This window comes from Dama dama, chromosome 12, assembly GCF_033118175.1.
Source record: "Dama dama isolate Ldn47 chromosome 12, ASM3311817v1, whole genome shotgun sequence".
In the NCBI taxonomy this organism is placed as follows: Eukaryota; Metazoa; Chordata; class Mammalia; order Artiodactyla; family Cervidae; genus Dama; species Dama dama.
The window spans coordinates 20,952,929-21,241,286 of NC_083692.1; the positions used below are offsets into that span (position 1 = coordinate 20,952,929).

General features: G+C 40.1%; 1 protein-coding gene across 6 annotated transcripts; it reads right to left on the bottom strand.

Annotated features, from left to right (window-relative positions):
• Positions 1-52,768: 52,768 nt before the first annotated feature.
• PCNX1 (pecanex 1) lies at positions 52,769-230,657 on the bottom strand. 6 transcript variants are annotated; one of them, XM_061156770.1, is made up of 36 exons: positions 230,461-230,654; positions 201,633-201,841; positions 189,427-189,532; positions 183,013-183,058; positions 182,117-182,206; positions 173,180-174,883; positions 161,722-161,851; positions 155,571-155,755; positions 143,165-143,255; positions 138,505-138,562; positions 136,979-137,196; positions 129,883-130,036; positions 127,296-127,328; positions 125,614-125,785; positions 125,000-125,110; positions 122,107-122,198; positions 113,262-113,371; positions 112,531-112,636; positions 111,089-111,181; positions 108,427-108,577; positions 106,461-106,602; positions 105,310-105,487; positions 102,706-102,814; positions 101,244-101,373; positions 98,017-98,075; positions 95,723-95,938; positions 89,423-89,676; positions 86,976-87,206; positions 70,209-70,309; positions 69,318-69,468; positions 63,944-64,174; positions 62,784-63,058; positions 61,298-61,503; positions 58,576-59,018; positions 58,023-58,163; positions 52,769-57,844 (listed from the first exon to the last, which is right to left on the bottom strand). In XM_061156770.1, the coding sequence occupies exons 1-36, from the start codon at positions 230,611-230,613 to the stop codon at positions 57,704-57,706; spliced, it is 7,020 nt and encodes a 2,339-aa protein (XP_061012753.1). In that variant the 5' UTR covers positions 230,614-230,654; the 3' UTR covers positions 52,769-57,703. The 6 variants fall into 6 exon arrangements, 5 of the variants coding, with proteins under 5 accessions (XP_061012753.1, XP_061012754.1, XP_061012752.1 ...); XM_061156771.1 differs by having other exon boundaries at positions 136,979-137,181; positions 161,722-161,854; XM_061156769.1 differs by having other exon boundaries at positions 161,722-161,854.
• Between the last annotated feature and the right edge of the window lie 57,701 nt (positions 230,658-288,358).

A 288,358-nucleotide genomic window follows, 5' to 3' on the forward strand; every position in this document is an offset into this window, starting at 1 on the left:
CAGTTCACAGGACCAATCAAGAGAAGGGATGTCGGATACCCCTTCATCTTCTCTGAACCTTTCCCTATTAAAAATATTTTATCCTCCCCAAGTTACAGAAGAAAATATCCACTGCGTGGCGGGTGGGTGAGCAGAGACCAGAGGGTGTGTGTGGTAGGGAAAAGACGACCGGCCTCCTCCAGGGGCACCGATGGTAGGAGCTGTCCACCCAGCCACACTGAGTCAATTCTTTGGAATGGAAGAGAATCCTCCCCGAAGGACCCTTAGGAGGTGAAAGGAGAGGGTCTAATTCTTAGTCTTGGAGCTGAAGGGTAGGCTTGGAAAGATGTGAAAGATAGTGTTTCCTCTGATCAAATTTTATAGCCAAGAACCACCAGGAAGGAAGGGCGGGCTTGTCTCCTGGGGAGGCCCCGCTTGTACCAGCTCTACAGGGTCTGATCTCACCGTGGAGGGTATCAGGCCTCCCTCTCTGGACACTGGCATGTCCTTGAGGGGCCAGTCCTACCATTGGCCTCCTCCCTTGGCCCAGCCGGAGGAGCCTGGGCTCTGCGGGTCCAGAGAGGTGGGTCCCACTGGAGTCAGCCCACGGCGGGGACCCCAGCAGAAAGGGCCTGTGTCCTTGCTCAGCGCACTCGGCAGACGCAGCAGCTCTGGACTCCAGGTGCTGGCGGGAGAGGCAAGGCTGCTCTATGACCCCAGAGCCCAGGCTATCAGTGGGTTCTCCCTTGGCTTTTGGAGACTGTCCTCCAAACCTGAACTTGGCCAGGCTTCCGGGAAATGTGCAGAGAAGCCAACATACTTCCAGCCTCATGTGGATTCTTTCTGAAGCCCTTCTACATCCACCGAAAGGTAGCCACTCACATTTCAAAGGGACCTTACAGCCCTGGGGTCAGCCCCCTCATGCAGGACGTCTGTCAGCTGATCCATCTGTCTGGCTTGAGTAGGTCCCACAACAGAAGTTTCTTTGCTCAATTAGGGGGCCTCTAGAGGGGACTTTGGTTAATAGACATTTCTTCCTGATTTTGACCTAAAACCTGCCCCCTTATGACTTCTGCCCAGCTGGTTCTATTCTTTGGTCCTTGGAAGAAAATGTCTGCCCAATTATCTCATTGGTCTCACAGTAGTCAGAGGAGGTGAGGGTGGAATTACTGACTTCTTTTATAGAAAGTGGATAAGCTGGGGAACTTAAGGAGCTTTGAAAAAGCTTCAGGTGGAATCGGAGCTAGAACCCAAGTGTCTTAACTTCCCTGGCCAGTTCTCCTGCCAATCCTCTGCCTTTCTTAATCTTTGCCTGTTATTATCAAGGACCTACTGTGTGCAGCTGGAATACCAGGTGGGGGCTGGAGGCATGGGACGCCTGGACCCTCTTTTCAGAGTCACCAATTCTAGCTCAGGACAGACAGACAGACACACACACACAGATACACAGGATTCGAAACACTTGCTCAGCCAACAGACTGGGTGACCTCACCTTCACCCCCAAAGGTCAGCCTTCTTCCTTCCTTTCGGCTGCTCCCCCAGCACAGGCTGACAGGTAGGAAAGGGAGAATGTAGAAAAGATAATTTTAACCACAGAAGAGCCTGCATTTGAAAGGAAGAAGAAAAAAGGCCTGAAGAGGAGTTTGAAAATGATAGCTGTCAACACTGGGCTTGGAAAGACAGAGAGCTTGTGGGTGTGTGGGTGGGAGGGGTGCTCACCGCTGCCAAAGCTTCGTCGTGTGGCGGCAGGGAAGTAGGGAAGCAAGGCTGGTGCTGCCAGAACTGCAAACCAGAACCACCAAGACCTGATCCTAACAAAGGCAGGCCCCAGCAACTTCCCAGCACCTGGATAATTGGGCCGGGCTCCACCCCCCCAGGATGTGTTTTCATCTTTCTTAAAGGCACAGTGCTCCAATTCAGTGTCTGGTTGAGTATCCAGCCAACAACACTGAAGCTTGGTACTCCAGGCTTCACTTTCTCTCCCTTGGACAGCGACACTTACTCCACTGAATCATTTAGGCGCAGAGAGACCCAGGCTCCACCCTCTGCAGCCTGTGGGTGCAGGAGAGGGAAAATCCAGGGTTTTGACTTTAATTGTGCCCATTGCTCAAGTCACTGAGGACGGGGCAGGGTGGGGGGGCGGGGGGGACAGAGTCATGTCAAAGGACAGCAGCCCCACTCCTTAATTTGACCAAGTGGCGGAAGGAGCCTTCCCCGCTCAAGATGGGCAGAGAAAACAGTCCTTCTCAAACCAATCTTAACAGGCATCTTGCTAAGGTGCAGATTGCTTTCAAAACAACTGTTTCAAAGAGTTCCTGGGGTGGAAGCCGAGTTCCTGTGAGTGAGGGAGGGCAAGCAGATGTCAGAAGGTGTGGGACTCCTGAGCGAGGGACAGCCCACCTCCCATCACCTGCCCACCTCGGGATGACAGAAGATGTGCTTCTCAGAGGCATGCTCTGGATAAAGAAACATCAGCATTCATCCGAGGAGGATGGGAACAGGGGAGCCTGTCCAACCCAGAGGTGCCCGGTCTTGCCTCCGGCTCGTCCCAGCGTCAGCCAGGCTTCACCTCCTGGGTCTCGGGGATTGTGGCCTCTCCCCTCTGCCCCCTGGGCCTTCCTGGCATGTTCGGGGCTCTCCTCACTTTCTTCCCCTCTTTCTTCCAGCCTCATCCTCCCCTGAGCTCAGAAAACACGCTGATGCAACACAGAGGACTAGACAGATGTCAGGTCACGTGTCTCCCTGCTCAAGGCCATCCAGCGATCCTCACGTTACTCATATCCTTATGATATGCCCCCAGCACCTCCCTTGACTCACCACCTGTCTCTCTTAGCCTCATCTCCCTCCATCTCTGCCTCCTCGAGGCCTCCTCACTTTTCCTCAAACACACTGAGCAGGCTCCCGACTTAGGGCCTTTACACAGCTGGGTGTGGTTAATGCCTTCGTCCCTTTCACATCTTTGCTTAAAAAACATGTTCACAAATGTTCACAGAAGCACTGTCCACAACTGCTGAAAAATGGAAGCAACCTGTGTCCACCACCAGGTGAGTGGATAAAAATGTGATGATATCACACAATAGAACATTAGGCTACAGAGGCTACCAACACATGCTACATGTGGATACATCTGGAGAACACGGTTACATGAAAGAAGCCAGTCGCAAAAGGCCACGTACTGCGCCATTTCATTTATATGAAGTGTTAAGAATCGACAGATCTGCAGACAGAAAGAAGACTGGCTGCCTAGGGCAGGAGGGAAGGAGAAATGGGGACCAGCTAGTGGGCACATGAAACGATTTGCATCACTTCATGGCAAATAGATGGGGAAACAATGGAAACAGTGACAGACTTTATTTCTGGGGGCTCCAAAATCACTGCAGATAGTGACTGCAGCCATGAAATTAAAAGACGCTTGCTCCTTGCAAGAAAAGCTATGACCAACCTAGACGGCATATTAAAAAGCAGAGACATTACTTTGCCAACAAAGGTCCATCTAGTCAAGGCTATGGTTTTTCCAGTAGTCATGTATGGATGTGTGAGTTGGACTCTAAACAAAGCTAAGCGCCGAAGAATTGATGCTTTTGAACTGTGGTGTTGGAGAAGACTCTTGAGAGTGCCTTGGACTGCAAGGAGATCAAACCAGTCCATCCTAAAGGAGATCAGTCCTGAATATTCATTGAAAGGACTGATGCTGAAGTTAAAACACCAATACTTTGACCACCTGATGCGAAGAACTGACTGATGCTGGGAAAGATTGAAGGCTGGAGGAGAAGAGGACGAAAGAGGATGAGACGGTTGGATGGCATCACTGACGCGATGGACATGAGTCTGAGTAAACTCCGGGAGTTTGTGATGGACAGGGAGGCCTGGTGTGCTGCAGTCCACGGGGTCACAAAGAATCGGACATAACTGAGCAACTGAACTGAGTGGGTACAGAGTTTCAGTTTGGGTGATAAAAGGTTCCAAAGTTGATTGAGGCAGTGGTTGTGCAAACTATGAATACACTAAAACCCATTTAGTTGTCCATTTTAAGTGGGAGTGTAACAGGGAAGAACTTTTGACATCTATTACAGGTTAATCACTAAAGGGATATTGCGTATAAGCTTAAATTATACATAACGGCCCATCTCTAGAAACTCTGCCTCCCAGGTAATGAGTGTTAAGCTAAAATACTTTTGTTTAGCTCATGGGAAATTTCCTGACCAAGCCCACCTGTGAATGGTTGTATGAAAAACATCTCCTCTGAGTCTGGCCAAAACCAGGACATTATCCCACCCCTTTTTAGTATATAAGAAGCCTGAATTCTAACTTAGGGAAGATGGTTCTTTGGGATGGTAGTTCAGCACCTCTCAGGTTGCTGGCTTTCCAAATAAGTTGCTATTCCTTGCCCCACTAACTCATCTCTCAGTTTATTGGCCTGTCATGTGACTAGTGGTGTGAGCTCAGACTCTGGGTCATTTAGCTCAACAAAAGATGCCTGCAGGGGACTTCCCTGGTAGTCTGGTGGTAAGAATCCATCTTGTGATGCAGGCGATGCAGGTTTGATCCCTGGTCTGAGAACTAAGTACACACATGCTGCGGAGCAACTAAGCCCACACGCCACAATTCTGTGCGCAGCAAACAAAAAGACCTTGCATAACGCAACAAGATTCCATGTGTCACAACGAAGCCCTGACATGGCCCAAAGAGAGAAAAATGCCTGCAAGAGCTCCGTTTCACACACCATAGCATCCGCTGGAGGCTAGCCTGAGGTGACGGTGCTGGTCAGTGTCCCTATCACTGCCCCTTCATCAGAGGATGTGTTTCCACCAATGGCCCCCTGATGGGGGGTGTCAGAGCTGAGTGTCAGAGCTGAGTCCACGCACGCATGAACAGAGGCAAGGGCACCTCCCAGCTGGGTGTGCAGGCCTGAAGAGAGGGCACTCAGGCACTCTGAGACTTGAAGCGGAGAGGGGTTGGGGGGGGGACATGACCCTGTGTCCACCCCCTGCATTCAATGCTCAGTCCTAGTACAGATCACTCTGGGTCTGTCTAAAGCAAAAACATTTTTTTTTTTTTTAATGACAGAATTCTTCTTTATATTTGATGTTGCTTTAACTTTCCAGAACTTTAAACTTAGGTTCGTCTTGTCAAGGAAAGCGCTGCTTGGTGATGAATGAAGGTATGCCTTTCTGTGCAGCAAAATGAGCTCTTTTGGTCATACTTGGGACCAGAGAGTCTGGCGGGCAGGGTGGGCGCCTTCGGTCTAGCGCCGGTCCTCATTATCCCCTCTGCCCCTTGCCCCTACCATTGTTTGCATCCTCCGTTTCTGGCTGGAAGATCACAAGGCATTCCTATCTTTCGGGAAGGCTCTCAGATCCCCCTCTTCATTTTCTTCAGCCAGGTTAAATCCCCCAAACATAGTTCTATTCAGGTTATTTCCCGATTAATGGCCCTCCATGGTTGTCACACAGCATTTCAGACTCGCATCCAGCTCTATGCTGTCTCCTCAGCCCAACAATCAGCTACCACCCTACCTGGGCCTGGGCCGCAGTCAGGCTGCACTTGGGTGCCCACGTTTCCTCTTCTCATGCCAATCCTTCCCACTTAGGGTGGCTTCCTTGTGGCCGCCTCCTCATAGCACCTCCTCCAGGGAGCTCTCCAGGCCCTCTCAGTTGAAGTGAGCTTATAATCCTTTCTGTCCCCTCAGGAATTTATTTTGTCTTCCTCATGGCGCTGTGCACCTCCTGCCTGGCTGGAGTCATTCTTATCTACTGTTTCTCCACAAGGCCGGGTTGGTCCTTGAGGCCAGGACTTTTCTCATTCTTCTTTGGAATTTCAAATACTTGGCACACAGCAAACCCTTAACAAGAGTATTCAAAGTGTTCTGACTCTGATCACCAACTCAATATTCTAGCCACCAATTTTCAACACGTGTGTTGTTGGGGGAGCAGGGCGGAGTCCCACACATCCTAGCAAGTGCCCCACACCAGCTGGGTGTCCTACAGTTGAATTCAATGCTGACATTCAACCCACCGGTGGCATCAGATTACACAGGTTAAGGGCTCAGTCCTACGAGACTGCCCTCCCCATCACATACCCACCCACAAACACATACTTCAGATGCCAATCACAGGTAAAGGACTCAGTTCTACAAGACTGCCCTCCCCATCACTCTCTCTCTCTCTCTCTCACACACACACACACACACACTTCAGATGCCAATCACGAGTCCAGGCTGCCACCTGTGTTCCTGACTGACCAGCTATGGATTGGAGGTTCCAATGACCCTCTCTTTGGGTTCAAATAATTTGCTATAGCAGTTCACAGAACTCAGAGAATATTTCACTCACCGTATCACCTGTTTGTTGTAAAAGGATACAACTCAGCAATAATCAGATGGAAGCAGCGAGTAGGGGAGGGGGTGGGGGAAGGACTTCCATGTCTTCAAAGCTGGATGGTCTCCCTGTATCTCCAGGTGTTCACTAACCCAGGAAGCTCCCCGAACCTCATCCTTTCAGGGTTCTTTGGAGGCTTCATTACATAGGCACGCTGGATGAAATCATTTGCCAAGATTGACTGATTCAGCCTCCAGCCTCTCTCCCCTCCCCCTCGGTCAGGGGGATGGGGCTGAAAGTGATCGGTTCTCCCAGCAACCAGCAGCACCATCCTCAGGTGCAGGTCCAAAAATCACCTCATTAACATAACAAGAGACACCTTTACGTCTCTCTTCACAGAAAATTCCAAGGGTTTTAGGAGCTTTGGGCCAGAAGCGGGGATAAACAGCAAACAATACGTACCTTTCTTATAAATCATGTATCACAGTGTTAAACAGGTGTTAGGTGTGTTGTCTGATCTCTGTTCTGTTCCCATCCTGCCTGGCAGGAAGGGATGCTGAAGCTCTATTTAATTACTTTGCACATAGCTATGACTCACAGCTCAAGCAAGGGTGACTGCTTTGTTAACACCAACCGCGCTGCTGGCCAGCATTAAGGCAGGGGCAGTCTCAGTGCCGCCTGCCCCTCTGGTGGGTACAGTGTGAAAGGGCTCGCCTAGCATCTGTGGAAGCAGCCTTAGGAGCTGCAGCCCTCTGTCTCCATCACCGTAACCCTGCCCTGAACTGCCCCCTTCTGCTCAGCCTGAGAGAACAGTACCCACCCTCCCTCCCTGCTCCCCGGTCTCTGGAGAAGGTCACAGAGACATGCTAGTTCTTCTCTAGATTTTCCGTGGCTTCAGGGAGTCCTTCAGAAATCAGTCTATGACTCCAAGCTGAGGTCAGGGGGCACGAGTCCGTATTTCAACCCCTGCCCAGGAAAGTCTGGCTGTTTCCTCAGGTGTGAGGGTTGCCAGAGGCCCCCACTTCCTCTCCAAACTCCAGAGGTAGGGATCAGGCTTTCCAAGGAGGGGCTGAGATCTGGGGCCACCCCAGCTTTCCTTAAAGCCTTGGGGCTGGGAATGGGCTCTGTATGGCACCTCCTTGTCTCCCCTTCCACTTAGGTCATATAAGCGAGATCAGATAAGTACTCTCTATAATGCATAACAGACAGTAAGTGCTCAGAATATGGTATTTCCTTTTTCTTTTGATTCATTCCCATTTTCTGCTACAATAAAAATTTTGATGGACTGTGTAAATAACTGTATAGTCATAAGGGATTTGATTTAGGTCACACCTGAATGGTCTAGTGGTTTTCCCTACTTTCTTCAATTTAAGTATGAATTTGGCAATAAGGAGTTCATGATCTGAGCCACAGTCAGCTCCCAGTCTTGTTTTTGCTGACTGTATAGAGCTTCTCCATCTTTGGCTGCAAAGAATATAATCAATCTGATTTCGGTGTTGACCATCTGGTGATGTCCATGTGTAGGGTCTTCTCTTGTGTTGTTGGAAGAGGGTGTTTGCTATGACCAGTGCTTTCTCTTGGCAAAACTGTATTAGCCTTTGCCCTGCTTCATTCCATACTCCAAGGCCAAATTTGCCTGTTACTCCAGGTATTTCTTGACTTTCTACTTTTGCATTCCAGTCCCCTATAATGAAAAGGACATCTTTTTTGGGTGTTAGTTCTAAAAGGTCTTGTAGGTCTTCATAGAACCATTCAACTTCAGCTTCTTCAGCATTACTGGTTGGGGCATAGGCTTGGATTACTGTGATACTGAATGGTTTGACTTGGAAACGAACAGAGATCATTCTGTCATTTTTGAAATTGCATCCAAGTATTGCATTTTGGACTCTTTTGTTGACTATGTCGGCTACTCCATTTCTTCTAAGGGATTCCTGCCCACAGTAGTAGATATAATGGTCATCTGAGTTAAATTCACCCATTCCAGTCCATTTTAGTTCGCTGATTCCTAGAATGTTGACATTCACTCTTGCCATCTCCTATTTGACCACTTCCAATTTGCCTTGATTCATGGACCTAACATTCCAGGTTCCTATGCAATATTGCTCTTTACAGCATTGGACCTTGCTTCTGTCACCAGTCCCATCCACAACTGGGTATTGTTTTTGCTTAGCTCCATCCCTTCATTCTTTCTGGAGTTATTTCTCCACTGATCTCCAGTAGCATATTGGGCACCTACCAACCTGGGGAGTTTCTCTTTCAGTATCCTATCATTTTGCCTTTTCATACTGTTCATGGGGTTCTCAAGGCAAGAATACTGAAGTGGTTTCCCATTCCCTTCTCCAGTGGACCACATTCTGTCAGACCTCTCCACCATGACCCGTCCGCCTTGGGTGGCCCCACATGGCATGGCTTAGTTTCATTGAGTTAGACAAGGCTGTGGTCCTGTGATCAGATTGGCTAGTGTTCTGAGATTGTGGTTTTAGTGTGTCTGCCCTCTGATGCCCTTTCGCAACACCTACCATCTTACTTGGGTTTCTCTTACCTTGGACGTGGGGTCTCTCTTCACAGCTGCTCCAGCAAAGTGCAGACGCTGCTCCTTACCTTGGACAGGGGCTATCTCCTCACAGCCGCCCCTCCTGACCTTGAACATGGAGTAGCTCCTCTCAGCCCTCCTGCGCCCGCGCAGCCGCGGCTCCTTGGACGTGGGGTTGGTCCTCTCGGCCCCGCCCCTGACCTCCAGCAGAAGTGCGCCGGCTGCAAAGGACCAATTCAGATTTAAATTGAAGAAAGTAGGGAAAACCACTAGACCATTCAGGTATGACCTAAATCAAATCCCTTATGACTATACAGTGGAAGTGAGAAATAGATTTAAGGGACTAGATCTGATAGACAGAGAGCCTGATGAACTATGGATGGACATTTGTGACATTGTACAGGAGACAGGGATCAAGACCATCCCCATGGAAAAGACATGCAAAAAGGCAAAATGGTTGTCTGAGGAGGCCTTACAAATAGCTGTGAAAAGAAGAGAAGTGAAAAGCAAAGGAGAAAAGGAAAGATATTCCCATTTGAATGCAGAGTTCCAAAGAATAGCAAAGAGATAAGAAAGCCTTCCTCAGCGATCAATGCAAAGAAATAGAGGAAAACAACAGAATGGGAAAGACTAGAGATCTTTTCAAGAAAATTAGAGATTCCAAGGGAACATTTCATGCAAAGGTGGGTTCAATAAAGGACAGAAATGGTATGGACCTAACAGAAGCAGAAGATATTAAGAAGAGGTGGCAAGAATACACAGAAGAACTGTACAAAAATGATCTTCATGACCCAGATCATCACAATGGTGTGATCACTCACCTAGAGCCAGACATCCTGGAATGTGAAGTCAAGTGGGCCTTAGAAAGCATCACTATGAACAAAGCTAGTGGAGGTGATGGATTTCCAGTTGAGCTATTTCAAATCCTGAAAGATGATGCTGTGAAAGTGCTGCACTCAATATGCCAACAAATTTGGAAAACACAGCAGTGGCCACAGGACTGGAAAAGGCCAGTTTTCATTCCAGTCCCAAAGAAAGGCAATCCCAAAGAATGCTCGAAATACCACACAACTGCACTCACCTCACACACTAGTAAAGTAATGCTCAAAATTCTCCAACCCAGGCTTCAGCAATACATGAACTGTGAAATTCCAGATGTTCAAGCTGGTTTTAGGAAAGGCAGAAGAACCAGAGATCAAATTGCCAATATCCGCTGGATCATCACAAGAGCAATAGAGTTCCAGAAAAACATCTATTTCTGCTTTATTGACTATGCCAAAGCCTTTGACTGTGTGGATCACAATAAACTGTGGAAAATTCTGAAGGAGATGGAAATACCAGACCACCTGACCTGCCTCTTGAGAAACCTATATGCAGGTCAGGAAGCAACAGTTAGAACTGGACATGGGACAACAGACTGGTTCCAAATAGGAAAAGGAGTATGTCAAGGCTGTATATTGTCACCCTGCTTATTTAACTTATATGCAGAGTACATCATGAGAAACGCTGGGCTGGAAGAAGCACAAGCTGGAATGAAGATTGCCGGGGGAAATATCAATAACCTCAGATGTGCAGATGACACCACCCTTATGGCAGAAAGTGAAGAGGAACTAAAAAGTCTCTTGATGAAAGTGAAAGAGGAGAGTGAAAAAGTTGGCTTAAAGCTCAACATTCAGAAAACTAAGATCATGGCATCTGGTCCCATCACCTCATGGGAAATAGATGGGGAAACAGTGGAAACAGTGTCAGACTTTATTTCTGGGGGCTCTAAAATCACTGCAGATGGTTACAGCCATGAAATTAAAAGACGCTTACTCCTTGGAAGGAAAGTTATGACCAACCTAGATAGCGTATTAAAAAGCAGAGACATTACTTTGCCAACAAAGGTCTGTCTAGTCAAGGCTATGGTTTTTTCAGTGGTCATGTATGGATGTGAGAGTTGGGCTGTGAAGAAAGCTGAGCACTGAAAAATTGATGCTGTTGAACTGTGGTGTTGGAGAAGACTCTTGAGAGTCCCTTGGACTGCAAGGAGATCCAACCAGTCCATCCTGAAGGAGATCAGTCCTGGGTGTTCATTGGAAGGACTGATGCTGAAGCTGAAACTCCAATACTTTGGCCACCTCATGTGAAGAGTTGACTCACTGGAAAGACCCTGATGCTGGGAGGGATTGGGGGCAGGAGGAGAAGGGGACGATAGAGGATGAGATGGCTGGATGGCATCACCGATTCGATGAACTTGAGTTTGAGTAAACTCTGGGAGTTGGTGATGGACAGGGATGCCTGGCATGCTGCGATTCATGGGGTCGCAGAGAGTTGGACACGACTGAGCGACTGAACTGAACTGAACTGTGTAAATAACAAGATCCAACTAACAGGGCTTAAACAGTATCATTCTCACATAACAAAGAGTGTGGAAGGTCACAGTTCTCAGATTATTTTGGTAACTCACCAATGTAATCAAGATCCCACATTTGTTTGTTTGTTTTGACTCTCAACTAAACATGTCTTTTCATCTTCATGCTGTGACCTAATGGTCACAAGAGGGCTGCCACAGCCCCTACTATCGTGTTTATTTTCAAGCAGAAAGAATGGAACCAGTCTTTTTTTTTTTTTTTTAATCAGAAAAGCAAACGTTTTTGCAGAAACCCCTCAACAGAGTTTCTCTGATGTGTCTGTAGTAGTTTTATAAGACTTCTGTAACAAATTACCCCAAATTTAGTAACTTAAAACAACATATTTACTTTCCAGTCCTAGAGACTAGAAATCTGAAATGCCTTTCACCGGGCTAAAACCAAGGTGTCAGCAGAACTGCATTCCTTCAGCAGGCTCTAGGGCAGGATCCATTTCCTTACCTTTTCTAGCTTTTAGGGGCAACTGTGGCCTGTTTCCATCTCCAAATTCAGCAATGCGTGGCTGAGCCATTCTCCCTCTGCATCACACCGACACTGACTCTTTGGCTTCCTCCTTCCATGTTAAAGGACACTTGTGGTTACACTGGGCCCACTTGGATAATCCAGGATTCTTTCCCGATGTAAAGGTCAGCTGATTAGCAAACTTAACTCTCTCTACAACCTTAAGTCCCCTTTATCAAGTATCATATTCTCAATTTCTAAGGATTAGGATGCAGACATCTTTCTGAGGTTGTTATTTTGCCTACCACAGCCTCCTTGGCCAAGCCAGATCCCAGGGCTACCACCAGTTGGAAGGAGATTGATAAATCAATTAGCCTGTGAAAGAGAGCAGGAGATCATGATTGGTTAAGACTAACCACGTTTGGTTCAAATGGTAAAGAATCTGCCTGCAGTGGGGGGAAGACCTGAGTTCAATTCCCGGCTTGGGAAGATCCCCTGGAGGAGGGCATGGCAACCCACTCCAGTGTTCTTGCCTGGAGAATCCTCATGGACAGAGGCGCCTGGCGGGCTACAGTCCTTGGGTTCACAAAGGGTCGGACACAACCGAGTGACTAAGTACAGCACAATCGCTGAATCTGGTTTTCACCATCTGAGTCTGGTCCCTTGGTTAAATCAAACCAGGGTTGTATTTGCAAGGAAAAGAGGTGAGGGAATAGACATTGGCTTGGCTGCTAATTGCCTGCCACAGCATGGAGCTGCTGACTTTGGGCACATTTCCTTGTTTTGTAATGCAGTGGGACGTGAATGTTCCTGGGCTGTACCCAACCCCCCGAGCATTCCAGTGGATCCGAGTTCTGCCTGTGAGTTTTTACTCCCTCCCCTGCTCCTGCCCCCAGCTCTCCAAAAAATGAACCTGCCCAGACAAAATGATTGTCTTGGGCAAAGAAACCCTTTCTGTATTGGGCAAAGGGGAGCAAATTAGATGGGAGAAGCAAGGAAGACTTTATTGAGAGAATGTGTCAATGTACCTCATAAAAGTCTGAGAGAAGGAAGGGGAAAGAGAACAGAACTAGGAAGGTAGTCAGGAGTTTTCCCAAGGGCTTTGAAGAGAGAGCTGTTGTCCTCGTCATTGGGCTAGAAGAATGTAAGTAAAGATCATGAGGACCTTGGAATAACTTTGCTTGCACAGTTGCAGGACCTAATTCTTATGAACCCTGGAGAGGGCACCCTGAAGAGCTCTGGGGGATGGCTCTGCCCTACACACTTGGCATAGGGGCCTCTGTGCTTGCCACTAACTGCAGCTCATTCAGCCATCGCTCCTGCCTCGGCAGAGGGGGTGGAATGCCTCTACAAGCTCAGACCCCACATTGGCCCCTTACTCCCTGCGTGACATCAGGAGAGTGATCTCACCTCTCTCGGCCTCGTTTTCTGTACAATGGGGATATAAATACAGATCTTTCTATACTTAGAAATAGGGTTATGGTCAGTAAACCCACTGTAAGTTGAAAACATCCTCAAGTTGAAAAAGCATGTAATACCCTTAACCTACTAAACAACATCGCTTAGCTCAGCCTACCTTAAACATACTTCAAACGCATTAGCCTAAATTTGGGGCAAAACCACCTAACATAAAGCCTATTTGACGGGAAAGTGTTGACTACCTCATGTGATTACCGTACTGAAAGTGGAAAGCAGGATGGTTATCTGGGTCCAGAATGGTGGTAGGTTTTGAGTAGTTTACCGTCGTGACCACATGACTGTCTGGGAGATAGACGCAGCTTGCTGCAACCGCCCAGCATCAGGAGAGGGGATCAAACTTCTGGGCTACTCTTTTCAGTAGCCCAGAAAAAGATCAAAACTTAAAATTCAAAGTATGGTTCCTACTGAATGCGTATCACTTTTGCATCACAGTAAAGTCGAAAAATTGTTAAGTCAAACGATCTTAAGTCAGGGCCATCTGTAGTATACATCCCCTGCAGTTGCTGTAAGAATTGAGGAAAATAATATACCTGAAATACATATAAAAAATGTCTGGCAAACAGTAAACAATAAATCACAGCTATTGCATTTATCATTCACTGCAACAGCCTGCTTGTTACGGGAAATAGCTTCCTGACTTCGTTCATGCCTGTAGTCCTGCCTTTGACATTCAGTTTCCCAGTTCCTGCCATCATCTATTCAACCAAGGGTCTCCCTGCTTGTCTTGGTCTGCCCAGCCCCCATCACGGGCACCTACCTGCCTCCCATGAGATTCAGGATGCCCAGCTTCCCCTGGACATGGCCCAGCTCAATTCTGGATAGTGATGTCTTGCTCAGGCTGAGGGCATCTAGTAAATGTTGCCTGGCTGAAATTTGCCCTTAGAAAAACTAGCTCTGGACAAACATGTTGGGGTGACCTTTGAGCACAGGATTCCATCTCAAATGGGGATATGTTTCCAGGACAAATGAGTAAGGGGTCAGTAAAATCAAAAGAGTGAGGCATCTGAGAAAATGTCATTAGGAATAATAAAGCAGAAAGTATATGCTGATTCTAAAAGCTTTCACTAAATGACATTTTGGAAAAAAGAATTTGGGACCCAGCAGACCAACAGTGATCACAAAACAATGATTTACAATGTTGGCAAGCCTGCTATTTTGTTGCGGGTATTCTCTAAATAATGGGCTTCCAAAAGGTGGAAGTAGCAATACTTAGCAAAATGTCCATATCTTTTGAACCAGAAAGACATTTCTAGAAATACAGTCCAATGATAGAGTGAAAATTTATATATAAGAATATTGGTGGCAGCAATATCTACAAAAAGGAAAATTTGGAAATAGCCTAAATAGCCAGCTATGTTAAAATGCTTTTGCAAGAGTGAAAATCCATCATTTATTCAATGAAGTACCATAAAACACATTTGTTCTCTTCTGCTGCCCAGAAAACTCTTGGACCTATAGTCTTCTCTTTTGTCTCATTTCAGGACCCTGGCTGGCCAAGTTCTTGGCACTGCAGAAGCGGCACCATGAGCCTTGAACAAAAGCCCAGTTCCTGCCAACCCTACCGGCAGAATTCCTCTGTGTTGTAACTTGCAGAGCAACGTTCCACCTGGAGAAACCGGGGCTTTTGCAACTCTGCAGTGTTCCCTAATTATTACAAGTTCTCTGGGTGAGATACATGGTTCCTTCTCCATCGTTTAGACTCTAGCAGGAACAGAGAGAAGGGCAGCTGGGCTGACCCACCTCAGGCACGTGGGCAAGCGAGTTTCGATCTGTAGGCAAGGCAGTTTTCTGAGTGGTGAGCCAGGTGAGCAACCACCCCACACTGAGCCAACTCTTTGGTTCCATGGGATCAAACTTCGCCTCCATCAGGTGGCAGTTGAGAGGTTCCAAGGAATACTGGGAGAGGAGAGGACGTTACTTGGCAATGCTACATATTAACTGCACGGGATTTCAAGAGAGACTCTGATCCTTACAATAGCCCCATAAAAAGTAGGATTCTTGACCCATTTCAGAGAGAGGAAAACTGAGACTGGTCCAGGATACTGTGTTACTGTTCCCCCAGGGTCTGAAGGTCCTGGGAGGAGCAGCCAGCTCATATCCTCACCACTCTCTTCCAAGCCACGTCATACAATTAGCAGTGTGACAGGAGAGCTGGCAGGGCAAGTTGGGAAGCCAGGTCCCAGTCCCTGGGCTCCTCATGGACTTCGGTTCCTAAGATTCCAAAGCTCAGAGCATCCAGCAGGGTGGATGACCCCTCCAGCTGAGCTGTCAGGCTAAATCTGGAATGTCAGGCAGCCCTGGAGGCTAGGAGGGGAGTAGATGCATGTGAACTGTTTTATCCTACACCACTATTTTATTCTAATTATTTTTGATTGATTGATTCATTCATTCATTTATTCATTCAATAAAATGTTACTGAATTCTCTCAAGCGCAGATCTAGCTTTTTGCAGATCTAGCTTCTGTAAGAAAAATTACAAATAAAAATCAAGTACAAAATGAATATTTATAATGGGAAATTACAATATATTCTTGGTGTCTTGGACACTGAGCTCCTTTATTCGGAGGCTTCCCTGGGCAATGGCGTGCCATGTTTAAATAGAAATGTTTACCTCCTTGCAGCCTTCTCCACTAGAACGTTCTGTAACTCCCAGCCCTTACGGGGGGACCGTGCAGCAGAGGGTCCTGAAGTGTGACCTTCATTAACTGCTGAGAAATTTCAATTGCTACATGCAGGGATGAACAAACACAGAGATGTCTGCTCTCTTGGCACTTGCCATCAAATAATGACAGTAAACATTTATAATTGAAAATGGATCAGTTCCATGGAGGAGAGGAAGACAGAGTCATCTCTGAAGTTGCATGATGAAAGGAGACAGACCACAGGCTTGAGGACAACTTCTCTGAGAAGGTGACACCTGGGGACTTAACAGGGTAGATAGAAGAGGGTTCTAGACAGGGAAATCTTCTGTCCCCAGATGCTTGTTCATTCTTCAGTGCTGTGTGTTGAATGTGTGAGCTTTCCCTGCCGGGCCCCTATTGCATATGCATGGTTGCCCAGCTCGGACGGGGAGTGCACCTGGCACGTAAGGATGCTATCCTCAGTGTCTAAGAAGACTACTCCCACCCTGACACCTGAGGGACAGACAACACCCCTCCCTCCATCCTAACTCACTCCTCCTCTGGCTTGAATTTTGCCCTGGTCTCCATCCCCAGGACCCCTCCTTACTGTCCCAGCTGCACCCCAGTGGTATGCGGTCCTTGGAAGGTGGCAGCTGGTGCCATACGGCGAGCGAGAGTGGGACTGCCCGGCTCTTTATTCCCAGTCCCATGGATGCTGGCGGCTGGTCACAGCGGACTCTTCTCTGCCCCTGCTTATACCCTGCGATATGAAAAGTCAGTCCCCGGTGTGATGCCATGAGATGAGGGCTGGGGGACAGGGACCACTACAGAAGCCAAAGCTCAAAGATGAGGAAATTCACACCAAGCACTCTTGAGAACCACCTGTTTTAGTGGCAAGTGGCACTCCTACATGAATGAGAAAGGAAGATGCTTTTGCACCTGACTTTGTGCCCGGCACACAGCAGGCTCTTGGCAAATTGTTGGAGAAGGAAGGAATGTGTGGATGAAAGAATACATGTCTCAGAGAAGGAGAGAGAACACAGTGGGTGGGCTGGGCATGTGCCCTGGCCGGGTGCTGGTGCAGTTTCTGCATTCCGATTTCGATCTTGGGCTTGCAGGAGATGCTCCTCAGGCTGCCCTGAGCCAAGGAGGCGGCTCCATTCCCAAAGTGGGAGGGGAGGAGAGCTGAGCCTCCAACCAGAGCCCTGAGCCCTCCCCCATCTCCTCCTGGGACCCCCCCCCCCCCCCTCAGACCCCGCTGAGCCCAGACGATGCTGACTAGGGTCAGGGCCTCTTGCTGGGAGGGGGTGAACTATCCCACACGGCTTTCTGCCCAGAGGCTTCTGCAGCTGCTGCTTCCGCTGGCCTCCAGCTCCCCATCTTCTTGGCAAAACTTGGCTTGAAAATTGGTCTGTCTCCCCCATGCCTGATGAGTCCCTGACTCACTTTCTGTTGGAGTATCCCCTTGGTATGGAGAGAAAGTGAAAGTTGCTTAGTCATGTCTGACTCTTTGCGACCCCATGGACTATACAGTCCCGGGAATTCTCCAGGCCCCAGTACTGTAGTGGGTAGCCTTTCCCTTCTCTAGGGGATCTTCCCAACCCAGGGATCAAACCCAGGTGTCCCACATTGCAGGCCGATTCTTTACCAGCTGAGACACTAGGGAAGGAAGAGAAAGGTGGTCCCGTACTACAGAAGGCTTGCGCAGAGAAAGGACAGCTCTATGGCGCCACCTGCCTAGTACATGCCCGTCCTGCAGGGGTTTGGTCTCCACAGCAGCCAACCCAGAGCTGCTGGCTCCATCGCTGCCCACCCCCAGGCTCTGTACTGTGGTACTCAGTCCTCTGGCCGCCTTCTGGACCGAGGGCACGGCGTGGCTGGGGTGGATGGGGAGAGCTGGTCCGAGTCCGGGGGCCTCTCAAAGACTGCAGGGCTCAGACACGGCCTTTCTTCTATGTACAACAGGAGAAGCCGAGGACAGCCCTGGCTGGAAGGGAGTGACTTACTGATGGAGAGGCCGCCCAGCCCCGAGGGGCCCACGGAGGAGTGATGTGCTCAGGGGCTGCAAGGCTGCACTTCGGGGTGTCCAGGCTGCCTTGAGGAGGCAGCCCGCCCTGGGCGGTGTCAGCGAGCAGCCCTTCCTGTGGGCCCGCAGCTCACCCACTTCCTCTGGCTGGTTAGCTTCTCATTTCTCAAGTCTCCTGTCTTCACTTCATCATGGGGCACAGCCTTCTAGCACTTTCCAGGCATTAGCCCCACCTCCCACCCCAGCAAGGGGTTGCAGCCCAGGTGGAAGAGGAAGGCCAGGTGGCAGGCGGCAGTGCTGACCTTCTGTGACCCCAGGGCTGCTGGCGCCTGCCAGAGACTCTCCGAGCACCTTGGGTCCAGCTGGGGATGAACACGGCGGAGGCTGGAAAAAAATCCTAACAGCCCATGGCATGTGCCTGGGGCTCCGGAGTAGGCACACAGAGACTTTCTTTCGTAAAAGAACAATATGAGGCATTAATAACAGTAACCACACCCCTGTGAGCGCAGCGCTTTATAGTGTACAAGGAGCAGGAACAGCGTGGGTACAACCTCTCTTCTCCTGCAGTCCCACTGGATATACTGTGCTTAGGTTGAGATTAATAATTAGGAAGGGGAGGCAGACAGATGCTTTCCAATGAGCGGTAGGAGTAAAGTAGCCATATGACTTCGAGCTAAATATTTCGCTTCACCAAGCTGCAGTTTCTTTCTCTGTAATGTAGGGATAAACTACCTGACCACACCTGGTTCCTTGATCTTGGTGACTAGAACTAAGCTGATCCCAGGACTGCAGCAGGAAATTTCCAAGATAAGCCTGAAATGCCAGAAAGTAGTGCCACAAAGTGAGGAAGTACTGAAAAAGCAAAATAAAGCAAAAATTACCCAACTCACAATGGTGGAGGTAGGGTGGAGATGGAGGGGTGAGGTCTATAAAAGGGACAGAGTGGGGAACTGAAAGAACTCCCAATGAGCAAAGTTGAGACAACTTGACAGCAAAAAATATAGTGCTAGATTATAACCCAAGGTATGAAATAAATTTCCATGAGTCCATATTGATGTAAAGAAATGATTAGAGGACAGATTTGTGGTTGCCAGGGGAAGGGGTAGTGGAGGGATTAATTGGGAGTTTAGTATTAGCAGATGCAAGCTATTATATAGAGAATGGATAAACAACAAGGTCCACCTCTATAGCACAGGGAACTATATTCAATATCCTGTGATAAAACATAATGCAAAAGAATAAGAAAAGGAATATATATATATATATATATATGTAACTGAATCACTTTGATATATACCAGAAACTAACACAACATTATAAATCAGCTATACTTCAATAAATTCAAAAAACAGACTGCAAAGTAACACCAAAAAAAGTAAAAGAAATGATTAGAAACATAAATAAATAGGTGAGGAGAGACAAACCTTCCATGCAGAAGAATTTCAAAATAATTTATAGGAATACTCTGCCTTCAAGGAGGCATAGACTTGTGCCTGGTAACTTCTTTCCAAGCTGGCTAGGTTAGGGGCACGAGAGAAGGGGGCGGAGTTCAGCAGAAAGACACTGAGTTTGGCTCACACAGTCAGGCTTGAGAAGCAGAATCAGGGCCACTGCATGGATCACCCTTTGGAACTGGGGTTCCAGGATTCAGAGGAGGCATTTTCTGCAGGTTCTCAGATCTGCACCCCTCTGCCCCTATTGCCAGGTGTGTCCTTTCAGGCCTGCTTTGTCCAGGCTCAGACAGCTCCCAGGCCGACCATCACCCACAGCACTGATAGGGAAGACAACACTCACTCCTTTTGCGAAGCTTCAATTAAACAAAACCACAGGGAAGGACTCTGACTGGTCCACCTGACGGCCACGCTCACCTCTGGACAGACAGGCACCAAGGAGGCAGGTGGCAGCAGAGCTGTTTGTTCCCACTCGGACCACAGGTTGAAATCACAACAGCTGCAGTTCCATGAATGGTGAGGAATTTCGAGAAAGAGTTTCTATGTGTCAGTCAGTTCAGTCGCTCAGTCGTGTCCGGCTCTGCAACCCATGGACTGCAGCATGCCAGGCTTTCCTGTCCATCACCAACTTCTGGAGCTTGCTCAAACTCATGTCCATCGCACCGGTGATGCCATCCAACCATCTCATCCTCTGTCGTCCCCTTCTCCTCCCGCCTTCAATCTTTCCCAGCAGCAGGGTCTTTTCAGACAAGTGGGCTCTCCACATAAGGTGGCCAAAGTATTGGAGCTTCAGCTTCAGCATCAGTCCTTCCAATGAATATTCAGGGTTGATTTCCTTTAGGATGGACCAGTTGGATCTCCTTGCTGTCCAAGGGACTCTCAAGAGTCTTGTCCAACACCACAGTTCAAAAGCATCAATTCTTCGGTGCTCAGCTTTCTTTAGAATCCAAGTCTCACAAATTTGTTAACTAAAGACCTGGGAAGATAAAAAGAGAACTCTAATGGGTTGTGGAGTTAGCAACTGCCTGAAATAGCCACCAAACCCTAGGAGTGGGGAAGAAAAGGGGATGTTGGAATTAAGCTTAGAAATTGAAAGAAGAGATCCTGGGCTTTGGGAACCAGACTTCTGAGGAGGGGGCGTCAGCTGGTTGGCATCTCTGTTGTTGGTTAGTCACTCAGTCGTTGGTATCTTTGCGACCCCTACTACTCTTTGTGACCCCACGCACTACAGCACACCAGGCTCCTCTGTCCATGGGATTTCCCAGGCAAGAATACTAGAGTGAGTTGCCATTTCCTTCTCCAGGGGATCTTCCCAACCCAAGGATCGAACTCATGTCTGCTGCACTGCAGGCGAATTCTTTACCACTGAGCCACCTGGGAAGCCCTGGTATCTCTGAGAGGGATACAATATAGCTGGTTCAACTAGGGTTGGAAAAACTGCTAATGGATTCAGCTGCTGCCATAGGGACTGTGTTGGTGCTGACAGATAAACAGACGTGGCATTTCCACCTGGAGTACATACTATTCAACAGTAAAAAAGGAACAAAGTCCTGATGGCTGCTGATACATGAAACAACATCAAAAATATTACATTAAGTGAAAGAAGCCAGACGCACAAGGACACAGATTGTGTGCTTCTATTTTTATGAATGTCCAGAAAAAATAAATCCAGAGACAGAAAGGAGACTGGTGGTTGTCTCGGGTGGGGAGTTTGCTCACTGGCTCTGGTTTCTTTACGGACAGATGGAAATGCGGTTAAGATAAGATTGTGGCATTGTTGCACAATTGTCAATAATACTAGCAATTATTGAAAGGTACACTTTACATTTGTGAATTTTATGGCATGTAAATTATATCTCTATAAAGTTTTAAAAAATAATAAACAAGGATGATACTGGTGCTTGCCAACACTATGGTAGTAATTCTTTTGCAAGATATGAGTGTATTAAATCAACACGTCGTACACATTAAACTTACACGATGTTGACTATCAATTATATCTCAGTAAAGCTGGGGGGAGGGGGAGCAAGGAGACGGAAAGCCCTAGGCAGGTTTTTACCCTTCTCAGAGTGCCTTTAATGCCTCCTCTCTGCGGGAAGGTATGGAGTCCCAAGGCATCATAGGAAAGGGTGAGTTTGAAGCAGAAAGGCAATCACTTAATACATGTCACAGGGAGGTGAGTGCTCCCCAAAGGGAGGAGGAGGTTTCTGACTTCTGAATAAAGGGCTGAAGCAGATACCTGACAATCAGAGCAATAAACGTCCACCGCAGAGGGCCCGGGAGGCTGCAGAAACAGGACAGGAGCTCAGTGGTGGAAACAGGGAAACTGCAGAGCCAGAGAGAGGCTGGTGACAGCAGGAGGCCCAGACAAGGCAGGAGCTCCTGTTCTGACCGGCCCCCCGGCCCCATCACCGCCCTGCTCCAGAGCCAGGGTTTGGGAGCTGGCTGGCCTGTTTCTAGCTCTGAGACTTGCTGACGGGAGGCACCCGGTTCGCGGAGGCTCCATGTTCTGGTGAGCAGCGAGCTCATCAGCTCTACAACGCTGGATGGTGGTTAGTGGAGGCCACCGGGTCTGAAACATCCCCATTCAAGAGCTCATTCCTTTGAGCTCACCGCTCCCCCTTCTCACAAAATACACTTGAAACATTTAATGCACAAAAAAGCGCACAAAAGGCACAGAAATCACTTAAAAGGCAGATATTTTGTTTTCCTTCTAAAATATGTATGACATGTCTACTCCGTGCCAAGAACTTATAAATTATCTTCAAAATCTAAGTTCCAGGCATTTCTAAATCATTCCTTCCCTGATAGGAAAAAGCATCCAGTGCTGAGACCTGTGGGGGGAAATTGGGAAATCTGGGTGAGAAAAGTAACTGAACCCAGACTGTTGTGGACATTTCGGGAAGGAGACGAGAGAGAAGGGGAGAGAGAAAGGAGGTCAGTGGGGCCAGGGGCCAGGGGCGGGAAAGGGGAGTGACCGCAATGGGCACCAGCTTCCGCTCTGGGGTAGTGGGGATGTTCTGACATTAGACTGTGGGACGGTGCACAAGCCTGTAAAGATACTGACAGTCACTGAATTGTACAATTAAAATGGGTGAATTTCATGGCATGTCAATTATACCTCAGTAAAGTAGTTTAGGAAAATTAAAGTATCTCAAAAGAAAGTTTCTATGGACAGTTGGACAAGGACAAGACATCCACTGAGGACTCAGCTCTCTGCCAGCAGGCACCAAGGGACTGCTTGGAGGTGTGGGTGCACTGTTGCTTCTGCCGCGCCCACCCCACCCTGACCCGTGCTCCTAGGGAGGGCTGTGGCTCACCAAATCCAGATCCTCATCAGTTTATTACTGTCCTTGGCATTCAGCTCTGCCCTCAGCTTTGTCTTCCTGTGCATCTTGAGATGGGGACTCAGGAGTGGGATGAGGGATGGTGGCTGTGGGCTCCTACCCAGTTTTCACCCCAGCTCTGCAAAGAGGTTACTGGTTACAGCCCAACTATTAATAAAGTGGGGTATTGATTCCTCTTTCCTGCGTATAAAAAAGAGAACAGCATTTGAGCATTTCCGGTCTCTTGCCATAAAGTAATCAAAATATCCCAGTGTGAGGACCTTAGCCCACTCCCGAATGAATTGTCAGGACCTTCCATGGCAGGTGTTACAAGTTCAGCTCCTGGGCCTGGGCCAGTGCAGCTCATCACTTACTGATGAGCCCGGGGGCTGGCTAGAGCCTGCTTCTCACACTTTCTTGGCCTTTGCACTACTCAGGGATCTCCTCCAATGCAGCTTCTGATTCAGGATGTCAGGATGCCCTAGATTCTGCATCTCTCAGCAGCTCTGGGCTATGCTGATGCTGCCGGTCCATGGACCACACGCTGAGTAACTTGTATCTAGGGCTCCTCTGCCGCAAAGCCCTGCTGCTTCCCCTGGAGAAGCCAGCTGCAGGGGAAGGGCAGGCGGGCCTTTGTTGAGCAGAAGCTCACGGGCGCCAATGTGTTAAGAGGACACCAAGGGACGCTTTCCTCTTCATCAGGTCCAGGGTCCGCGTCCTGTGGCAGCAGCAGGCTGGCCCCACAGCAAAGGCAGCAGCTGCCTTACCCAACCCGCTCCCCCGACCGAGAAAGAGATGAGCTGCTGACTGAGCAGGAAGGGACCTGCTCCAGCTAAGGTCGACCATTGACCACAGGCCCCCCGTGAGTGTGAGAGAGAACAGACGTCAGGTGCCCCCCCGCAGCACCTCCGAGGCCCATCTCCTGCAGGTGATGGATGGACCCTGGAGCACTGCCAACAACAAACCAGGAAGAATTTGCTGCCAAACTCAGGAGCAGCCACCCCTGAACTCACAAAGCTATTCTTTGAGTCCAGGAGCATTCCGCTTAGCATCACTAGTTTTGCAAAGCACTGTGAGGAGCACAGAGGTGATTAAGACCTGGCTCATGTTTCTGGGGGCCCAAGACCCTTGGGCTGGCAGCATGAAGTGTGAATGACCTGTGATACAGTGCAGAAGGAGGGGGAGACCCAGGTACAGAGAAAAATCTGGGAAAGGAAGATGCCTTGTGAGTATGGAGAAGAAACTTCGCTGGAGGATGCAGCATAGGATGGAGTCTCAAAGGCTGGGTGAAGAGCTGCAACAAGGAAGGGCAGTTGAGGAGGGGAGGAAAGGCAGAGAGGGAAGGAAGAACACGTCTGCAGGAGGCACCTGGGGCCTCTGATGATGCACGGAGGTGTGTATTAATCACCCCTGCTAATCATTTGCTACAAGCTGGGCACTTTGTGGATGCTGTAGAGGCCGCAGGAAATAACAAAAAAAGTTGCTGCTGCTGCTAAGTCACTTCAGTCGTGTCCGACTCTGTGCGACCCCTTAGACGGCAGCCCAACAGGCTCCAGTGTCCCACCAGGCTCCGCCATCCCGGGGATTCTCCAGGCAAGAACACAGGAGTGGGTTGCCATTTCCTTCTCCAATGCATGAAAGTGAAAAGTGAAAGTGAAGTCGTGTCCGACTCTTCGCGACCCCATGGACTTCAGCCCACCAGTCTCCTCCGTCCATGGGATTTTCCAGGCAAGAGTACTCGAGTGGGTTGCCATTGCCTTCTCCAAACAAAAAAAGCAAATACTCAAATGATAGCACATTCATGCATCCTAAATATAGAGAAGTCACTGGCAGAAAGGGCCTCGAGGAACATCCAGAGCTATGTAGGGGTTCAGATAAGCGACCCGTTCCTCTGGGCCCTGAGCTGGGAGAACTTTGGGAGCCTGGAGAGCAGACTGGCAGGAGGACTGTCCAATTAAAAGGGAAGGGCCTTGTGGCCGGGGCTTCCCTGGTGGCTCGGTGGTAAAGAATCTGCCTGCAATGCGGGAACTGCAAGGGACGCGGGTTCAGTCCCTGGGTCGGGAAGATACCCTGGAGGAGGAAATGGAAACCCAGTCCAGTATTCTTGCCTGGAGAATCCCATGGACAGAGGAGCCTAGCGGGCGACAGTCCGTAGGGTCCCAAAGAGTCAGACACAGCAGTAGTGACTTAGCACGCATGCACGGCCTTGTGGTCAAAGCACTGGACCTTGTGGACAGAACTGGAAAGTTTGACCCTTCTCCTCTGGTGCCCTACCTCCACTTTTGGCACCTTCTCCAGGGCTTGCCTGACAATGGTGGATGTGTTTAGGCATTGCCCCAGGGCAACGAGGCTGTGCCCTTGACTAGGTACTGTGGCTGTAAGGATACGAAGGCTGATAAGCATTAAGAAAAACTACCCAGAACCTGAAAACAAGGCCAAGGGGTTATCTGTGTGTCCTTTTGATGTCATGCTGAAATACTGTTTAACAGGTTCACCCAAGGATCATTTAACATTCTAGGAGAACATCCTATTTGTTTGACTACTCTATTTTCTATTAATTAAGGGCCCAGAACCTGAAGCTAAAGTTGTCTTGTAGAGTTGAGTAGCAAATGATTCCTGTCTAGAAGAAAAAATAACCTCAAAGGTGAAGACTAATTGCCTGGAGGATGTTAATGAGTTTTGTATCCAACCTATGTAGCCAATATTCCTTCTTTAGTACAATTATGTAAACCCCAGTGACTCCAGAGCTCTGAGAACCAGACTCATAGTTTTGTTTTCCTCCTTAATGAGTGAATTGAATAAAGTTTTGACATGGGTTTTTCCTGTATTTGTAAGAAAGTCATGCTTTTAATTTTTGAACATTATCACTCAGCTAAAAAACTGGGGCTCTAAGTATTATGGGAGACAAAAACATGTGACTTGATAATGCTTCATAGTATTGCACTTCCCTTGATAAGAATCTGCCTGCAATGCAGGAGATCCCGGTTCAATTCCTGGGTCAGGAAGATCCACTGGAGAAGGGATAGGCTACCCACTCCAGTATTCTTGGGCTTCCCTTATGATTCAACTGGTAAAGAATCTGTCTGCAATGCAGGAGACCTGGGTTCGACCCCTTGGTTGGGAAGATTCCCTGGAGAAGGGAAAGGCTACCCACTCCAGAACTGGCCTGGAGAATTCCATGGACTGTATAGTCCATAGGGTCACAAAGAGTCAGACAAGACTGAGCTACTTTCACTTCACTTCACTTCACTATAGTATTAGAACTTTCTAATGGGCTAGGGTGGTCATTACCCAAGTCCCCTGTTGACAAAGGAATCACAGATCCAAGGAGAAGTTCATCAGAGAAAAAGAGCTGATATACACTAATTCAGTATCTTTCTACATGAGGTCTTGAGACCATTTCACTCATGTGTGTCTTGGGCTAGAAAATCCCGCAGACTTGCAAAAGTTGGCATAACACTCATGCTTAAGAAACAACAGCAAAATACATGAGTGTAACATACAAAGGCTGGGACCTTGGGGACCCCCATTTCCAGACCTGGAGTGGCTGGATATCACCCCAGCAGGGCCTGGGACAGGTCACACTGGGCGGTAAGGACCTGCTTGTGTCACGATGACGTCATGGTGCAGTCATAGAAGCAGCACCCACACCCCAGTCTCTGCCTGACATTGGGAAGGAGGCTGGCTCTTTGGACTGAATCTCCTTAAGTCCAAAGGACAATTCGAGGCCTCAAGAAGAAGAAGGTGTTGGGCTTCCAGCAGGTGGGTACCTGCACAACACCCTGGAAATGAAAAAATCTAAGTATTTGTACCTCAACTGGTAAACTACTTTATATACACAAGAAATGGAGGAACATGAAATTTGCCTGACTGCCCTTTTCATTTTGCTCTGAAATATATACTTCCATTAATTGTGAGCACTATATATATTCACATATATATATCTTCACATTTTATTTAATAGTTTTGCAACTCCTTTTTTCAGTTCATATATCTTGGATATCTTTCCTCATTAGTAGATAAATATCTGCTGCTTTCATTTTTTAATTGCCGTATAATATTCCACTGAATAAATGTACCATTCTCTAATCAATCTTGGACTTGTAGATGTTACTTAGATTGTTTCTAGGGTTTTTCCAATTATAAAAAATACTGCAATGAATACTCTTATGCCTACATCTATGCCTATGTATATGAGTGTTGTATTGGAGATTGTTCAGTGGTCCCTGTTAACCAAACTCCTCTGCTTTCTTTAGTCTTATAGCCCCTGTGTAGCACATGGCTGGACAGAATAAAGACTACATTTCCCAACATCCCTGCATTTAAGTATGAACATATGATTAAGTTCTAGCTGGTGGGATATAACAGAAGTGATGAATGGGACTCTAGGGCTGTGGCTTAAAGAGAAGGGGTATGTCCCCCATTCCTTTCCCATGTAGTGGCATGCTGCCTTCTGCCATGCAGTTGAGGGCAGCATTCTAAGATAGTAGAGCAAAAAATACAGAACCTAGACCTCTCAACACCACAGAATCACAACCTCCTGTTCTCCTACACATATCATCCCAGCCTTAGACAAGCTGAGCTGTTATGTTCCAGAAAGAAATATGTCTCTACTGTATTTAAGCCACTGTTATTTTGGGTACTATAACAATCAATCCAGTATCCTAATTAAAATTGATATATTCATAAGCTTAATTCAGAGCAGTGGAATTGCTATATCAAAAAGTATATGCATTAAAAAACTGTTTTTTAATGCCTAGCTGCCTTTTGCAGCTATTGTACTAATTTTACTCCTACCAACACTATATGAAGGTGCCTGCTTGATCACACCCTTGCCAATATTGTCCATTACTAAGCTTAAAATATTTGCTCAAGAGTTTAAAATTTTCATAATTTAAAAATTTGCATTAATGATGATGGAAAGTTAGCCTTTGCCTATGTTGATTATTCTTTTTATACATTATCTTCAATCTTTATCAAAATTCTAGGGATTGGTATCATTGTCTCCATTTAGGTTTCCTCTGAAATGTCAAGCAACTTGTTCAGGATGGCACAGTTGGTAAGTGATGGAGCCAGCCTTGAATTCAGGCTGGACTCACCCTAGACAAGAAACCAGACTCTTTCCTGCCTCACACCTTAGCCCTTAACAGGGCTTCTTCCTCCCAACCCCTCACCACCTGAACAAGTACTTGGGGGCCCAGGCAGGCAAATCGGCCTCCACAGGCAAGTTTGCCTGGGCCCTCTGGAGCACCCCTACCCACCATCTCATGAGCATCTTCAAAAGAAAGTTACTTTCCCTTTGGTTTGGTTTATTTTTATTAAACCCCAGTAGAGAACATTATTGGAGAAGGAAATGGCAACCTGCTCCAGTATTCTTACCTAGAGAATCCTGTGGACAGAGGAGCCTGGTGGGCTGCCGTCTATGGGGTCGCACAGAATTGGACATGACTGAAGTGACTTAGCAGCAGCAGCAGAGAACATTATCTTTCCAAATAAGTTATAGCATCACCATCAATAGCCAACATTCTAGGCAAAGAGAACAACATCCTGACGGAAAGAAAGAGGTATCTTTTGGCTTCAGTTTCCTCATCTTTATATTGAGAATAATTACACTTTCTTTTTTTTTTGACTGCACTGGGTCTTTGTTGTGGCACACAGGCTTTCTCTAGTTGCGGAGAGAACCCTGAACTCCCTCGTTCAGATGCAAGGGCTCCAGGCTCAGCAGTTGTGTACAGGCTTGGTTGCTCCAAGGTGTGCAGGATCCTAGTTCTCTGACCAGGGATCGAACCCATGTCCCCTGCACTGGCAGACAAATTCTTAACCACTTCCCTGGGCCACCCCTTCCCTAATTACTGCTTAGAATCTTTGAGGGGAGTGTGTGTATGAGAGAGAGGGAGAGAAGAGAAATAATAAATGCAAAGTCCTTGGCATATAGGAGAAATTCCATAAATTATACCTATATTTTTATTATTGGGGCTCCACTCCATCCCACACACTCTTGCAGCTCACAGGCCTGGGACGTATACACCTGCATATCGATCTTGTTTTCCAAGCCTCAGTGACTCGTTCATTCAGAAAATCTGCTGCCTGGTGTTGGCCTCTTTGGGCACACCAGGGAATAACATTCAGAGCATCAGGAACGTGTGCATAATGCTGACTCTGGGCAGGCACTGTTCTGCCCTCTCACTTCCTCTCACAACCACAGCCCTAAGCCAGAGACTCCCCACTGTGCAACTGGTTGGGGGGGATCTGAATTCACAGGGGCCAGTAAGCGGCCCCACCCTGAAGGCCGTGAGCAGAGGAGGTGAACCTTGAACCCTGGCAGCTGGGTGAATCCCTAGGCCTCCCCTAGGTACAGCAGGCTTCTCACCACCCTAAGCTGCTGTCCCAGGTGCTTCTCTTCACGGAGAATGCCTCAGTCACCTTCCCTGCCCTTGGCCTCCAGCATCACCTTCTCCTGGTCACCGTCCCTGCGGTCTTCTCAATTCTCAGCTCTATGGCAAGTGTTCCTAAACCCAGACAGGCCCTCCACCAGCCTTGAGAGTTCCTCGAGGGCAGGAACGTGTCTGATTCATCTGTGTATCTGGGCCTGGTCTAGCCTAGATTCTAGATGAGGAGGAACTAAGGATGGGGATGAAAGGGCCCAATGCAGGGGACCAAGGCTAGCTTCATGCTCCCGCAGTGAGCCTGCTGCCGAAGGAAGGTGGGGGAGTCTATGGGGGAAGGTTTGCAGGCCTGAAAGGATGAAATCATTAAAGCTTATTTATCATTAAAGCATCATTTAAGCATGTTTCATTGGAAGGACTGATGCTGAAGCTGAAACTCCGATACTTTGGCCACCTGACGTGAAGAACTGACTCATTAGAAAAGACCCTGATGCTGGGAAGGATTGAAGGCGGCAGGAAAAGGGGACGACAGAGGATGAGATGGTTGGATGGCATCACTGACTTGATGGACATGAGTTTGAGTAAGCTCCGGGAGTTGGTGATGGACAAGGAAGCCTGGCGTGCTGCATGCAGTCCATGGGGTCACAAAGAGTCGGACGCGACTGAGCGACTGAACTGAACTGACTGAAAGCATGTTTGGGAAAGACGTTCCAAGTCTAAAACCTCAGTTTCCCAATCTGTAAAACGGGAGTAAAAATTACAACCATCTTCTGAATTAAATGAAATGCTTCATATAAACGGCTGAGACTAGTTCTAAGCACCAAGCTTTTCTTTTTTCCTAAGTTCTTAACAAGTGTTTCCATTCTCATTACCCTCAGTACAGGTAGCACAAGACACCACTGCAATTGACTTTAATTCCTTCTACTTTCTGTGCTGTGCTCTCTAATTTGGAGAATGGAATTTCCTCGCAATGTTATTCCTGCCTGCTGAGCTCAGGTTTTCTATCTTTGAAAAGGACAGACACCTCTCTTTGAAGGACAGAACCCCAGAAAGGTGAGCGGCTGGTGACCGCTGCCTCTGGAATGTGGTCAGCCCAGAGCAGGCTGGACCGTGAGGGACCAAGCAGGCAGCGAGGCCAGGCTTCAGACCCCTGCCTGGGTGTTCACCTGTGGTGCCTCTGGGCTCCCATGTTACACCACCCCCCCCCACACACACAGGTACACACACCCTGCAAAGGCACCATTCTGGGCAGAGAAAGTGCCCTCACTCAGACCACCAGACTCCTTACTGCAGTTAACTCCAGAGTCACAGAGTGGTTTCTCCTCAGGTTGTCAGTGGCATCTGACCCCAACACAGACCCCCTGTCAGGCCCCTGCAGACCTCAGGATGTGAAGTTGGGGGTCAAGTCATTCAGACAGACGGGAATTCAGGCCTTAATGGAACAAGAAACAGGTCAAAGCCTGACTTACTACCTTTAACGAGCTGAATTTCCATGTTCCGGGGGAAACACACTCAGCAGTGTCACATTTTTAACTGCTGAACACAACCTGGGTTGATCTGGCCAGACTCTCACTTTACAGTTGAGGCCACCTCAGAGGCGAGGTCACCCGGCCCAAAGTCACAGAGAGAGTTAGGAACAGAGCCAGAAACAGACCCTAGGTCTCTCCTTGTGACTTGATGACCCGTTTTTAAGATCCAGCTTCAGCAGGAGGGAAAGGTCACATTTGTTCAGAAAGTCAGAGACTTGTGGGTGGGTTAGCGCTACCAGCACCCCGTGGGCAGAGATCAGGGATGCTGCTAAATATGCTTTGCTAAATACCAGGCAAAGAGCCGTCACGCCTCAAGTGTCAGTGTGGTTGGCTGTCAGTGGGTGCAGGTAACAGTCTAGGCTGATCACCCAGGCCTCCAGGAAACACCCAACTGCGAGAGGGGAAAACAGGAGGTAGCAGAAACAGATTACAGTTTAATGGGAAACAGTGAGATGAAACAGGGTTTTTTTTCCACACCAACAAGCAAACCTCTGGCACCAGCTGGGCGTCCAACAGCTCAGTTTCATTCTGACAGTGACTACCTGGTGGTAGCCCACAGGGGAAGGGCTCAGGCCCACAAGAAGGCTCCCACATCAGATGCCAATCACACATCCCAGCGGCCACTTTGTACTTTCGACCCCCCAGCTCTAAGTTCAGAGGGTCTCACAACTCTCCCCTCAGCTTCGATAATCCACTAGAAAAAGTCACAGAACCCAGGAAAACACTTGAGTTACATTTACCAGTTTCTTATAAAGGATACAACCCAGGAACTGCCAAACGTAATGGAAGAGACATACAGGGCAAGATGGGGGGCTGTGCAGAGCGTCTACACCCGCCCTGGGCACACCCCGGCCCCCAGCCCATTGATGTGCTCACCAACCTGGAATCTCTCCAAACCCCATCATTTAGGGTTTTTAATGAAGGTGGTGTTACACAGGCATGATTGATGAACTCATTGGCCACTGGTAGTTGAACACAATCTCCAGCTCATTTCCTTTCTCTCGGATTGGGAGTGAGGTGTGGGGCTGAAATTTCTAACCCTCTAATCACATGGTTGACTTTTCTGGTGACCAGACCATATCCCGAAGCCATCATCCGCCGCCAGCCGCCCCCTCCACCCTGCCTCCCCACACCATGAATCATCTCATTAGCATATAAGACAGCAAATTCCAAGGGTTTTGAGGATCTGTCAGGCACTGGAGACGAAAACCACATACTTATTCTGTATGTTCCCACAACAGGTTAACGGCAAGCCCTGCATGTCCTGGGCTGAAAGGGAAGATATTTTGAGTCAGGAGACAGGAGCCTGGGAGCACAAGGTGTCCTGTGTGGTTAGGGGGCCCTCATATTTCAGAGGATGTAGGTGGTATGGGGGCCTCCATTAACTCATGATGCTGCAACCAGGCTACCAGATTTTCCAGATGCTGGGCTTTTTGTAAGAGTTGCAGAGATGACACAGCAAACTGCAGTTTTTACTTTCTCACCTTGCAACCAGATGATCTGCAGACAGAAAGAACTGTTTGCTTTCTCTCTGCAAACTGCCATGTAGACAGAGTGGAGGGAGGGAGGGTCGGAGCCTGCCCTCTCTCATCGTGACATTTGCATCTTCCAGGATCCAGCAGAGGAGGCAGGAAGCCAGCCTACCAGGCCAGTCTTCTCAGCCGTGGGCACGAACGAACGGACTGTGGACCCAGCTCACACGTTTCCTGCTTTTGGTGGTGGTGAGATTTCATAGGAGCCTTTTCCTGTCTTCACTCAGAATGAAATGGACGGACACTGAGGGAAGTGGTAAAATCATGAGCTGTTCTATGTTTTAGAAACCTTGTATCTGGAAGCCTGCAGACCTGAAGAAGTCAGGGGCTTCTTATGAAGCTCTGATACCCAGGGGCCATCCAGACAAAGAGCTGACTCATCCAGAAGCGTGGCGGACTTCCACTTAAAGACCCAAACCACAAATGTTTCACTTCTGAATTCTGTAAACTTTGTTAGACAATTTTGTTAAGCACTGAGTGAAACAATGGGATGACTTATTTCTTCCCCCTCCCCACAGTGAACACATGCATCTTTTATAATATGCTCATGCCATGGAATCAACCTGCAAGGAAGAATTTATTAATGAGCCTGTTTAGGGACTTTTTTTTTTTTCAAATGGAAGGCCTTATAGGAATGTAGAGCAGGAGTTTTCTTTGTACCTGGAAGTATATGAGCCCCAGTCCTCATCCCTATCAGGCAACTGAGTGGGAACGGTGTGATTACTGACGGTGGGAGCCTAGAGATGTTGGGAACTTCCCGTATAGGACTCATTACTGAAGAATTCTCTCTACCTCTTGATTTGACCTAAGCTTTACAGGGATAAAGTAAGACTTAAGGTCTGATGCGGAAACCAAAAAAATGATCATTTTCCAACTCTCAACACCCTCCCATCTCTCCAAATTTTCAGCCTGCATCAGTTCCCAGCAAAGAGTGATGGGTCTGAGCTGATTAGATGACAACGGAAGCAGGTGTGTTTCCCGGTGGCTGCCCACACGCATGGAGCCAGGCTCATCGTGGTCAACAGCACCGTCTCTGAAGCTGACAGCCTGGCTGTGGTCCCAGCTCTGCTACTTACCAGCTGTGGAACTTCTGGCAACTTTCTTCACTCCTTCTGCCTCCATTTTTGCTTCTGTCAAAAGGGGGTAATAACAGCAACATTACTCATTATAGCCAAAAGGTGGAAGCAACCCAAGGGTCTGTTGGTGGTTGCATAAACAAAATGTGACATATCCATCCAATGGATATCATTCAGATTTAAAAAGAAAGGAAATTGCAACACATGCTACAGCACGGATGAACCCTGAAGACATCATCCTAAGTGAAAGGACGAATCCTCTATGATTCCACTTACATGAGGTACTTAGAGCAGTCAGATTCATAGAGACAGAAAGCCCAGGGGTGGTGGCCAGGGGCTGGGGGGAGAGAGGATGAGGAGTCCGTGTTCAATGGGTAAAGTCTCAGTTTTGCACGATGGAGGAGGTCTAGAGATGGATGGTGGCGGCTCCTGCATCACAGGGTGAATGTACTTGATGCCACGGAACCGTGCACTGAAAAGTGGCTAAGATGAGAAAGTTTATGTAATGTGTATGCCACCACAATTTTTTTAAAGTAATTTTTTTTCTTAATGAGGAGGGGTAACAGTGCAGGGTGGTGAGGGTGAAATGAGTTAGTATAAATCAATGGTTCTCTACCAGGCTGCTCTCAGCCTTCTTCACAACAATATGTAAGCGCCTGGCACAGAGCAGCTCTTGATAAATAGCAGCTGTGGTTTTTATGTAGTTTATATGGAGAGGATTTATCATGCCCTGAATTCCCGACACCTCGCCAAAGAAGCCGGTTACTGACGCAGAAGCACCCAGACGACCACGCACGCAGCAAAGGGCTTGAGGGTGAGGTCCACGTGTTGTGGGCACATGGCAGTGGACGGTCGTCAGTTGAGCCAGAAGGATCTTCCTCCACAAACCTGCGTTTGTTAACTATTTCATATCACTTTATTTTCCTTCAATCAAACAAATTTGGACCACAAACCCTGATCCCCCAAGGATGAGCAGAGAATCTGGGGTCTTACTTGGGGTCAGACGTCCGAGCAGGCTCCTCTGGCTGCAAACAGTCCACAGTTTCCCTGGGAGAGGCCCCCATCCAGCCTGTGTGAGCCCCGGGAAGCCATCAGATCTTGGCTGTGGGCAGGAGTGCAGGGTTGGGGCTCCAGCCTCCCCACACCTCCATGAAGACACTCTCTTCTCCCACACAGCCCTGCTCACTACTGTGAGGAGTCTGCAGACCTCCACCCACCTCTCCTTGTGGGGGATGCCCCTCTCTCCTGGCATAACGCACCCCGGGCCTACCTTGAGGATTGCAGGCCACAGCTGGTGGCTGGTGGGTCATCTCTGAGCTCCAAACCCCGCTCCCCGCTCCACACATGACCTTTCTCCTCTGTCCTAGGGTCTGACAAGTAGGGCCAGGGGGAGACGGGATGGTAGGAGTTGGGGGAAGGACAGTTCCTGTCTTCGAATTCATTCCTTCGCCAGCTGTTTCTTGGCATCACATGTGTGGTCGTGCCCCGGCAGGGCCACAAAAGCTCCAGGAGGCCAGCCTGAGCTCCAGCCGCTAGGTCTGAGCACCCACTTCTTGCTTGGCTCCCCGCTGGGGTGGGGGCTTCCCCTGACCCCTGGCCCTGTGCCCCGGGCCATGTCCACTCTGTTCCCCTCACTATTGCATCAGTTCCTGACACTGTACTCCATCCAGTCACTGAGCGTGGTTTCCCTCTGGGGTTCTAGATGGTGATGGGGGTGGGGGTGGACCACCAAGGCTCCCCCCTGGCCTAGAGGCTGCTCCTGTGACGTCACCAGGAAACAGCCCAGGACTTTGAGGTGTAGGAAGCACACAGCGCTCAGTAGGCAGCCACCTGAACTTATCACGGTCACCCATTCCTGCCTGTCCAGGTGGAATCAGGGTGAGGCCCCCCTCTGCTCCCTCCTGAGATGAGAGACTGAGGGGCTGAGACACAGAGTGTCCCCGTGGGTCCTGGGAGAAGGTCCAACTTCACAGCCGAAGGGACAGCTCCTGTGAGGTTCAGCAAAGAAGGCAAGACTCAGCAAGACCTGCGATGCTCCAAGGGGCAGTCCTGACATTAAGGTTTGTGACTGCAGGGTCCACACTGAGCCACAGGCAGGGACTCAAGGGGACCGTGCGAAGAGGCACAGACGTCAAGAAGTAAATGTGTGAATCCAGGAGCACGTAGCCAGGGCAACTACCCACACGTCGACCCCCTGGCGTAACAGACTCCAAGAGCGTTCTCATTAGCTGTTCTTTGTTCCTCCCACCTCTTCTGGCATTTGTCTCTGGGACCCCAACACACCCCAGTACTCAACCTCTCCCCAGCCTGGGCTGAGCGCCTGCTGCCCTCTGGTGGCAGTTTACATGGGGACACGTCCTACATTCTGTTTGCAGAGACTAGTGGCTACCTTAGGCTTCCCAGGTGACGCTAGTAGTGAAGAACCCACCTGCCAATGCAGGAGACATTAGAGACACAGGTTCCATCCCTGGGTCTGGAAGATCCCCTGGAGGAGGGCATGGCAACCCACTCCAGTATTCTTGCCTGGAGAATCCCCATGGACAGAGGAGCCTGGCGGGCTACAGTCCATGGGGTCGCAAAGAGTCAGACACGACTGAAGTGACTTAGCACACACCGGGGCTTCCCTGGCGTTTCCTTCATGGACAGAAGATGAGGCCTCTCAGCCCTTCACTGTCACTTGGGAGGGCCTTACCTCTGCCAGGACGTACTGTCCCTGCTGTGCACCGCTGAGATGTCTGGTCCCCACATGCAGTGCAATTCAGGGAGACAGGACATACCGGCAGGGGAGTGGGGACCCTGTGTGTGTGTGACCATTGATGGGTCAGGTGCCAGCGGAGAGGCTCTGTCTTTCCCAGTGCTCCAGGAAATCTGTCTCCGTTTCTGTCGGGATCTGGGCATCTCTAGAGGGAGGAAAAAATACAAGCTCTGAAGCTCATGAGAAAGCTCCAACTACACCGCAGGGTTTCTTTACTGCTTAGCCACATTCCTCCACTCAGACTGCAGACTGAAATCCTGGCACATCCTGACTCCTCCATTGGTGTCTGTTTTCAATCTCAAGGTCGAGGACCTTTCGTGTCCATAATCTGTATCTAGCACGGGCTGAGCACGGAGGCGATGTTGAATGCTTCTTCAATGAAAGCCCTCTGTGCACTAGGGTCAGCGGATCCTGTCAATTCATCTTCCAGGAGCCATTCTCTTGTCTGTAGCTCTTCTCTTTATACTCAAGGTCAGTGGATGCCATGTGCTTGTTACCCCTCGATGGCCCAAACCTAAAGCCCTCCCCAGGAACTGCCCTCCTTCCACAGGACATAACTAACCAAGGTTAAGTCAGCTCCTGGAGGTAACGCACAAGCCCAACGAGTCAGTGCTGGCAGGGGAGGCCCCAGCCTCTGTCCCTCAATTTGAGCTAATTCGGAAGAACCGTCGAAGCCCCAGAGCTTCCCATGGGACGGGGTGAGGCCTTGCTGTGATTGCATCACACTTCCCTCTGCCCAGCACGCACCTTTCACCCCTCCAAGGATGAGGAGTCTCGACAACTGAAGACAGCAAGAGGCTGAGGACAATTACTTGCCTATTTAAGGCAGAGAGACACGTTAGAGGGGCCTCCTTGGTAGCACGTAGAGATTCCATCTCCTTCAGCCAGAGGGCAGAGCAGCTGAGGCCTGGCCCAGGGCAGAAGCGGGCGGGAACAGAACGCCAGAGCAGAGCGAATTCTCAACCAGGCAGGTGTGCAAGCCAAGGACAAGGGCCTGGCCGGGGAACGGGCGAGACTTAGAGAGGGATCGTGACGTGTCTGGAGCTCCCCGTAGGGCTGGATGACGGCCCTGCTGTACTGCACTGCAGTTCAACTTGACGTCCTTGACAACCTTGAAACCCCGCTAGATCCCCAAATACTGGCCTGCGTGTGTGAGTCTGTCCCTGCTGCTTGAAGACAATCTGTTCCCACTCGCCCCCTCCTGGGCCCATAACTGGTCAAGTCACAACCCTCCCCTGCCTGGTCAATAACAGGTCAGGTCACAACATCACCTGGCTAGGGATGTGCTCAGGCTGCTAAGGGAAGAAAGGTCTATGGGATGAAGGAGCTGTGAGCCCCGCCTGTGAACTGACAGAAACTAGGAGAATATGGATGGACTGGGGCTGGGGGCTGCCGAATCAAGAGAAACCGCATGTGAAGTTGGCAGAGAGAGAAGTTATCAACACGAGAACACTCTTCTTGACAGAAGGTTGATACCCTGGCAAAGCCCCTAAAAGATTATTCAAATTATGTGGTTAGGTTGGTTCCCCAAAGCCTGGGAAAAGCAATAATCCATACTAAGTGAAAGAGAAATGCCAGGATTGCCATGGCACGTGGTAGACAGGGGATCCAAGGCCCAGAGAAGTGAGCTGCTAAAATGGGTATATTACAAAGGGTCAGAGAACACACCAACTACATTCCACGGGAAGGAGGGCCGGGAGGACACTTTGTTTAGCAAAATAGTAAGACATGTTAGTGAGAGAGGCCCCAGCAAGACTGAGAAAGTTCAGCGGGGGTGGTTCTCTGCGGCCATGGCTGAGGCTAGGAGACACTGTTATAGAGCAAGATTCCCTGACAGCAGTGGGAGGATAGAGTCTCAGATTAAGAGAGGCCAGAGGGCATAAGGCATCAGAAGCAAGGTGGTTGCGATGATTGTGATAAGGAGAAGAGTCAGCATAATGGCTGGGGAGCCTGACCCAGAGGGAACATGGAAATGGTTAGGAGAACATGGCATTCAGAAGGGCAAGACTCACAGACAGGCAGCCAACAAGGTTATCATTCAATCTATACAATCAAAAGAACTTAAGGAGGCTGAGGGAAGTACCCCAATAAGAACTTAGAATCTGTTGTCCAGTTTCTGGACCTGGGTCAGCAGGAAAAGCCAGACCCTCAGGAGGAAGCGTCCTGCAGTAGCACAACAGCATATTCAGGATGATTCCCTGTCCTTCCCTGAGGGCCAAGGTGAAAAACCAGAGATTCTAAGGACCGGCTGGACAGAGAAACAGAATCTGAGCTGACACTGATATCGGGCACCCAAAGCATCTTTGTGATCCCTGTCAGAACGCAGGTCAGGCCCAGAGTCTGTCACACAGAGTGAAGTAAATCAGAAAAAGAAAGACAAATGTCATGTGTTAACACATATATGTGGAATCTAGGGAGAAAGAAATGGCAACCCGCTCCAATATTCTTGCCTAGAGAATCCTGTGGACAGAGGAGCCTGGTGGGCTGCCATCTATGGGGCCGCACAGAGTTGGGCATGACTGAAACGACTTAGCAGCAGCAGCAGCAGCAGTGGAATCTAGAAAAATGGTACTGATGAACCTATCTTCAGGGCAGGAATAGAGACAAAGAAATAGAGAGTGGACTTGTGGAGACAGCGGGGGAAGGAGAGGGTGGGATGAATTGAGAGCGCAGCACTGACATGTGTACATTACCACATATGTACATTACCGTGGGTAAAATAGCTGGCTAGCAGGAAGCTGCTGTGTGGCCATAGAAAGCTCAGCTAGGTGCTCTGTGATGACCTAGAAGGGTGGAACGGGAAGGGAGGTGGGAGAGAGGTTCAAGAGGGAGGGGATATATGTATACTTATAGCTGATTCCCGTTATTGTATGGCAGAAATCAGCACAACATTGTAAAGCGATTATCCTCCAGTTTAAAATAAAAAATAATTAAAGAATGCAGGTCAGGGAGATAAATGGGGACCATGTAAATAAAATACAAATGAAGTCCTAGTGAAGGTCTGACTTAGAGGAGGCCCACTGGGTCCTCAGACCTGCCCAGCGCTTTGCCCTTGTACCTGAATGTATAATCAGAGTGGACAGAGTTGGCAGTCAGGCAAACAAACTAGTCAACCACACTGGGAGAGGCCAGCTAGAAGCCCATGAAACTCCTCCCAATCCATCCCTCCACCCAAGACACAACTGACCTGTGGGGATGAGAAGAGATATAAAGAGAGGTAGTGGCTCTCATATTCCCAACTGAGTCACTAGTTAAGTCCCTACAAAAAACAGACAAATGCGAATACTTGGTATATGGTCACTCTGGCAAGTGTATTCTTATCCATCGCTATTGCAAGTGAAGGCCAGAAGTAGTATGCATTCATAGGAGGTGGGTAACACTGTACACTTACAGTCTTCTGTCCTCCATCAAAAGATTGTCTGAAGGAAGTGGTCTGTGTAGACATGCTGTAGAAAATCACTTTGGTCCGCATTGATGACAACAGGTCAGTCAGACTGGATGAGCAAGAAGGAACAAGTATGATAGGAGATAAAGCCTATAAAAAGTCAGGAACCTGCTGGAACACCCCCTTTGACATAAAGAACTCGTTTCTCCCATCACTAAACAGGACTCAAAATGCCCATAGATCAATGTGGATTCTAAAGTCCAATTGCGGGAATACAGCTCTGTGAACCAAACTTGGCTTCAAGTCACATGGAAAGCTGCGAGCGGGCCCAAAGCATGACTCCGCAGCCAGGCCAGGATGTGATGCAGGCAATCTTGCCACTTGGTCCACACAACTTGGTAGATCTTATGATATTCAAAGTACCTATGGTGGGACAAGATTCTGTATAGGGTTTATGATAGACCTGATTGGAGAGGCACCATGTAGACCCATAGGGTTCTGGAGTAAGGCCATGGCATTATACCAGCTCCTGGTTTGCTGCTGGCATTGGTAGAGACTGTTTGGCCATGTGACTTGTCAGACCTAAGTCTGAGTAGGCCCAGCAGCAACCCATTTGAAGATGGAAGTGGTACACAGGGCTTTGGACCGGAGCAGGGAGAGAGGGCATAGGTGGGCTACATGAGCAGGGGGTCCAGACTCCCTGCCACATCGTTCACTACTGCTGCATGAGTGCCTTTCCCTCAGTTCATACCTATGGCCAATAGTGTGGGAATGTGTCCCTTTCAACAGACTTACAAAAGGAAAAAAAGCCAAGTTTGGGTCATGGTTGGGTTCATTTGGTAGGTAGATGTAAGCCAAAAGCGGACTGTTGCTGCAACAGAGCCCCATTCAGGTGGCCCTTTAACAGGGATGAAGAAAAATCACTGCCAGGCACCAAGTAGGCTATCCAATTATCTACTTTGTGTGAAAACAGAATAGGTCCAAAGCCAGAAAAAAAAAAAAATCATGAATTGATGGGAGCAGCAAATGGCTTGACTGATGGGTCAGAAATTTAGGAGAAAGATATAAGTGGTTAGGGACAAGCATGAGGGCACGTGGATATCCTATGAGGATGGGCACGGAGCATAAAGATCTTTGAACAGTGTTAACAGCCACCAGAGAGCCTCCACTGTGGATGAGGCAATCAACATACAAGTGGTGCAGATGATCTGGCTAGGTGGTATCTACCATCTTCTTCATTAGTCACTCCTGAGCTGGCAAAGGACTGATGCTGTAGCTGAAGCTCCAATACTTTGGCCACCTGATGTCAAGAACTGACTCATTTGAAAAGATCCTGATGCTGGGAAAGACTGAAGGCAGGAGGAGAAGGGGACAACAGAGGATGAGATGGTTGGATGGCATCACTGACTCAGCGGACATGAGTTTGAGTAAACTCTGGGAGTTGGTGATGGACGGCCTGGTATGCTGCAGTCCATGGGGTCACAAACAGTCGGACACGACTGAGCGACTGAACTGAACTGAACTGAACTGGGCTGAGCTGGCAAAATGTGTGCATGAAAGGAGCAGCCATGGTAGGAGCAATGGCAGCTACACAACAGGATTCTACTCACCAAGGATGATCTAGCTACTGACGTTGCCAAATGTTTAACCTGAGTGCTAATGGAGATCACTGCTGTACATTGTGTATTCATTCAATACCCACCCCTCAAAGAGAACCAGCATCCACCTGATGGCAAGTTGTCTACGTTGGGCCCCTTTACTCTAAATGGGGCAGTTATTACTATTTATCTTGACCGGCACTGACATGTTATGGGCATTGATTTTGCCTCTCCTGCTTGCAGGGCATCAGCAGGATGGTTGTGTGAGTGTTTGCAGAGTGTCAGATTCACATGGCACCGAATAGGACCACAAGACTTTATGGCAAAGAGAGTGAAACAGTGGGCACATCGCCATGGGGTCCACCAGCCCTGTCATGTACTGGGGAAGATGCTGGCCTGATAGATAACTGAGTGACCTTTTAAAGGTGCAGCTGAGGTGCCAGCTTGGAAATGACATCCTGTGAGGATGGGGCACCACCCTTTAGGATGCAGGGTATATCCTAAGTTCATGACCATTCCAGTGACCCCAGTTGGTGGAATACACCAGACTTGGAACCAACAAATAGAAATGGGAATGGCCCCGCTAACCATCTTTACTGATGACCCACCTGGAGAATTTGTGCTTCCTGCTCCCACAGCTTTAGGCTCAGAGGATCTAAAGAACCTGGTTTCCGAAGGCGGAAATCTTCCAAGAGGATTCATCAAGAATCCCATTCAGTTTTAAGCTATGGCTATCACCCAGTCACTCTGGGTCCTTTGTGCTAAAACGTCAATGAGCAAGAAGTCAGCATCATGTTCTTTCCTTGGTGGAAAGGAAATCAGGAGAGGCAGGGCTCCTTCCCCATGCAATGGGAGGTGAAAAGACACACCTGGTACCCAGGTGATGCACTGGAGTCTCTTGGTAATCCCTTACCCAATTTACATGAAAAATAGTTAGTCAAGTACAGCAGTCACTGCTTGAGAAGCATGGTGACCAGAGACTCAGGGCTCTCAAGAATGAGGGAGTTGGGGTTATCCCTAGACTAGACTAGCAGAGGTGCTCACCAGGAGAAATCTCTAGAGTGTGGTAGAGGAGGGAGACACGTGGACAGGAGCAGGACAAGCACTGAGGTGGGTGCTGTGGTGCTCTGCCCGAACTCCACTTCAGGATGGAGATGATGACTCCCTCCACCGTCAGTTTTGCCACCCCAAGACGTATCCTCCTTACATCTCAGAAGGGCCACCCCAGCTCCAGGTCTTCCCATGGATGTTAACAAAAGGCTTGGTTGTAATTAATCAACAGTTCATCAAGCCAGCTTCTGGTTCCCTCACCTGTACTATCCCTGAAGAGCACTCTCAATAAACTCCCTATGCAAAGACATCAGGCTTGGGTCTGCTTCCGCAAAAGCTACTGCCATAGTCAACACTGCCTCAAGGCTGAATCACTGAGGATTTCCTCAGGGCTTCCTTTGCAATTTGAATGTCCTGGACAACTACCCCCACTCCCCAAGAATTTTCCCCAATCTTACCTCCATCATGCCACTTATTACATGTATTATCTCGGGCCAGTTACTGAAAATCAGGTAGAGAAAACATGAGCATCAATGGAAAACTACGCATCATCTACAGCACATTCTCTCTTAGCAGGCTTTGATTCTGCGGGAGTTATAACGTTGTAAAATGTAAGTCTTATTTGATAACAAGATATGTAAATTCTGTCCAGTCTAGTGGAGGTTCAATGAACTCCTTCTCAAAACAACAAAAAAAATGGTCTCTGTTTTACAATTCAACATTCCTTTACTCCACATACACTTGTGCTCTTTTTAAAACATTTTAAATTCAAATGTGTTACAGCATGCAGTTAGTTCTCCAGATTAATGCATCAGATAAAGTCTTGAACATTTTAAGAAATGAGTACATTTTTATATCTGAGGACCATGATTTAATCTTTTCCTGAAAACTATCTTTTAACCCTCCATTTCCACCTTTACAAGATGGTAAAAACACTCGGTGGGTTTCTTGTGAGTTTATCTGGCAGGCAGTGTGGGCTCACATGCTTACTTCAATAATCACTTTTCAAAGAAAGTCATTACAGCTTTTATATAGAGCCTTTTTGCTGAAATTTGCAATGGAAATTTACTTTCCAGAACCTTTAATTTGGCAAGAGGATGCTAATATGCCAGCTCTTTGCCACAGACATTTCAGCATCATTTTAATTTTTCACTATTAGATTGTGTCTAATCAGTTTGTGTCATTATCTTCCACCATTCTTGAGCACTGACTATCCAAGATCAACTTACAGATGTCCCTTTCAAGCTAAACAGAATCGAACTTCAATTTTTTAAAAAATTAGATTGTGCTTTTAATCTCTTAAAACATGTTTGCTCTTAGTCTAAAAGTCATGAGGCAGACATGTTTCCCTTCCCCAAATTAATGGTGTATTTGGAGAAGATAATTAAATTATTCTTAGTTGAAAATGTAATGAAGTAGGAGGTGTAGTACATTTATGTCTTCTGAACTGTAAGGTAAAGGGACCTGCCCACGTTCAAACTAGTAAACTTCACACCAGCGGGTAAGACTAATTCTGCGCAATCAAAGCGGGAAGGGCAAGGTGTTGAGTAATCCACTCAGTGTGAGAAAGCTGGGACCTGGCACAGTTGTGTTAACGCATCTGAAGCAAGAATGTGACAACAGAAGAAATGCAGTCTGGAGCCTAGAAAAAGGAAGCCAAAGACCAAAATTTGACAGTGTTTACTGCAGAGTGAAGACACTAAAACTGATGGACATAAATATTCCATCGTTAGAAAAGTAGAAGTATAAAGTGTGCTATCCCAAGCCAGGAAAAAAAATGATGTCCAGAATTACGCAGGTCCTTGTGCTCTAATTCCATGTCCATAAACTAACTTCTGATGACCAAACCTTCTGATGCAAGGCTGGGAATGCCCCGATCTCTAGAACTGTAAATCAATATATTGTTGATATAAGTCATCAACATATTGGCCTTCTACTACTTTCATTATCATTAGCTGCTTCTGAGGCTAATTCAGGTTCTGAGAAAAAAAATCAAGTTCCTAAAAAACTTAGGTTCTGACAATATCAAGTATTAATTCCTAACAAACTCCAAACCCAAGCATATTTGAATAGGCAATCTGCCTCTCTCCAGAGCCTCTTCTCCACATTAATTCTAGCTCACAAGCCATCTTACACTTTTATTTAAAACATACTCTGTGCAGCTTTACCTATAAACTGATGCTCATGAAAACTTCCATTATGAAAAACATGCACCCTAAATTTGACTTTATTCTTCATGCTCTGCAGAAGCACAAGAGCTTGAAGATGTTCCATTTTTTAGGCCCAATAGCCAGTTCTATTGTGCATGCTGTGTTGGCCACGGGCAGATGAGTTAATGCTTGCCTTGGTGGTGACACCTTGCTACCTAATTCCTGGAGACACCAGAGCTTTCCCTGCTTCAGTACTTACCAGTTTTTTTGGCCCTCTCACCCATGGCCTACATAACCTATAGGTTTTCTTTCTGACCTGCATTCCCAGAGGGTGACCTAATACAGGTTGAGAGAGAGAGAGATGTTAACTAGGACATGTTAGAACTCGTGGCATTGGATACCTTTCTGGTTTCCAGAAAGGGAAATAAATTATCCAAGTGAAGTACTTTCTGCCTCCTGTCCTTTGGTCCCATATTTGCAAGAAAAAAAAAAAAAAAAAGAAAGAAAGAAAAAAGTCATCTAAGGTCTTAGAAAATGAGTCATAAGCCTCTGGACTAGATGGTTCTCAGTTGATAAACCACTTTATTTATCTAAACACTCATCTCACTTAGCTCAGAAGAGAGATTAACCTTTAAGAAATTACCACTTAACACATTTCAGTGAAGCACTGAAACAAAAATATTAACAATTATCTGAAAAGTCTATTCAAATGCTCTTTTCCAGCTACATATATGTAAGAAGTCAGATTTTCTTCATGTATTTCAATCAAAATAATGCAATACAACACACTGTATGTAGAAGCAGATAGTTCACATGTTTTATTGAATTTTTAAAATTTGGAAGCACCATTTAAAATAAAAATGTTGTGTTAACATGTAATGAGTTCATTAATTCATTTAGAAATAATATCCTTAGTATTTGCTGCTTTAAGTTCTAATGCAATAAGTATCAATAAGCATTTTTTACAGAAAAAAAAGTTCTTTGGTGGGGGGCAGGGGAATTCAATTTTTAAAAAATATCATAGTATTCCAAAACCCCCTTCATGGAGCACAGCCTTGTTGTGGTGAAGGGGCTTGGGTAATGAATGAAACTCATTCATTGAATGAGTTTCAATGAAACTCATGAGCCAATGAAACTCAATGAAACTATGAGCCAAGCTGTGCAGGGCCACCCAAGACAGACAGGTCATAGTGGAGAGTTCTGAAAACACGTGATTCACTGGAGGAGGAAACGGCAAACCACCTCAGTATTCCTGCTGCGAAAAACCCATGAACAGTATGAAAAGGCAAAGAGACATGACACTGGAAGATGAGCCCCTCAGGTCAGAAGGTGTCCAGTATGCTACTGGGGAAGAGCGGAGAGGGTCCCTTGGACTGCAAGGAGATCAAACCAGTCAATCCTAAAGGAAATCAGAGGACTGGTGCTGAAGCTCCAATACTTTGGCCACCTGATGCAAAGAGCTGACTTATTGGAACCCTGATGCTGGGAAAGATTGAAAACAGGAGGAGAAGGGGATGACAGAGGACGAGATGGTTGGACGGCATCACCGACTCAATAGACATGAGTTTGAGCAAGCTCTGGGAGATGGTGGAGGACAGGGAAGCCTGGCATGCTGCAGTTCATGGGGTCACCAACAGTCAGACATGACTGAACAACGGAAAAACAATCAGAAAGAATGAAGTGGCTGGGCCAAAGTGGAAATGACACTCAGTTATGGATGTGTCTGATGGTGAAAGTAAAGCCCAATGGAACAATATTGCATAGCAAACTGGTATGTTAGGTCCGTGAATCAAGGTAAATTGCAAGTGGTCAAGCAGGAGATGGCAAGAGTGTACATCAACATCTTAGGAATCAGTGACCTAAAATGGACAGGAATGGGTTCATTTAACTTAGATGACCACTATATCTACTCCTGTGGGCAACAATCCCTTAGATGGACTGGAGTAGCCCTCATAGTCAATGAGAGTCTGAAATGCAGTACTTGGGTGCAATCTCAAAAATGACAAAATGATCTCAGTTTGTTTCCAAGTCAAACCAGTCAATGTCACAGTAATCCAAGTCTATGCTCCAATCACTGATGTCAAAGAAACTGAAGTTGAATGGTTCTATGAAGACCTACAAGGCCTTCTAGAACTAACACCAAAAAAGATGTCTTTTTCAACAAAGGGGGCTGGAATGCAAAAGTAGGAAGTCAAGAGATACCTGGAGTAACAGGAAAGTTAGGGCTTGGAGTACAAAATGAAGCAGGGCAAAATCTAGCAGCATTTTGTCAAGAGAACACACTGGTCATAGCAAACAACCTCTTCCAGCCAACACAAGAGACTACTCTAGACATGGACATCACCAGATGGTCAACACCGAAATCAGGTTGATTCTATTCTTTGTAGCCAAAGATGGAGAAGCTCTATACAGTCAGCAAAAACAAGACCTGGAATTGACTGTGGCTCAGATCATCAGCTCCTTATTGCAAAATTCATGGTTAAATTGAAGAAAGTAGTAAAACCACTAGGCCATTCAAATATAACCTTTATCAAATCTCTTATGATTATACAATGGAGGTGATTAATAGATTCAAGGGATTAGGTCTGATAAACAGAATGCCTGAAGAACTATGGATGGAGGTTTATAACACTGTACAGGTGTCAGTGACCAAAACCATCCCAAAGAAAAAGAAATGCAAAAAAGGCAAAGAGGTTGTCTGAGGACACTTTACACATAATGGAGGAATGACGAGAAACAAAAAGCAAGGAAGAAAGGGAAAGATATACCCAACTGAATGCAGAGTTCCAGAGAATAGCAAGGAGAGACAGAAGTGAAGAAGTGACGTGAAGTGAAGTTGCTCAGTTGTGTCCGACTCTGCGATCCCATAGACTGTAGTCTATCAGGCTCTTCCGTCCACGGGACTTTCCAGGCAAGAGTACTGGAGTGGGCTGCTATTTCCTTCTCCTAAGGAGACACAGAAGGCCTTCTTAAATGAACAATGTAAAGAAGCTGAGGAAACAACAGAATGGGAAAAACTAGAGTTCTCTCCAAGAAGACTGGAGATATCAAGGGAACATTTCAAGCAATAAAGCTAGTGGAAGTGATAGAATTCCAGCAGTGCTATTTAAAATTCTAAGTGAAGTGAAGTCACTCAGTCATGTCCAACTCTTTGCAACCCCACAGACTGTAGCCTATCAGGCTCTTCCGTCCACAGGATTTTCCAGGCAAGAGTACTGGAGTGGGTTGCCATTTCCTTCTCCAGGGGATCTACCCAACCCAGGGATCAAACCCAGGTCTCCCACATTATAGGCAAACGCTCTACTATCTGAGCCACTAGGGAAGTCTTAAAATCCTAAAAAAATGATGTAATTAAAGTGCTGCAATCACTAAACACAGCAGTGGCCACAGGAATGAAAAAGGTCAATCTTCATCCCAACTTCCAAGAAGAGCAGTACTAAAGAATGTTCAAATCACAGGACAACTGCACTCATCTCCTGTGCTAGTAAGGTCATGTTCAAAATTCTCCAAGCTAGGCTTCAGCATTATGTGAACCGGTAACTTCCAGATGTTCAAGCTGGGTTTAGAAAAGGCAGAGGAACCAGAGATCAAATTGCCAACATTCCCTGGATCATAGAAAAAGCAAGTGAATTCCAGAAAAACATCTACCTCTGTTTCATTGACTACGCTAAAGCCTTTGACTGTGCGGATCATAACAAACTGTGGGAAACTTAAAAGAGACAGGAATACCAGACCATCTTACCTGCCTCCTGAGAAACCTGTATGCGGATCAAGAAGCAACAGTTAGAACCCTGTATGGCACAACTGACTGGCTCAGGATTGAGAAGAGAGTACAAGGCTGTTTATTGTCACCATGTTTATTTAACTTATAAGCAGAGTACATCATGTGAAATACCAGGCTGGAATCAAGATGACTGGGAGAAATATCAGCAACCTCAGATATGAAGAGAATACCACTCTTATGGCAGAAAGCAAAGAGGAACTAAAGAGCCTCTTGTTGAGGGTGGAGGAGGAGAATGAAAAAGCTGGCGTAAGTCTCAGATCATGGCATCTGGTCCCACCACTTCATGGTAAAGCGGGAAAGGTGGAAGCAACGACAGATTTCCTCTTCTTGAGATCTAAAGTCTACGGAAGGTTGACTGCAGTCATGAAATTTGAAGATGATTGCTTCTTGGAAGGAAAGCTATGACAAACCTGGTCAGTGTGTTAAAAAGCAAAGACATTACTTTGCCAACGAAGGTCTGTATGTTCAAGGATATGGTCTTTCCAGGAGTCATGTATGAATGTGAGAGCTGGACAATAAAGAAGGCAGAATTTGAAGAATTGATGCTTTCACACTGTGATGCTGGAGGACTCTCAGGAGTCCCTTGGACAGCAAGGAAATCAAACCAGTCAGTCTTAAAGAAAATCAACCCTGAATACTCTTTGAAGGACTGATGCTGAAGATGAAGCTCCAATACTTTGGCCACCTCATGCTAGGAGCTGTGACTCATTGGAAGAAACCCTGATGCTGGAAAAGACTGAAGGCAGAAGAAGAGAGTGATGGAGGTTGAGATGCTTGGATGGCATCACTGATTCAATGGACATGAACTTGGGCAAACTCTGGGAGATGGTGAGGGACAGGGAAGCCTGGCAGGCTGCAGTCCATGGGATCGAGAAGAGTTGGATACAACCTGCATGAACAACAAATGTCATGCAAGGATGGGCAGGATAAATGACAGCAACAGTAAGGATCTAACAGAAGCAGATTAAAAAAGAGGTGGCAAGAATACACAGAATTATACAGAAAAGGTCTTAATGACCCAGATAACCATGATGGTGTGGTCACTCACCTAGAGTCAGACATCCTGAGGGTGAAGTCGAGTGGGCCTTAGGAAGCATTACTACAAACAAGGCTAGTAGAGGTGATGCAATTTCAGCTGAGTTATTTAAAATCCTAAAAGATGGTGCTGTTACAGTGCTGCACTCAATATGTCAGCAAATTTGGGAAGCTCAGCAGTGGCCACAGGACTGGAAAAGGTCAGTTTTCATTCCAACCCCAAAGAAGGGTAGTGCCAAAGAATATACAAACGACCACACAATTGCATTCATTTCACATGCTAGTAAGTTTATGATCAAAATCCTTCAAGCTAGGCTTCAACAATATGTGAACTGAGAACTTCCATATGTACAAGCTGGGTTTAGAAAGGGCAGAGGATCCAGAGATCACACTGCTAACATCCACTGGATCATAGAAAAAGCAAGGGAATTACAAACAAAACATCTATTTCTGCTTCATTAACTATGCTAAAGCCTTTGACTGTGTGGATCACAACAAACTGGAAAATTCTTAACAGAGATGAACACCAGACCACCTTACCTGCCTCCTGAGAAACCTGTATGCAGGTTAAGAAGCAACAGTTAGAATCTTACATGGAGTAAATGACTGGTTCAAAATTGGGAAAGGAGTATGACAAGGCTATATATTGTCATCTTGTTTATTTAACTTACATGCAGAGTATATCATGCAAAATGCTGGGCTAAATGAATCACAAACTGGAATCAAGATTGCCAGGAGAAATATCAACAACCTCAGATACACAGATGATACCACTCTTATGGCAGAAAGTGAAGAGGAACTAAAGAGCCTCTGATGAGGGTTAAAGAGGAGAGTGAAAACTGGCTTAAAACTCAACATTCAAAAAACTGAGATCATCGCATCAAGTCCCAAACAAAAAAAAAAAAAAAAAAAGAAATCTGAATATTCCTCTAGAAACTGAATCCATCATTAAAAGCTTTCTCTAAGGATCATTCTATGCCTAGATGTTTACCATTTTTTCCCCAACAAGGAAGGAAATAATTTACATGGAGAAAAGCAGAAGCATGATGAGATGTAAGGAAATCCCTGAGAAAAAGAGAGCAAACATTTGGACCTAATCCACCTCAGTTCCTGCTGACTTTTTATTCTAGGAAAACAATACCCAAGCTCTGAAAAGCTATGTACAGACCTGCTGCAGACCCTCTGGCCAACGCCTCTGCCCACAGCATAGCACCTATGCTCTTAGTGCAGTACCATCTGGGTTCTGGGCTAAGCTCTGCTTTGTCTGTGCCAGTCATGGTGCCTGTTCTTGTTAGTGGCTGGTTCAGAAAATCAGGACCCAGGGACAGGTTAAGGACCTTGCATAGATCAAATATTACATTCTTACATTAACGAGATGCAAGGAGACACATACTAAGGCTTGAGAGATTTTCCCACTTAAGGGAGGTAACAGGAAGTATTTTTTTCTGAATGATAATGTGTATGGAATGAGGTCCAGAAAGAGACACTTAGTTCTAGTCTGAAAAGAAAGCCAGCATACGTATGAAGGCAGAGTTGAGGAAATTACAGATATACAAAGATGGAATAACATGAATTATTAACCAATCCTAGAAGCCCAGATTACCTTTCATTTTATAGTGAGCCAATTTCCTGTTTTAGGAACTTTGAATTGGGTTGTTTTCTTTCTTGCAACTGTAGGCTTCTTAAGTAAATATTTTAGAACTAGTTTCATAACGTAATTGTACAAAACGAGTCACCCCTACATTTATAACCAAGACCAATCTGCATTATGTCTAAAGAAAGGTGTACCTCACGTTAGCCATTTGTGCTCCACTGTTGAGTTGCCACTAGGACATACCACATTGCTAACTGGTACACAACTGGGAAGTGGTGGGGGATGTGTGACAGCAAACCCATTGACAGTATCAAAAGCACAGAGGCACTGCTTGGTATCTGATTAAATTCTGGGCTGTCCTTGGATGGCGACTATCTGACAAAAACAAGTCAGGATGCTCATGTTTCAGGATGGGACTAACCTGGAGTATCCTTACAGGGGTCCAGTTATTGCGCATTCATACAGTGTCCTTGGTAGCAAAAAGGAACCCTGGGCTAAAAGATGACCTTTCCCTTGCAGCACAGGTTACTGGGCACTGAAACTGAATGGTTTCTTAAATAGGCTTTCAGGCAAGACAGATTCATCTTTCATTCAGTTCAGTCGTGTCCGATTCCTTGTGACACTGTGGACCGCAGCACACCAGGCCTCCGTGTCCATCACCAACTCCTGGAGTTTATTCAGACTCCTGTCCGTTGAGTCGGTGATGCCATCCAACCATCTCATCCTCTGTCATCCCCTTCTCCTCCTGCCATCAATCTTTCCCAGCAACAGGGTCTTTTCAAATGAGTCAGCCCTCCGCATCAGGTGGCCAAAGTACTGGAGTTTCAGCTTCAACATCAGTTCTTCCAATGAACATTCAGGCCTGATCTCCTTTAGGATGGACTGGTTGGATCTCCTTGCAGTCCAAGGGACTCTCAAGAGTCTTCTCTAACACCACAGTTCAAAAGCATCAATTCTTCGGCGCTCAGCTTTCTTTACAGTCTAACTTTCACATCCATTCATGACTACTGGAAAAACCATAGCCTTGACTAGATGGACCTTTGTTGGCAAAGTAATGTCTCTGCTTTTTAATATGCTGTCTAGGTTCATCATAACTTTCCTTCCAAGGAGTAAGCATCTTTTAATTTCATGGCTGCAGTCACCATCTGCAGTGATTTTGGAGCCCCCCAAAATAGTCAGCCACTTGCTATTAGTAGATGTCCTGAGAAAATTACAGAGCAACCTAGGGATTCTCTTGTACAAAATCACATTTTTCTAAGTATGAAGTTCAAGAATATTTAGTTTTAATGAACACCTAAATGGAAGAAGAGGGGAATAAAACAAATGTTTTGCATAGTAAGTGCTGAATGAATACCCTAAAAGCCATCATTTGGTCATGTCCCTACTTCACAAGGCGCTTTTTTCCTTCTCCAGAGGAAAATGTACCTGCATGGTGAGATTCATTGGCTATAGGCTAGCAAAACATATTTGAATTCTTAAGGAGAGGAAAAAAAAAAAAAACACAACAAACCCCTAAGTAAGCTGCACTTTAAGAGGTTAACAACAAAGAGGTTTAGGGGACCCAGATTTCAGGTCGACCCCCCTTTGAAACTCTGGGTCTAAGATTAATGTAGATTACACACACAGAAAACTCCTTTCTTTGAAGATGTGTTTCATTTAACCAGCATGCTTCCTGTCATTAGAAAAAAAATACTGTCCTAAGACTAACTGCCATTACATCTCCAGGTGAGTTACTGTGATCCTGGGCAGAAAGAGAGCAAACTGGGGCTCTGATGCCAATGGACATCACCTGCACCCTGCCAGTTTGGGCTGTTACTTAAAGAGACTCACTAAAGGCTTAATAAAGTGACTCTGTCAAGAGTGTATCTATTCTCATTGAAAGTCAGCTTGCTCTTTCTTTAAGTATTACACATAAAATCAGCAGGTTAGTACACACCCTTATTCAGCATTTGCCTGATTTTGATGATCATAATCTGTATGTTCATTTTCTGTACTGTAATCTAGTTTAACACAGTGAATATTCATACATTTTCATCCCTCATCCTATATGTTCCATCTAATATCATTAACAAGACACATCCAGATAAGTTCATAAGATGGAAACTACAACCTTTCTGCTAAGTGTGAAAAGATATCCTTTTATTATGAAATAGATACATTTCTATTATAGGTTGAATCCCATGTTAGCAAGCCTAAGCATCTGTTTAAAATGATTATCTTCAGAACCAAGTACATGTTTTAAAAATATGTTAGGCAGAGCTTAATATGGTAAACTCTTAATTTTCTTAATTTGACAAAAATGGACAGAAGGCAAAATGAAAAAAAATTTATTTCCTCAGTGTTTTATCCACTGTCAATACTGTATCTTTGATGCAATATATTTGCAAAAAAAAAAAAAACAAACCAATCTCAGCTTTTAGTTTCCATTTTAAACAACTATAGTATTTACAAGCTGTTCAGAATAACAAACACTCAGACATGCGCGCACACACACACTCACGGACATACGGGAGTACATATCTCTGGTTTATACTGAATGCTGGTAGAGGCAATGAATACTTCCAGAGCCCATGATCAGAAAAGGGAAACCCACTCTCCTTCCTCCCACCTACTTTCCTGGAATCATTTTCATATTCTTCCTTCCATTTCCTCATGCAGAGCTCATTGCCAGACTTGTATAATGTTAAGGTAATCATTTTTCACAATTTATTTTTAGTTAAATTATAGTAAGCTTTTTAAAAAAAAAGCATAAGCAGACACAATTTTCCCATTTCTATTATTTTGGTTGTAGAATCAAGCTTCATATATAAAAAATCATGTTATACTACAATTACACTAAACCCAAGAGTCATCTGGAGCAGCCATCTCATTTTTCCACTACTTCTCTGCTTTAAATTTCAAGGTATCGCCCCATTCTGTGCAAATAACCTGCAGGAAATCATCCTTATCACAATCTTAGGTGACCTTTCTTCCTGCTCCACTGAATCATAAATTCTCAGGGACAGAGCTGAGGCACAGGGAAAAAAGGTGTAACCCTATATAATAGGTGTGTCTTAGAACAGAGCGGTCATGTAACCTTGTGAGGACAATCAGCTCTGGTGCCCCAAAGAATGTTACGCTGCTTCCATAAAACAGTACATAAGGAAGTTCAGCTCACAAATAGAACTTATTTTCTCTAATTCAGAAAGAACACGTTGGCTGATAGGCAATAGAGACAAATTCTGATATTATCAGAAGTGATTCTTGACAAGATGACTCGGGTGAGGTGATTCAAAGCAGAAAATACACCTCTGTTTCAAGAAAAATTAATACTTCAACTCACATACCTATCAGATATACTTGTACAATAATTAACTTCTTTCCAGTCATCGTTCTCACCTAAATAAAAGTCCTAGGTATATATCAACCAGATTGTTTTTTTTTTTTTTAAATAAGAGAAGTGAAGAAAAGAGAGGCTAGTTTTTTAATACCTTATTAAAAAAAACTATACATATCAACATAATATTAATGTTTATGCTGCACAAATACATCATTATGTCTAATTTTCCTCTTTTTCCAGATTAATAAAACTCAACTTCCACGTAAGACCAAAACAAAGTTCAAAGTCATGGGTTTCAACTATCATCTTCTTAAACGACACTGTTCTCTTCATGTATTTTGGAATTAAAGGAAAAGCTTCTAGAATAAAAATGGATGTTTTACACCTCATCTGAACAAGGTATGCTAACAAAAGTCAAAACTTGACTGGGTCTGTGTCCAAGCAGAGTAATTTTATGTGATTGTAATATACTACAGAAAAGAACAAGAATGAATATTGAGAAATTTAAAAAAAGGGGGAGGGTGAGGTTTCGTCGATATTCATGAAAAAGTGATGAAAATAAACACAAAAGTAATTCACATTGTGGACAGCAACTTATAATTTTGCAGCTAGTAAACAAATTCAAATAATTCTCATGCAACACTATTGCTATCTTTTTCTCAAGTCACATATTTATGAAGAAAGATTTTTGCGAGTTAACTAAGAGAAAATGATCATTTTAGCCTTGGGGCAAATCATAAGTTTAAAAGGCTCAGCTCTGGATGAACATGACTCAGTGCAGCAATCGACCAAATGAAGAATTCCTAAGCAGGGGCCCAGGGCTGCTGCTCAGAGGCAAAGGGGAATTCATTAAGGCTAAGCTACCCTTGCTTAAATGTGAGGCTGGTTTTTTATATTTTGAGATGAGATGGAAAAGTAAACCAACCCAGGAAGAAAAATACATCTTTTTAATGAGCTGACGTTAAAGCTTATATTTTCACTGCCTGACATTTGGTACACAGAGTAATTTTCCATATTTCGCTCAAGAGAGAAATCTTGTCTGACTAATTCTATTTCAAGGATTAGTAGAAGTATCTCAGATATACTTGAAATATTAAGAAAAATACTTCAAATATAATGGAAGTTAATCTCCCAGTAATGGAAACTCAAAGAAGGCAGAACACTGATGAAGTCTGTTCAATAATTTCCTGAAAGGTAATTAATCTCTACTTATCTTAAAAATAGAGAGCCTCACCACCTACACTCTCAGACCCCTTAAATATCAACATATTAATCTAGACTTCTGGAAAAATTATAGTTCTTTAGAAAAAAGTCAACATATAAAATTTTATCAAGTATTGAAAAATGGTGTAAAAAGAGGGTTTACACCAAGTTATAAACTGGAAGATTAACCAAAAATTTGAGTTATAAAATGATTTTTAACACTAAATAAGAATAACCAAAAAAAAAAAGCTAACCATTGATAACATACTCCAGAACTCTAAATAAAAATCAAACAAGAAAAAATCCCAGAAAACTATCAATAAAACTATTTAAAACAATGAAAAAAGTTAAAAGTGTTTTAATTACATATTTTTACTTTCAAATTAAGGAACTCTCAAAGTTTTGGCAACTGTGAACTAAAGATGCCAATACGTGTATATTGGAGTCTTATATATTGATACTAATGAAAAAGGCTACGCAGGGCTTAATGAATAGCTTACCACCCTCCAAGGGAGTGTGGTGTAGTGGGGGACAGGGTTAAATAAGACATGTATAATCGATTTAATTATGGAAAGTGTGTATATTTCTCTATTGTAGTTCAGGTCAAATTATTCTTAAGACATGAATCCTTCCTTAATTATCAATACTTCCCCAGATGCAATTATTAGAAAAGTATTATGATTTTAAAAAGACTACAAGTTTTAGACTTAAAAAATAAGAACAGGGCTCCTTTTAGGATTCCTAATTAATAAAACTACTAAAAGATAACAAAATTCAATCTGTTTTGAGAAAACAGGGTACCTTTGTATAAAGGTTTAATAAATTAGTTGACCAAAAGTTTCTCAACAATAAGTTTTGCAGTGTGTGAAGTCTGGAAACATCAACACGAGGCACACTGGCTTCTGAATAATCACAAAAATTTAAAATTGGAAAAAGGAAAAGAAAAAGGTTTTGGAGTGAAAATGCAATCAGATGGTATATATTAGCTGTTTACCTCCTTTGTTTTCATTCCTTCTACTGAAGTGTCATGCTATACTGTAAGATCTACATTAGGATGACCAAGAGAAACAGCTTCTCTCTCCTTCTGTCTCAGAAAGATAACTTCAAACCCACACTGCTTGACAGAGTAGCCACTCAGCACATGTGGCCAGCAAGTACCTGAGATACAGCTAGTTCCACACGCTGAAACTGGAATATTCTGGATGTAACAGATTAAATAAACTGTATGACTGAAATTAACATCACCTGCTTCTTTTTACTTTTCATTCATGGGGGCAGGCAGATGGCTGCTCCTAATGCTCACACGTATATCTTCTTTGGAGTGTCACACAAAATGCGAAAAGTTTTCTGAAGGATTTAAAAAGTGCCATATGTTGAAAATGAAATCTAAACTGCAATTCCCACCTAGACCAACTGTAAATTTGAGTTATATATTTCCCTGAATACATACATTAAAAAAAAAAAACAATAAAAGTTATGAGACAACATATGAGTTAAGTCAATTTCATCACAGATATAAATATTCCAAATTACAGTTACACACTATAAATCACAGGAAATAAAATTCAAGTCACAGAACAAGAAGAGAGGAGGGAAAAAAAAGGCAAGGTTATTAAAGTGGGATATAATGATAAGAACGGCACCATTTGGATAATTTTGTTTGAAAAAATTTTACTTGATTAACTGAACTGCATGTGAATGACTTCAAGAGCTAAGAACTCTTAAAACGCAAGCAATCCTTTCTTTAAATTCCTGGATGCTCATCTTCTTCTTTGAAAAGCAAAAGCATTTTCTTCCCAGAACTGACCCCAGCAGAACTTGCCCAGGTGGGAGAAGCAGGGTGGCCGGGGTGCTCCTGGTGCTGGAGCCCATCTGAAGTGTGGACACGGAAGCTGGCAGGAGTGTTCACGGGACCGAGTCACTAACTACTGGCTTTGGGAAACACCAGCAATGAAGCCACGTGTATCTTGAGATGGAGTACTCATTTGAAAGGAAACAGTTGGTGGACTGGCATGAAGTACAGACTAAAGAAGAGTGAGCAGCACTGTTCCTGCTACGTATGTTTATAAGGAAAGGGAAGGGGTTAATCCCAAAGGCAATTTAAATAATGGTATTTTATTTTTATATATAAATAAATGTTCTGAGAAATCTCAGACTTTAGTGCATTGTAAAAAATTAGTGCAGTTTTTTTCATTAAAGTTTTTAGCGCTCAAGGAATAAGATAAATCTATGTCTGTTCATAGTCTCTTTCACTGTACATTAAACTTTTATACTGCTATGTGTCAAACTGAAGGTTTCTACACTTGTTTCTAAAAATCAAGGTAAATGGATTTCATGTTTTATGACAAAACATGGCAATTATTTTTGGCAAAGAAATTAGAAAAATATGAGATTGTAGTTTAGAAATCAAGAATTTGTTGATTTAAAGCATAGACAATGCATAGGAAAAAACTTTTAAGGATGTATTTTAACAGAACTTTATCCTTCATGCAAAATGTTTTCTCAGCAGCTAACTTAAAAAAATATTTCAGCTTTATTTGGGGATGGAGACAGTGATGGGAGTCAGGGTGAAGGAGAGGTGCTTAACCAAGCCCACTCTATGTTCAAGTCTCTCCTACAGGATCAAAGTGATAACTGCAGGCATCTTCTGCTCTCTCCTCTTTTTTTTTTTTCCCAACATCTTGGAATTTTGAGGGAAAAGAAATGAAGTTATAAAACACTGGCTCACACTTCAGCCCCAAGTTCTAGTACCCCAGTTTCAATTACAGTCACATATTTATCTTCAATCTGGACCAGAAGTACTGTCTTGTCGATGTGGGATCTAGTACCTGGATCTCTGCTGCAAGGCACCCATCGGTGAATCACCTGATGATTTAGAACAAAACAAGCAGTTAGTGGCAGAGACCTTGAATACACTCACAGACTCTATCCTTACAATTAGAGGCAGTAATTCAGTTTGATAATTAAGCATAAGTACATAAATCAGCTAAAAACATGCATACAGGCTACAAAAAGTCAGGGCACCAGCTTCAGAAGAACTTACATGGCCTTCCATGCCCTCCTGAGGACTCCAGTCCTTCCAGCTATTCCTCCCAGCTTTTAACCGAATACCCTCATCAGGCCACTGCAGCTCTTTCCTTTTTGACAGGTTGATTCCATCCAGAATTTGACCGGGGTCCACAATCTACATTGTAAATAAATATGAATCATTTCCAATTCATTATTTCCTTGAAGATGAATAATTATATAATTCCAAACAAAATTTCTTTCACAGTACTCTTTGTGTCCACATTCTCCACTGCCTATAATGCAATAAAAAAACAACCTAAACAGCCATGTGAGTTCCTTTTAGCCTCCCAGGAGACCGTACTGCCATGGCCACGTAACCACGGCTGAAGAGGGAACAAATATCACCAGTGAAAAACTGCTTGCTTTCAGTTTTTACATTGGCAGAAACTTTTTTGCAACATTCACAAATGTTCTTCCTTCAGACTAAGTAGTATAAGGTGTGTTTTCACAGGAGTCTTTCACTCAAAACACAAGAAATCAAAACCGGGAAGGAGAAACAGTGGAAGAAGAACGCTGGGCTTACTCACTTGGACTCTGTAAATCACCTCCCCCTTTTTGGCATGGGAGTTATTGGCAGGGCTTGAGGTGCTGCCGGGCTGCACGTCAGCGGCACAGCTCTGGCCGCCGTCTGTCCCGAGAAAGCCCACGAGGGTGTGATGCTTGCAGGCGGGGATGCTTTGGCTGGAGCTGCTGGAGGAAGGCAAGCCGTGCGGCACGCAGGCCGGGCCACTCTGACTGGAGGGCTCCATCTGGTTCACCATAGAGAGGCGGGACTGGATGGACGACGGCAAGTTGCGAAGCGATATCTGGCTGGTGGAGGAGCGCCGACAAGGCACAAACCCCGTGGTGGACATCCGGAGAGACGAGTGTCGGCTGCTGTAGCAGTAAGAGGACTGGCTGGCCACGGAGGCCCGGGCGGGGGACTGCCGGGCCAGGCCGGACTGCACAGAGTGGGAGCTGTGGCTCGTGCCTGGGGAGGGAGAGACAGCAGCAACGCTCATTCTGGGCGGAACGACGCCAGCACCGTCGGCTCTTCTGTAGCTTCTAGGACCGTCTCCCTGAAGCCTCTCACCACAAATTAGCTGGTGAATTTACTGAACTTAACATTTATACCTGAAACTTTTAAAGTTGTTGAAAGGAAATAAATATCTGAGGTCTTTTTTTTCGTGTGGTTCTTATAATTTTCATTTGCTGAAGCTTTTTAAAATCCAAATTCTGGGCCATATGAAAAACACAATTAGGTAATCTATAGGAAATAGCAGGATTTAGGGTTGAGATAAATCCTAAAATTTCTTTCACTCAAATATTTCAGAATAACATGAGTACCTCTTTAATACATCAGAGATGAAATAGTTCATGGAAATGAGACAGAAATATTTATTAAGGATCTACTATGTGGTAAGCCCTGTAACTATTTCTCAAAGTAGAGTATTAATGCCATTTCAATCTACTGCAATGACAAGTTATACTATCTACAGAAGAACAGAGATGCATCACTGCAATATGCATTTGTATTAGGGATCACTACTGAATATGATCAATGATACCGAATAGCAGGTTCTTGTGTGTCCTTTTTTCTAATGGCTTGACAGAATTCTTCAGATTTGTGAAGAGTGATGTGAAGATTATTAGAAAATTATTATTAATTATACTGAAAAATAATTACATGTGCTTTTTATCTGAAAGTTAAAAGGCGCTCATCAGTGTTAAGAGTAGAAGGTACATTTAAAGCAGCACAGTGGCAGTTTTAGGTTTTCACTCGGAAGTTAAAAAAGAACAAACAAAATGTTGATCACACACTTATTTACAGTCTTAACAATTTCAGCACTGTAACCTTTTTTTAAATCGAAGTAAATGGTTTAAAATTTAATCTGATTCATGTTCAACATTGGGGAAAAGGACAATGCTGATCAACCAACCAGCCATCTGGGAATGGATGAAATCTGGCCTGTGAACCTGCGTACCTGTACCTGCATACAGGTAAGATTATGGCTCTTGTGTAAAAGGCAAATTAGTAAAAGAATACCTTCCTTTGGGATAAGGGAAATTTTCTTAAATAGGATACAAAAAATTGTTAATCATAAAGGGAAAGATTAGTAAATTGCTCTACACAAAAATTAAGAACTTCTCATTAAAAAAAGACAAGCCCACTCTTCACAGGAAGAGAACAGAGAGCCAAGATACAGAATGGGAAGAGCTATCTTTGGTACAGAAAACTGACAAAAAGCTCAACCCAGAATATACAAATATAAACAGGAAAAAGATATGGACTTTCCTAGTGGTCCAGGGCTTAAGAATCCTCCTACCAGTGCAGGGGACAAGGGTTTGATCCCTGGTCCAGGAAGATCCCACATACCATGGAACAACTAAGCTCCTGAGTCACAACTATGGAGCCCACACGCCCTAGAGCTCTGCTCTGCAGCAAAAGAAGCCACAGCAATGTGAAGCTGGTGCACTGCAACTGGAGAGTAGCTACCACTTGCCACAACTAGAGAAAGCTCACACGGAGCAACGAAGATCCAGTGCAGACAAAAATAAATTAATTAAAAAAAAAATCTTAAAGATAAATAAGAAAAAGATAACCAAATAGAAAAAAGGGCAAGAGACTTAATATTACTTCAGAAAGAAGAGATGATAAACTCAAAAGTTTCCAACCACAGGTATTACCGCCATGCAAATTAAAACAATGAAGCTAAAGACCACCCCCCTTCTCCTTTCTCTCTGAGAGCAGGGAGCAGAGCTGGGAATGATGATACTCAAAGCTGGCATTCCTATGTACGACTGGTCAGAGTACCAACTGGTTTAAAAAAGAAAGTCTAGAAAGATTTTTGGCATTTATATCATGAGTCTTAAACATCTTCATAAACTTTGATTTGATTTCATTTCTCAAGTTTCCAGCCCAAGGAAAGAATAAGGGATTATAATGTGAAGATTTATATACAAAGTTATAATATGCAGAAGAAACCAAATCATTGTTCAATAGGTGAGAAGTTACATAAATCATATTAGTTACACGTATGATTAGCCTTTAAAAATGGTACTTCCAAAGAAAGGCTATTTTTAAGTATTATATATTTAGATACATAAAATGATTAATATAGACAGGATAACGGCCCACTGGGAATCAAACAAAACATTCTGCTTACATATTTCCAAGTAGGTAATGTGGCATCCTCTTTACACACACATACCACCTGAACCCCACAGCTGAGGGGCTGACGTCCCACACAGAATTTTGGTTCAGATTACCTAGGGTCGGAGGGTAGGATGTGACAGGAGGATGAAGTCCCGCTCCGGGTGCCTGGCCTGGGTTTCCAGCGCTTCCCTGGGAGGCGCTGCTGTGGGGATCGCTGGCAGTTGTCGCACTGTTACTGGTGCTGGAGGGCCCACCTCCGGTATCGGGATCTTCGATGTTGCCACCACTGTTACATCCGGCACCACAGCCTTTCCTTAACCTAGGAACAAACACCGGAGGAGGAGGCACTGTCCCGAGGCCACACCAAGATAGGTATTTTCTCCTTTTTCCAGCTATTCTAAACATTTAACGCTACCAATGTTCACCTTTGAAAGTCTTCATGGGGCAGTCAACATCAGGAAGCAAAAAACTCATGTTTTCATATTGCCCTCTTCAATTCACTGACTCCATTCTTAACTGACTTCACTTTTATACACTCTATCACCTTTCCTACACCATAATGAAGAACTGCACGTAACAACTTGTTCCATTAAGATCTCAGCTGGAAATAGAATTCTTGCCACTGTATACAACCCATGAAAACCTAACTGATTTAAATTCAATGTTGTAGCAAACTGAAGAGAGCTGCTGTAATAATTTTTCTTCTTCTTTTTTAAAGTGTAAAGTTTAAAACTGTCTCAGTTTGGCACTGGAAATCCTGCACCCCAGAAAACCACTCAGTCCTGAGCAAACAAGGCAATTTCAACACAACACCTATTTTTCAAAGAGAAATCTTCTTTGAACACTATCCTGGTTTGTGTCCTTCCTCTTGTTTGAATAGGGGTTTATGTTAAAATGGTGAAATTTTACTTTAATGCTGGAGGAATTTTAAAGCACCTGTTTTAGAGTTCATTGCTCTAATCCTGTTTTTCTTAAGTTCTGATACTTAAAGATCTGAACAACTCTTGATCTGCGATTTTTCTTTACCACCCATCAAACTATGATGTTCCTATACAACACATCATAACTTATTAGACAAAAGGCAGAGGAAAAAAACTCATGTGCATACTTGAGGACATTACAGATTTCAGACTTGAGTGCTACTTGTTCAAATGGCAGCAGGATCTCTGCACTGCACGAGGAGGAGCTTCAACACGGGCAGCGTGCTCCCCCTACTGCCTGAATGGAACACGAAAAGAATGCAATCAACTTGCATGAGTTTCTTTCCTTTTTCTCTAGTTTGCCCTGTTTGCTGACCCACACATTATAATAGTGACAATATGCTGCAATAGAGTTTAAAAAAATTAAAGAGAGGGAATTATTCAAGATTCTATTAAATGCTAGAGCAGTGGTTCCTGACCAGAGTTGTGCATTAGGTTTATCTAATAAGAGTTTAAAGACACACATACTCAGATTCTACTTCCTAAAGCTCAGCTGTAACAAGCTTTTATTGTACCATGCCAGCTTTTTTTTAAAGCGTTCCAGGTAATGCTAATGCACAAGGCATAGGTCAGGCAGGTCAGGACACACCACTGCTGGAAAGGCAGCTCTCTGGCTCACCTGTGCCAAGTAGACACGATGAAGTTTCTGATGTTTCCCAAGCTGATGGGGCCCCCGAGAATTGCTTTAAGCTGTTCATGGCTGTCAGAGTAAGAAGTTGTCAGGGGTGAGACAAAGATCGGGTAGCCAATAGGTTGATCACAGGATGAGTTTATCATGTTTCTCAGGGCTTGCTTGGCATTCTGGATGCTACCTCTCTCCGGGTTACGGTTACGCAGGAAAACAAGCTCCTGCTGCTGCCCTGCCCAAAGGCCTCGGACACACTCCTTATTCACCTGAAAATCAGAACACACAGGAAGTAGGTTAAGGGGCTAAGAATAAAATTTATATAAATAGAAGAGCAGCAATGGGAGGGATATGAAAGACATTACAATAACCAGCTGTGAAAAGCAGGAAACAAATATAAGTAGGTCACATCTGAATGGAAGTTAACCATTTCCCACCATCATTAGGTTGTTAAATAATAAGCACCTACAGAGCTCTTCCCTTTGCTGTCTTGTAAAAATACCGAGTAAAATGTAGTCTATTTAGTTTTCTAAATAGGTGAAGCACTGAATGCTGTAACTGAGATAACAGGTATTTTTGACAGAAATGAGAGGTAACAAGTACTTAGAGTTGAAAGGATATTTGTGATTTCGTGGGGGGGGGGGGTTGTGGTTGATTCAATGAAGAAACAAGTAAACCATTTCAAACTATCAAAACAAAACTTCAGAGATTACGCCTCCTACAGTCTTGAGACGTTTAAAAAAACAACAAAACAAACCAAGCAAAAAACAGGTTAGAGCAAACCATTTACAGTGAGCTACTGATCACTATCAAGTACAAGTTATAGTTTTATTTTGCGAACTAGGAATCATATCATATTAGCAATGCAGGGCTGACATTTTCAGAAGAGATGCTGCCCGAACAGCACATGTAACAGGCAAGAGACTGCCAAAACAGAAATAAGGAAAGGTTTTAAGACACATGAGAAAACTTCAGAAGACAGAGTACATGACTAACACAATAAATTATTAAGTGCTCATAAACAATAAACGTCAATGTAGTGTGGTTGTATGTTTATGTTTTCTGTGAAAGAATTTCATGACTTTTTAAAAGTCTGGATAAGGTTCTCTAAGTTCTACTGTTTTCAGAGGCAGACAAGGGCTTCCAAACCTTACTTTAATGACCCTGAAGCTCAGGTAGCGTCTGTTGAGCATGATGATCTTGTACTCGTTGGTGCCGTCGTCCATGACATGCCGCAGAGCGAGTAAGGAGGGCGAGTTGGCGAGCACTGCACTCCGCCACGCAGGGTCCCCTTCGTGGGCGATGACGAGGTTCTTCTCGTGGGATACAATGGCTTCGTAGAGCACAGTGGGGTCATCATATTCATCCGGAGAAGTGAAATGGTCCTATATACGGAAATAAAGATAGACCTGTATTTCTAGGAAAATTAGAGAATGACTTCCAAGATGATGAAAGCCTCGTAAAACTAAATCAGTTACTAAATTATAAGTCTTAAAAACTGGCTTATGTATTTCATTATCAGCACATGTTAGTATTATCAGAGGTAAATGATTGATTCTCAAATTTATCCAGGTTAGGAATTAGCTCATTACTGCTCTACTACTTCTGCAAATTCCTCAATTCAACCCTACCTGTCCTCTAAGTTTTATTAGCTAAACCATTTTTATTTCCAATTTATATATATTTTGTTTACCTCATTTTTTCCTGTTAAAGGATTATCTCACCGTTCAGTTCAGTTCAGTTCAGTTCAGTCGCTCAGTCGTGTCCGACTCTTTGCGACCCCATGAATCGCAGCACGCCAGGCCTCCCTGTCCATCACAAACTCCCGGAGTTTACTCAAACTCACGTCCATCGAGTCGGTGATGCCGTCCAGCCATCTCATCCTCTGTCGTCCCCTTTTCCTCCTGCCCCCAATCCCTCCAAGCATCTCACCGTTAAAGCTACATAAAAGGTCTCTAAATTATGTTGCTTTTTAACTAGATGCTTTTCACTTAAAGTCTCATCTCTAGGATGCTAACAATATACAATTTCTTATCCTGCGTCTCATCTAGTTAAGACAAGGCTCAAAACTATGAGCTCTGAGGACAAATTAAGGGTCCTAAGTCCTAAAGAAGCTAGATCTTCTTGGTCTTAGCAACTACTCATTTACTTGGTAAGTTGTTATTTAATATTTGTCACATGCGAGACTCTATGGCAGATAGCCTGGATGAAACAATGGAGTATATGAAATGTATTAACACTTCCCATTCAGAAACCCCAAAATTAACAGGGGATACAGGATATAAACCCCAATAATCATAACACAATTTGGAATTTCTGAAGTGGTATGTTATTAAGGAAACACAAATACTATATTGGCTGTCTTCATATTTATAGTTAAGAGGCTGACAAATTTTTACATCCAGGTAAAGTAACTCATTGTGCTCAGGCCAACTGACTGTAGTGTGTGCTATCTGGAGGTGAGACGGTGAGAGCAAGAAGGCGATATCCCCAAGGATGCACCTCCAGGTCTGGAGGGTCACTGACATGAGGATAACGGAAGTCTTCATTGTACATGTGGGTACATAGTGTACAAAGTTCTCCAACACATGATCTCACCTAACTCATACAATCTTGTCAAGTAGGTTGAACAGATAATGCCAGCATTTGACAAATTTGGAAACTGAAGCTCAACAAGGCTTAAGCTGGGAAAGATTGAGGGCAGGAGGAGAAGGGGGCAACGGAGGATGAGATGGTTGGATGACATCACTGATTCAATGGACATAAGTTTGAGCAAACTCTAGGAAATAGTGAAGGACAGAGAAGCCTGCAGTCCACGGGTCACAAAGAGTCTGACATGACTTAGTAGCTGAACAACAAGGTTTAGAAAATTAGTATATGATTGTAGTGCCAGAAGTTGAATACATTTTTTGAGTATTTTTTCATTCTGACATAAGATGCTCTCTTTCAGCAAGATACTCAGTTAGGGAAGAAATGACATCCTTGGATTAGTACTATTTGTACAATTATCTGAATAGAAAATAAAAGTGCAGAGACAAGCAATAAACACATTCTCAGTAAAATGGACACAAAGTCTGAAAACATTAGGCATGCCAAAAGTGGAGATTGTTCATTCCTGTCCAAGTATTTATTTTCATTGTACTTAAAATGGTTGAATGAATATGTAAACTTCTATGGACATCATTCAGCAGTGTTTTAATGAAAGATATTTGAAACAAGCAGAATATCCATGAATAGAGAAAGAGCTGAATAAACAGAGTAAAAATTACACTCTGGAAAACTACAGAGTCGTTAAAAAAAAGTGAAATGCCTGTACAGGTGCTGACTTATTATACTAACTGGGAAAAAAGCTTGCACCCCAGATCAATTTACACAGCACGACTACATTTTTTAAAAAGGAAAATATGTATAAATATAGCTGAAAATGTCTGAATGAACTTGGGGAAAGCAGAGAAGATAGGCATCCAATTATTGGCAGTAACTGCTTCTTGAAGTATTGTATGATGGTATGGGATGACAGAAGATGCTTATTCTTGGGAGATGTTTACTTTCCATTGTTTTCCATTAGTTTTCCAATAAATAAAAAGAGATGATATTTCCAATTCTAGGAAAAGTTTTCAGAAGCATTTTAGAAATACACTTGAGAAGTTATGAGAAGATGCATAGGAAACACTATTTTTTTTAAAATGATGCAACTCATGTAACATTCACTGGCTGCCAAGTACTGTGCTAATAAGCAATGAAGATATAAAGATTATTAAGACACTATCATTGTCCTCAAGGAGATCACAGGTTGTTAAGATTTTCATTATATATCTCTTGTAAACCAAGCTAGACTTTAACTGGTGTATTTTAGCTCTAACAACCATGTAAACTCCCTTAAAGACACTAGTGGGAAAAAAAAAATAAGGAAGTAAGCTGTTTTACAAGATGATTAGAGGACAAGAGAGAACATGTGAAAAGGGAGATCTACTTAATTTCTCTGAGTTTTGGCTAATCTTTAGCTACAAAACTGTGAGTAAAATAAATCTCTGGGCTGTGGGTAATTACATGGATGAGAACACTGATACATTACAGAACACTGTAAAATTAAACATTATACAGATAATAGTTTTAATTTCTAAAGTAAAAACAGAATTAAAAATTTAAAAGCACCCTATCAGAGACTGTATCTGAAACAAAGGTTAACAGAAATTTTATATATTTAGCTCTCTGGAAACAGAATCTTTTTAAAAAACAATCAGTTGAGGTATAATTTACACATAATAAATTGCACCCATTTTAAGAGCTGAGCCAGACGCACTTTGACAAGTGTGTAAACGTGTGTTAACCACTGGTACAATCTACATATAGACTATTTCTGTCATTTCAAGGCTCCTTCCTGGCCTCCGGCATTCAACCTCTACACCCCAAGCAACCACTGATCTGCTTTCTGTCACTACAGATTAGTCTGGCCTGTTTTAAATTTTACCTAAATAAAATAATACAATAGGCATTCTTTTCACACCTGACTTCTCTTACTCTGTATAATATTTGATATTCATTCTTCCTGTGGCATCTAACAGTAGATCATGTATATTTATTGCTAAGTAATATTCTATCTGTTGATGAACACTGGAATTATCTGCAGCTTTGGGCTCTTGGGACTAGAACTGCTATGCACACGCGTGTAAGTCTTTGGGTGGGCATACACTTTCATTTTCTTGGGTAAATATGTGGGAGTGGACTTCTGGGTCACATGCCAAGTAGTATACATGTGTACTAATACTTTAACATAGAAGCCTTTTCTGGATTTTCATGGGTGACAAGTGAACTCTGGAGATGAACAGTATTGATTTACACTATCTTTTCCTGGCCCGAGAGTCTCTCACCAGCAACCCACTGTCAAAGTGATCTTCAGTGAATGGCTGTTGCTTGTTACTTCACAGGTCAATCTCACTCTTCTCCAAGGTGTATGTGATCACAGAACTTCTCCAGGCTGCATCTGTGTTCTCATCTTCTCCCCTCCCTCAGCACTCTATGGCCCTGGGTTCCCAAGTCCACCTCCTTAACCGTTCCCAATCTGTCATTGTTGCTGTCAATCATGCCTAATGATGACAGTGTGTTGTACTCAGCTGTGCTGGGCCTGATTATAAGTTAGAGAACCACTGTCACAGGCTAAAAACACATGTAAGGAAATGGATTGGAAGCACCAGGCAAGAGCACTTATAGGGAGAGACAGGGATCAGAAAATACAGAGAGTCTGTGCCTCAGTTTCCTCTCTGCCAGATGGAGATAAAATACCTGTCATGATGTTTAGAATTAAAGATGTCTGTCAGGAGCTGTTAAAGAATTATGCTACATAAAAGAGCATTTCATACGTACCAGAAACACAACATCTTCTGAGAAATTGTTAAGTTTTAAAAACATTTTAATAAAAATCATTATCTTTTTCCTTAAAATACACTGAATTTTGTCTTGAAACTCTAAAGCCAGTCTGATGATGGACAATTCTGTTGCTGTTGTTCAGCTGCTAAGTAGTATCTGACTCTTTGTGACCCCATGGACACACACCAGGCCCCCCTGTCCCTCACCATCTCCTGGAGTTTGCCCAAGTTCATTGCCATTGAGTAGGTCATGCTATCCAACCATCTCATCCTGTGCTGCCCTCTTCTTGACCCCGAATATTTTTTCCCCCCTCATCCTCAAAACAGTATTCTTTTCACAGAAATTTTCAAATACTATAGTCTATATTAGTAATGCTTCTAAATAATACGGGATGTTAACTTCATCCCATTAGGTCATGGTAAAATCCTCTGAAGAGTAATCCACCTTTTATTTGGCAGTAAGGGACATCCACATTCAAGCACAGCAGTGCATTTAATGAATACTGTCCTGTGCTCTCTATCTTCAGATCTCATCACAGCCGTCATGTGGAATGATAAGGGCAGCAAGTGCCAGTACCTAATTTCAAAATATATTCTTAAAGGGACCCACGGCTTTAGATTTGTATTCGGGGGGGGGGGGGGGGGTGTCTCATTTTCATTTTATTACCTTACTAGGATTATTTAATTAAGGCTGATTCTTTCCTAACCATCACTTATTCTATAAAACATGGTAAATGAAGCTCATAGTTAAGTAATACCAACACTTGTAAGACTCCCGAGATGCTGTTATATTGCACTGGGACTCAACCAACATTTTACCCACAGAACAGGCGTGAATTACAGTCACCTGAGAACAGGCAAGAATTACAATCACCTGAAGTCAAAGCAACCATTACAGGGGCCCAAGGCTTTTATTTTCAGTTTGTCACTGCTTGTATTTTTCTTCAAGTTCATGCCCAGGTCACTCTCTACCATTACTATTCAAATTCACTGTTACACACACAGTTTCAGGCTTCTAAGATTTAATATCATGTCATGAATCATGTTTTTCTTTGTCTCAAATCATTATTTTTCAAAAGGATATCCTAAGGAACACAATTTGGGAGTCAAGTGAAGAAGTACCATTAAAACCAGCAATGTATTAGAAATTCCCTCCTCTTACCTGATGAAGTTTAATGGACATACGAATTCCAGGGACTACTACTTTCCTCAGCAATTCCATGTCAGCAAAGATCCATTCGTCCCGAATTGAAGAAATACGGAAATCTCCCTTAAATAGGGCATGCAATCCATAGAGGAATGACTCTAAATTACTGTTAAGATTGGAGATAAAAGTTTACATATTTTGACAAAGGTCTTCCATTACACTGATTCTAACATCTGGTTATGCATCAGAATCATCTGGGAGTGTTTTGAAGATACAGATGCCAAGAACTAATGTCAGCACCCCTGAATCAGAATCACAAGGGTCAATGTTATTTGCCCTGGACCCTTGTTTATGAACTACTGTAACAGTGAGTCCCTGAACATAATCAGAAGGTAAAGACTCTGTAACTTAAAAGTAAGGAGGGCCTAAGGAAAACATGAAGTAATCAGAAAAGAAGCGTTATGTGGCATTTCTTAATTCTAATTCAACTGGGTGTTCACAACAAGAAATCCAGTTTACATTTAGAGTCCCCAAATCTAACGTACCATTATATGAATCTAAATGTTCCGAGCAAAGGTTGAAAGTAGAAAAATAAAAATAAAAGGAGGTGAACTGTTAGAAAAATAGATGTATATGGGAAGACACGAATCATATGTTATGAGTTATTTTTTTAAATATCTTAAATTATTAAATTCTCATTATCTGTAGCTGTCCACACATGTGTGAATTTTAAAAGTTAGTTCTTTTAACCATTTAGAATTCCACTGTGTTTACTAAAAAGATATATACAATATCTGAATAAACATTTGTAATAAATTAACATAGAATGTTTCCATTAAAAACCATTTCAGATTTTGGTTATAGAGCTTCCCAGTCTGTTTTTGAAAACAGCAATGCCTTCCTTACCTGGACATATGGTGGGATGCAGTTCCCAAAGCTCTCCGTCCCAGAACACAGAGTCCATAACAAAGAGTCACCAGAGATGAATCTTTGTCCACATCCAGTGGCTTTAAACAAACAAACAAAAAAAAGCAAGAAAGAAAACAAGGAACAGGGTGAAGGGGGTCAAAAGTCACAAATTTCCACTTACAAAATGAGTAAGTCGTGGGGATGTAATGTATAGCACGGTTGACTCCAGCTTACTAATACTTATATTAATAAGTATTATTACATATAATAAATAATAATAAATATAATAAATAATAATAATTACTATACTAATACTGCATATTTGCCAGTTAGTAACAGAGTAGATCTTGTAAGTTCTCATCACAAGGAAAACATAACTCTGTAACTGTATGATGAAGGATGTTAACTAGAGCTGTTGTGATCATTTTGCAATATATACAAACATCAAATCCTTATGCTATATACCCGAAACTAATTAATGTTGTACATCAATTACACCTCAATAAAAAAAGAACAAAAGAATGTTACTTATCAGAATGGTATATGAGTATTTAACAAATCAGAAGAATCTATTTAAAAAATCAGACAGGATAAGGAACTCAACTAGTATATACTTACTATCTCCTCAAATATAAGTTCTAATGAAAAGAAACAGCATAAAATGAAGTATGAATGTGTATAAGGAGATTCTTTGGAATCTTTAAATAAAACTAATGCTTTATAATAATACTGGAACAAACTAAAAAAAAAAAAACTGGCTGTATTAGAGTGTTAGGATCTTAGCTAAATATCTCAAGGTACTTGCTGATATACATCATTACTGATACTGCCTTCTCCTGAAATATTCTGTTTATTAATTAGTTACTTCTGAACTTAACCTGGCAAGCATCAGTGACAACAGCATTAGCCTATCAGTGACTATAACCACATTAAAGAAAATTAAATTGATGTCTACAGAATATTGCTTTCCTTCAACCTTTTAATTCTTTCAACAATTGCATACCTTTATTATTGACTATTAAATATATATTATATATAAAAGTATGTAATAATTATATATACACACACAAACAAAATGGTATACCTTATATAATACTAAAGAGAATCTTGGTAGCATCTCAATTACTGAGAAACAATCGAATGCAGCGGTTCTCAAAGTGTAATCCTGGGACGCAACAGAAGCATCACCTGGGAACTTACTAGAAATGCAAATTCTAGAGCCATTTCAGACCCGTGACATCAAGCTCTGGAGGTGGGGTCCACCTATCACACTCCCGTCACATTCTAATGTATGCTAACATTGAAGAATCATGGATCTAGGGCTTTAATGAGCTTACTTATTCTATATTTTCCAGTGATATATATATATATATATTTATCTGAATTTATAAACCATTAACATAAACAGAAAAGAGCAGCTAAGATACTAGCTTAATATAGACTGTTTAATTAATTACTGGGTTCAGTTCAGTTCAGTTGCTCAGTCATGTCCGACTCTTTGCGACCCCATGAACCGCAGCACACCAGGCATCCCTGTCCATCACCAACTCCCAGAGTCCACCCAAACCCATGATGCCATCCAACCATCTCATCCTCTGTCATCCCCCTCTCCTCCTGCCCTCAATCTTTCCCAGCAACAGGGTTTTTTGAAATGAGTCAGCTCTTTGCATCAGGTGGCCAAAGTACTGGAGTTTCAGCTTCAACATCAGTCCTTCCGATGAATATTCAGGACTGATCTCCTTTAGGATGGACTGGTTGGATCTCCTTGCAGTCCAAGGGACTCTCAAGAGTCTTCTCCAACACTACAGTTCAAAAGCATCAATTTTTCAGTGCTCAGCTTTCTTCACAGTCCAACTCTCACATCCATACATGACCACTGGAAAAACCATAGCATTGACCAGATGGACCTTTGTTGACAAAGTAATGTCTCTTGCTTTTTAATATGCTATGTCTAGGTTGGTCATAACTTTCCTTCCAAGGAGTAAGCGTCTTTTAATTTCATGGCTGCAATCACCATCTGCAGTGATTTTGGAGCCCAGAAAAATAAAGTCAGCCACTGTTTCCACATCTATTTCCCATGAAGTGATGGGACTGGATGCCATGATCTTAGTTTTCTGAATGTTGAGCTTTAAGCCAATTTTTTCACTTTCCTCTTTCACTTTCATCAAGAGACTTTTTAGTTCCTCTTCACTTTCTGCCATAAGGGTGGTGTCATCTGCATATCTGAGGTTATTGATATTTCTCCCGGCAATCTTGATTCCAGCTTGTGCTTCCTCCAGCCCAGCATTTCTCATGATGCACTCTGCATATAAGTTAAATAAGCAGGGTAACAATATACAGCCTTGACGTACTCCTTTTCCTATTTGGAACCAGTCTGTTGTTCCATGTCCAGTTCTGTTGCTTCCTGACCTGCATACAGGTTTCTCAAGAGGCAGGTCAAGTGGTATTCCCATCTCTTTAATAATTTTCCAGTCTGTTGTGATCCACACAGTCCAAGGCTTTGGCATAGTCAATAAAGCAGAAATAGATGTTTTTCTGGAACTCTCTTGCTTTTTCGATGATCCAGTGGATGTTGGCAATTTGATCTCTGGTTCCTCTGCCTTTTCTAAAACCAGCTTGAAAATCTGGAAGTTCACAGTTCACATATTGCTGAAGCCTGGCTTGGAGAATTTGGTTAATTTTAACTGTAAAGGAGATCCTATGTTTCCTTCTTTTCTGTCTCCCTCTCCCCCAGACCCAATCAACTCTATATGCTGAAAATGTACTGCTTCTGTTATACGGGGAAAAAATTTTTTTTAACTTAGCTCAGGCTTCTGCAACTGGTCAAGATAGAGTAATAAAGACACTGCTGCTAAAGTTGAAGCTCCAATACTTGGGCCACCTGATGTGAAAAGCCGACTCACTGAAAAAGATCCTGGGAGAACAAGATGGTGGAGGAGTAGGTGGACGTGGAGCACATCTCTCTTCACAATACATCAGGAATACACCTTCAGACACAGAAGTGCATGCAAAACGCCAGCTGAGAGCGGACAGGAGTACCTGACCAGTGGAAAAGAATGTATAGAACCACACAAAACTCAGTAAGATGAAGGAACTAGGGGGAAAAACAGGAGTGTTAGTAGGACTGGACCTGCCCTCGGTGGGTGAGGGAAGTGAAGCAGGGGTCTGATCCCCACAATGGGGCAATTCTCTGAGTCAGAGGAGACACATTCAAGGCTGAGAATAAAACAGCTGATCTGCAGCAGCCTAAATTGGAACCAGACAGTCCTTGCCCCAGCCATACATATCCCGGACAAGAATGCTGGTCCCCTGGAAGGTGCAGTGGCTGGGAGCTGGAGTTTAGGGATTGTGGAGAGATCCCAGGGTGAGGGCTGCCAAGGGGATGTGAAGGAGGAGGTGGTGGTGGGAAATGTCTGTGGAGAAAAGTCTGGCAGCCATGGAAGCAAGGCAATACTGCCGAGTCACGTGTTGGGGGTGGAGCCACCACCACAGTCTCTCTCTCTCCACACCGCCAGCATCTGCAGCTGAACAGTAGAGAGGCTGGCCCATCAAACACCTGACACGCTGAACTACAGAGCAGGACCCCACCCAGGGGGCCCCTTTAAGTGCCTGACCTGCCAATTTACAGAGCAGGACCCCACCCAGGGTGTCCCTCTATGTGCCTGACCTGCCAATTTACAGAGTAGGACCCCAGCCAGGGATCCCCTCTATGTGCCCAACACACCAAACAACAGAGAAGGACCCCAGGCAAGGGAGTTAAGTGCCTGAATGGGCAGAGCTATGGAGAAAGGCTGGCCAAAGAGGCCTTCTGATCGCCAGCTATAAGAGGCTCTGAAAAAAGACTCTGATAGAGCTATAACTTCTGCAGTGGATGCAGTCCGTGTCCCTGCACACTTTGGGCGGCCCGGCTCCCCACAAACCAAGCAACTGCACCACCTTCACACTCAACTCTCACTGTTTTTTGCCACAGGCAAAAAAAGTCATGCACCTGTGCTTGCAGGGTCACTTGATCATGTCCAACTCTTTGCAAGCCTGCAGACTGTGGCCTGCTAGGCTTCTCTGTCAGGGAGAGGGGTTCTCCAGGTAAGAATATTGGAGCGTATTAGCCAATACTGGTTCCCATACCCTTCTAGAGTCCTATATTTCCTGCTGCCCTAGCCGCCAACTCCCGAGTACCTGGTGCTGCCAGAACCCCTGTGACCCAAGCAGCTGCACCACCTCCAAACCTGGCCCTCACAGGAGCAAACCCAAGTCCTCCAGGGCAGCGTCAGGAGCAAGCCCCAGTGGACGACCCACACGTAGAGGTGCAAATAAAACCACAATTGAAATCCAGGGGCAGTGTGGCTAAGGAAGAAGACCCGAAACCTTCCCGCCAGCTGTACAAGCTGCAGATTAAATCCACATGATCAACTAGGCAGACTCTGTTGTCTATGGAATACATAAAAGGCCACTGAGAGCTCCCACAAAAGAAAATGCACTAGTTCTGATGGCTGTGGACATTGGAGGCAAGAACACACAGGAGTAGGACCAGATTAGAATCTGAGCTGCCCCCACAGCAGGTCGAGATCAGCACAGGGTTGGAGGGCATCCTCGGGAGGGGAGGTGGGCTGTGACTCCCAGCGAGGGAAAGGACTCTTCAGAGCAGTGACTCAAGAAAAACATTATTCTTATGTTTTGACTTGTTCTGTAGATTCTTTTGGATTTTTTTCCCTTTTTTCTCCCCCTCTGTTGTAGTTGTTGATTTTACTGGCACTATGAAATCCAATTAGGCTTTTGAGCTTTTTTCCCCCTCAGTCACATTTTTTATTGTTGTTATAAACCTCTGCCTCTATGTTGGGCTTTTGCAGTTCTGTGGGGTTTTCCTTTTTTTCCTTTCTCTGTTTCTAATTTTAATTTTTTAAACCTATTATTATTTGTTCTACATGTATGCCTTTGTTTGCTTCTCCTACTGTTCTCCTCCTCTTGCAGTTAATCTTTAACATATATAAATCTTTATCTACCTCTTTTAACTTTGCATATCTATGCTTTCTTTCTTTGCTATTCTTTCTTCTCAAAATATTTGTTAGTTTTATGTTCATTGCTTTATTCCCCAATTGGCACCTTGCTTTGGTTTTGTTTTCCAGTTTGTGCTTTAGTTAGTTTTGTTCTGGTAGATAAAATTTTTAGTTTCCTTTGTTTGCTGGGTCAATCTATTGTACTTTATTTTTGTTGGACTGTTTTGCTTTTGCTTATGGGAGTATACATATATGTGCATATTCAATCACACTTTTTATTGTTATAAACCTCTGCCTCTATGTTGGGCTTTTGCAGTTCTGTGGAGTTTTCCTTTTTTCCCCCTCTTTTTTATAATTTTAGTTTTTAATTTTTTAAAACCTATTATATGCTTTCTACATTTATTCCATTGTTTGAGTTTGCTACTGTTCTTTTCCCCTTGTAGTTAATCTTTAATATAAATCTTTTATATAAATCTTCTTCATCTACCTCTATTTAACTTTCCATATATATTCTTTCTTTTTCTTACTTTCCCTTCCTCTCAACATATTTATTAGCTTTGTTTTCATTGCTTTATTCCCCACTTGTCACTTTGATTTAGGTTTGTTTTCCAGTTTGTGCTTTAGTTAGTTTTTCTCTTAACTGGTAAATATACTTTTTGATTTCCTTTGTTCACCAGATCAATCTACTGTACTTTATTTTTATTGGACTGTTTTGACTTTGCTCATGGGTGTCTATGTGTATATTCCATCATTTTAATTATTATTTGCCGGCTTTTGTAACTACCACTTGTCTGGGGTTCATCTTTGGTTTCTCGTTTTTTTGGATATTTGGTTTAATCTCACTTAATGCCATAAAAAACCACTTGTGGAATCCTCCTTCCTGACAAGAGATCAAGCCCTGAGCCTTTGGAGTGTGAGCACTGACTTCAAGACCCTAGACTACCAGAGAACTAACCCTAGGGAGTATCAAATAGTGAGAACTCACACAAACAAAACCATCTGAATAAAGACCCAGCATCACCCAACCACCAGTAGCACCCTGTGCAGGACACCTCACCTAAACAAAAAACAAAACAAAAACACAAACAAAATCATCAGCAGAGAAGATTACCACCTCACTCAGCCTTGCCCATCAGAGGAAAAACAAACAAAAACTCAGTTCAATCTCACCCTATACGAAGCTTAGACAAACCACTGGACCAACCTTAGGAGGGCAGAAACCAAAAGAAGAAAGAATTCAACCTTCTTCAAGGAAAGAATTCAACTTTTCTTGAAGCCTGGAAAAGGAGACCTCAAATACAGTAAGTTAAAAAAAAAATAATGAAAAGGCAGAGAAATACTACACAAATGAAGGAACAAACTAGAAACACAGAAGTCCAAATAAATGAAGAGGAAACAGGCAAACTACCTGAAAAAGAATTCAGAATAATGACAGTAAAGATGATCAAAAACCTTAAAAACAAAATGGAGAAAATGCAAGAATCAATTAACAAAGACCTAGGAGAATTAAAGAATAAACATACAGAGACAAACAACACAATTACTGAAATTAAAAATACTCTAGAAGGAATCAACAGCAGAATATCTGAGGCAGAAGAACGAATCAGTAAGCTGGAAGATAAAATGGTGGAAATAACTTCTGAAGAGCAGAATAAAGTAAAAGAATGAAAAGAACTGAGGATAGTCTCAGAGACCTCTGGGACAATAACAAATGCACCAACATTCGAATTAAAGGGGTCCCAGAAGAGGAAGAGAAAAAGAAAGGTATGAGAAAATTTCTGAAGAGATTATAGTTGAAAAATTCCCCAAAAGGGAAAAGGAAATAGTCAATCAAGTCCAAGAGGTGCAGTCTCATACAGGATAAACCCAAGGAGAAACACACCAAGACACACACTAATCAAACTAACAAAGACTAAACACCAAGAAAGAATTAAAAGCAGCAAGGGAGAAGCAACAAGTAACATACGAGGGAAACCCGTACAGCTGATCTTTCTGCAGGCCAGAAACTCTGCAGGCCAGAGAGAATGGCAGGATATAAAGTACTGAAAGGGGAAAATCTACAACCAAGATTACTGTACTCGGCAAGGATCTCATTCAAAATTGATGGAGAAATAAAAAGCTTTTCAGACAAGCAAAAGTTAAGAGAATTCAGTACCACCAAACTAACTTTACAACAAATGTTAAAGGGACTAATATAGCCAAGAAATACAACAGAAGAAAAAAGATCTACAAAATCAACCCCAAACAATTAAGAAAATGGCAATAGGAACATATATATCAATAATTACTTTAAATGTAAATAGATTAAATGCTCCAACCAAAAGACAAAGACTGGCTGAATGGATTCAAAAACAAGACCCATATATATGCTGTCTTCAAGAAACCCACTTCAAACCTAAAGACACATAGACTGAAAGCGAGAGGATAACATTCCATGCAAATGGGAAGCAAAAGCTGGAGTAGCAATCCTCACATTAGACAAAACAGACCTTAAAATAAAGATCACAAGAGATAAGGCAGGACACTACATGATGATCAAGGGATCAATCCAAGAGGAAGACATAACAATTATAACTATCTATGCACCCAACATAGGAACACCCCAATACATAAGACAAACAACACACATAAAAGGAGAAACTGACAGTAACACAATAATAGTAGGAGACTTTAACACCCCACTCACACCAATGGACAGATCACCAAAAGAGAAAATTAATAAGAAACAAGTCTTAAATGACACATTAGATGAGATGGATCTCATTGATATCTTCAGGACATTCAATCCAAATGCAGAAGAATATATCTTCTTCTCAAGTGCACATGGAACATTCTCCAGGATAGACCACATCTTGGGTCACAAATCAAACCTCAATAAATTTAAGAAAACTGAAATCCTATCAAGCATCTTCTCTGACCACAACACTATGAGATTAGATATCAATTACAAGCAAAAAAACTGTAAGAAACACAAACACATGGAGATTAAACAACACATTTCTAAATAACCAACAGGTTACTGAAAAAAATCAAAAGGGAAATCAAAATATTTCTAGAAACAAATGACAATGAAAACATGACAACTCAAAACCTATGGGATGCAGCAAAAGCAGTTCTAAGAGGGAAGTTTATAGTAATACAATACTACCTCAAGAAACAAGAAAAACATCAAATAGACAACCTAACTTTACACCTAAAAGAACTGGAAAAAGAAGAACAAAAAAACCCTAAAAGTAGTAGAAGGAAAGATATCATAAAGATCCGAGCAGAAATAAATGAAAAAGAAATGAAAGAAACAATAGTAAAGATTAATGAAACTATTAAAGCTGATTCTTTGAAAAGATAAACACAATTGACAAACCTTTAGTCAGACTCATCAAAAAAAAAAAAAAAGAGAGAAGAATCAAATCAACAAAATTAGAAATGAAAAATGAGAGGTTACAACAGACAATGCAGAAATACAAAGGATTATAAGAGACTATTACGAACAACTATATGGCAATAAAATAGATAACCTGGAAGAAATGGACAGATTCTTAGAAAAGTTCAATCTTTCAAGACTGAACCAGGAAGAAATAGAAATTATGAACAACTCAGTTACAAGCACTGAAATTGAAGCTGATCAAAAATCTCCCCAAAAACAAAAGCCCAGGAACAGATAGCTTCACAGGAGAATTCTACCAAACATTTAGAGAAAAGATAATGCCTATCCTTCTAAAACTCTTTCAAAAAATCACAGAGGAAGGAACACTTCCATATCCTGATACCACAACCAGACAAAGACAACACAAAAAAAGAAAATTACAGGCCAATATCACTGATGAACACAGATGCAAAAATCCTCAACAAAATTTTAGCAAACAGAATTCAGCAACATTATCAAAAAGCTCATACACCATGATCAAGTTCAGTTTATTCCAGGGATGCAAGGATTCTTCAATATACACAAATCAATCAATGGGATACACCATATTAACAAATTGAAAGATAAAAACCATATGATAATCTCAATAGAAGCAGAAAAAGCCTTTGACAAAATTCAGCACCCATTTATGATTAAAACTCTTCAAAAAATGGGCACAGATGGAACCTACCTCAACATAGTAAAGGCCATATATGATAAGCCTACAGCAAACATTATTCTCAATGGTGAAACACTGAAAGCATTTCCCCTAGGATCAGGAACAAGAGAAGGGTGTCCATTTTTGCCACTATTATTCAACATAGCTCTGGAAGTCCCAGCTATAGCAATCAGAGAAGAAATAAAAGCAATCCAGATCAGAAAAGAAGCAGATGACATGATACTGTACAAAGAAAACCCTAAAGATAGTATCAGAAAATTACTAGAGCTAATCAGTGAACTTAGCAAAGTTGTAGGATACAATATCAATACACAGAAATCACTTGCATTTCTATACACTAACAATGAAAAATCAGAGAAATTAAGGAATCAATCCCATTCACCATTGCAACAACAACAAAAATTAAATATCTAAGAATAAACTTACCTAAAAAGACAAAAGAACCATACACAGAAAATTATAAGACACTAATGAAAGAAATCAAAGATGACATAAATAGATGGAAAGATATTCCATGTTCCTGGGTAGAAAGAATCAATATTGTGAAAATGACTATACTATCAAATGCAATCTACAGATTCAATGTGATCCCTATCAAATTACCAAAGGCATTTTTCAAAGAACTAGAACAAAAAATTTCACAATTCATATGGAAACACAAAATACCCCAAATAGCCAAAGCACTCCTGAGAAAGAAGAATGGAGCTGGAGGAATCAACCTTCCTGACCTCAGATTATACTACAAAGCTACAGTCATCAAGACAGTATGGTACTGGCACAAAATCAGAAATACAAACCAATGAAATAAGGTAGAAAGCCCAGAAATAAACCCATGCAACTATGGGTACCTTATTTTTGACAAAGGAGGCAAGAATATGCAATGGGGCAAAGAGGGCCTCTTCAATAAACGGTGCTAGGAAAACTGAACAGCTACACGTAGAAGAATGAAATTAGAACACTTCCTAACATCATGTACAAAGATAAACTTAAAATGGATTAAAGATCTAAATGTAAGGCCAGAAACTATAAAACTATTAAGAGGAAAACAGGCAGAACACTTGATGACATAAATCAAAGCAAGATCCTCTATGACCCACCTCCTAGAGTAACAAATAAAAACAAAAGTAAACAAGTGGGACCTGATTAAACTTATAAGCTTTTGCACAGCAGAGGAAACCATAAGCAAAGTTTATTTGGGTTTATTCTCCTCAGAATGGGAGAAAATAATAGCAAATGAAACAATTGAGAAAGGATTAATTTCCAAAATATAAAAGCAGCTCATACAACTCAATACCAGAAAAACAAACAACCCAATCCAAAAGTAGGAAAAAGACATTAACAGACATTTCTCCAAAGAAGACATACAGATGGCTAACAAACACATGAAATGGCCATCATCAGAAAGTCTACAAACAATAAATGCTGGAGAAAAGGAACACTCTTGCACTACTGGTGGGAATGTAAATTGATACAGTCACTATGGAAGACGGTATGGAGATTCCTCAAAAAACTAGGAATAAAACCACCATATCACCCAGCAATCCCACTTCTAGGCATATACCCTGAGGAAACCAAAATTGAAAAATACACATGTATACTATTGTTCATTGCAGCACTATTTACAATAGCTACAGCATGGAAGCAACCTAGATGTCCATCAACAGATGAATGGATAAAGAAGCTGTGGTACATATACACAATGGAATATTACCCAGCCATAAAAAGGAATGTATTTGAGTCAGTTCTAATGAGGTAGATGAACCTAGAACCTACTATACAGAGTAAAGTAAGTCAGAAAGAGAAAGATAAATATCATATTCTAACACATATATACGGAATCTAGAAAAATGGTACTGAAGAATTTATTTACAGGGCAACAATGGAGAAACAGACATAGAGAATAGACTTATGGATATAAGGAGAGGGGAGGAGAGGGCAAGACATATGGAACACGAACAACATGAAAACGTACATTACCATATGTAAAACAGATAGTCAATAGGAATCTGCTATATGTCTCAGGAAACTCAAATAGGGGCTCTATATCAACCTAGAGGAGTGGGATGGGAAGGGAGATGGGAGGGAGGTTCAAAAGGGAGGGGATATACATATACCTGTGGCTGATTCATATTGAGGTTTGACAGAAAACAACAAAATTCTGTAAAGCAATTATCCTTCAATAAAAAATAAATAACTTAAAAAAAAAAAAAAAAGATCCCAAAGCTGGGAAAGATAGGCAATAGGAGAAGGGGGCAGCAGAGGATGAGATGGTTAGATAGCATCAACGACTCAATGGACATGAGTATAAGCAAACTCCAGGAGATAGTGGAGGACAGAGGAGACTGGTGTGCTGCAGTCCATGGTGTTGCAAAGAGTTGGACAGGACTTAGCAACCGAACAACAACACCCCTGCACCTGAAATGACCAAGAAAAGAATATATTGAGACAGTGGATACTAATCTCGGGAAAACGGGAAACAAAGGAGGTAGCCCTATAAGAGATTCCGGGCCACGGTATAAGAAAGAGGACTGAAGGAGCCCAGTAATCTCCAGGTTGAGAAGACAGCTGGGAGTCTGGGAAGGTCAAGGTAGCTACAGTTTTGCAGGGCACAGTGCCAAGAAGGAGAGAGCTAAACTGACAGCAAGCTCTGGAGACCAGTAGAAGGCCCCTTGTGAATTCAGCAGATTACTGATCAGCACATGAGCCAAGGCCCAAGGCCAAGAAGAAAACCCAACAGAAAAATGCAGAAAGAATGGAAAGTTCTGTGACTGGCTAGTGCTCAAAAGAATACTGTCTCAGTAATGCGAAAAAAATAGCCCCAGACTAAAGGCTGCTTTGGTCCCTCCTAAGAAAGGTTAAAAGTAAACCCTGAAAAGATCAAATTGTCCCCAAGGAATTTAACTGTCACAGGACAAAGTTCAAAAATATTTATACGAGGCTTCCCTGGTGGTCCAATGGTTGAGAATCCACCTGTCAATGCAGGGGACATAAGTTTGATCCCTGGTCTGGGGAGATCCCACGTGTTGTGGGGCAACTAGGCCCATGAGCCACGACTGAGCCAGCTCACCCTAGAGCTGCAACAACTGAACCTCTGCACCCTAGTCTGCACTCTGCAACAAAAGAAGGCACCTCAATGAGGCACTCTAACTAGAGAGTAGCCTCCACTTGCCGCAATTAGAGGAAGCCCATGTGCAGCAATGAAGACCCAGTGCCGCCAAATAAATTTTTAAAGATTAAAAAAATTATATTTAGGGACTTCCCTGGAGGCCCAGTGGTTAAGACCTTGCCTTCTAATGCAGGGAGTCAGGGTTCAACCCCTGGTCAGGGAGTTAAGATCCCACACGCCTCATGGCCGAAAAACTAAAACATAAAACATAAGCAATGTTGTAACAAGTTCAATAAAGACTTTAAAAATGGTCTACATTAAAAAAAATTAAGGAAAAAAATATTTATAGGAAGACAAAAATATCCAGCCTCATCAAGGCAAAATTCACAAAGTCTAGCACTCAATCAAAAATTGTCAGGCAGGCAATAGTAGCAGGAAGCTAGAACCCACAATTAGAAAAATAATCAATCACTCAATCAAAATTGACCCAGAAATGATACATATGTTAGAATTAGCCAACAAGGACACTGAAAGAGTTATTATAACTGTATTCCATACATTCAAAAAGACAGAGGAATGACAGGATGCTAAGTAGAGACATGGAAGGTCTATATAAGACACAAATTAAACCTCAGGAGATTTAAAAAAAAAATGCACTGTCTGAGAATATGAAAAATACACTGGATGAGATTAATGATAATGCAGAAGAAAAAAATAAATGATCTAAAAACATATCAATAGAAATTACACAAAATTAAACACAAAGACTGAAAAAAAAACAACAACAGAGCATCAGTGAGTCATAGAACAGCTTTAGACAGCCTAATATAAATGTAATTGGAGTTCCCCCACAACCCCACAAAGGCAAGGAGGAAAACATTTTGAGAAAACAATCACTGAAATATTCCCAAATCTGATGAAAATGATACACACCTAGGGATTCAAGCAGCTCAATGAATTCCAAGAACAAGAAACATGAAGAAAACAGCATAAACTGCTTAAACTAGTGATGAAAGGAAAAATCTTAAAATGAGCCAGTGGGGGAAAAAAAAACACATATTACATGACATATACCAGTATATGTTGTTTTACTGCACTTTGCTTTATTGTGCTTTGCAGATACTTTTTTTTTTAATCTGAAGGTTTGTGGCAACCTTGTTTCAAGCAAGTCTATTGGCACCATTTTTTCTAATAGCACTTGCTCACTTTATGTCCCTAGGTCACATTTTGGTAATTCTCCAAATATTTCAAAATGTCCATCAGCAAAAAGATCATGACTTGCTGAAGGCTCAGATGATGACTAGCATTTTTTAAGCAATAAAGTATTTTTAAATTAAGTAATGTACATCATTACATTTTTTACATAATGTAATATGTAAACAACTTGATAGGTTGTTGTTCAGTCTCCCAGTCGTGTCCAACTCTCTGTGACCCCATGGACTGAAGCATGCCAGGCCTCCCTGTCCCTCACCACCTCCTGAAGTTTGCCCAAGTTCACGTCCACTGCACTGGTGATGCCATCCAGCCATCTCTGACCACCCCCTTCTTCTGCTCTCAGTCTTTCCCAGCCTCAGGGACTTCTCCAGTGAGTTGGCCGTTTGCATCACATATCCAAGATACTGGTCATCTGATGCAAATAGCCTAAAAGGGTACTTAGTAAAATGTAAACATAATATTTACAATGGTTTAGGAAACCAAACAATTTGTGTGACTTGCTTTACTGTGATATTTGCTTTATTGTGGTTGTCTGGAATGAAACCTGCCATATCTCTGAGGTGTGCCTTTATTATTTGTACAGAACAGCAAAGATAAGAATGATTACAGATGTCACATCAGAAGCAATGCAAGCCAGAGGAAGCGTAGCCGTGTTGCTAACGTACTCAAAGAAAAAAAAAATTGGTTCAACCATAGTAGCTCTATTTTGTTATGGTTGGAGAAGGCATGTGTCTTATATCCTCAACTGAATTAGAAATTCTCAGACTGGTTGCTAACACTAACAAAGGTGAAAGAAAAGTACAGTCATTTAAGAAGCAGGAAGCAAAGTCAGGCTGAGGAGAATCCTTGCAGTCTAGTGTTCCAAGTGGTTTTAATGCAATTAATCCAGGGCCACACTTACAAAAAACATTATTTCAAGCTCTTTAGAAGACAGGTACAGCTATTGTATGAAAGATTATTTCCTCCAAGAATACATATAATGAGAGAAGGTGGAGAGAATGAGTTTTTATTTTTGTACAACATGCAACTTGGAAAACTATCTTGGAAGGAAACTATGGGGGGAAAACATCTGAAGGCAACTTTATTAACATTCAAGTGAGGGTACAACAATCTAGAGTCGGCAAACCTTCCTGCTGTGATTAACCTCCCTGGGAAGAGGCTCTTCTGGGAACTGTGATTCAGAAAACAGAACGCATGGCTCTAAGGAGGCAGGGATAATATTGTTCAACTTAAAAAAACTGGAGCACGAAGGAATTATCTTTCCTGACAATTTTCTTCTAAAAGGGGACTACAAGAGTAGACTATAAGCCATAATGTCCTAGGGATAGAAAGCTCTCAGAAGAGACTGGGGATACCAAAGTTTGGAGGTAAACCTTTTGAATATGACTTATTAGCAACTAAGAGAATGACTTCCTTGAGCTACTTATGTCCACAACCTCAGCAATAATCTCTAAGAGATTATGTATTCCTTAAATTTAGAAAGAATGGAGCCTGTTTCTGAGTGGGAAGACAATGAGCTCCTAGCCCAGACGACCACAGTTAAACAAAACCAAAGTAACCAATACAGTCCAAGCCAGAGAAAGGCTATTTGAATAATATGATCACTCCCTGTCCCCTGCTGCCCCAAGAAATAAGTCCAAGGATTTGAGAGTAGCATGCAAAGCATTTTAAAAGTATATTTCATTTATGAAAAAACAAACAAACAAACTGCGAGTTATGTGTTTGAAAGAAGAGATGGTAAGCTTTGAGGTCCTCTATTTCCAGACATTGTCCACTGACGCTTTTCCTGAGCTCTTATGAGGTTACTTTATTCTCTCCTTAGTCCTTTAAATATACGCTGCTCTGCTGAGTACCTCTGTGCCCCCAATGTAAACGCTCAGAGGTCACTGTTTGGAGGGGAATTATAGGATGCTCCCTTTCTTACTGATGAAGTAAAGAGAAACGGGCTGATATGATGGGGCGCCTTACTCTAATTTAGTAGCTGTAAAAGAAGGACTAAACATGGTATTACACTTCAAGTCCATCAGCGTGTACATCCCAGACCACAATAAAGGCACTGGTTGTCAAGATGGCTCCCTATGCTCCATGATACAGAATAATCCTGTACATAGGATACCAATGGTTCAACTATGCAAGACTTTTGCTTGGGAAGCAACAGTGATACAGGAGTTAGCTTTTGGAATCACAGGCCTTGGTACTGTGGTTATGGTACATGGGGTCTAATCAGAAGGAGCAACACTGCCACAAGAGCCATGAGACCTAGCAGGAAAACAGTAATTGGAGAAGTTTACAACTCACCTTTCCTTTAGGATAAGACAAGGTGTTCTGAAGTGTGGATTAGGAACCACCTGAATTACAATCACCCAGCATGATACAGATTTTGGGTTCCCAGCCTAGTCTTACAGTATTAGAATCTCACAGGCAAGGCCCACGAACCTGTGTTTTTACTCATTCCTACATCATTTTTATCCACGTTAACATTTTAAAGTCAGTAATCTAGATGAATACTGTCCAGTACAGTAGTCATTACCCTATATGAGTTATTAAATTTAAATCAATTAAAATTAAATAAAACTTAAAAATTCATTTCCTTAGTCATACTGACTACATTTCAAGTGTCTCATAATCCACTGGATATAGGGGGTTAGTAGTTTATGATACTGGAACAACACAGAATGTTCCCATCACTGCAGAAGATTCTATTAGCACTGGTCTAGACTTTGGATTTGGGACAAAGCTATTAAATTATCCATAAGTCTGGTACGTGTGTTTGGGGACTTGGGGCTGGAGGTGCTCCAAAATGCAGTCTTTAAGAAGGTTCTACATGTAATCTACAACCTATATGTATGTGCACGCACAGGTAGAGGCGGTGCTATTTAGACAGCGAGACTGTGACACTGCAGGTCAAACAATGAGGACGGCTTCTCTTTCTAATCTGCTTTGATAAGAGTTGGTTTGGCCCAACCATTATGAACCACACAGGTCTTCTTATGCAGATAGTTAGAAAGAAGAAAATCTAGAAAAACTGACATAATAACAAATAGAGGTATTCTTTCCTCTGGAAAAACAGACTCAGAGAGTTATAAATGAAACAAAGAAACCCCTACCTCTGCTCTTTGGGAAGAGCTATACTCTATGCAACTGAGGTAAAACATCCACCTTTGCTCTTCAGGAAGACCAGTACTCTATCCAGCTGAAGTAAATCACCCACCTTTGCTCTTCAGGAAGACCAGTACTCTATCCAGCTGAAGTAAATCACCCAGCTTTGCTCTTCAGGAAGACCAGTACTCTATCCAGCTGAGGTAAAACACCCACCTTCGCTCTTCAGGAAGACCAGTACTCTATCCAGCTGAAGTAAATCACCCACCTTTGCTCTTCGGGAAGAGCAGTACTCTATCCAGCTGAGGTAAATCACACAGAAACTCTCCCTGGATATGCCTGCCAGTCGATGGTCATAGTCTTCATCAATGTTTGGATTAAATGTTGGATCCACATCTACATAGTTTCGATCTGCACACAGACGCAGTCCTTCCTGCATTGTCTCATTAGCTAGCCATTCCTCTAGTTTAGAAGAGGTTGTAACATAATAAATGATACCCTAATGAGAAAAAAAGATTAAAAAAAAACCTCAGGCTAAATCACAGTCTGAATTAACACCAATATCTCATTAAATTAATTGCTTATACTGATAATATGAATCAAAGTGACATTAGTTTACTAACTTAAAAATAGTCTAAAAACAATTCCAATCTACTCAACTTATGATCTTTTAAGAGAGGTGAAAAACCGGGGGGGAGGAGCCAAGATGGCAGAGGAGTAGGACGGGGAGACCACTTTCTCTCCTACAAATTCATCAAAAGAATAACTGAACGCAGAGCAAACTTCACGAACAGCATGTATATTATCTATGGTGAAACAGATCACCAGCCCAGGTGGGATGCATGAGACAAGTGCTCGGGCCTGGTGCACTGGGAAGACCCAGAGGAATCGGGTGGAGAGGGAGGTGGGAGGGGGGATCGGGATGGGGAATACGTGTAAATCTATGGCTGATTCATATCAATGTATGACAAAACCCACTGAAAAAATAAATAAATAAATAAAGGGGGGAAAACAAAAACAAAAACAACTTCTGATCGCTAGCTGAGGTCATCAGGCGCCCAGAAAAGCAGCCCATTGTCTTCGAAAGGAGGTAGGACAAAAATATAAGAGAGGTGAAAAACCTTTATTGTAGTGCATTTATTTTGAAAAATTTCTCACAGAACTATTAAGCTATCTTGTGATCCTATGTCAAGTTATAAAAGTATAACCAATAAATAAAGCAACAGAAACACATACTTAGAGATAGGAAATGCCACACACACATACACGTTATTAATAAAAAAATGTTGTAAAGTCAATCTCTTTAGCTTCCTGAGGTTGGGTTTAACCAAATGTTAATTAAACAGAAGACTCAGGCTTCAACCCAATCAACACAAATAAGGTGGTACACAGAAGTAATAACACATGAATCATGAAGATTTAGCATGTTTTCCTCTTGAAAATGCTGGCTCTGCCTATAAACCTCTAGCAATAACCATGTGCATCTGCAAAATCTCTAGCAAAAAACAGAATACCTGTGCAGCAAAAAACTGCTACTGCTGCTGCTAAGTCGCTTCAGTCGTGTCCGACTCTGTGTGACCCCACAGATGGCAGCCCACCAGGCTCCACTGCCCCTGGAATTCTCCAGGCAAGAACACTGGAATGGGGTGCCATTTCCTTCTCCAGCAGTAAAAAACTAACCTCGCTCAAAGAGAGGTTTGGCCTTGCACTTGGGTTCTGGGAGTTCAACTCTAATCCCTTGCAATGTCCTGCCTGATAAGAGAGTCTTTATTTACCTGGAGGCTTAGAACCATGAACTCTAGAGGATCTGGAGAGTTAAGACTGGTCACGTGGATGGTCGAGCAAGTCTAAATGGTGTGTGTCGATAAAAACTCTGCACACCGAGGCTCAGGCGAGCATCCTTGGCTGGCAACACTCTGAAGGTATTGCTGCAGGTGTTTCGGGGAGGAATGAACACACTGTCTGCAAAGTCCACTGGGAGAGGACAACTGCACATTCACGCCTTAGGGTCTCTAGACTTTGCCCTATGTGCTTCTTTCCTGGGCAGATTTTACTCTGTATCCTTCCAGTGTAATACGTTCTAACCAAGAGGATGATGGCTTTGCTGAGTTCTGAGGGTCCTTCTGGCAAATTAATGAACCTCACTATGGTCTCGGAGACCCTGAAATTGCAGTTGGTGTCAAATGTGATGGTGTTTCGGGGGACCTCTCAAATCATACAATACTTTCATTCAGATTTCTGAAAGCAGTGGTTAACAGCAAGGGTTAAGGAGTCAGTCAAACCTGGGTTTTAAATCCCTGATTTCACTTGCTAGTTAGAGGATTGTGACCAAGTTAACTTTTGATCCTTGTTTACTTGTAGAACAGGAATGTAATATTCCTTTAGAGAATTAGCTAAGATATACATAGGCGTATGTATACATGCAAGCATGTGTGCATGTATTCTTTAATACAGTGCCTAAAAGAGATGTGCTACAGATAACAGTATTAATAATATTAATGAACAAATGTAGTAAGTTCCACTAAAGAAAGAAATGGCAAGATCTTCATAGGTATAATTTACTAACTGTATTGGATACTAGAAAATTTCTATCGCTATGAAAAAGCAAAGCACAAGTTAAAACAACAATAAATATATATATATATATATATTTTTTTTTTTTTTTAAAAGAAGAGCCTCTGACACCAGAAGCTCTAAAGAGGTACGTACCCTTACCTTGACATAGTAAGTGGTGAGTACTTTCCGAAGATCAAAGACTTGAAGCATAGAAGCAGCACTATTGTCAGTGATGCTATAACCCTCCAGAATGTACTTGGTGACTATCACTTCCCAAGCTAGCCAGCGCTGGCCAAATGCAGCATTAAATGAAAGCACATGAGGAATATGGCCAGGTTCACAACAGCAAAATCCTTCATCTTCCTCAACACCTTCGGTAATGGCCTCCACTTCCCGTTGTTGACAGTAAGTACCTTAGAGAGACAGAGAAAGAGAGAAAGTTCTTAGAGCAAACAGGTAAAACATGAAGTGGAAAAAAGAATGCTTCAAAGATATGAGAAACTTTGAAATAAAAACACATTTAGTTTATAGCAATTGAGAATATGTGTTGGATCTGATTTAGACTGTCCATTAACAAACTGCAGGACACTCCTGAAGAGAGACATAGTATGCATTCATCTTCTGCAGAATCAGAATGTGTACCAGCACAATCGGGTCTGAGAATTTGTGAAATAAAAACAGAAAGTCAGATTAAATAAAGAATTAGAGCCACAGCTATCTATGCCAACACAAGATCATCCATCACATTAATGTTAATTTTTATTTTGTTCTGTGATCTTGCTTTCATTTAACCTGTAAATTCCTTACATTATACAAGGACTAGAGAGTGATTATAGCTAATTTTAAAGCTATATATTAAAGTTGAGAAGTGAGTGAAGTCGCTCAGTTGTGTCCGACTCTTTGGGACCCCATGAACTGTAGCCTACCAGGTTGCTCCGTCCATGGGATTTTCCAGGCAAGAAGGAAATGGCAACCTACTGGAGTGGGTTGCCATTTCCTTCTCCAAGATATATTAAAGTTACATTATAACAAAAATAAGTGGGATGTTATAATAAATTTTTTATTTTAAACAGAACATATACAACATGCATATTTCAAAAACTACTCTGAGAGAAAAAGATGTCATGACACTTAGCCCCACTTGGTGATGGTGGTGGTGGTGTATGATGAATGATAAGACTTAAGAGGTAAGCTTGGCCAAGCTAATGAGCCATACTGTTTAGCACTCCCAGAGCCTTTGACAATTTTACTATTTCATTTCTTGTTTAATTATGTTAACGAGCACTTCCAAAACAGTGCTACACAGTGGTGACAAGAAAAACTATCTTGAAGCTGACACTGACACAAACAGAAATGCATGCTGTGGCTTATCATTACACATGACTATAGACACACATATACGTTTTTTAAAGAATAAGGATGTATGTAATCTTATAAAGTATTTTTTAAACCAATAATGAAAATGAAATTTAATCAATTTGCTTTTAATACTTAATTTAAAAAATGAAAAATGGCTGAACTGGTGAGAGATACCCAAAAATTAGGATACTACTGGTTTCTACTCTGGGCTCTGAGGATTTTTGATTCTATAGTCATCAAACTATAGTTACAATTACTTTTTAAGCCAGCTCAGTCATATTTCAATGTAATCAGTATTACATTGGTTTTGTATAAAAAGAGCCTTAAGAAATTTTCCTTCCTTATCTATATGAGACTAGAGAGGGCAGAAGAATTATTCAATTTCTAGAAGAAACTTCCTGAGGCTGGGTTTTCAAAACTGTGGCATGAAGTAGGGTCTATTCCTTACATTTTATATGTTATTACTTCATTTTATGTCATCTTTCTAAATAGTCAGTTAAAGGTTTTCAAGTAAAGGAAATAACATAAAGAGCTATATTTTGTGCAGATGACTCTGTTAGTAGTACACAGAAGAGAGATGGGGCAGGAGTGAATTTACAGGTTTTGACATTTTCTCAGGAGAGACAGAATGAGGTCCATGTTCATAGTAGCAGAATAAATAGAATAATTAAATTAATTGTGGGGTGTTTTTACTCTTACAAACCTCAAGAACATTTTCTACCCTGACATGCCCTAGTCATACATTTTGCTTGAAAATGAAGTCAACAATAAGCATAAGAATATTAATAACTGCAGAAGAATTGAAACTTGAAATTCTAAAGGAACTATTACTGATTGTTTCCTGGACTAGCTAGATCTTTCAGTCACTTCATAGTGAATATAACTGGTAAAAAAAAAAACAAAAAACTAACATGAAAACCAGTCATGTTAAAATAAATTTGAGTCAAAACTGAAAGGAATCCAATCAGCATAAACATTTTTGACCTTTCAAGTCTGACCTGGAAAACCGTACTTGGTGGAAGTAACATTTAAAAACAGAAGTAACATTTACAAACTTGGCAGAAGCTATAACCAGAAAAAAATGTTTTTTAATATTTATTTATTGACTGTGTCAATTCTTAGCTGCTATATGCAGGATCTTTCACTGCAGCACGTGGTTTCTCCAGTTGTGGCAGGTGGTAGGCTAGGCTGCCCCTCGGCATGTAGGATCTCAGTTCTCTGGCCAAGAATCCAACCTGCATCCCCTGCATTGTTAGGTGGATTCTTAACCACTGGACCATCAGGGAAGTCCCAGAAAACTTTGATAGACAAAAAACATGACTGATATATTAGACATAAAATTTATATGGAAAAGAATCTTGAGGATGTCAGTAAAATAAAAATGGAAATGAAAAATATGAAGGCCTATAAACAAATGATTGAGAACGTTTAGTTAAATGTCACTTAAAATTTACTATTCACTAAGACAGACAATAACATCAAGGGAATTAAATTGGCTTAATGGAATATAAATCAGAAAACACATCAAAAGGATCAGCAGATCCAAATATCTGCCTGGCAAAAGACTGACAACACTCTTAATTAATATTTTGAGGGTTAGGAAGTATATAGATGGAACAGGGACTAACACTGTGAAGGTAAGAAAATAACCAAAGATCACAACAGCATTTGAGCAAGAATATAATAATTCCTCATCAAAGTTCTGGAATGAAGAGAAAGGAGAAAAAGTCATTGTTTAGATTATTTAATCATTCTACGAAAGGCAGTAATTCTGCATCTTATGCTATCTGCTGTGAGAGGTGCTGGATATACAATGATAAATGAAACAGACAGGATTCCTGTCCTTGAGGAGTTTATAATCTACAGCAAAGGTTTACAAAATACAGCCCTGGGCCAAATTCAAGCTAACAGTGGTTTTGGTATTTTTAAAAGGTTGTTTAACAGAAAAATCAAAGAACATGCAACAAAGAATGTGCATGGCTACAAACGCCTACACTATTAACTATCTTGGCTCTTTCCAGAAAAAGTCTGCCAACCCCTGGGTTACAGAAGAAAAACAAACACAAACAAATATAAAATTAGAATTCTAACAGTTATTCTAACTATTAAAGATAATTAAGGAACTAGAGGTGGAAGACTGGTGGGAGGAGAGGAGATGGCTGGTACTTTCTGGGCAAAAGGAGAGTGATAAGAAGGTCTTAGTAAAGAACTCAGCATAGCTAGGACACTGAAGCACAAGCTGGAATCAAGATTGCCGGGATAAATATCAACAACCTCAGATATGCAGATGACACCACCCTTACGGCAGAGTGAAGAGGAACTAAACAGCCTCTTAATGAAAGTGAAAGAGGAGAGTGAAGTTGGCTTAAGGCTCGACATTTAGAAAACTAAGATCATGGCATCCAGTCCCATCACTTCATGGGAAATAGATGGTGGGGAAACAATGGAAACAGTGGCTGACTTTATTTTTTTGGGCTTCAAAATCGCTGCAGATGGTGATTGCAGCCATGAAATTAAAACACACTTCCTCCTTGGAAGGAGAATTATGACCAACCTAGACAGCATATTAAAAAGCAGAGACATTACTTTGTCAACAAAGGTACGTCTAGTCAAGGCTATGGTTTTTCCAGTGGTCATGTATGGATGTGAGAGTTGGTCCATAAAGAAGGCTGAGCACCAAAGAATTGATGCTTTTGAACTGTGGAGTTGGAGAAGACTCTTGAGAGTCCCTTGGACTGCAAGGAGATCCAACCAGTCCATCCTAAAGGAGATCAGTCCTGGGTGTTCATTGGAGGGACTGATACTGGGACTGACTGAAACTCCAATACTTTGGCCACCTGATGCGAAGAGTTGACTCATTGGAAATGACCCTGATGCTGGGAGCGACTGGGGGCAGGAGGAGAAGGGGATGACAGAGGAAGAAATGGCTGGATGGCATCACCGACTCAATGGACATGAGTCTGAGTAAACTCTGGGAGTTGGTGATGGACAGGGAGGCCTGGCGTGCTGCGATTCATGGGGTTGCAAAGAGTCGGACACAACTGAGCGACTGAACTGAACTGAACTGAGGACGCTGAAGGAAGGCCAGTGTGGCTAGAGTGGATAAGGGTGCTAATAAAGTAAGCTGGAGAAACTGGCAGAGGACAGATCTTGCAGCTGCTGTAGGACATGTTATGGAGTTTGAATTCTACTTTAAACGCAATAAAAAAAAAACCACTGAAAATTTTAACCATGGAAAGGACATAACTCAATTTGCCTTAAGAAAAAGAATCACCATGGCTGAGTGAAGAATTACAGGGGCCCCTTGCTACTGAAACTCAACATGAGTTCAGAGAGTAACATGCGGCTTCCCTGGTGGCTCAGATGGTAAAGAATCTGCCTGTCATGCGGGAGATCTGGGTTTGATCCCTAGGTCAGGAAGATCCCCTGAAGAATACCCACTCCAGTATTTTGGCCTGGAGAATTCGATGGTAAGAGGAGGCCTGGCATGGGGTTGCAAAGAGTTGGACATGACTGAACAACTAACACTTTTCACTTTCAGAAAGTAATAAGTACTGCATTCCCAAACTGATTTGAGTTGTTTTTAATGAGAGTTTGGATGGGAAAGATTTATCCAAAATTTTATTTAATCTATTTGGTACCGGACAGTAAGGGTGGGAGAGTGAAAATTTGGATTGATTTTTTATTTGGAGCATTTCTGACCAATCTGATGGAATGAGCAGTAAGAAGGACTCCTTTCCAATTCACACACAGAAATGCTGGATAAAATAGCCTCCCCACAAAATATGTTACAGAAAAAGTTAAAAAAGCAAAGGTGAAATCTTCAGGTGCCATCAATTTAACAAGAAAGTGAAGTTACAGCAGTGGTATCTGTAGTGATGAGGGGGTGCCAACTTTTGGATGAGACCAATTACATTCAATTTGAACAGCAGTGGGTTAAGATCCTAGAAGAGACGGAATTAACGTCCTGAGATTCTGATGGACAGTCAGGAACAAAGCATAAGACAATAGGACATTTTGAAAAAGAGAGAGAGAAGGGATTACAAATAAATAACAAATAAATGGCAAACATTAACATTTACTACCCTGAGAGTTACACAAGTAAAATCTTATTTCTGATGAATGGAATAACTTTAGAAAAGCACTTGCTTCATTAACAAAGATATTACATGAAAAAGGTGCAAACTTTCTGATTCAACACTATGGCAAAAATAAAGCTATAGGGTACAGGTCTGATTTGATCCTCTATTTAGACAAATGCTTTGACAAATGCTTTACTTCCTGTTTCAAGTTAAAAACACCTATGGTACTTAGAATAGATCAAAACACTGCTTGAATGCTTTCTCTAAGAACTTTCCAGTCCAAATGTTCCCTGGGTTGGAAACATGTGCACTAATAGGACTCCTTCAATTCCTATGAAACAAGTTTCCATTTCTGCTTACACGACATTCACTTTATAGCAGTTGCTAAGATCAAGCTGATATGTTTCTGAATGCACGATTTTTTGTGTAAAAATAGCTTCATTCGTCAGTATATAAAATTGTTGAGGGCTGGCAGGGGAAAACAGAATAACTGCTTAATGGATGCGAAGTTTTATTTGGGGATGATGAAAATGCTTTGGAACTAGACAGAGGTGGTGGTTGTGCAATATCACGAATGTACTTAAATGCCACTGATTTGTTCACTTGAAAATCGATGTTATGTGAATTTCATCTTAATTTAAAAAAAAACAAACTGTTGCAGACAACGGCATGGCAACCACATGAAAGTAACTCAGCTAACCTCTGCCTCTAATGAACATATGCAGCTAGTCACAAAGAGACAAGCAAGAGGGCAAGCACAGAACAGAAATTCACTACCACCAGGAAAACAAGTGTATTATATACTATAGATACTACCTTTACATACTGAGCATACTGCAAAAAATTGTTCTTCTCCGTGAAATTTGGAAAAAAACTAGTAATTACTCTTTAATAGCTTTTCTCCTTCCACAATTCCAAAGACTAAGAATCTTATTTTATAAGTTTCTATTTGAGATGTAAATACATAAAACTTAGATGTCACAGGAGTACATTATAGAAATTAAAGGTAACATCTTACCTCTGAATTCAAGTCCCCGCAGCTGGAAGGTCACCAGTCCATTTCCAATCTCTATCAGGTGAACTAAGGCATTGAGGTAGTCAGAGGCAAGAATGAAACAGTCCCCAGTACTATAGTTTCCCCACCGTCCTAGGAGCAAATCACCACATAGACTGTGTTGCAGGGATCGGGTTAAATGCTCATAAAAGATGGAATTCAGATTGTTGTCATCTGATCCTATAAGAAGGGATTAAAAAATGTTAAATTATTTTAAGCCCCCTTTATATCTACAAATAAGATTGTTAAAAGTATTAAAACTAATTTCCAGTTAGGGTTATATCTATATTTCTTTAACAAGGAGGACAATATTTAGATATCCTTAGACTTTCTACATAAAAATGAAACAAAGGACAATGGGAAAATTTCTCAGAGTTAGAAGTCATATAACCTCTCTAAATCTATGGTTCCCATCCATAAAATGTAAGAATTGGATTAGATAAGATCTTAGATAAGATCTAAGGTCATTTCTGTCTCTTCAGCACACCACAATCTTTTCTATCACTGCTCAATTAACTATGCCTTATAATGAAAACCATGCAAGAGAAATGAAAAAGATAAAAGCAATTTAAAACCACAACAAAAAGACACATTGATAAAGTGAAAGTTTCTCAATCGTGTCCAACTCTTTGCAACCCATGGACTATACAGTCCGTGGAATTCTCTAGGCCAGAGTACTGGAGTGGGTAGCCTTTCCCTTCTCCAGGGGATCTTTCAAACCCAGGTCTCTGGCACTGCAGGCAGATTCTTTACCAGCTGAGCCACAAGGGAAGCCCATGAATACTGGAGTGGGTAGCCTATACCTTCTCCAGGGGATCTTCCCAACCCAGGAATGGAACCCAGGTCTCCTGCAATGCAGGCGAATTCTTAGCCAACTGAGCTATCACGGAAGCCCAACACTGATAAAGGAAGAAAGTTAAGTAATATGAGATCTGGACAAACAACACAGTCAAAAACAGAGAGAAGTTGGTCATCTAAAAACAAAACAAAAAACAACTGTATATTGAGATGTCTAATATTACTTTAACAGAAATAAAACATATATACAGTAACAGCAATAAGGAACCAGAAAAATTCTTTAGAGTCATCCTTTAAGAAAAAAAAAAATTACAATAAAACATCACTCAATAAATGAGATGACTGTCTGCAAAAATAGTGCATCCAAAGCAATAATCTGTAAATGGGTGCCCAAAGTATAGAACTAAAGAATGGCAAAATATACTAAGCTAAATGTTTATTTTAAACTCAGCTTAACTAAATAACAAAATAAAAAGGAAAGCCTGGGCTCAAGCTTCAATAAAACAGTTGTGTCTGATGCTCTGTCTGCTCATTATGAAAGTGTGCATGTTACATCAGGACATGGGTCTTTGTGATACGCAGGAAGGCAACATCATTCCAGGACCCTTACAAGGACATATCAGAGTTGAGACAGCTGTTTTATCCACCAGAACATGATAAACACAGTCATTAATATCAAATAAGTAGTCTTCCTTAATCCAGTTTTATAATTATGAATCAATATGATTACTATAATTTAGTTTCTCAAACAGAGCACTTGAGTAATCTGTGAGTCAATGAAAACAAATATTCCAGTCTATGGGGAGCCGTATTTCTTTTAGTAGGTTAATACACTGATATTCCGGTTGATACATTAATCCTTCATGGCTGGGACAATGAGATTCACTCTTTCTGTGCCAGATTATAGGTAACAGGTAGACCCATAGGCCCAAAGTTTAGATAATGGTAATGATCTATCTGTCTGTTCAGTCGCTCAGTCATGTAATGAGACCACCAAAATCTCACCCAATGAAGCCTTACCTTAAGTGGCTATTTGGCTCCTATAGAGTACCTCTCTGTATACAATAAGCTAAATGAAATTATATTAACATTTCTCTAAACATCTGGGGAGGCAGAGAAGCAAACATGTTAATAAGTAAAGTTCAGACTGCATACTCTTCAATACACCTCAGCAGTTTTACTTTCACTGCTCTACTTTTTTAACCTTTGTAAGAACAACCTTTGAATGGCAGTATTTATGCTTATCAGCATTCTTAAAATGCATTTTATAAAAGATGAGTATATAAATTTTAGATACTCTTTTTCACATGTATTTTGCTCAAGTAAAACAACGCAAAGGATGCTTAGTTATTAAAAAATGACCTCTGGATGCCACAGAGGATTCCTAGTAAGTTGGCAGTGAAGTACAAATATAACAAATACCTTAGACTTGCTTCTTTACTCAAAAATAGGGCTATTACCTGGATTTCTATCGAGCTGGGAAGCTAATCTGGTATTTGAATGATCCACTCGTTTTGTGCTGAAAAGGGCAAAACAAAACATCTTTAGTATGTTTTTTTTATATTAAAGAAGCCTAATAATTAAAAGTGAAAAAACTATATAATACAGATGCAATAAATATTACCATTTTATGAAAATGTCTGAGAAAAATCTGTTTAGTAACATATTGATAAAGTTCTCCAAAAGAACAATTTTAGGGTAAGGATTTACCCTAAATCTTCTACCTCTATCATACATAAACACAAATTTTTTCTTAGCTGAAGAGCGTATAGAAATACAGTAATGAGTTTACTGTAAAATTTTTTGATTAGGTTGAAAAAATGCATACTGTACACAGTTCATAAAAATACTCAGTGCATGAAACATTCCTTGTAAAGGGAAGATTATTAATGTCCGTGGGACAATGTCATGAAAACAGTGGTTTCCAAAATGTGGTCCACAGAACCTGGTGCATGAGACTCAAGATCTTTTGAGGGAGTTTTCCAAATCAAGACCATTTTCTTAACAGTACTGAACTGGTATTCGCTCTGTTTTTATTCCCACTGTGTTGACAACTGCACTGATGGGCACAAACAATGGTGGGTAAGACTGCTGATGCTTTAACACGAATCAAGGCAGTGGCACCAAACTGTACTGTTTGTCACTGCTACCCATGCACAAGATAAAACAAAAATTCAGCTTCCCTTAAAAATGTCCTTAATGAAGCAACAAAAATATTAGTTTTATTAAATTGCAGTCCGTCAGTACAGGTCTTTTTAATATTGTGTGTGACAAAATACACATAAAGCATTTCTGCTTCATTCTGAAGTAGGATGACACTAGGCGGAAAGCACTTGAGCAGCTACGTGACTTGCAGACTGCACTCGCTTTTTTCCCCCATGGATCACCATTTTCACTTGAATAAACTATGACTATTCAGACTTGAGTATCTGACAGACATTTCTCAAGTGAAGAAAGTGAGTCTGACATTTCAAGGAAAATAACTGCTAATTATACCTGTTGCCAATAATAAAAACTCAAGATTTCAAGTAAATATTAAAATTTTAGAAAACTTTCATTTACCACCATGTGCTTGATAGCTTCCCAATACTTCAGTACTTTTGAGATTGGTGGTGATATGAATATATATATATGTATATATAGTATAATGAAATAGGTAAAAATCCGGAAGAAATACATTACTTACTGAACTAGTATTTTCCAAATGATAAATAAAGATGTTATAAGCATATGCATGGATAAAAGATACATTCACACTATAAGACGTATCAGTGAATTTTGATGTAGTACAGTTCCCAAAATTCACCGATACAGTTTTAGATCATTAGGAAATTACCATTTGTAGAAGGATCAAAGAAGAATACCCACAATTGTCTAAAAAGGATATTAAAATACTTCTTTCTTTTCAAACTATATGTCTGTACGGGGCCAGATTTACTCTATATACTTGAACCAGAACAACATACTGCAACAAGAGACGGAATGCAGAAGCAGGTAAGAGAACCTAGCTGTCTCTTATTAAGCTAGACATTAAACAGATTTACAAAATTAAGAAAGCAATGACATTCTGATTTTTTTAGTGTGGAATGGGAAATAATTATTTTTCATTAGAAAAATGTCATTTATATTAACATGTAATGAGTTTATTGTTATCTTTATATTAATAAACATTTAAAATTCTGAGTTTTGATTTATACTGGGCTTCCCTGATGGCTCAGTGGGTAAAGACTTAGACTGCAACGCAGGAGACACAGGAGACATGGGTTTGATCCCTGGGTCAAGAAGATCCCCAGAAGGAAATGGCAATCCACTGCAGTATTCTTGCTTGAAAAATTGCATGGACAGAGGAGACTGACTGGCCACAGACTAAAGGGTCGCAAAGAGTCGGACATGACTGAGTGACTAAGCGCAGCACACGCGGCACGCTGTACAATATTTGTGCACGTGTGTGTGTGCTAAGTTGCTTCAATCATGTCCGACTCTTTGCGACCCCATGGACTGTAGCCTGCCAGGCTCCTCTGTCCATGAGATTCTCCAGGCAAGAATACTGGAGTGGACTGCCATGCCCTCCTCTAGGGGATCTTCCTGACCCAGGGATCGAATCCGCGCCTCTTATGTCTCCTGCACTGGCAGGTAGGTTCTTTACCACTGAGCCACCAGGGTGTAATAGATGATATATCTGCAACAAGAACTCTTTGGAGACTTCAATAATTTTAAGATTTTATGTGAAGGGGTTCTGAGATCAAAAAAGTTTAAGAACTGCTGCCATAGATGCCATAGAAGTTATTCTGAACTAAATTTAAGTTGGCCCAAAAGAAAACAAAGACATAAACAAACACTGAAATTCACCAAAAAGGGAAACACTATGTATGGTTTTAGGCAGAAGACCAGAGAAGTTTCATATCCATAAACTAGTTCATTGTTCAAAAGTTGAGATTACCATTTTCACCTATTGTATGCGCCGATGTGTGGCAGTGTGGAGAGAAATGCAGTCATGGAGCTGGCCAGCTGAGTTATAAATTTGTACAAGCACTTTCTGAATCAATACATTAATATATATCATAAGTCTTTATAAAGTTTAAGCTCCATGATTCAGTATTTCTCCTTTAGATATTTTCTTATATTAAAAAAAAAAACAAGAAAAAAATTTGGAAAGATTATATACAAAGATAATTTCTAGGCATCATATTAAACATCTCATCTAAGGAACTAAGCTTCAATGGGGAAAACACTTTATGTACAAAGATGGTCATTTGAAAGTCTATCCTCATGAAAAACTACAAATAATCTAGAAAAAGTTTAGCTCTAAAAACACCTTTCTTAGAAAACTACGAGATAATTAATTATGACTACTATAACGAAGTAACATTGTGTAGCATAAAGTTTCAGAGTAAGATTAATGTGAAACAATTCTAAGAAATAACATTAAAAGCAAACAGAAAATGAGTATATGTAACTAGGACTATGTTTTAAAATCTTAAGAGAAAAAAAAAAAAGGTAGAGAAAATTGACCGAAAATTCTTCCAATTTTATACAATTTTAGAACTTTAAGAGTATTCATAAAATTTCAAGCATTTCAATACAAAAAACTGATTAACCAAGAATAATTTACAATAATGCTGTCAATAGTTTTTCCTAGGAAAGAAAAAAGATAAAAATTGGCTTTCAAAGATTTGTCTTTACTCACTTATAGTCTCTCTCCCAGAATTTCACAGGCCGAACATATGACGTGATGAATATTGCACTTCCCAAAAAGGGGTTCAGTGGAGTAGAAAAGAAGGCTGACACGGCAGCCTGAACAAACAACATGGCTGAATCTATGGGAAAACTGGTTAAGGATCTTAACATTTATCTGGTTATTACACACACACACATGCACACATTCACACCTCTCATAAACACACTCAGTTAACAGCAGTTAGAAAAATGAGGTTCACTTTGTGGGAGAATGTGAGGGTGGGATATTTCAAAAGAACAGCATGTATACTATCTATGGTGAAACAGATCACCAGCCCAGGAGGGATGCACGAGACAAGTGCTCCGGCCTGGTGCACTGGGAAGACCCAGAGGAATCGGGTGGAGAGGGAGGTGGGAGGGGGGATCGGGATTGGGAATACATGTAAATCCATGGCTGATTCATATCAATGTATGACAAAACCCACTGGAAAAAAATAATAATAATAATAATAATAAAAAATTAAAAAAAAAAAAAAAAAAAAAGAAAAATGAGGTTCATCAGAGGAACACAGAAGAAAGTGTCCCTGGGCAGTATGAGGGGTAGAAGTAAAAGGACACAGCCAGGAATGTACAGCCCAACATGATGTTGTGAAGGGAGCCAAATAAATATTTGCTAACGTGTGTTTGGTAAAATTCCATATACCACTCGGGTAGATATACCCAAACCATGCTCAGTTTTAAACTTCCAGATGATAAAAACTAAAATTTAAAGATACAGAAAGTGCGCATATCAACATCTACATGGTCACTAACATTTATACTTACTTAGAATGTACATTTAAGATGAGAACAGAAAATTTTGAACATTAAAGTTTAATTATGGAAAACATTTTGAACCCTCATTCATTTATATGTATTTTTAAGCACATTTTATATGTATTGAAAATTTGTAGACTTTAATACTCACATATATTAACATAATTTTTTAATCAGCATCATTTAATTATAAAACTTTAATACTGTCCTCATGCTCAGATGATCTGTGGACCACAGATGTTAATACAAATTAAACAATCAAAATAGGTACAGGTGTGGGTTCAAAGGACTATGAGTTTCTGATAATTTATCACACAGTAACCTATACTCTGGGTTTCCCAGGTGGCTCTAGTGGTAAAGAACCTGCCTGTTAATGCAGGAGAAGTAAGAGACATGGATTTGATCCTTGGGTAGGGAAGATCCCTGGACGAGGGCATGGCAACCCACTCCAGGGTTCTTGCCTGGAGAATCCCTTGGACGGAGGAGCATGGTGGGCTACAGTCCGTAGAGTCGCAAAGAGTCAGACATGACTGAAGTGACTTAGCATGCATGCATGCATCCTATATTCTATGCCTGGGAAAAGTTATGCCTACAAACCAACATTCTCAGCAAGGATATGACTGCCCTTTCTTATAAAATTTTTACTAGAAGGATACGGGGCACTGCAAAAGGCTGAGCGAAAGCATGGAAAGCAGAACCCCACGTGATCTGCCACGGGGCAATGTAAGTGTACACAAACTGCAACTTATAAAGGAGTTCCCAAAGCTGTGGGAGGAAAAAACAATCAGTAAAAAGCTTATCATCAGACTTAAAATGGAAAATTTGAAAAACTTCTAAAACAATTTTCTTCCTAACAAGGAAACAGCATTGAAATAAAAGAAATAACCCTGCCAAAACACTACACATGTTTTTAAGTAAAGACAGTTAACTGACTTATGGATTTGTGTTTTTTTTTTTTTTTTAAATTCTATACTCTCTACCGGTTATATTACAACTACAAACAAACAAAAAAAAAAAGGTAGGAAATATAGATGTCTGTAAAACTTAAGCAATAAATATATATTTTTATTCTAATACATTTCCCTCAAATTTTAGTGCTTTGGGAACTGAGCATGTTTTAAAGGCAATGTCAAAAGGAATCTGAAAGCAGCCAGGAAGGGGATAAGTTGTAATACAGTTGTCACTGCCTATTTGTCTAAGAATTGTATTAGTGTGTGTTAGGCATCTGTTCATAATCAGAACTGTTACTGCCAATGGAAACATAATGTACATTTCCATCTTATTTAAATTAGGATCTGTTTTGCTGTTTAATATGTCTTCAACACTGAAACAGAACTATTGTGTTTGCCTAAGGTTGCCTCTGCACTCTAGGCAACACAAGACCCCATTCTTAGAACAGATCACAGAATCTCAAAAGCAAGAGGTTCTGACTGACTAAATGCCGTGATTCAGGCACCAAACACCTCAAATTTAAATTATTTAGCTGATTTACAAATGAACTTGTTTAATTTCTAAGTTAAAAAAGAAATCACAATCTCAACCAATCAGAAAATGCAGATGAACCCCTGCATTCTTTGCTATGACTCAAAATTGTGCTGACAATCCTCGGCACTAATGAGATCGGGATGACAGGAAGACTATCAGAAGCCATTACAACTGCTTAAAAACAGTGACTCAGAACACTCCTCCATCTCTAAATACAGACTGTACTCAAATTTCACTAAGAAAAATGACATGGAAAGTGGCTGGTGAAACCATTTTCATATTCAGAGTAATTTTTTTCTTGAAATATTCAGAGTAATATTTTTCTTGAATATTGATGGTATATCTTACAATGGTATCTCAAATATTGAATATCACCTGCTTAATATGACTGTTAAGTTCTATGAAGAGCTATATAAAATGCAAACTCCTTACGCTTTCTGTTTTGTTAACTAACATAGCCTAAGCACCTAGAATAGTTCTGGAACGTGCTATGCTCTCAAAAATAATCTGCCTCACAAACGAAAGTATTAAGAAAATTCAAACTAATTTGAGTTAAGTGTAGTGACTATTTCAAGGACTATTTAGTTTATATTTTACTGCAACTTTCACTTTTTTCCAACCAGTATAAGAAGATTCAATACAATTTCCAATCTAAATATTAAGTTCGTGAGGAATCACATGCTTTTTTTATTTAAACAATTCCATCACTAACTTTCTCTGGTTAAACATGTAAACTAGAGGAGGAAATAAATGATACAAATGTATACAAATTAGTAATTGAGCAAATATAATACTGCAATATTTTAGAAGCTATTTAGCATGATATATAGGTACAATATTTAGAAACTGACTACTACTAAAACCTTGTTCAATTAATGGTTTTCATTTGTACTGTCCCCATGCTAGGCCAGATCTCTATCAAATCTAAATTACTATCACAATCTCTTAAGCTGTTCTTCATACCTTTAGGTTCTCTCTTCCCCAATTCATCCCAAATGTGGCTGACCAGGCTAACTTTTCTAAAACTGGGCTTTCATTGTGTTTTGTAGCTGCTCATATGCTTCAGCTCTCTGTTACCTATCAAATGGGATAATATATGTCAAAGTCCTTTGTATGTGGTCAGTGGTAAAATGAAATCTAAACTCTATTTCATTTCAAATAATCTGTACAACTGAAGTCATTCAGAAAGGCAGTGTGGTTTAGCAATAAGATTCCTGGAGGCAGAAGATGCAGGCTTTACCATCTCATCTGTAGAAGAACTAAAAGCACCTATCTTATGGGTGGAAAACAAATCTTGGAAGCATTCTGTAAACTTGATAGTATTCTGCAAATAAACTAGGGTCTGACTGTTCCCACGTGGGTTCACTGCCCTCTGTCTCTACAGTCTCCACTCAGCACCAGGTTACTTCCTCCCTCTATCTCTTCAGCTGCCCACAGTTCAGTTCAATTATTACCATGTCTATTTCTAAACTTCAAAATCACACCCCCTTTAGGAAGACTCCATGTATTCAAAAATATATACCTAATAGAGTTCCTTTAATTTTTCCATATAATATTTAATCTTACCTTCCTACCTACAGCAAGAAATGTATCTTCTTATGGATCAGTTGACTGCTACTGTTTAGGGATTCTAATCCTAAATAACTGGTTGACTGAAGAAAGATATTACTTAAAAGATAATGAAGCAAATGAAATGCAAGTATAATCCTCACTAAATGGCATACCACTTAGGCAGACACTTTTTCACAGACAGCAATGTTTTCTTCAGATATTACCTTGTTGAAGAGTATAGACATGAAGAAGAGATCCAAGAGCATGGTCTCCGAAAAAGCTTCATAGTCGATTTTGAAAAAGAGCACAGTAAAGATGACTGTGACATACTGATATGTAGGACTGCTAAAAGAGGATCGCAGCAACTTCAGACCAGCAATGGTGATCATTAAAGCACCTAATCTACAATATAAGAAAGAATGTTAATCAACTAATAACTGAAAACTTTATAGATAATTATGAACTTCAGAAAAATTATCATTTCATTTACTAAGCTTAGAATATTATATCAAATTTAAACTTCAAACATTCCTTTTTAATAATGTGTGTCATGATTCTGATCTTTTATATAAGTAAGCATAAAAATAAAGCATAAAAATAAGCATAAAAAGTAAATAACAAAAAAAATACACACACACACACACACACAAATAAGTAACAATATTGCAATTCTGACACTTGGTTCTCCAGGTTCTCTGTATTTCTCTTGCTTTAACATTAATAGCATTTAGCACATAAAAGCATATTAATAATGACAAATATATGCTATGTATAAAATAGGAAATTAATAAGGACATAGTATGCAGCACAAGGAACTCTGATACTCAAAGCTCTGTTGTGACCTAAATAGGAAGGAAATCTAAAATAGAGGGGATATATGTGTATTTTTGACTGATTCATTTTGCTGTACAGCAAGAAACTAATAAAACATTGTAAAGCAACTATAGCCCAATAAAAATGAATATGAAACAATGCTGGAAAAAAATCATATTAATGCTTACCCAACAACATGTACCTAGTAGGCCTACAGGATGACTGTATAGGCAAGTGATCACCTAAATGGTCTGATGCACATAGTACACAAAAATAATCATCTCCAAAACTTACCATCTAATAATAAAATTAACCTTAATTAACAAATATCATCTCATAAAATATAGATTGACAATTAAGATGTCGGGAGTAGTAATATGCCAAGAGAAGAAACAGATGTTCAGAAAAGCGAACTCAAAGACTGAATTTCACCTCAATTTTTCAAACAGTACTTTGCACCAAAGAGACATTCAATGATTACTTGATATTTGATCAATAACCTAAGAGAGTGCTATGACAGTCCTCAACAGTCAAACTTAGATAAGAGGAATATCATACTTACTCTGTATCCAGTTTTTTTGGACTCGCAATTGTCTCTGCACTGCTACTAAGTTCATTGAGAACAATCAAAGGATAGATGATATTCTTCTCCACAAAAAGAAGCCACACATGAAGTTTCTCAAACCACATCACAGTAGCTGCATCTAACAAGGCAATATTAAGTTAAAAAGACCACGTATAAACGCATTTTAATGCATAAAACAGTCTGGCAATGTCACAAGAAAGGAAAATCTTCCCACTCAAATTCAGCTCTACTATAAATAATGTAAAAAATCCAGTATACCAATCATTTGTCAATTCTGAACCATATTCAATTTTCCAACTTGGATGTTAAATTTAGATGACATGAATTTCATTTTAAGCTTTACTTCTTGAAACCTCAGTTTTTAACCCTCACTTTCTCTTATTTACACTTATAACATTTGGAGAAAAGGTTACTTCAGATAATTAAACTGCCCATTTCATCCAGAAGAAATAAATGATCTATTAAACTGTTTTAAAAATCCTTACATTTACACACACACCTTTAATATATAAACATCAGAACAGCTTTGAAAGTATGGTATGTTTTGGATTCATACACTTCCTAAGTGTCATTTTCATTGCGACATTTTCCCAATACTTGACCATTTAATGTCATTGGGGAAAGTGTCCAGGATACACTGAAGGATTTAAAATAAGGTTCTCCAGTTATCTGAAAATAATGTCAACCACCTCTAAGAAGTTTTCTAATGGATATGTTTTTTATACCTGTTAAAATCAACTTTGCTAATGCCAAACACTCTTAGTAAGTGAAAAACGTTTTTCTCAAAATTTAAAAAAATTTAGACTAAATGTCAAGATGAAAATAAACTATAAGATCAATGATTAACTTTAATGAAAACTGTTTTTTAAAACAAACCAGATGTACTTGTTAACATTTATATATGAAAGCAATTAATAATTAACCATAAAAATATTTACACCACTATGAGTTATTTTCCTTACAGTAAGAATGGACCAGTACAGATTCTTTTAGTTTTATGTCACTTTATTGCAATCTACACATTAGTGTTTCTTTAATTATCTCTCCAGGATCAAAATAGTGATCAAGATCACAGTACCATGACTACTTAAGCAATTCTGCTAAAAAGCCCAGGAAATTTGCTTTGAGATTGCAAAGTCAAGTTTGGTATGGAAATCTTTCACACTTCTTTACAGAAGTTTAATTTATCGCCAAACAATTGAGAAATTCACTCTCCATATTAATTTATTAAACATTGGCTTATTTAATCAATGGCATATAAAAATGATGACACAGATGTTCTTTTATTATTTCTCTAAAATGAGGAAGTATAGTACATTAGAGGCCATTATAGGTTATGGAGCCAATGAACCAGACTGATAACTTATAACGGAAAAGTAAAGATTTATAACAAGTAAAACGCTTGCCGAATGGTCTGGTCTTCTACTTCTTTTTAGTCATTTTACATTTTATCCTAAATTATCTGAATGAAAAACAGCAATAACAAGTACTTTCCACCTCTTTTCTCTTGATCAACTCTTTTATAACCCTCTCTGGTAGGACACAATGTCATTGGTGAAAACAGAAACCTATTCCTTTTATGCTCTGAGTTAAAAATATGTCAAATGGAAGTCTTACAGGGGATTGAGTTGCCTGCAAATGGCAAGGAAGAACTGAGGGTAAACGTGGGGCTGGAAAGAGAAGTCACAGACGTATCCTGAAGGATTAATCAATGAGAGGTCTGTGATGGACAATTTAGAGGAGGAAAGAGCAAGATTTACCCTGTGGCACTGACAATTACACTTCAAATGAAATGAAAGCATCTTGCAAAAGGTCTGACAAAGAGCTGAGAAACACAAACCAAAGTTTTACCTGATGAAACTTATTTAACTGTCCGCCTGTCCACTAAGTAAAAGAAAAAAATCCATGGTATTGAAAGGAAAAGTGTTAACGAACCACTTACTTCGAACTTCATACTGATTATACTCCAGCGTCTTGAGCAGAGGGTGTGAGAAGCAGTGCCACGGCAGCTGCTTCCTGACCTGAGGCAGCACGTAATGGGTTACAAAACCCACGAAGCCAACCAGGGCGTACAACACATACTTGAGCGCAGGCTAAGACAAGGATAAAGGTGAAAAAATTACAAGTGATTTTGAAAATGACTCAAAGGAGAACTTCTAATCTGTCAGTTCAATTTTAGTCACTTACAGCATCAGAGAACTAAACATTTGTCTACAGTTAAGATTTCCATATTATGTAATTTTCTGATTAAAACAGCTATAAAAGTTAGTGGCTGGTCAAGTAATACAGATATTTTAAAATGTGTTAACTACTTTGGTATCTCACACTGCCAATGTAACTAGAATATGGCCTGAGGTGTACTGCTTCCTACTCTAGGAATGTTCTACGTGACTAGCACAGCAATGTATTAAATTTTTACTAAGAGATAAAAGACATGAGCTAAATAAAACTGTAAATCTGAAGAGCAGACCCAAACTTAAAATAGTATTCTTTTGTTGTGTCTTTACATAGTTTGGAAGAAAGTTCTTATGTATGACTAAATTTACAAAAAAACAAAGTACCATCACTTCAAATATTCAAATTAATTTTTTAGAAACTAAAGCCTGCATCTGACCCCTGAAGACTCACAGGACCTCACTCAGTTTGCAAGGTACTCGGAAGTTAACGGTACAAATTGGAAAAGAACAAGCAAAAATGTTAAAATTAAATAATATAACCTTTGTTTCTAGGTAAATGGAATAATAGAGACTTTATTCCGCATGAAACATGATATAATAAAATACATGAACCAATGTTTTGCAATGTATTAGACATAAGAGGGGAACCCATGTAAGCCTGGAACCTCCTGAGTGGAGGAGATGGAACTTAGAGGCTGGGGAGAGCAAGGCAGCTGGAGTTCATCAGAGTAAAGTTTTCTAAACAGAAAACTGCATGGAGGAAGATCTGCAGAGGGTCTAGCTCGAGTATTCAGGGGAATCAGCCACATAAGTGTGGGAATAGACCATGTGTGGCCAGAGAAAGAACCACATGGCAGGCACTATTATGCCTGTTCTCATAAGCCAGAATGGAAAAACTCAACACTCCCAGGGCACTGGGCAGAGTACTCCAAAGGGTGTTGCCTCCAAAGGCAGGTGGAATATTAGCCCTAGACTGAATAGCCCTGTCCCAATTAAGCAATCTTAAAAGTTAGATTTGAGAGGATCAAACTGTTTACAAGGAACTTAGGGCCAAAAACAAAGTTCAAGACTATTTCTAGAAATGAAAAAACATCCGGTACCCACAAGGCAAAACATAATGCTTGACATCCAATCAAAAATGACCATGCACGCAAGGACTCAGGAAACTATGATTCATGGGGGGAAAAAAACCAGTTAATCAAAACTAACCCATAAGTAACACAGAAGTTAGGATTATGAGACAAGGACATTAAGAGAGGTAGAAGGGAATTACACAAGTTCAAAAAAGTAAACAGAGGCATGAGAGATATGAAAAAGACCTGAAACCAACTTTGAAAGATGAAACTTGTTAATTCTGAGATTAAAAAATACACTGGATGGCATTAACTGCATATTAAACATTACAGAAGAAAAGATTACTGAACTTAACAAAGCAATAGAAAGTATTCAAAATTAAACATGTAGAGGAAAAAACAGAATTTAAAATTAAAAAAAAGTGAGCTGTGGGACCAATTTAAGAGGCCAAAGATTATGTAGCTGGAGTCCACGAGTGGGAGTGGGTGGAGGGACAGCAGAAGAAAAAGGGAAAAAACATTTAAAGTAATAATGACCAAAATTGTCTAAAGTTGATGAAAACTAGACCACAGATACAATGTACCCTAAGCACAAAAACATGAAGAAAACTGTGTGAAGGGGCACAATAATCAAACTGACGATATGCAGAAACGCGGGTCTGCACTAGAGAATGAGGAGCACTGAGAAGGGCGACCACAGGGCCTGCAGGACCACCGTCTGGGGAGTATCACCCACACCCGGGCCTGATTTACAGGACGACGTTCTGGACTTCCAGCTGTAACAGAACGAGACTTTGGGGAGTTTAGAAGGATGTCAGTCATGGAGGAAAGCAGGCATACTGTAGAAGTCAGTCCAGAACAGTTCCCACGATCCTCCCTTCCTGATGTTTATGCCTGCCTGTATTCCCCTCCCACGCTATAGTAGCTTGTCCAGGGTGACCTATGGATATGGAAGACATGGTGGTACGCCACATCCACAACAGTTATAAAAGATCGGGACATCGGTCTCGGGCCTTCTCTCTGGGATCACCAGCTTTGGGGCAAAGAAGCTAGTGAGGATGCTTCGGCAGCCCATGGTGAGGACCACACGGAGAGGAACTAAGCTCTCTGGCCAACAGTCAGCAAGGAAGTGAGGGTACTCACAACCTCAGATGACTACAGCTGCACGTAACACACGGAGCTGGCACCATCTAAGCCACTCTCAGAGCCATGACCCGTGAGAAACCACGAGAAAAATAAGAATTTGTTGTTAAAACCAAACAAAAAGTCACGTATTTTAGCATTATGATCAAATCAGAAGTGAATCCAAACAAAGCTATCTTCCCCCAGTGAAAAGAACAAAATGATTCCTCACCTGCAGTACTGTGAACACTGTGCTTACATGAATAGCAAAGTACAGCACGCCGATTACAATGCACACTACCAGGTCAGACTGTAAACGCTCGCTCTGGGAAACAAAGCAATTTACCAAGCATTACACAAAAATTTACACAAAATCTTTCCTCCCAAGTGGCCAAGTTTAAGAAATAAATTTTCATTGATCCTACTCTGTAGCACTTCCAGGTATTTCTTACACATAATAATTAACTACAGTAAGTTTTATTTACCTCCTAAACTGGTTCGATGCTGCACCAAGGACTATTTAAGGAAATTAAACAAGCTTAACTAGTTCCACACACAGTAAATATATCATAGCAAAGTCTTTTAGAATGAAGATTTTCCCCTCATTGGTCTGTAAGTTTTACATGGGAAAGAGAAACGAGATCCTTAAGTTCTTCTATAGGGTATATCCTTTTGGATAACAGTTATATTTTCACTGACTTTCTGAAATGTTGAAATTGCATGTACATGTCCTATTTTACTTACTGAATTTTGATTCTTTTGGGAGTTACAGTAAAAACCAAAAACCTCTTGATATCTCACCACATGGTCATCCTGTGGTCATCCTCACCACAGATTTATGCTTTTAAGCTAGATTCAGAAATATCCTACTATATTTAACAAATGTCCTTTGCTAACATGAAAACTAAAGTTAGGATAAACTGCTTAAATTATATCTTGAGGCAGTTTCTAAAGTTTTCTATTTTTTAGACTATGTGAACAGTTCAAGTTCAGTGAAGGTAAATATAATCTAATTCAAGACCTATATAAATTCAGTCTTTCATAAATGGAAATATGTAAAGTAACTTAGGAAAAAAATGTTTTTATGTTTAGTTGCATAAAGCAGATATAAATCTATAGAACTCATTTTTTAAATTATTAAAAGAAGGCAGCTAACATTACAAAGTTTTAAATGACCATATCTGCTTAAGTATATGAAATGAGCATAGGTTACTGTTCTCTCCTTCAACCTAGAAAATAAACACACATACACAAACGCTTTTCAGACTGCCTTTGAGAACTAAACCCCATTGAAAGACCAGCAGATGACTCATAAGTACAAAGTTATCATCAATAAGAATAACAAGAAGATATGTCTAATTTATGCTAATATTCACCTTTCAAATCCTAGTTTAAATTCAATAGGATTAAGAATTCTGTAAACAATGAAATCATTTTCACCTTATCTAAAATGAATATTTAGCATACTGTTCTACATCAAAACAAACTTTGAGGAATGAGCATTTCTTACATGTGAAAATCTGAAATAAAAACCACCAACCATGTACAATAACAATATACATGTATTTTTCCCAGTTACTAAAATTGTGTTACCCCCTAAAATGTTCATTATACAACATGATGAACTGTATAAAATTTAATTATTTGAGGTGATCTTAAAAAGTTAAAACTTACAACAGAATTTCTAAGTTTTTCAGGCAGTGGATCTTTTACTTCAGACAAAGGGTCTTCTGGATTTTTCTCTTCTGTTTTTGGAAAAATCTTGGATTGCACCAAAGAACTTTATGGTAAAAAGAGAGAGAAAATCATAATCTATAAATTAGTACTTCAAATGACAAACAAACTTTATGATATAATAGAAAACGAAGTAATCCAAATATATCTATTCATCATGTGTGTGTATGCATGCTTAGTCACTCAGTCATCATGTTTGACTCTGAGATCCCATGGACTACCCCTGCCAGACTCCTCTGTCCATGGGGATTCTTCAGGCAAGAATACGGGAGTGGGTTGCCATGCCCTCCTCCAGGGGATCTTCCCAACCCAGGGACTGAACCCAAGTCTCCCACATTGCAGGTGGATTCTTTACTGTCTGAGCCACCAGGGAAGACCATATTTACTAACTAACAAATGACAAAGTTTAAGATGCCATAAATAAGCATACAATAAGAATATTTTAATGAAAATACAGTATTACATCTTAGAAGACAAAAAACTAAAAGCTAACAAATACTCTAAGCCAGGGTGATTACAATGACCCAAAGTTAATATATTTTGAAACCAAATATAGGTAAGTCAACAGCACGCTTTGACAAAGCAGTGGAAAAACAGATCTTGGAAGTTAAATTTGAAAGAAATGCCAATTTATTTAAATTTCTCTAATTCAATAATAAGTGATCACTTACAAAAGCACAGATGGATCACTGCTTTGTCGGCTGAGATGATAGGATACTGCCACTAATAAGCCACAAAAAATGGAGAAAAGCACTGGAATATGCTGGCCATCCCAGGAATCCTGTTGGAAAAAAAAAGTTTGACAGAACAATATGCTTCTAATTCACAATCTATCATATAATCCTTTTATGTCAGTATTTTGGAGAAAGATAACTGAATTAAACAAAACCTTTTCAGTAATGTTATCAATTGCATTTTATTCCATATAGACTTATTACTTTCTGATGAACCAGAATCTAACTGCTAAATGATCATCAGGTTGCTTTTGATACTAAAGCTCTATTATACACTAGGAATGACACATTTGTTTCTGATACAGTATGCTGCTGTCAATTTCTGTCATATTTTAAGTGGTATTAAGTTTATAGTAAACCATGTCCTCTTTTGTAGCAAACTTCTGATTATATATAATAATGTAGCAGTAAAAGGCAACACATGATATAATACTTAAGGCAAAACAAACTGCTGACATTTGGTATGCTACTTTCTGGATGCCTTTGTTCATATGCCATTATATTCCCTAGAGCACTAGGCATTCAGTGCTTCTGGAGTGAATAGCTGTATATTCCCAGAAATAAATAGTACAAAGCGAGCTTCTAAGGCCAACCAGACATGTGGATGTGCCATGTCTGCTTCGCTCACTGCAGTATCTCTGGAGTCTGCTAGCATGGTACCTGGTACAGAGTAGATAACACTGGTAAAAGGAATAGCTAACAGTTCTTATGTATGGCCTGTGAGGTAAGCACCTTTGTCTTTGGGGATTCAAGAGGGGAGAATGGTGGAGTAGGTAATCAAATGGTAGTTTATTATGCAACCTGCTCCCCTCCACCCACCATTTAATAATACAGTCTTGGAAACTGTTCCACATCACAACAGAGACCTTTTCTTTCTTTCTTTCTTTTTATTGAGATCTTTTCTTTAATGGCTACATAAAAATCTTATCATCATTATCATATTATGTGTATCATACTCTGTATCAAGTTCCTTTCTCAGATCTTTATAAGTATTTATAAATTCTTACAATCATCCTTGGAGATATGTACTGTTACTCTCTAATTTATGCATGAGGAAACTAAGGTAGAGATGGTTTAAGCATGTCCAGTTAACTGGTAGAACCAAAAACTGAACTTCCTTATATGTTTGAATTTATTGAGCATAAAATTAAACAGTATGTGAAGAGCTTCAGAATGAGAGATAAATACATAAGGAAAACAAAATAGAGGAGAAAATGAAATGTATGTAAGAACAGCATTAGCATAGTGATGATACAGTAAACATATCAGGTGTATTAGGGAGACAAGGAAGACTGTCTAATAGAAATGTGGGGAGAGAGGCAAAACAAAGTGAAGCCTACAGCTCCCATAATGTGCAGTCCATGGCTAATGCCTAAAACTTGACAAATTACAAGAAGTGTAAGTTAGTTACTTAGAGATACGGAGGCAAACACCAAAAGAATCAGCCCAAAGAACTGAAAGTGGTAACTCTGAGGAAGGGATAAAGGGGCAGGGGACTGCTAGTCTCGGCACTCTTGTAGAAATATTGGACTCTGAAAAATAAGTATGTACAACTCTGGTAAAAATTAAAACTGCAAAAAAAAGATCTCTAGTACAATCACTTTGGAAAACTAGAAATTCCATTTTAGTTATCCACTTAAGAAAAATGAAAACATATGTCCACAAAAAAGACTTACATAAGAAAATTCACAGCAGCCTTATTCAGTATGGCCCTAAATTAGAAACAACCCAGATGATCATCGCTAAGACAGTGGATAAATTGTGACATATTCATACAATGGAAATATGGAGGATTAAAAACTAATTGGGAAATATTTCTCTGCAATAAAAAGGGAAAAACTACTGATACACATAATGTAGATGGATCTCAAAAACATTAAACAAAATACATCAGTAACAAGAGTAAGGATGGTATGATTCCATTTATATGAATGAAGTTCAAGACCCACAAAACCTATAATAAAAGTGACTGGGAAGGAATAAGAGGGAACCTTCTGATGATGAGAAACTATTTTATATCTCACTAGGGGTGTATATTACACAGGTACATGATTTGTCAAAACTTGTCAAATCGTATACTTAAGATTCACTGTGTATAAATTTTGCCTCAAAACAAGTATCATTTAACAAATGCTTGACACTACTTTTTATTTATCTCAGACAAAAGAAAAACATTCTTAAATTGGTCTCAAAATGACTTATTTTATTTAGATTAATAATTTTGAATCATGCAATATGATGATTAAAAGATTAAAAGCTGAATTTGTTCTACACACTGTACTGGCTCTAAATGCTTTTACTTTGCAGTAAACAATGGCCCACATTCTAGCAATCTCTTTAAAAATATGTAAAGATGTAGGAAGTATATATGTAACAGTAAGTAATAAAGTTTTCTTCGAGGAAAACTGTTAACTTTCAACGAGCTTTAAAGTTCAAGGGGAAAAATGTAAACAAATCAGAAGTCAGAATTTCTAATAGATGTATTCAGTTCAGTTGCTCAGTCATGTCCGTCTCTTTGCGACCCCATGAACCACAGCATGCCAGGACTCCCTGTCCATCACCAACTCCTGGAGTTTACCCAAACTCACGGCCACTGAGTTGGTGATGCATACCAACCATCTCATCCTCTGTCGTCCCCTTCTCCTCCTGCCCTCAATCTTTCCCAGCATCAGGGTCTTTTCAAATGAGTCAGCTCCTCGCATCAGGCAGCCAAAGTATTGGAGTTTCAGCTTCAACATCAGTCCTTCCAATGAACACCCAGGACTGATCTCCTTTAGGATGGACTGGTTGGATCCCTTGCAGTCCAAGGGATTCTCAAGAGTCTTCTCCAACACCACAGTTCAAAAGCATCAATTCTTTGGCGCTCAGCCTTCTTTATAGTCCAACTCTCACATCCATACATGACCACTGGAAAAACCATAGCCTTGACTAGACGGACCTTTGTTGACAAAGTAATGCCTCTGCTCTTTAACATGTTCTCTACGTTGGTCATAACTTTCCTTCCAAGGAGTAAGCGTCTTTTAATTTCATGGCTGCAATCACCATGATTTTGGAGCCCAGAAAAATAAAGTCAGCTACTGTTTCCACTGTTTCCCCATCTATTTGCCATGAAGTGAGGGGACCAGATGCCATGATCTTAGTTTTCTGAATGTTGAGCTTTAAGCCAACTTTTTCACTCTTTTTCACTTTCATCAAGAGGCTCTTTAGTTCTTCTTCACTTTCTGCCGTAAGGGTGGTGTCATCTGCATATATGAGGTTACTGGTATTTCTCCTGGCAATCTTGATTCCAGCTTGTGCTTCTTCCAGCTCAGCGTTTCTCATAATGTACTCTGCATGTAAGTTAAATAAGCATGGTGACAATACACAGCCTCGTATAAGGAAAATATACTCCTTTTCCTACTTGGAACCAGTCTGTTGCTCCATGTCCGGTTCTAACTGTTGCTTTCTGACCTGCATAGAGGTTTCTCAAGAGGCAGGTCAAGTGGTCTGGTATTCCCATCTCTTTCAGAATTTTCCACAGTTTATTGTGGTCCACACAGTCAAAGGCTTTGACATAGTCAGTAAAGCAGAAATAGATTGTTTTTCTGGAATTCTCTTGCTTTTTCGATGATCCAGCAGATGTGGGCAATTTGATCTCTGCTTCCTCTGCCTTTTCTAAAACCAGCTTGAACATCTGGAAGTTCACAGTTCATTAGGTTGGTGCAAAAGTAATTATGGTTTGCACTGTTGAACTTTGCTGTTTGATACTGGGATACATTCTTAAATAAATGGAGTTATGTTATACATTATTTTAATGTGCATTTCTTATGTTTTTTGCTAATGACTTATTACCTACTGTTTATATTTACTTTAGAAATGGTGCTAGATAAAAGGTAAATCTGAGCAGTTTTTAAATTTGAGTTCTAAATGGGTTGTAAAGCAGCAGAGACAACTTGGAGCAACAACAACGCATTTGGCCCAGGAACTGCTAACCAATGTACAGTGTGCAGTTCAAGAAGTTTTGCAAAGGAGACGACAGCCTTGAAGATGAGGCGCGTAATGGTAGGCCATCAGAATTTGACAACAACCAATTGAGAGGATCATTGAGCTGATCCTCTTAAAACTACAGGAGAAGTTACTGCAGAACTCAATGTCAATCATTCTATGGTTGTTTGGCATCTGAAGCAAACTGGAAAGATGAAAAAGCTCGATAAGTGGGTGCCTCATGAGCTGACTAAAAATAAAAAAAAAAAAAATTGCTGTTTTGAAGTGTCATATTCTCTTATTCTAGGCAACAACAACAAAACATTTCTTGATTGGATTAGGACGTGTGATGAAAAGTAGATTTTATAGGGCAACCAGTGATGACTAGCTCAGTGGCTGGATCATGAAGAAGTTCCAAGCACTTTCCAAAGCCAAACTTGCACCAAAAAAGGCCATGGTCACTGCGTTACTGTTTGGTGCTCTGCTGCCCATCTAATCCACTAGAGCTTTCTGAATTCTGGTGAAACCATTACATCTGAGAAGTATGCCCAGCAAATCGACAGGATGCACTGAAAACTGCAATGCCAGCAGCCCACACTGGTCAACAGAATAGGCCCAATTCTTCTCCATGACAATGCCTGACTGCACGTTGCAAAACCAAACTTCAAAAGTTGAACAAATTGGGCTACGAAGTTTTGCCTCAACCACCATATTCAACTGACATCTCACCGACTACCACTTCTTCAAGCATCTCTACAACTTTTTGCAAGGAAAACACTTCCACAAACAGTAGAAGGCAGAATATGCTTTCCACGAGTTCATCAAATCCTGAAGCATGGGTTTTTACACTACAGAAATAAACAAATTTATTTCTCATGGGCAAAAATCTGTTGGTTGTAATAGTTCCTATTCTGATTACTAAAGATGTGGTTAAGTCTATTTAAAATGACTTGAAATTCATGGTCCAAAACCACAATTACTTTTGTATCAATCTAATAAATGTTTATATTAGTGAATAGATAAAAAAAATTAAACCATTCCTAAAGATATGCAACAATGTTCCTCAATGAATCTAACTGTCCAAAAGTAACTTCTACAATCAATTTCTTGTGTATTCTTCCATAAATGCTCTATGTACATATAAGTTATCGGGTATGTTTTTAAATAAAGGCACAGAGGGAACATTTATTTTTTGGCATATTGTTTTCCTTTGTATTAACACCCACCCACCCACCCACACACACACACTGGAATATTAGTCAACCTAAAAAAAAAAAGGAAATCTTGTCAATTGCAACAACATGGATGAAACTGGAGGGCAACATACTAGGTGAAATAAGCCACTAAGATTCACAAATACTGCATCTTACCATTTATATGTGGAATCTTAAAAAGGGGAAAAAAAATTAAACTCTTAGAAACAGAGAATAGAATAGTGGTTGCCAGGGACTGGGAAGTAGGGGAAACAGGGAAAGGTTGGTACAAGAGTACAATTATAAGACAGAATTTCGGTAAGGAATGGGCAAAATGGATAAAGAGGGTCAAAAGGCACAAACTTCCAGTTTTAAGATAAATAAGTACTGAAAGAGTAATACAGCACAGTGACCAGAGTTAACGACACTGCATTGCATATGCGAAAGTTGCTAAGAGGACAGATCTTAAAGGTTCTCACCATAAGAAAAAATATTTGTAATTATCTATAGTGGCTTCCCTGGTGGCTGACACAGTAAAGAATCTGCCTGCAACGCAGGAGACCCAGGTTCAATCCCTGGGTTGGGAAGAGCCCTGTAGAAAGAAATGGCAACCCACTCCAGTAAATCTTGCCTGGAGAATTCCATGGACAGAGGAGCCTGATGGGCTACAGTCCATGCAATTGCAAAGAGTTGGACATGACTCAGCAACTAACACATGGAGACAGATATTAATTAGATTTATTGTGGTGCTCATTTTGCAATATACATAAATATTGAAACTAATATAATGTTATATGTCAATTGTACCTTAATAAAAAATTAAAATAATAAACTTTAAAAAATCTTAAAAGGATGAATAAGGTCTGAGAAGCTAATAAGTAACACAGTGACTATAGTTGATAACACTGTATTGCAGAACTGAAATTTGCTAAGAGAGTAAATTTAAATATTCTTACCAATAAAAAAAAAGGAAATATGTGAGGTGATAAATGTGTTAACTTGATGGGGGGAGTTCTTTCACAATGTATATGTATATCAAATCATCATCATGTACACTTTAAATATCTCATTTTTATTTGTCAACTACATGTCAATAAGCTTGAAAAAAAAATCATACGTCTTGGAAATCATACATTTGCACATAAAAATCTATTTTTATTCACTTTCATGATTGTATGGTATTCCATTGTGGGCCTATACCATAATTAATTTAACTAGTCACAAACGACAAATATTGGGTCATTTACAGCTTTTGCTGTTATAAACACTGCTATAATAAAATCTTTGTATATAATCTTTACTCATTTACATAACCAAATCTGCACATTCATGCTATTACAATGGGGAACATCTAAAACTAAAATAGTCTGGTATAAAATGCCATGGCCAAGAAAGAAGGAAAAAAATATATCTCCCTGCCTGTCTTAGGACACAAGGTACTAGTTGGCAGCTATACAACCGCTGCTCTTCTGCTACATAATTACAGTTAAACTGGCTTTTAGAAAATTAGAAAACTTATTGCACTGTTAACTTCTATGGCTGCAATTTCCAAATAATGACCCATTTTCCAAAACATATTCTCCAAACACAGATCTGAAACTTTTTTACCAGGATGGTTGAGATGGTGTAACTGGGAGAGCTTGGATTTGGATCTCATTCATTACCTCTAGTTCTTTCCTGGGCCATCATCAAGCACCTCCCTCTCTGCTCAATTTCCTACCTCCCCTTTTAAATGCAATCAAGCCTCAGATCTTTTTTAGAAAACAAAACCCAGGAAACAATCCTCTCATGCACACAGGCTTCTCAACTATATTCTAGAGAGAGTAGAACACGTTTCCTTAATATCAATTCAAACCTAAATTTCTATTAATCTAGCTAGTTTCCTCAGCCAAAATACCAAAAAAGCTATCTTGCTCAAGTCACCAATATCCTATTACCTGACAAATTACATAAAATCTTTTTCACACTGTACCGCCTCTGAAGTTGCCTTTGTTGGATTTTGTTTCATTCACTGCTTAATATTCACTGTTTAAATACTGGCATTTCTCAGGGTTCTATCTGCGCCCATTTTCTCCTGCCAACCCAGGGTCGCAATCTTTTTCTTATACTTTAATTTACTGGTGAATTCTAAATCTTTCCATCATTACCACAAATAACTACCCACTATGTATCCCTGGATACCCCATTAATCCCAACAAACAAAAATGTCTAAATGTAAACAATCCCCTTTCCCAGTAAACTCAAAGACTTCCAATCATGTGCATTAGTATCACTATGTAATCAGTTGCTCAAACAAGCACCCACCCAGAAGTCATCCCGGATCCTACTTGGGCTCTTTTCTCTTTAATCACTGAGTTCCCAAATATATTCACTGAGTCCAGTTTTCATTAAGTCCCTTATCATTTTAAGATGGCAGCACAACAGACTCCCTACTTGTGATCCTACCTGCTTATATTTCACACTGGGGACCAAGTAGTCTTTCTAAAATGCAACACTGATCATTTCCTTGCCTTACCTCGAATTATTTTGATGGTCTTCCATCTCCACCCAATACGTTCAGGACAAAAGATATTTCAAAATCCAGTCGTTGCTTACCTTTTCAGCCTTACTGTAGGCCATCTTTCCTCATGTACCCAAATTTCCAGCAATTCCAAATTATTTGCTGTTTCCTGTACACAACACACTTTCTTTACAACTCCATGGTTCTTCATCCCTTGTTTCAACTAGCTAATTCCTATTGTCCTTCAAATTTTGTAAAAAAACCACCCCCTTGGAAAATCATCTCTAATCCCTTTCGGCTGAAGAGGATAATGTCTTAGTTCATATACCTGTAATACTCTGTGTTCACAGCCTTCATCCCCTCCATTCACCCTCAATTAAGAGCATCAATTAACTTGTTAACCACAGTTAACATACTGGCAACTTAAAAGCAGAAAATGGTACTTAGCACAGAACTAGGCACAGAGTAAGCAGAGTAAATGCTACTGAGTACACGAATCATGGAAGGATGCTATGAGCCACTTCTCATAATCTTTTCAACCCTATTATTCTCTGTTTATCTTGTATTAATCATTAAAAAGAATACCAAGAATTGTTTAAGAGAAACCTAAAATTTTTACTTATAATTTGGCGACAATTACTTAAAAATGGAGCTAATAGGGCTCATCAGATTCTTCTAAACCAATAATGACATTAAATTTCAGTGCATTAATTTTTACTAGACTGCATCTTAAATTGCAGTACTTGAACTTGTTCTCTAAGTTTGAAAAAAAATCTCGATATGAAGAGTAGTTACACATATTAAGTAAAAATCTAAAATTAATTTCATATTCTGTTATCACCATGCCCCACCTCTATCCTAGACCAGCTTAGTTTTTAATAATCTGCCTCTAATATTAGCCTATTATTATTGTATGGAAAAGAATTTTCTTTTAATAATAATTAACTATAAAACTGCTTTCAAATTCAAACTAAATGAGAATGAGAATAATGCTCAACATATGAAGACCATGGAAATTAATACTGAAGACATACCAGGAAAAAAGTAATTAGTCAATTTAAAACAATCTTCATATATTAATAGAAAAGTAGCCTTAATGACAAAACATATTACATGTAATGCTCACCTTTAAGGCCCCATAACATAATCCATACAGTAAGGCTACTGCCACGATGCTACAGACGAAACTGTAAAGTGCTGCAAGCAGGCTTGTAGTGGCTAGACAGGAAGGAGAAAAAGAAATCAACATTCATAAACATATAAACAGATGGAAAAAACTTACGTAAGTCATTGAAAAGTATTTAAAATGTATAATACTGAGTATAATTAAATGTCTACTTGTTTAATTTATAAAAATTGAGTTTATCCTGTCCTTTCAAAAATTTTTGAAATGATAAAGATTTACTACAGACAATTGCTAATACAAGGTAAAATATATTCACCTTGGAAGTAATAAAGTAATAAAAATCTTTTTTTATTTACTTTATTTTACTACTACATTTATCTACAGTAGAAAAAATTATACCTATATTGTGCTTCAAGAATTATTATTTATAAAAGCTTCGGAAGATAAAGTTCAAAGAGCCTCAAAAGGAACTAGAAATGTATTTTCACTAAAAGATGTTAGTCTGTCTATTAGAACTTGTGCTACCCACAGAAGTAAATTTATATTCCTATAATCAGTTAATTAATTCTCACAAAAAGTATAGATCTGATTAATTACTAACAACAAAAAAACAGATCCAATGGGATTACTAATAATAAGGAAGAAAGGATAGCTAAGATAACAGACTTCAACAGTAACTTTATACGGTGATCTTAAAAAAAATCTACAAGAAAAATTTTTCTTTAGGAGATATTAAAAAGTTTACACCTTGCACAAGTTTATAAATTATGACAAAACCCACTATTATAAATTATCTACACTAAACCTTTTCCATAGATTAATATAGCACCTATAGTTGCCCCCTAAATACTGAAATTGTTTCTACCCATTAAGCTGTGCTGAACACTAACTGTTCTTAATTGATGCTCCTTCAAAATTTCAAAACATTAAGAATGCTCTAGATACACAGCAACATAGAAAAAGCTTAATTTCTATTTAAAATTTAAACCATAATATCAATACTTTATCAGTAGAGATAATTTCAATGCTGTACTTGGGAGATAAGGACAGCAAAATGTGATGAAATAAAGGAATTTCTTTCCTTTCAAATTTTTTTCTCTAGCTGTACACTCATCTCTCTGTAAAATGTTGGATGGTTAAACAAAATAAGGGTATATTTTAACCTCAGTTAACCACAGATCAAAGTGTTATTTTCAAGTTCTGCAGAGTATTATTCCAGAATAATTTTAGTATAGTTTTACTTATTTTGAAAATAAAATGTACATATAACAGGGGAATACATTTCTAATGGTATCAATTCATATCCACATATTCTACTCTAAAAGCAGAAATATTTCTAAAAATCTTATTTAGTTTTACTAAAAGCATTCTGGTTTGGGTATTCCACTTTTGCTTTATTGACTATGCCAAAGCCTCTAACAGTGGGTATCACAACAAACTGTGGAAAATTCTTCAAGAGATGGGAATACCAGACCGCCTGACCTGCCTTCTGAGAAGTCTGTATGCAGGTCAAGAAGCAACAGTTAGAACTGAACATGGAACAATAGACTGGTTCCAAATCGGGAAAGTACGTCAAGGCTGTATATTGTCACCCTGCTTATTTAACTTATATGCAGAGTACATCATGAGAAATGCTGGGCTGGATGAAGCACAAGCTAGAATCAAGATTGCTGGGAGAAATATCAATAACCTCAGATATGCAGATGACACCACCCTGTAGCAGAAACCAAAGAAGAACTAAAGAGCCTCTTGATGAAAGTGAAAGAGGAGAGTGAAAAAGCTGGCTTAAAACTCAACATTCAGAAAACGAAGATCACGGCATCTGGTCCCATCACTTCATGGCAAATAGATGGGGTAACAGTGGAAATAGTGGCAGACTTTATTTTGGGGGGCTCCAAAATCACTGCAGATGGTGACTGCAGCCATGAAATTAAAAGATGCTTGCTCCTTGGAACAAAAGTTATGACCAACCTAGAGAGCATATTAAAAAGCAGAGACATTACTTTGCCAACACAAGGTCCATCTAATCAAAGCTATGGTTTTTCCAGTAGTCATGTATGGATATAAGAGTTGGACTATAAAGAAAGCTGAGCACTGAAGAATTGATGCTTTTGAACTGTGGTGTTGGATAAGACTCTTGAGGGTCCCTTGGACTGCAAGGAGATCCAACTAGTCCATCCTAAAGGAGATCAATCCTGAATATTCATTGGAAGGACTGATGTTGAAGCTGAAACTCCAATACTTTGGCCACCTGATGCAAAATGACTTGTTGAAAAAGACTCTGATGCTGGGAAAGATCGAAGGCGGGAAGAGAAGGGGACGACAGAGGATGAGATGGTTGGATGGCATCACTGACTCAATGGACATGAGTTTGAGTAAACTCTGGGAGTTGGTGATAGACAGGGAGGCCTGGTGTGCTGCAGTCCACGGGGTCACAAAGAGTCGGACATGACAGAACGACTGAACTGAACTGATTCTAAAGATGAAACAAAGCTCTGAAACTAAATATATAGAATATCAAATGCATACACTAGTTCAAAATGTAAATATAATGCCACATATCAGAGCTCAATCTATTTGATCTTTTATAAATATTTCATAAGTCTATATAGGTTCCATGTAACTCACTGTAACTTAAACTTTAAGGTGATAGTATTTTAACACTTGTTACAAATCAATTCCATTATTCCCGGATCTTTCACTAAAGTAGCAGACTTGACTACTTTTTTCCTATCTACAAACTAATTCCTATTCAATATTTAATTATTAGTGTCTTTTCTTTCTAATTTCAATTCTAAAATAAAAACTGAAAAATCAACTTAATGGTCAGTTTATTGTTCAATGATCTGTAAAAGTAATACTTTAAACTTAATTTTTATAAGGAAGTACTCACCATTACCACCAAAGATATGAATATCCAACTGTTCACAAAGGTACATTACAAATGTATTCACCTGAGGCAGGAGACCAATGAAAAATACTATTGGGAAACAGAGTGTAAACACTACAGAAGGAAAGAAAAGCCAAGTTAAAAATAGCATGTCACATCCATCCTTTTGTTCATCTAAGATCATAAAATAAATGATAAAAAGGAACCCAAAATTAATATAGGTTACTAAGCAGGTTTCTTAAAATTGCTTGAAACAGTATACTAAGCAAATTTATTAAAGTTACCATTTTAAATTATTTCTCTACATAACTACCTGAGTATTAAATAATCTTTCCAACTATGAACAACAGTTTTTGAAATGGACTTTAGTGTTTCACAAAATAGGAACCCGAGATAAAGATCCAAGGGAAATCTCTCATTCCATCAGCTATATTTGTTCATCATCAGTTTTTTCATTCCTAATGCCCTATAGTTTTTTCATTCCTCACTGAGAGGAAGGCAATAAATAGCAAAATAAGTCCACTAAAACTATTTTTACCTATATAATCAGTCCATTGATCAGTGAATGGTTTGTATACAAATAATGTTAAGACCTACAATACCTTAAGATGACTCACCTATAACTAAATCCCTGGCTGATATAAGCACCAGAGGATTGGTGAAAGTTATTCCATATAATTTGAACTTGGTTGTCGTTAGGTTTCTGCTACCATAATCCAAGAGCCAAATAAGACCACAGCACAAACAGAAATAAACTGGTCTACTGTAGGCAATGATACGATTGTGACCCTGAAAATCACATTAAAAAGAAGTCAGTTTAGTTAATTTGAAGAGTCACAACCAGCTACTGAAATCTTTGATGGCTTATATTCTGAAGACTCAAAATGTTTCCATATAAAGTCAGGTTTCTGACTGTGGCAGAAGGGAATTACAAATATGGAAAGGAGGAAGAACAGAATAAACCTTAGGATATTAGATTGAAATTAAGTATTAGTATGAACTCATTATTTTTGATAATGCAGACAGATAAAGAATAAATGTGTGAATATATGTGTATACATATATTTTTCTAGTTTTATCCACTGAGCGGACCTAGTAGCAATGACATTCTAGTAATAAAGATTACTAGCAAACCAATCTTAGTCTATAAATAACAATACTCACTAAAAGAAACCAAGGATACACAGAGAAAAGGTTGGTTTCAGGCTAAGACGGGAAAGTATAAGATGAGTCTGGAACAAATTATTGTGCTCCAAATGGAGAAAACACTTTTAAAATGATAAAGGTATGTCAGAAGGACAAGGAAGGCAGATGATGGGTTCCCAATGTTCAAATCAGGGACAATTTGAACATCAAAAGTAATGATAGTAACATTATGGTCCATTTAATAAAGTAAGAGTCCCTGAAACCACACCAATACAAGAAAAGGAAAAGTTCTTACTTACAATAAGAAGTCAACTAATAAATATAGAAGGAAACATGGAGCTAAAAAAAATCACTATTTGGTCACCAAGAAATGATAACTGATTCAGCCAAGAAACATCAACAGATATTAAAAGACAAGTTGGTGGAGATGTGCAGAGCAACAGGATATATACCCAATCTCAAGTATCTCCTATATAGTTACTGACTACAAGAGAAAAATGCTAAGATTGGAGTATTGGTTCTCAGGGGCGGGGGCGGGGGGAAGGTTTCACCCTCCAGGGGACATTTGGTAAAGTCTGCAGACACTGTGGTTGTCACAACTAGGGTGACTATACTATTGGCATCTAGTGGGTAGAAGTCAGAGATAATGCTAAACACCCCACAATGCACAGGACAGAGCCTCCCCACCCCCAACTTTCAACAAACAATTATCCAGCTCAGAATGTAACACTGCAGAATTTGAAAAACACTGCAGACACTACCCTTAGACAAAGGATCAGTTATCACCAATAAAAGCATAAATCAGTTATTATGTGCTTCCTTATATGATACACTGAGAACACATTGCTTTTGTAATATTTCTACCAAAAAAGCATAGACTGTATCTAATAAGAAATATCAGACAAAGTCAAAATGAAGGTCGTGTATAAAATAACTAGCCTGTATCCATTAAAAAGGTCAATATTGTGTCAAATACTGAGGAACTGTTCTAGATTAAAGGAGACTACAAAGAACAAATGCACAATCACGGAGTTTCTTCTGCCAATGAGAAAATACTACCACAAATCTTAATTCAATCTGACATATGACCAAAAAAATGGTTTCTGAGGAGTGTCAAGGAATCACAAGTTTTAGGTGTATCAGAGTGACTTACATGTCTAGGAGAAGAAGAATCTGGTTGAACACTCTAAAAAAGAAACAAAAAGATAGATTATACTACTGACAACCTGGGAATTTCATATTAACTTCCAAAATACCTGAAATAATTTCAAGTGAATATTCCATAGCTAAGTCATAACCTGTAGGTCATTAATTCTGCTGAAGCATCAACAGAAGATGAAACATCAGCTCCACTCAAATCTTTCCTAACGCTTAACCTTATTATGTTTCTGAAATAGCATTTAGCAGCTGATAGATCCATCTTACTGCTTGGCGCATTACAATACCTAAGTACAATTAAGGCAGAATGGTTTCTTATGGCAACAGCACTCCATTCAGGAAATGCACAAACTATGAGTGAGCTTATAAAAAGGATTCCAGTTATGCCCCAAACTCAAGCTTACTAAACAATTCAATGGCAGTTGTATTAAATATACACTTAATATGATGCATTTTCACATCAAATTCAAATAAGTTGTATCCTTCTAAGAGACTTCATCAACTTTCCATAAAAATGTTCAAAAGGTATTATGCAGTTACCTCCCAAATGATGACTTTTCTCCTGAGTTGGAGTTCATTTTCAAAAGCATACCAAAGAATTTCACTAGGATAGTCTATTGACATCCTGTAATTCAACACCGGACTAAAATCACATAATTTGGTACATAGGCCTTGTCTGGTCTCTTTAAACTCAATTTGAAAGTTTATCCTCCTAAAGCTCTGTTCCTGCCTTTCTTATTTCTGTTTATGATATTACTATTCTTGTAGTCAAGTAGATTTTATAAATCTGAAATACTTAAAAAACCTCATTCATCTTTTGCCTTTTCAATATCTAACCATATTAAGCAACAGACAAAATTAACAGGATAAGAAACACTGAATCCAGGGAATGAATTTAAATGGTTTAAGGCAATAAAGGGATGGTTTAATGGGAACTGAAACAAAAAGGACAAAGTCCAGAAATTTAAACACAGAATCACCAAATTTAATCAGAGAGACTTTAGCTAATGTCAAGAAGGAAGGAGCAGAGGCTCTAATATTTGGGTTGGTGTACTACTACCAAATCCTAGAGGAGGAAATGGCAATCCACTCTAGTTTTCTTGCCTGCAGAATACCATGGACAGAGGAGCCTGCTGGATGACAATCCAGTGTCGCAAAGAGTCAGACACAACTGAGCAGACACACGTATAGACTACAATCAAAAGCAAAAGAAATGGGAGAGGAAAATACCAGAAGATGACGATGTGCCCTTTCCAGAATATGCCCAGCTTCCTCTTAGATATAGGACTAAAGCTTATGAGAAAGGTGAAGACTGTGAAATAAAAATCTGGACATGATTTATATAGAAGTATATAAGAGTGGCAAAGTAATAAAAGAGGATGACTTCATTGGCAAGGAACTGCAAACTGAAAAGAGGGCCAAATAAAACCCTAGCAAATTCTCATAAATTAAGAAGTGGTCAGAAGAACAAAGAGGCATCAACAAAGAAAAATGAAGTTACTTGAAAAGTAGGATAATCACGAGGGTACTGTAAGATCACAGATCAACAATGAGCAAAACATAAAAACAGAGCAGCACTCACAGAGAATGAAGACTAAGACCACAGATTTGGCAACTAGAGATTATTAGCTCACAAAGACTGTAATTTCAGTACTGCAATGAGGAAAAAAGTATGGATGGGTCTTGAAGAAATAGAGCAGTTGACACACGTGGCTTACTCTAGAGGTCTAAAAATGGAGAGAGAAGAAAGCAAAGATAGTTGATGGTATAAACAGAACTAAACAAACAGTTCTCAGGATGGGAGAGGGTTCTCTGCACGTTAGTATGTACCAGGCAAATAACCAGAACTGGCTAAGAAAGGGAAGAAAACAGTTCGTGTTACCCATGCACAGTGATGTTGCATGGAGGGTGAAAATTTTGGTATTTGATTCTCCCATTTATGGAAAGCTTAAAATTGGTATTTCAGAGACACTATTTGAACAAAAGCAAAGGGATGCCAATCATGTGCTCTTGGTATCCTCAAAGAATAAATATGCTAGTTCTGACATTATTCTATCTACCACTGATGGATTTTAACAAATTTCACCTACATAATAGAAGACTTAAAATATGAGACTAGGAGGGTTAATGTTGTTAAATTAAAAAGAAATGAATTTCAAGAACTCAAATTCTTGGGAATTCCCTGGCAGTTCAGTGGTTAGGACTTGGTGATTTCACTGCTGGGGTCTGGGTTAAATCCCTAGTCAGGGAACTAAGATTCCACAAACCATGTTCAGTTCAGTCCAGTCGCTCAGTCGTGTCCGACTCTTTGCGACCCCATGAGGCGATGCCAAAAAAAAAGAAACCAAACTCTTTCTTTTAATAAGTGTCCAAACAGTTAATAACAAAAAAAAAGTTTAGGAAGTTTAATTCACATATCATTTTTTTTAAAGTTTATGTCTTTTGTTCCTTACCCAATCTAATGTAAACATCCAAGGAAAATAAATCTAAAAGTTACATTCTTAATTCAATGAATGATACAAAACCTTCTGCCTTTTAACACAGCTACTATGCCGAAGTCTGAAGAGAAGAGATGCTGGTACCTTAAGCAGTGAGTACTGACAGCTGGCTATCACCAGGCAGAACTGGAAGACCCAGATATCTCTGAAGAAGCCTTGTATAAGAAGAATGGATCCCAAGAAAGCCACAAGAATAGCCAAGATGACAGCTAACACATTTTCCAGGATCTCCCGATTTCTGTCAACAGAAAAAAAATTATCAGTAAGTACATTATCAATATAAGAAATGAATCAGAGTGAAAAGGGGGAAGACATCCATATGAAGTTCATATTATATTTGCTATGATATTTTTTTTTCCTTTGTACTAGGTTTGAACAAGGCTTTGGCTCATACTGAAGAAGTATGCCCGGCTGAGACAGAAAGCTAGCATACATTCTTTAAAATTTTTAAATTTACTTTTAATTAGAGGATAATTGCTTTACAATGTTATATTGGTTTCTGTCACATATCAACATGAATCAGCCACAGGTCCTCAGCCATGTCCTCTCCCTCTGAAACCCCCCTCCCACCTCCCACCCCATCTCATCCCTCTAGGTCGTCACAGAGCACGGATCTGAGCGCCCTGTGTCATACGGTGAATTTCCAGGGGCTATCTAACTGTACATATGGTAAAGCGCATGCTTCAATGCCACTCCTTCAATCCGCCCCACCCTCCCTTCACCAGTGTCCACAAGTCTGTTCTCTCTTCCTGTGTCTTCGCTGCTGCTCTGCAGGCAGGATCATCAGCACCCTCTCTCTCGATTTCATATATATGCGCTAATTTACGACATATGTCTTTTCCTGACTTACTTCATTCTGGACAATAGGCTCTAGGTTTATCCACCTCGTTAGAACTGAGTCAAACGTGTTTCTGCTTATGGCTAATATTCCATTGTCTATATGTACCACAACTTCTTTATCCATTCATCTGTCGATGGACATCTAGGCTGCTTTCAGTTCAGTTCAGTCACTCATTCATGTCTGACTCTTTGTGACCCCATGGACTGCAGCATGCCAGGCCTCCCTGTCTCACCAACTCCTGCAGTTTACTCAGACTCATGTCCTTTGAGTCAGTGATGCCACCCAACCAACTCATCCTCTGTCGTCCCCTTCTCCTCCTGCCCTCGATCTTTCCCAGCATCTGGGTCTTTTCAAATGAGTCAGCTCTTCACATCAGGTGGCCAAAGTATTGGAGTTTCAGCTTCAGCATCAGTTCTTACAATGAATATTCAGGACTATTTTTCTTTAGGATGGACTGGTTGGATCTCTTTGCCGGCCAAGGGACTCTCAAGAGTTTTCTCCAACACCACAGTCCTAATTCTTCGGCACTCAGCTTTCTTTATAGTCCAACTCTTACATCCATACATGACTACTGGCTCTAGGTTGGTGATCACACCATCATGACTATCTGGGTCATGAAGATCTTTTTTGTACAGTTCTTCTGTGTATTCTTGCCACCTCTTCTTAATATCTTCTGCTTCTGTTAGGTCCATACAATTTCTGTCCTTTATTGTGCCCACCTTTGCATGGAGTGTTCCCTTGGTATTTCTAATTTTCTTGAAGAGATCTCTAGACTTTCCCATTCTATTGTTTTCCTCTATTTCTTTGCACTGATCACTGAGGAAGGCTTTCTCATCTCTCCTTGCCATTCTTTGGAACTCTGCATTCAAATGGGAATATCTTTCCTTTTCTCCTTTGCCTTTTCCTTCTCTTCTATTCACAGCTATTTGTAAGACCTCCTCAGACAACCATTTTGCCTTTTTGCTTTGCTTTTTCCTTTGGGTATGGTTTTAATCCCTGCCTCCTGTACAAGCTCATGAACCTCCGTCCATAGTTCTTCAGGCACTCTATCAGATCTAATCCCTTGAATCTATTTGTCACTTCCACTATATAATCATAAGGGATTTGATTTAGGTCATGCCTGAATGGTCTAGTGGTTTTCCCTACTCGGAGAAGGGAATGGCGAACCACTTCAGTATTCTTGCCTTGAGAATCCCATGAACAGTATGAAAAGGCAAAAAGATAGACGAGTATGAAAAGGTTGCTTTCATGTCCTAGCTATTGTAAATAGTGCTGTGATGAACATGTGTCTTTTTCAATTATGGTTTTCTCAGGATACATGCCCAGTAGTGGGATTGCTGGGTCACATAGTGGTTTTATTCCTAGTTTTTTAAGGAATCTGCATACTCCTCTCCATAGTGGCTATATCAATTTGCATTCCCACCAACAGTAGCATACATTCTTATGTGCAAATAAAGCATGCTACAGAGGACTGTGATGTTCTAATTATAATACATAATATAGTTTTAATTTCTATGTTATAACTTTACTCTTCTTAACATCTGCTTTTCTGTCAAATTTGTTGCCAAATAACTAACCAACTTGAATGGCAAATAAAGGAAATATACAAAGAAATAAGTTTGAAAAAAACTATTTGTCTCATTACTTCTCAGGGAAAAGCTACTCACAAAAGTTAATATGTGCTAAAAGTCTTGATTTTAAGGAATATTTATTGACACGGGAACATGCTCAGTACATCGCTATACAAAAAAAGCAGTTTTATGTCCTATCAATATTATTCTATTGCTTAAGAAGATACACCATATATCGGTATAATGGTGTTCTCTGGGTGGAAGGAATGTGGCTGGCCTCTGCCTTAAAGTCTTTCTATGTATATTTCATAAAAAATTGCATTTATAATCATAAAAATGGTTTCATTTGTTTTTATTAAGTCAACACCCTATTTATAATTATCAGTTGACCTAAAAAATAAAATTCACAAACATCTCTGTACCATTTCACTTGACAGTTTTCCCAGATGAAAACAAGTTCAACAGTATTTTCAAAATCAATAAATGGAACAGTGGCATCTCTTCATTTGTTCTTGTGTGGCAGATGTGGAATTCCAGATTTGCTGAGCCCAGTGATTCCTGGTAGCCCTGCTACATGACATGCTGCCACACTGTTGGTCTCTGAACATGTGTTCCCCTTTCAGCTTTTTTTAGATTTCAATTTTGCTGAATCCAGTTTATCAATCTGTTTATTCATTGATCCTGTTTTTTATGTCACATCTGAGCAATTTTGCCCAAGGTCACAAGTCTTTTCTCCTATGTTTTGCTTTTTTCTGAATTTTATATTTTAGACTTTACACTGAGGTTTATGATCGATTTTGAGTTAATTTTTGTAATATGATGCAAGGTAAAGAAACAAGTTCTTTATTCTTTTTTTTTCCTTTGCATAGAGAAGTCCAGTGGTTCCAGCACCACTTGTTGAAAAGCCTATCCTTTACTGATTTGGGATATTATTTTGACACTCTCTAGACCTGAATAGTTTTCTTTATGGGAAGGTGTTTAACTATAAGGCCCACTTATTTGATAGGTATTGTGTTTCTTAAGTATTATATTTCTTTCAGAGTGAAACTTGATAATTTCTATCATTCAAGAAATTTGCTTATTATCTTATTTACATATAACTGCTCATAATATTTTATTATCCATTTATTACTTGTAGAAATCTATAATGATATCCTAGCTCACATTCCTATCATGATATCCTAGCTCACATATCCTAATCTGTAACATTTTTTTGGTCCTGATCATCCTGACTAGAATGTATTAATTTAATTGAGGTTTTGGTTACTTGACTTTTCTGTCTTCTGTGTCTTCAGTGACTTCTGCTTTTTCTCTAAAATTTTGTTATCTTCTGAATACTTAGGTTTGACGTGTTCTTCTTTTTTAAAGTTTCCTAAAGGGAAGGTGAAGGCTCTGAATTGACTTTTCTTCTTATTTAGTGCTATAAATTCTTCCAAGTACTATATTAACAACATCATAAAAATTCTGGTAGGCTGTGTTTCATTTTTATTCAGTTTAAAAATATTTTCTAATTTACCTCTTGATTTCTTTCTCCTTTGATTTGTGAGTTATTCAGAGGTGTTTAGCTTTCAAATATTTAGGAAGTTTCCAAGGTTCTTTTGTTACTGACTTATAATTAACTCCACTATGGTCAGATAACACACTACATAGAACTTGAATCCTTCTACGTTTGATCCTTATACTATGGCCTAGAATACGGTTTATCTTGATAAAAGTTCAAGTGCGTGCATAAAAGAACATATTTTGTTGTTATGAGTGAAGTGTTTCCTACATGCCTATCAACTTAGGTTGGTTGACAGTATTGTTCAAATTTACTATATCCTTATTGATTTTCTACACTTGTTCTATCAATTATTGAGAGAGGTATATAGGTTTAGACGGTAAAGAATCTGCCTGCAATGTGGGAGACTTGCAGGCAATCTGCCTGCAAGGTTCGATCCCTGGTTTGGGAAGATCCCCTGGAGAAAGGAAAGGTTACCCACTCCAATATCCTTGCCTGGAGAATTCCAAAGACAGAGGCTACAGTTCATGGGATCGCAGAGTCAGACACGACTGAGCAACTGATACTTTCACTTTCACGCTGAATTCAACTATAATTGTGAATTTATCCATTTCTCCTATTTCTATCAGCTTTTACTTTGTAGCACTGTTTAGATGTAGAAACATTTAGAATGGTTAAATCCTATGGATTAACTAACGCTTTATCATTATACAACCACCTCATTTTATCTAGGAGTAAAAAGAATATTTTCTTTGCTCTGAAATCTACTTTGTTATTAATTCAGCTATTCCAACTTTAATTTGATTAGTGTTAGGATGATCTATCTTTTCTACCTTTATATTTAAAGTGCATTTCTTATAGGCAGCAAAAAGTTGAGCCTTGCTATTTTCTCCAGTTTGACAATTTCTGACTTTTCCCAACTATCACCTTGTCATTTATCTTGTGTCAATCTGTTTTTGATCTCTTTTTCTGCCTTATTTTAGATTAAGAGAATAATTTTTATAAGTCTATTTTATCTCCTTTATTTTTTTAACTTACCAGTTATAACTCTTTTGTTATTTTAGTGGTTGCTTTAGGGTTTAAAGTATACATTTTATGACAGTCTAACTCAAATAAACTTATATCAATTCACATATAGTGTAATAACCTTATAGCAGTATACTTTCAAATGTCCTTTCCTGGCCTTTATGCTATTATTATCATGACATTTACTTTTACTTATGTTATAAATCACACAATATACATCATTATTATTTTTGTTTAAACATCCAACTATGTCTCAAAAAGATTTAATTAGTAAGAAAAAATCTTATATATTTATTCATGTAGTTAACATTTGCATTCATGTTTTGTTTCCTTGGGTAGCCCCATATTTCCAGTTGGTATTATTATCCTTCTGCCTGAAAGAAATCTGGTACTATATTGTACTGCAGATCTGCTTGAAAAAAATTCTTCCCACTTTTTTCTAGTCTGAAAATATCTTTATTTCATCCCAGCTTTTGCAGTTTTGCTGGCTACAGAATTCCAGGTTGAGCTTTTTCTCCCTTCAATACTTTAAAAATGCTGCTCCATTATCTTATTTGGATTTTGTCCAACAATAAATCTGATGTCTTGTCCTTGTTCCTCTATATAAACTGTATCTTTACCCTCTTTAAGTTTTAAAAATTTTATTATTGGTTTTGAACAACTATGTGCCTTGCTATAGTTCTTTTCATGTTTCTTGTACTTGAGGTTCAAGGAGATTCTTCAATAGTTTTCATCGAATTTCGAAAGTTTTCCACCATTAACTTCCTCAAAACTTTTTCTCTCTCTCGGAGCATACTTTCATTTTGTATGTTCTTTTTGTTGAGGGGAGGGAGGGAAGAGAATTCTTCTTTTTTCTTTTGTTTCACTTTCAATAGTTTCTACTACCATGCTTTCAACTGCATTAATATTTTCTTCGGTAATGTCTAATCTACCATTAATCTCATCCACTGTATTTTTCACCTCAGACATTTTAGTTTTCATCTGCAAGTTCAATTTAGGTCTTTCTTTTTTTTGCGTCTTCCATGTCTCTACTTAACTTTTATTAACATGCAAAGTATAGTTATAACTTTTAATGTCTTTGCTAATTCTAGTATCAATGACAGGTAAAGGCTGGTTCTGACTGACTCATTATTTCCCTCATTATATATCACGTTTTGTCATTTCTTTGTATGCTTGGTACTCTCTGGATGCCAGACCTTGTCAACCTCAACTTTTTATGTGGTGAGAATTTCTGAATTTCTATATTCTTGAACTTTGCTATGCTACTTGGAAACAGTTGGATCCTTTCAAGTCTTGCTCTTACTTTTTACAACTTGCTAGGTGGGTCTGGAACTTGCTAGGTGGGTCATACTAGGACTAATTACTCCCCATTTCTAAGGCAGGACTTTCCTGAGTACTCTACATAATGCACCATAAAATATGAATTATTATGAGTTTCTTCAGCCCAGAAGGTGAGGACAGGCACCATTCCCAGCCCTGTGTGCCAGGCACTGTGCCTCTATTTCTTTTATATGATTCTTTTACATGATTTACATGATTCTCTCCCCTGGTCTAGTCTCCTCATACATTCTCTTACCAATACTCTGTTAAATAGTGAGGGGATCCACTACACATCCCTGAGGTTCTCTCTGAGCAGTGATCCTCTCTCTGATGTTCTGTCCCACAGACTCAAGCTGCTCTAGCCTCCCTGGACTCTTAGCTCCATCTCCTCAACTCAGGAAGTCTGCTGGACTCTACTTCAGGATCACAACCTGGGAACTCTCTTTAGGCGGTGAGCTGGGCAATTGCAGGGCTCACATAACTTGCTTCCTATCTCTCAGGAATCACTGTCTTTTCCTGTCTTATTTCCAGTGTCTTGAAAACCACTGGTTCATGCATTTTATCTGTTTTTCATTGTTTCAGGTGGAAGAGTAAGTCCAGTCTTTTTTACTGCACTTCAACTAGAAGCAGCATTTGGCCACCAAGTTCATAACTAACTACTGCTATTTACTGTTAAGACTAGTGACAAGAAGTAGGGAAAGAAACTTCCTCTTATACCTTTTATAATAAGAGTCAATGTAATATGTATAACCTTATGGCCATTAACACCTCCTATTCTCTGGCTTTTAAATACAGTTGCATGATTCTTAATGATAAAAATGATTTCTAAAATAGAAAATACTTTCCAACATGGAAACCAAGTCAATTACTCAATGGGTAATTTGATACATTTCAATTTAAAAGTAAAATCTACATTCTCACCTATCAAACAGGGCCAAAAGTGTGAGTCTGTCAAAGTTAATGCCAATCCACAGCTGAGGCAGGATCCAAAAGCGATAATAGTGTTTAACTTTGTGAGCAGCTTCTTCTGTTGGACCATAAGTAGCTGCCAAATCAGGGCTTAGGTCAATGTCTTGTTGTTCCAATAAATCTGTGTCGATGGTCAATAGTCTGTTCAGTCGGATCTGTGGAAGAGAAAGCTAAAAGAAAATCAGCACTGAAAGGCTTAAAATATTTTTAATCAAGTCATGATTCCAGGTCTACCCAGTCAGCTTGCAGATTACCAAAACCACCTTAATTCTCTATACTAGTCCACTCTTGTGGATACTTGATGATCACTAGAAACCACAAAAGGTGACAAAGGAAGAAAACTACAACAAAGCAAATCAACTGATAGGGCTTTTGGAAAGATTTTATTAGCAAGTATTTGAAATTTTAGCATTTTATGGCTGTACAGCTGGTGGATCCATTCCATGACCTACAGAGAATGATTAGTGGTGTCCCCCTCCCTGTCCCTTCTCTTCTCTCATTAAGCTGTGAAGCTCACTACTATGTTAAATGTAAGCTCCTCTGCACTGGATTCAATGCCTTCAACTCTCAATTCTTCCTACACTCTCTTAGCATCGTTACTGCTGTTTTCAAATCCCTCCCATACGCATTTATTTTTGTTTTGGCAGACTGTTCAGCTGAGGCTATACAGGATATTACCACATTACGTTTCTTTCAGCTTCAACTGATCCATTCACCTGTTCACCAGTTTCTCCTTCCTCTGAAAGAATCAAAAGTTGACTACATCTAGCATAGCACTAGCCAGAATTGTGCTATCTCAAGGCTCTCATACCATTTAATGGTGGAAAATACTACTATGCCATTTAACACAAAGGACTTGAGCAAACAGATTATAATTAATCCCTTTGGCACTAAATTTATCTAAATATCTCTTATATATTGCTTAAAAGGATTTCATCTACTTTATTTTTCTAACCTCAATATATACATCTTGATATATATCACACAAAGGCAGTGCTATCTTTGTTATCTTTTTAAAATATACCCACTGTAGCTTATATGTTTTTTCAATAGAGCAATAACGTCACTAAGCTCTCCCCTCAAAGACACACACACACATACACACTGATTTAAAAATAACTAATAGTTAACCAACAGTTAGGTAAGTACCAAATCAGTTAGCTATGTACCAAAACCATAATATTCAAAGTGAAGTTTTAAAATGGCACACCTAAATTATGACATTGGTGAGTAAATAAGACCTTTACAAACCCTCAGATGTGTAATTACTCATTCATATATAGCTAATCCAACTTTATGGTGTTTTATATTTATTTCTTAACAAAGGACTTAAGAGACGAGACCCATTATGGAACAGCAAAGGTGATTTTGCCATAGCTTTCAACAAAATCAATATTATATAACCTCATTATCTTTCTGCTTTATATAACTACTTAATCTGAAAATATATCATTTTATAAAAATAAAGGAAAACCTACCACATCATGTGGATAAAATCGAACTGAGGTAGAACTGGATACATGAGAATCCGTGTCACTAAAATAAAATAAAAAATACTTTAGGGAATAAACAGCTTGTCAAGTAGTAGAAAGAAAAATAAATGCATTAAAAATTATATGATATTTACACTGTCTTTACTTTTCCATGTAAACTTCAAAATACAATGTCAAATTTTCCTAGGGTTGTGATTAGGCGCATAGCCTGTGGGTCAGAGTATCTATATTCAAACCTCCTCCTCAACTGAATGAGATCTTGGACAGTTATCTAATCTTTTAACACCTCAGTTTCCTCACAGGATAAGAGTACTTCTGCACAAGGTTAGGTGGCCCTACACAGCCAGCTCATAGTTTCACTGAGTTAGGCGAGGGTCATGGTTCTGAGAGTTCTGACAAAACATGGCCTAGTGGAGAAGGGAATGGCAAAGCACTTCAGTATTCTTGCCTTGAGAACCCCATGAACAGTATGAAAAGGCAAAAAGACAGGACACTGAAAGATGAACTCCCCAGGTTGGCAGGTGCCCAATATGCTACTGGTGATCAGTGGAGAAATAACTCCAGAAAGAATGAAGAGACCGAGCCAAAGCAAAAACAACACCCAGTGCTGGATGTGACTGGTGATGGAAGTAAAGTCCAATGTTATAAAGAGCAATATTGCTTAGAAAACTGGAATGTTAGGTCCATGAATCAGAGTAATTGGAAGTGGTCAAATAGGAGATGGCAAGACTGAACAATGACATTTTAGGAATCAGCGAACCAAAATGGACTGGAATGGGTGTATTTAAATCAGATGACCATTATATCTACTACTGGGGGCAAATCCCTTAGAAGAAATGGAGTAGCCACCATAGTCAACAAGAGTCCAAAATGCAGTACTTGAATGCAATCTCAAAAATGACAGAATGATCTCTGTTTGCTTCCAAGGCAAACCATTCGATATCACAGTAATGGAAGTCTATGCCCCAACCAGTAATGCTGAAGAAGCTGAACGGTTCTATGAAGACCTACAAGACCTTCTAAAACTAACACCCAAAAAAGATGTCCTTTTCATCATAGGGGACTGGAATGCAAAAGTACAAAGTCAAGAAACACCTGGAGTAACAGGTAAACTTGGCCTTTAGAGTACAGAATGAAGCAGGGCAAAGGCTAATAGAGTTTTCCCAAGAGAACGCACTGGTCATAGCAAACACACTCTTCCAACAACACAAGAGAAGACTCTACACGTGGACATCACCAGATGGTCAAAACCAAAATCAGACTGATTATATTCTTTGCAGTCAAAGACAGAGAAGCTCTATACAGTCAGCAAAAACAAGACCAGGAGCTGACTGTGGCTCAGATCATGAACTCCTTATTGCCAAATTCAGACTTAAATTGAACAAAGTAGGGAAAACCACTAGACCATTCAGGTATGACCTAAATCAAATCCCTTATGACTATACACTGGAAGTGACAAATAGACTCAAGGGATTAGATCTGATAGACAGAGTGCCTGAAGAACTATAGACGGAGGTTCGTGACATTGTACAGGAGGCAGGGATCAAAACCATCCCCAAGGAAAAGCAATGTAAAAAGGCAAAACGTTTGTCTGAGGAGGCCTTACAAATAACTGTGAATAGAAGAGAAGCTAAAGGCAAAGGAGAAAAGGAAAGATATACCATTTGAATGCAGAGTGCCAAAGAAAAGCAAGGAGAGATAAGAAAGGCTTCCTCAGTGATCAGTGCAAAGAAATAGAGGAAAACAACAGAATGGGAAAGTCTAGAGATCTCTTCAAGAAAATTAGAGATACCAAGGGAACACTCCATGCAAAGGTGGGCACAATAAAGGACAGAAATGGTATGGCCCTAACAGAAGCAGAAAATATTAAGAAGAGGTGGCAAGAACACACAGAACAACTACACAAAAAAAGATCTTCATGACCCAGATACTCACGATGGGGTGATCACTCACCTAGAGCCAGACATCCTGGAATGTGAAGTCAAGTGGCCCTTAGGAAGCATCACCATAAACAAAGCTGGTAGAGGTGATGGAATTCCAGTAGAGCTATCTCAAATCCTAAATGATGCTGTGAACGTGCTGCACTCAATATGCCAGCAAATTTGGGAAACTCAGCAGTGGCCACAGGACTGGAAAAGGTCCGTTTTCATTCCAATCCCTAAGAAAGGCAATGCCAAAGAATGCTCAAAATACCGCACAATTGCACTCATCTCATACACTAGCAAAGTAATGCTCAAAATTCTCCAAGCCAGGCTTCAACAGTACATGAACCATGAACTTCCAGATGTTCAAAATGGATTTAGAAAAGGCAGACGAACCAGAGATCAAATTGCCAACATCCATTGGATCATCGAAAAAGAGAGTTCCAGAAAAACATCTATTTCTGCTTTATTGACTACGCCAAAGCCTTTGACTGTGGATCACAACAAACTGTGGAAAATTCTTCAAGAGATGGGAATACCAGACCACTTTACCTGCCTCCTGAGAAATCTGTATGCAGGTCAAGAAGCAACAGTTAGAACTGAACATGGAACAACAGACTGGTTCCAAATCGGGAAAGGAGTATATCAAGGTTGTATATTGTCACCTTGCTTATTCAACTTATATGCAGAGTACATTATGAAAAATGCTGGACTGGAATCAAGATTGCTGGGAGAAATATCAATAACCTCAGATATGCAGATGACACCATCTTCACAGCAAAAAGTGAAGAAGAACTAAAGAGCCTCTTGATGAAAGTGAAAGAGGAGAGTGAAAACGTTGGCTTAAAGCTCAACATTCAGAAAACTAAGATCATGGCATCTGGTCCCATCACTTCGTGGCAAATAGATGGGAAAACAATGGAAACAGTGACAGACTTTATTTTTGGGGGCTCCAAAATCACTGCAGATGGTGACTATAGCCATGAAATTAAAAGATGCTTGTTCCTTGGAAGAAAAGTTATGACCATCCTAGACAGCATATTAAAAAGCAGAGACACTTCTTTGCCAACAAAGGTCCGTCTAGTCAAGGCTATGGTTTTTCCAGTGGTCATGTATGGATGTGAGAGTTGGACTATAAAGAAAGCTGAGTGCTACAGAATTGATGCTTTTGAACTGTGGTGTTGGAGAAGATTCTTGAAAGTCCCTTGGACTGCAAGGAGATCCAACCAATCCATCCTAAAGGAAATCAGTCCTGAATATTCATTGTAAGCACTGATCCTGAAGCTGAAACTCCAATACTTTGGCCACCTGATGTGAAGAACTGACTCATTTGAAAAGACCCTGATGCCAGGAAAGATTGAAGGTGGGAGAAGGGGACGACAGAGGATGAGATAGTTAGATGGTATCACCAAGTCAATGGACATGAGTTTGAGTAAACTCCAGGAGTTGGTGATGGACAGGGAAATCTGGTGTGCAGAAGTCCACGGGTTCACAAAGAGTCGAACATGACTGAGCGACTGAACTGATCTTAAGGTTCTTGTGAAAATTGTTTAAGAACGCAATTAACATATAGTCAGGAGCCACAATAAATTTAATCTATATGAGAGTCTAGAACATGACAATTCAGTTTCCACAGTTCACTCAAGTTTAGATTTCAAAACTTGAGACCTTAACACATTACGGTGTAAGGAATAGTTCTTATCTTGAATTATGTTAAACATAACTGTTCTCATTGCTCCATCCTCCTATTGCTTCCACAGTTACAAAATCATCTACACACTCCAATTCAATCTGAGGGTGTAAACTCTGAAATAGTACTAAAAGAGCTTAAAGAGTACAGTTTTTTAAATGTTCAATGTTTTTAGCATGCTAAGTGACCACAAGATCTTATTGCTTTAAATAGCCCCTCAAAACTGAAAAAACCAAGTGAACTGTCCATAGATATGTAACATTTAAATAAGTGTCCCATTATTAAACAGGAGTCCTAAAATAAAAATCAAATGACCCTTGTGGGGGAAGTGAGCTAACCAACCAACAGTGAATTTCAATACAGCAATTTGAACAAATTAGTAAAAGTTTCAGAAAAATTTTAACACTTTCTAAATTATAACTGTGTTATATGATCAAGATCTCTATTTCTTATTTGCTTTCCTCCAAACTTCTGTTATCTTACATAATTTCTTCCTGAGGGAAGGAGAGAAAAGAAATTAAATGCAACACATGACTTATATTTTAAGAAATTCCTCCTCCTTATAACTGGTAAACATGTTTTAAAACAAAATGAAAGACGATCATTTAAAAAGACACTTGACTGAAATCCTCACACAGAAATAAAAATCTGAAATTACACCAAAAAAGAGAATTGATCGGTTTGAACATAGTTGCGTAAATGTTTTTCTAATAAGTTTTTTCCATCATGCAATATGTAGAGTTAAATTTCAAATTGTGGGAAACCACTATCTCACAGTAAGATCTACAGGAAATTTTTACTTCATTTTTAAAAACATATAATAGCAAACAAAAACAAAAAACACGTAATAGCTTTTCATAATGGCTTTCTTTTTTTCCACAGTAAAAAGTTCTACTTTTTGGCAACCAATGCATAATGAGAATTTATTTAAGCCAATATAAACAAATAGCTCTTCTATCTCAAAGTTTACAAACTTTAAAAATGGCAAACTTATGCAAGTACATAAACTCCCCTAATACGACTTCACACATACCAGATATTGGACGCTCTTCTTGCTGCTGGTTCAAAATTCACAAGTGACATATCACAGCCACCAGTCTCATAAAGCGTAGAAGAGAACTTACCTAGCAAATAAATCATTTTTTTAAAAAAGCCATTAGAACACTCAGAAATTTTCCTTCTTGAAACACTAATGTTAAACTTATTAGAGTTTAAGAAAATAAACTGTAACTTCCTTTTTTCAAAATATTTAAAAAACAATGATCTACATGTAATTCAGCATGACATAAATCAAAAGGGAATGCTAAACAGTGGACAAAATGTCAACATACATAATCAGGTATTAAAAAGTGATTTAAGTCAGCTTTACAATAGCAGTCTTCTCTTTTCTCCTCCCAGAATATTTTCAATTCGAGTTACAACATATACAGATTTAATGTTGTTTTAAGGTCATCTGACCACTACTTACAAGTGGTAAGTGGCCATTTGGAAGGGCTGCTTGTAAGTTTTAACACAGCTCAAACCGCAAGACAACAAATTTGTGTGATTACCTTCAGAGTTTTTTGGTTTTCTGTTACTTTTAAGAAGAAATGGTGTCAGAATGGATCTAAGGAAGTATGAATGATGTATAACAGTGTTGGTGATAATTAAACTATAGTATTTAATGAACATTACTAGTTGTATGATTCTACAAGAACTCTATGAAGAAATTTAGGAACACAATTTGCTGTGGCCAACTATCTACAAAACTCTAATAAAAGATTTAGAAACTTTATTGGTTACAGAAGAACATGGATTAAAAAAAATTTTTTACAGAGATGAACAATATAAAATGACTTCTGATAATGGAATTTTATAAATCTAAATACTAAAATTCATTCTATACTTTGAAGATCTATGATAGCCATATCAAATGGTGGGTAGGGAACATAAATAAAAAATACAAATATCTAGCAGGACAATGCGGTATATAACTGAAGCTGTTTGGATCTGGTCCAGGCTGCCTTTTGAATATTTATGAAGTTTTTGTTTTACTAGCTAGGATTATTGGGGTTATAAACATGAGAAATCTAAAGGGCAATTTCAACTTGATGGCAAGGCTAAAAGATTTGTCTTCCATGACTACAATAAGAACAGGATACAATAAGAATTTTTATTTAAGTGAAATCCTTGAAAAATGACAATAAAATTCCCTCTAATATACTAATAATATAACCAAGGGTTTGCAGAACATTTCAACAATTACTTGATTCAAAAATGAGTAGAATCAGAAAAACTACTTAATTAAATAGGATTATTTGAGTACTTATAGGTCATAGACAGAATATGAAATTATTTTATAATATGGTCTTTTCTGTAGTAGCTGTTTTTTGGGAGGGGGGTCAGAATACTCCTGAGATAAATTAGGGAAAAAACTCTATGAAATCCTTAACTCATTTGTTGTATTTCAAAGGAGGATTACTCAGCATGTAGGTTATCCAAAACTTCACTTTCTACCTTAGAATGAGTTATTCATTCTTGGCACTTCTAACAGAAACCAGAATAAGAAATTAAAATGAAAGGATATCATTTTTTCGAAGTGATTGGGCAGGGGGGTGTGTGGTGGTGTTTGCAGAAATTGCTAATTTGCTAGTAAACAAAAAAGTTAACTGCTTTGCCTGAGATTTTTTTTATTTTTAAATTGTAATTTTTTATTCTGTACACTTTTCTCACTTAGCATGGATAATCAGAGACTAGCTGTGCTACAACAATTAACTTACATTAGCAGAATAAAAGAAACACCTAAAAAAAAAAATAATAAAAAAATAAAAATAAAAAAAAAGAAACACCTGATCAAAACCACAGATTGCATGTAAGTGTAGAAGAATTATAAAATCATATTAAATGATTAAATCACACATTAACAGAGCTGGGAGGGTGAAATTCAGTAAGAATGGAATGCATAAATATTTGTGTTTATATCACATAATTTGTGTATATTTTCCAAGTAAATTAGTTCTATATTCAATAAAATTTAAATTATTGGAGTATATTCTGAGCATTTAAGCATTCCATGGGACTTTTAGTAATATAAGTCCTATTCCTGGGCTATTAAAAATAATATTTGTATGCACCTGAAGTTAACTAGAATATTACTCTTTGTAATTTCAAGTGAAATAGTAAATGATGATTAAGGCATTAACACAACTATGTTGTCCTTTATTTATAAATGTCTAGTATGAAACATAGAAATAAATGTATTTTAAATAAAAATAAAAGATTCCTCCTCAAAAGTATTTTAGATAGAAAGCTGGAAAAAATGTGTCATTCTATTACTATATAAATCTACAACTCTGAATACATACAAACTAGTGACTAACAAGTAATAAAATTTAAAAATTTCAAAAAAAAAATAAAAATTTAACAAGGCATAAAACATGTCTAAGAAAAGGGCAGCTATAACTTCAACAAACATGCGTATCTTCAACGGTTTTGTTTTTTTTTAAGACGCTTCTGTCTACCTACTAACTATAAACATGTTCAGGTTCATAAAAACATACATGGTATATGTCAGAACTAACTTAACTTTGTATTAAGGCTTCCTGGTGTATTTCCAACTTAACTCCACCAAAAGAACAGATTCTATGTCTCTCTTATATCTCTGGGCCTGGCAACTGATAGCACTTCAGAAGTAACAAATGTTATTCATAAGATAACTCAGAAAAAGAATACTACATTAAAAAATGTTTAGCTTAGGGTTTCTGTGAAAAACATAACATTTTAATATATTAATAATTTACTAAAAACATCTTTGAAAACAACCAAAATAGAAATAAGTGCATTTTTCTGTTGGTTTATTAAGAATCTCTTAAATTTGCACAAATCTTCTTAACAAACATAACAATTTTATATATATCTCATTTGAGATTAAGACTATAGTCACAGTTAACCTTTCTTAACAAGTAAATGTGCACCTATTAATAATCCTATTTAAATATTATTTCTAATGAATATAAATTAGGAAGAAAGTAGAACATTAATGAAATAAGTCCTCTTCACAAATATTATGATTATACACTGTTATCTCATCATAATTCAACTCCTAGGTTATAATTAATTATACCTAATAGTTTGGCTATCTGATGATATTAAAAGAAAAGCAATTTCTCACAAGACTGGAGTCTGAAATTCCAGACTTAATAATGAGATTGGTCATGATACAGTGTCTCTAAGATAAAGAAAAGTTAAGGTACCTGGTATTTATGTCTCAAATATTCAATAATGACTGTGATTATCTACAAAAATTCAATTTAATTACACAAAACTCTGGTTTTTTTTTTTTTTAGGTAGGAGAATTTCAAGTAACCACAGGTCAATAAATAAGTGATGAACAAGAAGGTAAGTAAAACTGAATACTGATTTAAAGGACAAGGACCCTTGAAGCATTTCCCTGAAGCCACAAATGATACAGCAAACAGATTTAAAGTAAACACTGGAAAAACACAGATAAAAGACAACGAAATTAATGAGATTCTCTAATTAGTCCTATCAATAAAAATACTCACCACATATACAAAGTTCAGTGAATAAAGATCATGAGAAACCCTTATTGCTTTCTTAATGTCATTCTCATTTATCTTAGAAAGAGGTGGCTACTAGAAGGGCAAATCATCCGTAGGGCTTTTCCAATCCTCCCAGTACCAACAACAAAGAAGGCCTCTTACATTTCTTGGATAATTTCCCTCTGTAGATCACCTCCCCATTCCCACTCATTCTGGGTTCTGCAAGCCTAACCCTGATATACTGCTTGACGTCTCACTTCTCCAGCATTACTCTCGGGGCACGGAGGGGCTGGCTACAAGAACAAACAGAGACAGATAGAAAGGAGAGGGTTTTACAAAGTGCCTTTAGAAGGCGGTGGGGGACACATAGGCGTGAAGTGGGGTGGGAGATGGGAGGTTCGAGAGGCAGAGGACATATGTGTATCTCTGGCTGATTCATGTTGATGTATGGCAGAAACCTGCACATTGTTGTAAAGCAAATATCTTGCAATTAAAAAAAAGATATGGCAAGAAAACTAGAGGTCTATTTTTGAATTTCTGTACATAGATATAATAAAATAGGACTCTCACAAGGAAAAAAAAAGGCAATGGGGGGAATACATAAATCTATACGACTCACTTGAGTACACTATAAAAAGTGCGTTTTTCTGATGGTGATGAGTATTGTGCTCACAATGCTATTTCAATGAATATATTACACTTTTAAGAGAGGTCTTGACAAGTTCCAATTTCTTGGATAGCATTCTCCCTTATCATCATGAGTGGTGCCTCAGTGGAGTCTCTGAGGAAACATGAGTTTTCCCCTGGACAGAAATGACTCATTTTACTGCTGCCTACAAGTTCATGGACCTATTTCTCCCTAGACAAGAGGTCAGTGAAGTTTTTCTGTAAGGGGCCACAGAGTAAATATTTTAGGCTCTGTGGGCCAGATGGTCACTGATGCAACAGTTCCAGTCTGCCACTGTAGTGTGAAAGCAGCCACATAAAACATGTAACATATTCATTTACTTTATTTACAGAAACAAGCATCAAGCTAGATTTTAGCCTCTAGGCCATAGTTTGCTAATCTCTGTCCTAGACCAAGAGCCTTAGTATTATAAAACCTCTTTAACGCCTGTTCTAAATGGAAATCAAGTCACTATGCTCCTCATAATTTAAAGTTTTCATACTGAAAACCAGTGCTTCTTCCTAGAATGTGCCACACTGTGCTAGGTTTTTAAAGCAGGAGAAGAATAAGAAAAAGGGAAGGAAAAAGAAGCTATTTTAAAGGAAAAAGAACTTAGTTTAGAAGACAGCTTTTGAGTGACTGGACGTGCATGCATGCACACACACACGCACAACCCCCACACACAAGGAAAGATAACTACTGCTTGGTAACAGTGAAAGAGATTTACATCCTGGTATATTTTACTGCCATGGTCACTGTTCTCTAGCTCTGATTTAACAAAACACTGTGTTAAGTAGTATTGTAATTCATTATGTGGAATCCACAGATCAGGTGAACTGTCCTGAAGTGAATATACAAGTTCATATTCTGATATAATTTCATCATCTCACATTTCTTTTGAAGGGACAAGTCCTCCTTAGTTTGATAGAATAATCTGTAACAATGACAGTGATGACATTACAAGTGATTCAGATAAACGAAAAAGTCACAGACTGGGGATAAGATATTTGTAACTTCCATCTGATGACTTAGTGGTATCTAAAATATCAGAAGAACTGTTACACGTCAAAAATAAGACAAACAGCTCAATTTTGAAAGTGAGGAAAAGATTTGGACACACTTCACAGAAGAAGATATATGCATAACTAATAAACCCATCAAAGGATCCTCATCACCCTTAGTCATAAGAGACACACAGATTTAAACCACAATAAGATACCATTACACACCCATTAGGACTAACACTTAAAAAGCCAACAATAACAAATGTCAGCAAGAATGGGAACAACCGAAATTCTCATACATGCCAGTGGGAATATACAATTACTTCTGAAAACATTTTAGACATTTTATCCACAACAGCCAATACCTGGATACAACATAAACTTGTCCATTGACAGATGAATGAATACACAGTATACAGGAAGCTCACAGCAGGAATATTCATCAACAAGCAACAAACTGCTAACACGTGGAACAATACAATGAATCTCTGAAGCATCATGCTAAGTGCAAAATTAAACACAAAAGGCCACATAAAACATGAGTGCATTTATACGAACTTCTAGGAGAGGGGAAACAATGATACAAAGCACGGAGTGGATGCCTGTGGCCAGGAGCCCAGGAGGCAGGGATAGCAACGGGGGCACAATCTTTTGAAGATGGTGAAAACGTTCTCTATCTTGATTTCACAGGTGTGCACATCTGTTAAAACTCACAAATTGTACATGTTGAAGGGATACAGTTTATCATGCCTAAATTTTATGTCAATAAAGTTGATTTAAAAACAAAGAAGAAAAAAAAAGATAGACCAAGTAAAAGAAAAAGTAGATAGATAAGCATGAGACAGCATGTAGTCAGTGAAACTCCCACAAGTAACTAATCAGTTTTGGACAGTGAGTGACATTTGTTGCTTTGTTTTGGTGTTTCATTTGAAAAATATGACACATCAAAAGATTGAAAGCAGTATATAAAATGAAGAAAGTTCTCACCCCCCAGAAAAAGCCATTGCCAAGAGCAGATTCTGTGTTCTTCTGAACAATTTTTATCTACATTTGCTTACTAAATAGCTTAATTTTTCATATCGATAACACATACACATCAAGTTCTGAATATTATAGCTATGTTCATGAATAGAATAATACAGGAGGGGTTCTCTAGTAACAAACATTTAGACTGTTTCAAGTTTCTCAAAAGTACAACCAATGCTATGATAAATATCCATGTACATATACTTCTGCATGTTTGCAAAACCTGTAGATTAAAATATATAGGCATTTTTGGAGACAAGACATTTGGACTCTGTAGGAGAAGGCAAGGGTGGGATGATTTGAGAGAACAGCACTGAAACATGTTTATTACCATATGTGAAATAGATTGCTAGTCCAGGTTCGACACATGAGACAGGGCACTCAGGGCTGGTGCACTGGGATGACTCTGAGGGATGGGATGGGGAGGGAGGAGGGAGGGGGGGTTCAGGATGGGGAACACATGCACACCCATGGCGGATTCATGTCAATGTATGGCAAAACCACTACAGTACTGTAAAGTAATTAGCCTCCAATTAAAATAAACAGATAAAATAAATAAATAAATAAATAAATAAAATAAAATATATAGGCATTTTTGGTCTACTGTTCTAAACTGTCCTCCAAAAATGTTCAGTCTTTTAGTTGTCTACATCTTCAGACCTTTCCAACAAAGGACATCACTATACATTCAGTAGATGAAAAGTATCTTAATCCTATTTTTAATTTGCAGTTTTAAAAATTATGAGCAAAGTTGAACTGTTTGCCAATAATTGCAAGCCACTTGTAACGCTGAACTTTTCTAATAGGTCATGGATCTTTTTTTTTTTTTTTTTTATGGATCTTTATCTTATTGATTTGAAGTGCTTTTTGTCTCATTGTGGAGCCTGGCAGGCTACAATTCATGAGATCTGAGAGTCAGACTCGATTAGCGCTATCTTTCTTTCTTCTGTCTCGTGGCAAAGATGAATGACTGACCTCCAGTATTCATCTTGTCCTCACCCCTTTTAAAAACAGGACTTTCCCCTCACTGAATTTCAGCTGAGTCTAATGTCTATGTAGGCTTCCCAGGTGGCACAGTGGCAAAGATTCCACCTGCCAATGCAGGAGACACGGATTCGATCCCTGGGTCAAGAAGAATGTCTGGTGGAGGGCATGGCAAACTGCTCCAGTATTCTTGCCTGGATCTCATGGACAGAAGAGCCTGGAGGGGTCTACGGGGTTGCAAGAGTCAGACACGACTGAGCAACTGAGCACCACCACCACTATGTCTATGTACTTACAGACCTCTCCCAGCCTCTCTTGCAGCTAGAAGAAAGTGACAGGCACATTTCCCAAGTCACAATCTGAAAGATAAAGTCTAGCTATCCTTGACATTTTATTTTAGCATCCCTCCTCACCGCCCTCCTGTTTGGGTGGAAATGTCAACAATTGGAGCAGTCATTATGGACCAGGCAGGAAAGTTGTATGTGGAAGATAAAAAGAACCAACCCACCTCTAGGGACAGGTCCCAACAGACTATTATGAGAAAAATGTAAACTTCTCTCTAATTTCAGTCACTTGATAGGGGAGGACAGGTCTTTCAATTAAAGACTCTACATACATTCTAACTGATGTAACACATATTAATCAACTTCAATATAGAATCTTAATGTTAGAAAGCAGTTAATCTATTGTTTCAGTGAATTCTTTACAACAAAGACTGGTAAGGGACAAATCAGCTATCTCAACCAGTTTCTAGAGTAGTTCATGCATCTGGAACTTTTAAAAATAATATGCCAGTCTTTTCACAGTAACAATGATAAACTTCTGAGCATTTCCAGGAAATGAAGATTAGGGTAGATGAAATAAAATTTATCTAGGTTTATTTTTAATACTTGGGATAAAAAAGACACTTTCAAACCCTGCAGATAAACTAGTACAAGCTTTCCATAAAGCAATTAAGAGTATACATCAAAGTCTCAATAATGTTTTTTCCCCTTGATAGATGATTCCATTTCACTGTATTTATCTTAAGGAAATAATCATGGCTGCACAGAAAAGTCTGTGTGAAGGATATTCACCAGAGGGTTTATTACAATAGAAAATATCAGGAATCACCCTGAAGACTAACAGTGGGGTTAGTCAACTATTGTAATAAATAATGCTAATAATAGCAATGATTATTTATGTAATTAACTAATTAGTAGGCACTGTTCTAATTGCTTTGCATACTTTAATAGCTATAATCCTTACCAAAAACCTATGAAGTATATTACTACCCCCTTTTTGATACATGAGGAAACTGAGGCACAGGGAGAGAAAATAACTTGCCCAAGATCACACAGCTACAGCTAAAAGTGGCAGAGCTTGAATTTGAAGCCAGGAAGTTTGACTCTAGAGTCCACTATTCTATACTACCTTTCATGTAGTTTCCAGTGATAAAATATTAGGTAGTCACTTAAAAATAAGTTTAAAAACAATAGCATGAATAAATGTTTAAATGTGCTAAAATAAAAAAGCAAAACTCATACAGTGTCATAAAAATCATACATCATCATCCCAGTTCTTTGTTAGAAAAGCATGTACATGTATGTATTGAAAAAGAAAGGAAAAAAAATATAAAATGTTAATTAACAGTGACTCTCTTTGAGTGATAGGACTATTGCTGTTTAGTCACTAAGTTGAGAGATAAGATTACAGATGACTTAATCATCTTCATTTTATTTTCCAGTAACTTGTATTAGGACATGCTATTCCCATTCTTATACCAAGAAGTATAAACAGAATGTATCCCCTTAAATTCTTAACACTTTTTCCTTCCAGAGAAAATGAAGGACTTTTACTGTTTTCTTCTTTTTCTAGAAAAGTCTTTTTCTAGAGCTGACCACAATTTCAAAATAATAAGTTCTGGAGTAAAGAGAATTATCTCAAGAATACCTTCTTTGTAAATAGTTGTACAGTAATGACACAAAAGAAATCCTTAGAAAAATCAATTCATTACTCTCTAAATCTCTAATACTTTAAGGAAATTAAGAAAGTCTTAAAAATTCAGAGGAACACTACCTATGATATCTATATACTTATGTCTTGGTAAACATAAAACTCTGTTGTCCTCATTTCTTGCCTAGAACAGCATTTTTATTTTTCACATGAAAATAATTTTGTATATACTTTTCAATACTCATCACTACTAATTTCAAACACACACAAAAAAGACATAAATTTTCCTATTTTACCTGATCCTATCTACAACAATTCTTCTGAGATGCTGTGTTATATATATTAAGAGTTTATCAATGAGAAAAACCTGTTTCATCACTGTATCAATTTATCAGTCCTATGTTACAAGTGGAAGCCAGGATTAACATAAAAACTGAGTCTCTTCTTACCTGGGTAATATGCAAAAGCTTGTTTTATTTAGTAAAACTGCAGTTTCAAACTTTAGTATGAAGTCAACCACAAATAAGTTAAATTCAACAAAAGGCTCATAAAAAGAAAATTAACCTTTAGGATGCATTGTTTTTTGTTTTGTTTTGTTTTTTAAAAAAGGACAATATGTTACATTGAAAGATTTGAGAAACTCTTTGATAGTAACTTATCCATCATTCATATAATTAACAAAGTCTGCATGGAAATTCAGTCTGTAAATAAGAAAGGAAACCATTAAATTATTCAGACCAGGTTCTAAATTATACACTTAAGATTCAGTTTTAAAAATTAATTATGATGAACAATTATGCCTGTTGAATATGGATGATGAAAATGTATTTTCCTCTGCTGAATAAGTAACTAATAAACCATATAATGCCATCTTCGATGAACTTTTCTCCCATATCCAGTGCTACCTGATAGTCTTGAAATGCTAGTTAAAATGCAACCGAAAAATAAGGATTCTCAGGGTTTAGTAGAGGAAATGCATGTTGTCAGTTATTATGACACCACAGAGTAAAAATGTCAAAAACACAGTTAAGGATACCTAGGCTTGGAATTAAACAATGCCTGACTGCAAGTTTCCTTTAATTGAAAAAGGCAAATATACCTCACTTTAAAAAGTAAACACAGAATTACAACATATACATGAATACACATACAAACATTTATATGTACTCAAACATATATATAAACATATATGAGTGTATATATGTATGTTTCAGTATGTATGTGAGTTACATAAATATATTATGCATATATAAAAATTTTAACATGTAAAAATTACACATTTAAATTTTTCAGTTGAAGAAGCTAGGTTTGGAAGGGAGCAATTCTTTGTAAGTATTCCATACTTTCAGGGAACAACACGGCTAACTTTAACATATTTGAGTATACAGTATCCCAATTCACTCACATAAAATTATTTTACTGTTAATTAAAGTCACGTTGAAGATTAAACTATGCAACAAAAATATTCTGGTGGAATACATTTTAAAAATCAGTATCTCTGTCAGTTCCTTCAACTTCCGCTGCAAGTTCATTTTTAGAATCTTTTCTTAGTCAACCTTACGTGCTATGAAACAAATGGATATACACTGTCCCCTGACTGTGTATTTTGTACTAATTATTACGAAGCATTCAATTTGACAATACTCAACTACAAGAGAAGCCAAGAACTATCAGAAAGCAGTTAAAACAAAAGGTAGAATCCAAATCTTAAGTGAATGTCCTGAATATTCACCAGTAGATGCTAAATTGATATGTACATATTCTCAATCGTCTATGAGTATGATTTCTTGCTTAGCAGGTTTTGAACAAATTAACCATTTTAAACAGAGGAAAATCACCTACTAGTTCAATTTATTCTTTTCTTGACAAAAGTTTAAAAACCCAGAATGAATCAAATCTAAGCTTAGTTAATCTACTACCAAATGACCAATGGACAGTGGTGATAGAAACTGTAATTGTACAGGTACAAATCGACAAGGCCTCCAAACATACGAACTTTGAGTTAACCCAAGAGAAATGTCAATAAAAAGATACTATTTACTCAATATATTTGCAACTAAGTCAAAGCAGTTAACTAAACTGAAGTCTACCTTACTCTCTCAAACAGACTTCCTACCCTCTTCAAATTACAAACTCTAAATCATAAGCACTCTAAAATTAAAATGTCTTATTTTCTTCTCATTTTATTTAGAAATCACCATAGGTTCTAATGTTCTAAACAGGTTCTAAACAGATATCATTTTCAACTTTCTATAAAATTTGCTAAAGGTGATGATTTTCATCAATATGCATATCTAACACTTACTAATTTTCTCTGTAACAGTTTTTACAAAACAGAAAGAGAGTCAATAAACAACATATGAAATCTTTTATACCTAATTTGGGCACCCTCTACCAGTTATATCCTTCTAGTCAAAGCATCAGCTAGATTACCTTCTTTATAAACGAAAGACAGTTATAACATGGAGAAACAAAATCACAGTAAGCAAATAAAATACTTTGAAATGTATATTTGTGAATAACAAGATTTTCTTCTACAAGATTTTCTTGCTACTAATCTGCATTTTGAGCACAAGAAAGCTGAACTGAAGAGAGAAATAGAAAACAAACTAGTATAAAATACTGTTTGTCTAACACATTAGTGAGGCTTAAAACTCTACCACCTCTCTGAGATTTAACTGTTTAATAACTTATATACTCTATTTATAGATGTATTAACAGGAAAAAAGAAAAAAAATTTATAAAGTTCTTTGATTTGAATATAGAGTCATGATGTTCCCAAGGTATTGCATTTAGAATTAGATTAAGTCCTACTTCAGGTGACAGACACTGAAGTAAAATACAGAATACCTAAAAGAAAGATTATATAGTAATAGGCCATTAGGAAGTATTTTTGCCCTCCCTGAAGCATAGAATTCAGAGAAATGAAGGTTCAATCAAAATAATTTTTAAAAACTCAACATTTCACCACATGGTACAAACACCAAGAAACAGCAAAAGTGCCCAAATCATTACAAGAGGACAGTAAAGTGTGAACATTTATTGATACTTTACTTATTAATAACAGACATGCTCAGAAGAAAATGAAGAGTATGAATTGAGAGAAATAGGAAAGGTAAAAGCAAAAGTCAAATTTTCCTTAATCACAGGGCAAATCCTGTAACAAGTACTCTTATGCATAGTTCCAAAATGAAGCTATCTCAGGAAAGAACTGCAATCATTGTTACCCATCATCTGCTATATCAAGTTCTACGTCACCAAGATTACAGAAGGCCTGCATACCAAGTTCATCGTGCACACTGCTGCCGCCTACAGCAGACGCACTGTCATGTGAGGCTTCTAAGTGGACACTCCCGTTTCTCACCAGCAAGGAGGCACTAGCACTGAGCACTGCAGCCTGGGAGGGGGGGCGGGACTGGACTCTGACCTGGGCTGTGGACTGCTGGCCTTGCTGACCATCTTGAAGGCTAGGAAAAAACATGGATTGGGGAGACATTACAGGGAAGAAAAGAGAAAACAACAGCTAGAAGTCAATATAGAAAACTAATTTTTTAAAAAAAGGTTTCAATGTAACCTAGGAAAGAGCCAACAAAGTTTGTAAAATATGCAGATTATACTGCTGGCTTGAAATTTCTGGTTTTTCGAAATCTGATTCATGGTGATGAACACAGAAAAAAATTCAATGTATATGCAGAGCAACCAATCTGTAACATCTTTCCAACTCAAGTCAACAAAGTTCTAGTATAAGGAAAAAGAAAGCAACAAAGAAGAGTCACAAGTACATTAAATACATATAGGCTATAGCTGGTCCCTCATAAATAACACCTATTTTTAAGTTCAATATGCGCTTTTATTTACAACCCTGATACAATTATTCTAGAATTGTTCTTTCAAATATTCTGGCATCTGAAACTCACAATAAAACAAAATTTCTAGGCACTTGAAAACCAAAGAATCTTTATCAAATGCAACCAAGATAACAATTCTGAATCAAAAGAACATCACAAACTAGTGAAGAAAACCAGAATTACAAAAAAAAAAAAATTGATTCAACCAAGTGAAATAAAAATGACTGCTGAGATGCCACAAGAAATATATTAAATATTTTTTCTATGAAAAGCCTACATATCTCTAAAATAAGGTTACAGGCTTTATATACAGGTGTCAGTTAACAGTAATTATGTTCCTTTAGTGAATTTTGATCTTATCTTTCCCAATTCATAGTCAAGTTTCATTATAAGAATCCACCATTTTAGAAAAACCTTAAAAATAATTTAGAAGCCAGTAATTGTTCAAGGAATATTAGTCTTTTCAAAATTTTATAAAAATTTAAAAATATTTAGTATTTCATGATTATAAATTATTAAAATTATATAAATTTTAAAAATTTGATAATTTTAATTATCTAAAAAGTAGATAAAACTAAGAAACTATTATATTAACTCATTTTTAATTTTTACATATTTATTTTAAAACACTAAGAACTTAAATTTTCTTAGTTTAACACTCAAATTTAAACTGATGAAACTAATGAGAACACTTTGAGTATAATTATACATCATCCTCTACATGATGTTCAATGCAACTCTGCACTGTTATTAAAATTATTAGACCTTTTAGGAATTAAAAGAAGAATGCTACTAACAACAGCCTTATGCAGTATCATTTTCATGAATATCAACTTCTCTCTAATTCTCTGAATGAAAAGGACTGCTTTCTCTGATTATAAGACAACAAACTAACCTGCTATAGACTGGGAAGACAGCTAAATTTGAAGTACAACTGAGCCTCAAACAACATGGGGGACAGGGCACCAAATCTCAGCAGACTCGAAAATCCATGTATAGTTTATGGTGCCCCTCATCCAAAGATTCAACCAACGATGGATCATGTCATTCTGTACTAATTTTATTATTGAAAATACCCACATGTAACTGAACCCATGCAGTTCAAACCCATGTTGTTTAAGGGTCAACTGTAACCATGAAATAAAAAAGAAAAATACTGCATACATTGCTTAAAGCTGTGGTTATGGCAGTAGAACACACTCTGGAACTATACTGTCTAAAACAGTAGCCATATGTGACTAAAGTAACTAAAATGTTCACCCCTCAATCATGCTAACCATTCTTCAAGTGCTCAAGAGATATGTAACATAGATAGTGGCTACCATGGCTACCAGGGCAGGCCAAAACTAGTAGTCAGTGTTTACCATACTGGATAGTGCAGATTATAGACTATTTCCACCACCACAGAAAGTTCTATTAATCACCATTGCCTGAAGCATTCATGTTTTCAGGCCTCTTTTAGAGCCAATAAAAACTATATACTCTAGGTAGAGCACAGGAATGTATACAACATACAAAAAGATCAAGTCTACAAAGACTTGTCAATGCTCATTGGCACTAACTTTTTAAGTCATAACTTTAAAGGTATTCACTTAATAATGTCTTCGGAGTAGAATCTTTGTACAATAGAAATAAATCAAGAGGTGATCTTGGGAACTAATATACTAAAATGTCTGTTTCTTACGTACATAAACAGTAAGTCTATCCTTGGAAGCCATCTAAACTTAACCAAAATGACCAAATTTCACAAAGGAAAATTTTTTCAGCTCAAGTATGATGACCCTTCAGATTAAGAAGGTAAAATATTAAAATTTATGTGTGTGTATATATACACTCACATACATAAACATATATATATATATATATATATGCTCAGCAAATTTTTCCATCGATTTTTTCAATTAAAATCATAAATAAAGGTGCTCTATGGCAGTCAGATGTATTCTAGAGTGTATTGAGAATACACTCATCTTCAACATATTCATATATATAAAAGGTTTTCAAAGTGCTAGGCAATGTATGAAAATCAACTCCAGAACAAAGAAAATTAGCCAAAATCTATGCAGTTATAAATGTCAAGTTTCTGAACATCAAAAGCAAGACAAAAAATGTTTATGCCCCTTGAATTCCAAAAAGCCTGTTATTTTTGCACAAATTGCCAGGAAAACTATTCCTGGAGGGTTGTATTTCATCTTAAACTAATAACTGATAAAAAATTAATCTTTTCTATAATACCAATTATATATCAAAACTACCAATTTCAGAAAAGATAGCAACAATTTCACAATGCGGCAAAAGATAGAAATTTAGGTTTCTAAACTATCGGCTATCAGTAGCATCACTGACATGTTATCCTACTAATTAACTAGCTTTCCTAATTTAAATAATAAAAAATATATAATTGGTCTTGGTCTTTCCTTCCTCTTAGAACTTATTTAGTACATAACACATTCTGCCATATGCTGTTTTTTTATCTTTGCATGTATCTTTCCAACTAAACAAACTGAGTGTGATTACATTACTGCTATGGATCTCCAGATTTCAGAGAGTACTCAGTGTCTTGAATACAGTACACAAATGTAAGTATGTGGTGGATTCATTCCTGAGTACCAAAAATGATATGAATTTCCAATTACAGACTCAGTTATAACTATGACCTTATTTGATTACAGGTCTTTCACTCTATTTTAAAAATAAATCTAACTATATAGTAAAGCTTTTTTCCCTTCCCCAAATGCACTGATGGTTTACTTTCATTCCAGTCTACTAAGTAGAGTTCTAAAAGATACCACATCTAGGTTGATAAATGAACTAACTCTTAATATTAGTATTACAGAGTCTTTAAATATTCATCTGTTTTCATCTCTAGGAACTGGGAAGAACTAGTAAGGGCCTACAAGGTTAACTCAAGTTAAAAAAAAAAAAAAACCCTTAAAAATAATTCTGAAATAGAATATTCTAACTAGCATAAAAAATACATGCAAATTCTCTTTGTGAGGAAATGGATGATTCACTCCCAATCCTTGGATACATATTTTTTATGAAGCTGCTTTTTAGACTGTCGATTACTTACACTATTCATTAAAGTTTAAAATAAATTAATGTATTTTACTGGTATCTACAGAATAATTATAACTTATTATCATACCTATTCCATTTCTTTCTGACAAACAAGTTTTTCAAAACCATGCTATCTTATATTTAAAGATGACATTATTATATAACTTACACTGAGAGTATCACTATACTTTACCTGAATACTTTTGCAATTAAAAAAACACGATTTTTATTAAATTGGCGTTTCTCCTAATTCATCTCAGCTAAATTTTATCTTATTTTACTCATGATGCAGTCAGCCTCTTTAAGATACACATAATCTTTGCACTGGAAATGTCATGGAACCTGAGGTTCATGGGGTCACAAAGAGTCAGACACGACTGAACGACTGAACTGAACTAACACAGTTTACACCCTGACTGACTACTGGAAGACTACTTTCCAAAAATCCTAAAGTGAGCCCTTTACAAATAGACAGCTCACACCACATCCTCATTTAAATGGTGGTGTGTTTAAAATGCTAAAAAAAAAAAAAAAAAAAAAAAATGGAGAAATCCTATGCGGTTGTCTGGAGTTAGCACAGTTCTTTAATATTCCACCAGGCAGAGAAAACAAAATTGTCTACATTTGTTTAGTGAGTGAGATCCAAAGAATGAAAAGATTTAAAAAGACTAAAAAGAGAAGGTTAAAAAAAACAAAGGATTAAGAAATACCAACATGGAGTGAGAAGGTAAGCAAAGAATATGTTTATAGCAAGTATTATTCAAAGGGAAAAAAAGAGGTTAGAAAACACAAAAGAGAAAACGTAAAATGAAATGAATTCTTTCTGCAGGTGGGAATACACGCCCTAAATCCATTAGCAAAAAATGTTACTTCAGGGAGCAAAGGAAACAGAAGAGGAGGACCCACTAAAAGCCAAGGCGCTCAGGACAGATTTCAGACCAAACGCTGCTTTTAAATGGCTGCCTTCTCATCTCTCTATTTTAAATACTGGTTTAGCTAAGCCATACTGCATATTGTAAATGACGCATTACTGCAGAATTAATCAGGAACATGATCTATGAAAGACAAGGTTCCAGACTGTAATGCAAAACTCAGAAAAATAATCGTCTTACATACCAAGGGAAATATACAGTAAAACAATAATTTAAAAAATAAGGATTTTGCTACTTTCAGGAAACAGGTTTTAACAAGGGAGGAGATTTATCTCTTCAAACCTACCATGCATTCAACAGCAGTTATTTCATCAAATGTTCTTCTTTTTGAATTTCAAAATATAGGAAAATAACTTGGGTAATGGAGCCTTTAGATGCAGAGATTAATAAAAGCGTATGGTGCAATAACATCCCTGGAGACAGGGACAGCTACCCACTCCAGTATTCTTGCCTAGAGAATTCCAGGGACAGAGGAGCCTGGCGGGCTACAATCTATGGGGTTGCAAAGAGTTGGACAGGACTGAATGGCTTTCACTTTCACTATAATAACATATACATGGTTTAATGAATAAGCAAACACAAATTTTCATCCATATTTGGTCTTTTTTTAAAAATATCTCTAATTCAAGCCACAGACTCATTATATCTGACATAATTAAGGATAAAAAAGCTTAAGAATTTCAATAAAAATTTACTCCCAAGATTATAAAGCAGCTTTCTCACTTAGGAACAGTGGTAAAAATAAAAATGCTTTTGTTCAGCATATGGAGGTTGAGAAATTCAACAAATATGTACATACAAATACATATATACTGTGTATATGTATCACCAATTGACCATGAAAGTCACTTGGTTGTGTCCGACTCTTTGCAACCCCATAGATTGTAGCCTGCCAGGCTTCTGTCCATGGAATTCTCCAGACAAGAGTACTGGAGTGGGGTGCCATTTCCTTCTCTAGGGGATTTTCCTGATCCAGGGATCAAACCCAGATCTCCTGTATTGGCAGACAGATTCTTTACAGTCTGAGTCACCAGAGAAGCCCCCAGTTGACCATACATTACCAAAAATTAAATATTCTAGTTCTGCATCATTTACTAAGTCCTAGTGATTAACTTTCAAGCAATGCAAAATAAAATATACCATATTTTAATGAAATAAAATAATCAAACTGGTTTATCAAGCTGATATCCTCAATAAGCTCATCACTAGGTCCATATTCGCTCATGTTGAACACTATTTAAGGTGTTGGGGAAAGATATTGAATTAATCACTAATTTGGAATAGGAAAAAAATAAAAAGCTAACTTGAGGCCTCTATTTACGTTTATATAACTGCCCTAAAAATAATTTTCATGATTTAAAACTGGCTAAACCAATCTGATCATTTTGTTTAAATAATGCAACGTAAGACATGCATGGTGCAATAAGCTCACAATCACATGCAGAGGAAGTCTAAAGAAGCTTAAGGATATAGAGAAACTGGAAGAAAAAGAAAAACAAAACTATTTAATAAATGCTTTCTTCAGACTGACAAAACAGGTTAGAGGTCTGTCACAATGCATGCTGAGCTTGGTGGAATTTTAAAATACCATACCTTAGGGGTGATCCGATGAGCAATGTAGGAGGGGCAGGGTTACTCCCTGCATTGTGCCGGCGCCGCACTGCCTGGCGCCTAAATGTGCTGCGTTCACGGCGAAATGACACCGTCTCCTCGCTGGCCTGTGCTGCTGCATCAAGACAGACTTAGGTCAAACAGAAGCCTAGGTCGGAGACGTAAACAGCAGCTGAGCCTGTCCTCCCCTATACGACAGATTAACAGTGAACCTACGAAAACCTCTGGCTCAGTCAGTCAGGTTCCCTTTACTTTGAGGGTGAGAAGTTGGGGACTACACCTTTTGCTATAGATGATTGTTTCTTTAAAAATGCTTCTAACTATCTGGCCTCACCATCTTCTCTTCAGCCTCAATTTTCTATTTTAAGATCTCTGTTTATTTTCAATCTTTTTCTAAAAGTCTTATTTATAAAGTCCCATATTCCTCCATTAGCCCTTTAAGTCAGCCTTAAAAGTACCGTATGTGTTATATTGGTTAGTTCTGAGTAACGAGGAAGGGGCATTAGTTTCTTCCTTTCATGAAGACAGTAAAAGCAGCAATGATAGTACTTGTGATGACAGGAGCCGGGCAGCGCATTTATCTGACACGACCCTGTGCCACAATTTTGGCAGCATTAAATGAAATGGCTGACTGCTAAACTGCACAACTAGTTGTTTAAATTCAATTCAAGGCAGCATGAGTATATGTTAAGCTGTAGTTTGCTGCCAAACTTTATTCAACTTCATGCCCCCACACTGGTTCCCTCAACACTAGGAAGCAAATACAAACAAAACATCAGCAAAAAAAATTAGAAACCCATAGCTTAATCCAAAAGCAACAGCAACAAACTAAAACCAAATATATATATAAAATGAGAAAATAAAAAATAAGGCTAAAGAGAATTACACAAAATTTCACAGAACCATGACTGATTTGGGTTTCTAAAGCAAAATGATGTTTATCCATTTGACTCTTAAACAACTGCTGTCTATAGTGATCTAAATATTTTAAGAATCATTTTGATTTTGAGAAAGGGCATTTTGATGTTAAATATGAATAGACACAACTTGGCCCATAAAACATCTTTTTTAAAAAACAACAAATGAAAATCCCTTCTCATTTGAAAAAGATGAGGTGGATTGCAAAATCAACAGTGTTGTATTTGGACTTCAGTTCTATGACAAGCCTTATTGATATTTTAAAGGCTTTATTAATTTTCATCAGTATTCTGCTCAGCAATGGCAATCTCCATGATGTTAAAGGTTGATTTTAATAAAGTTTTCTTTTAAATGTTTACATTTTTATCCCCTCCCCAATGAATGTTCTTTGTGTAATTAATTGATTATAACTAGGAATATGGGTTACCCCCAGGAGGTATGGACTTCTCTATCTTAAGGCAATGTTTCTTTTATTAAAGGAAAGACAAGCACAGAATTATTTCACCCACTTGGCAAACTTCTTCCAGTAAGAAGCGTTAAGTCACAAATCACAGGTCAATAATTTACATTATTACTTTCTTTTTCAGCACACATACTCCAGTGACATTATAGGTCAGACAACTAAATCAGAATTAAACTTCAGGGCTTTGAATCCAAATCAAATTTGACTCTGGAGCTAATACTTCTTTTCTTTCTCCGGTTTTATTGTGATACAATGAAAACTCCTTTAATGTAAAAAAAGCTGTTTCTTGTGATGCAGAAGCTCATGTATACAAAAATTATATATAACCTGTGAGAACAAATTAAACTTAAAGAAAATTAAAAGTTCAATTTACCAGATTCATGAACCACATTTTAAACGCTCCAGAGCTGCATATGGCCAGTGACCACCTTTACTGAACAGTACAGATAAAGACGTTTCAGTCACCACAGGAAGCGGTACTGGGTGGTGCTAATCTAGAAAGTCAAGGATGCCTGTCTCTCACTATAACCTACAAAGCATACTGTGTGCTTTACCTACCCCTGACAACTAAGACCTCAACAAAGGAAACAGTAACCAGCACTTAACAACTTCACCACCACCACCAACCAGCACTGTCACACAGAAGAAAGCTAATACTGGCAGGGCAGTCACTGGAGGAAGGATAAAACCAGGGGAAGGAAACAAGCTACATGAAAGAAGAGAAAGTAATAATAGCCAGCACATGGAAGCAACCTAGATGCCCATCAGCAGACGAATGGATAAGGAAGCTATGGTGCATACACACCATGGAATATTACTCAGCCATTAAAAAGAATTCATTCAAATCAGTTCTAATGAGATGGATGAAACTGGAGCCCATTATACAGAGTGAAGTAAGCCAGAAAGATAAAGACCAATACAGTATACTAATGCATGTATATGGAATTTAAGAAGATGGTAACGATAACCCTATATGCAAAACAGAAAATGAGACACAGACGTACAGAACAGACTCTGTGGGAGAAGGCGAGGGTAGGATGTTCTGAGAGAATAGCATTGAAACAAGCATACTATCAAGGGTGAAACAGATCACCAGTCCACGTTGGATGCATGAGACAAGTGCTCAGGGCTGATGCACTGGGAAGATCCAGAGGGATGGGATGGAGAGGGAGGCGGGAGCGGGGATCAAGATGGGGAATACATGTAAATCCATGGCTGATTCATGTCAATGTATGGCAAAAACCACTACAATATTGTAAAGTAATTAGCCTCCAACTAATAAAAATGGGGAAAAAGAAAAAGAAGAGAAATTAATGAGTGACTTGTATATCTGTTAATGGTTCTTAGATGTCAGTAAGAACTTGGGTTATAAAATTTTAAGTCACTATTTTAAACCTCAATTCAAGACTTATTTTTTGAAATTCTATTGAAGATTTCTATTGTATTATTGCAATAAATTATTGCTCAATTTACAGGTCAATTCACTTAAACTTTCAAACATTCTCACTAATTTAAGAGTTTTGTTTCAACCAAAATAACAGTTAAATTCATCCAGATAGAATTTACAGAGAAAAATTTAATCCATAAAATGTACTAAAATTATTCAGAAGTATTTGAAAAAAGCAATACATGATTATGGAATAGTGAGAATAGGAAGAAAGCAAATAAGAAACAGTTTTCTTTACTATCTTCCTTCTACTGAGGACTTAATGAAGTTAATTTTAAATATAAGCTAGTTATTCCATAATTCTGGGACAAAAAGACAAAACTACAATGTCCCTTTGTAGTCAATATAGTCTTTGGTTTCTCCAGAAAATACTTTTTTTTCTATTAACATACTATTTATATTTTGTTATCTGCAAAATAACTATTAACACTGTTTTCTTAATAAAACAGTTTTAGAAACATATCAAGATAAAATTTTAGACATACATAGGACAACATATTAAAATGGAGTTATGATTGCTGCCTATTTCACCCTCTGTCGTCCTCTGTAATATTCAGGGCTTAAATATCTAATGATAAAAGAATATTCAATGTTTATTAGAGTTGTCTAAAGCTTAAAATAACTTACTGTAAGTATATTCAATCACATAAGTATGGCTTTACTTGATGAAAAGTCACTTTCACAATCCAACTACAAAAAGCTCTTTCTGAATCCTTTAACTTTATAAATAGAAAGAAAACAACAAAAAAATCTTTTAACTAGGAGACCAGAGAAGGAGAAAGAAAACACTTTACTGCTTAAAACTCAGTATCCCTGGTAAAGAATAAAATTAATTAGTACAGTGAGAGTATAAAATATAAAAAGTAAAAATCTAGCACTCTAGGTACAACTAAATTTTATGCATGTGTAGGTAAAAGAGAAAAAAAAATCACATTCAACTGATTCAAAGGCCATGAATGACAAGACATAAATAAAATACTTTCAAGGACATTTATTTAGACAAATGTGAATTCAACATTTTTTTAAAATTTGAGTCTTGACTTTCTAATGATTTCTTTGTATTAAAGAGACTTCAAGAAACTGAATTATCTAAATTGAAGAGAGAACTTCAGATAACTTAATTCTACTTCTGGAGTAGTGATACAATCATTCAACTAAATAAACATTTACTGAGCACCTAACGGCAATTCATACACAAGGCACAGATATACTAAGACATTTTCAACAGCTGTGGTCTGATCTATTCCGTGAACTTTCAGATGTTCAAGCTGGTTTTAGAAAAGGCAGATGAACCAGAGATCAAACTGGCAACATCCACTGGATCATTGAAAAAGAGAGTTTCAGAAAAACATCTATTTCTGCTTTACTGACTATGCGAAAGCCTTTGACTGTGTGGATCACAATAAACTGTGGAAAATTCTGAAGGAGATGGGAATACCAGACCACCTGACCTGCCTCTTGAGAAACCTGTATGCAGGTCAGGAAGCAACAGTTAGAACTAGACATGGAACAATAGACTGGTTCCAAATAGGAAAAGGAGTACATCAAGGCTGTATATTATATTGTCACCCTGCTTATTTAACTTATATGCAGAGTACATCATGAGAAACGCTGGGCTGGATGAAGCACAAGCTGGAATCAAGATTGCCAGGAGAAATATCAATAACCTCAGGTATGCAGATGACACCACCCTTATGGCAGAAAGTGAAGAACTAAAAAGCCTCTTGATGAAAGTGAAAGAGGAGAGTGAAAAACTTGGCTTAAAGCTCAACATTCAGAAAACTAACATCATGGCATCTGGTCCTGTCACTTCATGGCAAATAGATGGGGAAACAGTGGAAACAGTGGCAGACTTTATTTTGGGGGGCTCCAAAATCACTGCAGATGGTGACTGCAGCCGTGAAATTAAAAGACACTTACTCCTTGGAAGGAAAGTTATGACCACTCTAGACAGCATATTAAAAAGCAAAGACATTACTTTGTCAACAAAGGTCTGCCTAGTCAAGGCTATGGTTTTTCCAGTAGTCATGTGTGGATGTGAGAGTCAGACTATACAGAAAGCTGAGCACCGAAGAACTGATGCTTTTGAACTGTGTGTTGGAGAAAACTCTTGAGAGTCCCTTGGACTGCAAGGAGATCCAACCAGTCCATTCTAAAGGAGATCAGTCCTGGATGTTCATTGGAAGGACTGATGTTGAAGCTGAAACTCCAATCCTTGGGCCACCTGATGCAAAGAGCTGACTCATCTGAAAAGACCCTGATGCTGGGAAAGATTGAGGGCAGGAGGAGAAGGGGACAACAGAGGATGAGATGGTTGGATGGCATCACCGACTCAATGGACATGAGTTTGGGTGAACTCTGGGAGTTGGTATGGACAGGAAGGCCTGCCGTGCTGCAGTTCATGGGGTCTCAAAGAGTCAGACACGACTTAGCAACTGAAGTGAACTGAAAGATCACAAAGAAAACAAAATACACACCTCCCACCTGAGTTACTTCCCATTTATCTCAAATGGGTTAAAGAAAATCCTACACACTCTATATTGACTTCTTTTACGTACCATTTTTTTTAATATGGGGGTATTAAAAGAATAGATCATCAGTTTGTTTTACTATGTGAATGAAAACAGGGAAAGCATTAAAAAGCACTAATATGGGACTTCCCCAGCAGTCCAGTGGTTAACACTTTGCCTTCCAATGCAGGGGTTGTGGGTTCAATCCCTGGTCAGGGAGCTAGGATCCCACATGCATGCAGGCCAAGAAACCAAAACATTTTTAAGTGGAAGCAATTAAAAACAAAACAAAACAAAAATGGAAGCAACACTGTAACAAATCCAATAGAGACTTTTAAAAAAAGCACCAATATACTTTCATGAGGACTGGGGTGACACAAAAGAGCAGGATTTGGTGAGGTAGGAGGTGAAGGTTTTTGTATCTCAACAATTGGAAAGTTATGAGCAAAGATACATATAGAAAACAATGCCACTTAAAAATGATGTGACTCATTCAGCTGATCACTTGAAGGATTCATATGTAGTTTTGTTACTTTCCAGTTGCTACACACTGCTAAAGCTGGTCTCTCCTAATAGCTCAATCACTATTAAATGAATAAAAATTTAGAAAAAACTCCTCAAGAAAGGTGTTGTTTTCAGTGAGGAGTGTCTACTGTAGGAAAAAGGAGTAAATTTGGAAAGATCATGAAAATAAAAATATGTTTTGGTACCACAAACAGATCACAAGCGGCTTAAGAAAACTCTTTAAAGAAAAAAGATGAAAATATGAAACATATACATACACACATTTCAGAAAATTAAGTACATATGCAAATATTCTGAAATACACTAAAATATTCTTCCAGGTAAAAAATTATTTTACTTAATAATTAAGTTACTATATGAAGAAATGCACATTCAAAGAATTCTTTTAAAGGAAATATTCTAGTCAGGGTATGAAATCCATTTTTTCCTTTTCTTACTTTCCATGTCAGTCAAGAATGATGCTAATATCAGCATGCAAAGATTTTGTTTTAATATAAAAACAAATGCTTATAAGCATCATTTTCTGGGAGGCCAAAGAACAAGAATCTACTGCACAATTTCTAAGCATTCATTCTGAATTAAAATAATTTCTATCTATGAAATTTTAAAGGACTACATTATTCTTTGACCCATAAACCAGCAACAATAGCAAACAACAACAAAATTATTAGCTGATTGAGAATTTGCATATCCTTATCGATACTTTCCATAATCCCAGGCAGTCAATCAAATACGGTTTGGTAGACAAAATTACATGATACTCTGGAGTCATTATCACACAGAACAGTTCCTAAAAGACAAAGTTTAAGGATTACTTACTTTCACAGGTGGTTCCTACTCTTTTTTAATCCTTTGTGAATGGTCTGACAGACCCTCTCTCCTGGAATACTGCACTCAGCAACATTTTTGAATCTATCTTCAGGAGATTCACCTAATAAGGTGTCATTAGTGAAGGATATATATTTGAAGTGACATATTTAAAATGGAAAACTTCCTTACAAATGATTAAAAGGCATCAGTGTCTTAGTTTTCATAATAAACATACAAAGAAGTTTTATACAGGGAAGCTTGTCAAGAGTCTGATCATTAACTGTGAGATGACCTGGACAGTTACTACCACTGGTTTACAATTGAGGAAATTGAGACACAGGTTTAATAGCTTGCCAGACTATCCAGTTAGGAATTAGAGATGGCATTAAAATGTAACTGTTTGATTCCTTATACAGAACATTACTGGTATTAGAAAGAATGGGCTGATCTGGGGAATTTGATATATAATCCTTATTTGCCTCATCAACAAAATGCCTCTTAACATTTTTTAAGAGAAGATAATTTTTCCAAGTAACTGAAGGATCCAAGCCTGTTTATTACATCTAATGACCACTCTTTGATGTGGTTTTATATGCCTAAGCTTTCTTCTCAGTATAGACTAAATAAAATATAAACTTTCCTTAGTCACATACACATTTATTAGTGAGTTACACTGCAATACAGCATTAAGTTATGATATTATGATGTCCTTGAACAAACAGTTCGCCCCTGCAGTTAATGACCTCCTACCATGTGTTTCTGGCACTGGTTCGGATGGTTATTCCAACTTCTGTAGAGTCAGCAGTGCATTTCTTCTGCTGCCATCAGTTTTAGCCTTGACAGGCACCCCTCCCTTTCTATTTATTTTCTTCTTCTAACTTCCCATGTGAACTGGGAAATGAGAAAATTAAATCTATTAGAATTTAGAGTCCCTCTATTCAGTAAAAAACAAAAGCTTTAATTCACATACTCTTTTTGGTTCAGTGGTCTTTGTCTTTTCTTTCAATGATACTTAGGATCAAATTTACATGTATGGTACAAGCCCTCATAAACTGTCATCAAGAAAATTTGGCTTTTCTTTATATAGTGACAATCCCTTGACAGAAGACTATCATTGGTTCCCAACACAAAAATATTATAACAGGATCCTATTTCATGCTTACAGAACCCAACTATTACATTTAAAATAATTTTCTCAAACAGAAAAACAGAGGTTAAGAAATTGAGAAAAAAAATACAAATAATGGAATGAACATAAATCTTTCTTTTTTGATTGTTCTTCACAGTCTATTGAATCAGGCAGTAAATAAGATTAAGTGACCCAAAAGAAAACAGGATACTTTTCTATCATATAATTTGTCTGTACTTTTTTATTTTTAAAATACCAGTCATAAGTTATTAAAGATATGCTTTATAATTATACAAGAAAATTAAATGCAAAAACAAGAGATCAACAACAGAAAATATCTTAGCTTGAACATAAAACTGTTTTCCTACCTAAGCAATCACAGAACATTATTGATGAAATCCAATTTTAATCAAAGTATTAGATTAATGGTGAGAAGTCCTATGAAAACAATCACTTGTTATGTGAATGAGTATCAAAAGATAGGCTACACATGTACTGCTGCCAAGGTGAGATTAAAATCTGTAATATTATATCAGATTAATATTTTTCTTTTTGATATTATGTAAGAAATTAAGAATTTAGATTTTTTATTTTTACTATTATTTAGTTTCAAAATGGCACAATGAGAGTATCTCTAATGTATTTCTATATTTAATCATTTTCTTTAGGACAGGATACACATGAGTAGCTGAACAGACTGGTCTGTGAAACAGAAGTGAAGTGAAAGTCGCTCAGTCATGCCCGACTCTTTGCAACTATACAGTCCTGGAATTCTCCAGGCCAGAATACTTGAGTGGATAGTCTTTCCCTTCCGCAGGGGATCTTCCCAACCCAGGGATCGAATCCAAGTCTCCTGCACTTCAGGCGGATTCTTTACCCACTGAGCCACCAGGGAAGCCCAAGAATACTGGAGTGGGTAGCCTATCCCTTCTCCAGCGGATCTTCCTGACCCAGGAATCAAACTGGGGTGTCCTGCATTGCAGGCAGATTCTTCACCAACTGAGCTATCAGGGAAGCCCAGTGAAACAGAAACACCAGCGCTATTAATATGCTTTTACTATGTGCCAGGCACTGTTGTAAGCATTTTAAATCTATTAAAGCCTTCAGTCCTCATAAAAATCCTATAGGCCAGATACCACTATCATCTCCACTTTAAGATGTGGAAGTCAAGGCTGAAGAAGGTAAGCAGCTTTCCCGGAGTCAGGACTACAGCAAGCCCACACACTGACAGGGATGCATGACACCATGTCACCATAGTAGGCAATCCCCTATTTTAGTTTATTTTAGTAAAGTACACTTCCTTAGTTTCATCCTTCCACGGGACCAACACCATTCAGCTCTAAGATAAGACAGAAAGAAATCACTGGAAAGCTCAGGAACACATCCAAATTCATTAGGATAAAATCCAATGGCTAGTATGGCTATACATTATAGTTAATGTATAGTTAATGTATAATGTATGCATTATAGTTAATGTGTAGTTAATGTATAATGTATGCATTATAGTTAATGTGTAGCCATACGCATGGTCAAGCTGTATCCTCTGTTGTATTGACACATTTCAGGAGTACAGAAAGTAGGCTAGATGGCTAAGAAAAATGTCTCCTAATCACCAACAAAAAAAACAACCCCAAAAACTAACAATAAATGTAACCTAACACATTTTACAAAGTATTTGAGAGTCTATATAACTTTTAAATAATGAAAACCAAAATACATTGCCTCCCAGTACCTCCAATCTTCCAAGAAACCAAGACTGTAACAAAATGAAATGAAAACTAAATATAAATCCAATATACTTAAGCAGTGTAGTTTTGTTCTTATTTTTATTCTAAACACAATGAAGCTCAGATAAAAACAGTTCCGACAATGTCTTCCTTTGGCAAAAAAAATGATTTTAAAGCCCACAGATGATTAAATTTATTCCACCAAAGCGAAATAAACGGAAATTTTTAGTTCCTTATTTTTTTTATTAATGGTGGATGGTTTGCTTTTTTAAAAAAAATAAGAACACAAACAAAACAAAAGCTGAAATCTGGGAAAATGAGGGCTCATATTTACCAAAGAGCAAATAAGACCTCATGTAACTTTTCCTAAAAAAAAAAACAGAACACCCCACCTTCCCTATGAAAAGGAAGTGGTATCTTTAATACAAAAGCATAAGATGTACTATCTTTTTACTTACATTTCAACAACATTTAGAACAGCAATACTTTTCTATCATTTGCATGTTCATTCTTAGAATTTATTTTAATCACACTTTTAGTAAAAATTAAGCTATGATTTAAAACCCAATGGTTCCCTGCATATCGCAAACACACATGATTTGTGTGAGAAATCACTAAAAGCATTTCAGACCTGTTACAAAAAACAGATTGACAGCCACATCAAAGACTCAAGAGAAGTTAATTACTATATTGTTTCCAGATGATTCTAACCACTTCCGATATAATTAGGTCTCAATATTTAAGTCAGACTAGTTTCTTCCTTAGGCACTAAAGATCACTTTTTACATTCCTATTAGAAATTAATCTTTGTTATAAACTATACCAAGAGAAGCAAGAGAATGTTTACCACATTATGGACTTAAAAAATTGTGGGTAAAATTAGAATTCTTTGAGAGAAAAAGCATGTTCCTTGTTTCATTATGTTTGTGCAAACAAAAACTCAGCTTAACTTTTCATAAAAGACTAAATGTCACTATACCAATAGATTGTAAACTATAAAGCCAAAGACATAAGCTTTATGACAGGATATGAGGTAGATGAGAAGAAAGTCATGTGCTAGCAACAGAGGATTTCCTTCTTCTGATGCTATTCAAGAATGAGACTCCATAATAACCAAAACAGAATAAGCAAACTATTCTGGGCAGGAAGAAATACCAAGAGACAACTCTGAAATAAACAAAATGGCCAATACACACTGACAATACAAAATCACCTACTGAATTGTGCACAATCCCCCATAAACCAAAAATCAATAAGCTAGTACTTTAACCAAAGCACTATGACTGTTACCACAAGGAGCATCATATATCCACTAATGGATAATAAACCACAAACGTAGATTAATAAACTTTAATGTGAAGTCACAGAAAAACGGTTTAATGACTAAAACTTGAGTAAGCAAGAAATAAAACCTAAGACAGAAACAAAGAAAAAAGCCATATGTTTTCAAAGTACACAGAGCTAAAGTAATATTTGGAAAAATCTTAGGTAACAGGTTGAGAGATCTCCTTCTCAAAGTTCAGTGGCACACACTGCGTAAGAGACACCTAGAAACGGTCTGGTGCCCTAATGAGATGCTACACTCTGTTGTTACTGTGGCTGTACAAAGGAGGAAGGGGACCAATTTTTTTGTTATTCCTGGTAAAACATTAACAGGTGGCAAATGGCTTAGAAAAGGTGAATACCATGAAGAACAAACTCATATGTAATACAACAAAAAACATTTTCTCGGTGTTCACATCAAAACCTTTTTTAAGATAACCATCTTCTTCATGGAAAGAGAGTTTATTTTAACAACATAGTAGATATGGGGCTGTTAACACAAAATAGACTCTAAGAAGCAGCACTCCAATCAATAACATCAAAAATTGCAGAGATTCTTGGGTAAATCTCCTCCTGCAATTTACTTACCTCCACTGACTGCGTCTTGCTCTTCGCCTTCAGGAAAAGCAACCTGGCTTGGCAAGCTATTCCTAGATCGAGTGACTGTCTCTAACTGGGAAGCCCGTCCCAATAAAGATAGCTCATCTAGCACCTCTCCCTCTTTGGCCTCCAGATCGGATTTTGAAGTGGTTAAGGGTTTTACGCTTTCAGGCGCCATGAGCCTACTGGAGTCGTTCAGACACGCTACCGTGCTGCTGTCCAGGCTCAACACTCGGGCCCGCGTCTTGGCACTGTTTGTGCTGGAAGTCCGCCGTGCTGTCCGCTTTTTGCCAGCTCCCTCCGGGCCCAGGTGGGCTTTGTGTGTGTGCTCAGAGTCGGTGCCCCTCTCCTTAGGGGCATGTTTGGTCTTCAGGGCACTGTATCTGCCCTCCGGAGACTGACAAGAGTGAGACGTGGTGCTAGAAGAGCTATCGCTGCTGAACTGGTGAGCAGACTGCACACTGGACGCTCTGCTCAAGTCACTTTGGTCACTGGAGTCCTCGTCGTGGCAGAATATAGCACTATGCGGCTTGGTACCGGAAACACCTCGAAAGGACACATAGTCCCTATGCCGACTTGAATCGAAACTGCTGGCCCGTTTTTTCCCTGTCCGTCTCCTGCCTGACTTATGGGCAGAGGCTGTCCGGTGGATTAGGCTGGAGGACTTAGGTCTCACATCCCCTTCCTTCTGCTTTCCACCAACATCTTTACTACCTTTCGAGTCCACTGACACAGCTGGCTTCTCACCCTCCTCCTCTTTGTTTCCAGCAGTCTTCCCAAGTGGTGTGTCCCCCTGTGAAGTGAATTCATTTGCATGGGGGTTTTTATTGGCTTCTTCAGATGCAGAGGTGCTGAGACCTTTCTGATTGTGCACGTCATCAGAGCCGTTAGAATCCTGGGCCTCCTGAACCCCACTATTCGTGCTCACGTCCACGGCAGTCTTTTCACTGCTAGTCCTTTTGTCACCGGCACAGCTATTCTCGTCCTCTGCCTCAGCACTGCCCTCTCTCTTCTGGCCGCTCCTCTTCGCCGCCTGGGGAGACCCCTCGTGCTCTGACAAGACGCTCTCGACGTGCGTGGAGCTGGTCTGCTCGCTTCTGTAGCTGCTGACGGTGCTGTGGGTGTCCCGGTCCGTCCCGCTGCAGTAGCTCTCCGTCGAGCCACTGCTCCGCGTGCTCAGGCTTCGCAAGCTGTCCATGCTTTTGTCTGCGTTCAAGGGTTTGCTCTTCCCACTCCTGGTGGGTGGCTGAGAATTACTGTTTTTCAGCTCGCCAACCAGCTGAAATTCCCCAGGTAAACACGAATTTTCCACCAAGGATTCTTTGGATCCAGAATGAGGCTTGGAAGATTCTAACTCACTAACAGGATCCAACCCACGTCTTTGCTGATACAGAGGGAAGTCATTCAGTGAGGTGTCTGGAAAAGCCACAGCAGAGCTAGAAGTCCGCGGCACACCCCGCGGCCGGTGCTCTTTCCTGTAAGAGTGCGAATGTAAAGGGACAAGAGAAGCCCCTTCGGTGTCGCAGGCACTGGACAGGGGCTGCTCGGCCTGGTGGCGGCTGTGACTCGGCAGGCTCACTCTGTCACTCAAGTCCCTGGGTAAGTCCTGTCCACACGAGGACAAGGACGGCTGAATGGAGACGAAGGAATCATTGGAGACCAGGCGGAACAGCTTCCGGTCAGCGGCCAAATCTGTTTCAAACATATATTTGGAAATGTTAACACAAATCTATAATCTGTTTTTCTACCATCTAACAACGGAAAGAATTCACAGTGTACCATAAATTACGCATAAACTATTTCCCAAGTAGCTCACTGAATAACAGTTGGCCAGTCATTCCAAAGGGCTTGTTTCTATTTCCCAGCTCAAGAAAGAAAGCATTCTACTAATGAAATGAACTGAACTTCCAAATCTTCAACAAACCTCAGAAAAAGTGCTATGGACTATCAACAATAAAAGAAGAAGCAACAAAGGATTACATTTAAAACAGAACTGGAATGCTGTGTAAGTTCTGTCCCTAACTTACTAACTGGGTAAAGGTGGGTTACCTTTTCAAGCCTCTGTTCCCTCATCTGTAAAATGTGGTATCAATCTCACCATGGGATAACTGAGTTAATAACATACTTGCTTAACACAATGCCTGGCACAATTAATGGTAGCTATCATTATTTTACCTAGCTAAATTTAAAATCTTTTTGAAAAACTAATATAATTGATTTTTCAAATCCACAATAACAGAGTAATCAGAAACAAACAAAAAAATCAAAAGGTTGACGAAGGCCCAGACCAAGGCCCAAGATATGGTATAATGATAGAAGATATCTTCCTGTTCACAATGGTTGAAAGTATTAAAATAATAATCACAGGGCAAAATACTACATTTTATCTTTTACCACTGATGCAGCAATTAAAAATCCTTCATGGAAAAAAATACATATTCCCCCAATATCTGTAAGATTATTCCTTAACCCTTCATTTAGGGCAGGGATCAGTGACTTATCATATATACTATACACACATAAAGATAGATAAAAATATAAATAAACCCATCTACCCACCTACCTACATTGTCACTTATCTTGAAATATAGATTGACAACCAAACTGTACAATAGCTGATTTTTTTATATACCTTTTAAACAGACAAGGATTGCTGAGTTTGCTGTTAGTTCAATAAAAAGAAATGTTATTGTCTTATTTGTCATAACTGCATAGGAAAAATACAGTAACAGAGTCTACAGTAAGTCAGACTCTTCCCAGTCGTTACTTTAAATCATAAAAGCATAATTTCCCCCTAAGATTAATATAAAATAAGAATGACTTCTAGAAATATTTACGGACTTCAAAAAAAGCTTAATGTAGGTTAGATCTAAACAACTAAAAATCTAAACTAGAGATACTCTCTAGAAAGTACCATATAAACTGTGATTTATAAATGACCTATTAGGCTTTATCTTGTGTCTTAAAGTCCTCAAGATAAGTGAAACCAATACTCTTTTCATCTGTTCAAAACTGTGCCACTGTAGATGGGTTCTTATATTCTCTAAAAAACCCAAATTTAAAAATCAGTACTGTATTTACTTTTCTACAGTATTAATTTATAATGCTATTTTTAAAAACTCTCAATATATGTCCCTATTAAGCAATTATGGGGTGATGTAATGTTCACATTTCAAGGATATTTTATAAAACAAAAACCTAACTGAGCAAGTAGTTGAAAATCCCTAATTCTAATATACAATAGACTTTAAAAAATACCAACTCCCAAGACATTAACAAAGCAGAAATTTAAGTTTTTCATTTTAAAAGACACAGTCAAATTTAATCTAATACATTTTTTTTCAGTGTTGCTAAATAAATATATCATAATAAGTTTGACTCTGTCAGGAAGAATTTTAGGTGGTTTTAGGAAATTTTAAGTAAACATGCTTTCTTAAGACAGTTTTTCTTCCTGGTAGTGATACTGTCAAAGACAGGATCAAACCAACCCAGAGAGATACTATTTTTCACATAATTAAACTTTTTTCCAGTGATTGCTACTAGTAGTATTCAGATTAATAAAGTCATCTTATGCACTACTCATGGTGTGCAAACTGGTGCAACCAACCTTCTACAAAGAAATTTGGCGAGGTAATCAAAAACCTTCAAAAAGCCTTTGATCAATAATCTACTTCTAGAAATTCCTGCTAAAAGATAAAACCAGATATTTGTACAAGGTTCTGAAAAAGATTATTCATGCAAAGGACACCAGAGATACAAGGTGACAGGTAACAGAGGAAGTGAGGATGAAGGAGGAGATGTGGATTTTTTTAGGAACGTAAGAGAAATAAAGCAGTTTGTTTTTTATAATTGCTGGGGATGATCTAGAAGAGAGGAGGAAGTTATGATTTTTGTTTATAAAAGTGACATGTTAATTCTATAAAATCCCGTTAAGTATGAGGAAGAAGATTTACATTTCTGCCACTGAGATAACTGTTAATATTTTTTGGTGTATCACTTTTTTCCTTTTTACTGTGATATAATTCACGTATCATAAAACTAACCCTTTTAAGAATAAAATTCAGTGGTTTTTAGTATATTCACAGATTTGGGCACTCATGACCACTGTCTAATTCCAGAACATTTGCATCACCCCAAAAAGAAACTCATAGCCACTATACTCATTTCCTTTTTTAGCCTCTGGCAATCACTCCTGTCCCTATGCATTTGCCTATTCTGCACATTTTGTGTAAATGGAACTATATAATGTGTGACTTTTGGTGTCTGACTTCTTTCACTTTACATGTTATATTATGTATCAGGACTTTATTCTCTTTTATGGCTAAACATGGTATATTACTTTTAACATTCCTATGAATACCCTTAGTATTCTCTTAGACTCTTACAGACTGGAATAATATTTTTTAAAATAACTTTATTCATTTAGTTTTCTGCCTCTGCTGGGTCTTTGCTGCTGCACAGGCCTTTCTCTAGTTGTGGAGAGTGGGGCCATTCCCGAGTTGCAATGTGTAGGCTTCTCACTGTGGTGGCTTCTCTCGTTGCAGAGACGGGCTCTAGGGCTCACAGGCCTCAGCCGTTGCAGTATATGGGCTTAGTAGTTGTGGCTCCTCGGTTCTAGAGCACAGGCTCAACAGTTGTGGTACATGGGCTTAGCCACTTCGAGGCATGTAGGATCCTCCTGAATCAGGGATTGAACCCATGTCTCCTGCATTGGCAGGCAGATTCTTCACCACTGAGCCGCTAGGGAAGTCCAGTCATATGTTTTATATAGTGCCATCTTTTTCACCGTAAATATTTTCTCATAGTATTGTGTAATCTTTGAATACATTTTAGTACCTGCATAGTGTTATTATTAAGACAATATAATTTATTCAACCTTTTTATTGCATGTTTTTATAGTTTTTTTTTAAGGAGTTTTATAACAACCCGAGATGAAATTCACCAAAAAGTAGTCTATTGTCACTGTTTTCAATTATTATCCTCTGACATGTATTCTACTCCCAATCCATTAAGAAGCTATCAAGGTCACCAACACCCTCTGTGCTGTGAAGTCCAATGGTCAAGTCTCAATCTCATAAAATTTGGCCTACCAGCAACATCGGACAAAGCTGACCACTCTCCCTGAGATGTGGGGAAACACCCCTCTACCTCACTAGTTGTTCCAATTCAGTCTCCTGGATTTATTTAGATTGCAGTGGTTCAGAGTTCGACTGTTAGAACTCCTTCATTTTTCTACCTATACTCTCTCTCTCTCTCATATGTTTCATCCACCTTTTCTGGCCCCAAAATAACTAAAATTCATAAATACTTGTAATTAGTTCCTCCATCTGCTACCCAGCTCAGTACTCATACAGGGATGGCCTAGAGTTCTGATCTTGGGTAGGGAAAACATGAATGAGGCTGAGGAGGGAAACTGCAGATAATCCCTTCTTAGAAAACATACATGACACAAACCCACAACATCAGTTTTCTCCCAATCATTTTAAATCAGGTTGATAAAATGAGTGCCAACTGGTCAACTAACTGCTAACCAACTAACTAAAGGTCACTGTCTTATAAATCCAAACAGCCAGAGAGCCAGAAGCGTCTCAGCTGATATTTAAGCCAGAATGAACAACCGCCACTAGGTGGCGCCAAACCGCAGCCAGGACGGACTGGATCTGGATCAGGGAACCCAGCCGCCTGAACTACAGGCCCAGCGAACCATACAGGCATTCCCTGCTAGTTCACGAACTTGATATTAACCCAACCCCACATCTGACATAACTGAATTTTTCTTTTTTAATTTATACACTGAAAACTCCTAAATTTAAAACCTCAACCCAGATATCTTACCTAAAATCCAAGCCTATCTAATTATCTACTAATTACTGCTGTTCAGAGGTCCTACAGCAACTCATACCTGATATGGCCAAAATGAACTCCTTCTCGTGCCCTTCACCATGCTCTCCCCACTTATAAATCACTCCTTCTCAGTTTCTCCTTTTCAGTTAATGAAGAATCCATCCTCCCCATGATTTAACCCTCAAATCTTAGAGTCTTCTATGACTACAATTTCTTTCACATGCTATTTCCAAATCCATCATATCCTTTCATTAACATCTGCCACAGCCAGACCGGGCTTCCCTGGTGGCTCAGCTGGTACAGAATCCACCTGCAATGCAGGAGACCTGGGTTCAATCCCTGGGTTGGGAAGATCCCCTGGAGGAGGGCATGGTGACCTACTCTAGGATTCTTGCCTGGAGAATCCCCATGGACAGAGGTGCCTGGAGGCTACAGTCCATGGGGTTGCAAAGAGTTGGACACAACTGAGCAGCTAGGCACACACAGTCAGACCACTTCTCACTACCCTGATCTGTGCTCTGATTATTGCAATAATCTGCTAACTGCATCAGCCTCTGCCCCTTTTAATACACACTCAAATAATACAGGAGCCAAAATGACTGTTACAATGTAACAGAGACGATGATACTTCTCTGTTCAAAATTCTATACAGCTGTTCATCTCATTGGAATTTGAAAGCAAAATCTCTAAAATTGCTTACAAGGGACTTCCCTGGTGGTCCAGTGCCTCTGTGCTCTCAGTGCAGAGGGCCTGGGTTCGATGCCTCATCAGGGAACTAGATCCCACATGCTGCAACTAAGAGTCTGCATGCCACAACTAAAGATCCTGCATGCCCCAACAAGGGCCCAGCACAGTCAGATAAATAAGTATTTTTTAAAAAATAAATAAAATTAAATGGCTTACAAGACTTTAACGTGGCCCCTCGCTCACTCTGTCCCAGCCACACTATTTCTGACAGGCATGTTCCTGCGTTGGGACTTCTGCCTGTGCTGTTACCTCTGGCACAGAAGCAGTCTCACTCCTTCTCCTTCAGGTCTCTGCTCTCAGCAAGGCTTCCCCTCGACCATTCTGTAATATTTAAACTTACAATGCCCACAGCGCCCAACCCACCACTCCGTATCCCCTGTCTCTATTACTGCATACATGTTTGATTCACAGTAGCATGTTTCCATACTAATAGTATGAAAGCCACAGTGGTAGAAAATTTTGTCTGTTCATCAACTGATTTCTAGTACTTAGAATGGTATCAGGCACACATGAGTACTCAATAATAATTGTTAAATACATGGGGAAAATGTTATATGATAAAAGAAGTTATAAAACTGTATGAAAGCAGTATAGGATAGTGATTAAAAGCAGAATTTAGAACTGGATTTGAACTACAGGGCTGCTGCTTTGCAGATAGGTGATTTTGGGCAAGTTTCTTACAACTTCGCTACTCTGTAAAGTGAGAATAATAACACTGTGAACTTCAAATGCCTGTCATGAAGATCAACTGGGTGAATGCATATCAAGGGCTTAAGCGATGACCTAAACCAGGGTTTGATTAACTAAGGCCTGTAGAGCCAAAGTGGCTTTCTGCCTGCTTTTGTAAATAAAGTTTTAGTATAACACAGGCATTCCCACTCATTTACAGGTTGTTTACAGCCTCTTTCACTCTACAACAGCAAAGCTGAAGAGCTGCAGCAGAGACCAGTGGCCAACAAAGCTTTAAAGGAGAAGTGTGCTGACTCTTCACGGGGCAGCAGTATGCACTCAGTGACTGTGTATGTCATCACTGTCTACGTCAGTATGCACCTGCCAGGGAAGAGCTGTGTGAATATAATTCCCAACCTGCCAGACTACAACATTCTTGCTCACGCAAGGTACTTCCCAGATGAAAATAAAGAGACCTACGACCCATAAGTGCAGTGGCATTAGCCCCTCTAAGATCACTACCCAGTTTCTGAGACACTGCTGATTACGTATTATACAAAAGAACACTGTGATTCTCAGAGATTAATTCACCTTTCCCTTTTATAAGAAAATAGTTTTCAGACCATACAGTACCTTCAAATGTATTTTTTTAAGGGGAGGGGACAGGCTGTGAGGGATGGTCCACCAAAGCAATTAAATAATGATGAGGTACTAAGCAATTACAGTGATAAACCTAAAATTCTAACAAAACATCCTTGTAAGAATCAAACCTGGGTAAAACACTACATTAGTGGGAAAATGTCTCCGTTCAATGATCAATTTGTAACCCTATAAATAAGTTTCATAATTGAGTACAATAGGAAATGTATCAGTCTGCCTGCCTACCAAACATCACCCATAAACTAACAATAAGAACAAAAAGAAACAGGCTGGAAATAGGGAGACGGGTTTCTGATCCAATCCTGGCTCACTGATTATACAACCTGGGATAATCTCAACTGGAAATAAATGGGTATGGCATATCCATCCTTTCATGTCTGAAAATCAAAAATCAAATTCAAACATGTGGTAGTTCTTTAAAAAAAAAAAAAAAGAACTCTATAAAATCCAAAGTACTCATTTACAATGAAGTTGAATAAGGAGGAAAAAAAAATCATTTAAAACCAAAATTTACATTACAAATCTGCTACAGGAAGACACCATGTTGGAGGCAGACAGTTTCTCAGTAAGTCCAACAGCAAGTTATTTCTCTGTCAAACACACTGTTGTTTCTGCAGCCGGGCAACATATGCAGCAGTTGGCATTTAGAGGTCATACTGAATGGAAAAGAACAGCTTTACATACTAGGTTATCAGTAAGCTAAGCAAGATGCTCTGACCAACTAAAGGAATAGCAGATTCTCATCTCCCATCTCATATTCATTCTACGGCATATGCTCACAAACTTTCTCTATTTACTTGGCAGAACATGTGAAGCTGAATTCCAAAAGCTATGAGTACTTATAACACTGTGCTACTGTTATGCTAGCAAATCATTTTATTTCAATGTTTCTAAAAAACCACACTCAATTATTACAAACGTCTGCCAAAATATGAGCAGCACATTGCACAAATTCACCCTGGTCATCACAATACATGATGCTGCCATGAAGTAAACTGTTCTTACCTTGTTCTTCACTTCCCTCCTTACAAAGACTAGAGCTCTGGCCCAGACTTAAACTGATATCATCAGAAGTCTTAGCGGTGTCTGTATCTCCTACAAAGTTAAGAGAAATCCAAGACGACATTATATTAAAAGTAAAAGCTGTACAGGGGGCATAACAAGGAAGGACATAAGAGAGTGTAGTAGATATTTACAAACTAAAGCAGTTTTTCTATCAAGGGTTACAATAAAAGAAGCATTAAACTGATAGGAAGAATCATGAACTGTCAGATCACATATGCTATAAACCAAATATGGAAAGGCCTCATAATACTAGTTAATACAACTATTTCTTTCAAAAGAAGTTTTAAAAATGAAATGCAAATTATGTAATAACTTGAAACAACTTAAAAGTCCCTCCCAGGAAAAATTAGAGATTTATAAAATTACAGGGCAAAAATAATAATGAATTTATTTGACATAGATGTATTGAATAAATGAGATTTACATGATGTATTGGAAAAAAATTTTTTTTCGTGTCTTATCTGTGCCTAATTTAAAGGTTTCACATTAAATTCGTTTTCTATGAACCCCACTAAAACCCATGAAAGCATCTGCCCTCAAGGCAAAGAAGTCTGTTAAAGATCAAAATGCACAATTCATACAGTGTAATCCAAGTGGTTAAAACACTGTTATGAAATTTGGATGATAAAAGTGAAAGTGAAAGTCACTCAGTCATGTTGAAAAGGGACCACAATTTAAATCAAGCAATCTTTAATACGATATATAATTTTATCCACAAAATAATTTCAAGAATGATTTTTCATTACATATAAATACATGAGACAATTAATTATCTTTATTACGACCAAAAAAGAAATGGGAAGTCAGAGGTAATGTTCAGGGGAGACCACACCCACCTTTAATAGTTGCTGCTGTTCCAAGACGAGAGGAGCCAGATCCAATCTGAAAACATGACATGAAGTAAACACGATGCTAGCTACGCCATCAGCATAGACTAGCAAGATTATCAAATGAAATTATATTATCAAAACAAGGTATCAGTCACTTTCAGCAAAAGGCCACGATATATCAGAGCCACACTCTGCTGCAGCGGGCGAGGCTCGCCCAGCACACACACGCCAGGAGACTGAATCCCTGCACGCTCGGGGCTGATGGATCCCGGGGAGAGCCTCCATCTCAGACAGTCTGGGTCAAACCACCACTGTCCGTTTTATACTGCATCATAACATGCTCCAGTTGTAAACAGAGCAAAACTAGATGCCAAGTCTACCTGAAATAAATGTGGACTTATCAGGGATTATAAAAAGAAAGTCTGGAGGATAAAACATAGTAACAAAGAGAAACCTAAATCTTCCTGTCAAACTGTTAGCGCATCAATATGTACTTTCCTGAGATTCAGGCAGGAAGTTCTTTGTAGGCTGCTATAATGCAATTTAAAAAAATACTAATAAGAAACACTAAGGCATTTAAGAAAAAGGAACTTTTAGCACAAACTCTATAAACAGAACACTATTATAAATCTGTGGAGTTTTTAGGGCTTATACTCAAGATGGTATACAATTTCCCTAAAATTTTATAACCATCATGTATTATACTATCATAACAATCATATAAACAAATACCACAAACTCCATGAACACATTAAGGAAACCAAATATAACAACATGACAGTTACTAAATCAACAAGTCTGAGTAGTTCTTGTTATAACCTGTTTTCAAGGGATTCAATACAGAACAGTCGAGCAAATTTTTTTTTTCCAGTCAAGCAAATTTAATATCTTTATACTAAAACCAAGAACATTCACAGAATACTTGCATTTTGCCAAATCTTTCCCTTCAACTGATTCAACTGAAGAGAAGTATACAATGAGAAATTTGGTAAAAGTATAGCTAATAGTGACTTTAAAGGGGCATGAGGGACTTCCTTGGTCTGGATGGCAATTAAATGGGTGTACACATTATGTAAAAACGTACTGAGCTGTACACTTAATATGCATACACTACACATATGAAAGCTATATGTCAGTGAAAAACAGCAAAAATAAGCATATGCATATAGGTTAAAACTACTAATAAGCAGTACAGACCCAAAAAAATGAGCTTTGCAATATTTTTGAACAGTTTATTAAGTTTGATTCTCCTGCTTTTTCCTGATATCTGCTTTCAATTAGTCACAAAAAGCACTGCAATAGGGAGAGAAAGGCCCCAAAAGCATTTTATTGCAAAAAGAGTTTCATTCTAAAAACACCTGCTAAATAAATAAGTTAAAAAACCAACAAGTTATTTTTCTACTAGAATAATAAACACGTAACTTCCTAGACAGCTTACAAACAAGTAAGCAAACCAGAAAGCGCCCTTTCGTGGCATCCCGCTAAGAATTCAAACTTTAAAAACAGAAAAGGTTTCTGAATGTGCATACAGTAGTCATTTGCTCACAACCTCAGTGCTTCCTTTTCCTCCTTAACAAGCTTCTCATTTTGTTCAAATGTTGGACACATATCTTTTGATTTATGAAGAGAGGACCCAGACTCTAATCTAGGTGTGTGCCCTCGTTCTGGTCAATGAATGTATGGGAGAGTCTATTGGAAGGCTCTGGGGAAAGACCTCCCTGTGTCTGAGACAATGATGACCAAGGACAGACAACTCTGCCCCAGACTGTCACCTGCTTCTTCACGTTTCAACAGGATCATAACTGAAGCTGCTCTGCTCATTCTGCAACTCTGAGAGAAAGCCAAAAGGCCTAGGGAAATTCCAACCCAGAGCCCTGATAATGTTTAGCTGCTGAACAAATGCTATACAACCAGCGCCAAATGTAGGTGACAAACTCCTATTTCTTTAAGTCACTTAATTAGTTGAGTTCTATTACTTGGTGACAAAAGCAATCTTAACAGATACAATGTGTGGTTATATTTTTATCCTTCATGCTTTTCTGAATTGCTTCAAGCTTATCCCCCCAAATATAATGGGGTTGTTACTGTTCACATGTGACACTAAGGGACTGAAAATATAAACCACAGTACATACAAATAAAAGAATGCAATGCAGTTTTCAAAATGTTCACTGCTGGAAACACGTAATAGTATTAACATTCACGGTACAGTCAGTGAAGAGAGTCAAATGCCAAAGAGGAAGCACACTAAAATCTCTGTTTAAAAACTTTTTTTTTTATTATGACATTATAGATGATTTTATTTTCTTCTTGCTGCTTTCCTTCATCTGCTAACTTTCTAAAAATAAACACATTTTGAAAAGGAAAAAATTAAGAAAAAAATGATATCTGCATACACTTAGAGGTGAAGTTTTCCTTAATAGATCTGCACAAACTAAAATGCTCCAGTGTTTCTTCTCTTTGAGAAGGACCAAAGGAAAGCCCAGATACAATGCTGAATATCAGAGAACAAAAATTACTTCCAACTAAAGGCAATCAGGCAAGGCCACCTCCTCCATGAAACCTTGCCGTCTCTCTAACTGGAAACATTTATTTTCTCCTCGGAAATCATCAGTCCTTTTTCGGTACCATTCCTATGGCAACTATTACTTTGCACCTTTTACTTATATTTCCTTGGTAATATACCATAACTTCAGTTACTTATAGATATCTACTATGAAATTGAAATGGCAACCCACTCCAATATTTTTGCCTGGAAAAGCCCATGGACAGAAGAGCCTGGTGGGCTACAGTTCATGTGGTCGCAAAGAGTTGGACACAACTGAGCATGCATGAAATTGAAAACTCTTAAAAAAAAAAAAAAAAAAGAAATTGCAAACTCTTTGAGGGTAAGATATGGAGAGGGTAAGACCCACTCCACAACCCAGACAAGCAAAATGCCTTAAATACTATCAGGCACTAAAATACTTTAAGGAAGGTAACTGACAGAAAGAGAGGAATATAAGAGACAGTTTTAAAAAATGGGGGGGGGGGGGTGGTAGGGAAATGGAGAATAGAAGATGGAAAGGAGAAGGGTAGCATTGGCATGAAGGAAAGAATGGTACCAATGACATGATAGTGCCCCAGTGTTCAAGGAGTTCACTGTCTAGGACTGAAGACATTTATAAACAACTATGATAGCATGTAGTAGGAGCTATATAATAAAACATGTACAAGAAACATGGTATCTTTGTAATGATATCATCTCTACCAATATACAAAAAGTCCAACTTACTTCCTTATTTTAGCCTTCCTAAGGGATAACAATAATTACGTCAATAATTTCTTTTGTCATAAACAGTATAAAACTAAAACACCAAAATCCAAGTAGCACAATAGCTTCTGACATCTGCCCTTTTTAATACAAGAGTTAATATTTTAAGGAAAACCAAATCAGTCAGATGTGCTATGCATTTAGGTGTAGACATGAGTTAACTATATTCAAGATGGGACTCCCTCCCTAAAACAAGTAGGGCTGAGACAGGATAGGGGCAGGACACAAGCTTTAAAAGAATGACATAGCCCAAGGAAATTACATAAAATGATTAGAACCAAGTAGGTCCAAAATAGCCTACTTCTCTTAGACCTTGGGCCTTAGTATACACTCATCGAAATACATCAGCAAGGGAAGAAGGAGAGGGTGAAAAGAATTGGGAGACTGGGATGACACATATATACTACCACGTGTACAACAAATAGCTAGTGGGAACCCCTTCATGAGTCTCAGCCTTGTCGTGGCAAAGCGACTTGCATAACTCAATGGAGCTACTGAGTCACGCCGCTGTGCGGGACCGCCCAAGACGGATGGGTCGTATTGAAGAGTTCAGACAAAATGTGATCCACTGGAGGAAATGGCAAAGCACTCCAGTATTCTTGCCTTGAGAATCCCATGAACACTATGATAAGGCAAAAAGATATGACACCAGAAGCTGAGCCCCGCTAGGTGGGAAGGTGTCCAATATGCTAATGGGGAATAGTGGGGAGGCAATCACTAATAGCTCCAGAAAGAATGAAGCGGCTGGGCCAAAGCAGAAACGACGCTCAGATGTGGATGTGTCTGTAAAAGTGAAGTCCAATGCTGTAAAGAACCATATGCATAGGAATCTGAAATGTTAGGTCCACGAATCAAGGTAGATTGGATGTAGCCAAGCAGGAGATGGCAAGAGTGAACATCAACATCTTAGGAATCAGTGAACTAAAATGGATGGGAATGGGTGAATTTAATTCAGTTGACACTATATTTACTACTGTGGGCAAGAATCCCTAAGAAATGAAGTAGCCCTCTCACAGTTGACAAGAGTCTGAAATGCAGGACTTGGGTGCAATCTCAAAAACAAGGGAATGATTTCAGTTCATTTCCAAGGCAAATCATTCAACATCACAGTAATCCAAGTCTATACCCCAACCACTAATGTCAAAGAAGCTGAAGGTGACCACTTCTATGAAGACCTACAAGACCTTCTAGAACTAACATCAAAAAAAGATGTCCTTTTCATCACAGGTGATTGGGATGCAAAAGTAGGAAATCAAGAGAAACACGGAATAAGGCAAGTTTGGCCATGAAGTACAAAATGAAGCAAGACAAAGGTTAATAAGAGTTTTTTCCAATAATCACGTACAGATGTGAGAGTTGGAACATAAAGAAGGCTGAGCACTGAAGAACTGATGCTTTTGAACTGTGGTGCTGTTTAAGACTCTTGAGATTCCCTTGGACAGCAAGATCAAACCAGTCAATTCTAAATGAAATCAACCCTGAATATTCATTGGAAGGACTGATGCTGAAGCTCCAATACCTTGGTCACCTGCTGCAAACAGTAGACTCATTGAAAAACACCCTGATGCTGGGAGATTGAAGGCAAAAGGAGAAGTGGGCGGCAGAGGATGAGATGGTTAGATAGCATCACCAACTCACTGGACGTGAACTTGAGCAAGCTCCAAGAGGTAATGGAAGACAGAGGAGCCTGGCGTGCTGCAGTCCATGGGGTCACAAAGAGTCAGACACGACTTAGTGACTGAACAACAACAGCGGGAACCTGCTCTATCGCACACGGAGCTCAGCTCAGTGCTCTGTGATGACCGACAGGGGTGGGGTGAGTTGGGGGGGGGGGGGAGTCCAAGAAGAAGGGGATATATGTACATATATAGCTGATTCACTTTGTTTTACAGCAGACACTAATACAATAATATAAAGCTATTATACTTCAGTTAAAAAAACACAGCAGCAAGCTAATGACACACCCACAGGTGCCAGGACAGTTTCAAGGCTGATCATAAAGGTCAAATATTAGGCAGTGGCCCAATTCCTGGAAATTCCCACCCACTCCCCAAAATGGCTGGAATACTCCTCCTACTCATTAGCCTATGAAACTGGGACTTCCCTGGTGGCTCAGACGGTAAACTGTCTGTCTATAATGCGGGAGACCTGGGTTTGATCCCTGGGTTGGGAAGATCCCTTGGAGAAGGAAAAGGCAACCCATTCTATTACTCTTGCCTGGAAAATCCCATGACTGGAGGAACCTGGTAGGCTACAGTCCATGGGGTCACAAAGAGTTGGACACGACTGAGCGACTTCACCATCACTACAGGGTTAAGTGATAGGAAACTAGTTTACCCTCTAAAACCTGACAACACCATCCCCGGACTTCTCTTACCCTCTGAGATGACCCACACTCTATCTGTGGTGTGTGCTTCCTGCCTCAGTAACCCCTCTTTCGCTTTACTATGGCACCTCTTGAATTCTTTCCTGTGTGAAGCCAAGAACCCACACTTGGCAACTGCACCAGGGACTCGGATGTGACCTGGGATGTGACCATCCTCTCGTGTCCCACTCTCTTTCCTGCAACAGGGCAAGTCTAATGGACACAGTGCCAAGAGTATAGTTACCAAAGATGGTCAGCCACTGCTGTCCTTTCCTCAGCCCTACCAAAAAAGAAGTAAAAGGTGTGGCTGTTCAAAAGTCTGTTGCAAAATCGTAGGCTTACTCCCCAGGGTAATCTGCCAATATCTGTCAGTAAGAAAGTGCAGGTTTAATTAAGAATACAAAAAGTGCAGCCATGTTAAGAACTAAGCCATTTCATTCCACAAAAAGAGATTGAGATGTTGCCAATACAGACACTGTGAAGGTAAATAAGTACAAGTTCCCAAGGGCATCCACCACAACTATCTTGATCAAAACTACCCCAGGCAATGAGCATGTGGTACGTGCTCAGCAACAAAGTACTTAATTAATGTGAAAATTCTGTGTAATAGTAATAAACAATGATCAGTAAACAAATCAAAAATTTATCAGCAAGATAAACCCAAACATCAACTGACTGTAACAGACAAGAGACCACCATCAGGAGGAAAGAAAAAAGCAAAACAGAACAGCACAGGTTCCTACCTGGTTGCTTGGATCCAAGCCAGCATAAGAATTTCTTGAACTACAACCAACTGGGGGTGTGGCCTCTCGAATGAACTCAGCCATTTCAATCCCCCCACCAGGATCACTGTGGGGAAAAAAAAGAGAAAAAGACAGTGTCCTTATTCTGACACCAATTGTTTTCTTTTAGTTTGTTTTTTAAGTTATATTTTTTTTTCTGTAAAACTAAGAGGTTCATGTATTTAACAGAGCAAATAGAAAAAAATTATTCTTCCTGTGTAAGTCCAATAATTTGAATTATTTTATAACCATGTCACTATTCCAAAATATTTAGAACTCTCTCCCAATCTGTCTACATCCACTCAGTATTAGAAACTGGTTGATTATAATTGTACCATACTAAATATAGCATGCACTTTATGATATATGCCATAAAACCACTGTAGCAAAGAGATGATTTGCCTTTTGTTTCCCAATGGCAAAGAGACATTGGTCAGAAGGTAATGAGATCTTACACAACCTGTTTTCTCCAAGAGTATAGTCTAAGCTGATTAACACAATAAAGAACATGCATGAGAACGATGATTCTGGTCAAGCTATTTGTATCTGTACTTCTAAAGTTAACAGAATTTAACTGAGACACTAACTTGTTTTACAGAATTGGAAACCTAAGATTTTAGATTTGTATATGTTGAGTTGGAAGGCACAAGTTTAAAAAACTGAAATGATGCTATGTAGTAAAAACAGGCATTAGAAAGACATAAGAGTAAAATTACTAAGTTCAAATAACTGAGAAGTCCACTTAAAGTACTTAAAAGATAATGGCATCCCAAAATAAGGAAAAAAGACCATGATAAATTTCAAAACACTTAAGACAATTTTATAATAAGGTTCCTCTAGAACAAACTTTTAGAATAATTCAGGCCAGAAGTTATCATAATCCTATCTTTTGCCCCAAGTTTTTTATTCATTCTACCTGATGTACAGTCTATGAATTTTTTTTAGCTATCATTACCAAGGATAATGGACTTCCCTGGTAGCTCAGACAGTAAAGTGTCTGCCTACAATGCAGGATACCCGGGTTCAATCACTGGGTTGGGAAGATCCTCTGGAGAAGGAAATGGCAATCCACTCCAGTACTCCTGCTTGGAAAATCCCATGGATAGAGGAGCCTGGTAGGCTACAGTTCATGGGGTCGCAAAGAGTTGGGCACAACTGAGCAACATCACTTGCACCAAGGATAAAAGCTCTAATATATATGCTGAACATTATTGTGGACATAGGTTATTTTACCATTTGGCATCTAATTCAACCTCCTTGTTAACAAAAAGAAAAAGCAATTCCAAATTCTTCTGGTGAATCACCTCAACCCAAGCTCTCATATGGCTGAGGTAATGCTGACCCCACTCTCAGGGCTAGGGGGGAAGCTCTACTGGACAAAGTCAATCAGCATATCCCAATCTCTTGGTCTAAACAATTAGTAATTCTAGAATAAGCACATGACCCAACTCAGGTCAGAAGCACTTTACTATTGAGAGAAGAAACTTCTTTGTATCTGCTTGTCTTAAACACTGAGAAGAAGAGTCACGGAGCTGCTGTAGCCATTTTATAACTGTAGGGGAGAACCTGTCTAAGAAACCAACTAAAAGAAAAGCACAGCCTCGTAAAAGGAACAAGAGTCATGAAGTTACTTGAAATTCTGCACACTGTCACATCTGATGACACCCCTTAAACAGAGACTTTTCACTATTGTGAGCCACAAATTACCTTAACCCCGTTTAGGTGGGGTATTTCATCAACTGTAATCAAAAGATACAGGCAAACCTGCTTACAAGTACACCTTCCATTTATGCATTTATCACTACAGCTATTTGCATTCTAGTGTGTTTTTTTAAATTAATGGTCTAATAATCATCACGTCCCTGTTCGCTTACTGGGTCCCTACGTTTAGGCCACTGACTGCAGTTGGCTAACTAATGTCCAACAATGGAAATCAGCTTGCTAACTTGTTGTTAGCCGCTCAGTCGTGTCCAACTCTTTGCAACCCCATGAAGTGTAGCCTGCCAGGCTCCTCTGTCCATGGGATTCCCCAGGCAAGAATACTGGAGTGGGTTGCCATTTCCTTCTCCAGGGGATCTTCCCAACCCAGGGACTGAACCTGGGTCTTCTGAATTGCAGGCAGATTCTTTACCATTTGAGTTATCCATCTATAAAAACAAGATATAATGGAACTCAGTTATGAATATGAGGGCAGACTCCACATACAAATGTCCATGTGTGAGAAAACTGGAATATGTTCAAGTGTGCTGGCCATTTGATGTTAAGTCACACAGGCTATCTAGGCCAGAATGAGAAATACTTCTCTAATCTGGCAAAATCTTAAGTGTGGATGTACAAGCAGTTATCACCCATTGAACGAGTGATGAGTGATAACCAGCAATATTACTGCTAAACTCCACTGGAAAGCATCCTCTAATTCAGACTGCAAAGAATCAGAAGATGGTGAGCAAGGTGAAAACCAAGGAATAGAATGTTCAATACCACAGAAAGGACAGACGGCTCTCATCTTCCCTAGTACCTGTGCATCAGCTGTAATGATACGTAATTCACATATCATACACTGAAACTGTGCAATTTGATGATTTTTAATATATTCATAAAGTGAATGTGGTGAGGTGAGGCATCCATCACGACAGTCAATTTTAAAACATTTTTATCATCTCAAATGCAAACCCATTTAGCTATTAACTCACCTCCCTCCTCCCATCAGCCCTCAGCAACCTTTTGTAACTGGCTTCTTTTACTTAGCACAATGGTTTCAAGGTTCATACATGTAGTAGTATGTATCAGTGCTTTATATCTTTCTATGGCCAAATATTCCATTGTAAAGATAGAACACATTTTGTTTATTCAATCATCAGTTGATGAACAATCTTTCTTAATTTTATGAATCACTTCTGAGAGCAAGTTCAAATGATTACAATTAGAACATAAAATAACAAAGCAAAATTTACTAAATATTTAATATATTCTAGTCACAGGGGCACATGTTTTATTTGCATTTTCTCATGAAACATTCCCCTAAAATCTATGCCATAAACACTATCATCCTCATTACACAGATGAAAAAACTGCAAAATGAAAGGTGTAAAAACTTGTCTAAGTTCTCAGAGGAGTACACAACGTAAGCCAAGTCACTGGTATATGGAATTCAGGTGGGAAGGGAGGACACGAATAACACTTACTCAGCACTCTACAGTGTGTTATCATATCTGTTCTTTCTGCTTTTCTTCCTTATACACGAGAATGTAGGTACTCATAACCAGTAAGGACTGATAGTAAGATTTGAACACCAGGTCTAAGCCTAAAGGCCACAGCCTAAGATATCAATAATGCCTTTTAACAAATAGGCACTGAAGTTCTCTTTCCAGTTCAAAACCAAAAATAAACTCCATTATCTAGAGAACCTTTCTTAACATCAACACGATTGACATTTTGGGCCACATATTCTCAGCTGCTGGGGACCATCTTGTGCATTGTTAGGATGATTAGCAGCATCCCTGACTTCTATCCACCAGATGCTGGTAGCATTTCTCCCTGTGATAACCAGAAGTGTCTCCAAATACTGCCAAGTATCTCCTGTGGGGGACGTCATCTCCAGTGGAGAAAAAATAATCTAGATCTAATGCTCAATGGTCAACACTGAGTAGGAGGTACTTAGGGAGAAAAAAAGATGAAAGAAAAAACAAATAGTTCTTTTTATAGGAAAAAACTAAATCCTCTTGCAAACTTGCTGTACCTTTCTCTTCTCTACAAATTAAGAAGCAGAAGTTTTAGTCAGTTATCAGTGTCCTAATATATAAATTGAGTAAGAATTTTCTTTACTATTCTTACTTTCTTTCTTTACTAGTAAGGCCTGTAGATTTTCGGCAATGGTGATTTCAGCACATACCTGGAAAGTAAGTAGTTTACAATTCCCACAGAAGCAAAGTGGTCTACTGCGGTAAGCTGTAGACCAAACTGACCAAATTCAGGGAATCACTACCTTTATGATTTTATTTCCTCTCATCTGTTTAGAAAAAAAAAACAGGTACAGAGGAAAGAGGTCTAATCTTTCCCCTGTAGATTAGAAAGTAGAAAGGGTCTAATCTGAATTATAAAGAAGATGTCACAAATCAATTTGTTGATAATTAATATCATTAACAGCTCAGGCTCTAACTAGAACTTCACAGTACCACCTCAGTACTAAATTTACAAATCTAAATCAAGACCACAAGGATGTTCATAAAAGCATGAATAGATAAAAACCAAGTCCCTAAACAGAATAAATCTTCAGAAAATTTAACCTAAAACTCACCTGCGTATATTTTAAATGGATCCTTAATTTACAATATTGCAAGCATCACTGCACGAGAAACAGAAAAAAGATATGTTCTGTCTTCACATATTCATATTCTAAAATTCAACATGCTAATTTCCTCTCCTGAAATGTTAAAAATGTAATACATATATAAATGACGTTGACTCATTCTTTTAAGATCAAGATTTAAGATCATTATTTCTGAGCTGCCACACCACAGCCAATGGCAACCAGAAGCAGAAGCAGTCAGTCCTACTACATTTGTTCATCCATGCTACAAACCAACAGCTCTAATGTACCAAGCATAGTGATAGGCTCTGACAATAAGTGTAGTTGTCTTCCTGTTCATTTCTGTTCCTCAGAACAGAGATTTGTAAGTGGGAGAGTGAGGGAAAGGACATGTCAAAAGCAAATTCTGCAACAAAGATCTTATTTAATGGTGACACTTAAAGACACTCTCTTTAAGATTAAAGAAAGACAAAGATGTACACCAATACTATTTCAATTTAACTATGTGTTAGAAGTTATAGCCAATGAAAAGTTAAACAAGAATAAGGCACAGAGAGGAAGAAATAGAATTGCCATCATTTGCAGCAAATCAAGAAATAACCTACAAAATTTTACCATTAATAAGGGAGCTTAATAAGGTTGCTAGAAACAAAGTAAACTGCTACATTTAAAGGGACAAAAACAAAAAGTAATTAGAAAAAGTTGATAGAATTTAATAAAAACTATGAAAACCTTTTAATGGAGAAATGATAAATCTTTACTGAAAGACATTAAAGAAGATTAAGTAAATGGAAAGATTCAATAGTGTAAGGATATAGATTCTCAGCAGAGGAATCTACATATCCAATGTAATTCTAATAAAAACTCTTAAGTCCTTGTAGACTTTGCCTAGCAGACTCTAAAGTTTGTATCAAAGATCAAGAGTAGCAAAGTCACTCTTGGAAAAAAAAAAAAAAAGTACAAGGTTTGCCCCACTAGGTATCAAAAGTCATGTTACAAAGCTATAGCAATTATGATTGTGTACTAACTACATAGGCATAAACTGTATTAACAGAAGAGAATAGAGCCCAGAAACATACCCACCATTTGTGAAAACAAGTTATGATAAAGTGAGTACCACAGGTCAAAAAGGAAAAGACAGTCTTATAACAAATACTGATTAAGCCAATTATATATACAGAAAAACAAATCCTAAATCCATACCTGAGAACAGATCATAATCATTTCTCCTACAACTGAAATGTGAAAACAAAAGTAACATGGAACTTTAAAAAAACAATCTTTGAGAGTATCTTTTTGATATCTGTGTAGAAAATAATTTCTTAAATAAGATACAGAAACGCTAATTACCAAAAAAAAACAATAAACTATAAATTTAAGAAATGTATGATAATTATATGGAGAAGGCAATGGCACCCTACTCCAGGATTCTTGCCTGGAGAATCCCAGGGACAGAGGAGCCTGGTGGGCTGCCGTCTACGGGGTTGCACAGAGTCGGACACGACTGAAGCGACTTAGCAGCAGCAGCATAATAATCATAAGAAATCTTAAGCAAAATGACAAGCTATAAACTGGAAAAAGACATCTGTAATGTATATAACCAACAAAGGAGTAATATAATTAATATATATTTTTTTAATTAATTTATCTTTAATTGAAGGATGATTACAATATTGTATTGGTTTCTGCCATACATCAACATGAATCATCCATAGGTAGACATATGTCCCCTCTCTCTTAAATCCCTTCTTCTTAACGAAAAAAGAGAACTCCAAAGAAAAATGAAACAAGAAATAAACAGGCACTGGAAAGAACAGAAAGCTTAAATGGACCATGTATGTGAGGTAAGATGCTCTGCCTCATTAGTAATCAGAAAGGTTAACTATTGATAGAAGTCAAAATAAGACACATCTCACACTCAGTGTCAGACTTTATTTTTTGGGGCTCCAAAAATCACTGCAAATGGTGATTGCAGCCATGAAATTAAAAGACGCTTACTCCTTGGAAGGAAAGTGATGACCAACCTAGATAGCATATTAAAAAGCAGAGACATTACTTTGCCAACAAAGGTCCATCTGGTCAAGGCTATAGTTTTTCCAGTGGTCATGTATGGATGTGAGAGTTGGACTGTGAAGAAAGCTGAGTGCTGAAAAATTGATGCTTTTGAACTATGGTATTGGAGAAGACTCTTGAGAGTCCCTTGGACTGCAGGGAGATCCAACCAGTCCATCCTGAAGGAGATCAGTCCTGGGTGTTCATTGGAAGGACTGATGTTGAAGCTGAAACTCCAATACTTTGGCCACCTCATGCGAAGAGCTGACTCACTGGAAAAGACCCTGATGCTGGGAGTGGTTGGGGGCAGGAGGAGAAGGGGACGACAGAGGATGAGATGGCTGGATGGCATCACCAACTCAATGGGCATGAATTTGAGTAAACTCCGGGAGTTGGTGATGGACAGGGAGGCCTGGCGTGCTGCGATTCATGGGGTCGCAAAGAGTCGGATACGACTGAGTGACTGAACTGAACTGAACACTCAACTGTAGAGAAGGCAATGGCAACCCACTCCAGTACTCTTGCCTGGAGAATCCCAGGGACAGAGGAGCCCTCTGGGCGGCCGTCTACGGGGTCGCACAGAGTCGGACACAACTGAAGCGACTCAGCAGCAGCAACACTCAACTGTTAAAATGGAAAACTAGTAAAACTTACAAAAACAACAACAAAATCAAATATTGAGGATATGAAATAATAAGAACTTTCACACACTAGTGGTGAAAGTATAAACTGGTATTACTGTTTTGGCAAACAGCTTGGAATTACCTAACAAATTTCACATTTATTAGGTAATTGAAATGTGAAATTGAAATTGAAATGTGAAATAAATAAATTTCACATTTCACTGAATGTGAAAATGCCCTGTGAACCAGCTTACGTATATTAGATATACACATGTGGCCAAGGAAACATATATGATAATGTATTATCTGAGCAAAAAACCTAGAAATAATCTGAATGACTATCAACAGCAAAATGGGTAAACTGTAGTCTACTCCAACAGTGGTAGACTATACAAGAGCAAACACAAATAATAGCTGGAAGCATCAACATGGGTAAGTCTACAAAATATGAAATTCTGCAAAAAAAAAAAAGCCCTTCACAGAGAAATACAAACAATATGACTGTCTTTAGGATGTCTTAGGCAGACAAAATTAAGTAATAATATAGGTTTAGGACTATCTACAAAGACTGTATAACAGTAAACCAAGGGAATTATTAATAAAAAGTTTAAGATAAAGATCACTCCTGAAAGGAAAAGGGTGGAATGAAATGAGAAAGTCTTGTGTTTGTATAATGTCCTATTACTTAAGTTGTGTGGTGGGTAAGTATTCACTCAGTTATTCTCTAAATTATACATATACAATTATCCAGAATTAATCATATACAACGTATCCAGAACTAGTAAAAGGTAGCGATTACTGTTGTTCCATGTATCAGAAATAGTTCTAAGTGCTTTGCACATATGATCTCATTTAGCCTCATAATCCTAAAAGATGATGCTGTGAAAGTGCTGCACTCAATATGTCAGCAAATGTGGAAAATTCAGCAGTGGCCACAGGACTGGAAAAGATCAGTTTTCATTCCAGTTCCAAAGAAAGGCAATGGCAAAGAATGCTCAAACTACTGCACAATTGCACTCATCTCACATGCTGGCAAAGTAATGCTCAAAATTCTCCAAGCCAGGCTTCAGCAATACATGAACCGTGAACTTCCAGATGTTCAAGCTGGTTTTAGAAAAGGCAGAGGAACCAGACATCAAATTGCCAACATTTGCTAGATCATTGAAAAAGCAAGAGAGTTCCAGAAAAACATCTATTTCTGCTTTACTGACTATGTCAAAGCCTTTGACTGTGTGGATCACAATAAACTGTGGAAAATTCTGAAAGAGATAGGCATACCAGACCACCTGACCTGCCTCTTGAGAAACCTGTATGCAGGTCAGGAAGCAACAGTTAGAACTAGACATGGAACAACAGACTGGTTCCAAATAGGAAAAGCAGTATGTCAAGGCTGTATATTGTCACCCTGCTTATTTAACTTATATGCAGAGTACATCATGAGAAACACTGGGCTGGAAGAAGCACAAGCTGGAATCAAGATTGCCGGGAGAAATATCAATAACCTCAGATATGCAGATGACACCACCATTATGGCAGAAAGTGAAGATGAACTAAAAAGCCTCTTGATGAAAGTGAGAGAGGAGAGCGAAAAAGTTGGCTTAAAGCTCAACATTCAGAAAACTAAGATCATGGCATCTGGTTCCATCACTTCATGGCAAATAGATGGGGAAACAGTGGAAACAGTGGCTGACTTTATTGTTGGGGGCTCCAAAATCACTGCAGATGGTGACTGCAGCCATGAAATTAAAAGACGCTCACTCCTTGGAAGGAAAGTTATGACCACTCTAGACAGCATATTAAAAAGCAGAGACATTACTTTGCCAACAAAGGTCCGTCTAGTCAAGGCTATGGTTTTTCTAGTAGTCATGTATGGATGTGAGAGTTGGACTATAAAAGAAAGCTGAGCACAGAAGAATTGATGCTTTTGAACTGTGGTGTTGGAGAAGACTCTTGAGAGTCCCTTGGACTGCAAGGAGATCCAACCAGTCCATCCTGAAGGAGATAAGTCCTGGGTGTTCATTGGAAGGACTGATGCTGAAGCTGAAACTCCAATACTTTGGCGACCTGATGCGAAGAGCTGACTCATCTGAAAAGGCCCTGATGCTGCAAAAGATTGAGGGCGGAGGAGAAGGGAATGACAGAGGATGAGATGGTTGGATGGCATCACCAACTCAATGGACTTGAGTCTGGGTAAACTCCGGGAGTTGGTGATGGACAGCGAGGCCTGGCGAGCTGCGGTTCACGGGGTCACAGAGTCGGACACGACTGAGGGACTGGACTGAACTGAACCCTAGAGATGGTACTATTATTTGTCTCGTCATCCAGATGAGGAAGCCAAGGCATAAAAGCTTAACTCCCCCAAGGTCATACTATCAGGAACTGATTCAAGCCCTTGGCAGATTAAGTGCACAATCTACATTATGTTTGTTTACCCACTAAATGGGGGTATGCATTTCATAACAGAAACAGAATAGACTTAAGTACTATGCAGAATCCACTAAAAAATTTATGCACATACACCATATACATATACAAGGGAGTCCCTTGGACAGCAAGGAGAACAAACCAGTCAATTCTAAAGAAAATCAGTCCTGAATATTCATTGGAAAGACTGATGCTGAAGCTAAGCTCCAGTATTTTGGTCACATGATGTGAACAGCTGACTCATTGGAAAAATCCCTGATGCTGGGAAAGATTAAAGGCAAAAGGAGAAGAGGGCATTAGAGGATGAGATGGCTGGATGGCATCACTGATGCAGTGGACATGAACTTGTGCAAACTCTGGGAGATGGTGAGGGACAGGCAGGTCTGGTGTGCTGCAGTCCATAAAAGAGCCAGACAAGGCTCTGAGTGACTCTACAACGAACACACAACGTCTCTGAGTGAGGCTTTCTATTTTAAAAGCTGAGTTCCCTCCAAATTTAATACAATTATCATCAAAATTCTACTGTGATTTTTCTGAAGGATGAGTAGACAAGGGAACATCTCACAAAAAACTAATCATATGCATGAGAATAACTAAGTAATATTAAAATAGTGAAGAGGGATTCAGACTGCTAAGTATTAAGCATATTAGAAAGCCAGTGTATTATAGGCAAAGAGAGATCACTGGGGCAGAAAACAGAGCCCAGAAATGGACATAATGATGCATTATCCATTCAATGTTGTTGGTCCTAACAAAGCTGAAAAAAAAAGTTAGAAATGTTCTTCAGATTGACTATAAGTTAAAAATAAAAGATAAAATGGTAAAAATACTGAAAGTACACTCAGATGAAAATTTACATAATTTGGGGAAAGAAAAATATCTTACAAAACTTGATATCAAAGACAGAACTAATAAACCTGCATAGAACAGATCATACAAAAATTAACTGTGGCATATAAATACATATATAAAATGCCATAAAGTGAGGAAAAGTATTTGACATAAAAGATGAGTTGATATCCTTCATAAGTATCTTCTCCAAACCAACAGTAAAAAACTAACCACTGATAGAAAAACATACAACTCGCAAAATACCAAATTTAAATGGAAAAACATAAGAAAAATGCCTCCATTTCACTAGTAACCTGAAAACTGAAAAAATTAAACAATGAGATATTTACCAGCTTGTGAAAATACTAAATAATCAGTGCTGCCAAAAGTGGGGGGGAAAAAAAACCCTCCAACTGCTGATCACAATAATTAAAAGGTAAAAATCTTTGGACTTTGGCAATATATATTAAAAAATGGGGCATAGTTTTCAAGTAATTCTACTTCTGCTAAATCATGATAAAAAAAATTTTATTCATTTAAAATTTAAACATCACAGTGATCTAATACTTGAATTTAAATTAGAAAATAACTTAAATAACTAAAAACAAGATAGCTAAATTAAGCTACTGTATACCAACAAAATGGAATACTGTGCAATCATTAACAATACTATCACGGGGGAAAAAAAATACCATCACAGGAAAAAAATGTTTTCACTAATTTGAACTATTTCCTGAGTACCTATTAGTACAAGACACTGTTCAAGAACCTAGGAATAAAATAGTTTGTAAGAAAAACAAGGCACTGCCTTCAAGAAACTTATAAGTGCAAACAAATGATTATGTAAGATTATTTCAGATAGTGATTTGTGCTATGAATAAAATTATCACAAGAGTAAAGTATCTGTTCAACGAACAAATGGGATAATCATGTTAGGATGAAGGAAAATGTAACTGAAAAAGGACAAAGGCTTCAAGTGCACTGGAGATGATGCAGAAATATTGCCCTGTCATAGAAGATGAATACCCCCTTTTAATGGCATTATTTACATCATGATATAATACATTATACTGAGTGGAAACATGGCAGAGTGGTGAAAAGCATGGACTCCAGAGCCTGAATGCCTGGATTATTTGATCCTTCTCACCTTACTTTCCACATCTGTAAGTCAGCAATAATTACAGCATCCATCTCACAGAATTGCTTCTGAGGACTGCATGAGCTTAAAAATGTTGTATGCTCATAAAGCAACAATTGAAGAGTTACAATAGGGATACCTATTATTTCTATAAAGTCACAACCTTTTGACTATAATAACTAAATTCCTCTGGTTGAGGCTGAGCTAACAGTGTAGAATGTGACTGGGAACAGCAGGAAGAATATTTTAGCTGAGACAGGAAAAAAAAGCCTCTAGGAGGGGGTCACCACTACATAGGACATCAGTCAGGCCAAGGTCTAGGGAAGGAACAGCTAAGTTTCTGAGGTGAGAATATAAAATTGAAAAAAACTTATAATAAAGGGAAAACTGCACATTTTAAGTGTCAAGTAAAATATTATCACAGCTTGCTTAAGATGAATACACATTTTATATAAAAGTATATAAGTATATGTACATACATGTAACTACATATATGTATAAGTAAAAAATGCTTTCATTTATGAAGTCATGTTTTATTATTTTTTTAACCTGTTTTCCATTGGCTTTGGTCTTTGGTATGTTTAATTATTATACTGTTATGATTATCATTCAAACACGTTGTTCATTAATAAGGCCAAGGATACTGATTTATCTCCAGATAGTCAGCTTCGCTACTGTCTAACGTGACGATCATCCCTGTCACTGTACTAACAGTGGTTAGGCGAGGTGAACAGAACAGGCATGACACAATAATCACATCACTGGACACAGGCGTCACGGGTTTCCTTACCTCGGGCCATTGCTATCTTTTCTCCGCGTTGAACAGTTGCCTTGCTCAGTTTTGGCTCGCTGATCTGTGAACTCATTTGCGTTCCTATCTACAATCTCTCCAGCATCCAGGGCTCTGTGGAGTCGATAGTTGACCATCTTCAGAACAATGAAAACAGCAGCTATCACAGGACAATAAACTGCTACTATAATCATGGAAGAGGGAAGGGCCTTAAAGAGAAAGAAAAGATAGGCATTTTAAAATCTTTTATACTTTATTCATCTAGAGAAATCTGTAGCTAAAATAACAAACACACATTCTCACACAAAGCAACAATTGTGTTCCTAACACCAAACTACAGAAGTGTAAGACAGCACTAATACAGTACCCACTTGCTACCTATGGCTATCAAGTGCTCGAAATGTGGCTAGCCTGAATTGAGATGTGCACTAAGAATAAAATAACAATGGGTTCTGAAAATGTAGTATGGAAAAAAGGGTGCAAAATATCTCAGTCTTTATACTGATTACTTGTTGAAATATATTTAGATTATATTGGGTTAAATAAAATATATATTGCAGCTACTAGAAAATTTTAAATTACCTACATGGCTCACATTACACGCCCAGTGGACAGCACTGGTATAAATAAAGTTCATGCCAAAAAGCTTATAATCCAAATAGAGAGTTAATGTATCACATTACATAATATGTGAATAAGACAGGGTTGCACTCCAAATATAAATAATCCTTGTTTACGTGCTCCCAGTAACTTTTTTTTATGATATAAACACACTCATTTCCTTGTGCAGCAATGTAAAGACACTATGTTCACTATCTATGCTGAACCTCACTGTCTCTTAAAAAAATAAAAGTTGTTAATAGTTAATCTCACAGATTAACTATGAGAGAAATTATAGAATTGAGGAAAAAAAAAAATCAGGTCTGCCTTTCAAAACAAATAGTTAATCAGAAGGTCATATTTCTCAATATCTCCTTTAATCAGACATTTTTCCTCAAAGTGTTTAGCAATAAATTTGTAACTCGTAATACAACTACCATTCCCCTGAGGCCTTTCTTTGCTGCCCTATGGTAAGTCACAGTTCAATATCCAGCTATAAGAAAAAAACTGAATAACAGTTTTGCTTCCAAGTTCAAAACACTAAATTCATTCAGATTATTCTTTTAAGTCCACGCTCTCTCCTTGTGTGGTTTGGGATCTTTGTTGCCAACTACTAAGGTAGCTGGTGCTTCTACTGAGCTACAACATAAACAATCATTGGTCTATTTGGAGACAAAAACTGAACTTAAATTTTTATTAGCTTTAAAGTTGTCTGCTCTGTCCTTGTGTAACAGAACAGGGAGTAAAAATAAAACAGCAAAAATAAATCTGGCAAATGAAAACAAAAATTAGCAGAATTTCAAAGCAGTATGCCTGGGGATGGGGTGGTGAACCGTAGGTACTAATCCTGTCCTAAACTATAAATTCCATCCATCAATAATATCTGAACCAACTTTCCTTAATACTTTTTCAGATGAAGAAAAACTAGACAGCAATAACAAGGGGATCGCCTTCCTTCCAGAGTCTACCCTCAAATCCATCAGTCCTATGGCTATTTCGCTGCGCACAAACGGTCAACTGGGAGAAGAATTAAGAACCATTTTTCATAGAGCTACAGTGGGACAGTCAATTGGCACTGGGATCTAGCTTTTCTACCGGTACACCTGAAGCTTGGGGGTGCTACCTTTACTTAATCATCCTAATGGAAAATTTCCTTTGGCTTATTCACCAAAAAAAAAGTAAGTACATAAGCTAGTTCCTACGAAGTACAGAATTCAGCTCCCTATCTGCACCACCTTTCACTTCCGGCAGACAGAGGATGCTGGGGGAAAAAGGAAGATGAAGGTCTTAGCAACCAAACATTGTCCATAAACTAGAAAATGACTATTAATCAGAAAGAAAAGGAATTTTTTTGGGGGGGCCACACTGCCCAGGATCTCAGTTTCCAGACCAGAGATTGAACTCAAGCCATAGGAGTCGAAATGTGCAGTCCTAACCACTGGATCTCCAGGAAAATCCCCAAAGGAATTCTTTTTATTTTTATTTCCTCTTTTTAGTCTAAAGATGTATGTATTTTATTACATAGGCAGAACTTTTGCACAAATAAGTGAGGTAGTCACTTCTGAACTTTAGGACAATCCCAGTCATCAAGGCACCCCATGGTAAGTGGGTATGGAGGGAGATGTTTATGAAAGTGTTAGAAGGAACTGGGAAGGAGAACCAGGAAGCAGGAATACTTAGCTGCTTAGTATTTTCAACATACCTATTTATATTAGCTTGCAGTAGGGTTTATCACATTGCCTGTGGAGTCCCCAAAGGAATGTTTTTAACCTGAGAGGTTTCCCACGGAGGCTGCCCCCAAAGGACTCAGAAAGGCCCTCTTATCACAACCACAGCTCAAGGAATTCAGCCCTCTTGCCACAGTCCCCTTCAGGGGGTGGAGGTTAAGGATTCCAGCTAAGTATTTCCTTTCAGAGGATGGGGCTTCAAAAGACAAGAAACTATTCCCATTGTCAAGATTCAGACATGCATGTCCAAAGAAAAAGATCTCAAATGTAATTTTCTATAATTCCAAATACATAGTAAGTCAAATTGATTTCAGCAGGCCATCTGGGAACCTCTCACAAGCTCAGAATATATTTTCCCCAAGGCACTGGCTTACAAATGAACTATTGGAACTTGAGCCTACCCATATTCCTGCACTTCCCTCGAAGCTCAAACGGTAAATAATCTGCCTACAATGCAGAAGGCCTGGGTTCGACTCCTGGGTTGGGAAGATCCCCTGGAAAAGAGAATGGCAAACCCACTCCACTATTCTTGCCTGGAGAATCCCATGGACAGAGAAGCCTGGTGGGCTACAGTCAAAGGGTTGCCAAGAGTCAGACACAACTGAGTGACTAACACATACATGCAAACATATTTCTGCAGAAGTTAGAATTTTCTCCTCCGCCATCTTGGCTCCTCCCCCTATCTACATACTATTTTAATATGAATAGAATTATTAAAAATACTAGATCTTTTTCTGTTTACACTTGCATTTTATATTTATGTCACTCTAAAACATGTACATGTATTTACATTTTTATCTACAGTAGAATGTTCTTAGAAAAAGCAACATTCAAAAATACATATTAACAAGCTGGAAAGAGACCAAAGTAATATACACAGTACCTAAAACCCACCATCAATATACATGTGTTAGGAGTAAAGATAGGCAGCTTAAAACATATACGAGAAGACAGAGCACAAATGTGAAAAATAAGGGAGGGAATTAAAGTCCTAAGAAATAAAAGTAAGGATGTATACTGAGGGACTAAAATTATCTTCCATATTTTATAGGAATTTTTCTATACTTTAAATTTTCCCAGCAAGAAAAGAAAAAGCCTTTAGATGATCTGAATCTGTAAATTGTGGTGAAAATCAATGTCTTTAGTTAAAATGTTATATAAAATATACTTGAGTGCATGCTAAGTTGCTTCAGGCGTGTCCGAATCTTTGTCACCCTGTGGACTGTAGCTCACCAGGCTCTCCTGCCCATGGGATTCTCCAGGCAAGAATACTGAAGTGGGTTGCCATGCCCTCTTCCAGGGGATCTTTCCAACCCAGGGACGGAACCTGCATCTCCTACTTCTCCTGCACTGGCAGGCGGGTTCTTTATCACTCTATTTCTACCCTCCTGTTTCATAAAACAATTTTGTTCAATTCATTTACATATATCTTTAGTTATCTAACTAAAAGCCATCATAAGTTATCTAATATAGGCTGACACAGCACATTATCATCATTTTGGCATATATCATTTAAATTATAACAGTTTTCAATGTGTATGATGTTACTGGAAACTGTGTTTATAACACATACCCATGTGTGTTTTATTAGGACAATTTTTATTCCTTTTCCATTCATCTCATAAATGTATATTCCTATCTCCATAACTGAGTAACATACATTGCTTTATCTTTAATAATTCATTATGGCATTCAAGACTTGCAGTTGCAACAGTTGGACATGACTTAGTGACTAAACAACAACAACCCCTCATAACAGTTACCATAACTATACTAAATTTTTTAGGACTTAAAAAAGAAAACCATGTTGCTGAAAACACAAAAAAGCAACTGGGGAAAATAAGTAAGTAAGCAAGCAGCAGGCAATATAAAAAACTTCGTAACAACTCAGATAATATGGTGATTCTTTGTTGAGGGACAGCTGGGTGGTGGAATCTAACCTTACATAGGCATACCTATATGAACCTAGACTTATATAGGCATACCTCAGAGCTGTCGTAGGTTTGAATTTAGAGCACTGCAATAAAGCAAGTCATGAGAGAAATCACTACTTATGACAACTATAGTCTTAAGAAATGTATTTCTTAAATAATGAGACTTGAAAGTAGAAATTAATTCTTGATCCATGGGCTGTAGAATGGCTATTGTGTTAGTAAATATGAAAAAAAACATGAATCTCATTGTACATCTCTAGCTGAGCTCATAACGGGCCAGGTACATTGTCAATGAGCAGTAATATTTTGAAAGTGATCTTTTTTCTTTACAAAAAAAAAAAAAACAACTCAAATGAAATTATAAGAACATAAATTGACTGGCACCAATGTTTTGCTTTTAATTTTAAATTTTTTTTTACAATTTTTAAAGGTTATTTTTCATTTACAGTTATTACAATATATTGGCCATATTCCCCATGTTGTACAATATATCCTTGAGCCTATCTTACACCCAACAGATTGTACCTCTCACTCCCCTACCTTTATATTGCCCCCCCACCCCTATTATAGGTAACCAACAGCTTATCTTCTATTATCTGTGAGTCTGCTTCTTTGTTACACTCACTAGTCTGATGTATTTTTCAGATCCTACATGTAAGTGATATCATATAGTACTTTTTCTCTGTCTGACTTATTTCACTTAGTATAATGCCCTCCAAGTCCATTCATATTGCTGCAAAAGGCAAAATATCATTCTTTTTTATGCCTAGGTAGTATTTCATTGTATATATGCATATGTGTGTGTGTATATACACACACCACAGCTTCTTTATCATCCATCTGTTGGATTCTTAGGTTGCTTCCATATCTTGGCTATTATAAATAATGCTATCAACACTGGGATCCATATTTCCAAATCAGTGTTTTCTTTTTTTTTTTTTTTTGTAAAGAAATACATCCAGAAGAGGAACTACTGGGTCATATAGCAGTTCTGGTTTTAGTTTTTTTGAGAAACTTCCATACTGTTTTCCACCATGACTGCACCAATTCACACTCCCACCAACAATGTACTAGAGTTTCCTTTTCTCCACATTCTAACCAATATTAGTTATGTGTCTTCTTTCTGATGACAATCATCTTGACAGGTGTGAGGTGATATTTCATTGTGGCTTTGATTTGCATTTCCCTGAAGATTAGCAGACGGTGATTGCAGCAATGAAATTAAAAGACGCTTACTCCTTGGAAGGAAAGTTATGACCAATCTAGACAGCATGTTAAAAAGCAAAGACATTACTTTGTCAACAAAGGTCCGTCTGTTTTTCTAGTAGTCATGTATGGATGTGAGAGTTGGACTATAAAGAAAACTAAGTGCCGAAGAATTGATGTTTTTGAACTGTGGTCTTGTAGAAGACTCTTGAGAGTCCCTTGGACTGCAAGGAGATCCAACCAGTCCATCCTAAAGGAGATAAGTTCTGGGTGTTCACTGGAAGGACTGATGTTGAAGCTGAAACTCCAATACTTTGGCCACCTGATGTGAAGAGCTGACTCATCTGAAAAGACCCTGATGCTGGGAAAGACTGAGGGCAGGAGAAGAAGGGGACGACAGAGGATGATGGTTGGATGGCATCACTGACTCGATGGACATGGGTCTGGGTGGACTCCGGGAGTTGGTGATGGACAGGGAGGCCTAGCGTGCTGCAGTTCATGGGGTCGCAAAGAGTCAGACACGACTGAGCAACTGAACTGAACTGAAGATTAGCAGTGCTGAGCAACTTTTCATGTGCCTATTGGCCATCTGCATTTCCTCTCTGGAAAAATGTCTATTCAGTTCTTCTGCCCCTTTTTTAATTAGGCTGGTTTTTTGAGTTTATTTTGCCACTAGTTGTATGAGCTGATTATGTATGTTGGATATTAATCCCTTACCGGTCCTATCACTTGCAAATATTTTCTCCCATTCAGTAGGCTGTCTTTTTGTTGTGATGGTGGTTTTCTTTGCTGTGCAAACAATTTTAATTAGGTCCCATTTGTTTATTTTTGCTTGTATTTCCTTTAGTTTAGGAAGACAGATCCAAAAAAATACTGCTGCAATTTATGTCAAAGAGTGTCTGCCAATACTTTCCTCTAGGAGTTTTATAGTATCCACTCTTACGCTTGGGTCTTTAATCCATTTTGAACTTTAGCAGTCCAATTTTCTGAGTACCACTTGGAAGAGACTGCTTCTCTCCCTCATATAGTGTTGCCTCGTTTGTCGTAGATTAATCGACCATAAATGCAAGGACTTATTTCTGGGCTCTCTATCTTGTTCTATTGATCTGTGTGTCTGTTTTTGGAAAGGTACCAATGTTTCACTTTACATATATTTTTCTGAGTAAACCTAACCATCCTGGAAAAAGAATGGGGTATCCTATACTAAGAACCATCTTGATTCATATCTCCTTTTGTAAATTAGTTAACTTGACATTCTGTTGTATGAATCATTTTTTAAATAGTTTTAATCAGTCTAAGTAAATCCCTGAGTAAACTGATAAAAAAATTAATTATATGGTAAATATGAGGACCATAAGCTATCTCATAAAGTCCAACTTAAACTGCTTAGCCTATTTTTTTATTCTGTCTCTGATATATTCTATTGAAATAATTTTTCAGAATTTATAGTAAATGAAAATAAGAAATCTGTCACATGAGTTTGTAATTCTGAAGAAAAGAAACTAGGTTATTATCTTTTTACTATACCTCAAAAAAACAACAGTTCAGGGTATATTCAGTGAGATTATCTTAGAGGCAAATATATGAAAAATAATGGAATTCTTTCTGCACTTAATAGCCATATTCCTACAAAAGTAGGGTACAATATAAGCACAAATAACAATAGCTCAGATTTAAGGCTTAAAAAACAAAAGATTTAATTCAATAACAAAAGCATTAAGCCATAGGGAAATTACAAGGATCAATAAAAATAAATATTTTTAAATAAAATATGAATACACAAAAAATAGGTTATGAAGCATTATTATTTGACTGTATATTCCTTCATGTTTCACTAAAACAGAATGAATAAGTTGCAAGTTGAGATCCCAACACAAGAATGAAAGTCAGTTAGGATTTATGAATTAAAAGCATATTAGCAAATTTCCCTAGTGGCCCAGTGGTTAAGAATCACCTTGCAAAGCAGGGCCACAGGTGTGATCCCTGGTCTGGGAAGATTCCACTTGTCACGGGGCAACTAAGCCCATGAGTCACAACTACAGAGCCCATGCACTGCAACTACTGAAGCCCCACACACCGCAACTCGGCAACTCGAGAGTAGTCTCCGCTCTCCGCAAGTAGAGAAAGCCCACCCATATAGCAAGGAAGACCCAGCTCAGTCAAAAACAAATTAAAAAAAAAAAAAAGTATACTAGCTCTCTTAAGAGTATTAACAGAATTCATCCATCATTCTTGCCCTGAACTCACTCAACTGGCTTGAAACAGAATGATGGTATTGCATGCTACATAATCCATTTCTACTTTAAAAGTAAATGCTCAAAGAGGCAATGTATCACACACACGAGTTTACATGAGGTAAATATGAAAGCCGCCCAATAGAAAAAAAAGAATCAAAGGAAGTACAGTTTATCTTACTGCTGCCACTTCCTCAGTTTCCATAATGGCAAATGACACATTCAACTCAAGGAATAAGAGTTTTATTCATTCATTCAACATATATTTATTGAATAACGATTTAAGCCCCAGCTACACTGCAATAAATAAGATCCCTTCTCTCTCCTGAAGCATCTTAGGAGAATGACTATGCTTTTACCAAGTGCTACGTGCTCTAAATGGCAAAGTATCTGTCTCACAACAATCCTTTGAAGAAAGTACTATCACTATCTACATCTTACAAATAGGACAACTTAAAGGCTTATGAAGTCCTTGTCTGTAGCTGGTAAATTGGCAAAAACAGGATTCACATCTAGTCTAACTTCAGTGGTTGAGAACCTGAGTTTTTAACCACTACAAGTAGACCGTCTCCTTCCAAGGCAGTGTTAACTTTCTTTTTCCTTGCTGCCATCCTAAGGAGTTGTTTTAGACATTTTCCCCCCAACTGTTCCCTGTGAAATAATAAAAAATACATATATTGGTTTCTGTCCCTGGTTCCTGGCACAGAGCTCCTAAACACTTGCAATTTCCTAAATGATAAGAGCACAAAGAGCATCTTTCATTCTAATATCTGGTGTTTACGCTCCTTTCTGACATGTAAATCCCTTGGAATTTCCTGGGTGATAGGAAGGCCTTTTTTCTAATGAGGTGACTCTGGGTGGGCTCCTGAACGGGGGCTGGTCACCTGAAAGACCAAGCCATGATTAGAAGCTTGGGATTTTCAGCCTCCTCCTTCAAGCTCCGTACAGTTTGAAAAGGGCTGGAAATGGAGTTAATAACTGATTAGGCCTGTGTGAGGCAATCTCCATAAAATCCTAATAGTATGAAGTTCCGAGAGTTTCCAGGTTGGTGAATACAGAGAGGTGATGGAGGGCCGCACACCCAGAGAGGGTACGAAAGCTGGGAACTCTTTCCCACATATATTCCCTGCTCTATGAATCCGTTCCACCTGCATGTTCTCTATCTTTATTACAGCCTTTTACAACAAACTGGTAGACAGTAAGTAAACTGTTTTCCTGAGTTCTGTGAGCCTCTCTAGCACCTCAATCAAACCTCAGGATGGGGTCACAGGAACCACTGATTTATAGTCAACTGGTCAGAAGAACAAGAAACAGCCTGCACTTTGGACTGGCATTTTAATTGTGGGGAAGAGGGGCAGTTTTGTGGGATGAAAAACTTAACCTGTGGGATCTGATGCTATCTCTACGTAAACGCATCAGAATTGAACTGTCAGAGTGTCTCAGAGAATTCCTTGGTGGGGAAAAACCCCCACACATCTGGTGTTAGAAGTGCTGTAAGTGCAGAGGAGAAGCATACAGAAGTGTAGGTTTTCTAAATACTGACTCCATCATAAAATCTTACCACCACAGGAACGCTGTGTATCTATATACTACATGCACATCTGTACTTTGTGCATAAAAATATTTCACCACTACCCCCCATCCCAAGAAGTAATTTTTGCCTGCCTGAGGACAACAACATATCTATTGAGCATGAATACTCTTAGGACTTCCCTGGTGGTGATGCCATTGGCTAAGACTGCACTCCCAATGCAGGGGGCTGGGGTTCAATCCTTGGTCAGGGAACTAGATCCCACATGGCACAACTAAGAGCCCACAGGCAGAAACTAAGATCCAGCAGAGACAACCTTTAAAAAAGAGAGAGAATGAATGCTCCAGAGCAAAATTTCTCAGCTTCAGCACTGCTGACACTTGGGGCCAGATAATCTTATGTTGTTAGGGGCTGTCCTATTCAAGACAGCATGTTTAGCACCAACCTCTAGCCACTAGAAACTGCAATGCTTAAAGTTTCCAAAAAAGTTCCAGCCCTTGAAACAATTGCTTCTCTGGCTGCTATTTACATATTCGTAAGGACAACAATTTCAGATTTTGTTCATAAAAAACTGGAATGGACAGGATTTAAACAGACAGCAAATGCTGCACCTCTGTAGCTGGAGTGAAGAAGCACATGTAATAGCAGCAGCAATGGCAAAAACAAATAGTATTTTAAATTAACACAGCAGGGAAAAAGGATATTAAATAAGTGAAAGGATATTAAATTTTAATAAAATCCATTTATAATACAGGCATACCTTGTAGATATTGCAGGTTTAGTTCCAGACCACTACAATAAAGTGAACAGCACAGTGAAGTAAGTCACATGAATATTTTGGTTTCCTATATATATACACACACTATTCTGTAGTCTATTAAGTGTGAAATAGTATTATGTCTAAAAAAATGCACATACCTTAATTTAAAAATACTTTATTGCTAAAAAATGCTAACCATAATCTAAGACTTCGGCAAGTCATCATCTTCTTACAAAAGTAACATCAAATATCACTGATCATAATAGAAAATTTAGTAATAATGAAAATTTTGAAATAATGTGAGAATTGCCAAACCAGATACAGGGACACAAGAAAACAACACTGTTGGGAAAATGGTGCCAACAGACTTGCTGAACGGGTTGCTACAAACCTTCAACATGTGAAAAAATACAGTACCTATGAAGCATAATAAAGGGAAGCCACAACAGAATGAAGTATTCCTGTACATGCTACAGAACCTGGTTAACTTAGCCCTCCCTCCAAAATGATGAGTGAGACAAATTATCTCACTGAGAACCATAACTAAATTGCATGAGATTTATAACCGGCTTCCACTGTATTCACATAATATGCTAGTTGAGAAGGGGAGCCAAGATTAAAGATATAATTAGATGGTGATTTCAAGGGCAGCTCTGAGAGTTCTAGACTCAGAATAAATACTGAAAAAGATCCGGGGACACTTAGTTCACCCCAGTCAATCACAAGAAGGCTTTCAGACACGGATTAATCAGAAAAGCATCTCGCATGACTGTGGAAGAGCACGGTGGAAAGTGACCGTGATGGTCATCTTGAGGCCAAAGGGAAGAAACAACAGAGGCAATCTGTATAACCCTGAACCAGTGGTTTAACTTCTAGGAGCCTTTGTTTCCTCACTAGAAAAGTAGGGATAATAACAGTATCTTCATTTCACAGAGCTACAATAAGTATTAAGTGAGAAAACTTGAAAGGAGATAGTGCATGGGCATATAATAACACAACTATTTCCTGTTGTTAATAATATTTGAACAATGTAGTGACAAAGGTCCATATAGTCAAAGCTATGGCTTTTCCAGTAGTCGTGTATAGATGTGAGAGTTGGACCATAAGACTGAGCACTGAAGAATTGATGCTTTCAAACTGTGGTGTTGGAGAAGACTCTTCAGAGTCCCTTGGACCGCAAGGAGATCAAACCAGTCAGTCCTAAAGGACATCAACCTTGAATATTCACTGGAAGGAGTGATGCTGAAGCTGAAGTTCTAATATTTTGGCCACCTATGCAGAGAGCTGACTCATTGGAAAAGACCCTGATGCTGAGAAAGACTGAAGGCAGGACAAGAAGGGGACGACAGAGGACAAGATGGTTGGATGGCATCACCAACTCAATGGACATGAGTTTGAGCAAACTCAGGGAGATAGTGAAGGCCAGAGAGAGCCTAGCATGCTGCAGCCCATGGGGTGGTAAAGAGTCGGACACAACTGAGCAACTGAACAAGAACAATGTAGTGACAAAACTAAGATAAGCAAACAAAAAGACCTCTTAGTGAAAAAGGTTCAGAGGAACCAAATATGAACTGCAAAACAAAAAAGATGAGGTAGTTAAAACTTGTGAGACCTCAGAATACACAGAGGTAAATATTAGTCTGATACTGAACCACCAGAAGTCACTGGAAAATGGAGAAATATTGCCATAACACAGTAAAGAAAAAAGAATCTATATTCCAAACAAACACTTAGCATGCTCAATGGTAAAACACTAGAATTCTCATTAAAGACGGGAATAAGGCAAGGCTGTCCATATTTTCAGCATTATTTTATATAGATATGTGAAGTATCATACCAAGAAATTATACAAGAGAAAAACATATAAATACTGGGAAGAAGTTAAAATTGTTACTTACAAATGTAACTGCATATCTGAAAATCCTTTTAAAATAAACAAAAATTATTAAAAAGAACAACCTAATTCTATGGTATCTAATTATAAGAGAAATTGAAATCAACAGGTTTGTATGGAATCCTGGAACAGAAAAAAAGGACATGAGATAAAAAAGAAATCTGAACAAAGTAGCAATTATTAAGTTAGCACCGATGTATTAACATTGATTTACTGGTTGTGATAAATGCACCATAGTAAGCTAAGAGGTTAAAACAGGAGAAACTGGGTACAGAATATAGAGGATCTCTCTGCGCTTTCTCTGCAAATCTTCTATGCATCTAGAACTATTCTAAAATAAGACTTAAACAAAAAAAACACATGATTTTTCTTACATACAAGTAATTATCAGTTAGAAATATAGCAAAAGAAATGGCTGCATCAGGTAGCCATAGTATTGGAGCTTCAGCATCAGTCCTTCCAATGAATATTCAGGATTGATTTCCTTTAGGACAGACTGGGTGGATCTCCTTGCTGTCCAAGGGACTCTCAAGAGTCTTCTTCAACAGTTCAAAACAGTTCAACAGTTCAAAAGCATCAATTCTTCAGTGCTCAGCCTTCTTTATGGTCCAACTCTCACATCCATACATGACTACTGGAAAAAACCATAGCTTTGACTATACAGTCTTTGTGTGCAAGGTTAACATAAAAGAAAGCTTCTTTTAAAAAAAAAATCTACTGAAGGACAAAAAGGAAATGAAGAGTTCATCTTAACCCAATATTATAAAATATCAAACCTTCCTCCCTAAAGAAATCCAAACTTCAACACCTTTCAATAAAAGAATTCAATAACATCCCTGGGAAACGGAACAAAATGGAGGAATAAACATGAAAGAATGGCCACAGAAATAACAATAAGAAGAAATAATTACTAAGAAAGAAAAATTTATTAAATTAGAATTACTAAAAAAAAGTATGGCATTCATGTAAGAATAAATATACTGATAAAACAGAAAATACAAATACCCCAATAGAAACTTAAGGTTATGAAAAACGAGGCATTAAACCACTAAGAAAGAGACAGGAGTGTTTAATAAATTAGGTTGATTGAGACAACTGTCTAAAAAAATTTTTAAATAGACATTCCATATCACTTAGAGCAAAATAAATTCCAAATAGGCTGAACTATTAGATGTTTCCAATCAGATTACAAACATATAATTAATCCTTACTATATAAAATATATATTTAGATATCAACAACAACCTACTAGAAAATAAAGTACATGAAACTATTACAGAAAAATAAGGGAAAAAAATGACCCCAAGCTTATGAAAAGCTGCTCAATCCCAAAATGGGAGAAATGTCAATTAAAACTACTCTAGGATACTACTTTTTACCTATGAAAAATCGCAAAACTACGTGAGGCTGTGGCACACAGGAGCACAAATAGTCACTCTAATACACTGCCTGCAGGCATGTCAAGTGATAACTACCCACCTAGAGGGCAACTTAGCACTAGCTTTGAAAACAAAAGCATTTATCCCTTTGACCAACCAATCTCATATCTAGGAATTTATCTTAACATTGTTTCTAGACACTTACAAGATTACATCTGTACAAATTATTTACTGCATCAAGGACTGTGCTAGCAAAAGGCTATAAACAAATATCCATTCGCAGGGAACATGATAAATAATAAACCTATGCAATAGAACACTACGCAACTAAAACAAAAAACAACTGAACCCAATAAAAGTTCAGGACCAGACAGCTTCCCTGGTGAATTCTACCAAACAGTTAAAAAATTACTACCAATCCTTCTCAAACTCTTCCAAAACACACAAGATGAAGGAACACTTCCAATCTCATTTTATGAGGCCAGCATTGTGCACTGCAAGTCGTGTCCAACTCTTTGCGACACTATGGCCTGCCAGGATCCTGCTTCCATGGGATTCTCCAGGCAAGAATACCGGAGTGGGCTGCTGTGCCCTCCTGCAAGGGATCGTCCTGACCCAGGAGTTGAACCTTCATCTCTTACGTTTCCTGCATTGGCAGGTGGATTGTTGACCACCAGTGCCACCTGGGAAGCCCAGCATTACCCTGATACCAAAACCAGACACCACAAGGACAGAAAACTATAGGCAAATAACTGTGATGAATACAGATGCAAAAATCCTCAACAAAATATTAGCAAACCAAATCCAGATATTAAAAGGATGATACACCATGAGTGGAATTTATTATAGAAATGCAAGGATGTTTCAACATCTGCAGATCAATATGTTACACCACATTTACAAAATGAAGGGTAAAAAATCATATAATCATCTGAACAGATGCAAAAATAGCATTTGACAAAACACTCATTTATGATAAAAACATTCAACAAAGTGGGTATAGAGGGAATGTACCTCAACATAATAAAGATCATATATGATAGGCCCACAGCTAACATCATCATCAAAAGCTGAAAGCTTTTTCACTAAGATCAAGAGAAGGATGCCCACTCTCACCACTTTTATTCAACATATTATTAGAATTACTAGTGAGAGCAGTCCTATTTACAACTGCATCAACAGAACAAAATACCTAAGAATAAATTAAACAAGGGGAAAGACCTGTACAGTGAAAACTCTAAGACACTGACTGGTAACAGAAGTGAGGATGACACAATAAATGGGAAGATAGTCTATGCTTACAGATTAAAGAATATTGTTAAAATGTTCATACTACCTAATGCAACCGAAAGAATCAAAGCAATCTCTCAGAAAATTCCAATGGCATTTTTCACAGAAATAGAACTAACTATCCTAAAATTTATCTGGAATCACAAAGGACTCCAAATAGCCAGAGCAATCTTAACATAGCCAAAGCAATCTTAAGAAAGACAAATAAAGCTGGAGGCATCACTATGCAGGCAAAACTTGTTTCCAAACTATATCACAAAGCTAAAGTAATCAAAACAGTATGGTACTGGCATAATAACAGACACATTAATCAATGGAACAGAACAGAGCACCAAAATAAGCCCACACTTTTATGGCCAATTAATTTTACAACAAAGGAGCCAAGAATAGACAATGAGGAAAGAACAGTCTCTTCAACAAATGATGTTGGGAAACTGGACAACCACATGGAGAAGAATGAAACTGGACCACTACCTTACACCACACAAAAAAACTAACTCATAATGGATTAAAGACTCGCACATAAGACCTGAAACTATAAAACTCTTAGGAAAAAAACAAAGGTAAGCTCCTTGACATAGATCTTAGTGATATTTTGGGTTTGATATGGAAAACAAAGGCAACAAAACAAACCAAAACAAGTGGGATCAAACTAAAACTTCTGCACAGCAAAGGAAATCATCAACAAAAAGAAAATATTTACAAATCATGTCTGATAAGGAATTAATATCCAAAATATACAAGGAACTCATACGCTAGCCAAAAAAAAAAAATTCTATGTAAAAATGAGCAGACTCTGAAAAGACACTTTTTCAAAGACATCTAGATGGCCAACAAGTACATTTTCATACTCAATATGAGGTGCTCAATATCACTAATCATCAGGGAAATGTAAATCAAAACTACAATGAGATATCACCTCACACTTTCAAAAATGGTTATTATCAAAAAGACAATAAATAGCAAGTGTTAACAAGGATGTGGAGAAAAGGGACCCTGCTGAAGAGAACATAAACTGTTACAGTCACCGTACTGAAAACAGTACAGAGGTGCCTCCAAAAATTAAAAACAGAACCACCATATGATCTAGTAATTCTACTTCTGTGTATTTACATGAAGAAAACAAAAATATTAATTTAAAAAGATATATGCATTTCCATGTTCACTGCAGCATTATTTATAACACCCAAGACATGAAAACAACCTAAACAGTGGATGAATGGATAAAGAAAATGTGGTGTGTGTGTGTATATATATAAAACTAGTCAGCCTTAAAAAAGAAGGAAATCTTGTCATCTGCAATAACATGGATAGACCTTGATGGCATTATGCTAAATACAATAAATCAGAAAGAGAAAGACAAATACTGTACAATCTCATATGTGGTCTAAAAACAAAGCAAAACAAAACAGATCACAGATATAGTGAATAGATTTGATGGTTGCCGGAGGCAGGGTGGCTGAAATGGGTGAAAGGGATCAAAACGTACAATTTTCCATCTATAAAATGTCATAAGGATATAATGACAGGTGATCACAGTTAATATTATTGTTATCACATATTTGAAAGTTCCTAAGAGAGTAAATCTTAAATGTTGTCATCACTAGAAAAAAAAATTTCTAACTACATATGCTAAAAGATGTTACCAGCCTTACTGTGGTGATCACTTCACAATATATTCACAAATATTCAAACATTAAGCTGCACGCCTGAAATATAATGCTGTATGTCAAGTTAAATAAAACACTGAAAAGCCCTTTTGGTACTGATGCAGATGTTTAAGATCTATTAAGGGAGGGGAGGCAACATATAGAATGGAGTGATAGGAGAGGGAGACAGACATTTGAATTTGAATCTATATGCTGTAATGGGATTCATAAGAAACTATTCGCAGTGGTTTCTCATGGGAGGCAGTGCAAGTGAAAACTGGGAAGATGGTGGCAGATACAAAAGGGTGACTTTGCACCCTCTTTTAGAGCTTCTTAACACAGACAAATTTATTTTTAAATTTAAAAATTATTAGACAAAAACATGAATTATTTTTTAACAAATTGTTAACAGGGAAGGTCTTTATCACATGAAGAAAACTTGCAAATATGACTACTAAAAATGTTAAATTTATATGCTCAAAAAACTCAATCATACAGTTAAAAGACATATGAGGGGAAATTTTTAATACATAATAAAGAGCTAATTTCTATATACACAAAGGGCTCTCAAAACCACTTAGAAAGAACATGACTAAAATAATAAAGGATTATTTGACAAAAAAAAAGAACATGACTTACAAAAAAGGATAAAGGACACAACAGATAGCTAAAAGAAAAGAGATATGAATGTCTACTAAACCTATAAAAAGATATTCAAAGAACCTATTAATAAGGAAACACAAATTAAAACAAGATGCCATTTTACAAAATAACATCAAAAATGACTAATAATGTTGGTGAAAACAAACAGCAATAAGTCCTATCACATGTATACTAGTGAGAATATAAACTGGTATAACATTTTCTGAGGTATAATCTGACATCTAGTTTAATTTTAAATGTACATACTTTGACCCAGCAATTTTTCTAGAAACTTATGCTATAACACTTCCATAACTAAAACCTTTAATATATGAATGTGTACCACAGTACTGCCACAGCATCATTTGCTTTTACTTTGAACCCTTACTTTGGACTATATGTACTTTTATTTTGGACTCTATATACTTGAGTACCACCTGGAACAATTTCTATAACTAATATTATTTTCATGATAAAAACCTAACAGTTTTTTAACTGGAGGGTGAAACGCTCAAGGATTATAATGGGTAAAAAGCATCATATAAGTGTTACTATTATCAGTACCATAAAAGTCTCTATTTCAGCCAGAATCAAAATTATTCAGTAATTTATTCACTGCTGGAAAAAAGGAGATGACTTAAACTAGCAACCTAAGCAGGAATCAATAAGGTATTTTCAGACAGTCACAAATAATAGACTAAAACCTCCCAGGTAGTGACTGTTAGCATGAGGTGTTCACTAGCAATCATCTATAGGCTTTTTCTGGTGGTACATCTAGGCAGAGTGGCTTTCCAAAATACACATATCTGGAAATTCCCCTAGACAGTGGTTTATTGGAGTAAAGCAAAATAAGAATGCAGGTAAATTAATTCCCAGTTATCAGATGGTGGGCTTTAAAAAAAAAAAAAAAAGTAAAGGCAGCTCTATGCTATCCCTTGTGTAGAAGCCTGAGTCATAGGGCAGGCCGGCAATTCTCAAGTTGAGTGTCATGACAAACATTAGTCATGAAAATAAAAAGAATTCCTAATAATCTTCTAAAGCTGCTGAGTAACTTCCTTTAAAAACAAAACAAAGAAGGCTGACTCAGGAGTATCTCAACATCAGCCCCACTCCTGTGTTATGATATGCATTTTGTTAGAGAAGGAAAAGAGATGAGCAGGTACTCAGAATGAGCAGGGGAGTGGAGGGCAGGTAGCTTAAAATCATCCCATGGAGAATTCTAATTCTCACCCAACTAGTCAGCAAAAACATATAAAGTTATGATTAACTAAAACCCACCTGCCAATGGCTACAACAGTGTGAAGAGCTATGTGGTGCACTTCTGTGACCTTAGTTACTTTGACTTTCAGCAGTTTACCTACAGATATACTTTAACAAGAAAGAAAGCCAAGACAGATCCACAATGAAGTCTGAGTAACCCTGACACTGCATTATGATGTGAACAAAAACGATGCTATGAACATTTGTCGGTAGTTGTGTAAGGTTACCAAATCAAAGGCAAAGCAACAATGAGAAGTAAATTTGCAACAAAACACTACCCATATTAGATATCATGTTAAGTTTTATAAATTCTAGGAACTGTAACTTTGAATGATTAAACAAAGCTTAAGAAAGCTTTAATATGCTGGATATATTACAATAAAATACTTGACAGCAGAGCAAACCATTACACCCAAGAACAGGTATTCTTTCACTAAAACATCTTTTTCACAGAATGAAGATTCATTTGCCTGGTGGCAAGACCATGGGAAATGATGTTTCAGCAGAAATAACAAACTTCATAAAGATCCCCCACCATAAGGCCTAACACAGGGCCCAGCATACAGTTAAGGCTGTGAATGTATAAACCCTCTGCATAAAGCCTTCTAGGAAATGACGCATCCTCCTTCCAATTCCTGAGCACTCTATGACACATAGGAGATTACTCACAATCTACTGTGTAACATGATTGTGCATTTCCCCACTGCTTCTAATTTATAAATTAGGGAAACAGCATTAAATGGACACCAATGTCCATTTTGTGTGAATGGGGTCTAAAGTCTTTTTCATCTTTAGAATTATTTCATACCATATGTAAAATATTTCAATTAAAAATAGCCTTACAGAGGTCAATGGTCAATGCATGATTTTTTTTTTTAATGCATGATTTAAAAACCATTCAAAATACTCTTTTGTCCATCTAAAATGTACCTAGCACAGACGTAATTACTAATTTTTCTTTTAAGACAATTTGATTGTTATAAACTGTAAAATTCCTCAAAGAATAGAGGAATGGTCAGAGAAAACAGAAAGAAAGAAAGCCATATTAAAGATGATACTAAATGCAATACAGAATCCTAGGCCAGATCCTTAAACAGGAAAGGGACGTTAATAGAAAAAGTGGTGAAATCCAAATAATGTCCATGATTCATTAATAGTGCTACACGCACCAATGATAACTTCTCCATTTTGACAAGTGCACCATGGCTATGTACAATTTTAATATTAGAGGAAGCTGGACAAAGGGTATATAACAAGTCTCTTTACTGTTTTTGCAACTTTTCTGTAAACCTAAAACTATTTCAAAATACAAAGTTTTCAAGATGACAACTACGGTGCTTGAATCTGTTCAGTTTATGTCTAGACAACATTCAAGGGGTGAGGAGGATTAGGAAAACAGCCAGATACACAATTCAAGCTTCTCCAATTTGTGACTAATATTCCTGCCTATTCTCAGGGCAGCTGGCACTCAGGGCTCTATTTGGTTTGTACTAAGCTCTACAAATAGGACTTCTTTTCCCCTTAAAACCTCAAAAGGAAATGGCTCGCTTTCCCTTAAGTTTTCTTTTCTTTCTTACCATAACATTAAGCAACAGAGACTAGTACCCATGGTACAAGTTATAAAACATGCAACTCCTAAGGTTCTGAAGATAAAGGAAGGAGAGAAGAATGAACTGTTTTATCATTCCAGCAAAGAAAGCATTTAATCAACTTTTAGGGTGACAAGCAGAGGAATCAGAAGCAGTAACTATTCCAATGTGGTCTGGTAAAATTCATCAGCAATTCATCTGCTAAAGAAGTTAACAGTACAGTAAAATCTACAGAACATCTGCTGTAATCTGCCCTTTTCCAAACCGCCACTCTACGCCATCCTAGTGTGACTACCCTGTTAACCCAGGAGTCCTAGCTCACCTACAAAATAATTCTCTGCCTCCCCAGGTATGCACAGAGATACAGGAAAACCATTTAACTTGGATAAAATAACAGAGCAAAGCAATGAATTTCCTCTCAAAACATTTCTGCTTGTTTAACAATTACCTACTGTGGAAATTATCTGAGTACAAAGAATACGAAAAATCAAATAAAGATTGTTTTGTGACATATATTAGTGCAGTAAACATCTTTAGTTTGGACTAAAAAAAAATTTTTTTTTTGGATTAAAAAGTACTTTATGAGAAATTCTGCCTATTACCAAAAACAGAAAATTACATAAATGGTTTATTCAACATTCCACTGAAAAAGAAATTTATGACAATAACACTTTTTTGGCAAAATGTTGAGTAGAGGTGGGCAGACAAGTATTCTCAATACTGCTGATGAAAATTAAATTAGTACTATCTGTCAGGAAAGCAATTCTTGACCATTTTCTTTGACCGTTGGCATTTTTGATCATTTTCTTCTTTTCAAAAATTTTTTCCTTGGCTTCTGCTATAGGTTCCCTCTCTTCATTTTCCTTCTGCCTTCTTGCTTCCTTTGCTGATTTTTAACTGCTCTTGGGCTTTGGAGTTCTAACCAAGCCCCTTTCTCTTGATGAATTGTATTTCCTCCCCAGATCATCTACTCTGTGGCTTGGATTGTCCTCTATCACCGATGACTTCAAGTAAAGATTACTCGCAATTTCTCTCTTGAGCATTCCTCTTCAAACAACTTTGAACTCATGTTCTCCAACCTCAAAGGAACCCTCGAAACTGACCAGTAATTCCACCATCTTTGCTACACATTTTTCCCTCCATGAAAATAAGGATAGCATTTCATCTCCTGGAGATCCTCCTCAAACCTCGAATACACTCCTCACCTTCTGCTCACTCTCAAAAGAAAACACTCTGTACTTTAAGAGGTTACATAAACCACAGAAGATCTACCTCCACTAATTACCACCAACAGCTGATCCCTTTTGCTGTCAGCATTCGTCCTTTCCTCCTCCTGAGGATGATCGCTTACTACCTGTGCTCCCTGGACCACAAATCGACTTTGCCTTCCCAGTGATCTTACGCAGTTATTTCACTCTCTCATCCACATATTTTTTTCATTATAGTCATTCAATAAAAGTGAATTATACATCAAAGAAAAATATGCATATACTTTAAAAAGTCCACTTCTAAGGATTTATACAAAAGACTAGTTTAAAGATTTACCTCTAAGAATATTTACCCTAGTGTTTTCTAAATAGCTAAAAACTACCATCTACATAATCAGCAATGGGAAAATTGTCAAATACACTGTAACACATCCATGTTATAGTTTACTATAGAGTGATTAAAACTCCTTTTCTCCCCCCACAGGAAAACATTCACAATTTATAGTCAAGTGAAAACAGGAGGCTTCAAAACTACAAATTTTATGAGCCCATTTTTGTAAGGAGGAAGCATAATATGTATTTATATATTCCAAATACATTTTGGTTACTATAACAGCCTATCTGAAAGGGATTACAGATGGTTTTTCTTTTTAATTTCTGATTGCCATACATATATATTTACATCTGAACAAAAAGGTTCTATTGCACTGACAAAACAAAAATCTAAATACTGAGCAAATAAAAGTACAGCATTAAAGACTACTAAAAGTGAAATGGTTGGATGGCATCCCAGACTCAATGGACGTGAGTTTGAGCAAACTCTGGGAGATAGTGAAGGCCAGGGAAGCCTGGCATGCTGCAGTCCATGGGGTCTCAAAGAGTAGGACATGACTTAGGAACCGAACAACAAAAGAGAAATGAAGGCTGAAATATGCAATTATCCCTAAGCTATTTTAAATTAAAACTTGGGTCTTACTTGGGAAGAGAAAGCATTCTTGATATTCAATAAAGTTTTGCAACTTCTTTCAGTTCTAATAAAACTAACTCTCACGCTGGAGCGTCACCCTTTATAAATAGCCAAAAACTGGAGAGAGGCCCTCCTCACACCCAGGAAAGCGGGTAAAGAAGAGCAGACTAGAGCGTGTTCACACAAAGGAAAACTGCTCAGCAATGAAGGAACCAGCTACCGACACACACAACCTGGATGACTCTCTTCAACACCATGCCGAGTGAAAAGACCTACACAAGTACATGCTACATGACTCCATTTATATGAAGTTCCAAACTCACTTATGAAAGAAAAAAAATCAGAACAGGGTGACAGAACTGACTGGAAAGGGCAAGCGGGAACTTTCTGGGGTGATGCTAATATTCTTCAACGTGATGGGCTTGCACTACACGGGTGCAAAGTCACTTGCCAAAATTCATCCAATGGTTCACTTTTAGAAATCTAATGGTGTGAATGCTGAAGTGTTTGGGGGTGATCTGTACTAATGTCTGTAACTTACTTCACATGCATCCCCCTTAAAAAGTGGGGGGAGGGGGGGGAATCTTGACAGGAAGAGGAATTCAGAGGCAGAAATGGAATTTTTAAAAATAGTAGAATCCAGGTGGTGGATACAATTCTTTTGACTTTTCTATATGTCTCAAAATCCTAAAAAAAAAAATGCTGGAAAAACTTACTGAAAGTAAAGTCAGCTACAGAAAGCAAGCTACCTGCTTATTAAATCTGTGTATCCAAAGGCTCAGAAAAAAGAACTGGAAACTTTCCTAGTTTTCTAATTGCCTAATCATTTTACAACTTGGAATAACTTCTCAAATGGCACAAAGACATTAACAAACGACACTAAACCATGCCAGGGATCAACTGCTTTGATAAATTCACAAGTTTTTCTACAAGGTGATAAAATGCATCCTTTCTTGAAAACTTCCATTTGTAAACCATCTTTGGACAATGTACCCCTTAATTTACTTGGGGTATATAACAGAGATAATATAGGTCAAAACAGATCATCCACTAGTCATTAAACTTTTCCTAAAGAGTTTAGGTAAACTCCGGGAGTTGGTGATGGACAGGGAGGCCTGGCGTGCTGCAGTCCATGGGGTCGCAAAGAGTAGGACATGACTGAGCAACTGAACTGAAAGGATACAGATACTAATAATCTAATAACACTCTAATACTAACAATCATGTTCAGTTGCTAATATATGATAACTTTCCTAATTCAAGGAAAACATGTTAATATAAATTATAAAATATAAAAACATCAGTTTTAGTCATCATAACTAAATCTTGTTTACATTGATCTTTAAAATATTTTTAAATCTTTAGGAAGGAATGACTTGACAGCCTCAGAGAATTACTCACTAATAAGGAATTTATTATTTAGTACATGATAAAGATCAGCTACGGAGAGAAAATAACAATCAGATAACCAGGAAGAAAAAGTTGAAGCCTTCATATATTTTATATGAAGGGGTTAGTTTCTGAATATAATCTCTCTGTAAGTTTAATACAGTATATACAGTGTCTATATTTGTATATGTATGTATAATGGCACAAAGTTTATACACAAAAAAATATATGCTGCATTTTTAGTGACTTAAGGGTTTTTCAAGTCATTCTGTATGACTTTTTGAATAATTCTCTATTTTATTTTCATCATGAATATTGACATTGAACCTAACCCCTAGTAAGATGTAACTCTACCACATAACACCGTCTACCACAGTACACCCCACATCCAGCTACTCGGTCAGTGAAGGTGTTAAGTCTAAAGAAGATTCACACATATAATAATATAATATAATATTTATTCAGAACCTAATATAAGCCAAACACAAGAGAAGGCACTGGAGATACACTGCCCAATAAGTCAGACACAGCCTCTGTCCTCAAGGGACTTTCAAGGCAGTGGGTAGAAGAGAATGTTAGAGACAGCAAACAAGCAAGCAAAGACAGAAACGTGTTTCTGATAAGCACTGCAGAAGAAAGTTATGGGAAGGAATGATGGAAAAGAGAAGCTGTTTCTGCGTACCAGGTGAGGCCTCTGAGGTGACTTTTAAGACCAGCCGTAAAGCCCCAGCAGCAAGCAGCCTTGCAGAGGGCTGGAGGATGTCTCCCTTCAGAACACAGAGCATGTGCAAAGGCCCCATGGAGGAGAAGGCTCAGTAGGCTGAAGGAACAGAAAGGTGGCCGGTGTGACCACGACACAGTGGAAAACTACACAAACTGTAGACAAAGGCGGAACTGGCTTTGGTGAGGCCTCGGTGAAGCCTCAGTGAAGATGATGGACTTTAAGGGAAAAAAAAAAAAAAATTGAAGGATATTAGGGGAATGACCCTAACAGACTGTTGCCTCTTACTCTGTGGAGAAAGAGTTGTAAAAGGGCACGAAAAGAAGCCAAGGTAGTAGTGCAGACAAAAAAACGGTATGAACTAGAAGTGGAAAGGAAGGTCTGAGATGCTCTGTCAGTAGAGCTGGTAAGATCTGCTCATAAGGCAAGAAACAGGGGGATGGTACGAGCTACTAGAAACAAGATGGTGCCACTAAGAGGACAAAAACAAAACTTTTTTGGTGGGGTTAATAGGGAATCTAGAAAGATTTTAGACATCCCTGTGCAATGGCCAAATTATGCTGGGTAAACAGCTAGATATAAGTCAGGGGCTGGGAATCAGAGTCATATTGGTCAAGTTCTCTATACTGACCCAGAGTGTTTACAAAATAGGTCACACTCCAGATCACCCACATCAGAAGGTGCACATTTTTAACTTGCCCAGGTGATGCTGCAATCACCGTCCACAATGATTTTGGAGCCCAAGAGAGTAAAATCTGTCACTGTTTCCACCCTTGAGAATCCCGTGGTCAGCAAGGAGATCAAACCAGTCAATCCTGAAGGAAATCAACACTGAATATTCACTGAAGGACTGATGCTGAAGTTGCAATCCTTTGGCCACCTGATGTGAAGAGCGAACTCACCGGAAAAGACCCTGATGCTGGCAAAGATTGAGGGCAGGAGAAGGAGGCAACACAGGATGAGATGGTTGGATGGCACCAGAGGACACTGAGTCAGTGGACATGAGTTTGAGTAAACTCCGGGACAGAGTGAAACACAGGGAATCCTGGCGTGCTACAGTCCATGGGGTCACAGAGTTGGACACAGTTGAAAAACTGAATAAAGTGATTCTGATGTCAAGTAGAGTCTGAGAACCACTTAAGTAAAGAGATTTTATTGTCATGGTTCGTTATCTAAGGATATAACTCGTTATAAAAGAAAACATTACACTGAGCAACAACATGTGAAGATAATGGTTTGACTTACTGTCTAATCTCTAGTCATACATGATAGAGGAAATACTCTTTTAATTAGCTTTTTCGAATGATTCTTTCTAATTAGCTCTTTCAAATGACTGACAGTCGCTCTGAAGGTGGATAATCTCCCTATTCTGTAAATATTGTCTTACAAAATACCCATGAAATATCTCACGAGTAAATCGAAGTTCAAAAAGGTGGAGAGTCTGGTCTAAAGGGCACCTAAATCAATAACAGAGCCAAGACTCAAAAATCAAGATAACACCAACTCCAGTCTGCTTTCCATCACATGAAAATACCACAAAGCTCACACCCACAAAGCTCACCATCTGTGACGTATCATGTACACACATAATTACAACGAGATAAAATGGGGTGAGTGCCTTAAGGCAAACAGAAGGACAATGAAAATAAGGAAAAGTTACTTCTTGATTTTCACTACTTAAAAATTTTATAAATGCAGAAACTACAAAATCCACCTTTCAAAGTATCCACAAACAACTACTCATTAAAAACAAAAAAAAAGTGACTCCTATACAAAAAGCCATTAAGACTCTTCCTAACTCAATATAAATCTCTTCAAAGAGATCTTTAAAAACAAAAGGGGAGTAGAGGACAGCTGCCTGCAAAATGGCTTCAAAAGTCCGCTAGAACCAGTCACTAAGGCTGGTGTCCTCATCAGTAAAACGGGGTTTGGGATAAAGAACCTATACACATACTTACTAGTCATTTTCACTTATAATTATTATCAGAAGAGCATACAAATAATCTATAACTGCCTGAGATTTTAACATGGAATGCTGGATTTTGGTTCTAACACATACGTCAAACTATCTACCTGAATACTATAGTACTAGAACGCTTCCTAAAAAGTTTACCAATCTTCTTTGCCAACTGCCCCTAGACCACGATCAATCAAAAAGCTCAGGGCCATCTGTACTGACCTTTTCACAACAGTTCTAATGCTTGTAGTTGTTCATCATCCCCAAGCTAGACTTGAAGTTCCTCAAAGGCAAAAGCTGTATTTTGTTAACTTGTAATCATTCACTAATATCTGCTTGGCACTGATTTAGGCCTTGACAATACAGCAATAAACAAAAGTCTCTTACCTCTTAGAGCTTACATTCTAAAGGGTAATTAATAAATACACAACCAATTTGTAATAAGTGCTTTTAATAAAGGAGGGTAGGAGAGCTAGCAAGTATTGCAGTAGCTGGGAAGTTCCTATTTACATAGGTTATCAAGGAAATCCTCACATATACCTAAAACCTGAAATAAATGCAGCACATAAGTCACACAGATATCTGGAAAAGAGTCATCCAGACAAGGAGAAGAGCAAGTGCAAAGGCCCTGAGGCAGGAACACAGTTATTGTGCTAGGAAAACTGTGAGAAGGCAAATGAAGTGGGGGCAGGGGAAACACATGGACGGGGTGGCTTTGAGAGCAGAATGCCATGAACTGACCTATGTTTTAAGAGATCATTCAGACATCTCTATGAAGAACAGAGAATAAAGAATGGAAGCAGTTACTCTCATTAGGGGGTGGTGACAAAGATTAGTTGGATTCTAGTTAGGTTTTAAAGAGAGAACCCACAAGATTGGCTGATGAACTGGATGTGAAGAGAAATGAAGAAAAGAATCAAGGAAAGCTTCTTAAAAGTTCAGGAAGAGTAGAGTTGCCATTAACTTAAACAAGAAAGACAGAAAAGCAATTTTACTTTCCCAGAACCCAGCAAGTTGCCTAGCACACATCAGACATTCAGATATTTATTTGTGAATTAAATTTAACGGAATAAACTCCCAAAATGAAACAGTAAACTCAATGCATTGCTTTACATTCGTTCTAAATTTCCTTCAGTAATGCTTGTTAATTAAACAGTCTTAGGCACTAACACAGGTCCCATGCTAACATGGAAACCCTACACTGGAACACAGCAACTAATCCTTGTATCTGGAGAACAATTCTCCTGGAGATAAAAGAAAACTGCATGAAAAGCTCTGTGACACCCTGAGGATTCTTACACCCAAAGTAATTAACCTGTTCATTAATGATGTCATATTCCTGGAAGATAGAGAAGTGCAAATAGAACTAACACTCCGGGCCAGAATTAATTGAAAATTATAACACTTTGTGGTAAATTTTCTGAAAGCGACAAGACTGAACAAGTAATTTCAAAAAATAAGCCATCAGTAACTCAGCATTTTTTCTTAAAACGGCTTTTCCCTCTCTCTCAATTAAAAATCGCTTGAGAATGTGAATAATCTAGCTCATCTTCCTCCACTTTTTCTGCCAACTAGGGTAAACGAGCTTCACTTAGGAAAGAACTGGGTATCCTCACCTTTAACACTTGGTGTAGTCATACTCCCAGATTTTCTAATCCAGCACCCTTACTACAGCTTCATAAAGAACCACAAACTTGGCAGAAATATTTTCAAAGACATTCTCCTAAAATAAAAAGTTACCAGTCTTTCCTCCCTCCTGGTTACTTTAAGATTTTAACTGAAGCTCAAGTATCACCTCTCTTCCCCTTTAGTCTCCCTAATGCCCCACCCTAACCTACTGTTCTGTTTTTTAAAGAAAACTGTCGGCCAAAATATAGCTTAAAAAACCTAGATCGTTCGGAGAGACTGATCGTCCTGAATTCAGCAACAGGCAGCGCCTTCCTTTTCCTATCAGCACAAGGCCTTGAACCAACCCAAACAAATCTGCTGAAATGCCAGCCAGAGTCCCCGTATCTCCCCCGCTCCCTCCCCCGCAAGCTGGCCTGGAAATAACCACCACTGACCACGGAGCTGAACAGAAAAGAACCAATGGTAAGCAAAAACGGGATTCTGCGAGGCAGGAAGGGTGAGAGCCAGATTTTCAACCACCACGTCGAAGCGAGTTGAGAGGAGCCCGGGCGCCCCACAGATGCATTCCACACGGAGCGGCACACATTCTCCACCCCACACCCCGCGCTCCGAAGGCTCCGTACGCGGACGAGCTGGAGCGAGGGTCCTCCTCGGGGAGGAGAGGCGAGAACGCCTCGAGGGGAAGGGAGTGCCCGGGTTGGGAGCGGGGGTGAGTGTCCGGGGCCCGAGGCGCGGAGCGCACACAAGCACGCGCGCCCAGGGATGGACGCAGCGGCCCTCGGGAGCAGGAGGCTGGGCGCCCACCACCGTACGCGGAGGCGCGAGCCCCACTTGCGGGCTTTACCCGCGGCGCGGAAAGGCTGGAGAAGGCAGGATCAGGACCCCCTCCCAGCCCACCCGAACCCCGAAGAAGGGGGCCTAGGAAGCTACTATTTCCCAGTAAACGGGCTGGGCGCCCGGGGGCGGGAGGTGGGGGCCGCTGCCGACCCGCTTTTCCTGTGCTCGCTGGAATAGCGGGAAGCCCTCCAGGGAGCGGAGCGTGGGGTGCGGGGGAGGGGGCGCCCTGGAGCGAGAGCGGGGCGGCGGGCCCTTAGGGGCGCGGGATGGTGGGGGGGCGCGCCGGGGAGGGGAAGAGGGCGCGCGCACACACGCACACACACACCCGGCCGGGAGCCAGGGAGGCGCGACCGCCCGCCGGACTCGGGAAACCCGGCCCGCCAGAAGGGGAAGGAGCCACCCTCCTCCCCGCCCCCACACACTCACCATGTAGAGGGTGAAGGGCAGGCCGAGAAGAAAGAGCCACAGGTAGAGGTGCAGCGCGTTCACGAAGGTGGCCTGGTGCGGGTCGTAGTACCAGCCCCCGCTGAGCGCGGCCCACACCCCCTGCCGGAGGATCTGCAGCGTCTGCGACCCCATCCCCACCCGGCGCCGCCGCCGCCGCCGCCGTCCCCGCCGCCGTCCCCGCCCCGGCCCCAGCTCTGCCTCCGGGTCGCCGGAGCCCGCAGCTGCCCCGTCTATCCCCCTCCGGAGCTCCGGCAGAGCCGGCCGGCGCTTCGGCGGTCGCTAGGGCTGCTGCAGCAGCAGGAGGAGGAGGAGGCAGCGAACGAGGAGGAGGAGACCGAGGAGGAGGCGGCGAGCGGCGGGGCGGAGGAGCGCGGAGAAGAGGAGGAGACCGGCCTCCACAGCGCCGCCGCCATCTTGTCTCCTCACACCCGGAGCCGGAGCCAGGCCCCCGCCGACGGCGGCCAGCCAGCGCCGCCGCCGCCGCCGCCGCCGCGACCCCCGCCGGTCGCCAGCCCTGGGCCCGGCGGAGAAGGAGGCCCGGCGCCCGGGAGGGACCGGGAGCAAGCCGCGCCCCCTTCCAGCCCCTCCTCTCCTCTCCTCTCCCTCCGCCCCTTGGGCTGGTCCCCGCGGGTGCGCACAGCGCCTCGGCCGCCGGGGGCGCCTCCTGCCGGCGCCCGGGGGAAGCGCGCGCGCAGTCGCGGGCCCGGACCGGGGGTGGGGGCTGCCGAAGTTCCGGGGACCGCGAGTCCCGGCTATGGCAGACCCCAGTGCGTTCCTGGTAGCCGAACCTGGCACTTTCCTCACACTCTAGAAAGCGGGTCTTTTACCCCCTGAAACCTTGTCCTTAGAACCTGGTTAGCATCCTGCTGACGTCTCATGATATTTAGGAAAGACCTAAGGAACAAGAGGCTCATATCTGAGCTACTCATTGAAGGCCCGAAAGAATTAGGTACGGCTGATGACGGTTGAAAACGACAAACCGCCCGATTTGAGCAAGAACTGTGTTGGCCCATAAACCGAGCTAGAGGCCCTTGACTGAGAAAAATAGCCACGGCCAAGACTGAACAGATTTACTACTTCCCACGACAGATGAATTAATAGAAGCTGCAAGAGATGTGAAAGCATAGGGTGGAGAGGTTGAGCATTGTATACAGTGATTTTATTTTTATAACGTGCTGTAGCTTGTAGCAGTTTTTTGGTGTTTATTTTTTTTTTTAATGGGCCAGTTTAAACAGGATTGAAAGATTAACTGTGACTCCACCCCAAGTCACAATAGGGTCTTGTACTTTTCTTTTTATAACTGTAAAGAATGGGAATCATTCTTAGCTCTGAGTAACGTTTGTAAGGCGTGTCCTGATCTCATTGAACGAGATTTTCAAAAAAAAGTTTGAGTTTATGATAGCAATAAAAGTACTCTCTACTCTTGGGTTAAAGCTGCTGTAATTAATGAGAATAGCAAGAGAGTCCAAAGAAACCGGGGCTGACGTTTTAAGATTGAAAAACCATTGCAGTGTCTCCAGAGTCATACCACTTTCCCGTTAACACATTTCCACACCCATTTCATTTGACCTTCACAATATTCCTGTAAGGGCAGCGTAGAGGCTACCCTTATTTTATGGGTTAGGTAACACAAGCTCAAAGAAACTAAGTGATTGTCCGAGTTCTAGATGGGGTTGAAAAGACCTCTGGCACCAGCAGTCATCCTAACTGCATGGACTGAACTTTGGAAGTTTATTTTTCAGTACTCTCCACCTTATCCATTCAGATAAGCGTTTGAACTGATCAATAACTGCTCCGCTGCAGGTCACCTGGGGCCCATTTAAACATATAACCAGTTGTTTTCAAAGTGTCATCTCAGGACCAGGTGTGTCAATATTGCCTGAGAATGTGTTAGAGATGCAGATTCTCAGGCATCACTCCAGAGAAACTCTGGGTGTGAGACCTAGCTTTCTGTTCTAACAAACCCTCCAGAGGATGCTTCCCTGGTGGCTCAGACAGTAAAGAGTCTGCCTGCAATTCAGGAGACCCAGGCAGGATCCCTGGGTTGGGAAGATCCTATGGAGAAGGAAATGGCAACCCACTCCGGTATTCTTGCCTGGAAAATCCCCTGGACAGAGGAGCCTGGTGGGCTATAGTCGATGGGGGCACAAAGAGTCCGAGACAGCTGAGTGACTAACACTTTTCCAGAAGAGTCTAATATGCCTTGAAAGTTGAGACTACATCGTAGAACACCATCCCCAGCCTTGATTTCTTTGTTTCCTTGTAAGCAAAAAGTCTTGAAAGTCCAATAACATATCTTGAAATTGAGAGATCTGAATGAACACTTTAAAATATATTAATGGGACTTCCCTGGTGGTCCAGTGGTTAGGACTCTTTGCTTCCAATGCAAGGGGCATGAGTTCAATCCCTGTTCAGGGAACTAAGATCCCACATGCTGTGTGGTGTGGCCAAAATTTTTTTTTAATTAAAATATATTAATATGTCTATCACAATAAACTGCGGAAAATTCTGAAAGAGATGGGCATACCAGACCACCTGATCTGCCTCTTGAGAAATCTGTATGCAGATCAGGAAGCAACAGTTAGAACTGGACATGGAACAACAGACTGGTTCCAAATAGGAAAAGGAGTACGTCAAGGCTGTATATTGTCACCCTGCTTATTTAACTTATATGCAGAGTACATCATGAGAAATGCTGGGCTGGATGAAGCACAAGCTGGAATCAAGATTGCTGGGAGATACAATAACCTCACATATGCAGATGACACCACCATTATGGCAGAAAGTGAAGAACTACAGAGCCTCTTAATGAAAGTGAAAGAGGAAAGTGAAAAAGTTGGCTTAAAGCTCAACATTCAGAAAACGAAGATCATGGCATCCAGTCCCATCACTTCATGGCAGATGGGGAAACAGTGGAAACAGTGGCTGACTTTATTGTTGGGGGCTCCAAAATCACTGCAGATGGTGACTGCAGCCATGAAATTAAAAGATGCTTACTCCTTGGAAGAAAAGTATGGCCAACCTAGACAGCATATTAAAAAGCAGAGACATTACTTTGCCAACAAAGGTCCGTCTAGTCAAGGCTATGGTTTTTCCAGTATGTATGGATGTATGTATGGATGTGAGAGTTGAACTGTAAAGAAAGCTGAGCGCCAAAGAACTGATGCTTTTGAACTGTGGTGTTGGAGAAGACTCTTGAGAGTCCCTTAGACTGCAAGGAGATCCAACCAGTCCATCCTAAAGGAGATCACTCCTGGGTGTTCATTGGAAGGACTGATGTTGAAGCTGAAACTCCAATACTTTGGCCACCTGATTCGAAGAGTTGACTCATTTGAAAAGACCCTGATGCTGGGAAAGATTGAGGGCAGGAGGAGAAGGGGACGACAGAGGATGAGATGGTTGGATGGCATCATCGACTCAATGGACATGGGTTTGGGTGGACCCCGGGAGTTGGTGATGGACAGGGAGGCCTGGTGTGCCGCAGTTCATGGGGTCGCAAAGAGTCTGGCATGACTGAGCGACTGAACTGAACTGAAAAGCAAAATTAAGGTAAAATATGCAATCTTACAATTAAAAGAGTGGCCTTGAGTCTTTGTCACAGACACACGGCTTTGTCAAGTGTTCATTTGTTTCTCCTAAAAGAGGAAGGCTCTCTGAGCAGGTTTTGGAAGTGATCCCAAGCTTTTCCAACACAAAGAAAGATGTAAACAAGGATAAAATTCCAATACCAAATCAGTTTCCACACCAACAAATATCTGCTGTAGTTTAATGTAAAAGGATTAGCTGTAGTGGGGTGAGGTGGACTGGAAGAATGGAGACCAGAACGAGATACAACCATGGAACTGAAGGCAGACCCAGTTGGCGTGGTGAGTGTGCAGCCAGAAGACAGTATTTGGAGGCTACATAACCAGCAGCAGCCAGGAAGGCAGCCAGGATCAGGCTGGTTCAACACAGAAAATGTAAGCCAATGGGCAGCTGCTGTGCAGTCTTGGGAAACCCAGGAGCAGACAAAATTGGGAAATTGGCAAGCATTAAGAAAATGTGTTGGGCTTCCCTGGTGGCTCAGTGGTAAAGAATCCTCCTAACAATGCAGGACACATAGGTTTGATCCCTGATCCGGGAAGATCCCACGTGAGTGCAGAGCAACTAAGCTCATTGTGCCACAACTATTGAAGCTGTGCTCTAGAGCCCAGAAGCCACAACTACTGAAGCCCACTCGCCCTAAAGCCTGTGCTCCTCAACAAGAGAAGCCCCTGCAATGAGAAGCCTGGACACCGCAACTACAGAGTAGCTCCCTGAAACTAGAGAAAAGCCTGCACAGCAGTGAAGACCCACCACAGCCATAAATAAATAAATTTTTAAAAGGAAATGTATTGCTAATAGTAAGACCTCAAGCTCAATGCTGTCTCCCAGGTCTGGATTCCTCTGCCTTGGGGGAACTGATGAAAACAGAATTGAGATTCTTGAGAGGAGGTACGGGGCAAGTTTAGAAGACAAGGACTCAGGGCAACAAGACAGGTATCCAAAGGCAAGATCTGACAGGCATAGGGAGTCTTAGAAATGAAGGAGGAACTCAATACCTAGAACTGAGCATTGCATTTCATGCTGATCCTGGTTGTTTTATGCTGAGGTTCCAGAGTGTTAATAGGTTCGGTTCAGTCATTCAGTCGTGTCAGACTCTTTGCAACCCCATGGACTGCAGCACGCCAGGACTCCCTGTCCATCACTAAATCTAGAACTTGCTCAAACTCATGTCCATTGAGTCAGTGATGCCATCCAACCATCTTATCCGCTGTCATCCCCTTCTCCTCCTGCCTTCAATCTTTCCCAGCATCAGGGTCTTTTCCAGTGAGTCAGTTCTTCACATTAGTTGGCCAAAGTATTGGAGCTTCAGCATCAGTCTTTCCATTGAATATTCAGGACTGATTTCCTTTAGGATTGACTAGTTTGATCTCCTTGCAGTCCAAGGGGCTCTCAAGAGTCTTCTCCAACACCACAGTTCAAAAGCATCAATTCTTCGGTGCTCAGCTTTCTTTGTGGCCCAACTCTCACATCCATGCATGACTACTGGAAAAACCATAGCTTTGACTAGACAGACCTTTGTTGGCAAATTAATGTCTCTGCTTTTAATATGCTGTCTAGGTTGGTCATAGCTTTTGTTCCAAGGAGAAAGCGTCTTTAATTCCATGGCTGCAGTCACCATCTGCATTGATTTTGGAGCCCAAAAATCCAACTGGGCTTGGAAACCTGAACAATTCCATTGTTTCCCCACCTATTTGCCATGAAGTGATGGGACCAGATGCCATGATCTTCGTTTTTTGAATGTTGAGTTTAAGCCAGCTTTTTCACTGTCCTCTTTCACTTTCATCAAGAGCCTTTTCAGTTCCTCTTCACTTTCAGCCATAAGGGTGGTGTCATCTGCATATCTGAGGTTATTGATGTTTCTCCCTGCAATCTTGATTCCGGCTTGTGCTTCATCCAGCTTGGCATTTCACATGATGTACTCTGCATATAAGTTAGATAAGCAGGGTGACAATATACAGCCTTGATGTACTCATTTCCCAATTTGAAACCAGTCTGTTGTTTCATGTCTGGTTCTAACTGTTGCTTCTTGACCTGCATACAGATTTCTCAGGAGGGAGGTTCCCTCCAGTATGGCTAGGATTGATCCAAGTGCCTAGAAGTGGGAGTCACATGGCACTAGTCACTCAGTAAAAAGGGGTCAGCAGGATGAGCAGGCCCAGAAGATAGAAAAGACAGTTATAAACTGTATCTTTCAGCTCTGAACTGGTAACAGCATTTTAGAAAAATGCTTATTAACTGACTTAGGGAGTTAGCCATTGAAAGAATTCAGTGAAATGGATGACCTTTCCCAGAGACTGACTCAGTCTTTGGAGTGGAGGTGAGAGGGGAAAGAATCCTACAGTGCTTTTTACTTGTAACTTTCAAAGTGTTTATGAACGTTGCCACAACAAGCTTCCAATTTTATAAACAGGAAGCTGAGACACAGAAAGGTAACCCTGTCATACCCATAAACTATAAGAGCAAGACAAAAACTGAGGAATCTAATTTACTAAGTGTTAACACTCTTATTCATGCATAAAAGCCATTAATAATGTGACACTTAACATGTCAAAGTTAGCAGCAATGACTTACTACCAAACCACCACCTGACGTTTGCTCATCTTTCAGCTAATTCTGTTAAAATTGGACTTCCTGATCAGTTCACAGACCCCTTGAGAACTGGAAAGGCTCTAACAGCAGATGCTCTCTCCTGCCTGAAAGGGCCAAAGTTGAGTGTGCAAAATCTTCTAACAACCCCCCACCCCCCAAGCCCACCTCGGAGCGGAGGCATACAGACTGCAGCTCTGGTCAGTTTATGCAGTAGCAATAATCTGCTTAGCCACATGTCCTGCCAGCAACCTATATGTAGCAGGTATCCATGTCTTCTTCCACACACACCCTGGACCAGCTCCTCTCATTCATTTTTCTTGGTTAAATCAACATTTCCCCACTCTCTCAGGCTTAGAACCTCCTAGACCCTTTGCCACATCTAGTTTCCTAGTCTTACTCTTGCTCAGTCCTTCCATGACATTGCCAGATCCACCAATCTGGTGAGCACTCTCATAAACTCAGATCAAATAGCCTCTTGTTGCCTCCAGTCTCTTTTCAAAACCATTCTGCATTCCACCAACCAATTCATCTCCCTGATTCACTTTGCCCATGCCTCCCCTTTTCTAAGCTTTGCATTCCCTTCTGGTGCCTACGGTACTAAATCCACACTCCTTAGCCAGGCAGGCAAGGTCCCCCACAACCTGAATCACTGTTTTCTCTAACTTAGCTCTTGTTATTCCCCCAACATAAAACATTTTAACATCAATATTAGCATATGCATTTATTTTGATTTATCAAACCACTGATTTACCAGTGTCTGCCTCTATGCTGTTGCTGATGACACATGCTTTACCTAGAAAACCTTCTTCTTCCATCTGCCTAAGATTCACTATGACTATTTTAAACCCATACATTATTTTTTGAATAGCCTAGACTACTCATATGTTCCATTCATTTAGCACCTAAATGTATGCTTCTTTATATTCCCCCACCTGAACTGTACGTTCCTTGAGGACAAGGCACTTCTCAGCCCATCACATCATGCCTAGTAGCAAGCTGTTAAGATCAATTGACACTTAGTCAGTGTAACCTGAATAAATAAACACAGAAAGCAATGACTTTTCAATTAAAGATTTTAGTCTGTTTTAGCTTCCAGTTGGTAACTCTTCAATAATCAAAAGCATTTCACCAGTTTAGAAGAAATATGGAATATATTGTAATAAATGGAAATATGGAATAAAGGTCAAGATCATTTGTAAGAGAAGGGAAATGCCCTAGAATTCTTCCCTGATTCTCTTTTTAGTCATTTGCTGTATACCACTTTATATTACATCAGAAAAATGAAAGTCAAAGGGTGGCTAAGGCAGGAGTTGGGGGAGTATGGACCTTTCCAAGTCTTAAATAATAGAATCATAAAATCCCAATATTTGTATACGGAACTAAGTAAGTAAAATAAGAGTAGCTCATCCTTCTTGGACATCTCATCTCAGTCTACTCTGTTAGTTTTCTTTTTAAGTGTCAATTCCATGTGATGAGTACTTTAAAACATGTTTTAATTGACACTAGTTCAGTAATTCTCACTATAGTTTTGTGTCATCCTAAGGTTATCTTCTGTTGTATATTTAAAAACCCAAATCACTTCTCTTAAACTCACACATAACACTTTTGGGATAGGGCAATGAAAGGAAAGGGGACGTATATAGGATACTGAAAAAAATCTCAAATACTGGAAATCCCTGAATTATAAACAATATACACATGCATTATTTCCCACCTTTTGCCATTAAAGCATTCTTTTATATCAGATGTCTGATGTGTTTAGCTGCACCATATTAAGGAGCTGGTTTACCATTCTGATTCAGCCAGGGTAGCACAATTTCAGCAGGATCTATTGGGCCAACTGATGAAACTGGGTGATTCCATGAAAAGTTCACCTGATTAGTAGTTACTAGTGTCGTCTAGAGCACCTGCCTGTAGTTATGCAGAAATGAGAGAGGTGTCACCTCTGGAAGCTGAGTGTCTGGCTCCCCTAGCAAGGAACACCCAAGAACATTCTTTGGTGGGAAGCAGTATTTGGTCATAGAAAGACAGTGGGGTGTGGAATCAGATAAACCTGTGTTTCAATCCAAAGCCTGCTACTTTCTATTTAGTGCTAGCCCAAGTCAAAAAATTCAAGCAGAATTCAAGAATCCTGGGGAATTTAATGTTGTAGACTCTGTATTTAGTTTTGAGTACTGCAGCTTTTTTTCTAATGGCAAAAATGAGCAGCCCAACAATCTAATACTAAAAAGATTTTTCGTTTGGAGATTTTACATAGCTTTCTTTGTGGAAACCTTGACAGCACATGGGAATGTATTTCTTACTAGTTTTATTTGTTTATTTGGTTTGACTTGGTTTTGTTTGGTTTTGATTTTTGCTTTTGCTTTGCTTATTGTCACTGGGATTCAGCAACTGTTAATTTACATAACCATTTTCTAATTATGCAAATAGAGTATATTTTGTATATATGTTCCAAGGGAGTGGTGTAGTCAGGATAAAATCTCTCAAAAAAATCAATAGAGATCACGATGCAAAGTGAAACTTCCCTGTTCTTCTAGTTTTCTCATTCTTCTTCTCTAAGTATTTTCATCTTTTAAGCTCAGGATGCTCTTAAGTCCCAAGACAGGTGTCTTTCAATGGGTAGTCCGTGAACAACCCAAATCACAATCTTCTATTAGAAACATAGACTTCCTAGTTATGGCACATCAATACATAGGACGTTGAAAAACTCCTCCAGTGTTGGGAATCCCTGAATCAGAGAATGAATAGAAACACCCGTTGTTTTCCATCTTTTGATATTAAAAAAAATAGAATGCCAAGCAGCCAATAGTTTATTGAAATGGCTTTTAACGAACTGACATGGATTGATCTTTATGATATATGGTTAAGTGCAATTAAAAAGCAGCGTGTATAATATGCTGTTGTTTGTAATACAGTGGGCTTCCCAGGGGGCCCAGTGGTAAAGAATCTACCTGCCAGTGCAGAGACACAGGAGATGAGGGTTCGATTCCTGGGTTGGGAAGAGTCCCTGGAATAGGAAAAGGCAACCCATTCTAGTTTCCTATACTGGTGAATTCCATGGATAGAGGAGCCTGGAGGGCTACAGTTCATGTGACTCACAAAGAGTTGGACATGACTTAATGACTGAACACGCACATATTTGTAATATATATATATATATATAGAGAGAGAGAGAGATTATATATTGATCATATATGAACATATATGTTGAAATATATGATTATGTATTTCATGTCCCTAATGAGACATCTGAGAAAATGACAGTAGAAATACATCTGTACATGATTACTGGAAAAACCATAGCTTTGACTATATGGACCTGCATTGGTAGAGTGATGTCTCTGCCTTTTATTATGCTGTCTAGGTTTGTCATAGCTTTTAATTTCTTGGCTGTGGTCACCATCTTCAGTGATTTTGGAGCTCAAGAAAAGAAAATCTGTCACTATTTTCACTTTCTCCCCTTCTGTTTGCCATGAAGTGATGGGACCAGATTCCATGATCTTAGTTTTTTGAATGTTGAGTTTCAAGCCAGCTTTTTCACTCTTCTCTTTCACCCTCATCAAGAGGCTCTTCAGTTCCTCTTCCCTTTCTGCCATGAGTGGTATCATCTGTATATCTGAGGTTGTTGATATTTCTCCCAGCAATCTTGATTCCAGCCTGTAACTCATCCAGCCTGGCATTTCAAATGATGTGCTCTGCATAAACATTAAATAAATAGGGTGACAATATACAGCCCTGACGTACTCCTTTCCCAATTTTGAACCAGTCAGTTGTTGCATGACACATGTTACCCATTTGAAAAATGCAGGTAAGAACTAGGCTCTACTTGAGACTTACTAAATTGAAATCTCTGACATGGGGCCCAGAGAACTGCTTTTTGGACAAGTTCCCTATTCTTCTGCAAACTGGTATTGAGCACTACTGTTTCTGACTTTTTCTTTTAAAAAACACCCTCCTTCTTTTCTTTCTCCTGACTCCCCTCTCCGCCCCCCCACCATAACCACTTCTCCTCCCTGCACCTCCTTATCTGGTGTAAGTCTCGTGGTTTTGCAGGTCAGTCTTTCCATGACTGCTGCTTTCTCACTTCCTTACCTCCCACCGTTGTCAAGAAACCAAGCCTAATACTGGACCTATCTGTCTTTGCTGCCTGCAGCACGCAGGCTAACTTTCCAAGTCCTAATCTCAGCTTCTACCTGGATTCTTTCCAGTAGTTCCTTGGTTCTTATTTAGTGCCTGTTGCATCCTTCTTAATGACTGTAAAATATCTTACCAATACTCTCAAGACATCTATACCATTCTTACTCCCATAGCACAAAGAAAACAGAGGATATTGGACTGTACTCTCTGTTTCCTACCCTTCTACTCCTAAATTGATCTATACATGCATGCATCTTTTTTTTTTTTCTTTTTCTCTTAGTGGATGAGGTGCTGTTCTGCGTAAGGAAATGGTGGACCCATGCTCTGGACCCCATCATTTGCATTCTCTAACTCAGACTGTCAACCCTGGTCCCTTAGGCACCATAAGCATGCTCTTTCTACTGGCACTTGCCTTGAGCCTATGAACAGGCCCTGTCACCCCTAAGCCTTCTGTCTACTCCAGCTTCTACTTTCATTCCCCTCTCCTTCTCAGCCAAGTCTCTTAAGGGTGAAAGAACATTCCTCATCTTCCTTTAACTTAACTCTCATCACTACTCTTGCCCAGATTGCCAGTGATTTCCTTGTTACAGAGTCCAACAGGCACCTTGCCGTCCCTATCTTAGGAAATCTTTTTGCTTCTGGATCATTGCTGTCTTTTTCTGGTTTTCTCTTACTTTCCTGATTACCCTAGACTCAAGGGTCCTTTATGAAAAATCTCATCTTCCTTCCCCTTTTCAAAGGTGGCCAGTGGTTTAATACAGGAAAAAAAAAACAAATCTTATCATCTACCTCCAGAATTCTCCTTGGTCCAGAAGATCATAAAGCCTCCAAGTCTCAATCCTGTAATGACCCTCAGCTTGTGGGAATTACCAGAAAATGAAAACAAACTCCATATGAAGGGTGTTCAGAAATATGACCTCTCAGAAGTATTTGTGAAAATCAGTCTCAAGAACAGAAAAATGAACTCTGCTTCAAAATTACAGCTGTAATCTAAATTTCCTTTTTCCCTTTTAAATCTCTCACTCCTAACCACCTCAGGTTTACAAGAAATTCTTAAACTTCCTAATTTATGAAGAGCATTTTATAAGCAGTTATTTATTTTTTAGCCTTCAGGCTTGTATTTTGAAAACCTGACATTAACTTACTGGGGGGTTGCTTGGCCCAGCCTCTCTACCATTCTGCTTTCATGTGACCTTTGGGGCTGGTGTGTCATTTTTCATCATTAAAGTAATATATTCTCCTTTTTATCTGAGACAATGTAGAGAAAGGAGATGAAACTTTGTGACCCCCCTACTGGGTCACAACCTCTGTAAAGTTTGGTATCTTTCTGCTCAGTGTCTTCACCTCTTCCTCCCAACTTATTTCTGCACCATATTCTAATTGGAGTTCAGAGCCTGATTTGGAAAGTTTTTATGTCAACACATGCCATGTGCCTTGGCAGTTTGCTAAGTCTGAGAAACTTCAGAAGGCGTTTTTTCCTTCTGACTTACCCATGTGTTTCACTTCGATTCTTGGAAACATATTCCTCTGTGCAATCTGGGTATTAGCCTACGGCTTTTGAGTAACAGACAATTCAACTCGCGTTCACATAAACAATAAGGAGCAGTATTGCTTCAGACAACTGCAACTCCAGGGGGTAGCACAGGCTTCAGAGACAGTTTAATTAGTGTCTCTGGGGATCTATTTTCCTGCAGTACCCTGAGATGACCTCCTGTATGTGTTGGCTTTGACCTTGGACCACTTCCTTCGCAGATGCGAAATGACTGTAGCAGTTACTGGTTTCACATAGAAATGTCATGAACTTGGGTGAAGTTCACCTAAGAGCAAGGAAACTTCTTTCCCAGGAGCCTCTGGCATTCTTGAGTCAATTCCTGTTCTCAGGGCAATGCCACACACTGACTTTGGCTGTGGTTCCTGGACCAAGTACTGCCATGGGAATGGAATTACCCTTAGACCAGACAGTCCCAGATATGAACCGAGACACAAAGAGTATGTTGGGAGGGGCGGATGCCTAAATAAAACTGGGTTATGTTAAAGATCAAAGAGGAGGAACAGAGACTGAACAGACAGACAAATATACATGGGTTTAGGAACTCAGCCATTAAATGTATTTATTAAATTTACTTTATTTAATGTATTAATTGACTCATTTACACATTTTTGGCTTATTATTATTTATTTCATTTTTTAAAGCTTTAATAGATGATACTTCACACAGTTGAATATCCAAAACAAAAGGATATACAGTGATGACCCCAGCTATACAGAAGTATTTTACGTATATTCAAGGAAAATACATGCATACATATATATGCACATGCACATATATGCTCTCTTTTTGCACACAAAGCATCACATGTGACGCACACCCTTCTGTACCTTGCTCTCTTTTTTTGGCTGCATCGTTCAGCTTGTAGGATCTTAGTTCCTCAACAAGGGGATCCAACCCAGGCCCCTGGCCGTAAAAGAGAGGAGTCCTAAAAAAAAAAAAAAAAGAGAGGGGTCCTAAGTGGACTGCCAAGGAATTCCTAACACCTTGCTTTTTCGCCTAACACTATATATTGGAGATGATTATAGAATATTAATAATATATCAATATTAATATTACATTATTATATAATAATCTCCAATATATAGCAAACAAAGAGCTTCATCACTCCTTTTTCACTGCATGGTGTTATATTGTATCTAATTATATAGTACATACAGTATTATATGAGTGTGCTGTGATTAATTTAATGCCTATGGATAAACATTTAGGTAGCTAATTTTTTGCTTTTAAAACATGGCTATAGTGGATAATATTGCATTTTGCACATTTGGCAAATATCTAAAGCATGAATTTGTAAATGTAGAGTTAATGCCAATTGCTCTATCTAGCTGTTGTACCAGTTTATACTCCCACTAGCAGGGTAGGAAGTGCCTGTTTCAGAACACCCTCATCAACAGACATTTGTATCAGACTTTTGGGTCTTCACTAATTTGATCATTGAAAATTGATATCTTGGTATATTTAAAAACTTTACAATTTTTTTATTGTGAGTGAGGATGAATCACTTTTATTTGTGCTTTCTCTTCCAGGCCTTGCCCGTTCATATTCTTTGCCCATTTTTCTATTGCACTGTTGATCTTTTCATTTCCAGTTTGTCTGAGTTCATATGCCAAGGAAAATTAGTCTTTGGCCTGTAATAGAGCTTCAAATATTTCCATCCAGTTTGTCATTTGTCTCTCGACTTTGCTTATGGTTTTTCTATGCTGAAAATTTCATTTTATGAAACTGAACATATAATCTTTTCTTTTGTTTTATGGTTCTGGATTTAGTGCCACAATGAGAAAAGCCTTCCCTACTTTATGATGAATAACTCTCTTTTAGCTTCTTCTAAAAGAGAAGATGGTTTCATTTTAAGCATTTAAATATTATATCTACTTAGAATTTATCTTGGTAGCTGTGAGAAATCAGTCCAACTTTGATTTTTTCCCCATTTGATTAACTTTAATTTTATGCTACTTAATAATGATACCCTCTCTTGTTTTATGACACTTAATGTACATCCAATACTCTATGTTTTTTAAAAATCTGAGTTTTCATTGACTTTAGTTAGCAAAACAATAGCTCAGAGAGCTTCTGTAACTCATCATAGACCGTAGTATATTTTGGAGGTTAGGGAGATCACGGGATAGAAATGTCTTGAAATCATACAAAGAATAATGCTTGTTGCATTTCCATCATCATTGCTATTTGGAAATGTGCTTACTCAAGATATGTATTCCCAATATAAGCAATTAAAAATGGTATAGTCTGACTTCAATGAATTCAGTCACTTAAAACTGGCATATTTAATGTTCTACTTAATAATTTACACTCTTTTTAGACATGGCATCATTAATCTCCTATAGGCTTGGGGCAGGTAGCTGGCTCCTGTATGCTTTCTAAGATGCTGCCGAGCCCCCAGTCCTAAAAGGTGAAGCACCTGAGGATCTGAAGCCCCTCTGAGTCTACCCATAGAGAGGGGAGACACATCTTGGATCCTTAAGCAGTGGATTTTGGCAAATGGGACCAACCAAATCCAGATATTCGGGGACACTCTACTAATCTTCCTCTCACTGCAAGGAGAATGTACTAGGCATTGTGATTCTCTAGTGGGATAGAAACTAATATTCATCCAATAGCAACAGTGTCAGGGTCACTGCTGAGTAAAAATCATTTGACAAGTATAAGCAGACATCTGCTCGAGCTCTGTCACATCACATTAGAGTTATCTGTTTACTGCTCTGTCTCTCCCAGGAGACTGGGGTGTTTTCAAAGGGCAGAAGCCTTTGTTTTCTTTGAACTCCTAAAGCTTAGTACACTCACCCCTCTCTAGAGGAATGTGTTTTTGCATACTGTCTCTCTTTCGTGGACAGTCTGCTTATATACGCCACTCTTCAGTACACACCATTTGTTGAGCAGTTTCTGCATGTCTGCCACTGAATTAGAGCACTTCTCATGCGTCACATTTTTAACACTCACAACTGCTCTATGAGGTTGGTACTATTATTTCCCCCATTGTAATAGTGAGGAAGAACCCGACATGGAACAACAGACTGGTTCCAAATTGGCAAAGGAGTACGTCAAGGCTGTATATTGTCACCCTGCTTGTTTAACTTATATGCAGAGTACATCATGAGAAACGCTGGGCTGGAAGAAGCACAAGCTGGAATCAAGATTGCAGGGAGAAATATCAATAACCTCAGATGTGCAGATGACACCATCCTTATGGCTGAAAGTGAAGAGGAACTGAAAAGCCTCTTGATGAAAGTGAAAGAGAAGAGTGAAAAAGCTGGCTTAAAACTCAACATTCAAAAAATGAAGATCATGGCATCCGGTCCCATCACTTCATGGCAAATAGATGGGGAAACAATGGAAACAGTGACAGACTTCATTTTCTTGGGCTCCAAAATCAATGCAGATGGTGACTGCAGCCATGAAATTAAAAGATGCTTGCTCCTTGGAACAAAAGCTATGACCTAGACAGCATATTAAAAAGCAGAGACATTAATTTGCCAACAAAGGTCTGTCTAGTCAAAGCAATGGTTTTTCCAGTAGTCATGTATGGATGTGAGAGTTGGACCATAAAGAAAGCTAAGCACTGAAGAATTGTTGCTTTTGAATTGTGGTGTGGAAAAGACTCTTTAGAATCCCTTGGACTGCAAGGAGATCCAATCAATCAATCCTAAAGAAAATCAGTCCTGAATATTCATTGGAATGACTGATGCTGAAGCTCCAATCCTTTGGTCACCTGATGTGAAGAACTGACTCATTGGAAAAGACCATGATGCTGAGAAAGACTGAAGGCAGGAGGAGAAGGGGACAAAAGAGGATGAGATGATTGGATGGCGTCACTGACTCAATGGACATGAGTTTGAGCAAACTCTGGGAGTTGGTGATGGATAGGGAAGCCTGGCATTCTGCAGTCCTTGGGGTTGTGAAGAATTGGACATGACTGAGCGAATGAACTGACTGAATAGTGAGGAAGCTAAAGGACTGAGAGGTTAAGTAACTTGCCCAAAGTCACACAGGCAAAAAATGGTGGAGCCAAGATCCAAATTCCTAATTGTCTAATTCCAGTGCCCACTGATCTTAATAACTACATCACATGGTTTCTCTCCAGTCTGTTGAAGAAAGTCTCCCCAGTCTGTGGAAGAAAAACAATCTTTGTAAAACACTATTTACATGTCTGCCTTCCAGAACAATGTCATAATCCAGCCCATGGGATATGGCTTTTTTATGATTGCTGTTATTTGTCTAGGAAAATACTTTGATGTTCCTATTTGAGTAATCCCACTCCCACCTCTGCCAGGGCAAGAGAAGTAGTGAGTGAAACTAAGAAGGCCAAATTACTTCATATATAAAAGAAATAGGGATCTGTGAGTTTTTAGCTGGTCAACAGAGACAGTGTAAGGCACCCTAAAGAGATGATGAACAGGGCAGGAGAGAATGACAGCTGGATGGGACAGCAAAACCCTATGTGAGACCATGGCCAGTAAGGAATTTCCTGTGGCGAGGAAGACTTAAGGAATGTACAAGTAACCCTGAACCATCAGCAATGGTTTGCGACCTACTGCAAGCACATGTAAGAAGTCTTTTGCCTGGATTTGCAGAGAGGGAGAAAAAGGAATGGTCCTGGAAGGTGGGCAGCAGAGGCAAAAGTTGAAAGCAACAGTTTGGAACAGGCAGTAGCAGTGGAAAAAGCAAGTATCATCAACAGCCCACTGCTAAACAAGACACCCAGAAACCCACAGGAAATACTGCAAGTGACTTTTCACCCACAATCTAGAGGCTTCAGCAAAACTGACTCGCAGAAGGTGAATGACATAGAGATGGCCGAGTTCTAGTAACCAACTCTTTTCTCCCCTTCTGTGATTGAACTCAACTGCATTTGTTCAGCTGCATCACATAGAAGTTTCTACAAACATGCTTATCCTTTTAGTGTCAGTGCAGAGTTTCAGAGTAGAGGTTCAACCTCAGACCTGTTGATATTTTGGGATGAATAATATTTTGTTGTGAAGGGGCTTTAAGATGTAAGCATCTTGTAAGATGTTTAGCAACATCTCTAGATGCCAGTATCTCCAATGATGACAATAAAAAATATCTCCAGACATTGCCAAGTGTCCCAGGGCAGGTGAAGAGGTAGAAATCACAACAGCACTATTTTGTATGAAAGGGGCTCCCAAACGTATTCTGAGTGTGTCTTCTAAGTCACACTAAGTGGTACATCTTCTGAATCTCTGCAGAGTGGCCAGGAGTGATGCTGCAGCAAGTTCTCAGGTCTTCACAAATATTTAGATTGTATTCATGTAATAACAGTGGTTCTATAGCCTATGTTACAGACAAAGTAATGGTATTGCTGGAACATTGTAGTTTTAACATTTTGTACAAATAAAAATTAAGATTTGGTTATACACCTTTTTCCTCTAAGTAAATGACTATTACGTTAGTATGTGTCAGGGATAGGTACCCAGCTTTAATATAAAATAGTGGCTCCAAGGAACTGAACAGTGTACTGTCAGAGTCAGATCTGTGGGGAAGGCTGCACAATGAGCTCCAGTGATTCTCCACCTGTGCCTTTTGGAGCTTTCAAGGTGGATGCCATTCACATAGGCAACACACTCTGGTAGGAGAACATAGATTCAAATCTTGGTGAAAACCAACATTCTCCAGGGAAGTGAAGCAGGGCAGTAACTTACCATCATGACAACAATTATTGTTTCCACCAGCCATGGTCTTCCAGTGCTGTCACACAGGTAAAACCGATGTGTGTGTTTCCCCAGGTAGCTTTCTGCAATTTGACCCATTCTCCTTGCTCCAAAAGCACATTTGAATACAAAAAAGTGAGAGAGACATCATCTACTCTGATTTATGATTCTAAAATATATCGCCATTACACCTGAAGCTAGTAGAATGTTATATGCCAATTTTCAGTTCAGTTCAGTCGCTGTCATGTCCGACTCTTTGCGACCCGATGAACCGCAGCACGCCAGGCCTCCCTGTCCATCACCAACTCCTAGAGTTTACTCAAACTCATGTCCATTGAGTCAGTGATGCCATCCAGCCATCTCATCCTCTGTCATCCCCTTCTCCTCCTGCCCCAATCCCTACCAGCATCAGGGTCTTTTCCAATGAGTCAACTCTTTACCTTAATATAAATAAACATATCAACATCAAATCTTATTTTTTGTTAATGACAAATTATTGTGTGATATCTCACAACTGATTGCCACACGGTGGACTCGAACCTTTGTGTTGACTAGGAAGGATGTGGGGTTGAGATTCAGAGAAACTGGGTTCCTTTCTGAGCATCAACACACTGACTGTTGCTTAAGAAAGGAAGTCTCTTTGCTGATCTGTAGAATGCATAGTAAAATAACCTCTTTCTCTCAGACTTGTTGAGAGGATTAAATCAGGTTTAAAACAATCTGCTATAAATTGCTAAACAAGTGTCCATCACTATCATTACCTCCCACAACCACCAGTACCTTGCACAGGTCACCCAGTCCAACCTTGTAGGGTATCCAGCTTTTTCTTGCTACAAGCCCACAGGAAAAGCCTGCTCAGTGGTGTGGTACATACATTACATGCTTAAGGTGGAAAAGTGTCTACATTGGGCTGGGTTGAAATACTGATCCAGCCCAAATGTCAAGTCTGCTTAAGCAGCTGCTAACGGAAAGGAATTACCCCAGCTCTTATTTCTTGCTGCTCCCACAGAGTCAAACGGCAGCTGAGAGCCAAGATTCTCTGCCACCAGTTCCTTTCTTAGCAATATAGGCTAGGCCAGTATCCTGGAATCTGACATTAACAACTAGGAATTTCTTAAGCAGCAGCAGACTAGGAAAGGCAACTGTCGGTGTTAAAGAAATATGTTGAAGCTCAATTTTTTTTTGTTTGTTTACAGTAAAAGCCATGAAGATAGATAAATATGCTGAGTTGACTCATCCCCCTCAATATAGAGCAGTCATCTTGACGGTGACTCTCATCCTGACGATGCTAAACAGGTGACCTGTTCTGTCAGCGATGAGATCCAGAGCTCTTGGAACACAATGTGTCTCATTATGTCAGCTAGTGGGGGAAAATGTTGACTAAGCCTCTAAGATCCCAAGGGTTTTAATTAATAGGAAAATTTGACTCCATCGCAGTCATTAAATAAATGGAAAGGAAACCAGGAATCAAAATGATAAGGGTGGGGAGCCCAGGCAGGAAGCGTGTAGGGAAATGCCCTGCAGGCTTGCATGAGCACTGTTGCAAGTCAAGGCTGGATTGATTAAGAGACTGAAACAGACTCTTGGCCACAAACACAGAGCCTGGGAGGTATGTCCACCTTCATTCTCATCCTGTTCTCTTACTGAGCAAACTCCACTTCCTTTCTTTATCTTCTGCTTTCCAAGTACTCATCCATCAGCTGTTCCACTAATGGCTGCCTTTGCAGGAATGAGAGGTTTAACTATGCTTACCTGTCAAAACAGGATGCAGAAGGTATCTCGTGATATTTCTTACTCTCCTCTCTCCACCCCCATGAACATCTCCTATTCCCAATGCCCGGAATCTGCTCCTCTTTGCTTAAAAATTTCAAACCATCCCCTAAGGGGCACCAGTCCCTATGAAACCTTCCTTGACCTTTCTGGTCATACTAATTTTTCCTTTTATTGTAACAACTGCAACTTGGTATGTAACACATTTAATGAACACCCAGGCATCCTTTTCTCTGTCTCATAGGTGCTGACCTTTTCTTCCCAAATAGATTATAAACCCCTGAGGACAGGAACCACATCTTAAACTTGTTGAAATCACACACCTAATTCTATGATTTGTCAATTAGCCCAGCTGAGACCCTAGAGTATCTCTCAGATCTGGGAGAATTTAATGAGCCCTAAGCTGGTTTCTCTAGAGGAGGGTATAAAGTCAGCCTTGCTGTGGGACCTACACAGACCTTTTCTTTCATCCTAGTCTGTTGCCGAGAGATCAAGTCTCTAGCAGCCTGAATCTGGGTTCCTTTTCAGGGACACTTGTTTTATCCATTTGTTCCAGACTGGGTGCTGGGTTCCTGCTCCTGTCTGTCCTCCCAAATCCTTCCTCTCAACTGCACTCTACTAGAATCAGTTCCCATGAGCCCACTACCCACAGCAGCTAGCTTGGATTTCAGGCTGCCCAGACCTCTCCTCTATGTGGTTGTCCTCCACTCACATCTCTTCCCCTTCCTGGCATTACCGGCTAGCCAGCTTCTCAGGCTGACTCTTTCTGCCAAGACCTTCTGGGAACGTCTGCCTTGCTCCAGGGCTTCTGGCTGGCCTGTGAGTCCTTCCCACTCTGTCATCAACTAAGCCATCATTCTGAGATTAAAAAAAAAAAAATTCACCTGTAAGTTGAAGAAAGCTTGCATATGCACGTGTAGGCACAAACACACACACACAAATTCATTTATCAGTTGAGAAGATTTCCACTACCTTTCTAAATTTATACTCTCCCTTTTTGGGCATTTATCATCATTTCTAGGTCTGCCAATGTCCAACTTGGAATTTTCTTTAAATCAAAGGGGCCCTTAGAGATTGTTTATTTCAACTCTCTTATTTTATTCCTAGTCTCTATTTTACTACCCTACGTTTATGCTTCTATTTAGAAGCCAGTGGCAGAGGACTTTGCTAATGATAACTTTAGTGAGATATCCTCCTTGTCTGTTAGCAAATGGCCACGGTGCTCAAAGACCTCAAAGAAGTTCTCAACTTAGGAATCAGTTACCACCAAAATGTGTTTATCCATTGCTGAGATGAGGTCATTTCCTTCTCAGCCCCAGAGAGGAAACACATATACACCGTAAAAGTACACATACTCTCTTTCTCCTTCTCTCTCTCTCTTTCTCTCACTCTTAATGTGATCAGCCAGCTTTCTGTCTGGAACAATCAAAATACCTCCCAGCTGGAATGACAGCATCATTTTCTTGACGCTGAAATAGGAGAGTGATAAAGCAGGTCTCAGCAGGCACAGCAGAAATGCCCTGCTTTTAAGATTCATATCCCAAAAACGGTGCTGTGAGACCAAAAATGCAAAGCAGGCCGTGTTATATGCTGGCAAAAATACAGTTAAAGGCAGTCACCTCAACCGTGCTTTCAAGCTCTGGAGGAAGAAACACCACTACTAATTTCCCCTCCTCACCCCGAGGTTGCCATGGACACTGGGATTTTCCCAGAGCCATTCCCTTGCTGCGCTTGATGCTGTGAGTGGGCTAAGAGAATTGCAGTATTTCCCACATAATGTTCTTGCTATATAGCTTTGGAGGTACCAAACCTAACATCTGCAGTGTGCCTGTCCCTCCCCTCTCTGCTTTGCTTGGTGAGGGAACTCTCCCTGTTACAGAAAACCCCTGGGAATTACCTCCCCACTGCAGGTTTCTAGCAGATTTTTTCCCCACTTTTTACTTTGACTTTTCTTCGAGTAAGGAGAACAATGCTGGGTTAACACTTTAAGAGCCATGTAAACATAGGACAGTGCCATTGGGAGGGAAACAGGATAGAACTCAGAAAAGATGCGCTTGAGTCCTGGGACTTCAGTCAGATCTTCGACGTCAGGATATTGCAAACCCTTCTTTAGAATCCAGGCACTAATGTTAAATTGGGTTTCCCTGAGGGTTCAGACAGTAAAGAATCTGCCTGCAATGTGGAGGACCTGGGTTTGATTCCTTGACTGGGAAGATCCCCTGAAGGAGGGCATGGCAACCCACTCCAGGATTCTTGCCTGGAGAATCCCCATGGACAGAGGAGCCTGGCAGGTTACAGTCTATGGGGTTGCAAAGAGTGGGACACAACTGAGAGGCTAAGCACACAGCACAATGTTTAATTAACTCATGTCATCTACAGAGCACTCGGAGTAGAAACTGCTGCCTTCAAGTAAACATCACTCTATCTGGGGACTTATTCCTGGACACTGGTTGTGAGTCAGTGAAAAACTCCAAATGATCAGTTGCTGTTTTACACTTTCAGTTTATACAACAAATAAGAAAAAGGGCTTAGCTCAATTTGCTGGAATCTCCCCATGAGACAGTTCATTTCTATTTTGAAACCCTGGTTGGTGAATTTAATAGTAAAAGAGATGCTTACGTCAAATGAGCAGAAATGAAAGCAGAAATGAGGCAGTTTATATAGTCTCAGTTTCCATGACTCTCAAAATCATTAATCAGTCAACACACAGCTCAACCGAAAAAACCAAAACACTTTGTTACAGGCAGAATTCTAAGACGTCCCCCAGGATTTCTGGCCCCTGGTATCCTCAAGACTTCTCCTAGTTGTTTAGTCAAACACTATCCTAGGTGCTGCCATGAAGGAATTTTGAAGGTGTTATTAAGGTCCCAAATCAGTTGACCTTAAGATAGGGAGATTATCTGGGTGATCTTGACCTAAATTTGCAACTAGAGATCAGAGGCAGAAAAGGTCTCGGAGATTTAAAGTACGGGAAAGGGAGATTCCCCATAGATGGCTTTGACGATGGAAGAGCCAGGTGACAAGAAATTCAGTGTTTCCAGGATGGCTGAGAGTGAGCCCCTGGTGAAAGCCAACCAGGGCACAGGGATCTCAGTCCTCTAGCTGCAGGACCCTGAATTCTGTGACCACCCGTATGAGCTAGTGCAGCCCCTAGCTCCAGATGAGAACACAGCCCAGATGATAACTTGATTCAGCCTGGATAGAATCTGAGACAAGTGATGTTCTTCCAAGATGCCTGACCCACCAAAACCACAAGATAATAAATGGGAGTTGTTTAAAGGGACTAAACTTGTGATAACTTGTTACTCAGCATGGAAAGCAAATAGATACTCTGTAGATGGCATCAAAGTTTCTTATCCAAGACAAAAATCCTAACTCCTCAGGAGACTGACCCACCATTGTAAACCCGATCTATCAAGTAAGTTCCTTGCTGTTCAAAGTTTGATCCGTGAACTAACAGCACACACACAGCCTGGGAGCTGGTTATTAATGTAGCCTCTCGGAGCCCATCCAGATCTACTGAGTCAAAATCTTCATTTTTACAAATCCCCCATGATTCATATGGTTTCCCTGGTGGCTCAGCGGTAAAGAATCCACCTGCCAATGCTGGAGACATGGGTTTGATTCCTGGGTAGGGATGATCCCCTGGAGTAAGAAATGGCAACTCACTCCAATATTCTTGCCTGGAGAATCCCATGGAGAGAGGAGCCTGGTGGGCTACAGTCCATAGAGTCATAAAAGAGATTTAGCAACTAAACAACAATGTGATTCATATGCCTATTAAAATGCAAGAGGCACTGCTTGCCACTCTAATTCAGAGCTGGAGAACTGGAATCAGCAAAACCTGAATTCTCATCCTGGCTCAGAGTTTTCCTAGCTGTGTGACCTTGGACAAGTTGATGAACCTCTCTGAGCTTCTATTAATCTATAAAGTGGAGCAAACGATATTACCAATTTCATAGGGGGTGCGATGAGGTTTAAACGGGACAGCATATAAGTGCCCAGTGTCTGGCATGAAGTAAGGGTTTAATAAATGTTGGTTGTTATTAAATTGGGCAGTAAGAGCTGAGTGAGCTCAGTAAAGAAGGAAAACCACATCAGTTGGAAACAATGCAGGATCACTGTGGTGAATGTTCTCCTCCGAATAAATATGCCGTCATGGACTTCTCAGAGGCTGCAGAAGGTTGTGACCTTGGATTTCTACCCCAGTAAGCATCCCCTGACACCAGGCTGGGTCAGCATGACTTTCCATCTTGAAAATCATCTCTAGTAACCACCTGTGTCTCCCGTCTCCCCTCTTCCCCGCTCAACCTCCCCTGCCAACATTAACCTATTAACCTTGCTGGGCTCCACCTCACTTAGCTAATGAGATCTGGCCAGAAACCATAGAGACGGTTGTTAGAACCCCTGAGCAGGTGGTATCCTTGGATATCAATGAGAGCTCATCCTGCAGAAAAGATGAATAGATATGCCAGTTACAGAGCACAAGCTGGGTGGCTCTTTTAGTGGAAATCTTAGGTCCTTTTATTTTTTCTGGAGGAAATGGTGACAATGCAGGTAGCATCACAGAGCACAAGGACAGATGAGCACACCGGCAATTATAAATGGCCAGGATCTAAGTGAGCGGAGTCATCTGGAATCCGCTCTGGAGATGCCCGGCTCCCCCTCCTGGCTCCTCTCTTTTTGGCAAACCCTCCTTCCATTTGCTTTATCTGCTCAGCCTGAGCCGAAGAAATCTCTATGGTTCAATATAAATAATGAGGATGATGTTGATAATAATAACAGGTCTCATTTGTTGAGAGCTCCAAATGCCAGGCACTTTCCCTGAATTATTTACACTTGCTATAACAACTCTGTGAGATAGGCATTATTATGTTCCTTTTTAGTCAAGGAAATGGAGGCTCAGAGAGGTTAAGTGGCTTACCCAAGTTTACACAGCAGATAAAGAGTTGCGTTTGGATACAAACCTGGATCTGCTTACTCTGAAGTCTGTGCCATCTTCACTTTGTCTCTACAACAGAGCTGTCATCCTGATTCCTGGTCTCTGCTCTCGACTGTCTGCCCAAACCCAGTATCTGGCTCTTTGATGCTTTTTCTCATTCAGCACCTGCTGTTTCTTCTTCTCTTCCTCCTCTCCCTTCCCCTCCTCCCCGTTCCTCTTCTCCTTTTTGCTGAATTATAGTTATTTACAATATGTGTTAGTTTCAATTTTGTACAGCTAAGTGATTTGGTTATACATATACATATATGTATGTATCTATATTCTTTTTTCAATTGTTTCCATTATAGTTTATTAGAAGATATTGACCATAGTTCCCTGTGCTAGATGGTAAATCCTTGTTGTTTATCTATTTTACATATGATACCGTCCATCTGTTAATCCCACACTCCTAACTAATCAGCTTCTGAATTGCCTTTCTTCTGTCCTGCCGAGGGGTGTACTACTTCTGTATCCTGCCTTCTCTGCTCAGATGCTTCCCTCTCTGGCCCCTGGACCTATGCAGCACTCACCTGTTTCCTGTTGGTTCACATGGTTCTGATCCAGAGTTTCCTCATCTCACTGCTCCTAAATGTGCTGACTGGGCCTGACCAATGCAGGGCTGGCATGACATGCCTGTGTGCTTAGTCGCTCCCTCATGTCTGACTCTTTGCGACCCCATCAGCTGCAACCTTCCAGGCTCCTCTGTCCATGGGGACTCTCCAGGCAAGAATCCTGGAGTGGGTTGCCATGCCCTCCTGCAGGGGATCTTCCCAACCCAGGGATTGGACCCAGGTTTCCCACATTGCAGGCGGATTCTTTACCAGCTGAGCTGCCAGGAAAGCCCGGCATGACACCCCTAGACTCTGGAAACTGTCCCTCCCTCTTGACCCCATCTCACAAGTAGGGTCTCCTATATTCTCCAGCCTGACTCACAATTACAGAAGAGAATTTCCTGGATGTTTCATATGTTAAAGTAATTAAGCAAAGAGACCATTAGATTTCAATCTAACGCCTTGGCAGCCTATATAAGAAAACCAAAACCTAAACCAGAGTCCATGCACTCACAGCCTAGAAAATGAAATTTAAGGACAGTCACAAACAGACACCTATAAAGTACCTGCTTAAGCTATAACCAAGCAAATAATTTCCTTGCTTTCCTTCCATGTCCTTTCTATAAGAACCTCTCTGGTGTTCCTAACACCTTTGGTTTGGTGTTGCCTGATTTGAATCACTGTGTGCTCAAACAAACTCTGAAAAATGTTAGTGTCTTTCCATTTACACAGAAAGACCACTCCACCTAGGTTCTGCTCTCTGTTTCTGCTATACCCTGCCTTGAATATTCTTTCTTTCAAAACCACACTCTATTGCCCAGCTCATACCTGATTCAGTTCCCACCCTCCTACTCACAGAATAATACCTGGACCTGGAATCACAGCCCTTCACCATCTGGTCTCAACGACCCTTTCAAATTCCAACTCTATTTTCCAGCCAACTGTTCCCTCTCTGTTCCCTGTGACTTTCTTTTGGGCCTTTGCCTCTTGCTGTCCTCTGCCAGGAATGCTTCTTTTCTTTGCATCGTTTCTTTACCATCGAAGGTCTAACTCCCAATCCATCTTCAACAAGGTCCTACTATATATCACAGGGAACTATATTCAATATCCTGTAATAAACCACAATAGAGCATGAAAAAGAATATGTATAATGAATTATTTTGCTGTACAGCAGAAATTAATACAACATTGTAAATCAGCTATACTTCAATTAAAATTTTTTTAATTCATCTTCTTCATGAAAATGGCCCTAATCCCCTAGTAGAAAACAGTTTTTCCTTATGTTGATTGACTGTGTCACTTTATCTGCATTTTAGTGACACTTAACAATTTTATACATTTTGCTATAGTTAATTATATACATAGTTTTGCTCCCTTTTTGGACTCTAAGGTCTTTGAGAGCAGAGAGCACTTGATTTTTTTCTCTTGGTAGCCTAACAATACTTAGCAAAGTGCCTTGATAAATGCTTGCAACAAATCTATTGATCCATCCGCTGGACAGTGGATGGATGGATGGGTGGGAGGATGGGATTTTCCAGCCAAGCCACCACATCAGGAGAAAGGCTGCACCTGTCAGATGGGCAGACTGTCATAATTACGGAAAAGGAAGAATAGCTTGAACAAATAAACCATGCTGGAAGTGATATCAGGCCATGAGGCCATGCACAGTCACCATTTTTTTTGTTTGTTTATCAGACTATATAAGTAGGATAATTTAAAATATGAGTAACAGAAAACCCAACTCAACTTCAGATTAGCTCCGATGGTAAAGAAGCTTGCTGGCCTGAGTACAGGAAATGAGAAATAGGGGCAGGGTTCAGGATTCGGGGAATCCAGTAGCTCTTTCCATTCCTCTGCTCTCCTGTTTCCAGTGCTGACTTCATTCTAAAGTAAGTTTCCCAGTTCTTAGAGAGCTTTCGGTGTTACTGGGCTAATTGCCTAATTTTCCATACCTTCTGCTAACTTCATATGGCTCTTTCATTTTCTTTTTGTTCCTGTTTAAAAATATATATTAATAAGTTCGTTTTAATTGTCCTCAAGATCTACTGAACTCTGGATCCAGACTCAGTCAGTAGGGCTGTGTGGTGCTTATATCTGTCTCTGGCTCCTAAAGTAATGTTTATCATCTCCAAAAGGCTCAGTTGCAGAGGAGCTGAAGGTATATGTAGAGGATATGTCCCCAGGAAGACTGAGAGGGGTTTGGAGCCCGGGCTGATGATATCAAATATGCTGAATTTGTCTCTCTGTTTACTCTGATCTGATTCCGGAGGAAAAAGACAATTGCTGGTGAGATTTGTGCCATTTCATGTAGTTTCTACATTTCAAACTCTCTTATATCTGAGGTCTTGTCTGTGATTTTGTCTTTTTTCTAAGGCTTCTTCAGTTTCTCCTTTTTTCTGGACTCAGAATCTATATCTTTATTTTTGAAACCAAATTTGTGCTCAGATCTGGAGCCTCAAGTCCTTTAATGAGTTGTTCTCTGGAATCAACCCCAGGATAGGATTTGTCCATAAATCAGGGTAAGTGATTGGGAGGAAGAGTAGCTGGCAGGATGTCATCTGTCTTTCCTGCTTTGAATCTTCTCTTCAGGGTGATCTTGTTCTTGGCTTGATTCTGTGACCTCCTCGGGTTCTGATCTTTTCTGGAATTGGTACCTAGTTCTTCAGTTCTGAAACCATATCTGGATTCTAGACCCTTCAGTGTTGATTTCTAAAGCAAGTCTTTGTTTGGTAGCATAACTTAGGTAAGAGATTTGGTGAATTTGGTGTGGCTGCACCTACACTTTGTTGTTTGGAGAGCTGTCTTGGGTCATGTTGGAAGAGAGTCATGAAGTCTAAGGATTCAGCCAGAAGCCTATGCTCTTTCTTAAAGGTAAGGAAGCATATTTTCTCGGCAGAAGTGCCGAGAAAACCCATTAGTGACTCATTGGTTAAAACTGGCCCAGGCCTGCCTACTCTAGACTCATTCACTGGCAGTGGGGATGTGAATAGGGCTCGGACTACTCACAAACTGCCCAGGAGCTGTGGTGGAGCTTGTGATGGAGAGTCATTGTAAGACCCATTACAGAAGACTGTTTCATGGGTGCCACGTCCACTGAGGGTTGACTCTTGTGACCTTCTCATATTAGACAAATAGAAAACAATGGAAAACACATCATCCAAAAGATCTCACTGCTATAGATTTCACAATGTATCTGCTTGCCTAAGAGTCCTTCAGTGTTTCTTGTGCAAAACCATTGGTTAGTCAATAGGGTCTAGTGAACACTTGCTGTTTAGATAGCATCATTCTAAGCACTGTGCAAAGATTGGGCTTCCCTGGTGGCTCAGCTGATAAAGAATCCGCCACAAGGTGGGAGACCTGAGTTCAACCCCTGGCTTGGGAAGATCCCCTGGAGAAGGGCATGGCAACCCACTTCAGTATTCTTGCCTGGAGAACGCCCATGGACAGAGGATCCTGGCGGGCTACAGTCCATGGGGTCGCAAAGAGTCGGACACAACTGAGTGACTAAGTATAGCATAGCATAGTGCAAAGATTAGAAAAAGAAAGGAGACAATGGCTGTGACTTTTTTGGAAACCATGGAATGAGCGTTGAGGGAAATAGTTGTGTTTCAAGGGCAGTGTTAATTCTACTCAGTTATTTTCCAGAATGTGGAAACTGCTTGAGTCCCTTCTTCCTTTCCTCATCTTCTGTTATTCAACTCTCCCTTTTCTTGTCACTATTTTTCTCCTCTCTTACTTTTTGCTCATTTCAGAAAGGCAATACAGTAGAGATTAAGAGTGTGAAATATGGAGTCAGACTTCCTGGGTGGGAATGCTGGCTTTGAGTTCCAGTGGTGACTTTCTAGCTAATCACTTCATTACTCTAAACTTCTGTGTTTTGTAGGTAAGTCATAACTAATAATTATACCTACCTCCTGGGATGAGGCACATTCAAAATGATTGATAAGGGTTAAGTATTTTAATTTTCTTTTTCATTCATTCTCTTTCAACTGGGCCACATTTTGTTCCTGTTCTCTGCTAAACTCCAGAGCAATTGGTGATTAGGAGAGAGAGTTACTATTAGACTTACAGAATCAACTTTCTAGTGAGGAGTGGAATGGAACCATTTTATTTCCTTCTTTTTTCCTTATTATAATTAGGGTATTTCAGGAGCTCTCTGTGAATATAATATTGGCAGAGATGAAAATGTACAAAACCAGTTGAGAGGAACACATATGTACTATACATGCAAACAGGAGAGTGAAAGTCCTACTTCAAGTAAGAATCTCCCAGCTGACAATTTCAACTTCATCTAGGCCTTGTTTGCTTAACTGGTAAGAATACTTTCTAATAAGACCAAGACGAAGGCTTTAAAATTCTAGAATGTGGTCACCTTACTTTATCTCTTTTATGGCTAGAGACCACTCCCCTGACCCTGGCCAGCCACCTATGGATGCAACCATTGTTCAAAAGATGATCAGTTGGAGGAGTCTGATGAAAGCAGTGTACATTCATCATCTCAGTAGGAAACAATTACAATTGAGAGTACATTCTATCACGGAGGCGGGTTTGTAGATGAAGAGAACGCAGACTCACATCCGTGTAGAGTTCGTAGAAGACCGGTAGGTTTGGAGCGATAAGTTCCCCAGCAGTTGATGGTGCACAGTAAAGATTACTCCTGTGTTCCTTGCCTTCAGTGTCCGAGCTCTGACCCTGGAGAATTGCCGTCTATCCCTTCAGACCAGACTAGTCTAGGCTGAGAAATTTCTCCCCACACCACTCACACATGCTTTTCCACTGACCCTTTCCTCTGCCTGAAATATTCTTCTTCTTACATACCTGTAAGGCTGGAACTATCACTTCTTTCAGGCTTTTACTCAAAATCACCTGCTCTGGGGGGCCTTTTAGCCATTCTTTCCGAAATTCACCACTCCTCCAACATTTAAAATTGCCCTTTTTTGTTTTTTTCCTCCTCAGGCTTTATCAGTATCTATCAGACCATATAGTTTACCTATTTATCTTATTTATTTTCTGTCATCCCTAATTCAATGCAAATTCCCTGAAGGAGAGGTTTGGGTCTGTTTTGTTGACTGTAGTATCCCTAGAACCTAGTATAATCCCTGGCACATAGTTGACTCTTAATTCATGTTGAATGAATGAATGCATGAATTGGTGTGAATCGTTGATCAATGTATCTGGTCCCCCTCCTCAAATGTGAACTCTATGAGACCGGAAGCCGAGCCTGTTTTACTCACTCCTGTATCCTTAGAGCTGAACCAAGGGCCTAGCAGATGGTAGATACTCTCTAAGTATTTTTTAAATAAGTAAGTTAAAATATCATAAATGCCAGTATCGAGAGAAGGAATTTCCTGGCGGGAACATGGTAATGCAGATGTCTTCACAGTTATGAGGCTGCCTAAGCAGTCTCCGAATTAACATCAGAGTAATACTGGGTATGGTTGGGATCACTTTTCAAACACACTTATGGTCTGACAACTTGAAATGACACAAAATAGTGTGTGGCAGTGGTGTGGTACCAAGCTTTGAGTTTGGGCTGTAAGAGTCCACGCCTGGGGCAAAAATTGTATCAATAAAAAAATTGCCATTAGAAATCTCTTAGATCACTCACATAGTACAGATTACTTGGTTTTATGTATTTTGTGCCAACTCACAGTTAAGTTCAACTCAGCCAGTTTTCCCCTAGAGTTGGAACAGATGGTCATGGCTGTTTCTTTGGTTGAGCACCAGATGAAGTAATTGGCTTGAATTGAAGGGCCATATTGTTGAGGGGGGTGGTGATGGTGGAATTACGTATATATGTATATATTCATCCATATTATTTTCTTTTGTTGAATGTATAGTTTACTTCAAGCAACTTAAATACTTCTGTATGTAGCTCCATTGTACTGTTTGGTCCTCAGTGTTGTCAGATACTCTTCATTGTTTGTCAGGAAGATAGATGGAAAGGAGGTGGAAAATAATCCTTTGGGGGCATCACAACTGTTGGCATAACCACTAGGAAAATGTCAATCATAATGATTTTCCAAATTAAAAAAAAAAAGCGACTTTTATTTAAATTGTGTACATGCTCTAAATCCCTATAGAAAATTATTAAAATGCTTGTGTGGCGTGCTCACTGTGTGTCAAGTACTAGGTTCTTTATGTATATTGTCTCCTTGTACTGCCTCATAGTAACCCTTTGAAGAAGGTATTACGAACCATGAGACTCTGCTGTGATTTTTCACAAGAGCCAGGCATCCACACAAGCTTGGCACATTGCCCAAAATAACACATTTAGCTGAAGCCAGTGATGGAGCCACTCCCATCCCAGGGCATGAGACAAACATTCCTGTCCCTTTCTCTAGGGTTGTCTTTTTGTCCACACGAAGTCTGCCAGGCAGGGATTCTTAGACACCTTTTCCACACTTCACAAAAGTACATGGGTATTATCTATTTATCTATATAAAGGAAATAAGAGTCAATCAACTTATTTCAAGAGTTCTGTGTTATGATACTCACTTTATTGGTAGCATTGAAAAATTTTAAATTCCATTTTGAGGGCAACTTAGGAGTTACTTATAAACCAACTCATATAAGGGGTAAAAGGAATCACGTTCACGGTCTTTGTGTCTTTTTTGATCATGTTCTCTGCTTAGTGTCCTATTTTCTACACTAGATAACTTCTTTCCTTCAACCTGCTCTCAGTAAAAAGACTACTAATACAATAGCATCGCTTCAGACAAGCAGCACTGGAATATCCCACCTTGGTTGTTTTTGCACCTCTTCATCTGTTATTTCCCTTGGCTTCTTTACACATCACAGTTTCTTCCACATCTCCCCCAAACATATTTAATATTGATTATAAACATGAGCCATGTTGCCAATATGTCTAAACCTTCTATCATGTTCCCTTTCTTTATTTTCTATCCCCTCATCTTGAGGAAACTGACTTTGTTCTACCATCAGCCATTGTGTTCAGTTTTCGGGCAAAGTACTCTACTTGGCCACGTTGGTAAAAATAGAAAAAGTGCTGGGGGAGGAGGCAAAGATGTGCTGATTCTACGTTTCACACTCACAGATGATGACAATGGCTCTTGGGGACTGTAAGACTTTTTTCCCCTGTTACCCAACTAGTAATTAGCAGTGCTGGGAGTTTGAATCTGGGTCAGCAAGGTTCCAAAAACACATACTGTTTCCATTATACCACACTGCTTATCATAAGCAGCAAAATCCCGTTAAATGTAACTCTGGGGCAACAAGGATGAGCAGACTCTGTGTGAACAAACAGAATCATACATGATTAATGGGTCTGATCATGTGACTTTGGAGAGAGAGGCCAGATTAAATGAAGGACTTTCCTGAGATCCCCAGTAGCATGGGTGACCAATGTTTACTCTGTGTCTGGGAGCATGCTATATATTTTGAAGAAGACAGGGGGCATCCTATAAAAGACAGTGTAGTTGAAGGGAAAATAGGCCTTATAATATCCAGGGTACCTCCTAGATACAGAGAGCACACTCAAACTATACAATTAAGAAGAGTTTAAGGGAAAAGAAGCAGACCCACAGATAAACTGGTATAACACAGATAAATGCTGGCAAACTAGTGGTTGCCAGTGGGGAGGGGGAAGGAGGGAGGGCCGATATAAGAGTAGGGGAGTAAGAAGTACAAATTATTAAGTATAAATTATGCTACAAGGATATAGTGTACAACATAAGGAATATAGCCAAGATTTTATGATAATTATAAATGGAGTATAACCTTTAAAAATTGTGAATCACCATACTGTTCACTGTAACTTATATAGTATTGTATATCAACTATACTTCAATAAACATTTTTGATAAAAAAGAAAGGTTTAAGGGATTAATCCACTTATAAAGACAAGAGTGAGTTTTAAGGAATTGGGGCCAGTGAGAGTGGGATTCTGTTACCCACCCCCACACATGCAAGGGCAAGGGGAAGGGCAGAGCATAGCTGTGTGAAGAGAAAGGGACACTTCCCTCTCCCAGGAGCTATGACATTCAGTACAGAAAAAGAGCCACCTGTGGTGAGCCATGAGAGAGGGAGCCACAGTCATAATTATCTCAACCTCACTCAACCTTTAACTTTTTGGTGATGCTTCCCATTAGGTAATCCCAACCAGAAGCTAGAGGGCAAACACTGATTCCATCCATAAAACCCAACAACTAAAACTGTCAGTAAATAGATGCTATAGACCCATGTCGCCATCTTCCACTCTGAAAATAACAGTGCCCTATGTCAGCCTAAAGAAGTTACACAAGATGGACCTTCACCCCCAATCCCATAGGAATGGAATGGTGTCTGACAAATGGGATTTGTAAGCAGCTCTTTTGTCACTTTCTGTTTGTCTGTTTCTGTTCATTCCCCTTAAGCCCTGATCATAAAGATGAGATCATTAGGTAACATTTAACCTAAGTCCTGAGTTCTGCTTTACTGAATAGACATAACACCTTGCCTAAACTGTTGATTCTTTCCGAAACCAGATTAAAAAGAGTAAGACTGAAAAATTAAGTAAAGAATGACTGACTCTCTACCCCAGCTTCCCCCTTAGCAATTTGCATGCATGCAGGAGACCACCCAAAGGAAGATCAGAAGATGTCAGCAGCTCTGCATGCAATGGAAAAATGACGAAGACTCTGACCTTCTACCTTAATGATTAAGTGAGACTGTTTTTCCTTTTTCCCTTTAAAAATTGTCATGGTTTAGCAGGATCTTTGGAGTTGGTCTCCAGACAAAATCCTCTTTCTCCCGAGATTTCTGGCTTTTCTGAATAAAACACTTTTCTTTTCTACCAACATTTGCCCCTAAATTATTGGCTTTTGAGCAGAAAGCAGCTGAACCTGAGTTCAGTAACAGTTTCAAGTAAGACCAGTTCAAATTAACATTGAAATAAACTGGCTTCCTTGTTCACCCAAAGTGAAAGGCAAGGTGAGCTTAAGCTTTCTGTATGAGTGCATTTCAATTGCATCCTATAAGCAATGTTTTTGCTCAATTCCCTTTCCGTTGTGCAACTTTATTTCACTCATTCAGGGTTTTCTCCATCATTATTTTTCTTCTTTCCATTTCTGCTCTTTCCTTTCCTTCAGTAAAAAGGACTGCTTGGCTTGTACCTTCATCAGCAGATGCTTAGAAATAATGCACCATGGCAGCTTTGCAAGGGTTTTCTCTTTCCTCCATCCAGACAGAAAAACAAAAGGGTAAGGATGGCTCGAGGGATTGGATCAGAATGTTGTTTTATTGCAGCTGTTTCTGGATCGCGGAGTCACCGGAGGGAAACAATGTGCTCAGGGACTGAAGGAAATGGTTTGGCTCCAATCTGTCCCGAGTCATCTGGGGAAGAATTTCTCATTGTTAGCGAGGTTAGTGCTCAACAGGGATTTGCGTCTCTCCACAGCATGTGTGTTAGGGGGAGAGGCATGGGAACGTCACATGTAATGGGAGCAAAGAAGGCAAACGTAAAAACAAACAAACAACTGAACTTTGGTCAGGGCATTAAACCATTTACTCTCTGGGCTCTGGTTTAAATGTGCAGCTCAGGAAAAATAAATAAATAAATAAATGTGCAGCTCAGGAAAGACTCTCCCTTTATTTCTAAGAGCCTGAGGGCTGGTGAGTCAAGGCAATCTCCATTTTCATCCAGCAGGTAAAATGAAGATGGGGTTTATGTAGACCGGTGGATCTAGTTGATAAATGAATGAGTGAGTCCAGTGGAAGATTTTCAAGTGACATTTGGGTGGGAGGTTCATTTTGGCTTCTTGACAAGGATGAAAGGCTAAATTTATGTGCTTGAGTATTGCTGGATCTACAGATATGTAGGACAAATATATCCATCTACACCTTTGCCTTCATATGTATGTGTTATTCGTTCTATTTGAAGAAGCCTCTGAAACTGTTTTCCTCCCTGGTACTATCCCTACAAAAGATCCTTTAATCTTCATGGAGGAAACCTATAAAATACTCTTCACAGTTCGGCAAAAATCAGACTAAGTGGGCTATGGCTGCTAAGTCACTTCAGTCGTGTCCGACTCTGTGCGACCCCATAGACGGCAGCCCACCAGGCTCCCCCGTCCCTGGAGACCTTACCCAATTTTCATTCCAACTTCTCTTGGCAAATGTTTCTCTTTACTTTGGGGCTCACATATTTTCCCCTTTTTGATTTTTTTTTTTTTAACCTAGTTAGTACTATGCATTGGATTGTGTCCCCTAAGAGGTAGTGAAGTCCTAACCCCAGGTGCTTATAAATGTGACCTTATTTGAAATAGGATCTGTGCAGATGATCAAGTTAAGATGAGGTCATTAGGGTGGGCCCTAATGTAATATGTGTTCTTATACAAAGGGCAAATTTGGACAGAGAAACAGACTTGCATAAAGGGAAGACAATGTGAAGATGAAGGGGGAAGGCAGCATCTGCAAGCCAAGAAACATTTGAGGCTGCTATTATGGAAGCTAGGAAAAAGACAAAGAATTGATTCTCTCTCACAGCCCCAACTCTGCCAATGCCTTGATTTCAGATTTCTGGCCTCCAAAACTGTATGACAATAATAAATCTATGTTGTTTAAGTCACCCAGTTTGTGGTGCTTTGTTTGGGCAACCCCAGGAAACTAATTAGTTACATAGGATGAAACCTTAAGGCTCAATCTTTCAGTTGTCTTCAATGAAGACTAAAGTGAATGTCACAGAGCCAGCTGGGGTTAGAGCTCTAAATTCCCAGATCATCCTTCTACTCATTTATATAACTGGTCTGATTTGGATAAATCACAATGACTGGCTTCTGCGGTTGGCTCAAGAGGATGGAGAAATGGCATCTCTGTCTTCTAATGCATATGCTACTAGACTTTAACAGTTTGAAATTAGACTTTGGCATCACTAATATGGAGTTGGAATGCTTATTCCGTGTCAGTGTAAATGAATTTGTCTCAATGTCCATGAAGTTCACTTAAGGCTCACTGGGTTACCTTTTGAAAGCCTACAGAAACTTGAAGAAGATTGCTAGTAGGTTGTGTATCCAAATTCCCCCTTATACATGAAAAGAGGTAACTACCTGAGCCAGCTCTCAGGGGGGTCAAGGACACTTTCACCTATATCTGGTGGCTTCTCTTGTAAGAAGGTAAGGTTCTGGTGAAGTGGTTGGAGCTCCTGAGCCAGGGAAAATTGCTAATGGTGAGGCGCAGAGTTAGGAAGGAGCTTAGCTTGACCGGTTTACTCCTCTGCGGCTTCTCCTAGGACCCAGTATGGTGCTGCCCTCCTGGGGTGGTGGGGAATGGGAGGGTCCGCTAATTTCTCCATACTTGACTCTTTTTTGTCCTTAGAGCTCTCAGCGGCTGATCCCCAGATCCCATTTGACAAGGAGGGAGTCAACACTTCTGCTTCTTCGCCGTCTGGATGCCAGCAGAGCCCATGTCTCACACATCTTCCCTAGGTTTCTCTGCATTCTCCTCCCAAGTAGCTGCTCCATGTCAGAGAGGTGGTTAGCAACTGGATTTGAATTGGGTGACAAAGGTATCACCCTTGAGGCCATCATCGTTTGGATTTGGTGAATCAAAGAAAAATACTACATATATCCCCTCTTTGAAAAATTCCTTTCCCATTTAGGTTACCACGGAGCACCAAGGAGAGTTCCCTGTGCTATACAGAAGGTTCTCATTAGTTAGCCATTTTATACACAGTAGTGTATATATGTCAGCCCCAGTCTCCCAATTTACCCCACTCCTTATCCCCTCTTGGTATACATAACCCAACAGAACATTGTAAAGCAACTATACTTCAATAAAAATGTTTTTAAAAAAGGATATATTATACAGAACAGGGAATATAGGCGATGTTGTATGATAACTATAAATGGAGTCTAACCTTTAAAAGCTATGAGTCACTGTGTTGTACATTTGAAGCATGTAATATTGTATACAAACTACACCTCACTCATATATAAGCAAATATATAATATATAACTATAGCAAATAACTAATATATAAGCAAAAGTTTAAAGAAAAAGAGACAGGGCTTCCCTGGTGGCTCAGGAGTAAAGAATCCACCTGCCAATGCAAGAGACAGGGGTTCAAGAACTGGTCCGGGAAGATCCTGCGTGCTGCAGAGCAACTAAGCCCTTAAGCCACAGCTGTTGAGCCCGGGAACCACCACTGAGCCCATCTGCTGCAACTACTGAAGCCTGTGGGCTGCAGAGCCTGTGCTCCGCAACACGAGAAGCCACGGCAATGAGAAGCCTACGTACCACACCTAGAGAGTAGCCCCTGCTAACCGCAACTAGAGAAAAGTTCATGCAACACTGAAGACCCAGCGCAGCCAAAAATAAATAAATAAATATAATTATTTGCAAAAAAAAGAGGGAGAGAGAAACACTACACGCTCAAGTGTTCAATTTAAGTATAAGACTTTGGGCCCAAAGGACATGACTCCCAACACAATAACTGAAAAAAAAAAAAAAAAAAAAAACTTCTTAGAGAAGATTTGCATTTGTTTACCTGCATGAAAGTTTTGCGGGGCTTCCCAGGTGGTGCTAGTGGTAAAGAATACACTTGCCAACGCAGGAGACGCAAGAGACGCGACTTTAACCCCTGGGACAGGAAGATCCCCTGGAATGGGAAAGGGCAACCCACTCTAGTATTCTTGCCTAGAAAATCCCATAGGCAGAAGAGCCTGGCAGACTACAGTCTGTGGAGTCACAGAGTCGGATATGACTGAGCGACTGATCAAAAAGCACAAGAAAGTTTTGATTTTGTAACTTGAGAAATGGAGAGGGATTTTGGTGAAGGGGGAGCCAGAAAAGAAGGAAAGACCCATTCATCACTATCTGATCCAGTTTGAATCTTTATGATTAAGAGGACTGGGCAAAAGGTGGACCAACCCTTTAAAAGAGACCTTATGAGTTTCTGGCAACACATATGTCTTCTCTGGGAAGGGCTGTATTATGACTTTCATGGGCCTCAGGTTCTTGTGTCTTCTTGGATGCCTTCCTCTATGAAAATGTTAGAAATTAAAAAAAAAAAAAAGAAAATGTTAGAAATTATGTTTTATAGCAATCAATATAGATATGAATATATTAATATTAAATATTAAAACATTCTGTTGGATCCCAAAGTTAAGTTTTTTCCTCTGACTTTAAAAGAACTTATATTGTGGGCCCCTGAAAGTACTGTGGGCCCTAGGTCCCATACGTATTGTGCCTAACAGATAAAGCCCAGGCTTTAGAACCCTGGGAACTAAGTGTGGCAGAGAGTTAGGAAAGGGGCCCTTCTTCCAGCTTCTGCATGAAATTCATGTCCACTCTGACATCAACAGATGATTCCCTGGGGGCTCATGTGGTAAAGAATCTGACTGAAATGCAGGAGACCCAGGTTTGATCCCTGGGTCAAGAAGATCCCCTGGAGAAGGGTATGGCAACTCACTCTAGTATTCTTGCCTGGAGAATCCCATAGACAGAGGAGCCTGGTGGGCTACACAGCCCATTGGGTAGCAAAGAGTCGGACACGACTGAGTGACTAACACTTTCTTTCACTTTCACTGATATATTTACAAAAGACTTTGGGAAGATCCTAAAATAGCACCCACAGCACTGATCTGGCATTCTCATGATCTCATGATGCCATGTACACAAGGCTACTTAAAGTGATTCAGAAGTCAACACACATGAATCAGTGGGAGCTAAAGCAGGAGAGGAGAATCAGGATGGATAACTCACAACGACTGTGGTGACAATTTGTATATGTTGAGACAGTAATCAGGGCATTTTTCTCTTGCAAGTCCTTATATCCTTTATTCCTCCCTGATGTTAAATAGCGTTTATCGCCAAAGTAGACAAATGATAGCATGGAGTTTCATAAGCCAAAACTTTCCCACCATTATTATTTCTCTTTTGGTCACACCATGTGGCATGCAAGATCTTAGTTTCCTGACCACGGATGAAACCCATGCTCCCTGCAGTGAAAGCCTGGAGTCCTAACCACTGGGCTTTAGGGAATTCCCTCCCCCTGTTCTTTTTAAGAAGATTTAAATTTTATTTATAGTATATCCAACACTGTGTGGTTCTGTGAATTTTGACCAAAATATATAGTCATGTAACCACTGTTACATTCATGTTCCATCACCCGCCCCCAAATTCCTCCATATTTCTTTATAGTCAGCTGTTTCCTCAACTCCAGCCCCACGCAACCACTGATTGGGTTTCCGTCCTTAGAGTTTTGCCTTGGCTAGAATGTCACATCAACGAAATCATCTCGTAGGTAGCTTTTGACTCTTCTTTCACTTAGTATAAAGTGTTTGAGTTTTACCCACGTTGTTGTATGTATCTGTAGTTTACTCCCACAATTCTGGTACCAATTTCAGTGTGTGTGTGTGTGTGTGTGTGTGTGTGTGTGTGTGTTTTAACACACCACTGAGCAATTTTCTGCCACCAGCTGGGTATCCTGCGGTCTAACTGAGTTCTGTCACTGTCTGCCTGTAGATACCATCAGATCTCACAGGTTAAAGCCTCAGTCTCACAAGCCTGCCCACCCTACTTCAGACACCAGTTGTAAGTCCAGGTGCTTTTGGACCTGGGCTTACCAGACTGGCTAAAGATCAGAAGTTCCCACAACTCCCTCCTTGGGTTCATTGAATTTGCAAGAGTGGCTCATAGAACTCAGAGAAACGTTTTACTCACTAGATGATCAGTGTGTGATTAAAGGGTATGATTCAGGAACAACCAAATGGAAGAGGTATATAGGGTAAGGTATGTGAGGAGGGGCAAGGAGCTTCTGTGCTCTCTGAGCAGGACAGTCTCCCCAAATCTCCTCATGTTCATCAACACAGAGTTGCTCTATTATCTCTAGTATACCACTACACACAGAGATGAATAATTTTACCAGTGTGATTCTAATGCAAGAGAAAAATGATTTGAAGGAAGTGCGCCAAAATGCTGTGAGTGATTATATTAGTTAGGATGGTGGGATTAAGGATCATTTATCATCTTTCCCTGAGCTCCTGGCATGAAGAAAGTCCTAATTCAAGAGAAGTTGGTCTGTAACGGAAGAGATGAGGGTAAACCTCAGTCTATAGCATTTAGATGGAGCTGAAGAAATACGGATATGGCCATGGGTGGGCAGACCTAAGGGTGGAGGCCAAGAAGGAAGATTCTTCTAAAAAGTGAGGAAATAAGAACTCCCAGAGCTGGAGATTTTTGTGTAATATGACACTCACCAGACAAAAAGAAAGAAGGAGGGAATGAGGAGAAAGGTGAAAGAAAATAGGAGAATGCCAGTGAGTTGGTCTGTCAAGACATGGGGAGCACATGTTTAGTTCAAGAATTGGTCTGTTTAAGGCAAAAATTGTTTTCCCTTTACTTAATGGGCTTGCTAGACAAGCTAACTTGTACATTTGCTATTTTCCTAGTCTTTTAAAAGAGCATTTCCATTTTCTTTCAGACTCTGATGGAAAATTAGCTTCAGTCACATTTTGTTAAATGAACTAGCTTCAGTGAGCTCTATTAAGTCAGCCTCATAAATCAGCTTCTCTGATCCTTCATCATCTATTCTGCTCTCCCCTGGATTCTCTTCACTTGTCTCTTTCTGGCAAGGAGTTATCTGTGGTGAATACAGTGACCTTGATCACAGCACTGAATGTTCGTATTCCTATCACCCCTCAGTCCTTTCCCTTTATTCCTCCTTTCCAAGGTCTTCATTTTAGTGGAATATGTTTCAGACACTACTTTGTTCTCAACTTCTAAAAACTAATAATGTTATTTGTGTTTGACTGTGCTGTGTGCGCTTTTATCTAGTTGCGGCGAGTGGGGGCTACTCTCTAGTTTTCGAGGACTTCTCGTTGCAGTGGTCTCTCTTGTTGCAGAACACAGGTTTTAGGGCATGCAAGCTTCAGCAGTTGTGCCTCACAGGTCTAGAGCACAGGCTCAGTAGTTGTGCATGGCTTGGTTGCCCCACAGCATGCTGGAATCTTTCTGGATCACGGATCAAATCCGTGTCCCTTGCATTGGCAAGCAGATTCTTTACCACTGAGCCACCAGCAGAGCCTTGTTCTACATTTTGCTCACCGGTAGAACTCTGGGCCAAATCCTGTGTAGATACTTCTTGTGGGTGTCCCTGTTTTTGCCTACAAACACAGAAAGCTTCTCTGGGCAAGAATGACATATGGTGCATTCCTAAAACAAGAAACTCCCACAGAAACTGTCATGAAATTGAGGCTCTCAGAGGATCTAGGGCTGGAATTAGGTGTCAATGGTGAGAAATCTGTTAGGGAGGCCTTAAGACCACACTTACACAAAATTGTGAAGTTGGCAGAATTTATCTTCAGGCCTACAGCCCACTCTCCTTTCAGCTCTGACCACCCTCCTCCTAGTTTTCAATGCCCACACATCCTTCCTGCATGTTCTAGTTTCAATTCTCAGGCTTGCCTAGCCTGGACAGCCAGTAAGATTCTGGATCTAATTTTCTATGCTTATGCTTATTCAAATTTACATTTGGTAAGCTCTCAACCAATAATAAAAGAGCAAAAAATAGCAACAGACCCTTCTCTAAAGAAGATACAGGAATGATAAATATGTGAACAAGTAGTAATAAATATCATTAGCCATTACGGAGATGCAAATTAAACCCACAATGAGATATCACCATACATATTCACTGTGCTGTGCTAGTTCACCTCAGTTGTGTTTGACTCTTTGTGACCCCATGGACTATAGCCCACCAGGCTCCTCTGTCCGTGCGATTCTCCAGGCAAGAATACTGGAGTGGGTTGCTCCAGGGGATCTTCCCAACCCAGGGATTGAACTCAGGTCTCCCAAATTGCAGGCAGATTCTTTACCAACTGCCAACTGGATCACCAGGGAAGCCCAAGGATACTGGAGTGGGTAGCCTATCTCTTCTCCAGAGAATCTTTCTGACCCAGGAATCAAACCAGGGTCTCCTGCATACAGGAAAGCCCAAACAGTCACTAGAATGGTGAATAATAAATAATTTTCTGTCAAAAATTAAATTGTTTTAAAATTAAAATGATTGAGCATACTAAATATTGGTAAAATGTAAAGCAGCTGGAAATTCCATACACTGTCAGTGAGATGCAAAATGGTACAGCCGCTTTGGAAAACATGTGGACAGCTTTTTATTTTTTTTATTATTATTATTTTTCTTTGTTTCAGTTGTTTACTAACAGAGCAGATTACAAAAATAATCCTAGTAGATACCTTGGTTCTTCCTTCTAATAAGCCTGTTGATCTGGTCTGTGGACAGCTTTTTGAAAAGGCAAGTATACATGGACCATATGACCTGGCCATTTCACTTCAGTTATCCAAGAGAAATGAAAGCATATGTCCACACAAAGACTTGGACACAAGTGTTCACAGAAGCTTCATTTGGAATAGCCCTACATTGTAAACAATCTGTATTGGTCTACTCAGTCTGCTGTAATAAAATACCACAGATTGTAGACAGAACAGAAACAACCGCACTTCATTTTCTCACAATTCCGAGGCTAGAAAGTCCATGATCAAGATCCTGGTTCTGGTGAGGGCTCTCTTCCTTGTTAGCAGATGGCTGCTTTGTCCTTTCATCTGATTGTGCTTGGAGAGAGAGAATCAGAAGGAAAGAGAGAGGGGGAGAGAGAGGGCTTTCTGGTGTATCTTCTTCTAAGAACACTAATTGTATTCCATCAGGGCCCCGCCCTTAAGACTCACCTTATATTAGTAAAGTAAGTAAAGTCGCTCAGTCGTGTCGACTCTTTGTGACCCCATGGACTGTAGCCCACCAGGTTCCTCTGTCCATGGGATTCTCCAGGCAAGAGTACTGGAGTGGGTTGCCATTTCCTTCTCCAGGGGATCTTCCCGACCCAGGGATCGAACCCGGGTCTCCAGCATTGCAGACAGACGCTTTACCGTCTGAGCCACCAGGGAAGCCCCTACCTCCCATTAACTACCTCCTAAAGACCCTATTTCCAAATACAGTCATCTTGGGGTTAGGGCTTCAACTTTGTCAGGACACACTTCAGTACAGGCGTGCGTCCTAAGTCGCTTCAATTATGTCGGATTCTTTGTGACCCTGTGGACTGTAGCCCACCAGGCTCCCCTGTCCATGGGATTCTCCAGGCAAGAATACTGGAGTGGGTTGCCATGCCCTCCTCCAGGAGATCTTCCAGACCCAGGGATGGAACCCATGTCTCTAATGTCTCCTGCATTTGCAGGCGGGTTCTTTACCACTAGTGCCACCTCGGAAGCCCACTTCAGTACATAGCACAATTGAAATGTCCATCAACAGGGGAATAAACAAACTAATTATGGTGCTACCATATGATGGAATACTAATCATCCATTAAAAGAAGTAAATTATTTATGTACTCCACACTGTAGATACAACTCAATGTAATCATGCAGATTGAAAGAAGCCAGACAAAAAAGAAGTATATACTAGATGATCTCATTTACGTTTAGAAATGCAAAGTCATCAGTAGCAACAGAAAGCAGGTTAGTGACAGCCTGAGGATGGGGAAAGGGGAGAGGAACAGAAGGAAGGGATTATAAAGTAGCACAAGAAAATTTATGGGTTTGGTGAATATGTTAATTATCTTGATTGCGTCAATGCTTTTGCAGGCAACGGTTTAATCACTATGTTGTCCACTTTCAATACATGCAGCTTCTTATGCCTCAGTGAATCTGCAAAAATTTTGCATCTAATTACCCCTCACTTGGACAAGTTTAATCCATTTGTAGCAAGGTTGATCTCTTTTAGGTAAACCTGTACAGAGTCAGTTCTGGCTCTTTCCTCACTCCTTGATCTCCTTGCCTGAGCAAGGATTTTCTCGTGTTCTACCAAATATTGAGAGGCCCGATTGATTATAAAGAAAAATGATCAAGTCTAGCACAGTATTTTCTTCTAAAATGTATTTTGAAATCTGAAGAAAATTAGTTTGCTGTGTATTCACTTGTCTTTGAACAAATGATGTGTCATGCCTGGAGATAATCAGGCTGTCACCTGAAAAATCATGTGATGATGTGATTTCCATGAATGCGTGATATCTGCTCTGTGTACCTGTGCCTTGACACAGAGGCAGCAATTTCCACTAATGTGTCTACTCAATGATTGCTGGTCTGCAACTTCATTTATCATTTCAGCACATATATGTGATTATATCCCAGGAATTTAGGCATTATCCAGGGGCTAAAGCTAAGTGCCAGGTTCTCAATCCCCAATGTAGAAGATGCTTCTTACAACCATCCCCATAGGGAGCAAGAGCAGGTGGATGCTGGTTGGGTCCCTGCAGGGACAATAATTGCCAGAGTGGGTGGACTGGTGAAAATGAAGCCTAGCTATCTCTCATTGTAAAAAGCACGGCCACAATAGTTTGCTGCTCCCTTCACCAGGAGGTAGAGTCTATTTTCCCACTCCTTGAATTTGGGTTAGCCTCGTGAGTTGTTTCTTGACCAACAGGATGTGGCAAAAGTGATAAGGGCACATGTTCCAGAACCTAGGCCTAAGAAATCTTGCAACTTTTCTGTGGGCCTCTTGGCATGCCCCTGCAGTTAAGTATGCCTGCATTAGATAACTGAATGACATCACCTGGAGAGGAGCAGCTAGTATTAAGACCCTGGTCTGGTAAGTGAGGTCATCTCAGATCATCCTGCTTTAGTCAACCCACCAGATGATTGCAAACTCATGAGAGATCCCAGGCAAAACCAGAAGAACTGCCCAGGTAAGTCCATTGCCAATGCAGAATCATGAGCAAACATATGTTGTTGTAAGTGGATCAGTTTTGGGGTGACTTGTTATGCAGTGATAATGCTTACCTAAGGGCCCTTTGTGAAATCTAAGGCAGTTCCCAGAAAGCTCCTCAGAGCCAGTTTCTAGTGTTTTCACTGCCTTGCATCACAATAGCAGGCAAATCGCGTACCATCTGCACTTCAGTTATTTTGCTGTTTAAATGGCATCAGCATCATGTATTTCAGAGGGTGTGTTGTGAAAAGTTATTCTTGTGAGATGTTTCTATATGTAGTTGTGGGGGAGTGAAAAGTTTAGCTACGTGTTTAGAAAGTGGGTCTATTTTGAAGGTTTGGGCTAATAAGCTTTCATTGTTGAGGCTGCCCTTAAATAGACTTAATGTCAATCTGTTCTGGGTTTCCTAGCAGACAGTCTTCAGGCTACTGATTGCCTACTCACATTCACTTCCTTCTCCCCACCCCAGGCCCTTCCTGTCATCTTTGGGGCAGGAGACCTGGAGATGTTACAGACTTATACAGCTTTTATTCTTTTCCTTTAGGAAAGCCGCTATCCTACTTTTATCTTTTGCTCCTAGCACAGTGCCCTACGTGCAATAGGTGCTCAATACACCTTGAATGATGACACTATTAAACTGCCGATGCTTTAACTGGGATGGGCCCCTTCTCTCCGGTATAAGAACCCAAGAAAGGTTAAAAATATAATTATTTCATTTGAGAGAGAAGCTGTCCTTTAAAAGAGGCACCTGCTGGAAGCTCTCATCTAGGATGGGTATCACAAAGGACCTAGGGCAAATCTTGTTTTGCTAGAATTATCTAACTTGGACCTTTGGTTACCCAAAGATAGAGCCAGTGGTGGCCCATTGTCCTGGAGAAGGAAGCAAATATGGCAAGCTTTGCAGTGAGGGCTTGATCTGATGCCCTGTGTGGTTGATGTTGGAAAAAGATTGGAGAAATATGTTTCAGGGAATAAGGAGTCTACTTGAATGAAAGGGATTTAGGACTCAGACTACACTTCTTTAGGGTTTAATGTTATTTGACACTTCCAGTGCCTGAGGTAGTACCAGCTGGGGTCAGCGGGCAGGAAGGGACATAAAGACTCCCCAAAGGGCAGGCTATAACAATAGCAAGGGTGGGGGGCGCGCCAGAAGGACTATTTGGACTCAATACCAGTACTGAGATTGTCAGATTAGAAAGGTTGTTGTAGGTAGAATGTGTCTAAGGCTGGAAACTCTGCCTGACCTAGTCACCTAGCACTTTGAGTGAGCTTTGAAATCAATAACCGGGTACATGCATGCACTTAAGAGCCCAGACCTTTAGACTTGAGAGAAGACCGTTACAACAGCCAGGGGCTAAAACTCTGGCCTCGCATAACAGTATGAGGAGGGACAACCTCTTTCTCTATTCCTTACACTGACAACACTTATGTGTGAGGTGTAGAGCTGAAGTATCTGGGTACGAACCCCAATTTTACTACTTACTACCTTATAGTGTTGTTACAAGGATTAAGTAAGAGCTTTGTGTGGACTTTCCTGGTGGACCAGTGGTGAAGAATCCACCTGCCAATTCCGGGGACACAGGTTTGATCTCTGATCCTGGAAGATCCCACATGCTGCGGGGCAACTTAGCCTGTGAACCACAGCTTCTGAGCCCACGCTCCAGAGTCAGTGAGCCACAACTGCTGAACCCATGTGCCATATCTACTGAAGCTCGCATGCCTAGAGCCCATGCTCTGCAATAGGAGAAGCCATCACAACGAGAAGCCCTCAAACAACAACTAGAAAGGAGCCGCCCTCGCTTCAACTAGAGAAAGTGCATTCACAAAGCAACAAAGACCTACAGCAACCATGAATAAATAAATAAAATTTTAAAAAGAGCTACGTGTAACTTGCTTAGAACAATACTTGACATGGAGCAGAAGATCAATTAATGTTGGCTGTATGCTTTTACAGGTGTAGGCAAGGATCGCATAGGGCTGTGCGAATGTTTGTTTCTTTTTCTCCCACTGTGGTCCTATCGGCAGCCATGGCAGATGCTCCGGCTCACCCTTTAGGAGGCACTTGGAATGCATGAGGACTGGTGCTCAGTCATGACCATCAACAGTGCGTTCTGGTGCCCACGGTGCTACTTGCAGAGGGATGGCTCTGAGTGTGAGCTTCTGTCTCGAGCAGCTCATCCTACACTACCAGCAATTTCAGGTGTCCTGATATCACCCTCTCTTTGTCCCAACAGAATTTAGGACTATCACCAAAGGTAACCCCAGGCAGGAAAGAAGCCCAGTTTCACAGGGCAACATTGAATTCAAGCTACCTGATAAGACATTGAACAGAAATGTGGCCTTGCTTTGCATACTTTAGCTGAAATGAAGGGGCTCATCCCATTACCTTTGAATTCCCTCCATCACAGTGTGGTCCAGGACCAGCTGCATCACATGACCTGGACATTGATCAGAAATGCTCAACTTCAAACCCCATCCCAGAATCCCTGAATCAGAAACTCTGGCGTGGGTCCCAGCCGTCCCTGTTTTAACAAGCTCTCAGGATGATTCTGGGGCTTATGAAAGACTTGGAGAAACACTGGTCTCTGACATCCTTACCAAATGTTTGCTTGACTGACTTCTGCTTGACCTCTTGTGATGGAGAGCTCACTACCTCTGAGCATCTTCTTAAACACGTTTGCCCAAAGCAAATTCCATGTCATTTTTCTTTCAACAGTTCTAATTCTACCAGTCACTTTGAAAGTGAAAGTTGCTCAGTCGTGACCAACTCTTTGCGACCCCACGGACTGTATAGTCCATGGAATTCTCCAGGCCAGAATACTGGAGTGGGTAGCCTTTCCCTTCTCCAGGGGATCTTCCCAACCCAGGGGTCAAATCCAGGTCTCCTACATTGTAGGTGGATTCTTTACCAGCTGAGCCACCAGGGAAGCCCAAGAATACTGGAATGGGTAGCGTACCCTTTCTCCAGCAGATCTTTCTGACCCAGGAATTGAACTGGGGTCTCCTGCATTATAGGCGGATTCTTTATCAACTGAGCTATCAGGGAAGCCCACCAGTCACTTTGGGGAGTAAACAATAAACAGCTGAGCACCAGGTAACTTTGTTTACATTATGTTTATTTAAGAGTTGAACTGCATTAAATTGTGAGACTTGGATATTCTATATCCTTAGTGACAATTTACATAATGCATAGATCTTGAATAGTAGTGGAAGCAAGTACTTCAGGGTTTCTGTATCCAGTTTCTTTGTCACATATTTACTGCCCGATGGAACATTTATGTATATACAGGTTAAGGAAATTCTTATCTTTAAAGAAAGTGAGTTGTAGTGTGGGAAGAGGCATGAAATACTGGAAAGAACTCTGACCTAGTGGTAAAAAGACCTGAGTTCTGGTCCTGGATTTGCTGTTGGTTAGCACTGTGTTACCGAGTGTGCCAGCTACTTGCTCTGCACCTTGGTATCCTCATTTGTAAAATGAGGGGGTTGGATTAATGGTTTATTTGGACAGATTCTATGAGTCTTATTTTGGAAGGAAACCTTTATAAGATAAGAAATGCATTTTCATGAGGGATCTGTGTTCACTGTAAAGATTATAGCAAGACAATTTATGATAAAAATCACATGCCTGTTTCTCTAAGCATCACTGACACCCTACTTTGGAATCTGGGTCCCACTTCTTTTTGCTCTAGGAACGAGCAGTAGGTAGCTTAACAGAAGACAGAACAGGTGCAGGAGGAACCAACAGGGCATTGGGGAAAAGACAGACTTGCTTTCCTGAAATAAGCTCCAGCCTTCAGCCAAATGACTTGTGTAGATTTCCATAAAGTGAAAAAAAAAACTCATGATAAATATAGGTTCATTAAAGGGTCTTAAAAATAGGATCGAGGCTGGGGCTGTAAGCTTGGGTAGGGGGCCTGAGGCAACTTCCTTCTTTCTTCTACTTTTCTTCTCTTTCCTTCACTCATCCATGAGCTTTGATAGGAAAAGGAGATGGGTCAGGACTCTTAGATTACAAGTAACTGATGGGCCAGTTCAGCTCAGAAGATATTTATTTTTTGAATGATGGATATTGGAGTGGCAATAGCTTTAAAGGAACAACTGAGTCCTGGGAGCAGGCTACCTTGGTTGCAGCAGGGCCCTTGGGGATCTGTTTTATGGGGTGCTGCTGTGAGATGACTCTGGGTATTTGTCTTAACTCAAAATTCATATTCCCCAGGAAGAGATTCTGATTGCCCACCAACGTCCTGTGTTCACCCCATAACCAGAGGATGAACAGCTTCATCAGAAGAGCATGGATTTGGGTGTGGCAGCTCCCAAAGGTGCGTGTGTTGGTGGGGGTTAAGAATCGGGGGTTTAGTGGCTGCTACCGGAAGGAAAGGGGTGATGGGCAGACAAATGTCATAGTGTCCAAGGCTCCAGAGTGTCTCAGGAATAAATGCAAGTGACAGCAGCACTTCTGCCACTCAGGAGCTCCCAAGGGCACAGCTGGGGAATTTCAGGATCGCTGAGACCCGGCAGGCCTGAAGGCTGACACCTAGTGGCTGGTTTAAATCATAGCCGGTGCAGTCAACTTGTTTTATGAGCCTTGTAAGCATTCAATAATATTCATTGACTGACTGAATGAATGAATGAAACTTTACATGGGCTAGTGAAGTATTTCTGCCTTACATTAGCCTGTGTTGAATTTGCTTAGAAACTGCTTAATGACAATCTTTTAGCGGCAAGTCACTGATGGCCATCAGAACTGTCTTTAACCAGCGATGGTCCATGCTAGGACACTATTTCTGGCAGCCAGGGACAGAATTGAACCAAGACCTGGATGCCAGGGAACCTCTGCCTCTTGCCTTGCCTCCTTTCTGAATCTGCTCCATTTTTTCCCATTCAAATGTGGCAGTTTGGCATTCTTTAATTTTCAGTCCACCTTGCCAGAAAACAGCTGTCTGTGCCTCCAGGATTTGTATCTCCTCTAGTCAAGACCCCAGGGTGACTGAGCCTGAGCTGCCTTCGTCCCCATTCAAAACATACAGCAGGGACCCTATGTGACCCAGTTTGGGCCAGGGATCTGCCTCTTGCTCAATCAACGAAAATGGCCAAAATAGCCAAAATGGCGCTTGTAGAGGGGTCACCATTACGATGTGGATTTGGGTATAAGAGTAGTTCTTGGAAAAGGGGCGATCTGAGCAGACTACACAATTGGTGTCTCCTACAGAAGCCAAATAACATATTTGCTTACATTTGCAGGGCTTCAAGAATACTTGAGTATACCTGAAACTAATATAATATTGTAAATGAAATATGCGTGCATATGTGCTAAGTCACTTCAGTCATGTCCGACCCTTTCAGACCCTATGGACACCACCAGGCTCCTCTGTCCATGGGATTCTCTAAGCAGAAATACTGGAGTGGGTGGCCATGCCTTCCTCCAGGGGATCTTCCTGACCTAGGGATCAAACTTGAGTTTCTTATGTCTCCTCCACTGGCAGGAGGGTTCTTTCCCACTAGTGCCACCTGGGAAGCCCAAATCAAGTATATTCCAATAAAATTTTTTTTAATTCAAAAAAAGAATACTTGATATTCATGACTTCATTTGATTCTTGGCCCAACTGCATGAAGTTGGCAAATTAGGTATTAAGAGCTTTCTTCCATATTTCCTTTATCTCACTACTTAGCTCTGGGCTCTGTATGTGGTGGTGTCTAATGTATATTGATTAAGTCAAATTCCTATTTTCACAGATGAGAAGACTGAGGTCCAGAGTACTGAATGGCTTGCTACGGGAAACACAGCTAGAAGGCAGACAACCTGATGAATTGTGATGGTGAATGTCGAATTTTCCTCTTTACCCAGTGGATAAGTTAAAGTGAAAGTCACTCAGTCGTGTCTGCCGCTTTGCAACCCCTTGGACTATATAGTCCATGGAATTCTCCAGGCTGGAACACTGGAGTGGGTAGCCTTTCCCTTCTCCAGGGGATCTTCCCAACCCAGGGGTCAAACCCAGGTCTCCCGCATTGCAAGCGGATTCTTTACCAGCTTAGCCATGAGGGAAACCCAGTGGGTGATTCTTAGTAATTACAGATAAGCCCTCAAGAGCCCTCCATATTATCGTGGTTTACCCTATGTTGCCATCTGAGAGAGGGGGTCTCCAGCAACTTGGAAAGATCATGCCTTAAGGTGGAGGGCCCAGGCTCTGCCATTAGAGGCCTGAAGTCTGATGGCCTTTGGGAGAACAATTTCTGTTCTTCAAGGAGGGTCTTCACCAGAGAAGGAAGACAAACATGAAAAGAAGGTGGGTTATTAGAACTTTCAGCTCCCTTAGCGGGCCTGACATTTGAACTTGATAGGAGAGAGGGGAGCAAGGGCTTGAGGACGATGCTACCTTTGGGGGAAGCTTTCTCCTACATGACAGGAGGCTTTCAGGGACACCTCTGAGGTGCAGTTGATGGTCCCCAGACTGGGTGAAATCTTCCAGTTCTGCAATTTAGCAAATGACCTGGGCAAGTCACATCACCACTCTGGGTCCATCCTCCCAGGGCTCTGTGAGGGCGAAATGAGAAAATGCAGGGGGAAAGTCCTTCGTGATGGTAGCGATAATACTATTATCTCTCTGTGTTCAAAGTAGGACAAACAGGAATTGTGCCAGGCAAAGATGGAGCAGGCCAAGTCTCTTTCTTCAGAGATCTGACGGTCAAGGGGCGGGAGGGGAGCCGATGGCAGGGCAAAGTGACGAGGACTCTTAAGTGTGGGTCAGTCCTGGGTGACCCAGAGAGGCCTCTGTGCCTTTAGGATAGTCAGGAGAGGGTTCACAGAGTGTGGAACTTTGGAGCTCAGTCTTCAAGGACAAGTAACGATTCCCTCAGCAGAGGAAGCTCTGCTCCAAGGAAGTGGTGGAGGATGATTTTGAGGCAATGGGATTACAAATGGGCCTGAGGGTGACATGACTACAGTCAGTGTCTCAGTATTTATGCTGTTTAGGTCACACCTGACTATCTGATTTCAGAGGTCCCAACCTTTGAAATCATAGGCTCTTAAGATACCTTTTCTCCAGCTTGCTGGTGGCATCCATTCCTCTGTTCAACTCCGTTTCTTCAGAGCTAAAAGAGATCTTGAGGACAATCTGGTACCATCCTCTGCTCCAAGGTAGGAAGGGATTGGTGTCCCCATTTTATTGATGAGCTGAAATTGGGTGAAAGTCACCCCAGTTGGTCACCAGGCATACAGAACCAGAACCAAGTCTCCCAGAGCTCTTGTTCTCTATTGAGGTGCTTTTCTTCTTGTGTCCGTTTTAAGTTTCAAATCCTCATTTCAGGTAATATTTGAGGTATTATTTATTTACACTTCAAACTTCAAGTCCTTCCTTGGCAGCAGGTTATAAAACAGGAGAGAAACTGAGTCAGGCAAGAAGCAAACTGAATAAGAGGGCTGAAGGCTTCAGTAAGAAGAGGACAAACTTCCGGGGCTGTTAGTGGCTTCAGTATCTGAAGCAAGCCTGTTCTGTGCTAAGTCGCTCAGTCGTGTCTGACTCTTTGTGACCCTATGGACTGTAGCCCGCCAGGTTCCTCTGTCCATGGGGCTTCTCCAGGCAAGAACACTGGACTGGGTTGCCATTTCCTCTTCCAGAGGACCTTCCCGACCCAGGGATCGAACCTATCTCTAATATCTCCTACATTAGCAGGGAGGTTCTTTACCACTAGTACCACCTGGGAAGCTGAAGCAAGCCTACCCAGTGGAAAGGCTTCTTAACCAAACCACCGGTCTTAGAAGCTCTGAGAACCAGGACCATTATTTTCATCACGACTGACTAGGAGGAGCCCTGGTGAAGAAAGTTAAGGGCTGGAGGGTTTGTCAGAATCACTTGCTATTATTTTATTTTCCTCTTTCCTTTCCTTCTCACCTACCCTTCTTGGTGACCTGGTGCCACAGCCTCAGAAGGGAGGAACACAGGGCAGAGGGTGAGGCGCGTGAGGGAGGGGGCAGATGGCATCTGCAGACCCAGCTGTAGCTCACGAGCTGCACAGATGGCTTGGCCTGCGCACGTGGGGCCGTGGGAGGAGGGCGGGGCAGAGAGGGGATCACAGCTGGAGTCGCCGGAGTGACAGGGGACAAGTGTGCTGCCTGTGCGTTATTAATAGGCACTAGGACATATATTTACAACCAGTGGCTGAACTTAGCGGCCGAACAGTCGCAGCCAGCCATGCCCAACCCCAAAGACAACTGAAGGGTGCAAAGCGTTCCAAACCCAGCTCACCCAGAAGGAGGTGGCCTTGGGTGGGATAAGGAGATCCTTGGAGCTTGCTCAAACTGCATGCTGTGGTTCTGCCCTTCTCTTTAAAAAGAAGGAAGGACAGGCAGGAAGAAGGAAGGAAGAAAGGAAGGCAAGAGGGAGAGGAAGGAAGAGAGGAAGGAAGGACACCAGGTTGCTTACATCAGAACCTAAGCTCAGGGACTTCCGTGATGGTCCAGTGGCTAAGACTCCGTGGTCCCAAACCAGGGGACCCAAGTTTGATCCCTGGTCAGGGCACTAGATCCCATGTGCTGCAACTGAAGGTTCCACTTGCCCAAGTAAGGCCAGGTGCAGCCAAATAAATAAATATTTAAAAACAACCCCCCCAAAACCCCCCAAGCTCAGGTAAAGCCCCCAGAGGTTTCTGTTCTCCCACATCGAACTTCAGGTCTGAGTGAGTAAAACTGTCCCATTTAACCATAGGAAATTCCACTTATGATGTGTTGGAGGTTCAGAAGTGGAGGAAGGGAATCTAAATTCCAAGAAGCAAGGAATAAATGCAGACTGCCAGCCCTGACACGAGAGGGTAGATGAGGCCTGCAAGTTCCTGGTCAGGGGTGGAAACGGTTGTGGGATTGAGTCCAGATGTCAGACGTCCTCTGTGTTCTCCTTGGGCCCAAACAGACATCCTCAGTCCGTCCTCTGTGCCTGGAGTGATTCTCTGGACCAGGGATTCTCTGAGCTGGAGGCTACATTGTATGTGAAGTGGTTCAGCCTGGCCCCAGGCTGGTAGGGCTGAGAGCTGGCACAGCCTCTGAGTTTGCAGGGTGGGCAGGGTCGCTGTTCGGCAGCCACAGAAGGGCCTGGGACAGGTTACCATAAAGGGACAATCTGCCTCCTCCAATCTGAATGGAATTCCCAAAGGGAACCTCTACAGCGTGATGGATTTTGCCCAAGACACTTGCTTGGCTGAAAGCCTTTCTGTGCATAAACTGTGGTGAGGCTGAGACTTTGTTCCAACTCACATTGAAACAGAGCAGGACCTCCTAGTCCTTGCCCAGCCCCCCACCATGTCCTGTGTCTGCCTTTTGTCCGTGGAAAACTTTAGACAAAGAATAAATTTAATCAGAGAAGTAAGAAATGTGAAAACAAAGGAAAACAGTCAAAGGAGACGAAATAGTAAAAATGTAGTTATTAAGCGTAGTCAAGGACTTTAGCTCTTTCTCAAGGGCTCTAGATGATATTCTGAGCGATATCCTGTGAGCTGTCTGATAGATACTAAAACTCTAGGTGGAAGAAGTTAACTACATTATGACCAGAGTATACTCATCACATGAGCTGCTACAATTTTGAGAACTGGCCTCAAAGAAATGGAAACAAACGAACCCTGGAACTGATGCTTAACTGTACCTGAAACAATCAAGATGACGCTGGTCAGATCACCGATGACCAATTTCAAGATGACTATCAGAGGTGACTGTGCTGTTTCTGCATGCAGCCCTCTCGCCCTCATTCCGTGTATAAAAGCTCTTGCCCCACTGGTTGCCACTGGTAGGGATGGGGGGAATTGGCATTTGGGCAGATGTCTGCCCTCCCCCTGGCCCAGTTGACAGCCTCTGAAATAAAGCAAACTTTCCTTTCCACTAATCTGGCTTGTTTATTGGCTTTCAGGCAGTGAGCAGCCAGACCTACCACACATCTTTTCGTAACAACACCACTCCTGTAATTTAGTAGCTCTGGGCCCCAGTTTATATACAAAGGGCTTATTAAAAAGTACTCAGTGTGTAGGTTTTTGGTGAAGATGAAATGGGAAAAGCTTGACAAGTGCTTAGCACAGGCCTGACGCACTGTAATGTGCCTGAGAAAGGTTCTTTTTGCTATTCTTCTCCCATCCCAGTGTGTCTTTTCACAAAGACAAAGCCAGTGGACTCCAGAAGACCTGGTGAGAAGGTTAACACAAAGCCCAACCCTCTGGAGGAAATGGATTCAAGAGAGAAAAACTTGGGGATCGAAGGTTGTTACCTGTGACTGGGTCTAGGGCTTCTGTGACTTATTACTGCCTCATCACATTGAACCCTGCACCTCAGTTTCCTTATTAGCAAAGTTGCTTAAAAAGAATAGCTGCTTTATAGGATTTTTTTGAGTGCCCAAAGAGGCAATATAATCCCATCTGCCTTTACTGAGGGCTTGCTAGGCTGCAGGCACTCAGAGCTGCCCATGTATTACGTGGTGCATGCATGCTCAGTCATGTCCAACTCTTTGAATCCTATGGACTGGAGCCCTCCCGGCTCCTCTGTCCATGGGATTATTCAGGCAAGAATACTGGAGTGGATTGCCATGCCCTCCTCCAGGGGATCTTCCTGAACCAGGGAAGGAACCCGCATCTCTTACGTCTACCTGCACTGGCAGGTGAGTTCTTTACCACTAGAGCCACCTGGAAATACCTCACTTAATCCTTAAAACCACTTCAGATCATGGGTGTTTGCATACATCCAAATGTATCAAACTGTACACCTTACAATATGTCCAGTTCTTTATATATCAGGAATACCACAATAAAGCTATAGAAAAGCACTGGAGGAGGTAGGTATGATTTTTTTAAGCCCCCATTGTGCAGTTGAAGAAACTGAGGTTTAGCAGAGAGGTTAAGTCACTTGTCCTAAAACACACAGCAAGTCATAGCTAAACTGGGCTTCAAACACAGGCACTTTGTCCTCAAGAGATGACAAGATGCAAAAGGAAAAAAATATCAATTTCAACATGTATAAAATTATGGGAGGGTAGAGTGGGGCGGAGTTGGTGGGACAGTTAAGGGCAAGTAATAAAATAATAAAGAGACAGATCACACTGCTACAAACAATTGCACCTGATCCAGACATCAACACCAACCAAAGAGGAAAGAAGGGAAGTCTTCAAATTGGGACTGATCCACTTTTAGTCCCATAGGAAGCCCAAGATCATTTTCCTGATGTCCCACTGGTCCAACAGGTGGCCCTCTGGGGCTCCCATGTGGGGCTCCATCCTGTAACCCAGAGAACACACAGATGTCATCTTAAAGATCTAACCAACCAGTGTCATGAAACTCATGTCATGTCTGTGAACAGCCTTCAACACTGCAATGCAGAGCCATTTTTAAAAGAGTTTCTTTGGATAAGTCAGAGAAAGACACATACTGTATAATATCATTTATATGTGGAATCTAAAAAACACCACAGATCTTCCCCACTGGCTCGGCAGTAAAGAATCTGTCTGCAGTGCAGGAAACATGGAGACTCTGGTTCGATCCCTGGGTTGGGAAGATCCCCTGGAGGAGGAAATGACAACCCACTCCAGTATTCTTGCCTGGAGAATCCCATGGACAGAGGAGCCTGCCAGGCTACAGTCCATGAAGTCACTAGTGAATAAAACAAAAAAGTAGACTCACATATATACAAAACAAGCTAGTGGTTACCAGTGTGGGTGGGAGGGGCAGTCTAGGAGTGGGGGAAATAAAGGGTTATTATGGGGGCTGTATGAAATCATGTGTGTGAAACTTTTGGAAATTTTAAAGCACTATAGAATTTAAAGAACTTTTCATTCAATGGGAAAAAAATGTTTTTTCTGGGTTGAAATCTGGATGCTAAGATAGGAAGTATTTTACCATTTGGGCTTGAATGTTTTCTGATCATTACGGTGCCCTTAGTCACGTTATGGACAAACTGGACTGTTACTACTTAACAGTTCTTGGCTGAACTCCAGACCTACCTACATAATCAGCTGCCTTCCTGACATCTCCGTTTGGGGGTAGGACAGTGATCTCACACTGAGCATGCCTAATAGCGAGCCTCTGAGATGCTCTCTGTTCTCCACTAATGGCAACGCTACACTTTCAGTTGCTCACGCCCCAAACCTTCTTTCCTTCCCACCTCTTCCAACCCACCAGCAAAGCTAGCTGCTCTACTCTCGAAATATATTTTACAATTTTGACCACCTTTCACCATACCCCTTTTCACCTCCCTTGCCTCATCAGCTGTTATCTGGTGCCAGAATTATTGAAGAGCCTCCTCATCTCATGTCCCTGCCCTTGTTTCTGCAGCCCTCTGTGAACCCAGAAGCCTGAGCATTACTGTTATTTAAGTCGGATCACGCATCTCCTCTTCTCAACACTCTTCAATGGTGCCCATCTTATTCAAAGTGTTGACTTAAAGAAAAACATAAGAGTTTAAGTTTCATTCAGGGACTTACTGAGGACTATAGCCCAGGAGACAGTCTGAGGAACAGCTCCAAAGTAGGGGAGGAGTCAGTTTATATACATTTTTAGGGGCTAGGGAATACATGCAGCTAAGCATCCATCTTGGTAAAAGATGGCTGCTGGTCACCAAGAACAGATATCTCAAGTTAATGATTTTAGTGCTTTTCTGGTTATGGACAATAGAAGCATCCAGGCTCAGTGAAATTTTTCCTGAGACATGCGTCTGCTATCCGGTGGTCCATTTATCCAAAGTACAAGTGCCTATCCTGTTTTGCATCCTGAATTCCTCTCACGGTGCACTGTGTGTGTGTGTGACTGCCAGGGGTTGGGACTTCACCCTCAGAGAACTGGGTGATGAGGAACACTTTTGGTTCTTTGCTCACAAAAGTAAACTCAAAGTCCTCCTTTGGCTGGGAAGTGCCACATGATCTGCCCCCCATTACTGCTCCTGCCTCTTGTTTCCTTGGAATTCTCATACCCAGTAGATTAGTTCCTTGATCTTTTCTTCAGTATACAGGCGCATTCTTGCATCAGGGTCTTTGCACTGCTGCTTCCTTTGCCTAAATGCTCTTTCTCCAAATCTGTATGGCTGGCTTCCTTAATTTCTTCAGATCTTTATTTCAAAAGTCAGCCTTGTTAAAGAGGCCTTCTCTGGCCACTCTGAAATATAACCTCTTCTAACATTTTTTCTTTCCCTCTCTCTCCTTCCCTTGACTTTCCCCCCTTTCTAACATTGATTCTTCTATACTATTATATCATGTATTTTACTTGCTTATCTTATTTGTCTATTAGAAGATGAGATTTATGAAGGAAATTTTGTCTATTTTTCATTCACTATTGTATTTCTAGTGCCTTGAACAGTGCCTGC

Coding starts and splice junctions, on each gene's coding strand:
- PCNX1 (XM_061156769.1), bottom strand. CDS start 230,613: ATGGGGTCGCAGACGCTGCAGATCCTCCGGCAGGGGGTGTGGGCCGCG. Junction 127,329..129,882: donor GTCAGTACTCACTGCTTAAG/GTACCAGCATCT, acceptor TTTCTTTTTTAG/AGTGTTCAACCAGATTCTTC. Junction 108,578..111,088: donor CAGTGTTCACAGTACTGCAG/GTGAGGAATCAT, acceptor TCCTTGTCTTAG/CCTGCGCTCAAGTATGTGTT.